This window comes from Halichondria panicea, chromosome 3, assembly GCF_963675165.1.
Source record: "Halichondria panicea chromosome 3, odHalPani1.1, whole genome shotgun sequence".
In the NCBI taxonomy this organism is placed as follows: Eukaryota; Metazoa; Porifera; class Demospongiae; order Suberitida; family Halichondriidae; genus Halichondria; species Halichondria panicea.
The window spans coordinates 5,277,099-5,524,714 of NC_087379.1; the positions used below are offsets into that span (position 1 = coordinate 5,277,099).

The window sequence follows — 247,616 nt, forward strand, 5'->3', positions numbered from 1 at the left end:
GTTTGTACATTATAATGCTCCCCTTCCTATGCTAAAAGATAGCCATAAGTGTATAAGCCATGCAGTAGCACATTACTGACATTGTTTGGGCACCAAAGTATGACTCAATGCTATACCTATATATACTATACAAATGGTGACCTATAGTTGACAATTACTTTCAAAAAACCGAACACCATCATAATGTCTGCATATAATTATATAGGAGAGGAAAGGGTATACTTATATATGCTAAAAGATAGCCATAAGTGTATATATAGCACATTACTGACAGCACCAAAGTATGTTGATTACCGGGATAGATGCAGGAACCTCAATTCCACGAGTTGCACATGCACCCTTGTCTTGGTATGCGTATATGTTGGTGAGGGTGGATGAGATTTCAGGTGAAGGTACGCCAAGGCACATTCATTCCTGGTGTGATCGACCCCTCAACAAATGATATTGTGGAAGCTTCTCAGTCTGAGCAATGGGCAGCGCTTAATTGTTGTTGCAGGGATGGTTGCTGCTCTTGTCCTGTGAGCGGTATCTGCTGCTAAGAGGGGTGCTGCTGTGGTTGGGTTGAAACGGGTTGCTGCCACGCGTTGGGCATCTATATGTATAATATAAAATAATGATATAATAAATAGGAAAATGAATAGAAGTGGTATATTGGTTACAGTACACTGTAATTATACTTCTGAATGTCCTGACATGAATACAAGTGGTATAGATTGGTTACAGTACATGTCACTGACACGTATATATACGCCGTATTCTTAAAATTTGTAGCATGAAGATCACAGACGAACTCTTAAGAACAATGTTACTTCCTTGAAAGTCTGCGAATATTGCATAGTGAGACACAAACCACCTCAGCAAAGTTGTAGAAAATGAATTAGCTTTTGTGAGAACTTTTTCATCCAAGAATTGATCGACGTCTTGTCCCTCAAAGGAGGTGTAGGGGAGGTGTCTGCCAATCTGGAGAAATAAAATAACCCTTTGTAAGTGTTCTGTGTCAATTTGGCTAAACTTTTCAACTTTTTCAGCTCCAGTCGAGTTCTTGTGCGCGTCTTTGTTAAAACTAGAGCACTAAAGTGCAAACCCTCGGCTGGTGACATGATAATAAAGAAACCAGACGAGTGATATAATTATATGACTAGATAGCACAGCAACTCAAGAGCAATAAAACTAAAGTAGTAGCAACATACATGCATGAGACATGCACTGTGGAGACTGGGATCACAGCAAAGAAACCTGGAGTCTTAGACTTAGAGAAGTATGGCTCCTGCCAGGCTGGAGTATAGGATCCAGAGTCAGTCAACAACCAAACCCATGGCCCAGTCACAATTCTACTTTGACTTATTCAATTGTTGCTGGTACGGATCACTTCAGCTCCAAATACCTAGTCAAGGCCACGTGTAGCTAGCTAGCTGTGCAAGTTTATGCTTCTTAGCTTTTGCTCGCTTTTATTCAACAAAGAAGCTTTAACATCAAGATCTGCCACTATTAAACCAAGATATTGTTGTGTGAAGACTGTCTATGCTGTAAACGCAGCGCCAGGTGAGTAGATATACTTGTGACAAACAAACAGACAAACAAACCAACGTACTACCGTGGCTGCCCACGCGCGCCTCGGATAATTATTGATAAATCTTCTTTGGTCAATAAACTAAGTGTTATCTCTGCATGTTACTGTCTGTACTCCGGAACTGCTGATTTATGAGGGATGGCCAGTACGAAAACCATATGTAATGCCACGAACAATGTACCGTATATAGCGGATAATTTTCGTGGGGCAAAATATTCGTGGTTATACGTTTAATCCTGCACAAGTTGTGAAAATTAATGGGCGTTTCTAATTACTCGCAAGTGGTTTCATTACATTTTAAAATTATTTTTTCAAACTACGGTATATGCAAAATGTGATTAAATAAACCTGCTGCAGTCAGTTTCAACCATCTGCAGTGTACTCTCTCTTTGAGTTTCTGAGATTACAGATAATTATGCCTCAATGCATACGTATACGGTAGTGTGTGCGTAGACTGTTACAGCTGCTCAAGGATCAATGAAGTGCAAGTAAGAGTTTCTATAGGCTTGTCCATGGAGTGTTGCTAGGGCTAGGGTTGGTAGCTGCAAGAGTGAGAAGAGAGCTGCAAGGCTCTGCTGCGCTGATGCAGCCATTCATTTTAAACTTGGACTTTTGGTATTGATCTTTTTTTAACAATAATCATGGCCGATCATTATCCAATCTTATGTTTTTCTCTGTGTGGTTCTAGATTCTCCTGCATGCAGCAAAATTATTAAGGCAAAAAATGTTCATCATGATAATTATAATGTGTGTATAAAATAGCTATGTTATGTAGTAGCTTTGACATCTCCACTGAGGTCATAGATGCAGCAAAATTTCCGTATGAACATTATGATATTATCTGTGCATGTGTATTATAGCAATAGCTATAGTTCCTATCAGTTCCCGCTATAATTGCTTGGGGGTATGTGACACATGACTGGCAGTTATATCCTGCTTGCTGTCAAATACTACAAACTAGAAATTCTATACGATTTCGTTTTTCTGTTGGTTCCTCGTTGAAAGTTCTTTTTTGTGAGGTCGTTCAATTCCTTGCTGACTAAAGATGGCAACATTATTGTCATTATAATTATTCACGGGCAAACGCATGCAAGGAGTTACGTCCTTACATTTGTAAAGAAAAGAAAAATGTCTATACCATGCATCCTCAAATCAAAAGCAATACAGCCCTTCTAGGAGTTGAATGAGGTAAAAAAAAGTCTTTCTACAACGTTTGAAGTTCTCAATGAAGTAAATAGTATAGTGTGGGAATGTTGACATTCTGGACCAGTTAAATCACGCCAGGTTAATTTCTTCGTCTCCTTATCAACGTACCACTTTGCATGTCTCGTTTATTATAATAATAATTATGACCACGAAAACAATAGTTGAGTAACTCAGCTCACACTATATAGTGTGTACACACCCACTCACGTTAGTGGGGCCTCTATGCATGACTTGCTGCCTCGCCTGCTGTCTTGAGCATGAATCATCTTTAATATGCTTTGTTTTTTTGTTGTGTTTGTTTTGCTCAGATCAACGTTTCAATTTTGTTTGTAGGTCACAAATTAACTGATTTATCATTTAGGCTATCTACAGTCTTGGTCACTTAGAGTCACTTGCTGTACTCGCATTGCAACCGAGAGTTGTAGCTATATACAATAGTTTGCTGAAATTAATAAATTTGATGCTAAAAATAAATTATTTTGGGTGAGGTGAAATGTCCTGGAGAAGCCCACAAAACCAGAATTATGGGGAACGGCTGACCACCAACTGTGCTCTAACTACCCCCAGCCATGCTCTAACTACCAAAAATGCAACCACAGAATAATAAGAGCACAATTGTAGATCAGTAGTGGCAGATCTTGGGTAAACACTTCGATTTTTTGTACACTGTGTCAGTTGCAGTAGCTATAACTTAAACATGTTCCAGTAAATTCTTTGCTGAAGTCTCCAGCTGGTAGAGAGTCCCTTAGGCAACGTGTCACAAAATACGATATTATTTTACTGGCATAGTGAACTGTGGATCCGTCGAAGATTCATGATCATCCATCTAGAGAAGAAAATAAGAATACAGCCTCTATCAGGCATCTCTGTGCAGGAACTCCTGGTGCCTTAGTAGAAGAATTCGTCCGTCCGTATAAGCTATAAAAGCGAAAGGCACTTGTGAATTTTAGATAGATCTATATAGCCATGATGATTACACTCAAGAGCTGCGTATTTACTTACAGACTGACCATATTTTATTTCCTTCAATAAGCCAACTGGGCTATAGTGCCTTTTTCTGGTGTAAAGTTGCAACTTAACACGGAATTCATATAGCTTAGCTCAATTCATTTCGTATTCTCATAGTCCTCTCGACCAGAGGTTCGAGGCTCTTTGACAAAGTCCTTGTGTATTTGGGAAGTATTTCTATTTGCGAATTGTACTATTGCTATTTGTAAGTTGCCCTTCAGTTTATAGTTTTATTTTTAACAATTATTGTACATTTTTAATGGTATATGAATAATTATACATGGCTCCAGCATTAGCCAGTGGTATGGCAGAAAGTATTCTGATTGCCTCCTGAGCCTTTTCAAGGTCTTCTTGCAGGAGCCATCCACCTTTATCTTGTCTTCTTTCAGCCATTATACTTACTGGTTCTGGTATTGGGATTGACTAGTGATCGTTAATATCAAACAATGCACCGGTTGTAACAGTGCCACCTGGAGTTACTGAGAACTGTGAATCAATGGAAAGCAAAACACTCCATGATGTTGTTAATCTGGTGTAGCAACAATAAATATCTTAAATTTTTCCTTTAACTCTAGCAATATCTGTTAAAAGCCTTTTCACCGGAGCAATGGCATCAAGACATGTCCCCTGAAAATTACTCATTCTTGAGGCTGCAGCACGGAGGGCTTTAAGACTGTTGCATTTGTCAGCTTTTCGCCCTTTCTATGGCGATAGCTTGTAGCCCAAAGTTTTTAACAGGATTTCGATAAGGTGCAGTTCTTGTCGCACATAAATCCATCTTTTTGCAATAAGGGAGACTTTCACTGACGTGTATGTGGGTCAGGCCCACCATCCGTATAAATATAAAGGACAGGTCTTTCTTTGGAGAGTGTGTCATTAGCTCCTTCGTCTTCAGTTGGTGGTGGTGGGTATTTGACCCATCTTAGCCATTTGGCATAATCTTTATCACGCAGCTAGAATTCAACTAGTTTAATAGAGTGTGTCATTAAAATGTTATGCAATTCCGCGCAATGCCTTACAGGGATTCGGAAATCTTTTTTTGAAGTGGTACATTCCACCATTTACTATAGCGCTGTTGTAGGAGACAGCACTCTCTGTACACGCACACACTGTCACTTATAAATTGAACAGTATTTGTACCACTTTAGTAGAAACATCAAAATTGCAATTTTTGCTTAGAGTTTGCAATGCTCTCTCTCTCAACAGTAGAGAAGTTAGTGATCTGGACAGGTTCCAAATCTCCAATGTCAATCAATACTACTACTAGCAAGATTTCTTCTAGACTCCTACGGCAAGCAATCCTACGGTATCAGTACGGGGCTAATTTGCTGAGAGTAGAGACCACCGAGAGCAAGAGACGTGGAACCAATAAAAAATTGATAGTCAACCCTTACCTAAATGCCAACGTTTGATTCGAAAATGAAGTATATGAACGTATTATTTGTATAACTTGTACCAATGTTGGGATTGTAGTTGTGAAATTTCGAGGTCACTCTCACTGCATGTGGTCCAAATCATTGCAGAGCATCGTTCATCACTAACAAAAACGTCATCACTAACATGACCACGATCAAACAGCACAAACCCACTAATCTGTGTATTCAGTACATATATAGAATGAAACTCGGACGACTAGCAGCCAGCCCTCTTAACAGCTTTAACGGTATAATTATATCCATGCAGCCTGTTGTAAGATCAGCAAACTCATCATGTTCTTCAATTTTTCATTCACACACTCGCGGATTAAATGCGCTTATATTATCGAAGAAATATTTTCGTAAATCAGATACTGTACTAGAATGAAAGCTCATTCTTGTGTGTGCACATTCTCGTTATAGCAACTATAGCTGCCCAACTGCTTTGACTGCCTTATGTGATCATTTACGGAGCAAGCGCAAGGCGTTTCTAATCCCTTTCATTGTGTAAAGTTATAATTAATTTTAGGGTCATGGTTTTAGGCATGCCAAAGGTCACTTCAATTGTGGTTGTGTTTCTGTGAGATATTTATTTTTACATTCCGAATATTGTTTTTCCCAATGTTTGCGAAGTTTCTGCTCTTTTTTTGTAAAGGCATGGCCACCTACCAAACAGTTCTGCATAATTATCTTAAATTCTGCCACAACTACGTTGGCTTACCTCCAAGAGAAACTGCTGTCCCTGCATGTTGACCAACTGGATATTGTGAGCTAAAACGGTACTTGTAGACACAGCATGCAGGCACAGGAGTGACACCAGGGAAGGATTGTCTGTGATTTGATCTTCAGTGTTAGCCATGCTTTTTTGATTGGTTGGCTTTCTTACCCTTTTTTCGAAGTCTTGGTTTCATTCAGATATATTATTTTCTTGCGTACACTTTTTTTACCCCTCCATAATCAGGTAGACCAGACCGTTTGTCTGCCAATCGTGCCAATCGTGTTTTGTCTAAATTGCAGTTTCAAGGCTATAATCATAGTACTCGTACTGGCTATAGTACGCGTAGTGGCTATGGTACTCGTAAGTATAATACGGCGAACCTGGTACTGGTGCACCTGCCATAGTCACACCGACTAACAACGTAGGGGGGGGATAGCTGCCTGAATCCCGCTGTCGAGGGTTGTCAGTGAGTTTGCTACGGCCTCTTGGACAGATTCAGTGACACCAGGGCCGGGGGCGCCTGATAACGATAGGGTGGTGATTCCAGTGGTGGTTACTCCTGTAGACGTTCCGAGGGTGTAGACGTCCCGAGGGTTGAGATTCCACTGCTAGATCTGTCCGGGGAGGCCATGAAGACAGATGGTATATAGGAGATAACGGTAGATGAAAAGAGATAGCACACTCGTCCTGACGCTCAGAGTGTTGCTGCTGACTTAAGCCACGAGGTAACGAATGTTACTGTGCATGTGCCCAAGTTCCCATGTGAGTGCAAGCCACGAGGCACTGATTCCTGCGCATGTGCATGCCCTTTGACCTGTTCCGAGCTGTTTAAATGAACCACTAAATTCTATTTCAAGGCTCACACAATTGGGCTTTCCATCTAGCAATCAAAATTCGCTCATTGTCATTCAATACTGCACAGCAATGTACACCCACACACTTTTATTTACAATCCTTCTCTGAGTGATGATCATGTAGATAAAATCAATAATTGGCTATGCTAAAATCATCAATCTTCAATCTTTTCGCAAATTAAGAGTGGAGTTTGTATTTTCTGAAACCAACTGTTAGAGGGTGCTTTTGTTTTGTCGATGGGAGAATCTGACGTATAAGTATTCCCCATGATTCCCGAAGAATTGATTGACTGAATTGTTTAAGCTTACGGCAAGAGGTTGTAAAACAGATGTACATCCGCCAGGGATCACTCGAACAGTGGTATAGCTTCAACAAAGGCACTCTGAACTAGCATGGGGCTCATCTTTGTTTCCTTCGAGTCGGCAATGTTCGAGTGATAGTACCTTTGAATATTACCATTGGGGGTAACATTTTACCACTTGCTGTGCATGCAAGAACAGCAACCATTCTTCGGATTCATCCGAAAAGAAATTGAGTGCGCGGGGTTTGGAGAAGAAATAATTGGGATTTCAGGCCTCGAGGCATACATAATTATTATGATGATTAATAAATACCTTTACCCTCAGGATAATAGTGAATGCCTGGGTTTCTATATATATAGTGGGTAAGCAGAACTGGCTATCAATTTCCAATTCACCCTTAGTATGACATTAGACATCACAGTCTTGACGTACACACATACAAATTATATTTACCTAGGACAGCCGCATTCGACTCAGGAGTACGAGTTTCTGTGGTCCTTGTCATGGCTATGCCTATGGCCAGGCATATTGAGCCAAGCACTATTCCCAGGGCAAGACGTGATACAGAAGTTTCCAAGCTAGTAGCGAGAAATTCCAGGCCTTTACGGTGGTTCTTGGCGAGGATTTCCAGTCCTTCATTAATATTCATGTTTTTTCCGATAGTGGACAGTCCGACGTTTCTGAGGGGGAAGAAATATCTTTCATCCATTGCAAAAAACAAGCAAAATTGCAAAAAAACAAGCTGTAAGTTATAAGTTGTGGTATAAATTATATCTAGAAAGTACCAACCAGGATTCAGATCCATTTATTCATGCAGTAATAATAATTACTATAATTTAATATATAGGGTCCTCTTCCTCATTAATAGTTGCATGGTTTGCCATCAAAAATCTCATCAGTTGCTTTAAGGCGTGCGTAAGACAACTTCTCTGCTTTTCTCAGGCTGAATGAAATTGAATTAACACGGAACACACAGACCAAACTGCAAGCATTCGAATTCATCTGAGCAAGTGTTCACAGGGGGCGTGGTTACGGATTTTAAAATGAAGCTCTGTTTGCAAGATCTAAAGCTAGCTGCCAAAAGTAGATAGGCTACATGTAGTAAGTAGGTACATCGAGTTAGTTATCTAAATTCTGGTTCCTGTGTGGAAAGAGCAGCATGTAACAATCATAGAGAATATTGGCTGATATATGGTAGGAGCTCTTACTTTCGCTTGTAACTTGACTGTAAAGAAAGTTTTGTTAAACTTTCAGCAGAGATAGAGCTAAAAATGAGAAGCGTCAATAGCATTGATCGATTATACGTGGTCGCCGATCTGTATATGTAAGCCCTTCAAGACTGCTGAGAGGGTTTAGCCTGGAGGCATTACAATGTGAAGTCCCTATGAACTAGTTAACTAATTGGTCTCCGCTTCGTTTAATTAAGCCCGTTATAATTTTTGTCAAACAACTGTCAAAGCGTTCTCTAAAAGCTCAACTTTTCTGTTTCCAGCAAATAAATCATTGTTGATTGCCTTTATTTGGTCGTAGGTCTAATCAAGCGCGTCTTTCCCACTAAAGCGAAACGCCACTAATAGTCAATAATGGGTGTGGCACCTAATTCTGTCCACAGCTTGTTTTACATGAGTACGTAGAGCTATAAATAGTGTATGGTATCTCAACTGTCACTGCATGGGTAAAGCTTTGGCTCTGTGCATTCTGCTCTTGGTGATTTTCTCGAACCAATACCACTTGTTGTGGCCTTGGGTCCTGCAAGTCAGCATTCGCTTGGTTTGTTGACAGCCTTCACTCTCAAGTTCTCGTTTTTCCAAAAGCTGCTTTATGGCCTCACCGATGTTATTCAACTTTTCAAGACCTTGTTGGGAAAGCAGTTCCCATGCAATGAAATGAACTCTGAAACATGCATAGCAAAAGCATGCATGTATGGTGTAACATCCTTTGACTGGTACACTAAACAAAACTGCCTCACTCACGCCTTACAACGGTCTCCAATATCAGAAGCGTTGCTTACCCATGCAGCTCTCACAAACCCTAAATAGCCCTTTAAATCCTACAATGCACAAATTAAACATCGACAAGTATACGATAACATGACAGAAAGCATATATACCCCTTCAGGTAGCGAAAATAATTCATCAGCGTTTTGAAGTTTAGAGCAGCAAGACCATTACGAAACTGTTCTAGCTCAGCAGCAGTACAACACTGAATAAACTAATACTACGATTGTTAATATAAAATTATACACAAGCTATATAAAGCTTACCAGTACTTAAGATGTGATTGTTCCTAGCTGCCAAGGATCAGGTCTCTCTGATATAAGCTTGCATGTGTGCAGTTCCAACTCTTTCTTCTAAGCAGCTGGGGAGATGAGTGGGCTGCAGGTGACAATGGTTTTAGGATTCTTGAATTAGGCAGGGATCGAAAAAAATCCACATACTTTCAGTTTGGGAAATATTGATATATCAACATCTCTAAATTCTTCCGCATCATAATCTAAAGCAGTAAACTTTTCCAAGACCTGCTTCAAAAGGTCGTCCTTGGTGATAGGTGAGGTAGGAAGAGAGGCAAACAAATAGGTGTTTCCAACCACTGGCTTCAGGTAATTGTCTGCAGCTTCGAGATTTTTGCTTTTCCAAGGAATCATTGCTGTGTTGGCAGACTGCATTAATTTATATCAAACAGATTTAAACAGTGTCATATGTCATACCTTCTGAGTGATTAGCAGTTTCTCTTCTGCTTGCAGAACACGCAGAACACCTGAAGCATGCAAGCAGTAAAACTAGCCAGATCGCTATACTAAACTGTCGACTAGCATGAATTATAGAGGGTCTGTACATGATTACATGTTTAACTTACCATACAGTATAAGATTTTCCTTTCTTGTCACAATATCTCTGAGTGTGGCTTTACCATAAGACGATGAATACGCGGCATGTCCACCCAGAGCATTACTAAAAAAGACTTTGTAATAATGATACAGTGTATATAGAGTTTGCATTAAAACCAGCTGTTTAGAGGGTGCTTTTATTCTGTCAATGACATATAAGTGTTCCCCATGATTCCCGAAGAATTAAACATTGGATTTGACTAAGTTTACATCAAGGGTTGTAAAACAGATGTACATCTGCCAAAGATCACTCGAACAGTGGTATTAGCTTCAACAAAAGCAGTCTGAACTAGCGTGGGGCTCATCTTTGTTTCCTCCGAGTCGGCAATATTCGTGTGGTAGTACCTTTGAATATTACCATTGGGGGTAACATTTTACCACTTGCTGTGCAAGTAAGAATTCTTCGCGCTTGTCAAGATTCATCCGAAAAGAAATTGAGTGCGAGGTTTGGACGTAAGTACTGATGTGTACATGCACGTCTCTCCACAACCTCTCGATTCTACGAATTTCCTCCATATCCCAGTATTTTCACCTCCATGATCAGAACGTACCCTAGAGGGTATAGACATCACTCCCAAGCCCATTCTTCAAAATGTCCTTAAATCTCTCCTTTGTTGCAGTTACCAATTCTTGAGAACCTCCAGTAAATGTAAATAATTAATGGCTTGCATCTTCAACTGCTGGAGCTGACCATGCAAGAGCTGATAGAGAGATGGACGTGAGCGAATACTCTGATGAAGCAATCAGCTCACCCGAGTTTGACTGAAGATGAAAACTGACACCCAAGGCCTGAATGTATTTGAATTTTATTGCATATAATTTATATATAACATAATTTATGTATTAGTCACAAACTTACTTTCTTGTGGTCTATTACAATAGTGACCTTGGTAAAATAATGACAAGAACACCAATTTTTTCAGCTCCAAAGAAAATGTCTAAGTGAACTTTGTTAGTATGCACCGACAAGTTTATTCACTTGGGATTGAATTTCATATTCGAGCTATCCTAACAAAATAAAAATTCGTGGTAACGCTTATAGTCTTGCGAATCTGTGACACATTTTTTGTTTTTTCCTGCTCTTTGTATTACATTATGTGCACGTTCCCCCTTCTACTGTTTCAATAAAAGAAGCTCCAAAAGTGGGTAAGACGTACGTGTTGACTTGTAGCCGGTTTAGTTGATATGATTTGCCCTCGTCAAACTTGTCAACATATAGTTCCCATAGGGTTAACACAGCGTTTCCGGTTGTAAACTTCAATATGATATTGACGGTATATGAGGGGCAACATAATTATGTAGAGATGACAGTCTTGACGTGTGCACCCACACTGAACAGTTAGAACACTGGATCCAATGTATTTCGCCAGTTTGTCTTTATCTTCTTCTCGAAAACATACTGCACACAAATCTAGGCTGGCATTCGTTCGGAGCTATAGACATTAATTGCTTCACTTGTGAGATGTGCCAGCCTAGAGAGTGTCAAATTCTGTAGTATCAATTGCTAAGGATTCTAGTTGATGTATTAATCCTTGAAATTTAAGTTTTAGGCCATGAATTGGGACATTTCCCAATTGGATTCTGTTGTTAAAGTGTGTCGCTCAAAGTTTGTATTTCCTCCGCATATAGTAAAGATTTTTACAAAGTCTCATGTGGATAACATGCATGTGTGTGTTTACATGCTGTACCTGTGTACAGCACTGTCTGTATACACATGTATACAAACAGCACAAGGAGGAACAATGGAGATTGCAATCGCAGTTTAGCACCCAAAAGTGGGGTAAAACCATCATGTATCAATAATTATGACACCCATGCATAATTATATGGAGTTATTATAGCACCAGGATTTAAGCATGCACCATGATTGACGCCGGAGACGCCGAACAGGGCATGAGGCCGCAAAGTGGTCGAGTGACCGACAAGGACCGCACCACGGGGGACCGTCCACTCCCTGCCCTATGAAACAGTATAGGAGTGGAAGCCTTCATCCTGCCCGATTCTGCCGCCTCCCTGCAGAACTTCCGGTCGTACAGCAGCCACGACGGGAACCGATACCTTTTGCTGAATTGGGCCATAGTAGACATATAGCTGGGAGGAACGGGGCTCGCTCTGGTGATTTAGCAATCAGCACAGCTGCGTATATTGCAAAACACTGCACCCAAGTATTGAAGTCTGTACCCGACTTGAGTCCACCAGCTTGGAAGCGTTTGCCACCACAAATTTTGCCCCTGTGCCTTGTAGCAGAGACGACACTGGCCTCGAGAATCACGATCAGTATCCGAAAAAGTACAATCTTTACCTTATAGCAGTCTGGCATGCCTATTGAAATTTACAATATTGAAAGTTCATTTCTCTCGCTCTTTTTGCCCCAGAAACATTGACACAGCAACAGTGAAACCACCTCTCACAGTCATTGCATGCCAACCAAGAAGTACTTAAAGGGTGTTTAGATCATGTTTGCCATAAATACTGCAATTTGATTGGCCAAAGGAAGTGTTCTATCCAACTTAGAAAATCATGTACTTATTTAGAAAATCATGTACTTACTTAGAAAATCATGTAGCAAAGATTAGATAAGAACATTCAAATCTGATTGGCTAAATACTCATGGTTGCTATGATCTAAAATGCTTAGACACTGTTTAGGAAGTTTCCACATGATTTAGAAGTCCTCAGGGCTAGTAGAACCCTCACTGCGTTCGGGATACTACAACCAGCCCTTTGGGCTTCTAAATCATGTAGAAACTTCCTAAACAGTGTCTAACTATTATTTAGAACAATAATTTTACCAATAATTATCATCATCAACAAAATAAGTATAGACGTTCAAAATTTATACATCAATGCAAATTAAGAAGTGTTCTTTCATTTTCGCATGAGCAACAAAACCATTTTTTCCCCTTGTATGAACCATCAGAATTAACACCTTCACAGTGCATGTGGTAGTATACCCTGCAATTGCTGCAGACAATCATTGGTTGATTGGGATCGTTAATCATTCTGCAATAGATCTCCTCAACAGTAGACTGCTTTCTTCGTATTCGATTACCAAATGTGATCCGCCTCCTTTTAGTGGTAGGAAAACGCTCTTCTCCAAGCAAGATAGCAAATGCTGACGCATAATGTCAGTGTCCCACTGGCAAAAAACAGGGTCAAAGCCATGAGCAAGCTCAGTCGCTGATGCAATTGCAAATGAAGGCCACAGTCTGAGCCATTTGTTTGACTCATGCAATTAGCAACATCAAATAACAGCACATCCGATTTGGGCTGCACCAACAAACATATAGCTTTCTTCGTTGAAAGTGATATTGATGGATAATGGCTGCTGTCATAAATCACTACATCATCGTTGAACTCACTTTTGGTGGAAACATTGATGTTCGACACCGTTATCCAATGGCACTCATCGGCATGGATTACCTGAATAAAAGGTTTACGAGGAGGAACTGGTGCAAAAATTCCTTCCTTCTTTGAGAATAGAGGTGTTATTAAACCACAAATGGAGTTGCTGGTTTGTTTTTTCAGTAACTGCTGAGAAGCATCAACAATACTATCTGTCAACCACTCAACACTTGATTCGATGATTTCTTTATCTCTCTTGTATAAGTTAAGACCACTTAGCCACACATTTGGATCTTCTATATAGACAGTACACTCTTGTTCACACTCTACATTAACTAAACGCAGAACCTCTGATGTACAAACTCCATACCTGTTTTCTTCGAAGTAGCCTTCGTATTGGGAGCAACTGCATGCAAAGCAATTAATAATCTAATTATTTTCAGAAAGTAATGCAAAACATAATTTTAATGTTTACAAGAAAGTTCAGAAAGTGCATGCTCAAACTTTCCAGACCCCTCCTCGAGACTTCGTAACAGGTGCTATGAGTGCTGTTTTGCAGTGGATTTCTTAATGGGAACATCTGTAAATGTTTAGTTCGGAAAAAGCATGCTCGACCCTCGAGACCTTGTAACAGGTGCTGTGAGTCTATATAGGATCATGCTAACACACTAACCACCTTACACGCTAAATAATTGACACAACACACACATTTACCATCTGGTTGTGGGGGGTAAGCAATCGGCCCTTTTCTTATCCCTGGACATGACATACCTGCTGTCTTTGGAGCAGACTTCTTGATGGAAACAGGTGGTGCATGCTCAGACCTCTGGTGGCCTTGAGACTTTGTAACAGGTGCTGTGAGTGTAGTAGGATCACGCTAACACACTAGCCAAACATTCAGAGGAAAGCCACTCACAAAGCTGCTGCACCTCGTCACTTCCACCTTCGTCGCTGCTCTGCTTAACCACCTTACACACTAAATTGTTGGCGCAGCCAGTCAGTTATACAAAGTAATAGCGATTAGCAACAGAATTGATAGACAATAGAACAACAGCTCAATTTGACAAAAAGAATAAATGGAGACACTAGCACATGTAATATCTACGCCTACACACGTTCTACTGAGAGTTCAGTAGTCCTTACAGTTCAGGGTCGTTAGAGCAATTGGCTACGAGTGCTCATTTCCCACATAAATAAGTGGCACAACACACGCATTTATGGTATCTAAAGGGGGCATCAAATGGGGTAAGCAATCCACCCTTAACCCGGCCCTCTTCTTATCCCTGGATATATAATTAATACATACCTTTGCGGTGGATGTCTTAATGGGAACTGGTGCGTGCTCACCCTTTCCAAACTCCTGTCGGCCTTGAGACGTGCTGTGAGTGTAGCCTAACACAATAGCCAAACATTCCACGCTGGACATCCTCACCACTACTGAACGTATCCACATCATCCCATGGCAGTAGTGTCTTCCATGTGTTCTTTATTGGGTGATAAACAATATTGCCATACTTCGTATAAGCTTACCACTTTTAGGCTGTTTCTCTCCTGCATGTGAATATCATATGAGGCCTAGTCACAAATGGAGTGCTGCTTACTACCAGGCTGTAGTGCATCTAGTGCCACACTGTCAAACACCCACTCAGGTATCGCAATTGACAAAAGCTTCAAAATTACTCCCTATTTATGTACGAGAACACAATAAGATGTATTTGCAGCGATAAAATTATACGTGTACCTTCAAGTTTCCAGACCAACAGATGTGAGCAGTGTCTGCATGTGTCCACATTTTCATCGTATCTCTCCACAAGACTCTTTACCAGACTCTTCTGCTTGCTAGATGCACCAGCAGCACAAATGATACAACCTTCAAATAGATCATCCCTGACGTCTGTAAGATAATTATGTACAAGCAGTTGCACTTAGATGCACCAGCAGCACAAATGATACAACCTTCAAATAGATCATCCCTGACGTCTGTAAGATAATTATGTACAAGATAGTTTAATTAAGGTCACTGAAGAGCCACTCACCTTGTTACTCTCTCTACCACCCAGCTTATGTAATACTACATAGTCATTATCGAGTTGTGATCAGTTATACATAGGTTGTAATAACCAGACACATAAAAAATTTGGTATTGGTTGTCGAAACCTCCCATAGGTAAAAAAATACCCAGCTGTATAGGCTGTAGCAACCAGCCACACAGGTTCTTTTGTAATGTTGAGTATCTTTGGTAATGGATAGCAACCTCCCATAATAATATTATGGAATGCAGCCATAGGCTAGCACAACCTCCGTAGGTTCTTTTGAGTAGTAGCTAGTCATCACCCGGCCATAATTATGCCTCGGTGCGCATGCGCGGTAGTAAATTTGTTGCACTACTAAATACATTACGTCACCGCCTGATGACGTACGACTTGCGTGCCAGTAGGCATAAATAATCTGCAGATCCTGCAAGCTATCCCTCAGGCCGTCTTATAGCATCAATCATCATTGCCTAACTGCCTAGTTCTGACCCACACTTCGCCCGTGTGTGGTTTCGGAAACATTGCACACGTGCAATGTTTTGCACAAACAACATTTTTCGAATCGACAAGTGTTGCCTAAAGAGTCATTGAACCCGTAGCAAACCCTCGGACCTTGCAATTGGTTTCTTCGGGCACCCACACTCACCCCCTCGCCCCTTCCACTCGGCCTGTGGCGGGTTTTCCGGGCACGAGTCTGTGTCGTAGCTCTGTGCCAGGCACCAGTTGCACATTGTGTTCCTTCTCACCTTATCCGAGAAACATAGACTAAACAGAGTTGGGTTGATCCTGGACCCTCTCAGGGTGGCCATTTGCTTCCGAAAACCCCGGTCGTATTGTGCCCACGCCACGCCGTGGTAGTCCTTCGAGCACTTCACGATAGTGGCCATATACGCCATTAGTTCTGGTACCGCTTTTGGGTATCTGGTGGACAACACACTCACGAAACTAGCAAAACGTTGGACCCATTGTCCCATATCCGTTACCGGACCCACCCTTTTTTTGGGTAAGATTAGGACATTTCTTGATACAGAGGCCTCCTCTTCTTCCCTCATCCACACCTCGGGCATGAGGTCTCCCATCTCCACAAATGCCAACTCGAGAATTCTCTTTACCACTTTTTGGGGGATTGGTAACATGCCCTCTCCCATATATCCCCCGGCCGGGATTGCTGGAACAATTGGGCCTGGGTCTGCCAACCGGGGCTGCTGCCACACCAATGGCCTCGGTCATTCCCAGCCATGACACAGTCCCCGGAGGGGGTAACCCCCATCACCACTGATCCTGCAGTGGGATAACACACCCATTACAACACACCTACGTAACAGCACACACACGTAACCAACTGAACATGATAGTGCCACCTGTTTGGCTTGGCCCACTGACGACGACATCTGGTGGGGGCGACTGTTGCCCCCCTACCGTGATACTGACTCTAACTACTAAGGAGATCACGTCCTTTTCTTACGCCACTTTCGGCTACCCTCTCACCCACCATGGGTGACACTCCACCACTGGCCAGGGCCCGTAATTATATTTTACTCTGCCGTTATTACATGTATTTAATGATTAAAAGGGTGTTTAAGACATCTTCACCGCCTCTGCAGTACGAATCTTATCAACTGGAGAATTAGAAAAATAGGCTTGATTGCTGAAATGACACCAGCTTCATCTAACCCAGTCACAAACTGATCCAACTCTTCAAAATTGTAGCATGTAGAGCCACACATTTTACTATTTGTGACACATCTTTCTTCTTCAATGCCCATGAAATACCACTGTCAATTAATTTAATTAAGGCTAATCTGCTGCTTGCATAGCAATTCTGCGGACTTCACTGTCCTTCGAAGCAAAACTAATTTTTTTCTTGAATGCTCCCCGTTCTTGTAACGCTATACTACTGCACCTATGCTAGTAGGACTGCATTTCCCAGGCATACTCCCTGCTAAGCCGTACCCTACACACATTATAATTCTTTTCTTTTTTTTGCACCCTCCTCGTACGTTACCTACTGTAGTTTACTCGGGATTGGTAGGCTTCCGGAGCTCCCAGCCGCAGCCTGCATCCATATCCATGGCCATAGAGGTTGGCCGCCACGGCACCGTTGGGGTAGTTGTTAGCAGCAACGGCACCGTGTTAACATTGGAGATGGGGCTGGTAGGGTGGCGTCTCCTGCCCACCACCCTTGCCACCACACTGGTTGGATTCTAGACAGGCTAGAGACAGGCTCCTAGCTATAGGCAACAACAACTAGTTACAGACAAATTGACTTCACAGTGTAGCTTAATCTTAGATTGAGAAGCAAAACATCAACTGACAATACAGGGTAAAACGAAGTTAAAGTGAAGTTAAGGTGAAGTGAAGCAAAAAAGGTAAACAAAACCTTAAATACGTGGAGCGGGGCCCCAGAGGCTCGTACAACAACAAAGGGAGGAAGTGGAGCAACATCAATGGTTAACTCTGTTTAACTATTGTTAAACTGCATTTTGTGTGTGTGTGTGTGCATGTGTGTAGACTGTTACAGCTGCTTGAGGAGCAATCAAGTGCAAGTAAGAGTTTTTATAGGCTTCTAGTCATATTTACATTCGTGCATGGATTTGCAAAATAATGCTCTGTTCTCAAGTTATGCCTAGCTGGGGATTGATTTTTGATGCTAATTAGATTCATAAACGTGTGGGGGGGAGTGGGTGAGACACAGGAAGCCGGCCATGTGCAAGTCCTTAGCAACACAAAATCAATGTACACAGCAAAGAGTTAGAAAAGATCTGGCTACATAACCAAAAACAGTGACTGAGTGAGTCAGGAAAATAATAATACCAATGGTTGACTATATAGTGTTAAATAATACCAATGGCTGACTAAAATCCTGGTTAAATAATGGTAGAGATATAAGAACTGCCATTCTCACTCTCACACAGGGTATTGTTGTGCTATTTCCCCAAGAATGGAGTTGAAGGCATCCTTGTGGCTAGTGGTAAATCTTTCCCTCCACATAAATTCATCCAAATAGCTTGGAAGTTGATGACCGTCACATCCTTTCATCCTCTTGAATTTTGTTTTGACACGGTTCCAGTACGATTCCACATTCTGGGTATGTGTTCCAGTTACGGGGTCGACAAAATGCAGTGAGTGGTTTACAGCAGAATAACTGCTGACATTGGGAAGAGAAAGCATGTTGTTGTACGCTGCCCACTGGTCTGAGTGAATGGTTGTTCCAGGAGCTACATGAGCCTGGATGATAGGCAATAGAGTGACAGCTCTTCGGTCATTCACAATCTCCATGTATCCTAGAGCTGGTGTTACCGATGTATCTACCAAACCAAACACCCATATCTCTTGCGTTGTAGCTCTTCCCCTGTGATGCTGTTTGTATGTGTACAGCACAAACGTACACTAATGTATAATTTATATATTAATACACCTTTGGTTTGTGTCGGAATAGAGATTCATCGATCTGCACTGTTATACCAGGCCCACCCAGAATACACGGTGTGTTGACAAGCTTGGCGGAACAAACTTCCCTCAACCACTGGTATACATCGATCGCAGTTTTTTTCTCCACTTCTGCCAGCTGGTCGGTACTAGTTACAGGGAACTCCCACGCCCATAAGTGAATTATCATCAGCCACTTCTGTAGAGTTAGTTTTGATTTGGAAAAAAACTTCCGTGTCTTATTGATTTTCTTGTTTTGCATTGCCTGCACCACCAACTAACTTGATCAGACACATCACGTCGTGGTTTTTCGGACATTGGGATGTTACACCTATTGTGAATGGTCGTACATAATTTGTTGCTGCTACATTGCTTATTAATTTTTATTAACAGTTGCTGCTACATTGCTTATTTTATTATTATTTATCAGTTGCTGCTACATTGCTTATTTTATTATTATTTATCAGTTGCTGCTACATTGCGTATTTTATTATTATTTATCAGTTGCTGCTACATTGCGTATAATTAATAATTGATTTATTATTTCTAATTATTTATCAGTCAACTCATGGTTGGTTATACCTTGAGCAATCACAGGTAGATGCCAGCAAGTGTCTCTGTCTTAAATACTGGATGATACCTGCCACTCCACCAAACAACACTGGTCCTATCACCAAAAAAGACATAATTTGTATTCTACTTCTTCAATTTCGCGGTAAACTTGCAGCAAGCACATGGCTTCCTGTGTCCCGCCCACACGTTTATGAATCTAATTAGCGAGGTGCCGTATATGACACCTGATCCAACTTGTCCATGGAGTGTTGCTACTCTACTTAGTAGTTAACTCTGCACTAGAATGCTAGCTATTGGTAGCTGCAACAGTGAGAAGAGAGCTGCAGGTTCTACTGAGGCATCAATCGTTTTTAACAACAATCATGGTCAATCATTACCCACTCTTTGTGATCTGGATTCTGCCTGCATGCAGCAAAATTAATCAATGCAAACATGTTCATCGTAATGTGTGTATAAACGCTATTAGTAGCTTTGGCACCTCCACCGAGGCATCAGCACCCGCAGTGCTTTCATTATAACAGTACACATGAATGCGTGTGTACTATTGTAAGTATATTTGCACAAAATCAATAAACTGATAACGTACTTACACATAGCTAATAATTATTATAGCTACCTGTCTATAGTGAATAGTTATAACGTACATAGTGAAATAGTTGATTGTTATCGTTTAACTTGGCTTTTGATATATGAGACCACGGACAGGTATGTAGCAGGCCGCTTAAGTGAATCAGGATATGCAAGAATATAGTCTTGTAGGAAATAAAATATTCCAGCAGCTTTTTTCGGGTACTCCAAGTTAAACACATAGTAGGCTGAAAACGTATAGAACAGAATACTTGGGATCGATGGAGCTTCACACAAAACAATTCTCTCAACAACGACAAAGTATTGTATTATTTCTACGCCACTAAGAACATCAATTTTCGGGGAGTTTCTAACCGGCTCTCTTTGAATGGCATCTGTGAGAGATACATCCTACATGGGAAAAACAAAACAATAGGTCAGTAGGGAATACACACCACACACACACACGCATGCAAGGTCAAAGTGCATGAGAAAAAATCTTACCATTGAAAATTCTTATGATAGATAAGGGCATCATTTAGCATTTTAGCCACTAAAACTCCTAAATAGCTCAATGGGCCAAGATCTGCATGCCTTTCAACTGTAAAAACGTTACCGTAATCCCTCACCAGTGTCATCAAGGGTTTCAAATATAGTTGATAGTCTTTTTCCCCTTATTCTTCCCATGATCGCAGGAACACATAACTTCCAGTTATTAATGAAGGTTCATGACACCCCGTCACCAGCCCCATTTCCTGTTCCAGCTATAATAAGGTAAGAAAAAAACTTACAAGTTTTACTTGTTAATTTTAACACTTAGCAGCAGCTGGCCGTTTTAATGCTGCATGGCATTCTTTCAGTACGTCTTGCACAGACTTTATCAAAGGGAAGAATGACAGTGTCTCTGGGATTAGCCTTTTCCATTTCTATTGACAACGCTTTCATATGTTCATCAAAGCTTCCAACGTCTTCTATTGGTCTATAGTCACTCCAATTGGGTACTTCCGGATCGAGAAGCTGGTCTCGTTTTAAAGGCATTTTTTGTTTCTTAATGGTATAAAACCGCTGATCAGCATTGCTAAATGTCACTCATTTCTCTATGTTCGGTGGTGGATTGCCGCATGACATCGTGCATGACATTCTTGAAGGTATATTGCATCAATGGAAATCAAGCTTTTGCTGAAACACTGTATATCTGAAAAGTTATGACCAGTACAACAAAAGACTAATTGATTTTAACTATGGTTATTCTGATTGCGATAAACCAACACCTATAAGAGTAGTCGCTTTCAAACTGACAGATCACTGTGTAGCTCTTCATCTCAAATGCTATTGTTGCTATAATATATCTTAGATACTTGAGGGGGGGTGATTATTTTTACTTTTGCGAAAGATCGTGGACATCAGAAAACACAGATCCAGTCTGAGAATTCTGATTGAAGAGCACCATACAGCATTCATCACCTTGTACACAGGACGCTTCATTCCAAAAATGCACTTCCTTCTGCATCACCCTGCCCAAATCCTACAAATTGGTCCAATGGTCAGCGCCAGGAAGCAAAGCTATATTATTCGACTATTACATCTAGCTTCACACTATCATTAGCCAATCATCACCGTGTTACAAAATGTCTACATCCAGTGTTCTTCTTTCGAATGTGGTCCTGAAAAATCACCGACTTTGTTTAAAAATGAAAGACCAGACATTCAAGATCACATAATTAGGGAAGTGCCACTATGGATACAGTGCTGCATCGTCCTAATTGGGTTCGTCGAGATAGAGTTCATGGCCTTGATCCCTGTTTTGCTTATATCGATGAATTGATAGTAGTTGGTGGTGATCTGCTTTTTTTTCTTGCCAGGTTGTGTGATATGCTGTACTTCGATGATCATTATCATTCTTATGTCATTAAAATAACATCCCAGCAATCCATCTATACCAAATTGTTGCATTTTGAGTGGGCAGATCAAAGGAAACACTGTGCCAATATCTGCCATAATTATGGCACAGGTCAAGCCTTGAACTGTGCCACTATCTAGATACTGGCATAGTATGGCTGAAACGGTCCCTTTTATAGTATAACACTGTTAAACAGATTCAGTGGTAGGCAGAAAACGTTTTTCATGCGTCTGGAGCATTCCACAGCCACCACAAGTAGTTGAAACTAGTTGTCCTATAAAAGGAGTGATGTGTACACGGAAAGGAATGCACAAGGAATGCAGTTGTTACACAGCTCATTCGTGCGCACATATTTTGTATTTGTATATCTGCGGCCCTCGGGCCTAAGTCACTACTGAGCCAATATATCCCATGTGGCACTCGTGCATGTGTCACAACTATAACTTGTTGGATAGAAATGTGTATCACAGTCACATACTCTCGGATGGACTTAGCTATATCACATTGAAACACTTCTTTATGTCATAATTTCACAATTATCAGAAAATTAATAGTTGTTTTGACACAGTGCTGGAGGATTTACTGCATGAGTAAAGGTATTTTGTAGTTTTAACCCATTAACTTTTATTACCTGTCCCAAACGGTTGTTTTGAGACAGCATGTGCACATTGTACAGTACAGTAGGCCTATAGCTAGTTAAGGTAGTGTAGCATATGGCCTAAAGCATTGCATTGAACTGAAAGTTAAGCAGCAAAATTCTTATACTGACAGTAAAACAATTGTGTCTCTGGCCATACACGGATGGCTGGCTATTCGAGGCGCTTTTGTTGCCAATCCCTCTTTCCTGTATCTATGGTTACATACATACAGATAGTACACACAAAATTCTATATAGCAAACACAAAATTCTATATAGCAAAACACAATAGTAGACACATAAATGATGCAGGTAAACCATTTCTCTATATAGTTAATTTAATAGTTAACTAGGTCGAAATATTGAACAAAGCACAGCTGCATTTGCTGCTTCCATCTCCTGGGCAGACGACAGTGAGAAATCCTTATACAGTTGCTGATGTTGGTTGGTGGCTGCTGCCTGTATTGGTGGTAAATTCTCCTCCCCACAGCAGATGGACTCAAGTGTAGCAACAGCATATCATAGCTGTAGGTCTACATGTATCACCATTCCCCATCCCCTTCCTACATGTATATAGGGTGATCATAGTCTCTGGGATTCTCGTATCTTTCAGTGGGAAACTCTTCGTTTCCTTTTGTCCAACCTCCGCTGATACTTGGATGAGTATTGAGTCGATGGGTTCCGCTACGATGGAGTCACCTCCATGCTCTATTCTCATAGGTTAGTAATAATTATAGCCCAAGAAATGGAATATTTTGGCCAGATGAAAAATTGTTGATCTAAGCATAAGTATCAGTATTACTTTCAAAATGCATTTTTTGAGCTTTGACATTGGAGACTCCATTATGCGGTAGCTGCCTTCCATGTACTATGGCTACACCACCATGTACACTGCAGAGGCATAGCCACTGGGTTCTCTGGAGGATATCACGAGTACTTCAACATTGGTGTAGATGTCGATGCTCTATAGTCTACCTGATGATGGCCAACCATCTCCTCCACACACTACGCCCTGACACTATCACTATAGCAGAGGATGTGTCTGGCATGCCCACTCTCTGTTGAAGGAGGTCAAAGATGAGGACTGGAGTATGGAGAACATAATGGTGAGCCCTCACCAAGGACATAGAATGTTTTGCGAGCATCAAACATATGCAAACTTTGATTGCTTCATTATTAAGCCAGCTTTTTTGTTTCCACGCTTTTTGGTATTTACCCCAGCCCAATCGTAGCAATTTTCACATTGCTAATGTTTTTCTGGCCAGTTTTGTTTTGTTGATTCCAACACATTGTGTTCTTTGTAGAGACCATGAACTGTGTATAGCGTACACTGAGTGTCATGACCAAGCTCTAGTGGGGGACAAGACTCCGGTATTTTGGTTAATGGATGCTGAGATGTGTCCACTCTGTCCCCACGTACTCTACTCATAGACAGAGGACTAGCCCTGCATAAGATGATAAGGTGTGTGTGTGTGTGTGTGTGTGTGTGTGTGTGTGTGTGTGTGTGTGTGTGTGTGTGTGTGCGTGCGTGCGTGCGTGCGTGCGTGCGTGCGTGCGTGCGTGCGTGCGTGCGTGCGTGCGTGCGTGCGTGCGTGCGTGCGTGCGTGCGTGCGTGCGTGCAGTAGAATTGTACTGATATTGTGTTTACTCTGCATGATCATGTGTGGCATATTGTACTGTATAAAGGAGGCCATTAGTAGGAGCATTGTTGATTGTATTGCCCCCCTACAGACTAATCACTATGGGCCTGGGTGGAGAGGCCTACCTCAACTTTATAGGTAATGAGTTTGGTCATCCTGAATGGTTGTACTTCCCACGAGAAGGCAATGGCTTCAGTTTCCACTATGCCAAACGTCAGATGAACCTTGTAGACGATAAGCTCCTCAGGTGAGCGGTCATTAATGCATGATAGGGGAACTTCCTTAACGACTCGCTCTGTAGGTAGAACTTCCTGTACGGGTTTGACAAGGCCATGCAATCACTGGATGAGGAATTCTCTTTCATGATCAATGGCCGTACCCATGTGAGCAGGAAGCACGAGGGAGACAAACTCTTTGTGTTTGAGAGAGGATCCCTCCTGGATATTTAACTTCTGCCCCACCAAGGTACTACTATTAGCCTTGCCTACGCCACACCCATTAACTGGGTATCGCTTGTCCCTGCATTTTAGAGTGCCAGAGTTGGCTCTGTAACTATAGTTTTAGTGGTCCAAATTCAATTGAAGGAGCTCGGTATAATCATATGCTCAAATCTCGTATTCAGGTCCAAAATAGGCCCAAAAGTATAATTTTGTAACACCTGTACTAGTCTTTCAGATTAGATTAGACTAACGGATTTAAATTTATAGCCGTTCAAAGATGCGCTGGGTCCCATGCAGAGCTACACTGACTACAAGGTTGGAGTTAACGAGGCTGGCAAGTATCGTGTTGCCTTGATACGGACATGCAGTGTGGTGTTTGATGGTCATGGAAGAGTGGACCCGGGTCAGAGTTCATTACGATCCCTGGGGACTGGGATGGGCGGAGTCACTCTCTCATGGTCTACACACCCTCACGTATAGTACTATAGTCTTAGCCAGGACTCTATAGAACACTGTCAGTGTAATAGCCTCTCTCTGTGGGTTGCTGCTTTTCTTTTGATAAATTATTGTTTATACTGGAATATGAATGTTTATCTATCAGGGTGTGACTGACATTGATGTTATAAAGTAGTCATCAATATGAAATATATAATGACTGTCATAACAATAAGAGCAGCATATTGATGTGTACTTGTAGCATAATTACAACAAATTAATGTTATCCTATAAAGTGATGTTGATCTATGATCATAAAAATAATATTATCATAATAAGAGCTGCATATAATTTATATTATGTAAAATAACAACTTCGTAGTCTTTTACAGTTTCAGATTGTCCATCCAAACTGAGGTCATGCAGTTCCCACAATGCCATCATTCAGCTGAGTGACTTGTCCGTACGAGGGATTATACGAGGGATTAGGTTGAGTGGCTCCTCCATGCACCATCTGCATATCCCTTAGCTCAATCTCTAGTTTCCTCACTCGCTTGTTGTAGTACACACAAGCAATGCAGATGACAACAATTATGACAGCTATTGCAGCAATCACTACCGCCACTACAGACACAGCTAATCTCACTTCTAGCTCAGAGTTTGCTGGGACAGTTGTAGATCTTGGTGCAGTCACAATAATCGTTTGAACAAGTGTATCTCCTCTGGCCAGAATGAACACTTCCTCCACGGGGATCTGATCTGTTATGTCCGTCTCCGATGTTACAAACACTGTGTACACAATGTCTGGGGATAGTCCTATGTGTGTGTGTGGGGGGGGAAGGGGCCGGATGCTTTTATGCTGATATTGTATAAATGGAATTATTGAGTGCATGGCTGTACAGTAGCTGCTTACATATGCGTACCTCCAATCAGTCCCATGGTGGTTGTGGCAGTACCAGATAATGTGACGCTTGTCTCCCCAGCAACCCTGAACCAGAGGTTGTATCGTAGCTCATCTCTCCCCCTACCACCAGTGGACACTGGCTCCTCCCAGGCTAGTGTTAGTGTGGTACTGGACATATCCACCACCCTCACATTGAGTGGAGGGGACGGGGGAACTGCGTGGGTGTATTGAATGATGCATCAAATTGATGTAAAAAAACTATTAGCACACATAGCATGAGTATAACGTCTCCATTCACCGTAATTATTGCAAGCACTGTTCATAAGCATGCATGCACAGTGTATGCAACAGTAGTCTAACTATGCAATAATTTATGAGGCAAAAACAGTAAGCAAAATCACAATGGGTCAGTTATTTAGCCCTTGATTATTAACGATCAGTATATAGTTTACCCAAAACTCAAAATAGCATTATCCTCCAACTCACAGGTGCAGGGAAAGTCCACCTCTTGTGGTGTTCTGTAGTAGCCATCATCACAGGGACACTCTGTCAGGCCTGAGGCTGTGCTATCGCTGTTGCTAGGGCATGTTAGACACTCCCCATTAGCTGCACTGGCATAAAACCCAAGGTCACAGGCTGTGTGTGTGTGTGGGGGGGGGGGGGATCACATTCATTGAAGTGTTTCTATTAACAGGGGGAGCTATAAATTCAGTATGCCATGTGATAGTCAGGCCATGCATCCGGCCTTGCATAACATACACCCAAACATGCTATTGTCAATGAGTGTATATAGTACTAGCACATTGTAAACTGTTTTTATACAATGATGTGTCCCAAACTGAAACATGTAGTCATACTTACACAAACAGTTTTCTCCGTCCATGGTAGGAACAAATCCAGTATTGCAGACACACCTAGTGGAGGGTACAGCAACCCAGTTACCACTCTCCAAACACTTGAGTAAGAAAGCATCACCTTCAAGGCTGGAGTTAGCGAAGCAGGAGGCATTAACGTTGAGCTGTATGTTAGATCCAACGATTGGAGCTATTGTCTCAGGACGCATTACCAAGTTGACTGTTTCACCAGGACAAGCGTTATAGAAGACAATCAGTCGAGAGATGAGTATACAAGTGCCAAGATCTCTAATAGCGAGGTAGAACCCAGACTCATTGGTATTGAATCCAAACTGTTCAGTAGTTTTTGTGGTAGTTCCAGATACCTGAGTTGTCAAGGTTCTTATAAGTGCATAATTATCAGTGTCTATAGCAGCCACTGGGTTCACTGTAGAAGTCTCATATTTCAGTAGGTCAAAATTTCTCCTGCATCTTGTGCTACCTTCATCAGGGCAAGTGCTCTGCTGGTATTCGATCTGTACAGAGACTTGCTGTAGGGGATATCCACCCACCGTTCTGTTGATGTGCTGTGTGAAGAACCAGTTGTTCTGGGCCCCACCTGACCAGCCGCAAACAGTGACAGCAGACTCACAGTTAACCCCATGTTCTACCCACTGAAAAGAAGAGATGAGATCAGTGCAATTTGTACTTTTCAACGCTAATTACTAGCTAGAATTACTCACTGATGATTGCAGCCCAGTAGGGTTGTTACCATCAAGGTCCACTGCCTGCCACACTGGATTAGTGTTTGGTAGGAGCAACTTGTTATAGTGACTGGAGTCCATTAGAATCCTCCCATTTGGAGGGTCCTCCACAATGTTCCGGTTTAATAAGGGCAGGTAGAGTTACTGTACAGAGTTCCTGCTCATCTCCTGGAGCCTGTCCAGCCACCATTGTCAGTACACCCACCAGCAGGTTAGCTATAGCTATCATCTTAAACATCTTTATGATTGTGCATGCAGCTATAATGGCATGTTATAATTATAATGACTGAGCTGAGCCCCACCCCTCATTGTTGCAACTGTGCTGTATATAAACTACATGCATGTACATCACACAGAGAGCCACAACAAGCACATAGCAATAATGAAAGCATGCAAGCAGAGTGTCCAATGAGTGTCCTATAGTGTACTATATAGTAGATCTAGAGGCTAGTGTTCCTAGACAGTGACAGTGTTGACCCCAGAGAGTGCTTGACAGAAGAGTGTGTTGTAGTCACTCACTAGTCTCCTCACATGACATCTCACACACTACACTGTAGTCACCCTCACTCTGACGAGTTGCTATGACTACCAGACAGTCAAAGAAAACAATGCATTCATTCAACACAACATTATCTTAATTAAGTCTTAATACAGTAACACACACACGCACAGACTCTCTAGAGGATACACTCTTTCATATGACAAAGTTGTTTTGTTCGTGATGCTGCCATTTTTTCAACTTCGTTCTATTAAAAAAAAAATCGGCCTGGGACCAAGGCTAGCTTGAGCCCTGCCTTGCCACTGGAACTCTCCTGACAAGAATCCTATAGATCTACCACTGCACTGTGTGTATTATGAGCTGAGCAAAAGAATCATAAGGAACCATGAAGACGATGCACATAATTTATTATGGGCAGATTACAGCAGAAATAAAATACAACTTAAACAAGACCGGTATCATCATAAAACAACTTTAGAGTCTCTACACAGTTTCTGTTCGAAATGGAATCATTTGGTTGAGTAGCTAGCTCCTCCATTCGGTTGCAATTGAGTGGCTTGTCCATACGGATCATTTGGCTGCACCATCTGCAATTCCTTGAGCTCAATCTCTAGTTTGCTCACTCGTTTCTTGTGGTACACACAAGCAATGCAGATTACAACAATTATGACAGCTATTGCAGCAATCACTACCGCCACAACAGACACAGTCACTCCCACTATCAGTTCAGAATTTGTTGGGACACTCGTAGTAGTTTCAGTCTGAACAGTCCCACTGGTAGTTTGAATCTCACTGGTAGTTTGAATAATTTCACTGGTAGGTTCACTGGTAGGTTGTAGAACAATTGCAAGTGCATCTCCTCTGGCCAGAATGAACACTTCCTCCACGGGGATCTGATCTGTTATATTCGTCTCTGATGTTACAAACACTGTGTACACAGTATCTGGAGTTAGTCCTGTCAGTGTTTGTGTAGTGGTGGGGTGCTCATAATCATGCTTGACATTGTAATTAATTATAGATCTAGACTAAATGAGCATCCAAAGTTTATATGATTTGCACACATGTACAGTTATAGCTGCTTACCCTCAATCAGTCCCATGGTGGTGGTGACAGTGTTAGATAGTGTGATGCTTGTCTCCCCAGCCGCCCTGATCCAGAGGTTGTATCGTAGCTCATCTCTCCCCCTACCACCAGTGGACACTGGCTCCTCCCAGGCTAGTGTTAGTGTGGTACTGGACATATCCACCACCCTCACATTGAGTGGAGGGGACGGGGGAACTGTGTGGGTGTGGGTGTGTGAGATGTGTAGCTTGAAATGGTATATGTCTTAAGTGTTGGAATAGGCGTGAATAATCAATATACAATAAGCACGGTTAGGTTGCTGGAATAAACGTGGTGTAAAGAGTAAATAGCTTTGGTGTTGGCAATGGATTATATACCTTACTGGATTGAGAATGATTAGCTATATATATCCTCCAACTCACAGGTGCAGGGAAGGTCCACCTCTTGTGGTATTCTGTAGTAACCATCATCACAGGGACACTCTGTCAGGCCCGAGGCTGTGCTATCGCTGTTGCTAGGGCATTAGGCACTCACCATTAGCTACACTGGCATAGAAACCAGGGTCACAAGCTGTGTGTGTGTGTGTGTGAGGTGCAGGAAAATGATTTGCATTCAACTAATTATAAGCAGAAATAAGGCACATATTTAGGCCGATCATGTGACTGAGGCGATCTCATGAATTGATAGCTAACGTCATTTGCCCGCCATCCCTTGCATATATAACCAGAGTGCAAAGGCCGGGGGAGTAAAGTAACTACTATATATATATATACAGCCCATACAAACTTGTTGTTGTCTGAGCATGTCATACCATGTGTGTGTAAAGTTCCCACATCTCAAACACACTAAAAAAACAGTGTGATTAATTACATGTATTGTGCAAGCGACATATGCGATAAAAATTCTGATTGTAGCCTGCCTGCCTGTGTTGGTTGACATGGTCATGTCAACCAACACAGCTAGTTTACATTATACTAGACTACTAGTGTTTGTGACGTAGAGAGACAACAACATATTTATATGGTGTGTATAGTAGTCGCTTACTCCCCTTCATGTACTCCTGCATAATATACCGTAGAGCTAGAAATTTCTGCGGCCCAAAAAATTCTGCGAATTCTGCGAATGAATGAGTAAACGCAGAAATATTATCCGCAAATGCTTATTAACCACGCCTAATGTATCAGTTCAATTTGCAAAAATATAATCCACAGAAAGTTTTTACAGCTATTCGCAGAATTTTTGGGCCGCAGAAATTTCTAGCTATACAGTAATAATAACATAATAATTATGCCCAAATATAGCTATTCATGTATATAGCAGGTACATTTCGAGGGTATAAATGATTTTCTGCAAACATTTATACCGACAAATTTAATATCGCCCATGCATGCTGCAAAATGGTTGCTATTTGGCGAAAAATAAATCCGCAAAAACCTTTCGAACGGTTTTTCCGCGAAGGTTTTTATACCCTCAAAATTAATATACCCGACTACTATATTATTATAATTGTATAGTTTAACAATGAGCTATATAATTATAGCTCATTGTTAAACTATACAATTTAAGTACTGCATGTATAGAATTTGCTGGTAAGCGAATGAGCCAAATCAGACCCTTTGCAATTTAACTATTGCAAGGATCGTGTGTGTGACCAGTACTAGTTTGGGTTTTGCCATTTTATTTTTTAACACACTCGCAAAGTTCGCACATGTTTGTTTGAAAAACGTTCTAGTAATACAGCAGAAAATTGGGGGGGAGGGTGGGAATATTCGTGGTGTTGAATCCCTGAGCACGAATATTTTTTTACCTACGAATGAAGCGATCTTGACTGCCTTACCTACAGTGCAAGCAGCAACCACGAAAATAAGACCCATGCACGAACTAACTAAATATTGCTCAACTACGAATATTTTTCATTGCATGACAATTAAAGTAGATCTATAATTATAACTGGAACAAGAAATGGAAGTGCTGAATAACCCAAGGATATTAGGTTCTGTCGGCACAATTAATATCATGTCCTAGAGCCCCAGAAATTACCCGCTATATACAATTATGTGATCATACTTACAAAAACAGTTTTCTCCGTTTATGGTAGGAATAAATCCAGTTTTGCAGACACACCTACTGGAGGGTACAGCAACCCAGTTACCAGTATCTAAACACTTGAGTGAGAAAGCATCACCTTCAGGGCTGGAGTTAGCGAAGCAGGAAGCATTAACGTTGAGTTGTATGTTAGACCCAACGATTGGAGCTATTGTCTCAGGACGCACCACCAAGTTGACTGTTTCACCAGGACAGGCATGGTAGAAGACAATCAGTCGAGATATGATAATACAAGTGCCAGGATCTCTAATAGCGAGGTAGAAACCAGACTCATTGGTAGTGAATCCAAACTGTTCAGTAGTTGTTGTGGTAGTTCCAGAGACCTGAGTCGTCAAGGTACGTATAAGTGCATAGTTATCAGTGTCTATAGCAGCCACAGGGTTCACTGTAGAGGTCTCATATTTCAGTAGGTCAAATGTTCTCCTACATCTTGTGCTGCCGTCATCAGGGCATATGTTCTGCTGGTATTCAATCTGTACAGAGACTTGCTGTAGGAGATATCCATTCACTGTTCTGTTGATGTGCTGTGTGAAGAGCCAGTTGTTCTGGGCCCCAGCTGACCAACCACAAACACTGACGCTAGACTCACAGATAGATCCTTGTTCTACCCACTGAAAAAGAAGAGATGAGATCAGTGCAATTTTTATACTTCATACGCTATAAATTTCTATACTTACTGATGATTGCAGCCCAGTGGGGTTGTTGTTATCAAGGTCCACTGCCTGCCACACTGGATTAGAATTTGGTGGGAGCAATCGCCCATAGTGACTGGAGTCCATTAGAATCCTCCCATTAGGAGGGTCCTCCACAATGTTCTGGTCAAGGGCAGGTAGAGATACTATACATAGTTCTTGTTCATCTCCTGGAGCCTGTCCAGCCACCATTGTTGTCAGTACACCCACCACCAACAGCAGGTTGGCTATAGCTAGCATCTTAGACAGTTGAAATTAAAGTCAGATATATAAGGTACCGGATGGAGTTAGAGTTAGCTAAGGGGCTAAAGACACAATATCTTGCATGCAGCCATATAGATACTATAAACATAGATACAATTAAATGCAACAGATTGAGCCTCTCCCTCATTCCTGTAGATTCTACACCCACGTACCTCATTAACACAATAACAGAAGCTTCACAGTGCCGGTGTCACAGGACACGGCCTCCCCCAGGACAGGAGCTCCGGGGGGGGGGGGGGGGGGGGGTTCCGTCCTTAGGATATTTCCTCCCCCCGGAGTTTCTGTCCTAGGACAAAAGCTCCTACTCCAGGACCAGAGCTCCCCCATTCTGCGGTGCAGGTGAAAGTCAGTCCACAGGTAATCTGAGAGGACTAGTCTAGGCTACGAAGTAACAGCCATAGACAAAGCCTAACTAGATGCAATAGATGCTGTATCTATTATGTTATAGATCTCAATACTCAATATATACAACAATGCAAGAGAAAGAAGTACAATAAATATAACCAAAAGTGCACAAATCATAAAGTGATACAACCAGAACAAAACCAATCACCTACTGGTTCTTTGCGAATTTTGGCACAGCGATATAGTGATACCACTCACTATACATTTGTCACACATGACCATATCCTCAAAAGAGTCCGGTCTCTTGCACATGCAGTATATTGTAATGGCAATGGTTTGTGGTGTTGGTCTTTTGGGCATCGCTTTCTTTGTGCAAGGGAACCGTGAGTTTGCCCTTCTCAAAGCACTTAATGAGATGTGCTCTCATTTTGGCCTCATCAAACACTAGAGAATCCACATTATCGTTCATAGCAGCGTGATATGCAGCAGCAATGCTAAATAGTCCGCAGTTGATAGCACCATCTTGCTGCTGGAGAGCCACCACAGAAATCAACAGCCCATTGCATTGAATTAATGGGCCTTGTGCTATCTGGAGCTCAGTACTTGGGGAAAGCGTTCCATTGAAGCAGCTGTCGTACAAATACAGTTCACCCTTAAACAGAGAAGTGGCAATCCATGCAGTGCTGTCGTTCTTCAACAAAGAAGATTTTCACAGCTGCATGTACAAGTAAAATTATCATAATTACATAAACGTTGTCTTACCTGGGCCTTGATTATTGGAAACTGGTGGAAATGCCTTTAATTGGGCCAAGAGAGTATTATAGCAGCCAAACTTAAGGAATTGCATCGATAATAACTGGTGGGCTGCGCGCATATGCTTGTCGGAGAGCATACCACCTATTGCACTCAACACTTGTTTGTCAAAGAGGTTTAGATCTAGGGTCTTCAGCCACATCGTTCCTATAATCATATACACAGAAGTCTAAGAATTGTACAAGATATATACACAGCTTATACAGAATATTCTACCAAGAAAATAGACATGTTATGATATAATATTATTACCTGACTCTTTTGTTTCTTCCTATAGGAGGTGACTTGCAAGGATCTTTTGTGTCAAGAGGACGCTTATCACGCTTATCTTGCTTTTGAGAGGGTAGGTCAGGCTTTTGAGAGGGTATATGTTAGGCTTTTGAGAGGGTACATCAGGCTTTTGAGAGGGTAGGTCAGGATTTTGAGAGGGTAGGTCAGGATTTTGAGAGGGTACGTCAGGCATTCGTTTATTCTTATAGGAGGTGATTTGACTGGAGAAGAGTGGTTGTCTTCAGAGCCAGGAAGAGTGTTTTCTTCATCGTTAGTTTCTGTAAAATGTTTTAAGCATAATTATATAGCAAGGAACACGACAGAAGGAGGTTATTGCTAGCCATGCACACTTTACCTGGAGAGTAGTATTCCTTTAGCAGTACCCATTGTAACACTTTTTCAATACTTTGCCGCTCCCAGACTGCAACTCGTATCTACCCTTGTCAAGGATCTTATGGACAATATATGGACCTTTCCAGGTGCAGTCCATTTTCCCTCCCATTCGATGAGAATTGGCCATATTCTTTAGCATGACACTGCTGCCAACTGGATAACTCTACGACAAAAATGGCAAAAATGAAGCTAAAGTTTGCTATATAAAATAATACCTTCAAAGAGTTATGCTTGTTGTCATACTGCTGCTTCTGTTTTTGCTGTGCAGCAGCAATGTTCTCCTTGGCATTGAGGTGACAGCGGTCACGAATTTCCATCAACCTTCGGAGAATTCCATCCATGTCTTCTCCGTCTTCTTCATTTTCAGTCTCCTCTCCACTCAATTGGTCAGCATCTCCTCTATCTTCTATAGCGTCGGCACCATCTCGTTGATCCATATCAAAAGTAACAGCTTTCCGCGGGTGGCGATTGAACATTAGGGAAAAGGGTGTGTACTTTGATGATGCCTACAATAAAAAAAATAATATATGCATGCATTTAAAATTTTACCTGTTTTGATATTGTAACAAAGCCGAGCGGTATGCCTTGTATTCGGAACGTAATCACAATAGAATGACCTTCAACATTTAATTGCAACACACTGTATAACAAAACACACCTGCTTATATACCAATCTAAGTATCTAGAATGATCTAGAACAAATAAAAGAACAGGAAACAACTAGAAAATCCCTGAGTCTATTGAGAACAATCTAGAATAAATAAGAACAGTCTGGAACCAATGATCCAAAGGGTTGTCCAATTATGACACCAATAGTCCATAGTACAGAGTACATCACAGATATGCGATAGGCATAAAGAGCAGCAGAGAGATGCTGATCCCAGTCATCAGTACTAGAATCGATTACCTTCTTGAGAGTGTTCACTAGAGTCTGGTTGAAGCGTTCATCAAGGCCATTTGTTTGTGGGTGGTAAGCACTTGATACGCAGTGCTGTATGTCAGTCAACTGAAAAAGTCGGGTGTTGATTTCGTTGACAAACTCTCTTCCTTGGTCTGATTGAATTACTTTTGGCTGGCCACCCATGCCTGCAAAATGTGTCAAACAGAAATTTTGCTACACCTTCTGCTGATTTTGATGGGAGTGGGGCAGCCTCAGGCCACTTAGAGAAATAGTCTGAGAGCGTGATAATGTACTTGTTTCCAGAGCTTGTTTCAGGTAGAGGTCCTACCAAGTCAATACCAACTCTGTACCAGACCTTTGTCACAGGGATGGGATGTAGTTCTGCTCTGGGCTTCTGCAGTTGGTGATTCGTTCGTTGGCATTTGTCGCAGTGCTTGCAGAGCTGCATGTATGACGTCAGCATGTAGGTCTTTCCAGTAGAAATCTTGAGCAACCTACATGCATGAAACAGATATAATATTATTGTACTTTATAAGATATGATGATAAATATACCTTTCCATAAGTCTTGTCTCTCCCAAAATGCATTCCATGCATCCAGTCCATCGTGGCACATGTTTAGTATCCTGCTTTTCTCCTCTTACTTCACCACAACTCTTCTCATTCTATGCATGCTAGTGCTGTCCTTCTCAGGCAGGTATAAGCATTGTTGCTGCAGAGCATATCTTTGAACTTTGTGTCTTATACTTCTCTTGTCATTAGTGGAAAGCCCGTCTCTGTATTTCTTCTGGCCAGCATTGCTAGCAGCAGTCTTGTACAGCAGTATGTCCTCATACTCTTGTTGAGTAGCCATTCTGATTGCTAACAGTCTATACATTTCGCATGCACGCGCAACGCTAAAGCCTTGACAGGTTTTGACAGGGTACATGTACCCGGATGATATATCCTGGGGGCGGGGATTCTGTCCTAGGACGAAACCACCGGGGGGGGGGGGAGGCATTGTCCTAAGACCGCAGGCTCCGGGGGAGAAACTGTCGCCCGGAGGTTCTATCCTATGACACCGGTGTAGAAGCGATATGGCCCCCCCCCCTTATTTTGGGGCCCCTGGCCCTAAAACGCTAGCGATTTGGGGTGTAAGGGGGGGCCCCATATCTCTTCTACACCGGTGTACTTGCAAGTAACAATCTGCATAAGTAACAACAAGGGTGCATGCCTTTGGCAACAACAAGCACACTAGCAATAAGTTGAGTGTCCAATATAGTGTACATTATAGTAGAGGCTATAGTGTTCCTAGACAGTGACAGTGTTGACTCCGGAGAGTGCTTGACAGAGGAGTGTGTTGTATAGTCACTCACTAGTCCCCTCACATAATCACACACTACACTGTAGTCACCCTCACTTTGATGAGTTGCTATGACTACCAGACAGTCAAGGAAAACAATGTGTACACATTCAACACAACATTATCTAAACACTCTAAAAGCTTAGTATATACATGCAACGCACACACACATCTGCTTATGATTATGCGCCTTCATTATATCACGATGGTGACGTGGAAATTAAAGTGGATGTATAACGAAGAGAGCATGCAAGAAAATTTATAATACATGACAGCTTTATAAAAGCCATGATGAGGATGCACATAATTTAAGGGGCCAAAATAATTACAGTTATAAAATTATACAGTACAAAGAAACTCAAACAATAATGTCATAAACAACTTCGTAGTCTCTAATTGATTTATAATTATTCTCCGTCCGAATTTGAATCATTCGGTTGAGTAGCTTGTCCGTAGCAGGGATTAGGTTGCAATTCAGTGGCTTGTCCATAGGAGGCATTTGGTTGCACCATCTGCACTTCCTTGAGCTCAATCTGGAGATAGTCCTGTGTGTGTGTGTGTGTGGGGGGGGGGGGGGGGGAAGGGGATGCTATTATGCTTGCATGATATTAATTGTATAGACGGAATTCTTGACTAGTTGAGTGCATAACTTGTACAGTAGCTGCTTAAGCTTATACCCTCAATCACTCCCACAGTGGTGGTGACAGTATTAGATGCTTGTCTCCCCAGCAGCTCTGATCCAGAGGTTGTCATCCCTACCCCTACCACCAGTGGATACCGGCTCCTCCCAGGCTAGTGTTAGTGAGGTACTGGACATATCCACCACCCTGTGGAGGGGACGGGGGAACTGCGTGGGTGTGGGTGGTTTGACATGAATTAACCTATAATGAAGGAAATGGTGTGTTGTAAAATAAGATTTTATATGCAGCTTATGCATGGGATCACATGATCCGTTTCCTATCCTCTTTTATCTACAGACCTTTGCAGAGTTCTTGTGTCTAAAGCGGAAGTTACCGTCACGTGATATTCTTGTACATTAAAGCCACACAACATCACGTGAGCCCAACATTGCTGAGTGAGGCAAGTTTTTTACATTGATGTATTACTAAATTACTTGTTACTAGTTATTCAGAGAAATCTGAAATAGGATTGTAGCTTCCCAGTATTATACAAAGTGGCTTGCCCCAGCCTGCCCGCTCATTTTGTGTTGCTGCAAGCTGTTGAGAGTCTAGTCATAGACAGTTAAAAGCTTGGACTAAGCCTTAGCTCCAGCTGGATATATAGTTCTGTGACACAGGCTGTGTGTGTGACCATATTGGAAACGGAAGTGATTCACGTGATGTTTTACAATGAAGTCTATGTAGTGGCTCTGGGACCATCCGTGTATCTCCTCATAACTCCCGCAAAAGCCCGGGAAACTTATTGTGTCCAAAGCATACATCTCAGAGCTACCCCCATTACTGAATCACATGCCCCCTGATAGTAGGTATCAATTGGAAACAAAGAAAATATAATCTCGATTGTCGTGAAGTAGCTAGAGGTACACAGAGCGCTTTTTCATGCTTGTGTTAATTCCTATAGTACCTTTGATATAGCTAAGGCTTTGTAACTAAATAGTGTCCTGTGTCCCAAATGGCCTCAACTATTAGAGAAAGTTGATGTTTAGCAGCAGAACTGCTCGTGGACTTCTTTACAGAGAGCAAAACAATTCTCATGAATTATTCATGTTTAGCCCTCGTGTTAAAAAGTAAGCCCCGATTAAAACCGCGGAGATACATGGATGGTACTTCGAGGGTACTTCCGTTTCCAATCCCTCTTCTACTCTATCTATGGTGTGACTAATAGTAACTCACAAAACGATTGGGATAGCTAGTCTCGAATACCCGCCTCAACCTAAATTAAGCTTTTAGGTTGAGGCGGGTATTCGAGACTATGGGATAGCTTCAGCTAGCTGTTCAAAGCGCCTTCCTCCTATATAGGTCGAATTTTTCCCAGTTCAACAAAATTAAATAGGCTCTATTGGAGAAAAGTGGTTAGGGAATGAGCCCAGAATTCAATCTTGTTACGTAATGGTTCACGTGACAGGCACTTCCGCTCTACACATCGAGTTGCAACAGAGGAGGAATGCCAGTGTCAAAAGGTCACTAATTAAAACACCACGTGGCCCTATGTTTTACATGTAAAACTGAGTTTACCTTCGCGCCCTTGAGTTTATACACTATCAATAGATTGATTCTCACAACAGAAATCGGTTGAGCTATCGCGCCCCAGATGAATCAGCTTGAGAGAGGAGATCCAGGATTTAATTGCAACCTTTGACCTTTTATTGCATTCTTCAAACCCACAAGATATGGAAATTAGCCTTCCGTGGCTAGGGTATAAATTTTGATGTACTGGCTTGCTGCACTGGATAGATCTAGGTATAGTAAGCTTTCCAAGCAGGCAAATAAAGAACAGAAGCGCTAAGCTGCTATATGCAGCAAAGGTCAAGAACCCAGAACAAGAATGTTTAATCCTTCATTAAACGTGACCCTATTGACCCTGGCGTTCCTCCTCTGAGTTGCAAGAACCAGAGATTGAAGAGAAGGGGGATATGAAACTAGATCACGTGAGCTTATGTGCTCACTGTAAAACAGAGTAAAAAGTTTAGGCACTCCGCGTTGCTATAAAAATGGCGGTTTAATTTGTAAATAAAACAAAACAGGCCCATGGGAAGCTGGATGACTCACTTGAAGAATTATGATCATATAATTGACTAGCCACAGATTGTTTTAAAATATATTTGGTGGCAATAAAATCCAGAACGCCAGATTCCCTGGTTTATTGGCTATACTAGCCTTTGTGGGACTGTAGCAGAAAGCAAGTTGGTTTTCGTAAGATGGTTCAGTGATGAGTTTTAATGTTAGCTATGTATTCTATGTACTGGTGCCTGTCTCAAAGGCTAGATCGCTCTGATGTAGTGTACAATTTTGAAAAATTTTGCTCCAGGACAAGTACAAGAGGTCAAAAAAGTTGAAGTGATCAAACAAGCTGTCTCTTGGCTTTTAGCTGAGGAGCTGTTGCACTTCCCAAAGGTCCACTCTTGCATTTAATATCAACCTTTGTTCTATATGTAGCAGCAAGTCCAGAGATACAGTCCCACAAAGTATTTTACATGATTTTACATAGAACTTGCAGAATGTGCCACGCCCATTTTGGGCAACACGGATTGCATGTACACGTCATCAAGTTTCATATCCCTATCTCTGCAAGAACTCTGCAAAGGTCTACATTATGATTGTGATTGTATGGAGACCCAGCCGACTCTACTGTGTGTGGCAAGTAGAAAGGCGTGGTTTCGATCTTGTTGAGAGGAAATAAGGGAAAAGGTCGTCTATAGGAAGAAGTTATAGTAGGGGGATCCAAACAAAGAGACGTGGCTACTGTCTGATAATGGCTGACATACACGTACACAGTGACATCGACAGTGCTGCCAGGGCTGGTGACTTGAGTGCTTTGAAAGACGCCATCAAGAGGGGAGATGATGTCAACAGTGTGGATGAGGTAAGCTGGTTTGTGGATATGTAGAGCTGAAGCTGTGAAAGTCTGTTTTTGCTAGCTGTCGTACTATAAATTTAATACCGTACCCAATCAAACTCAATCAATGATGTAATGCATAATGCATACTTAAATAAATGTACAGTATTTACATTGAACTTCCGGGTCTTGGCCGTTCAACTGTATCGTAGTAACTCAGCCACGACTCAGACTGAACGCAATTTTAAGGTCCTAAATTAGCGCCAGCGGTTGCTGTAAAAATTTTTATGGCTTATAAAAGGCATACCAAGGCAAGTTACCTTTACTTGGCCTATAATATTGTCATGTGCATGCATTTGATCAGCACTTCTGATTTGATAACTATCGAGAAGCAGCTTCTTACAGAGACGAAAAATCACACAGTAGATCCACCTGCCAGCTAGCTTGCTGAAAGGTTAGAGTTAGTGTTATGTACTTTCGTACGTGCACTGGTGGATGGCGTCAGATGCAACCACTCTATTACAATCCCCTCTATAACACAGATGTGTTGTCAAAAGTTACTGTATGCTCTCACTCTTGTAGGATGGGTGGACTCCACTTATGAAGGCAGCCAGTGAAGGTCACACTGACAGTGTTAGAGAGCTGCTCTCCTCAGGAGCCGTGGTGGACCTGGCTGATGAGGTGTGTATCTGATACTAAACTGATGTGTTATAGGCAACATTATTAGTCATTTAGGAATTATAATTATAATGAACATTGCCTTAAACTCACCTCTATGCTGAATAATTGTTGACAAGAATTCCATGGAATTGATTTGGTTGACTGTTATTTTAACTTTGGTTTGTGTGTGGATTTTAATCTGCCGTCGCTCAACTACGAGCTAGCTTGCTGAAAGGTTATTATGTACTTTCATGCGTGGGTGGATGGCGTCAAATGCAACCACTCTATTATAGTAAAATAATGTCAATCCTCTTCCTTTACTTTATGCGTCCTCTCCCGCCCTTCCCCACCAAGCCACGAAGGATGCTCAGCAACAAGGGCACAGGGGGGAATATTTACGAGGCCATTGATGATTACCGACATGGTCTATCACACATATGTGTTGTCAAAAGTTACTGTATGCTCTCACTCTTGTAGGGTGGGTGGACTCCACTCATGGTGGCAGCCAGTGGAGGTCACACAGACAGTGTTAGAGAGCTGATTTCCTCAGGAGCCGTGGTGGACCTGGCTCGCAAGGTGAGTATCTGATTGTGTTTATAGGCAGCATGTTTGTGACCATTAATTTTCATCATTAATTTTGATAAATGAAATATTTGCGCATGTACTTACAATTATGTAATTCCTGTCTTAATAATGCCAATTAATCCCCTTCTTTATTTTATTTATGGTCTATCGCACAGATGTGTTCTCAAAAGTTACTGTATGCTTCCACTCTTGTAGGATGGGTGGACTCTACTCATGGTGGCAGCCAGTAGAGGTCACACTGACAGTGTTAGAGAGCTGCTCTCCTCAGGAGCCGTGGTGGACCTGGCTGACAAGGTGAGTATCTGATACTAGTGTCTATAGACAGCATGTTTGTGACCATCACAACATTAGGTATAGTGAATTATTTCATACGTACACATATGGGCATTATTGGCATTTTCAATTCGAATCCTTGTCTATAATTTTACGCTTATCTTGCTTATTTATATCTAAGTTGATGAACTGGGCTTCATAAATGTTCTTGATAATTATATTGTACAGTCGATTATTTCGTGTGCTTAAATTTGTTAAATGGAGGCTGAAAAAGATGAATAAAGTTGTACACAGCACATTACTTGCATTTTTTTGGCTTTTTGCCAATCCCGTTCCTTTACTTTATTTATAGTCTATCAAACAGATGTGTTGTCAAAAGTTACTGTATGCTCTCACTCTTGTAGGATGGGTGGACTCCACTCATGGTAGCAGCCAATGGAGGTCATTCTGACTGTATTAGAGAGCTGCTCTCCTCAGGAGGAGCCGTGGTGGACCTGGCTAACAAGGTAAGTATCTGATACTAAACTGATGGCCTATAGGAGTCATTTAGGAGTTATAATTATACATGGACATTGCCTTAAAATCACCTATATTATGAATAATTGTTGACAAGAATTCCTTGGAATTGATTGGGTTGACTATTATTGGTTTGTGTATGGATTTTAATCTGCCGTCGCTCAACTACGAGCTAGCTTGCTGAAAGGCTAGAGTTAGTGTTATGTACTTTTGTGCGTGGGTGGATAACGTCAGATGCAACCACACTATTATAGTAAATATTGCCAATCCCGTTCCTTTACTTGATTTGTAATTACAGCGCCAACTGAATTCCATTATTAAGTCCTCCAACGGTTTCTTTAATTAAAAGACGTAATTATTTGTGATGTCAGGCCCAAGACAGTCAGCTTTTCTTTTAATATGCACATGCATTTGATTTGTAGAGCTGCTGTAAATACAGAGACCAAAAATCAAACCGTACAGTAGATCCACTGCATACTGAAAGACTGCACTCAACACTAGAATCGCCACCATAATATTTGTGAGGTTATAAAAGTTGATTTGGGCGCTGTAAACTACGCTCACTTGCACACTCAGTTTGGGGCAAATGGTTCCAAAAATAAGTGTAACTATGATCTATCACACAGATGTATTGTCAAAACTTATTATTATGCTCTCACTCTTGTAGTATGGGTGGACTCCACTCATGGTGGCAGCCAGTGAAGGGCACACTGACTGTATTAGAGAGCTGCTCTCCTCAGGAGCCGTGGTGGACCTCGCTGACAAGGTGAGTATCTGATTGTGTTTATAGGCAGCATGTTTGTGACCATTAATTTTCGTCATTAATTTTGGTAAATGAAATATTTGCGCATGTACTTACAGTATTTTGTTTTGCTTATATAATTTTTACGCTTTTCTTGCTTATCTAAGTTGACGAACTGGGCTACATACGTTTTCTTGGATATGTTGTACACAAATGAATAATTATGATACGTAGCACTTAAAAAGGTTGTACAGTTTAATAACATAGCACATCATTGGATAGTTGCATTTTTGCTCTTTGCCAATCCCTTTCCTTTACTTTATTTATGGTCTATCGCACAGATGTGTTGTCAAAAGTTACTGTATGCTCTCACTCTTGTAGGATGGGTGGACTCCACTCATGGAGGCAGCCAGTGAAGGTCACACTGACTGTGCTAAAGAGTTGCTCTCCTCAGGAGCAGTGGTTGACCTGGCTGACAAGGTGAGTATCTGATACTATATCTATAGGCAAGATGCCGGGTATAGTAGTCGTCTGGTTTGTTTTAAGTGTGTGACACAGTCTACTCACCTGGATTCCTTAGCACTGCGTTTACAGCATGGATAATCACACAAGTTATTAGTTTTCAGATTTTGATGTTAAAGCTTCGTAAGCTTGGACTTACACGGCTAGCTAGCTACACCTGGTCTTTATTTGATGTACGTATTTACAGCAGTGATCCCGTACCAGGAACTAGATATGATTGTGGTTGTTGCTTCTTTACTTATCCTAGCCCCAGAACATACTTTTAACACTCCAGTCTTCTTTGCTGACATTGCTGTGATCCTAGTCCATATATGCTACTAAAACTCACTAGGCTAGCTCTTGTTACTTGCTGCTTAGGAAACAGGAAAATAATTTATTGGTTTTGATTGTATACACCCGTAGATCTTTATTATTCGACAGCCGAGGGTTAGCACTGAAGTGCTCTAGTTTTGCATGTATGCACAATTATACATGGACATTGCTTTAAAATCACCTCTATGCTGAACTAGTGTTCAAGCTGGCGCTGTGCTAATGCCTCTCGCCACGTTTTTGCTTTCGCTCAAAAGTATTAGAAAGGTTAATAATTTGCAATAATTATGATTTCAAATTGACAAAATAGAATTCAATCACAGAAAGTAGTACCTATAACAAGCAGTCTATAGTCTGTAGTAGTCTGTGAGATGAAAGTAGTACCTATATAACAAGCAGTCTAAAATAAATTACAGAAGAAAGCAGTCTAAAAAGAGTTATCAAGGTTTGTGGCTTACCTGGACCTCAACAAAGAGAAGAAAATTGATTCTGATTCTGCCAGGATCTGGGGTTCAAAATAGATTCTCTTACACGTGGTATTGAGCGCGCATGCGCATTATATCTACTGTATCCAGGAATAGGGGTGTGTCTGCAAGTAGCTTACTTCTTTAGCAGCTCTTTCTAACTCTTGTAGCTAACAAAAAGCTAGCGCTTAAGTGCAAGGCTAACTCATAAGTTGAATAGAAAGTTTGTGCGAACTGATGATGCTACGAAAGATTCTGAAGAGACTGCAACAGCCTTCAATGTGAGTCAAACTAGCCATAACTCGAGAAAGAAGCTTTAGTTTGCTAATCCACGAATCAAAATCCAAGAGAACGTGGCTAGAAGCCTATAGAAGCTGTTAGTTTTCGTTACATTGCAACCGTTGAGCAGTTATAGCTGGAATACACACACAGACAGCACACACACACACAGTCAGCTTTACCGTGCGGCTACGCCTCGAGGCATAATAACTGTGGACAAAAATTCCATGGAATTGAATTAGGTGGGACTGTTAATTTGGTTTATGCATAAATTTTAATCTGCCGTCGTTCAACTACAAGCTAGCTTGCTGAAAGGTTAGAGTTAGTGTTATGTACTTTCGTGCGTGGGTGGATGACATCAGATGCAACCACTCTATTAAATTAATAATGCCAATTAATCCCCTTTTTTTACTTTATTTATGGTATATCGCACAGATGTGTTCTCAAAAGTTACTGTATGCTTGTAGGATTGCTAAATTTTCTGTGACGTACATACGTATATATACATGCAGTTGTAGGTGTACTGTACATCATTGTTAAGCACATGTACTGACAATCACATGCATGACTGTACATTTCCTTAGTGCTTTAAACTAATGTCCCAGCCGGTTTTAATTTTTTATGTACTGTACGAGGATGTTGTGGTTGTGTTCTCACTCTAGGATGTGGTTGGAAATGTAGAGCAGTGAATGTCTGTATTGTTCAGTGTACATACATATTGTGTTGTCACTGTCTCCACTCTTGCAGGATGGGGACACTCCACTCATGTGGGCAGCCCTCATCGGAAAGGAAGATACAGTAAGACAGCTTCTCTCATCAGGGGCTTCCCTTCTCTGCACTAATAAAGTGAGCACATGTACTTTATAGAGAACATAGTTGCGTAGTTATACTTAACAAACAGCTTTACATGTACCGTACCCTCGCGAAAATAAGTCCATCTTGAATAAACGCCCATCCCCTCTTTTGCTTCGAAGTTCTTGCACAAGGGTATTTTCACTCGATTATAAGCCTACCCAGAATGAAGATTTTGAGCATGCGCAGTAGCTAAATGCCACATGTTGGACTATTAATTTTAGTGAAGAAAGTAAGTGTTAGGTAGCAGCTAGTAAGACTATATACTCCTTGCTGGGCCAAGATCAGACATATAACTTTCTCTGTATGGATCTGTTTGCCCTTGAATATGTATGCTCATTTATGAATCTAATTAGCGAGGTGCCGTATACTCCACCTGATCCAGTAGTCCTATATATGCAGAGAAAAGAAAACACAAAGTCCAAGAAAGTTATCACACAGGCCAATTTTGCAGGTTACCTTGCCTTGGTTTTCTGAAACAAAGTACCTGATAGCTGCTTTGTAGGAGTATGACCTACCATCCTTTGGGAAGTTTCTGCTACATCTGACATCGACACAAGTGACAAGCAACGAATAGAGTCAGAGTCCACTTCTTTATGTTCATTCTCTTGTCATGCTTTAATCATACTCATGCATTAGTTTATAACACTGTTGTTGTCAATGAAATGTTCATACTATGTATCAAAATGAAAATAAACAAAGAATTGTCATAGAGCAAAGTGTAAACCTCAATTTGAGGCCACGGGTGGGCGTATATTCGAATGAAAACTCACCATTCGTGATTAAACGCCCAGTCCCCTAATAAGCCTAGACTTCTTGCAGAAAAGGGTGGGCGTATTTTCGCGAGGGTACGGTACTGTACACCTATACCTCTTACAGCAGTTATGACTAACAGAGCTGTCATTTGTCTTAACAGATAACTCTTAATGTGCAATTACCATTGCCAGTATCGCTCTGTCAGCAAAGTACACGTCATACGCATTAGACCACTTTACCTCTTACAATGTACGTCTCATTCCTTCATATGATATCATCACAGGATGGAAAGACTGCTCTGATGATGGCCAAGGAGGAATCACCTCGCTCTAACCCTTCAACAATAAGGCTGTTGGAAGAAGCTGCTGAATCACATGTGAGTCCATACCTCAATAATGCATACACTGGGAGGTACAATTAGCCTCCTCTGCATTGATCATAAGTGTTTTAGTGTAAGAGTTTGTTATTCCTGAAATTACTGTAACATTAATTAAAAACACATTAATCATGCAATTATTAGAAGTGTTTTCCTCTCACCAAGAGTTCATTATAGCCTAGATTATATATTGTTGTGGCTCATGTTAGTATCTGTGGTGATGGTCAAAAGGTGTTGTTAGCATTCAAGCTATAATTATGTGTACATATTGTATAGTACTGATTAGTATTCTAGTAGACGTTCATTGCATGGATAATTGAAGCGTGGAATATGTATTATATTGTATTGCTCTTCACAGGACCATGGTACATTCAGAGAACAGGTGCCTTCTAAACTAGGTATGTCAGCAGGAACAAGGCTATAACTATAATATTGTGGGTGGAAGTGTTCCACAGTAGCGGTCAATATAAAGTACAGGGACGCTACTGTACCAAACACAGTTCTTGTCTCACTATAATCTGAACTAGCTTACGTCAGCTGGTAATTTACCAAACTCAGACTCAGTTACTCATTTTGCAAAAGAATATAACAATTTACTTACTTAATAGGCATCATTATTCTATACTGCAGATAATTCACCTGCCCCATATCTTACCATCATTATATCTCCAACATTGAGTATGGAAGCTTAGCTGCATTGGTGTTATGGTAATTGTTCACTCCACTAATCAATGTATAATTATAGGACCATCCGCTAAACGAGTCACTCTTCAAGAACTAGTAGAGCAATACAATCTGACTGACGAGCAACTCAACAGTGAAATAGAGGTTCCTGATACTCCCGAATTGGCCTTATGTTTTGATGATGTGGAACTTTATTCGAGTGCAATGGGGCTAGCTATTGCTGAACAAGCCGATGTGAACCAATCACGTGGAACTCAAGCAGCCATGATGAAGTGCTTGCAAATCTGGAAACAACATAATCCTTCACAAGCAACTTACAGAGCTCTACTGGATATCGCACTGAGATTGGGGAAAGGAGACACAGCTCATCAAATCTGTCAGCAATTGACCCAATGTAAGTACATGTACACATGTTACTACATGTCAGGTGATAACCACCCTCCGCCTAAGCCCTCTACTAAGTATCTATTCGACTCATATCCATAATTACCGGTATTAAGATTGAAATCACAACAGAGAAGACAATCCCTATAGATTGTGACCATCATGCATGCATGCTTGTACACGTCCCTCCTAGACTGCACTGTTGAGTACAAGCGAGGTATAGGGTAGTGTGTTTGTGTGTAGACTGTTAGAGCTGCTCAAGGATCAATAAATGCAAGTAAGAGTTTCTATAGGCTTCTAGTCATGTTTTCTTGGATTCGTATTTGTGGATTTGCAAAATAAAGCTTCGTTCTCGAGTTATGCCTAGTTTTGCTTACTTGGAATCCCATTGCAGCCTTTTCAGAAGAGTCCGTAGCAAAACTTGTTCACCGAGTGTTGCTACTCTACTTATAATTATTAGCACTAGAATGCTAGCTATTAGTAGCTGCAAGAGTGAGAAGAGAGCTGGAAGGCTCTGCTGACTTGCAGCCATTAATTTTAGACTTGAACTTTTGGCATCGATCGTTTTTAACAACAATCATCGTCGATCATTACCCACTATTTGAGTTTCCCTGTGATTATGTATTCTGCGCAGCAAAATTAAAAATGTTCATGTTCATCATAATAATTATAATCAATGTGTGTATAAAAGCTAGCGCTTTATGTTATGTAGCTTTGGCACCTCCACCGAGGCATCAGCACCTGCGGTGCTTTCATCAATCGGACTTCAATTTTGATACAAAAATGTGCCACAAAATAATAATCATTTACTACTACTTTGGTTCAATAATATTATCATGTATGACCGATTGTTTACTTTTTTTACAGTCAATATTCAAAACCGAACCTACTTAAAAAAACTGGATGAGCTGATGGCCGACAAAAGTGGTACTATAGAGATACACTACCTCAAGACACACTTCATTGGTCCCTCGGGTCTTGGAAAAACAACCACTCGACAGCGGCTTGTTGGATCCATCACTAACCTGTCTTTGCTGCCTGAAGATCAAAGGAAACGTTGCAGTACATTACTAGCCGAGTGTCAACAAGTATTGGCCTTTGTGGACAAATCTGGAACAAAGCTTGAATTCAAAGCATCTTCAAGTCTAGAGGAAGAAACACAGTTTATCTTCTCTTACCTTATGTCCTGTGAACCTATTGAAGACAGCACTGTCAGCAATACTAGTACACCTAAAGAACAGCCCAAAAAAGAAACCACTGACCCAAAGAAGCAAACTCAACTCAAGATCGATGAAGCTGCTACTGTACCCAAAGAAACGGTATCACCAACACCGGTATCACCAACACCAGAACCACCGGAAAAGGTTGTGAAAGTGACCACTGTAGATGTTGGAAAGGTTGTCTCGAGACTCCGGAGTATTGTGGGTTCAGGAGAGTACACTAAAGAGCTGCTGAACAAAGTCCTACTAAATCTGGTCGATATAGGTGGGCAGCCTGGATTCGTGGAGATGTTTCCTTTTCTAAGCAAAGGCGCAGGGATTTTCCTAGTATTCTTTCGACTGGACAAAGACCTCGATGACATGTGTCAAGTCTCCTACGAACGAGGAAAGGACAAGATCACACCGTACGATTCAACGTACACAAGCAGAGAAACGCTCTCTCAAATCCTGTCAGCTATCAGCCACCATACCAAGATTGACTCAGACATTGACAGAGAGCAGTGTAGTAAACTGGGCTCTGCTAACTTCACTGCCCTAAAGCCTGTTGCTACCCTCATAGGTACTTTCAAGGATGAACTGGCAATGCAAATCAAAGTCGATCTTCTGTACAAGAAATATTGTGCCTCCACAAAAGCTGTCAGCAAAATCGATAGTACCACTGCCTGCAAGAGCGATAGTACCACTGCTAGCAAGAGCGATAGTACCACTGCCAGCAAGAGCGATAGTACCACTGCCGACAAGAGCGATAGTAGTACCACTGCCGACAAGAGCGATAGTACCACTGCCAACAAGAGCGATAGTACCACTTCCAGCAAGAGCGATAGTACCACTGCCGACAAGAGCGATAGTACCACTACCAGCAAGACCACTGCCAGCAAGAGTGATAGTACCACTGCCGACAAGAGCGATAGTACCACTGCCGACAAGAGCGATAGTACCACTACCAGCAAGAGCGATAATACCACTGCCAGCAAGAGCCTAAATGAACATGAACAAAAAAAAGCAATTCGGAACATTTTGACTCAACAGAAGAGTGATGAGCCTGCTAACGTCAGTGCAGAAGACATGGCTGCCATTGAGCAAACAGTCAGCCAACACCTCAACTCAGACACTTTCAAGAAAGATGTCCAAGACTGCTTAGAGCAAAAGTTGACAGAGAAAAACGAAGCTGTGAGCAAGATTACCAGCAAGTTTGAGAAATTATTTTCAAACCCAAAAGACAAGAAGTTCATAGCAGTCGACAACTACGAAGGCACTGATTCTGATATGGAACCTCTTCGTGAACATCTTCATGGCATATTTAGTAGCTATTTCAAAGATGCCAAGCTTCGAATTCGCCCACAACAGCTTTTGTTGGGAGTTGTACTGAGAAAAGAGTATGACATTGTGTCAATGGAAGAATGCATTTGTATCGGTACCGAGGGGTTGAAGATGAGTGAGGAGGAAGTTCGATTCACCGTTTGGTACCTGGATCGGTACGTTGGAGCTTTGATCTATCATCCAGAGATCAAGGACAAAGATGGTTGGTTTGGAAACTTTGTCATTTGCAACCCCCAAGTGGTATTCAACAGCCTCAGTGTTCTCGTTGTCAAGCCGCTGCTGGAGCTCCATTCTGAAGAGGGCAATATTCAGTTTAATGATAATGAGAGAAAAAATTGGATACTCAAGGGTCAATTCTTACTGAAAACAATAACTCGATGCCATTCGGAGGAAAACCAAGGGGTGAAGAAAGACCAGTTGATTCCTGTTGAGAACCTGCTCATACTACTCGAGCATTCTCACCTTTTGGCCAAAATCACAACAGTGGAGGAAGACCATACCACAGAAGAAGTTGAAACGACATATTTCATCCCCGCTATTCTCAAGTGTGCATCTCGCGAGGAACTAACAAAACCACCCCCCACTGGCATTGATACACCCTCTCCAATCAAGATCACATTCAAACCTAAATACGTTCCCATTGGAGTATTCTGTGCCATGATCAGTGAATTGGTCTCAAGGGGGAGTACTGGAATTCTGGGCATGACTTGGAAACTTGCCACTGATACCTCAGTAAAGAGAAACCTCGTCTCCTTTCACATTGACGAATCTGCCAAGCATTTTGTTACCCTAATTGCTCGTATCGATTGCTACGAGATACGGATTATTCGACAGGACAGGGACCATACAATGCACGAGCTTTGTTCCTACGTCCTCTCAACCCTCCTGTTGGTGATGAAGGATGTTAGTCCACTACTCACTCCAATCATTGCCTTCGACTGCTACTGTGGCAAACATGAAGATGGTTCCAAGCTTTGCCTCCTCACACCTGGAGCTGATCCCTGCTTTAAATGCACCAGCAAAGTCTCTCTGAGTCCTCACCAAGAATGCTGGTTCGCAGAAGTAAGTGAACTGTATAGTGCATACGTGTACTATAGCATTTTAATTCTTCATACAATGACCTATATCATTTCTGTATCTTTAATAAATTACAGGAAGTCAGCCTGGGGGATGATGTGTTCCTCCTTGCCCTGCCCTTTGCCTCTAAGCGAGAGTTAAGGGACAAGAGCCTCTCTTTCGAGTGGAGCAAGAGAAGACCCGGAATTAGTGGGACTGAAAATGAATTGGAAGTCAAGGCCCCGTCAAATAGTTACTTCAAGGGCTTTATCAGTTGTGAGATCTCCAAGAACCAGAAGCATTTCTTTACCGTGTACCACTGCCTCAAAGAGAGTGTTGGTGAGAATACTGTTAGAGCATGTATGCAGATTATAATTATGACGCTTTTACGTATGTACTGTACATGTACATGTATATAATTTAATTTCAATTGTTACAGAGGACACCTCCAGCTCTGAAACTGATCAGCTGTTTGCAGATGTGAAGGAAGTGATCAAAGAGATACGCTCTGACTGGTACAGCCTGGCTATAGAACTGGACATTGACTATGCAACTAGGAAGGTGAGACCTTAAGAATTAATGTGTCCCTCCACCACCTTGAGTGTATTCTCCCAGTGTAGTCCTAATTATGTGTGTGCACTATTTAATTGACTGCTACGGTTATTTAATGGTTGAATAGTGAGCATTTAAATAATACATTTTTAGAGTGAGGTATCTAGCAATGTTGACTCTGCATATTAATTTGGTGGCGTCTTGTATGAAGTACCAACCTATTTAACAGATTACTATAGCAACGTAATGTTGAAGCCTTACTAAGTATTTAATACTGTGTGTACTGATACAGAGTCTTGAGAAGGACTATCGATGGGTTGAGCCGTGCTTTGAGGCCATGCTGACACACTGGGTGAAGCGCTCCTCTCCTCCCCCCTCCTGGTTTGCCCTTGTTAGAGCACTAGAGTCTCCCGCCATTGATCGTGGGGACATTGCAACAACCATTAAGGTTGGCAACTATTACAATTGAAAGCTTCATTTTGTATAAATTTTTGCAGTACATGTTCTACAAGTTGCTAATATTTGATTTCTGTTTACAGACAAAAGCTACCAGCGACATCTCTCCTGATATTTGTCATCTCACTCACGGTGGTAAGCATAATTAACCCGAGGCGCGTAGGCGGCCTCGGTTACAGTAGTCTGTCTGTGTGCATGTGTGTCGGTGTGTCTGTCGCTCAGTTTGGCTTACCTGGTATTTTGTACGTAGGGAAACTTGTAGCATTAACAATCTAAACGCGGCTATTATTTGAAACATAAGGCTCTGATGGTAGCCCAGCTAGATGCGTCTATTGTTCGAAACATAAGCCAATAATTACTGTTGTGTTTGTGGAAAAGGGTCGATACAATAGAAAGCTAGAATTGTGTCTGGTTTGTCTCTGTTAGCTGACCTACTCCCCAGGAGCCATACTTCTCTGCAGACTCCAGGCTTCTTTGCTGTGTCGTACCTCCTCTGAGCTATGTATTGTCATTGTATTGAACTGCATGCAATCCACGTACACCATTTCCTTTGCTGACCCTCACCCCCTATCCACACTACAGGTCTGGCAGAGAGGATAGACATTGAACACCCTCTACTCAACAACGAGATTGAGACAACAGAGTTCCCAATTTTGGCTTGTCATTTTGACAACGTGAAAATGTACAGTCTAGCGTTGGGACTCACTCCTGCTCAGCAAGCTGATGTGAGGCAGATTAAAGTTTTAGAAGACACGCAAACGGCCATGATGGAGTGCTTGTCCCTATGGCAGAGGAGTAACCCAGCTGCTGCAACTTATAGAACTCTAGTGAAACTACTCCTAAGATTAAGAAAATATGAGATTGCAAGTAAAGTATATAAACATTGCCTAGATAATAGTAAACTTACATAGTACATGTGTAGCGCATTATTTGTTTTGTGATTAGCCTGTATTTTTATCAGGTTAGTAGAGTTTTATACCGGTAGTGTGTTTTGTATTGCCCGTATTGGGTTCATGTGACACGGCAGGTCTTGTCAATTGTGTACATGTATTTGTAACATGGAGCCAAGTTTCAATTTGGAAGCTAGGTCCTATATTTCAAAATTTAATAGCTTTTGTCTGATCACATTATACGTTTAAAAGGATCGTGCCTTCGCTGAAGTGGTGAGTGGCTGTAGATGTGGACTTAGTAGAATTATTGTTATTGTCTAATTTAAGAATAGAGGGAGTACAATTACCTAAGCTAGTGTTAGCCTCTCAAAAGTATAGTGGAAAGCCTTTATAGACAACTGTTCACAAAAGCTAACACAATTTCACCATATTCGTATGCCACCCTCCCAGACGCTGGGTCAGGCTGGCCGAGTGATGAAAGTGTTTCCCTCTGGAGATGTTCGAGTGGCAGTCAATGGTCGAGTGTGGACGTTCAACCCTCAGGCCATGGTAACGGTCCCGGATGAGAACCCTCCTGAAATGCCAGGTACAGAATCCGGCCGTCATCGTGGCAGCTGCTGCAGCTGAAGATGACAACACTCTCAGAGAGTTCCTACGCAAACATCCCACAGAGGTGAGGACACGGTGTTATGTACTCTCTCTACCTTCTTTCAATTTTAGGGACTCTTTCAGCTGCCATAACTTGAATTCCGTGGATCCAACACACCATTTGAAAGGTATCTTTCTAAGCTTTTAGAAAATCATAACATTTTTGACATTGGATCAACGGTATTAAAATTATGGCCGTTGAAAAATCAGGTCTGTTTTCAGCTATCTCAGGCGAAAAATTGGGCCACGCCCACTTCCGGTGTAACCTCCGCCCATTTCCGGTGTCGTTTCCTGTCAGCTGAGTGCTAGGCCAAGGGCTAGGGCCTAGGGAGGTCTATTATAGTACCGTAGTAGATATAAGATTATGTCTAGCTATAGCTATGGCTCCAGTGCAGTGATAGTAAGATCAAGAAGTTAAGTAAGTGTGTGAGTGAGTAAATGAGTAATTTTTATACAAGAGCTTAGAGTATTTAATTAATAATTGATTGTAAAAAACACATATAAAGACATTCAATCATAAGGTAGCATAAAAGGGAGTTTCATTCTCCTTGGGTGTAGCTGGCTGTATGATACTACTAGTTTTTTCATATTTTCTGCAGACAAAAGCTGGTTGCATCGGTCACGATTGATTTTCATTAAAGCAAGTGAACCCAATCTCGATTCCGACATGGTAGCACGTCGGGCTGTCTTGATAAGTTTTAGTTGGCTGAAACTCCTCTCGCCACCAACCTGATATGGTGAGAAAAGTACACAGGCACGACAATACACTCCATCAGAACATTGACTGTAATGCATCCACGGGTATGATCTCAGCCATTCTGGTTTGAACTGACGGAAATTGCTTGAAGGACATGGTCTGGTGCCTGGATAGCTCTCTGGATCAGTATTGGGATTGGTAGTCAAGATTCGATACTTGTGATCTCTTGTTAAACTCTTAATATCTACCCCTGAGTTAAGGAGTTTCCCAATGTCGCAATCATCACTTGAGGTAGCATCACCTAAGCCACACCGGATAACGCAGTCACCCTCCTCCATATCAAGTTCACTGTCTGAATCTTCAGTGTCACTGGGGACGTCAGTAGGGGGAGATGAAGGGGAGACGAGTCAGCGGGGCTGACAATAGCATCCTGTGACTCTGAACCTACAATTGAAGTTGTTTTGTTTTGTTGTTTATTTATCATATTTATATGATTTGGATTTTTATTTATGTGAAACCGTACCTGCTTTACTCTTTTTGAAGAATGTTGAAATTGGCACTTGACTTGGTCTCTTCCTGTTACTCATTGTTGTATAATAAGTAAGTCTGGTTGAACATAATTACCACAATCAAAGCTGCATGACCACTGGACACATGGATGTGGGTTTATCCCCATCTTGTATCCAATTAATTACTGCTTACTATGCAGTTTTGCAACGCGATCAGTTGAGAAAGAGTAAAGAAGCTGCCACTGCTTTTAGCTAAGTTCTGTTCCTTCTAGAGTGGACTGCATGCAGGTATTGACATTACTACATAAGTAGAATAGGTAAAACATGACTGTAAATGACTGTAGATTGCTAAAAAGCAATTTTAATATTTTGAGCAAAAGGGGGGTTCCTTTGCTCCCTTGGATCTCCCCCTGGATCCGCCTCTGCCTTATTGTGTTGCCTCTGGCACAGTGGATGGCCGCCTTACCAGCTGCCTTGGTTCACCTGGAGGTGAACCAAGGCAGCTGGTAAGGCGGCCATCCACTGTGCCTGTGCAGCTGGTAATGTGGACGTGCTCAAGGTCATTATGGAGTTCGCCCCCAATGTGGAAGTGGGGGTATGTGCATCATTCTAGACTCTGCTGTATACACTACATGTGTGTGTACACAGTGTGTATGGTGTTATACTGTGCTGGTCTGCATTTCTAGTGTGTGTTTCATTGCATAGAATACAACTTTCGATTTTATGCTAGTAAAGGTCTGATTTTTGAGAAGGATGTACTACAATAGTGTAAAATTCATTTGAATTAACTTACAGGAGCTAAACAAGTCTCTTCTTTGCTAGAGCGGCCCTTTTTGTCAAAAATGGTGATTTTGCTCCGTTTTGCTACTTTTGCTGACGTATGCAATGATATTCATTGATTTGTGACATCACAAATCATCTTGTTGTTATTTGCTACATCCAAAGGTCATGCGATGTGTACCTGCAAATACACAGTTGGTGTTGGTCATTCTGTGTCACAGGGGCGTGGCAATTGAGCTTACTACGTAGCCAAATCGCTGTCATAAAAAGCACTGTTTTTGACAAGATGGGCCGCTCTAGCAAAGAAGAGGCTAGCCTAACTCCTGTAAGTTAGTACAGATGAAAAGTACACTATTGTAGTACATGCTGCTCAAAACCAGACCTTAACTAATATAAAATCGAAAGTTGTATTCCGGGTCATATTTTTGCAGAATGCCAAAAAAAACTAACCAATTAGTGGTCCAGGTCAGATGTCAAAATGGTCATGTGATCCAGCAAAACGTTGTAATGTTTTGCTAAAGTGACTTTTTGTGATGTGTTGTGACTCTGTTTGTGGTTTTATAATGATATTCATCAATTTTTTTTCTTTTTTGCCTACCACACTGGTCTGTTTTTGGAGATTAAAAGTTCGTGAAACATAAGATCAATTTGGTGTGGCCTTACTAGTAGCCCAGACTTCCGTTGAAGCTCAAAAGATGAGCAATATACTCAGGTATGTACACAACAAATTTCAGATCTTAACTCAAACAAATAAGCTACTTCTATTCCTAACATATTTTCGGAGGTACACATCTTCAGACAGCCATTTCATAGTGATGATGTCATATGATGTAACAGGTAGTGGTCCAATGGAAGCGCCAATAGTTGAACTTTCAGTACCTACACTCAAATAGATACATCACTTTTACTTTAGAAGATATCCCACAAAATGTAAAAAATGTGTACCAAAAAAAATCTACTCTCTTTGGTTGTTGCACTGTATGCTATTAATAAGCACCCACTCTGAATTAGTCCTGCCCTTGCATCCATCAGGTGTACCCTACTCCCCTGCGTACTGGCAGTGCCCACAGCCTCTCTGCCAGTTGGAGTTATGGATATTGCTGGCGCCACTGGCGGTGGTAAGACCTGTCTCTGTGCTGTATCTTTGTCTAAAAACTTTCTTTGTTAGGTCACCTTTCCAGTTATGTGTTTAGATACAAGTTCTGTGATAAGTCTCATATTTTAAGTGGCCTTTAAATGACTGTACTTTGTATGGTTATTGTACAGAACCAACTCTGAGCAATTGAATTGTATATCCATACCACCCCCCCCTCCAGGTAGTGTGGGTGTGGCCATTGAGCCGCACGTGCTTCCTGTGTGAGGCTCCAGTGGACGTCAAATTTAAGCCATGTGGTCACACTGTCATGTGTGCACAGAGAGCCAAGAAATGCCCATTTGCAAAGTGAGTATTACATAGCTATATATACAATAATTTTATAAAAGCTTCTACTTTATCTCAATAACTTCCCAGATACAGTTTTTTTGAACTTCTCAAGTTGCATAATTTTTATGTTGAATTTTATGATTCTTCCTTACACAGGCTGCAGTCAAGATTATCTCCAAGCTGTCCAAGGTTTGTGTGATGTGTAATAAAGAGGAGGCCACAGCCACTATCAAGCCATGTGATCACACCTTCTGTCCAGGTACTGGTACTTAATGATAGGTACATATACCACTCAGAAACAGCCTCTCTGTGTATTATATAAGCCCCCACTATTGTTCCCTTTGAGGTCGTTGTGAATGATTTTTACATTATCATTGTGAGAATAAGAAAAAACATGTGTATACATGTAGCTATTAACCAGCTTCTCAGCCCCAAAATTATAACAGCGTGGCCACTGCAGTGAAGTACTGTACAGGTAGTTAGCTGTATATACCATAGATGATACAGTACTATGGCTGTACCAATACATGCTGCATGTACAATTGTAAAAGTAGCAGCAGAAAAGAGCTAGGCTGGGTGTATATATATACAACACTAGGCCATGTACTCCAAGTGACACTTTGGTTTCTGGTCTTAAAGTTTTTCTAATTGCATGCGGGCGGGCGGCTTTTCTCATTATGTCATTACCTTATGAATCTCATTATTTTGCAAATGAATATCATTATCACACTATTTTGTACCACATGGACCATTCTGCGCATGCGTAGTAGAAATAATGAGATAGAAATCCAAGAATAAAATCTGATGCGGGCGGTGGACCAGAAACCAGAGTATCACTTGGAGTGGCCCTAAGGTGAGGAGAGAGAGTTGACATATCCGCGTCAAATAATTATCTTAACTTGGATCTTGGCCCTGCATGATTCTCTGATTCTCAAGGAGCGGCATGGTACGTTGCCTGCCAACATGTACAGTAGGCCATGCACCACTGTTGCAATCTAACATGCAGGATTCGATTCGTGATAGATGCATGTACATGCACCGTCCACCTACCACCCTCCTCATCACCCAATGTCCTCCGCCCACAATCGGAACGGGTGAGTGAAAGTAACATAATGGCCATTATTATAAAGATTATAGTACCGTATATACAGGATTAACTGCAAGTGTGTCATTAGAGTCATATGCATAAATTATTTGAACATTTATAATTATGGTTGTCCGTATTATAAATTATGCTGTTCTTTAGTTTGTCACCTCGTACCGTACAGCCATGCTTTATTGCATAATACATGTACTCCTTCCCCCCCCCGTCCTCCGGATCCACAGCTTCCCACATCCATGCACCCGTCCTTTCATCGCTCCCCATGCATGGACCCAAACCACACCTACCCATGCATACCAGATCAGCCTGTATCGACTGTCTCTGCATGTGCTACTTAATTCTTAGTTGCATGCTGCTGTATGTTAAAACACTTCAAAGTGAAAAATTGTAATAATTATAACAAGCTTTCTTCTCTATGCAGGAGGTGTCCCCAATGGCTGCCCTGTATTGATGCCACCTGGCTTCCCTCCCACAGAGATGTCCAGACTTGCTCTCAAACTGTGAGTGGGAGAGGGGAAATTGTAGATTATAGAAGCTGATATTACTTTATTAACCCGAAGCACGTACGCCACGGGATATGGTACATGTAGTCAGCCAGTGTTGTGTATGTTTGTCTGGTGACTATATTCTGAGTCTGCTCACCTGGGTGCCATAGCTGCTTACTACATGGATAGCCTCAACACAACAAGTTTCTATCATGCATGGCAGATTTTTTTTATAAATTCTTCGTTGTGAATAAACCTTACTGCATGTTCACTAGCTGTATACACAGCTTACTCAAGCCACTTACTGCATGCGCAATTTAAAGCTTTGTTTTCATGCGAAGCTGACTCTCTCTCTTGGAGGCCTTGGGATTCCCAATCTAGCCAGCCTTTCATTGACAGAATACTCACCATCAATCATGATCACAGCACGCACTCCTCAGCAAACTCATTGGAACAGTCACACGAATACCCATTGAATGCAAAGAAAGTCAGCAGCAAGCCAAAAGAGATGTCCATAAAACAAAAAGAGATCAATCAAAGGAATCAGCCTCCTCCACATGCATTGAGGTTCCCCCCAACTCTGAAGCGAGCCATGACATTGGCCCCCAAAAAAGCACATCCAGTAACTGCATGTTCTGCCAACAGAGGAATTTGGCTTCACACTCCACAAAAGTGCATTTAGGGACACCGTAGCGTTAAGGTATGGATGGCAACCAGCAAACATACCATCGACATGTGCCTGCGGAAAGGATTTTACCCTGGAACACGTTCTATCATGCCCAAAAGGCGGATTCCCCTCAATCCGACACAATGAGATTCGGGATGTGTCCGCCCAACTGATGTCATAAGTGTGCCACAATGTCTCGATCGAACCCGACTTACAACCCATCACGGGTGAACCATCCTCTGGTGCCTCTGCCATAACAACAGATAGTGCTCGTCTATACATTGCTGCAAACGGCTTTTGGGGAAGTCACTTCAAAAAAGTAAGAAAGTAAGAGAAATGGAGCACGGCTCCTTTACCCCAATCGTTCTGTCACTCACTGGAGGCCTGGGCAATGTTTCCACCACATGCTACAAAAGACTGGCATAAAACATAACCAACACTACAATACAACCATGAGTTGGTTAAGATGCAGGCTCTCTTTCTCCCTACTACATTTCTCAATTATGTGCATTAGGGGAGCAAGATCGTCTCAAGGCCACCCCATTAAATTGGACATGCTGCCAATGGTTCTAGTAGCCCAAGAATCAAATCTGCTCATTCTCACCTATCAAAACTCTGAACTATCAACTCTACTTACAATTATAACACGTTTACACTTCTACATTTTGCATAAAGTGAGACTGTACATTGAAAAAAACTCTCTATAGCTAGTAAAGCGTGATCTTAGTCCTCATCATGAAGTGTAACTGCAGTATGCTGCTCTAGCTGGTAGTTTAAATAAACTGCTGTTTATGGGCCGCTAGTGCCATTGGCTCCTTTCCTCACATAATTATATAACTATATATACTCACATTTAGTTTTTAGACAGACATGCTATATACGACCGGTCGATCAACCATGCACTTAGTGTTCTTGTTATATACTAGTAGCGCATACAATAAATGTAAAATCTAGCAATCTGATAGGTTAATTATGTAACACTTGCGATGTAGGGAATATGCTATACATGTAGTTTAATCGACCTATGTATAGAGTTTAGTAGTCTAACGCTGCATATTTGAAAGAAAAGAGTGTCGTTTTGTAAGTACTTGGTCTCCGATAAGAAACATTTGTTTATTGCTTGTCCATCAGTTGCCCTCTCTCCCTTTGTCACTCTGCTGCACGCTTTTATTATTGTCGATCTATCGTAGTTCATTTCAAATTTTGCATTTTGCTCACCGTTGACCTGGTCGAGCAATTGTATCGAGATCTCCCCTTGAAATGGCCATTTTAGTGAATCATCAAACTCTCCCCTCATGAAGAACACATGCACCTTGATGTACACTTGTGTACTTACAAACCCTTCAACAATATTAACTCCTAGACAGATCTTGTATCCCTGATGGTGTGTGTAGACGGGAAGGGAATACCACCTGACTTTATTTGTCTTGTGCTGTCGGTAATTGGTCATAGCGAGGACTGGTAGACTAACCACTTGCATTCTCAGTGCTCGAATCTCTTCGTGTTGCTTGTTAATTTGAGCTTGTTGCTTGATGTTTATAGCTTTCTGCTCTGCGAGGTCGTCTTGTTGCTTGGTATGACTGGTGGCTAATAGAGAGATGTGTGTGAGGAGGTTCTCTCTCTGGTGTTCTGGCATATCTTGTCGAGGAAGTTTCACAGCACAGCCAACGTGGTGGAAGTCACAATTGATGGTGGTCAGGGGGCACTCATCAGCAACATGGCTGTCCTTATTCTGACGTTGAAGAGTTGAACCACACTCGTTAGGGCAGGGGATAGGGAAGAACCCACACACAGGCCAGTGGTTGTTGGTGACATCATCAACGGTAGACTCGTAATTATGGCAGTGCTCACAATTGAATGGACGTTTGGGACAACGATCGGTTTGGTGGTTTTGAATGTCTCTTCGCTGCAATTCGTCCCCGCACTTATACAGGCAATTGATCTCAACAAATGAACATCCATTGAGTTGTTTCTCTGGCAGTGGATCTGTGTTAAGATGCTCGTCAAGCTGCCCCAGTTCCCCTGTCCACTCACACCCGTCTTTCTGGTGGCTACATCGAACTTTCAAAGCATACAGTGATCGTTTCAGTCTCTTGTCGGGGAAGTCAGACAATCTTTCTTTGTTGCAAGTCGGGCAAGGCTTGTTGTAATCTTTAACTCGCTGAATACAAGAGTAACAGAAGCTATTACCACAGCATGTGACCTGGTGGGGCTCTCGAATGATCTGGAGACAAACTGGACACTCTGACTGGAGGAGGTGCTCTGGTGGAGGTTCCAGGAACTCACAATCGAATCCTACGACTCTTTTGTTAGGATTTTGGGCCATTACTTCTGTATGGTCCTTTATAGATCTATTTATAAGATCATGTGATTCATTGAGGTTTGTGGTGTGCATATGTTCACCACATCTCTCCCCACATGCACACACACACATACAGGCCCTTCTCGGTGCTATACGAGCTGACGGTGAAGTACAGCCGGTGACCGCAGGTCTCGGACTACCTACGAAAATTTCAGCGTCTGCACTTTCCTACACAACAAGGTCTTCTGCATGTGCCATTGCCATTAGCAACCCGGTGCAGCACGGCACATATATACACAGGGGGCAAGGAGTGTGTCAAAGTGTGTGACTCCAGCTGAATAAGACGGGGGTATACTCAAGACACCACTCTGAACAATTAGGTCGTGCAAGTTGCTTCCAGATGGCAGGACCCTGATTATGGGTAGGAGGACTAACACGCTCTACCCCTGGGACATGACAGCTCTGAGTTGAACAAAGGAGTGTGTCTAAAATATAAATGGCTTGTGGGTCAATTCCACCCATTATAGCTATAATTATAACAAAAGCAAAGGCTTAGGCAGTTCGCTCCTAAAACTATAGGTGTTTAATTTCTATTCGTTTATCTATTGTAAAACCAAGCTTCTCACTTCAACCAGAGATATACTATATCTCTGCTTCAACCAGCAATATTATCAAGGGATATGCAGTCCAACAGCACGGCCACTGTGAATACTATACGCGGCCTGAATGTACTATGTAGCTACATGTAGCTGTATACCCATACAATTTTGAAAGTGCAGCTGAAGTAGTCAAAAAAAGAGGCTGGGTACAAGACTAAGTTGAGAGAAGAGAGTTGACGTCGTTAAATCCGATTTTTAAGGAGCAGCTGCATGGTTGTGAGCAGTGGACACAATCCACCCACTTGTGTAAACCCTCAAACACACACACAGATGGAGATTGCTAAGAGAGACTGAATGTTGTCTCTGCTCAGGTGATCCCTCAGTACTGTATCATCTATATGGCTTTACCGTATCCCTCGTGCGTGCGGCTACGCCTCGAGGCATAATAACCTATACCTGTATAGTACCGTAGATAGTAGAGGAAATAGTGCTAATTGCCTGTGTTTCCAATCCCCTTCCTCTTAGCAATAATTTGATTTTATGTCCACACACACACACTCACACAGCCCCCGTCTCGGCCACCAGTGTCCATCCGCTGGCCAGCCTTGACTCTGAATCTAACTGTCCTATTTGTCTGACAGAGCCTAAGAACATGGCCTTCCTCTGTGGACACCAGACATGCTGGGACTGTGCACAGAAGGTCGACCATTGCCCAGTGTGCAGGAAGTTTGTGACTCATAGAATTCAGTTGTTCCTGTGACAATTTAGTATTTGTTTCGTTTCTTTATTTTCTGACTTTGTATATCTTATGCTGAGACTTTTGGATTTTATGGGCTCCGTTTTAATTGGTTTGTACACGTGTAGTGAACATTAGACAACTTTTGTGTGTAGTGTTAATTGTTGTTTCGTTATTTATGTCAATTATTAGTTATCAATGTTTAATTGTATATATATACTCTTTTGATAACGTTTGATAACGTATAATTACGTACATGAACAAAATTAAACATTCTATATTGCATTATCTAGCTATATAGCCATAATTAATCCATATCGATCCAGTAGACACATCCACAGACAGTCAGACAGAGGGGCGCTTCCCGAACCAATCCATTATGTGATCATGCAGCACGCTCACCATGCATGACCATGACCACATGATAGACAGCAGTCAGATTTTCCTGTACGTAAAGAATGCATGCAGGGAGACAATCATTAATTAGGGAATTTAGAGATGGCTATAATTATAAGTATCTATTATGCACACCTCTAACTAATATTGCACTACCACCAATTATCCATAGAATCAGCTTTACTATAAAGCCTGAGGCAGAAGAAGACATAAGAACCATGAATGAGTGCGCTTCAGCTCTATAAATTTGTAATTTGCAATTGGAGCTGTAGAGGACTGGTGCTTATGTTGACAGAGACACTTGTATTATAAGCTGTGCCAAAGACATACTTCCTGGCGTATAATTCAGCCACCATCCATGGTTGTTAGTGAGAAGATTATGAATAATAGACACAGTGAATTGTGTCCCTCGTCAGCCCTCATGCATTTAGACAAGGAGTCAAAAACATTTGAAGTATTATAGTAAATTCCTTAAAACGTGCAGCTGGTCTAGACCTAACAAGTCTTACATGAACACCATGCAGTGCAGTGCAGTAGCCAGGTTTGACCTCTATAGATCTATAGCTATATAGACAGTTCCTTACATTTGCAAAGCACCATGCACACACCATAATTATCATGACTGTCTGCATGACTGTACAGATCTAAAGAAGTACAAGTCCACTGACATTTATCAAACATACCATATTGCTAGACTTCCATGACTGCCATGGAACTCTGGTAGCTCAGTATCATCCTCAGTGCAGTATACTGTCTTGTTGTCTGACATGGCCACATCAGAATCAGTCGAGATATGATAATGCAAGTGCCAGGATCTCTAACAGCGAGGTAGAACCCAGACTAATTGGTAGTGAATCCGAAGTATTCTGTGCATGGTTTTTGTGATAGCTCCAGAGACCTGAGATGTAAAGATTCGTATAAGTGCATAATTACCAGTATCTATAGCAGCCACTGGATTTACTGTAGAGGTCTCATATATCAGTATGTCATTTGTTCTCCTGCATCTTGTGCTACCTTCATCAGGGCAAGTGCTCTGCTGGTATTCGATAAGTACAGAGACGACTTGCTAGGGGATATCAATCCACTGTTCTGTTGCGGATGTGCTGTGTTGACAGTTGTTCTGGGCCCCAGCTGACCACCCGGCACAAACAGTGACGGTATAGACTCACAGATAACCCCTTGTTCTGTCCACTGAAGAAAGAAAGAGATGAGATCAGTGCAATTTAATACTGCTTTATATTTAATATGCTAACTAGAGTAAAGTACCAATCATCGGACGTCATCATAATTATGTCGGACACCGATATCTTCAAAAGTACAAAAGATACAGACACGATTCAAAGACCATTTTAAAGCTATGTCTTACGCTATCTATTCTCCAAATTGTGTAGCTATACTGTGAAAGCTATACTGTGAAAATTGGTTGTTTTACAGCTGAAAGAAAACGCTGTCCAGTGCAGTGGTTGCAATAGTTGGACAAAAACAACGTATGTTCCGACAGTGCTGATATTTCTCATCAGTAGGGACTCTTGCGAAAATGTAAGAACTGAGCACTATAGCGGAAGTCTTTAGCTAGCTGCAGACCAAAAATGAAGCTCAAACTCCTATATCAGGCTATCCCTCTGAGGCTATGAGTATCCTACATGTAGTCCTATCGTTTTGGTTACGTTATGGTTGGTCTCGAAGCTATGGATACGGATTAGGGGTGTGGCACACTGAAAGACCTTTGACCTGTCTGAGCACAACGTGGTCTTTTACAGATGTACTACGTACATATGTAAGTACGTACAGAAAATACCCATTGATCTAGAATGGAGGTTCCAACAAAGGAACAACTCAAGAAGAAGAAGGTGGTAGAATTGAGGGCAGAGCTATCCAAGCTGCATCTTCCACAGTCTGGTGAGCTGACACTACGTGAACGTGTATGTCTGAGATAGGTTTTACAACTTCAGGTGTGAAGGATGATTTGATAAAAAGACTCATATGTCATTATAAAGAGGTGAGAATCGCTTAAATGTCGGAAAGGATGTGATACACTTAGGCTTAAACGGCAACGGATGTAGAAACGCCTAATATCACTTTCCTACCGAACCCCTCCCTGCCCACACCTACTAAATTAACATCCGATGCCGTACATGCCAGTTGATCTAAAAATGTTTGTCTTCTTACAGGCAGTGGAACAGGAGGCGGCAGCAAAGAACAAACCAGTTTCTGACAATCAGGGAGACTTGAGTGCTGAGGAAACTCCGCCCACTGATGTTGTCATGATTGAGCCAGCACAAGATGAAGCTATGGAGACCGAAGACTCAGCCATGGTCGTGGAGCAACCGCCCCCCACAGTCGTGGAGCAACCACCCCCCACAGTCTTGGAGCAACCACCCCCCACAGTCTTGGAGCAACCGCCCCCCATAGTTGTGATGCAACCACCCCCCACAGTCGTGGAGCAACCGCCCCCCACAGTCGTGGAGCAACCGCCCCCCACAGTCTTGGAGCAACCGCCCCCCACAGTCTTGGAGCAACTGCCCCCCACAGTCGTGGAGCAACTGCCCCCCATAGTCGTGAGGCAACCACCCCCCACAGTCGTGGAACAACCGCCCCCCGCAAAGGATCCCCTATCACAGGTGACCTCTGACTACTACTCTGCTGCTGATAGCTCAAAGGAGGAGAGTGTGAGAGAGAAGAGTGAAACAGCAAAGGTTCAAGAACCATCCACTCCAGTGGCCACAGAGGAGGTGAGCCCCTGCCCTGAATGTGTCTACAATTTATGTCGAGTTTTATCTGCACTATCGATGGTTTACTCCGACTGTGAATTTTGTACGTGCAGAAGGGTAAAAAGAAGAAGAAAAAGAAGCGCAGGAGACGCAAGCATGACCAGCCACAGCCGACCCCTACTGCTGATGTCAGCACTAAGGAGATTGATGTGAAAATAGAGTGAGTTTAATAGTATCGTGCATATAAATTACGACCCTCAATCAATATTTATGACATGTACTACTATTTGGGGGGGAGGGATTTCGTCGTTTTTGTGGTTGAATCCCTGAGCACGAATATTTTTAAATTACCCACAAAAGAAGCGATCATTGACCACCTTTACATTACATGCAGTGCGCGCAGCCACAAAAGTGTATCCCAGTCTTGGGTAACACGTCTTAAGGAACTATACACCTCCTTTCCCAGATACGTTCAAGAGGATATCCTTCAACCTGACGATCCCAACTATAATCAGTTTCACAAGATCTTTGAGGCCTTCAAAATGTCCGAGATGCCTGAGCTGCCCAAGGACCCCAACTCAGTGTCTGAGCTGGTGGCCAAAGCTGCCGAGGCTAGTAAGAAACTGGCCCAGCAGAGAAAGTACCAACCGCAAGAGGAGGAGGAAGATGATGATGAGGAAGAGGTGTGTAGAGGATGTTGTATAATAATACTGTGTGCTCTGTTTTTATTGCTGCTGTACGACACGGCGTAGAATGTTTCTCATTTGCTGAGCAAGGTTTCTTTATACTCACAGTCAACTCGTACTCTGTTAGCTTGTTAAGCAGTTTATGGTACGCACTCTGTATACAGTAGTTTGAATGGCAACACTCAATCAGTTCTGTACTCTCTTCTCCCACACCCAGGGGAAGGACCCTGTAGCAATGACCAAGAAGAAGCTGCGAAAGCTGAACCGTCTCACTGTAGCACAACTCAAGCAGCTGGTGGAGAGACCAGACGTTGTCGAGATGCATGATGTCACTGCGCTAGATCCCAAGCTGCTCATTCATTTAAAGGTGATGCGTCTCTTAATTATGAGCTGTTTGATCAGTAAAGGTGTGTCTTGTATTAGCTTTCCCCACAACTTGAGTTTCTAACTTTAGATATACGTTCACTGTATGTGACATAATTATATGTACATAGTACATACAGAAGCTGGTCACAAGATATACATACAATGTACATATTATTTCTACATGATCATATCAAAACGTACGATCCCCCCCCCCCACACACACACATGCACCTACAGAGCACTAGGAATACCGTACCTGTCCCTCGCCACTGGTGCTTCAAGAGGAAGTACCTTCAAGGGAAAAGGGGAATTGAGAAACCACCGTTCCATCTGCCAGATTTTATCAAGGTGAAGGCATCAAGTCCCTAGTTGTAGTACGTGTTCCCAAAGGCTACGACTCATAACCATGTAAAAAGTATACCGAATTATGGGTATACCCATACCTTTGGAGGTTGTTTGATAAAACTTACCATTCAACATGTATGCATGTATGATTATAAGTACTACATTGCAATCAAGGGATCATTTTTGATACCCAATAGACAGTGACTTGCACCTTTTCCTACTCAGGCCACTGGTGTCATGGAGATGCGTGAGACTCAAGAGGAGAAGGACGATGCCAAATCCCTCAAGCAGAAGGCCCGGGAGAGAATACGACCGAAGATGGGGAAACTGACAATAGATTATCAAAAACTCCACGATGCATTCTTCAAGTTCCAGACCAAACCCAAGATGAGCTCCCATGGTGAACTCTACTATGAAGTGAGTAATTATCATCTGGAAATATTACAGCCTTACACTGTACCATAAATGTTCTTTATTATTACAAATGTACATTTAAGTCAAATATTTATGTATGCTTACTTCATTGGAGCTTACATCATACACATTGTGTACATGTTTGAAATGTGACTGTACGGTATACTATTAGGGCAAGGAGTTTGAAACGCGACTGCGACAGAAGAAGCCTGGCGACCTGTCAGATGAGTTAAGACGTTCTTTAGGCATGCCCATTGGAATGGGGAAACAGAAGTTTCCCCCTCCGTGGCTGGTTGCTATGCAACGATATGGTCCTCCCCCTTCCTATCCTCACCTCAAAATACTCGGCCTCAACGCTCCAATTCCAGAGGTGTGTGGGAGGACTTATTGTCAAGTCTTGCACTTATTTGTATCTCTGCCTTTTCGTAGGGCTGTTCATTTGGCTACTTTGTTGGTGGGTGGGGAAAGCCCCCCGTTGACGAGGGAGGCCGCCCCCTCTATGGAGATGTGTTTGGGATAGATACAAAGGATGTGGGTGGAGTTACTAACGAAGATGACGAAGCACTCGACAAGGCACCGTGGGGTGAACTAGAGTCTGAGGAAGAGGAGTCAGAAGAGGTATGTGTATGTCACTATGTGCCCAGTGTGTCATATAATTGGTGTACTTTTCATGTGATTGTCATGTGACAGGAGTCTAGTGAGGATGAGGCTGAGTCTCCTAAACCTGAGGATATACAAGCCGGCCTAGTGACTCCAATGGAAGGGTGAGCCTCAGTGCATGGCAATCGTACAGATTTAAAATCTGTTCTTTGTTTTTTTTATGGTAGACTGGTTACTCCGAGTGGTATCACGTCCATACCAGCTGGCCTGGAGACACCTGAGATGATCCAACTCAGGTAAGGTACTTTATGGTCACATAAAAATCCACTGACCTCACATGTCCCGGCAGAAAGAAGAAGATTGAGGAGGCGATGGAAGCTGGAGGGGAAACCCCTGCCCTCTATACTGTGCTCCCAGAAAAGACTGCGGCAGTGGGTGGGGCCATGATGGGCTCCTCCCATGTGTACGATCTGGGAGCTGCTGCACCAGGTGTTATCAGGAAGGTGGGGTACCCTATTACATTGTATGTCAGTTAAACTCTTTAATATAATTATTATTATGCCTCGAGGCGTAGCCGCACGAGGGATACGGTAAAGCTGACTGTGTGTGTGTGTGTGTGTGTGTGTCTGTGTGTCTGTGTGTCTGTGTGTCTGTTCCAGCTGTAACTGCTCAACGGTTGCAATGCGACGAAAACTAACAGCTTCTATAGGCTTCTAGCCACGTTCTCTTGGATTTTGATTCGTGGATTAGCAAACTAAAGCTTCTTTCTCGAGTTATGGCTAGTTTGACTCACATTGAAGGCTGTTGCAGTCTCTTCAGAATCTTTCATAGAATCATCTGTCCGCACAAACTTTCTATTCAACATATGAGTTAGCCTTGCACTAAAGCGCTAGCTTTTTGTTAGCTACAAGACTCAGAAAATACCTGTTAAAACAGCTAGCTAGCAGTAGCCATTTGTGAAATTGATCTCTTTGGACACACCCTTTAATTATTCCTATGGATGTAATGCGCATGCGCGCTCATTCCCCAGATCCAGATCCTCCTGGCAGAATCATATTTTTCTTGAGGGCCTGGTAAGCCACAAAACACTACTATAGATAACAATATGTATGTACACAAGTCTTTTCTTCTTAAATATTATAATTATACACTGCATGCAGATCCAATTTTCTTCTTTCTTGATGTCCTGGTATTAAAGCCACATAATACAACAATAGATGCATGTAATAAGTCTTTTCTTCTCAGTGACTTTATATAGATAAGCTAACTTTATGAAATAATTATGCACTTCCGCTTATAATTAATTGAAAACAAAATCTTCTTCTTTGTTGCTTCCTAGATCCTTGAGGCCCTGGTATAAGCAGCCACAAAACACAACAATGATACCATAATTATACAATTGCAAGTCAGTTTTAGACAGATTATTTTATACACTTTTTCCTCTTCTATACTTTCTCTTCTATACTTTTGAGCGAAAGCAAATCATGGCGAGAGGCATTAGCACAGCGCCAGCTTGAACACTAGTTTAAGCAGGTTTCTCTCTATGTGTTGTACATGTAGCAGTATTGTTCGTTCTTTCTAGTTTGTTAACTTCCATGTACATGGTTGTCTCCTCCCTTCAAAGTTTGGTGCACAATGGCGGTGCATTTTTATATATCGTTCAGTTAAGTTATATAATAATATTATAGCACTCATCTAAATGGACACAATGTACACGTATGTCAGGGTAGTACTAGTGAAGCTCACTGTGTGTTTCTCTCTTTCTCCTGCTCAGAGTGGACCTGGTGGCGAGGGTGTGGAGGTGGCACTGGACCCCAGTGAGCTGGATCTAGATACTGCAACCATGTCGGCCAGGTAAACTGATAACTGCAGAAGTACTACGTAAATAGTATGCCGTATGAAGAGTCCTATATTCATAGATTGGGTGTGCACAGTTTATGAATGCGTGTGGGTAATGATACGTATACACACCACATTCTTATGGCTACACATGTATATTCCAAATACAACTCGTTATAATTATTATAATTATGGTGTGATTCCCCTCCCATCTCAACCCGTGGTCTGCAGGTATGATGAGCAGATGAAGGACAAGAATGTACTTCAGAAGGAGGACCTTAGTGACATGGTGGCTGAGCATGCGGCGAAGCAGAAGGTGGGAGTTAGTGTTAGGTGATTGTTTTTGATCGGATTGTCTTTGATTTTTTTCAAGTGCATGTTCGGTATAATTTTATGCTGTTGTATCAGTAGTATACCTGTGACTCTTAATACTTTACTCCATGCATACACTCTCCACAGAAGAGGAAGAGGGCTGCAACAGATAGTGGGGGAAAGGCCTCAAAAAAACTCAAAGAATTCAAATTCTAGACTTTATTCTTTATTACTTTGGACTTTTCTTTTCTGTCCACATATTCGTGTATTCTATAATGATGCATTCCAATTCCTGCTGGTGTTCTTAATCATTATGTCATGTGGAAACAGATCAATGAATAAAGCTAGAGCCCCTCCCTAGCTTTTTTAATTCTGCAGTGATAGCAAAATATGGCCTTCAGAGAGCTAGAGCTAGAGACAGAAAGGAAAACAGGATTTGACTGTCAGCTTGTGGAGACTCCACCTGATCACCTTCTACAGACAGAGTGTCCAGTTTGCCTCCAGATCCTTCGAGAGCCCCATCAGGTTACATGCTGTGGCTACAGCTACTGTCTGTCTTGTATTGAGCACATCAGAAACAAACCTTGTCCGACCTGCAACGAAGAGAACTTCGCTGTATATCCGAACAAAGGGCTAAAACGCAGTCTTTACGCATTGAAGGTTCACTGTAGCTATCAGAAAGACGGGTGTGAGTGGACGGGGGAACTGGGGCAGCTTGACAAGCACCTTAACTCAAATCCTACACCTGCGAAACAACTGGATGGATGTCAGTTTGTTGAAATAGTTTGCCTTGATTGTGATGCCATTGTAAAACGATGCGATTTTGATCATCATATTTCAATTGACTGCTCTGTTACTGTTCTCTGTGATTTTCACCACATTGGATGTGCCTTAAAACTTCCTCGTAAAGACATGCCAGAACACCTGAGAGAGAACCTCCTCACACACATCTCTCTATTAGCCACCAGTCATGCCAAACAACAGGATGAAATCACCAGGCACAAAGTTCAAATTGCTGAACTGACTAAGCTCACTGCAGACCAGCAAAACCAAATTGTTTTGCTACATGCTGAGAATAAAAGCCTGAGAAGTGTGGACCCAGAAATTGAAATTGCTCGAGAAATAACAGTGCCAGTAGAAACTTCTGAAATAGTTACCTTGACAAATTTCCAACAACAAAAGGACGAAGACACTGTGTGGTTCTCCCCTCCTCTCTACACACACTCTCAGGGCTACAAGATCTGCTTTGCTGTGTACCCTAATGGAGACGGCGCCGGCAAGAACACTCATATCTCTGTGTACTCATATCTCATGCCTGGGGAGTTTGATGATACACTGACGTGGCCAATTCGAGGGGAGATTCGATACCAGCTACTCAACCAAGAAGATGGAGAAAACCATAGAGAAGGAGTGAGTACATATCATGAGAGAAGGAGTGACAAGAGTTGTGCAAGAGTTCTCTATGCTAAACGCTCTCAAGGGCTAGGGATGGGAAGGTTCCTCCCGCAAGGTCTTCTCCCAAAATACCTGCAAAAGGATTGTCTCAAGTTTCGTATCTATGGTGGCAATGTTAGAATGTAATGGACCTGTGTTTTTACTTGTGTATTGAAGTGTTATGGAAAAAAGCTCATCTATCTCAATAACAGGCCGCCCTTAGTGTAAGTTTATTTTGATATCAGCCTTGGCAAGTTGATGACCTTTACCAACACATAGTTTCAAGAAAAGTAAGTGTGTAGACACTGTAATTTTAATAAAGGTTTCTCTCTATGTGTTGTACATGTAGCAGTATTGTTCGTTCTTTCTAGTTTGTTTACTTCCATGTACATGGTTGTCTCCTCCCTTCAAAGTTTGGTGTACAATGGCGGTGCTTGTTTTTGATCGTATTGTGTTTGATTTTTTTTAAGTGTATGTTTGTTATAATTTTATACTATTGTATCAGTAGTATACCTGTGTACGTAAGCCCGTTTGTAATGTAGATGTGTGTTTGACATGTTGTAAGTATTGCCCTACACTTAATACTTTACTCCATGCATACACTCTCCATAGAAGAGGAAGAGAGCTGCAACAGATAGGGGAAAGGCCTCAAAAAAACTCACAAAGAATTCAAATTCTAGACTTTATTCCTATGCTTTCTGTCCACACGTACATTTCTATAACGATGCATTCCAATTCCTGCTGCTGGTGTTCTTAATCATTATGTCATGTGGAAACAGATCAATGAATAAAGCTAGAGCCCCTCCCTAGCGAAAACAGGATTTGACTGCCAGCTTGTACTTGTGGAGACTCCACCTGATCACCTTCTACAGACAGAGTGTCCAGTTTGTCTCCAGATCCTTCGAGAGCCCCATCAGGTTACATGCTGTGGCTACAGCTACTGTCTGTCTTGTATTGAGCACATCAGAAACAAACCTTGTCCGACCTGCAACGAAAAGAACTTCGCTGTATATCCGAACAAAGGGCTAAAACACAGTCTTTACGCATTGAAGGTTCACTGTAGCTACCAGAAAGACGGGTGTAAGTGGACGGGGGAACTGGGGCAGTTTGACAAGCACCTTAATTAACTCAAATTCTACACCTGCGAAACAACTGGATGGATGTCAGTTTGTTGAAATAGTTTGCCTTGATTGTGATGCCATCGTAAAACGATGCGATTTTGATCGTCGTATTTCAATTGACTGCTCTGTTACTGTTCTCTGTGATTTTCACCACGTTGGATGTGCCTTAAAACTTCCTCGTAAAGACATGCCAAAACACCTGAGAGAGAACCTCCTCACACACATCTCTCTATTAGCCACCAGTCATGCCAAACAACAGGATGAAATCACCAGGCACAAAGTTCAAATTGCTGAACTGACTAAGCTCACTGCAGACCAGCAAAACCAAATTGTTTCGCTACATACTGAGAATAAAAGCCTGAGAAGTGTGGACCCAGAAATTGAAATTGCTCGAGAAATAACAGTGCCAGTAGAAACTTCTGAAATAGTTACCTTGACAAATTTCCAACAACAAAAGGACGAAGACACTGTGTGGTTCTCCCCTCCTCTCTCTCAGGGCTACAAGATCTGCTTTGCTGTGTACCCTAATGGAGACGGCGCCGGCAAGAACACTCATATCTCTGTGTACTCATATCTCATGCCTGGGGAGTTTGATGATACACTGACGTGACCAATTCGAGGGGAGATTCGATATCAGCTACTCAACCAAGAAGATGGAGAAGGAGTGATCGAGTACATATCATGAGAGAAGGAGTGACAAGAGTTGTGCAAGAGTTCTCTATGCTAAACGCTCTGGAGGGCTAGGGATGGGAAGGTTCCTCCTGCAAGGTCTTCTCCCAAAATACCTGCAAAAGGATTGTCTCAAGCTTCGTATCTATGGTGGCAATGTTAGAATGTAATGGACCTGTGTTTTTACTTGTGAAGTGTTATCTCTCCATGAAAATTAATGGTCATCTACCTCAATAACAGGCCGCCCTTAGTATATGATATCAGCCTTGGCAAGTTGATGACCTTTACCAAGACATTGTTTCAAGAAAAGTAAGTGTGTAGATGTGCTGTATAATTTTAATATTTATGTGTCTATCTATTCAGATAATGCCCTCTGATCAACCCCAAAGTGATCTTCTGGGTGCTCTCAGACCATGGACCTTCTCAGCATCCACCACACCTGTCGTATTGGGAGCTGTCCTATCCTATCGTAGCGATGGACAGTTTCGACTAGACCTTCTCCTACTCACACTAGGCGCCGTACTCTCGGTGAATGGAGCTGGAAACATGGTCAATAGTTACTTTGAACTCATTCGAGGCTCTCGCTCGACTGCTGTCGTGACTACAGATCCAAGAATCGATCGCAGACGACGTAGATCCAGTGACTCTGACGATGAAATCGATCACTCTAAACTCGTTAATTTTGCGGCTTATTTGTATTTTTTTGGAATGATCTGTTTGTGGTTATTGATGATGTTCTCCCCTGCCAAGAGTCAGTTCTTGGCCGCACTATTCTTTGGAGGTCTCTCAAGTTCGTTTATATACACAGGGGGCATTGGACTCAAGTACTACATTATTGGAGACATTTTAGTGATGTTCACATTCGGCCCCCTTGCTGTATTGTTCTCGTATGTTGTTCAAACTGGTACCGTCTCGATGGGTCCCTTACTATTGGCTCTGCCGCTAGCTATCAGCACTGAGGCCATTCTACATAGCAAACACATACGAGACTTGGAAAAAGACAAGTGTGCTAACATGGTGTCTCTAGCAGTTCTCCTCGGCAAGCAAGGCTCTTACTTCCTCTTCACCATGCTCCTGTTTCTACCCTACTTGGCATTTGTCATATTTGGCACCCAATATTCGCTATCCCTTGCACTGCCTCTACTCAGCATGCCCTATGCTTTCAGACTCGAGAGAACGCTAAGAGAAAACGGGATGTCTAGAAGCATCTCTACGAGTACTGCTAAGCTGAACCTTGTTATTAGTGTGTTATTCACAATTGGTTGTTTGTTCACTAAACAGATTCCATTCATCGATCTTTGGGTGTTTTAGTTTTTAATTTCATGCAGCAATGCATAGTCATTATTCTTGATCAATTTCAAAATATTTTATGTTCCCCAAAAAATGATTACGTTCAAAACATCAGCAACTGCTGTAAGCTATGAAACCATCCATGTACGATGGCTATTGTGTAAATTTTAAAAGTTTTATAGATGATAACAAAGTCTTGTGTGCTAAACAAAGAGTCAGACAGTGCAAATCCTAGTGTGGACGGGATAAAGCCACGCCCATATTCAACGGCCCAGAAGGGGGCGGTCCACTGTACTGCTGTGGTCTCCCCTACACCATGTAGCACTGTGTCTCCAGCGTAATATACATTCACTTCTGTAGTTCCCTCCTTCCATTGGACGAACTTGCCAGCAATGATGGTGTCGGATATCTCAGCCCAGTACCGTCCTGCACATAGAGATACAATCTAGCCACACATAAGAGATAATATCTTAATCGTTATCAGACGTTCTTAAAGGGCATTTTGGGACCACTTATACATTTTGCTCTTTGTAGGTGTCTTTGATTCGGAGGTTAAGTTTTTAAAATTGCGAACAAAACATTGTCCTTGAGAAAATACTCAATGGTACTAGATACCACAGGTACAATGTCTGAGGATGCGTAGCGCACTAGGAGGAGTGTGTTTAATCGCGATACATCCCTTGTGCACTGAAGTAAGTACACTATATCCATTGGCAATCATTGATGTCAAGTGCAGCAGAGGAAAGTTAGCTAGCTAACCCTAACCCTAACCCTAACCCTAACCCTAACCCTAGAGCTAACAAAACAAGTGTGTTTATAGTCATAGCTCCAAGGATATAAGGTCTTATAGGTTTGTTAGCTGTCATGTTGAAAGGTCTGCTTCCCCTGGCCCTGCTGCTCTGGCTCTCTGACTGGCTACAAAGTATCACTAGTGTATAATATGCAAGTCACAGCTCTTACCTACAAGCTCACAGAAGCAACAGCTACAAAAAAATTGATTCAATTCATACACTACATGTAGTCTACCAGGCATCTCTCAATGCAATGTATCAAACAATGACTATTACTATTATTCGACATGGTATGTTGCTGTTGTTATTGTATTTGTGTGTGTAAATACTCGTCAATCAATCTACGGAAGTTATACTGTCTGGAAACTAGATGGGTGTGGGCGTATTGTGGCACTGGAGTGGGCGTATTTATTAGAGCACGACGCGTGGCTTTACGAATTGGTTAAAGCCCTTGCAGCCATAGGTCAGTGAGTTCTGTCTCATTTGTAGTACTCGGAAATGTTATGTCATAGAAGTGACACAGTGTCTTATTCCATATTAAGAGGTTCCGCTGCATGTGCAACTGACAATAACTAATTATTACCCTAGAAATGCACTAATCACTACATACCAACCACAAGTAATGTACTGATCTCACCCACCTGAGTGGCCTGAAGTATCTATAACAGTCCCAAAGAAAAGCACATACTCCGTAAGGCTGGCATGGAGCAGGTACATGGCTCCCATCCATCCTCCCGCATTCACGAATATCCACTCAGTCTGAGAGGAGGGAAGGATGTGATCAGGATATCGTTCTCGTAGCAATTCCTCCACAGCCCTGAAAGTCTCATTGTGGCCTTTACCTATGTACAAAGTATAGAAGTTATTTTTTAGTACAATAGAATATTTGGAAACTTTTCCGTAAGGATAATTATACTACTATACTGTGCGTGTGTGATTAATGTCAGGATAGTAACGTATACTCATATATCCCAAGCCTTTATTGATCTCTAGGTGCTTGCAATGTACCTATAGAGGTATTGAGCACTTCATTGGTGAGTCTGGCCATTTTGTCAGCAGAGAACACATAGGACTTCTCCTCCAGCCAGAATCTGACTCCTCCAACAAACAGTGCCCCAACCACCAGTAGCACAGAGCCCCACTTGATCACCCTCTCACAGCTACAGCACATCACAGCTAGCTATAGCTTTGGTAGATCTACAAACTCAAAAGGCTGACCCACTTTTTGGCAAATGTTGTTTCTATGGTTTGACAAGGGAATCCCCAAAACTAGCTTCTGGCTTTGGGGGTTCCCCTTGTGTAAAGTATGAAGGCGTGGCTTGTACTCTGTAGCTGCACTGGGAGACTCAACTCAGATCAGAGTCTACGTCTATGGTCTAACTTCCTCATCCAATGTGTGTCTGTAACTGTGTGAGACTGATCAAATGGGCCTCCATTACGGTGGTGGTAGGGGCTCTATTTATTGCTGTGGTCAATTACTGGTTGGAAAACAAATCGTATGTCTTCCAAGCGGAGGACATCGCTCGACTCACCAATGAGGCGTTAACAGCTACAAAAGGTGGCCTCATCAATTTTTTAGATTGTAGTAGCCTTCGTTTACTACGTACAAACTTATTATAAATCAGTGACAACAGCATGCATTCCTGTGTTTTTTTGTGAGATTACAAACAGTGTAGGGGTTACCTTGAACCTTGTAAATACAATTAATCCGCCGAGATGATTTTCTTGCGTTTGGCAGCTCTCAAAGTTCCAACGAGAGCTTCGGAAAGATTTGCAATTAATTTTTGAGCAATTCGCGAAAAGTTAGTGCCTCGAAAATAACCCGCTATACGGTATCATGTTTTAATAGTGTCAGCACATTATTTTTTTTATGCAGGGAAAGGTCACAATGAGACTTATCAAATGATGGAGAAGCTACTCCGAAAGCACTACCCCTCTCACATTCTACCCCCCTCTCAGTTGGAGTGGATTTACGTCAATGCTGGTGGATGGATGGGAGCAATGTGTGTTCTTCATGCTGGCGTGAGTGAGTACCTCATGTTTTTCGGCACAGCCATAGACACATCTGGCCACTCAGGTGAGTACCAACAAGGTTATGTATGCTGGCTTTAATTCAGTAAACTTCATTCTTTACCTTGCTTATTCAAATTTATTAACCCATTTACAATGAATCGACAAGTTGTGAAATCTGTACAAGTCACACTGCCTGTCATTTGCTCCTGTCAACCTTGTGAGAATAATTGTTAGCTTACAAGTATATTTTATTCTTGTAGGGAGATATTGGGCTGAATTCACTGATACCATCATCTCTGGCGAGTTTGTTCAGTGGAAAGAGGGTACCATTCATGCTGATGTCTATCATCCCGGAGACACAGTATTTCATGGAGTAGGAGAAGCAGCTGCTGTTCAATGGACTGCCCCACTCTGGGCGGTGGAGTATGGACGTGGTTTCATACCCTCTGCTCTGGGATTTGCACTCTCAGATACTGTGTTTAGCACACAAGACTTTGTCGTTATGTATAAGACCATTAAAATGTACACTATAGCACTATTTTACGAATGGTACAATACTCTATTCTGATGTTCTTTAATCTGTAGCTCTTATGCATGATTTGTATTAAAATAGTGTTGAAAGAAAATCATAATCTTGTTGACCACCATCAAATCAAAATGTATAATGTAATAAAAACTACATGTACGCTTTTTTTGAATGTCCTAGTTCATGTTCATAGCTTTTGTGATACCCACGATACTTGCATCTCCCAGATCAAGAAGGCTGTTTAGAGCTGGGATCCTGCCACCATTGGCTTTGTGTTCGCTTTCATCGGCAGAGCTCTCTTGAGGTGAGACGCAATCAAGTACAGAAACGGCCTTGAATGGTTTTCGACGGATAGCTTGAGATCTGAAAGCTGGTTTGCTGTAGGATCGAGCCCTCATTGCATCGTTTAGGCTCATGTCCGATGTGTTTCCGACCAGTCCCTCAGCTTCTTGGATTTCTTCGCTCAGTCCTTGGAAATCTCTATCATAGAAGCCAGTCGTTTTGCTTGTGCTTGACAGAGAAGAAAAATGATCAATGGAATCTTCGTTGTCACTCTCTACCTCAACATAAGAGTCTTCATTTTGCACCACAACTTTAGTTGCAGCTTTCTTTGGAGGTCGGCCTTTCTTTTTGGGTGGCCTAGATGATGACACATTGGAAGATTCTTCATTGAATTTTAATTTCCTGGTGCACTTTGTGGTTTTCGGTTTCTTGTTAGCTGTTTTTTTTGCTGTTGTTGTCTTTTTTCTCTTTGTGCCCTTGCAGCTACAGTCGCCAATAGAATTCTCCAATGGATCTTCAGTGTCACATGTGGAGCCTGGTGATATCATTGGACTGTTTTGATGCCCGCATTTTTGACAGGCAAACATTGCATTTGGTTGGCCATTGACATCCATAACATATGGTGGGAACATGGCTACTGGGACCAGCGGCATGAAGGGAGGGGTCATGCATGGTGTTGCTCCTCCTGGTGATACCGGACTCACTCCATTGATAGGACTAGGTGTTCCATATCCGTAACCAACTGTAGGGTATCCATAGATACTGTAGATTGGGGTTGTTGAGAACGGGATTATTTCTCCATGATTTGTGGTCTTATAAAGTGGACATGGAGAGTTTGTTTCGGAAGTGGAACCACTGTTGAAGAGCTCCTTGGCAGCACCAATATCATCAGTTTGGGGGGTGTGAATGCCAGCAAATTCAGATGGTTTGTTGCTCGTATCAAAAACTTTGTTTGTTTGGTCTGTCTTTGCTTTGATAAGAATTCTGCACATTTTGATCAGTTGTTTCTGTGTGTAAGTTGATAAAAGTAATGTATCAAAGTGGCACTATATATGTATATACACAGCTATACAATACGTACGTACCCGCATTTCTGGAGAATAAATTGCAACTTCGGATGGGTCTCGGAGTACCTCAGCTGGTTTCTCTCTTGATGGAGTGGCCACTTGTTTGCGTTTGTGTATTTTTGCCAACTGCGGTGATGGTTTTGCTAAAGGAACCATGTATAAAATGTTTGTTGAACACATAGTCTGATATCGAACGTACTCCATTTCCTCAAAAGTATGGCTCTCATTTCATCCAGTGAAAACCGCTCAGCATTCAAGTATCGAAATAGTTCTTTGTTAACCTTTTCTAAATGTTCAGGATTTATCTCCCAAAAGTACCCTTTCTTTCCTTCCCAACCTTCTTCGTGAAGCATTTTTCTGAAACATGGGTTTAGAGAGAGGTTGTGTCGTACAGAATTCTGTTGAAAAAGGAATCATGTTCTTATTAACATTAAATCAGTGAAAAACTTACCTTCCACCCCTCTACATTCTTGTAGAATGGAAATAGTTCTCTGCGGAAAAGAAACTGCTATTAAATTGCACACATTGAACCATAACTAATATCCTTGAACTCACTCGATGCAGCTGTAAATCTCCTGAACTGGCAAACAAGCGCCACTATCTGTGATCGTAGCAGCTTTAAGTGCCAATGCAGTCAGACAAGAGTAGGAGCATGTAGGTCTCTTGTTTCCATAACTGTCTACATAGGGGCAGAGTCCCCTTTTCTTGCATTCAATGGCGATCTGATTCTGCTTTTGAAGAAGATAGTTGTCTCTTGATGAGGATGGTGGAGATAGGGAATAGTTCATGGGTGCTTCTGCTCCTGACACCCAGTTTAGATTTGTCAAATCACTGTCATCTGCAGCTCGATCCATTTTTTTTTTTAACTGTGATGATTCAAACTTCAGAGCACTGTTGCTTGCATCCACAATGCAAAACGTGGGTGGTGGGCATTGCGTCAGCATGGAAACCGCAAATATGCGTATGTACGTTAATATTATAATAGAGAAGAGTAGTTTGTGTCATTAACGATCTTTACTTGTAGCCTTGAAAATTATTATTGCTCTGCTTCTCACTATAATTTATACAGCTCTAGTCTATGAAAATCATTAGTAGCACATCTACAAGTATCACAATCAACAGTCAATGTCATTGTTTATGCATTACATTATTCACAGTCCAAGGCCCTAAACTGTCTCTCGCATAATAGTCCATAGGGTAATCTTGCACATCCCATGTAGCTAAATTGAGGGCTACAGCAGCCTCATAAGGAGTCAGCAGAGGCTGTTCAAATGCTGTCCCCCAGTCAATCGACAATCGAGGACACGCAACTTGTATCCAGGCATCCACATTGCGAAAAAGTGTCAACTTCTTAGGAAATATTTCAGACAGCATCACTACAATATGCTCAATCCCAGCAACTTTCATTTTCTCTTTTAGGAAATCGAGTATCTTGGGGCTCCCTTGTCTCCCAAGTGTTCCTAGGATCAGTCCGTAGCATTTAGCCGAAGCTGCTTTAGCAATGGCCTCTTTTCGTGTGCTCCTCATCCTGGCATGGTTGTATTGCTCATGAGTGAACTTCTTGGAGTACGGATCGTAGCGGTACGCCTTCACAGTAGGATTGGCAATCATAATAGACTCTAAGTGAAATCGTCCGTCTCCAATATACACCAATGCTTGTGCTTCAGAGGGTAGTTTCGGAGAGGTGCAGCCGAGAATTTCCCCGGGAGAAAGCGGCTTCGATCGAGGAATTATCACATTGTACTCTCCAAGCAGGAACTGTTGGACGCTCTGCAAAGCTGCCACAAATTGAATGGTACTGACGATCCCAATAGTTGCACCAGACGTAAAGTTGCGTCTCAGAGTAGCCAGTAGGTGCTGGTTGTCGATTTTTATGTCCACAAATACGTAAAGCATTTTGATGGAGGTGGTATCAATGGGAACAAGGCAGCTGTGTCCATAGTGTACTAGCAGGTCTGCCTCCAGGGCTCTGGCAGTATAGTCATCCACACAACAAGCACCGTACGTGACATCGCCCATGATGATAGTCTCTGCTCCACTGAACTCTTCAATGATGTCCGCAATCGTGCAAGCAAACATGAGAAGGCCTTCCGGAAACTGTAACGCAACTTTCTTCGAGTTAGACTGCTTGATTCTCCAGATTGTTTTATGAAGCTCGAAGTTGTAGTTGCTTGGCAGAACATTAATTGCTGCATTCAAGTCGGCATTGTTCAATATTTCCTCGGGTATTTGTGATGTGTATTTTCTCGCACCACCTCTCTTAGCAATCTCTTTTCCCCCGTCTGTTCGACTCTGACTAGCTCCAACAAAACGTCTGCGCTTGCCATCTTTTGCCGACACTTGCTTCGGATGTGTGGAAGTCTCAGGTACAGGTACAACTTCTTGTGCATCAGGTGCAGGGATTTCCAAAGCTGGCTCTGTCATCCTGAGTATGAAAGTGAGAGAGATTGAGTATCTCCAAGCTAAATCTATAGTACCTTATAGTTATGCCTCAACTCACACACTCAGGATATAGGTATACGATGTGTCTTTGCCATTTGCCTTTGCTATAATTATATTGAGACTTGAAGCCAATTAACCACGTCAACACGTGGACATGATTTACTACATGTGCACTTCCTCGAGGCTAGCTGGTGAAACTGATGCTATTCTGAGCTAGCTAGAAGCCTCCCCTGCTAAGATTTGGCTGGCTGTGACCATGATGGCAACCCCTACATTTGAGGAAAGCAGTGAGAGTATGTCAGAGGATGGCATTGGCGACCAGAAGTTCTACAGTGATGCTGCGAAGTATTGGGAGGTACGTACGTGTGCTCAGTGATATCTACACTACCTCAGACGTACTTAACGTATCCCTATATTCGGTCATTTTGTATAGACAACAGTACCTGATTATGACGAGACTAGAGTGTCTCATCCAGCATACGTACTTTACTTGTAGTGCTAGTGGCAGGGAAAACCCCTAGCTTTGGGCCAGCTGGTAACGATATCTTGTACTGGGAAAACCCCTAGCTCAGGTTTGGTTTTTAGTACGTGTTGATGTATTTGATTGTAAATAGTCACCATCATTATTTTTATCAACGCTCAATCGGAGTCAGTAATGACCCTCTTTCATACCTCATGTACGCGTGCAGGCTGTCCCGTCCACTGTGAACGGAGTGATGGGTGGTCTCGGTCGCATCTCCTCCACTGACGTTGCTGGCTCAAGAAAGTTTTTGTTGCCATTCATACAGGTATGTGAGAGGCTGATTAGAGATTGTATGTATGAGCAACACTGGGGGGCAGCCTGCGAATGTTGCACACACACACACACACACACACACACACACACACACACACACACACACACACACACACACACATTGCACAACAAGAATGTAACTAACAGCTTTCATGGCTATTGTAGTTATCTTTGTGTGCGCGTATTAGTACTTACTACAAATATTCGAAAAACAAAGATTTTAAGTAAGTAACAGGCACCTTTATTTTAGGGCGAAGGTGCTACAGTCTCTCCCAATAGAGCGCTGGACTGTGGGGCAGGTATTGGGAGGATATCCAAACGACTGCTAGTACCACTCTTTGCACAGGTAGACCTAGTGGAGCAGAACCCGGCTTTTCTAGAGCAGGCAAAGACCTACCTGGTGAGTCCTTTTATGCAACGTGCAGCACTGGTGTAGGTAGGCTAGGAAGTTTATGAAGTTTTATTACTTAACAGAAAAACGTGGAGCGTGTATTGTATATAATTATGTCTCAGGCATAAGCAAGCTATTAGGTGCATCTGTGTGTTGTATGGTTCTATTTATCTTCCAACAAAACGATGGGAATTCACACATTCTGTGGTGCTAGTATTCATAGCATCTAGTGGGTTGGAAACCATAAGCAAGTGAGATTGTTGTTGAGTATAAAAGGGCTACCTTGTCAAAGGATTGTTAGGACTGTACTTACTAGGATCATTTCTATAGTACATGTCAAATCCTCTGTACCAAAACAGAGGCAAACCTAAAGCCACCATGAGGACTAGCAATGGTCTCCCCTGAGCACGAAGTTTCCCTGCAGTGAGTGCCCTCTGGGCCTGTGCTGCGGGGTTGATGACTGTTCCTAACCCTCCTTGGAGGGAAGGGAGGGGGAGTGCCATATTCTGAGTGGTTTTTTGACATTAATTTTAGACAAAATCAAAGCTATGATTTTTATTCTTTTCATTTAATTAACAACAGTCATTAATTTGTTATTGGGATGCACATTGTTCAGAGGAGGTTGGACGCGCGTCATCCACCAGTCAGGTTTTATGACATGCGCTCATAAGAATCTAATTAAAATGGCCGATTAGGCACCTCGATGCTCCACTGTTTTGTAGGCTGTACAGAGACACTGCAAGTAGCCAGAAGTGGTCTAGGAGCATTCCCACCGCCCTCTCACCTTCCCTACAATGCTGAAAAGGTTCCAAGATGGATCTAGACTAGTATTTAGATTTTTCACTTTTCCAATTTTTGTTTAACAGGATTATGATCTATATGAGCAGAGGAGGTCAGAGCACCATTAATCTGTTTCTCTTTAGCGTTCTCTAGCTCTTACTTGCACTTACATTCTCACCTTTGACCTCAAAGGAATTCTATAAAGGTTTATAACTAGAGCACTAAAGTGCAAACCCTCGGCTGGTGACATGATAATAAAGAAACCAGAAGAGTGATATAATGCAGTGCATGTAGCATGTATGAGCAACTCAAAAGCAATAAAACTAAACCAGACTGGAGGCATGCTGAAACTTTGAGTGCTAGTGGTACATGGTATGCATGTCACATTAGACATGTACTGTGGACTAGACTGGGATCACAGCAAAGAAGCCTGTAGTGTTAGACTTAGAGAGGTATGGCTCCTGCCAGGCTGGAGTATAGGATCCAGAGTCAGCCAACAACCAGTCACAATTTTAGCTTTCTACTATAATTATATCAATTGTTCCTGGTACGGATCACTTCAGCTGCAACTACGTAATCAAGGCCACGTGAGAAGAAGTAGCTAGTTATATAGCTGCTTCAAGCTTCTTAGCTTTTGCTCGACAATGAAGCTTTAACATCAAAATCTGCCACTATTTAAACCAAGATATTGTTGTGTGAAGGCTATCTATGCTGTAAACGCAGCGCTGTGGCATCCAGGTGAGTAGATATACCTGTGACAAACAAACAAACAAACAGACCAACAGACTACTATACCCGTGGCTGCCCACGCGCCTCGGGTAATTATCACATGACTGAAGACGTCATGGTCCAACCTCCTCTGCACATTGTTGAATGTGATTAAAACATGGCGTCATGATGATGCGTGTCCAACCTCCTCTGCACATTGTTGAATGTGATTAAAACATGTCAGCTGAATGAAAAAGCTAGACTCATAATTATTGCACAGTCAGCATATCAGATAAGATTCTAAGTGGCAGTGGTTTTCGTGACGTCATTTACTGCATGTGATACGTAGAGTTTTCTAGTGATATGTCACTATCAAAGATCTTGCAGTACATACAAATATCGTGGTAAACCTTACACGAGTCCCAACACGGAGTTTGACCAGTCTAGTCGACTGTTCGCCTGCAACAGTGACGGGCTTGCGAGTCTATGAAAAAGCAAGCTGAGGCCAAAAAAACTGAGTTAGTTTGTACATAGGAATGGTGGCAGGCCTAACACAGAGTATATGCGTGTAGTTTTGTTTGTGGAAATCCACCCTATTTAACATGAAAGAACTACGTACAGTAGACTCTCAGTTTACCCCTGGGATGGTGTAGCTACTTTGGCTGTATTAGCGAGGTGGCCGGAATTCAGAAAGTGTCCATGCATGGCTAATTTGCGGACATGCCTCGAATCTAGTGACTCATTTATTGGCTCTGTCTCTATATTTAAATTTTATTTGCCAAACTACACCCTAACGTTAAATCTGGTTTGGGGTTGTCAGAACTGACCAGGATAGTGAAGTGACTGCTTTTAAGGGCGAGTTTTGTGAAGTAATTATGATCAAGCTAGCGATGTGTGCCTAACGAAACAACCGGTATTAGTATCGAGGTGACCGTACTTCAGAGAGCCAGATTAGTGACAAGTGTCACCTTTTCCGTTTTATCTCCACACTTAATTACACTATTACTGCAATTCAATTTACTGCAATTCAATTTTTTGCTGGAGAATAACCTTGCGATCTGGTGATGTACTGATTATTTGCAAGACCATTAATTTTATTGATACTCGTATATATCGTGTTTCCAGGGAGACCGAGCTGGCAAGATTGGTGCCTATTACCCAGTGGGGCTGCAAGGCTTCACTCCACAGGAGGATCACTACGATGTCATTTGGAACCAGTGGGTACTCAGTCACCTCACAGATGGTGGGTTATAGTTTGCTGCAACCAACCGATTATGTAGCTATAGATTGTGACTGCCTATAATCAGTGTTCTAAAAAGGGTTTATTTCAGTGCAGGTTAGCGGGTGATTTTCCACCCGCTTAAAATGTGTTGTCACCTTGCACCTAATTATAGCTTGAGAAAATAATTAAGTTAGACACTGTTTTTGAGGTGTCTGGGATTTAGAAGTCCAAAGGCACTGATTTAGTATCGATCTCGAGCGTAGCGAGGGTACTACAAGTGGCTGAGGGCTTCTAAATCACATGAACACCGACAAAACAGTGTCTTAGACTAGATACTATAGTGTGCATGCGCAAACTTTGCCCTCGAGGCTTGACTACAATGCAACAATTGCTTGACAACGGGATACTAACTTGCAGGTATACTAAGTCTCATAGTATACCTCCTCTGAGGCACTTTTCCCATGTACTTCCCATGTAGATCTGTTAATACATTATTTGGGGGGCCAAACCAAATCTAAAAATTTGGGTTTTTATGACCTATAGTGTACTTGAGTGCCCAGTAGAGTTAGAGTGCTCTTTATATACCACCCTCTATAAAAGGGTTGTTGTTGAGGGTAGTAGTGTTCTGTAGGGGTGGTCACTTAAATGTGTGTAAGCATGCTTTGTGGCTTTGTGATTCCCCCTCAAACGCGCGCACACACACACACACACACGCACAAACGCACACACATGCACACACACACACGCACACATACGACATACACACACACACACACACACACACACACACACACACACACCCGCACACACACACACACACACCCGCACACAGTCCCATACACACGCACAAACACACAGACGACCTAGTGTCCTACTTTCAGCGATGCTCTCAAGGGCTTACTCCAGATCGGGGGCTGATTATTGCCAAGGAGAACATAGCATCTGATGATGAGGATGTCCCTGATGAAGACGACTCGTCAGTGACACGCTGCAGGGAGTCCTTCCTGCGTGTGTTTGAGAGGTCGGGGCTCAGTGTTGTCAGAGAGATGGACCAGGAAGGGTTTCCCCCTGAGCTGTTTAAAGTTACAATGTATGACTTTCTTAAAATGCAGCAAAAATTCTTATAAAGGATTCATGAAGAAAATGCTATAATTATAAAAAATTATATGCAGTAGAGAATTTTTTTATGATATTACATGCACACTGCATGTGATTTGTGATTTGAATGTGCAAATCACATGTATTTTTTGTCATGTAGGTTTGCCCTGAGGTGATCATAATAGGTGAACTCTATAACCCCTTCAATTCCATCATGCAAGTTCAAGCTGCATGTGCATGGATACATTGTACCTTTTCTTTTTTGTACAATTTGCAATTCAATTTTTATACATGTACTGATTGTAATTCTCACTTAAAATTTCTGAACAATAAATAAGCATAACGACAGCTAGCTATTGATTAGTTTGTTTTGTGCTTAGTTCTTTTTGACTTTAGTTTGCTCATTTTCTCTGAGAAATAGTCTGAGACTGATTGAGATTTTGTGATGGTCGTTATACCGTGTGATGTCACCTCATTTTCTACTTGGGTGTCAACTTTCGTTGGAGCCTGCGGTGTGGGGGGGGGGGGGGGTGTAACGGTAAGCAACAAGGACTACATGCTACAGACTAGTGTAATGCTAAGCCAGCTAGTAATGATGCATTACAGACACCTACAGGATGAGCATTAAATTTTGTATCCAAACTACAATAATACATTAACAAATAAATTCTGTCACACAGGCTATAATCAGAGGAGGTACAACACGCGTGCCTCGATTAGGCTAATTGCCTCTGCAATAATGTTGAGTGTGGGCGTAACCACGCCTCGATTATCCGCCCACGCTATTGCAGAGGCAATTAGCCTAATCGAGGCACGCGTGTCGTATATACCTCCTCTGGGCTATAACGCTTGATTTACATGTATATGTGACTACTAGACCACACCTCCTGTTTGGTCTCAGGCTCTGTGGCTTTCCTCCTCTTCCTGCCCAGCACACAGTCCATCTCCTCACTGCTAGCAGCAGACAGGTCCTTGCTCTTCAGGAAGCGCTTGTACCTGCACAGAAACGACAATACTCTAATCGTTAGCAAGAAATGATTCATTGGGCTAGCTAGCTACGTGTATCAGGCAGTATCAATATGTGAGGAATGGTGGTGTCGGAAGAGGAAATGGATTGAGTTGGTAATGGACATACACATTTCAAGGGGTTAAATTGTGTATCTATTTAGTGTCCTTGTAAGGTATGCAAGGTATGCACATGCATCCACACAGTAAATTTGGTAATGACGGCCGGCCGGTCTGTGACCCTTGCAGAAAAGCCAAGCTTGGAAAATAGATAAATGAAAATAGATAAATGAAAATAATATTTATGCCTTGGTGTGCATGCCAGGTGTGTGTGTGTGTGTGTGTGTGTGTGTGTGTGTGCGTGCGTGTGTGCGTGCGTGTGTGTGGACTGCTTCAGCTGCTCATGAAGTGCAAGTACGAGTTTCTATAGGCTTCTAGTCACACTTTCTGAGTGTATACAAACGTCTAAAATTAATGGCTGCTGCATCATACAGTTCTCTTCTCACTCGTGCAGCTACCAATAGCTAGCGTTCTAGTGCAGAGCTAACTACTAAGTAGAGTACGGTGAGGAATATAACAGTCTGTCATCGGTCAAAAACCGACCAAATGGCTCGAATGACAGGCCCACCATCAGCTTGAGCGGACACTATTGACCGACCAAATATGCTGAGCTGGCTAATCTAAAGAGCATGCGCACGACATAGAATAAAAATTAATCTGCCACATGTAAGAAAAGTAATAGTTGTAAGGCTACTGGTTTGAAGCAGTGCTACTGTAGCTCTTTAATTTTAGTGCTGGTACAGAGAGAAAAATAAGTAACAGTGACTGACTACCTTCAAGCAGTGGCAGTCTCAGATCTGAATGTTGAAGGACTTGAACTCACAATAATATTATTTTTGTGCTAGTAGAAAATCGATCAGCGACACACTTCGATGGTGTTGACCACAAAAATCAACAATAGTTTAGACCATTGGATTAACAAACGTGTTTATAACATTTTTTTCCGTTGTAATTTTGAGATGCATGTTGACCTAGCATATGAAGTTAAGGAACGATAATTTTGCAGCATGGTCTGACGAATGTCAGCTAGAAGAAAAAAATTATAATCCTCACTGGAGTAGCAGCAGCACTCCATGGACAAGTTTTGCTACGCACTTTTCTGAAAGGCACAATGGCATTCCAAGTAGGCAACTCGAGAACCAAGTAAAATATGACTATAGAAGCTGAACTTATATAGACAGACACAAATATACTACCGTATACCTCGCTTGCGCATGCGCACCGAGGCATAATTATGTCTTGAATGATGAACTCACATGATCCTCTTGGACTCTTTAGCATTCTCCACAATGGACTTGCTTCCTGTTGCTGTCTCCTCACCCCGCCCACTTGTCGCCACCTCCTCGCCATGACCACGGTTCAATCCGGCCAGAAGCTGGTCAAACGTGTCCTGGTGTTGGATCCAGTCTTCATCTCTCCCTCTCTTAGTACCCACCCCTGAGGACATACAGAATACTCCAATGAATAAAACCTACCATAAAGACGGTATACCGTATAGCAGGAAATTTTCACGGTTCAGCCCTAGAGGCCTCAGCAGAAATGTTTGTGGTTTCTAATATTTGCGTTTCAATGCCAGGAAACCACACCCACCAATATATAGCTTTGCAGGTGAAAATACCAGTGCGTGGGAGATTATCCCGGTTTCATTACTGCCCTGCCCTCGAAAAATACGAAATTTTGCACCCCACCCGCTATACGGTATGTCATTGGTTGACCATTAAAAGTCGAGACCAAAAATCACATAGATATATTTGTCATTTGTGTAACCACGTGCTAATGCAAATGATAATACTGGCAAAGCAAAATTAAGGCTACATAGCAACTGTTTTCACCTCAAGCAAGACTTGCTACATACACATTATTATACAACAACAAGCAATGTTACAACCCCTAATTACAGCAGCCAAAAAGATTTTCCAATGGCACACAATCATTGCGCTTACATGGGAGTAGCACTTTGATAGCGTTAGAACGAGTGGATCATTTGTGAGTATAGGCTCGATTTCAGGCCGTGTTTATATCAACCTACCGTAAAATTTCGATTTAAGGCAACACTTCTAAATAAATTCCTTTGCTAATTTTTAATGTGGTGCTATAATTATGGGCGAAATGTCCAAGTGTCACATATTTAGAGGGTAGACTTAAATTGAGGCTTTACGGTATAAAGCGCCAGCAAAAAATAAATTCCAGAATTTTACTTGGGCGTAAATACACTTTTTTTGGATGTGGCCTTGTAATTAGTAATTAGGATGGCGCTGTAAGATGGCAGGCAATAAAATTCAATTGAGTGAACTAATATTTTCACCTGAGTTGTCTCTCTTTTTTTGTACCCTGATGTGGTCAGTGCGTCCGTGGCCCTCCCTCCCTAGGCCATCGTCCTCACTCCAGCCCATTCTCTCGAGCATTCGCCAGCCAAACTTGGACTTGTCTGTGTACGTGTAGTACAATGACAAATAAAACTCATACAATACTTCGTGTAGGTGTACGTACCTCTGCTCCAGAATGTGTTTCTAGGATCTTGACTCCATTTCTCTTTGGACTTTCTTTCCGCTAACATTATTTTTGCTTTGGTTTTTTTTTACAACACATGGCATTTTGATATTGAAACTCAATGATCTTTACCATACCACAGTAAAAATTCTGAAATACTGACATGGCACTACTGCTGCATGGCGCATGCCAGGGCCTTTAATAGGCTATAGGGATGGTGACTTGAGTGCTGGAGAGCTGCCATCAAGAGAAGAGATTATGTTAACAGTTGGAATGAGGTGTAGAGCCATAGTTCAATCTATGGTAAGAGCTGAACATCTGTTTTTTTGCTAGCCTGTTTGAATGCCACTTGATTCCATGCTACCGTAAGACCTCGATTTAAGGCGATCCGACCCTCCAAATGTGCGACACCCAGGAGCTTTAGCAATTTTCTGACCTCTAAAAGTAGCGACAGCTGCGTTGACAATTATTTTTTGATGTCGCGTTCTAAATAGAGGTAAATGTAGCCACTCCCTAGCCTCGATCGTAGCCCACTGGAAAATCAGTGTTTTTAAGCGGCCTGAAATCGAGGCAAGTAGACTCTGTAAAGTTACCTCCAATTAGATGCGACCCTCTAAATATGCGACACCAGGACTTCAATATAATTTTTCAACCTCCAAAAGAAGCAACCTCTGGCTTCGTAATTATTAAAAAGTGTCGCTTTAAATCGAGGTCTTACGGTATACCGTTATCGTTCTAATTATAGAACCAGTAAAAAATAATTATTTTTCTAGAAACAATGTAAATGATTTTATATGGTGGTATATGGGCGTTATAAAAGAGGGCGTCCTAACCGATGTTGGTTCTATAATTTGAACGCTTACGGTACTCTTGTCAGACCAAGTGGCATATACGGCACGGCCGGATGTAATTGTGGAAGGGTGGGGTTTGGGTTAGCAAAGGAAAAGTAGGGCGTTTCCACATCCGGTGCTGCAAGCGTGGGTGATAATTCCTGTGCTAATAGTAAAATGATAATAAGCAGCGTTATTGAAGTCGCCTCGGTTGCTTCTGTATAATCAACCCGAGGTGCGTAGGCGGCATAAGACAATCTGTGGTGTCACAGGCTGTAACACAGTACGTGTGTTGTAGCCTAATCCCACAGGGATGGGGGGCGCTCCCGAGTTTAAATAGTCTATCAATGCGTTGATCTGCCTGTCTCTGTGTTTGTGTGCTTAAAGCCGCCTCCTAACAGACAAATTGCTGCCTGTCTCTGTGTTTGTGTACTTAAAGCCGCCTCCTTAACCTTTCCTTGAATGGTGCCTACATGTGGTAGATCTAGCCTCGTTCCCAGGCTCTCCTTTTTCTGTTCTTTCGTTAAATAAGATAAAATATGGTATTAACCCTTTAACTGTCGGATTCTTAATTAACAGTGAAGTGAAATGTCTGTAAATTCTCTATTGGGTTTCCAGAGCAATAAAATGCCTAGCAACCATATACCAATAGAATGCCCATACAACAAGGAATAAAATGATGCAACACGTGTTGCCATAACAACCACGGTTATTACGCTCACCCGTTTTTATCAATTTAAATGCTCGGCCAGCGGTGAGATAAAATCCAAAAATTTTTTTTTATGGATCAGCCTATCATATGGTATAAAGGCTTGACTAAGCTTGATTTTCACATCATATGAATGTAACAGTGCTAAGATATATCAATTTGAAGTACAATACGTACATGTATTACTATATCGGTGAACGATCTATGAAATTTACAAGCTCACATAAAGACTGTTCATTACTGCTAATTCTATTTTAGCTATACTATACTCACTACTGATATTCTAGCTATACTATACTACTTGCCAGAGTCACACAGTGAGCCCTCTCCTGGTCTTTCACCGTCTTGGTCCATGTCATGCATGTCCTCAGTCCCAGACAGTTCATCAGCGTCTGGCATAAAGCTGGTAGCCTTTGGGAGGTATCCTACTATCCCCTCTCCTTCATAGGCACTGTCATCACCAGAGGAGACATCGCCATTGCTGTCCTCAAGCTGTTTAGGCACATCGGAACAAGTAAACAATCTAGCCATAGCTATAAACTTCGTGCGGTAAGATGCTAATGAAATTTTAATATAGCAACGTGGCTTGGAAAATTCTAGACTAAATTGCACGTGATTCTACAGCTCTTCCTCTATACAGGGATGTGCGTAGTTCAAGCTACTTTCTATCGCAGAATTAGAGTGACGGTTAAAGGGTTAATTGGAGGAATAAAGAAAGAAATAGAGGTGAAGTTAAGAAAAAGGAGAGCCTGGTATGCGAAGTCGCGTGATAGTAGAAGGGTGAAATTGAGCGTGGGCATGTAGAGATTGAGATATTGAACTGCCCAACTCGCTAATAAATTATAAACTGTGTGCAGGACTGGTAATAAGCTGAGCGGTAAATGAGTGACCGCCTTCCCCTCTAAAAGTAGATATTTCTGCATGAAGCACACATAGTTGCCGATAGGGGTCACCCGCCTCCGCTTGCCACCAACGTTTCATCCCTAAGCCTTGGAGAGTAGTATGGCTCTTTGTGAAGAGAGTTCTCGATCTCCTGGAACTGTTTTAAGTGAACAGCTAAACAAATACTTCCACACAGATGCTGCAGACACACAGGTGCGCTCTTTCTCTTTGGGATTGTTACAGCTGGCGGTGGTTCAAGAAGGCGGTAACTCATTTACCCCTCGCGGTATTTGAACGCTGTCACTCTTTACTGCTCGTGGTATTTTCGGGCGGGTAAAGGAGGCGGCATTTGTTTACCGCTTGCGGCTAACTGAGGCGGCAACCCTTACCGCTCGCGGGTAAATAGTTTGCCGTTCGCGGTATTAATTGGTGGAAGCGGGTGATCCCTATCGGCCACCGTACACCGTAGTAGTCAAGCCAGTTGCAGCAAATTGCAGTTAGCTCTCTGTTAGTGTGTATTTTTAGTGTATATACTCGTAGCTTTTACTCGCCCGTGTGAACTTTTACAACGGATATCATTTCGTCTGGCCCTCTGGAAGGTACTTAGTTACGTGTAGATACCAATAAAGCTTGCTTACTGCTCTTATAAATTGACTCAAAAAATTGTCTATAATATAGCTATATACTTGCGGTTTTGATGCCCTCTTGTCTCATAATTATCATAATCATGGCATTCTTACACAAAACAGTATCAATTCATGCAATATAAGCACAGCAGACTTCTTTGAACCTAGAAAAAGCTGACAAAATAACCTTAAACATGAATTGTTAATTATTGAGGCGCATGCACGTGATGCATGTCCTACCTCCACCGACTGCACGTGATGCATGTCCTACCTCCACTGACACCAGTTAAAGCGTTCAGTATTATTTGTTCCTTATACATGTAATTATGTGCATGTACACACTGTCTGTTTTACTCACTTGCAATGAGTGTACGCAGGGCTGCATTGAGGGCGAGGGGGTATTTTGCCCCCCTAGGATCTGACAGATTCATTAATAGGCATTTGTACTGCTATAATTCTGATAACTTCGCCCCTCCTACATTTTTCATTTGCCCAATTCGCTCCCCCTGATCCAAAATCCTGGATGCAGCCCTGGTACGTTCCATATAAGGAACGCACAATGCTCAACACTTTTATTTATGATTATGTTGCAAATATCCTGCAAACTCTAGTATAGTACAACACTCCTCTTGTATACGTGATTGATGTAGAACCACACCTCTGGTCGAGAATTGAGCATTCAGTGATCTAGTATTCTATATGGGCGTGAATTTAATTGAGTGGATCATTAAAAATGGGTGTAACTTTGCATAATGTACATTTTTTGTTTTGCCTATTATACTATAGCTATACACACTGCACTCACTATACAAGTAAAGCTATAATGGCTATAGTTTTGAGCAAGGAACTATAGATCAAGCTTCCCTTCATGAAACTCCTGCACCAGATGTCAACAGAGATGCCACTGAATCCACACCACTCGTGACAAGTAATCATGGGAAACATGGCAAAAAGAAAAGTGTGCTGATCAAGTCAAAGGCTGCAATAATGATTCTCGTTTGGACTGCCTTAATGTCTTTCATCTATGGTAGTTTTCTAAACCCTGAAAATTATTTCTTGTTCACTTACATATTGACGAGAGTAAACCCAGTAGGGCCAGTACTTAACAGTGAGGTGATAGATAGTGGCATATACGCTGTGTTTGCTATCTGGCTTCTCTTCTATCCTCTAGCCGGATACTTGGCAGATGTTCAATATGGCAGATATAAAGTTGTGAGATGTAGTATGTGCACCATGTGGTGTGGACTCTTGACTATTGTTGTTATGCATGGGTATTGTGAACGCCATTTTTTGGCCTCTGTTATTCTTAATTTGGTCTCCCCCTTCCTTCACAGCTCTATATGCTTTTTTCGGGATAGGGATGGGTATGCTTGTACTTCTCCTACTTATCTCCCTGTTGATTGCATTTGCTGGATTTTTAGCCAATGTTATTCAGTTAGGGGTTGACCAATTAAATGAGTCTCCTTCTAGAGACAGCTTTCTTTTCATTCATTGGTTTCTCTTCACATTATACATTGGAATAAGCTTTGGGAAACTGGTATGGAGTACAATTAATGTCACTGGTCTCTCAAGCCTTTCTACATTAATTTTTGGACTTGTCCTGATAGTTGTGCTAATTTGTATGCCAGTAACTTTCTGTGTTGCTAAGCGCAGGTGGTTTGTTATTGACACTGGCATTGGTAATCCTTACAAAGAGGTTGCAAGAGTTGTCGGCTTTGCAAGAAGAAACAAGATTCCTATTCAACGCAGTGCCTTTACATTCTGGGAGGATGACATACCCACTGGACTAGATCTAGGCAAGGACAAGTATGGAGGACCATTCACTACTGAGCAGGTGGAGAATGTGAAATCATTTTTTGGAATCGTTATCTTTTATTTTCAGTAGGACCATTTTTTACGGCTGATATTGCTGCAGCACCTTTTCTCAGTATTCTTAAAGATCACATGAAGGCTGAGAACATTTCGTTTAATACTGATTCAGGCAACATAGTTGACTCGATCTTCGCTAATGGTGGCACACTGTACCCTGTCTTTCTTGTTGTTTTTGTTCCTATTTTTCTCAAGTTTATTCATCCTCTGTTTCAAAAGTTCTTCCCTGGTATTCTGAAGCAAATTGGAATTGGTCTTTGTCTTGTCACTGTTAATCTGTTTTGCTCACTGTTTATTGAGACGTTTGCTATAATGCTAATATTTCAATGTTTACTCCTGGACATTTTATTGATTATGTATATTATGACTCATATTATAATGTTACATATGATGTTACTTATTTTATTGCTGCTCCCTCACTTAATGTCAACCCGTACATTCTCATTATTCAGCAAATCCTTATTGCTATGGCCTATGTCTTTATCTATGGTGGAGTGTTTGAATTCATGTGTGCTCAAAGCCCTCACTCTATGAAAGGATTTCTCATTGGAATTTTCTTTGCTATTAAAGGACTATTCCAATTGATCGGTGTTCTTGGAATTCTTTTACCTTTTAGTTTCTGGTGGCACTCCCCTTTTGTTGGACTGGTTTATTTCCTAGTGAACATTGTTATTTCAGTCGCAGGTGTTGTAGTTTTCAAAATAGCAGCAAAGAGGTATCAGTATATCGTCAACGTGATGAACTGTGCAATGAACGAAAGTACATTGAAGAGTTTTACAAGAAGGCTGTTAATCACAATCGTGAATTTGAAGATCTAGATGTTCACTTTGAGAGTGATTCTGACTCAGAGACCCAAGACTGTGTAGTGACTGTGATACGGATAGTTATTTATACTTGAGTAATTGGTTTGTATTACGTGTAATGTAAGTGGAAATTAATTGTCTATTAGTAGTAATCCACCCCCTTCCTTCTTGTAAATTTAGTAGTGAAAGTACTTTTTGTGGTATATATACTGTGCTTGCATTGGTGGCTTGTGGTCACCTTGAAGCCTGGTTGTCACATTGAAGCCTGGTGGTCACATGCATTGAAGCCTGGTGGTCACATTGAAGCCTGGTGGCCACATTGAAGCCTGGTGGCCACCTTGAAGCCTGGTGGTCACATTGAAGCCTGGTGGCCACATTGAAGCCTGGTGGCCACAGGTTCCGTCCGACCACAATGCCACCTGTCGCCACAGGCTCAATAGTTACTGTACGTGCATGGCACTCCAAGTATATAGCTATACCACCCCGGTTTAAAATAACGACCTTAACACATTTCATTATTGGGAATGATAGTGAAATCTATAAAGCAACAATTAGAAGTGTTTTTTGTTGCCTTCGAAGATTGCCTACAAGTTTCAACTATAACTAGCCTAAAATACTGTCTCTCATTAACAATTAAAGCAGTCAATGAAAGTGTCTACTTCGCTCTATAACAGCTCATTTTTGTGTCACACACACACCAATCGTGCACTCTACCCCTGCTGCGCACCGCACGCACAGGGTAATGAATTTAATTTTGGTGCTTTCTGGGTGCATGTTGTAGGGCTCCTCTAAAATTCTATTATTCTTGCCACAAAAATGTTTTGATCTTCTGATTAGAGGTGGCTATACACTCTGACAGTAAGAATACAGTCACAGTAAGAATGAAAGCACCGCAGGTGCTGATGCCTCGGTGGAGGTGCCAAAGCTACATAACATAAAACTACTAATAGCTAGCTTTTATTATACACACATTGATTATGATGAATCAGTTTGCTGCATGCAATCAACCGAATAGTGGGTAATGATCGACCATGATTGTTGTTAAAAACGATCGATGCCAAAAGTTCAAGTCTAAAATTAATGGCTGCAAGTCAGCAGAGCCTTGCAGCTCTCTGCTCACTCTTGCAGCTACCAATAGCTAGCGTTCTAGTGCAGAGCTAACTACTAAGTAGAGTAGTAACACTCGGTGAACAAGTTTTGCTACGGACTCTTCTGAAAAGGCTGCAATAGCATTCCAAGTAAGCAAAACTAGGCATAACTCGAGAACGAAGCATTATTTTGCAAATCCACGAATTAAAATCCAAGTAAACATGACTAGAAGCCTATAGAAACTCTTACTTGCACTTGATTCATCCTTGAGCGCGAGCAGTTGTAGCGGTCTACACACACACGCAGACACACAGACACACAAACACACTACCGTATACCTCGCTTGCGCATGCGCACCGAGGCAAAACATAGACTCGCTGGCCACTCCCATCATCACTATCTTGAGGATTGGGACTGGTCAACTGCCAATCTGCGAGTTGTTCTTGTGGAATTTTAATTCGTTGCATGACATCATCTTGTGGTTTGTGCGGTTGACCAAAGTTGCGTAACTATCAAGTGAATGTGGGTTATGTCCCGTGGTTTATCTAACACAACATAAGACCCAGCCCAACTACAACGAATTACGTGGGCGAAATATGTCACATGACATTGCTTCTGCACTGTGATTGGTCATTACCGATTTCGGTAATGAGAACAACTCGCAGATTGGCAGTTGACCAGTCCCAATCCTCAAGATAGTGATGATGGGAGTGGCCAGCGAGTCTAGGCATAACAATGGCTAGTCGTGAGCAAGGAACTATAGAGCAAGCTTCCCTTCATGAAACTCCTGCACCAGATGCCAGCAGAGATGCCACTGAAGCCACACCACTCGTGACAAGTAATCACGGGAAATATGGCAAGAATAAAAGTGTGCTGATCAAGTCAAAGGCTGCAATAATGATTCTTATTTGGACTGCCTTAATGTCTTTCATCTATGGTGGTTTTCTTAACCCTGAAAATTATTTCGCATGCTCCACTTACCTATTGATGTTAATACCTATTTCATTTACCAGTGAGATGATGAATAGTTGTATTTATGCTGTATTTGCTTTCTGGCTCCTCTTTTATCCTCTAGCCGGATACTTGGCAGATGTTCGATATGGTAGATATAAAGTTGTGAGATGTAGTGTTTGTACTATGTGGTGTGTACTCTTGACAGTGGTTGTTATCGGTGTCATTGTGAATGCCATTGTTGTACCAATCATGATTACAAATCAGAGTTACTTTGTTAGTGCCGTATCTATTTTACTAATAGTGGTGAATTGTGCACTTGCACTTTTTCTACTCATCTCGTTGTTGGTTGTGTTTGCTGGATTTTTAGCAAACGTTATTCAGTTTGGAGTTGACCAATTAAATGAGTCTCCTTCTAAAGACAGCTTTCTTTTCATTCACTGGTTTTTCTTCACACTCTATATTGGAGTAAGCCTGGGGAAACTGATATGGAGTGCAACGTTTGCCGCTAATAATGTATTAGGCCTTTCTATTTTTGGACTTGTCATGTTAGTTGTGCTAATTTGTGTACCAGTAACTTTTTGTGTTGCTAAGCGCAGATGGTTTGTTATTGAGACTGGCATTGGTAACCCTTACAAAGAGGTTGCAAGAGTTGTTGGCTTTGCAAAAAGAAACTATTCAACGCAGTGCCTTTACATTCTGGGAGGATGACATACCCACCGGACTGGATCTAGGCAAGGACAAGTATGGAGGACCATTCACTACCGAGCAGGTGGAGAATGTGAAATCGTTTTTTGGAATTGTTATCATTATACTTTCAATTGGACCATTCTTTACAGCTGATATTGCTGCATCACCTTTTCTTATTATACTGACGAATCACATGGAGGTGGAAGATCCCTATTACCTACCTGATAATATGGTAAGATACATTTTTTACTCGATCTTCGCTAATGGTGGCACACTGTACCCTGTCTTTATTGTTGTTTTTGTTCCCATTTTTCTTAAATTTATTCATCCTCTGTTTCGAAAGTATTTTTCTGGTATTCTGAGGCGAATTGGAATTGGTCTTTGTCTTGTCACTGTTAGTCTGTTTTGTTCACTATTTGTTGACACCATTGGTCACCTTCTTCCTAGTGGCCATAATGCCACTTCTGTGTTTGCTCCTGAACAGGTCAACAATAATGGTCGTGGCCTATTTGTTGTTAATCAATCCCTTAATCTTAGCCCCTACATTCTCATTATTCAACAAGTCTTTGTTGCTGTGGCCTATGTCTTTATCTATGGTGGAGTGTTTGAATTCATCTGTGCTCAAAGCCCTCACTCTATGAAAGGATTTCTCTTTGGAATTTTGTTTTCCATTAAAGGACTTTTTCAATTGATTGGTGTTCTTGGGATTCTTATACCATTCAGTTTCTGGCAGGACTCCCCTAGAGCTGGACTGGTTTATTTCCTGGTGAACATTGTAATCTCAGTCGCAGGTGTTGTGGTTTTCATAGTGGCAGCAAAGATCGAGGTATCAGTATCGACAACGTGATGAACTTTGTAATATAAGAAAGTACATTGAAGAAGTCTACGAGAAGGATGTAAATCACAATTGTGAATTTGAAGATCTAGATGTTCATTTTGAGAGTGATTCTGACTCAGAGACCCATGTATAGTGATATACAGATAGTTAGGTAGTCATGTTTGGTTTGCATTTGAGTGAAGACTTGATGATTATGCCTCGGTTACGCATGTGCAGCGAGATATATGCTGCACCTTTTCTTAGTACACTGAAATATGAAAGCGGAGACTTTTTGTAGTTCAAAAAACATTTTTTACTCCATGTTCCTAATGGTTTATACCACTTCGTTTTGGTTCCTCAAGTTGCATAACCTTACTAAGATTTACCACTATTGTGGTTAACGAGCTAGGGTCTGTAATAGGCTCAAAGCCTTTCTAGACAGACCCCCCGGGACCTCGGCTTTACATCCCATCCGTCAGGGTGCAGTGGTAAACACCTACTCATTATTTTAGGGCAGAGCTGAGTCGACTCATGAGAAATATCTCGGTTTTGGTGAACGCAAGCCTAACTTGACCATAAACAGAAAACTTTTCTGCTACTGATGGGACTCAAACTCGAAGTTTATGTTTTTATTCATCCTCTATTTCAAAAGTCTTCCCTGGTATTCTGAGGAGAATTGGAATTGGTTTTTGTATTATCACTGTTAGTCTGTTTTGCTCACTTTTGTCGACACAATTGGGCACATTTTCCATAGTGGCCATAATGCTATACTTCTGTACTTGCTCCTCAGTTGAATTTTAACAATAATACTTGCTGATGAATCCCTTCATCTCAGCCCAAACATTCAGCAAATCCTTGTTGCTGTGGCCATTGTATTTATCACTACTGCATGAGCAGGTGGAGAGTGTGAAGTCATTTTTTGGTCATTTTACTTTCAATTGGACCTTTCTTTACGGCTGATATTGTTGCAGTACCTTTTCTCAATATACTGGGGAGTCACATGGAGGCAGAAGATCCCCTTTTCTTACCTGATATAATAGGTTCAGATACGTTTTTTACTCGAGCTGTATAGTGTTTGAATTCATCTGTACTCAAAGCCCTCACTCTATAAAAGGATTTCTCTTTGGAATTTTGTTTTCCATTAAAGGATTTTTTCAATTGAATGTATTTTTGTACCGTTTAGTTCTGGCAAGACTCTCCTTGAGCCGGCATATAATACATGTAGTTAATCCTCACAGAGGGTGTCATGCAGAATTTTGAAGTAAGGCGGGAATTAAATATTGGGCACCGCCAAATAATAATAGGGAACATTAATTGTGTGTTAATTAGGTGGCCTGATTAGGTGGCCTGAGGTAGGTTTTGGGATTACCTTTGCATTACATATATTTAGGGGGGGGTATATATCCCCCTCCTCCCCTCTGGTATTGCAGTTATATTATGTGTATTGTAAGCCGTGTACTGAGCCTGTTGTTAATCTGCTATCTAGTGCTAAAATGTATGTATGATGCTAACAAATGCAATTTACATGTATGCAAGCAGCTGCCATGTCGCACAACTATTTGAGGCCTATTGAAATCGCGGTGTTATTGAGGAAATTAATTAATCATAAATTTCGTAGCCTTAAAATTAGTCAAAATGCGCATTAATCTAGCTCTACATTGTTCAATAATCCCTCCCACTTTCTCCTTGACCATGTGCTCCTGCTACAACTCATATACAGTGTATTGTACAGTCATGTACATGCATGCAGTTCACATTACCTGTATACTCTCCGGTGTGTGCACGTGGGCGTATCATTGCTTTAACCATTTCCTCAGTGAGAAGATAGTCCAGTCACTCTCTGAGAACCTGAAGGCCTTGGCCCTCCACCTCCTGTCAGCTGGGCTCATCACTGTGTCCATTCTTGAGAAAACCAACGAGTTGAATGAGACCAAAAGAGAGAAGGCCACCAGACTGTATACTGCCCTGCTGGGTGGGGTCAAACACTACCCCCAAAAGTACCACCAGTTTGTCTCAACTCTCAGACTCAACCCACTACATACTGACTTGGTCAAAGAATTAGACAAAAGTACAAAGTCATGCATGTAGTTTGTCTACACGTATACATACGTATGCATAATAATGATTGATTGCATGTGCATACATGCATGCATGCATGCAGTCTTTTGATTTGTTTTGGATTTTATATTGAAGTTAGTATAATTATAGCATTTGCAAACGGCCTGTATACTCGAGGCCAATGAATAAAGTCAGGTCTAAGATAACAGACTAATCTAGTTTTAGTGTTGGCATAAGGAATTTAAGTCAATGGAAAGAGTGAAAAAGATACGCTGAAAAGTCGAATTAAGAGCCTGTATTAGCAATCTACCTCTGTATTACATGCACGGGGTATCTCTATTCACTGGACTTGAATGACCTAAAACCTAAACAGTGTAGGTTATTTATATAGCATAAATTATTAGCATGTTATGTCTATATCCTTTATAGACAGCCACTTAAGTTCATCACAACATTCTTGATACGATTTGGACCATTGCATGATACATAATTATTTTTGTCCCATTTTGCGGTAATCCATCTCGATGCTCTTTTTTGCTTAGTGCGTTGACAAGTTGCTTCTTGTACTTTGACCAAGTTGCGAGGTGACTTGCTTTTTTTAATTCAGTGAAGAGTTGGTGTTTCTTACGTTTGTGGTACGGGAGGTTGTTTGTACGCTTTACTCGTTCCAGGCAGGGTCAATAGGTGAAGACCGCTTTTGTTCGGCTTTAACTGGGACATTTTCTGATAGGAGAAGTTCGTTTATTCACACCTGAGTGTGCGTGCATCGGAGAATTGTACACATTGTATTAGCTGTGCTTACTTAGTAAGAACAGCTTAATACAATAATAATTATTATATGATTTCTATACTCTGCCATCAGCTAGTAAGTTACTAGCTGATGGCAGATACTAGCTGATGGCAGAGCATAGAAATCATCTATAGAAATCCCCTTTAAGCTGCATATTTTAGAGTTTAGCCAGTTGCAATTGGGTCTCCATTCTTTGAGATGCATGTAGTCTAGGTAACCATAATTATAGATAGTGTATTACCATAGATAGTGTAGTAAGAGGGATTGGAAACGGGATCACGTGGGCTTATCAATGCAATGTAATGAACTTGGGGCCTTGCGGACAATCCAGGCTGCGCGTAACGCAGCTATAAGCGCTAAATCACGCCCGTCCAGAGATACAAAGACAAGGTTTTCTCCTGTTCTAGGACAAAGGTAAAGCACTAAAACTAGTAGCAGTATTTATTAGAGCCTCTCTTACCATGTAGATACTTATTATTTATTGGGACCTTATTTACCAGTCCTATATCAGAAATTGGCGGCATTTTCAAACTGGAATGACTTTCTGTACCTAGACTATATCTTTTTTGTTATACAAGCAATATTAAAGATTGATGATGTTGTTGATGGAGAATTAGGTAAGGAATGAAATGGTGTTTAGTTGGCCCTGCTAAGTACTAAGAAAAGTTCACAACATGGTGATAAAATGACAAATTGACCTAAATTTATGTCCACTTTTCTGTACCTCTCTTTGGCATATAATTTGTCGTGAGTATTTCTAAATGCCTTTATATTATAGTGAGTGCTGTATATTGTGCAATAGACACCTTCATTTGACTGAACAAAGCCTTATTTTGGCAGTAGCTGTGATGTTTGGTCCACATGTATATTTATTTGTGCCAGAATGACGTTATGAATGTTTTTATAGCAATGGGACGCAAGTTTAGACTTTACCACCAAAAAAAGAAATACTCTACCTCATCGTCAGATAAGGCTCCACTCTCTCTATGTGTATCATTGCCACTGGAAGTGTACGTCTCAAGCCTTGCAAGTAGCCTTCAAGTTCTTCACAAAAGAGATTGGCCCTTGCTGATGTAAAACCTGATGGTAAGTGCAAACATTATATAACATAAAAGTCATATCTGACTCATTCTGTAGGATGGAGCTGTATCTTAGAGTCTGACGAGCTTAAGTACTACAAGCTTTCTGAAGGCATTCCTTCTGTTCAATTCAACTTGACCATTGGATCAAATTTTTCTTGGCGGCTACACTATTACAGTCTTGAAGTATTGCCGGAAAATTGCCCCCTACTTTTAACTGTGCCTCAATCTCTTTCGTGTGTTTCTCGTGTGAAAGAGGTGTTCGCCCTTCTGGTTTCTTTAACACCTTGTAGAGGTAACTCGGACGAGCGATTTCTGTCACTGTCAGCTAATAGGGACGGAGGCTTTTGGAATGCAGCAGGTATATGTGACGTTATTACATACTTATATGAACTTACCCTATATCATTCAATGCAGGTACTTCAATTGTGGCACGCAAAGAGTCCGATATAATTCCCTTTCCAACTATTCGACATGTCAGGTGTGAGCTTCTTTGTATATCACCAGCTGAGAGATGTGCTGAGTGCACACGTTACAGGAAGACATTACGAGCTAACTGCAGCAAACAGTCTCGACAGACCACCCTTCGTATCGAATCAAGCAGTCATGTAAACCATCGATATCTCACAAAAGATGAACTTAAAGAGCGTTTACAAGAAGTGCACAGACGTGAACGAACAATTGCTAAGAAGTTCGAAAGGCTTAGTGTAAAAATTGCTGCCTCGATCGAAAAGGATGGAATCAATGTGGATAATGTGTTACACGAGGATGTAAAACAGGTTATGGAACATTATGGTGATGAGATTCTCTCTAAACATCCTCCTGATTCGTTTCCACACATCTTTTGGAAGCAACAGCTTCAGTCTGCCTCTCTACCTAATGCTCGTCAACGAAGATGGCATCCTCTGATGATAAAGTGGGCTTTGTACCTCCGTCATCTATCTGGAAAGGCTTATAATACCCTCCAGCAGTCTGGTGTTCTTGCCCTACCATCCCAGCGCACACTCAGGGATTACACCTACTTTGTCGAAAGTACCCTTGGGTTTTCTAACGCTGTAGACACGCAACTAATGGAAGTTTCCAAGTTTGGTGAGCTGCAAGATTTTCAAAAGTGTGTGGCTGTAGTCCTAGATGAGATGCACATCAAGAAAGAACTGGTATTCAGCAAGCATTCTGGTGATCTCATTGGATTCTGTAATCTTGGGCCGATAAACGACCTTCTTCTGCGACATGAGCGTTCTCTGGAGTCCGATGCTCCATCCTCTTCTCTATTGGCTATAAATCAATGCTTGTGTTTCTTGTGAGAGGATTATTCACTAGTCTGCGATTTCCGTATGTGCAATTTGCCACCCGCTCTCTTAGTTGTGATGTCATCTTCAAACCTTTTTGGGAAGTAGTCTTTCGCTTAGAAAGGATGGGGTTCAAGGTCATAGCTGCCACTGCCGATGGTGCTTCACCGAATCGCAGTTTTTTCAACTTGCATTCAAGCACGGAGTACAAGACGCTGAATCCATACTCTGCTGATGAAAGATACGTTTATTTCTTTTCAGACCCCCCTCACCTATTGAAAACAGCGAGGAACTGCCTAGCAAGCACGAAACGTAGCTTGAAGGTACTTGTTCATGGGTGTACGTGTACATGTAATTATGCGTGCTTTTTACAGTTTGAAGATAGAGCTATTTCCTGGAGCCAAGTGGTTGACCTCTACTTCCGAAACAGTACAACAGGACTGTCAATTGTACCTAAACTCAAGTACGAGCACATTTTTTTAACATCGTTTTCAAAGATGCATGTTGACCTTGCCGCCCAGGTGAGTGTGCTTTTTTCTGCTAGTATGCTTTTAAATATTATTTCACCCTAGGTGTTAAGTACATCAGTAGCTGAAGCTCTGCGGCTAACAGGAGGTGAAGGTGCTCGGGAGACAGCTCGATTCATTGAGATGATGGATCGTTTCTTTGACTGTATGAACGTAAACAACTTCGTTTCAGGCAAGCACAAACGAAAGCCCTTTCAATATCCTTACAGGAGTGCCAGTGACCTTAGGATAAAGGTATGATTAATTAGTGTGTTCAGATTTAACGCATGAGTGTAATTATATATAGTGGTTGGAGAATGAGTTCCTTAAGTATCTGGATGACTGGGAGAAATCTGTTTCTAGCCATAAGGAGCTTAGGGCAATTCACCGCAACAAGATGCTATTGAGTGATGCCACAAGAACGGGACTGAGGTTCACAGGTATGCTGTGTATATTATGATAATTATAAACCTTAAAACTCTCCTCCTCCCTTGCAGTTAAATCATTCATTGAAATGGTAAAGTATCTGTTCACCCTCCCTGGCGTACAGTGCTTTTTGAGTGAGCGGATCAGCCAGGACCCTCTAGAGAAATTCTTTGGCTGCCAAAGGCAAAGAGGTGGGGTTAACGAAAACCCAACTGTCCAAGAGTTCTGCCAGAATACTCAAGCACTGAGAGTGATCAACGGCTTGTGCAGAGACGTGAGGGGTAATTGCCGTGGTAATAAAGGAGAACAACAAGTTAATGATGATACTCCACTGCACAAAAGAAAAGCCGTGTGCAGAAAGCAAAAAGAAGGGAAACATTAATAACTATATTATGGCTTTGTGTTGTGCTTGATCGAAAAAATTATAAATATACCCATCAATATAAATTTGTGAAACATATATTTGTATTAATATAGGAGCATAAATAATATAAAAACGTGATCTATATAAATATACTTATAGTTAGTTCATGACAACAGAGTTTTTCTTAGTCCCTTCGTTTTTTGAGTTGCTTTCTTCATCGATTCTTTATACAATTCCATATTAAAAGGATTTTGCAAAGGAGAAACCTCGAATAGTTACGTACAGATCGACTATCATTGAAAGTAGAATATTTCCAGTTTCCGTGTCGATATCAGTAGTTAGTATATACCAATAAAAGATGACATCTTCATCTTTTAGAGCGCTGTGTTTCACTTTTTCTCTTAAGCCACTAGTCACTTCATGGGCTGACTTGACATTAAAAACGCTACGCACAACAATCTCGATTTGAGCAAAAAAAACCGTCTCTCATTTATGCAACACAATCCGCCTCGGTCAATCGCACCCAGCCAGCATACCCGGTACCCATACCACACTTCTATGACCGTACAAACCCGGCCTAGCCGGACCACGCCCATCTACAGCTTTAGCTTGTTGACACAGCCTCGATTAAACCGCAGATAAAGCGGATGTTACACGAGGGTACTTCCGTTACCAATCCCTAGGCGCTAGGCCCTCTTCCTCTTCTCAGTGCAACCATAGATAATAGCTCTGGTGCAACTTACAGAGCGAAGCTCCTAAGACTTACATAGTACATGTGTAGCGTAACATAATCTGTTTTGTGATGGATCCGTGCTGTAATTTATAGTAAATTTATAGTACAAATCTATGAGATAAGAGTACAGATCCTAACCGGTGACAGAGTAAAGGGCAAACAAAGGCCGTGCGTGTCTACTCTCGAGGAAAATGGACATACACGATGCTGCCAGTGCTGGTGATTTAAGTGGTTTACAAGATGCCGTCAGGAGGGGAGATGATGTCAACAGTGTGGATGAAGTAAGCTGCATGTGGGTATGTAGAGCTGAAGCCGCTGTGAAAGTCTGTTTTTGCTAGCGCTAGCTGTTGTGCTAATCAATAATTACACGAATTTACGAGGTCGCTTGATTTCATGCTTTAATTAGTCTTGTCCCGACATATTCTTAGACAGTGTACCTCTCATTTGAGAGGTAAAGTCGTTCGTCACCATACAGCCGTATTTCAGGCTATATAAAATATTAAATGAGGGAGCAAACCACTTCAGAACCATACTGTGGTGATATAGTTGATGCATGTGCTCTGTCACCGGAATAACTGTGGACAAGAAATTCCATGGAACATTGAATTGGGCGGCCATGGGACTATTATTTGTGTTCGTGTGTGGATTTAATCTGCCATCCGAGCTAAGGTTATAGATGTGTTTTCAAAACTCTCTCACTCTTGTAGATTGGGAACACTCCACTCTTGTTGGCAGCCAGTGGAGGTCACACTGACTGTGTTACAGAGCTGCTCTCCTCAGGAGCCGTGGTGGACCTGGCTGACAAGGTGAGTATCTGATACTAAACAGATGTGTCTATAGGACTGATGTGTCTATAGGCAGCATGTTCGTGACCATAATATCACTCATTAGGAATTATTTACTACTAGTAGCCCAGAATCCAGCAATCTGATTGGTCAGTACAGGGTTTATATTATAGTTGTGACACATGCACGAGTGCCACATGGGATATATTGGCTCAGTATAGTGACTTAGGCCCGAGGGCCGCAGGCCTCGAGGGCAAAGGCACTACTGAGCCAATATATCCCATGTGCGCAGGAGTGAGCTGTATAACAACTGATTTGTTGCATTCCTTGTGCATTCCTTTCCGCCGTACACATCACTCCTTTTATAGGACAACTAGTTTCAACTACTTGTGGTGGCTGTGGAATGCACCAGACGCATGAAAAACGTTTTCTGCCTACCACTGAATCTGTTTAACAGTGTTATACTTATAAAAGGGACCGTTTCAGGTTACTGGGTGGAGGATGGGCACTTTAGTCATACTATGCCAGTATCTAGATAGTGGCATAGTTCAAGGCTTGACCTGTGCCATAATTATGGCAGATATTTATGGAACGCCGTTTGCAACAAAATTCAGGCAGAATGTGAGGCGTGTGCATCCAATATAAAATCGATTTTTGAAGATTGATTTTTAATAATCGATTTTTTACAGTTGATTTTCGATTTACACGTGAACGATCTTTGACAATCGATCTGATAATCGATTTTTGAAATTCGATTTTTGATAATCGATTTTTGATAATCGATTATTGAAATTCGATTTTTGATAATCGATTTTAGAACTGCTCTGAAGGTGGGCTGGGGGGGCCCCTGTCTAAAGCTGTATCACATGATACTATCCTTAGAGAAATTTTGCATTGAAGAAGCCACTATTCATGACTTCTATTCTATCTGGAATCACCAAACTCTTTCTCAGCTCTTTCTCTAAGCAAGCTCTTTCTCTAAGCACACACAAGATGGCCAAATAAAACAGTGCTGGCGAGAAAGCATACAAAAATGGGTGCACAAAGAAACTAAATAAGTAGCACCAACTGAACAGTTCTGATTTTTACTGTGACTTATGGCCCTCCTTTTTAATGGTTCCAAAAACAATAATGTTTCGCTCTTGCGTTATAGTCTATCATGTGAGATAGCTAACCAAGCCAAGCTTTGATTCCAGGCCGCGGAGAAGGAGTTTGTGCATGTTCTGAGTTTCAAGGGCGGCCTAACTGTAGCCTTGAATCCATAATCGGCCTGGATTCGAGACTAGTATCAATCAATTGCGATTTTTGTAATCGATTTTTAAAAATCGATTATCAAAAATCGAATTTCAATAATCGATTATCAAAAATCGAATTTCAAAAATCTATTATCAGATCAATTGTCAAAGATCGTTCACGTGTAAATTGAAAAAATCAACTGTAAAAAATCGATTATTAAAAATCGATCTTCAAAAATCGATTTTATATTGGATGCACACGCCTATCACATTCTGCCTGAATTTTGTCGCAAACGGCGTTCCATAGATATTGGCACAGTGTTTCCTTTGATCTGCCCACTCAAAATGCAACAAATTTCCCATATTAACCTGTAAATTCTCATATGAACCTGTAATTTTCATGTTCACAACAACCATTCATTATTTTGTGTTTTTCAAACATGTTTTTTGTAGATTGTATTATAAAAAACAATGAGAAGTAACTGTTCTGTTTTTGGTAATGACATAAAATTATAATGTTCAGTCGCTGTTAATACGTTGGTTGTTGGATGTAGGCATAGAGAGATTGATGGTAACGTTGCAGGTACTAAAGGTAAAGTTTGGAGGCATAAATTGACAGCAGTTGGTTTGTGAGTTCTGTTGCACTGCCATCTGTGAGTGATCAGTGTGTGCCAGTATGTTAATTGGCTTTACGTTGAGGATGTCTGAAACTGACTTCTTTTGACACTCAGAAGTTCTCTTGTAGCTGCGAACTCCTTCCAAGCTTCGGTGTCCAGTTGTTTCCATTGTCATTTGTTCGTCCACTCCAGCGTTGTAGAGTCTAGTAGAAGCAGTTGCACGGAGAGAATGATTCGTTAGGTATTCCTTAATACTAGCTGCAGAGCATATAGTCGAGCCACTGTTTGGTCCAGTGTATTGTGGCCAATTGGTTTGTTCGAAAACCAAGTAGTTAGTAGGTGTTGGGTTTTTCAAGGCTCGAGAATTTTTAGGACAATCTTTTGGCAGGAGCTGCATGTTGGTAAAGCTGGAATAGCCGAACGAAGCATCTTTCAGGGTTTTCAGGATTGTTGTAGTGAGACACTACTTTTGGCTTGAGTTTCTTGCCTTTCAAGCCTCCTGCATGGTCGATTTTTAGATACGTCTTCTGTGTATTTCAAATACGACCGCTGTCCTTTTCAACTTCAATTACTTGAATTTGGCATGTTTCTGACCTCAATTGACGATGTTCGCTACCACTTCGTAGAGCAAAGTAGACACCATTCATAAAAAGTACCGTATCAACCAGTGCTTGTGGAGTTTTGCATCCAAAAAGACCTTTGTTCCATAGAAGTTCTTCTTCTTCTTCTGTTAGAGGTTCAGCCTTCTTCTTTTGTGACCCTAGTCCAGCTCTCTGCAAGCGCTTCATTTCGGAGTCTAGGCACATTCGAAAGTCAGCAAAACAAGCATCCTTGAACAGGTCAATCCCGGGATTTCCATTCCATCGCATATACCTCTGTATGCATGCCACTCACAATGTGGTGCAGTGTGTCAGGGGGAAATTCTGAGCCATCGTTCTTCCGAATCTGAAAAATGAAGCATTTCAGGTTCTCGGATAGTTCCTCGGATTTCAGGTCACTCAATAGTGGAATAACATCCCCATGGCACTTTAATCGGTACTCACACCAGTCATTCCATAGCTTGAAGCAGTACTTTGTATCTGAAGTTGTGCTATTAGGAATAGCACTCTTCTTCAATTTTTCCATCTCATTTTTTGTTAACTGAAGTGCAAATGCACGCACTTGCTTGGAGGTAGAGGCACTGCTTGAAGAAAGCTTCATTCACTTTGAGTTAGGTAGAGAAGATTGTGTAGGTTCTGTTGGCTTGTCCAGCTCCTCCTTCTTTCTTTGTTCTGTAGAAAGAGTAGCCAGCTCCGCCTCCACATTTATGTCGTAGAGGGCAGGGTCTATGGGCTCGGTCATTATTATGCCAAGTACTTCTTCAGAAAAGAGCTTGTCTAGGCCTAGGTCTTCGTCCGCGTCCATTCTTTCGGTTAGTTTTTGAAATGAACCTAGCAACTAAACTCGTTAGATACTGTTTATCGGTTATCTATGGGAATTATAAGCCCGCAGGCACTCGTAGTACCCTCGCTTTGCTCGAGATACTACAGCAGGCCTTTGGGCTTATAATTCCCATAGATATCTCCTAAACAGTATCTAACTATTATGTACCGTACTCACCTGAAAATACGCTCCCTTAAAATTTACCCCCCCCTAGCCAGAGCAGGAAATGTATTGCAGATCTAACAGGAGCTATATTATTGGTTAGGGGGGCGTATTATAGATAGAAAATACCTCTGTTTTATCAGAGGAGGTTGGCCACGCGTCATCATTCATGTGACGTCTCTTCTCACGTTACCATAGATACTGAACAACTGTAAAGAAAGTTATGACTTCTCTTACTTCGCTGAATTTATAACACCTGACTAGTTGTCTAGTTGGTCCAGAATTAGCTAGGCTTCAGCGATGCTGTATATGTAGCTTGCACTGTACTGACTCACAAGAATCTAGTAATTTAACACTGTATGCACTGATAACTTGTCAGAATTAATGGAGGGGATCGCTGGGGATCAGGTTAGTTAATGAAAGTTTTATATTCAAAGTAGCCAGAGAGACACATACATTTTTCCACGTGTATGTGATGGAGACAGAATATAACATCTTTTCATGAGGTCCAGGACTAAAGTAAGCCATGAAACACTACAATGCAGACTATGCTATTTTTCTAAACACAATTTGTATAATTATTATGCCTCGGTGCGCATGAGGTATATACGGTAGTGTGTTTGTGTGTGTGTGTCTGTGTGTCTGTGTGTGTAGACTGCTACAGCTGCTCAAGGATCAATGAATTTAAGAGTTTCTATAGGCTTCTAGTCATGTTTTCTTGGAATTTAAATTGTGGATTTGCAAAATACTTAGTTCTCGAGTTATGCCTAGTTTTGCTTACTTGGAATGCCATTGCAGCCTTTTCAGAAGAGCACGTAGCCAAACTTGTTTACCGAGTGTTACTACTCTACTTAGTAGTTAGCTCTGCACTAGAACGCTAGCTATTCGTAGCTGTAAGAGTGAGAAGAGAGCTGCAAGGCTCTGCTGATGGCAGCCATTAATTTTAGACTTGAAATTTGGCATCGATCGTTTTTAACAACAATCATGGTCGATCATTGCAGCATGCAAATTAAAAAAATGTTCATCATGTGTATAAAATTAAGCTATTAGTATGTATGCTATGTAGTTTTGGCATCTCCACCGCGAGGCATCAGCACCTGCGGTGCTTTCATTAATATTATTATTCATTTGGCAGGAAATGCAAAATACTGAAACTTCTACATTAATTGTACATCTACAAAAACATGCAGTTGCTTCTATCCTTGAAGATCATTCAACAAGCCATCTGATAGACTTCTGTTTCCATTCAGCTCCTCGACGGTGTGGAATTTCACTCATTCATTGTCAACAATTGCAATCAACAATAATAACATCATTATACGAAGCAAACTATAATAACTACCTCTTCTAATAGATTTTGAGCGAAACAAAACATGGCGAGAGGCATTAGCACAGCGCAGCTTGCAATTAACACTCGTTTTGTATGGACAAGCAAGAGTTAGCTAGCTACAGACAGATCTACCGGCAGTTAGTCGTTACGGTGGCCGAGAAGAGTCACCTGCCTTCGCCTACCACCACAATTAGTTGCGCGCGCTTAAAACTAATTTAATCTGCACACGGTCAAAGGTCAACGAATCATTCTACATTATAATTAACGCAACTTGTTGAAGTGTCCATTGATGCAGGTGGGTTGGTCCTACTACTATCCTATATTATAGTGATTCATTTATTTAGACACTCTTCAAGAGTAGCTCTAGGACCAAATCCAACCTACCTGCACTGTGGCCATTTCAGCAAAAGGAATACGTTGCGTTAATTAGAATGCAGACAAGATTCTTTGACCTTGTGCAGACTGACCTGAACATTTGTTGGTTGTTCTTTTACTTTATTTGTGTTGTTAAAAGTTACTCTCACTCTTGTAGAATGGGCGTACTCCACTCTATTGGGCAGCCTGGGGAGGTCACACTGACTGTGTTAGAGAGCTGCTCTCCTCAGGCGCCGTGGTGGACTTGGCTAACAAGGTGAGTGTCTGATACTGAACTGATGTGTCTATAGGCAGCATGTTCGTGACTATTTACATGTATTGCACTCACCTAAAAATACGCCACCTTCGAATTTAGACGGAACAAACTAGCTAGCTAGCTACAGATCTAGATTTACCTTAGAGTTAATGTTCCAGTATTTCCTTTGAAGATGTGTTTTGTAGTACACTGATGTGATAATTTTACTTGTGTCTTGCACTGCACTGGAGGTCTGAGAATGTTTTTGCGAGGAGTAAAGGAGGGCGTCTTTTCGAAACAGTTTTCTTAATTATGATTGCGCATCACAGATAGCTGCATTTTTTGCTCGTTGCCAATCCTCTTCCTTTACTTTATTTATTCTATCACACAGATGTGCATGTTGTTAAAAGTTACTGTATATGCTCTCACTCTTGTAGGATGGGTACACTCCACTCTTGTTGGCAGCCATGGGAGGTCACACTAATTGTGTTAGAGAGCTGCTCTCCTCAGGAGCCATGGTGGACCTGGCTAACAAGGTGAGTATCTGATACTAAACTGATGTGTCTATAGGCAGCGGACTTTAGGAAAGGCAATACAGTGGAACCTCCATAAAACGGACACCATTGGGGAACAGCCTTTTTTGGCCGTTATAAAGATGTGTCTTCCTTGGGAGGTTTCAATTGCCAGCTATGTATGCTCTATGAGCCATTTCTTGCTGCAAATAGATCTTGGAGCTTTGCTAACTGCTTCTTTAGTAGCTCATATAAGCTTTGAAAAGGCTGTAGGGACAAGCTACAGCTAAGTTTTCACAATAATTACTATATCTCAGCTGTTCCTAATAAACTTTTGATACTGTGTAATGAATAACATCTATCACTATAATTATTACCAAGAGTGCATAAGAAGAGAAGAGTATCGAACTACTGATACCTCTACACAAACACTGTGCATAAAGTAACGTGACATCCTGTCAATTGCACGTGAGCAACTCGCAATTGATGACGTTTACGCAACGCACAGAATTTGTTAATAGTGAATGAAGAGAAGAGGATCAGCTCGACTATATTGTCTCTATTTAGATGATTTTTGTGAAGAGATCGTCTCCTATCAGTGTGCAGTGAGCGCTCCATGAGCTCTGAACGTTAAACGCGAACAACTAGCTAGATTTGTTCGACACCACACCCCTAAAAACGTCACGGTTAACATTTACTAGGAGATTACTAGTAAGTTTACGATATACTTTATCACGTGCGAGTCATGTTACTTTGTGCACAGTGTTTGTGTAGAAGTATCAGTAGTTCGACACTCTTCTCTTCTTATGCACTCTTGATGTTATTCATTGTAAATTTGATTCACAGTTTATACAACAGCATGTGGTTTTAAGTGGAGTAGCGTACTCTTCCTAATGAACTCTTAACAGTATAATTATACATGCAGTTGTATAGGTGTACAATGATTAGTACATTCATGTGCTGAAAAAATTATATGTACATTAATTGATTCATAATTCTCTGTGAATTTTTAATTGTTTAATTTAAACTGCGTACTAGCCATTTATGTGTACTGCATTAGCTGGCTTAATACGTATGACTGTTGCGCTTTGGAAATGTAGAGCATGCAGTGAATGTCTGTATTGTTCAATGTACATTCATATTGTGTTGTCACTGTCTCCACTCTTGCAGGGTGGGGACACTCCACTCATGCTGGCAGCCCTCTGGGGTCAGAAAGATGCAGTAAAGGAGCTTCTCTCATCAGGGGCTCCCGTTCTCTGCACTAATAATGTGAGCACATTTACTTTATAGAGTACATAGTTACGTAGCAAACAGCTTTACATGTACTGTACACCTATACCTCTTACAGTAGTTAATGACTGAATAGAACTGTCATTTGTACCTAAATAGAAATAACCAACTTCTTAACATGCAATTACCGTTGCCAGTATTGCTCTGTCAGCAAAGTACATGTTATATGCATTAGACCACTTTACCTCTTACAATGTATGATCACCATCACAGGATGGAGACACTGCTCTGATGAGAGCCAAGGAATCACATCACCCTAATCCTTCAATAATAAAGTTGCTTGAGGAAGCTGCTGAATCACATGTGAGTCCGTACCTCAATAATGTATACACTGATCATGATCGAGTGTTTTAGTTTAAGAGCTTTTTCGTGTGGAATAAGTATAGGATAGACTACACCTAAGAGTAGAATATGCGTCTACGTAACCTCCGCGGTTGCGGTTAGCCCGAGGCGCAAAGCCGAGGGAATCTAACCGTAACCAAGGCGGTTACTAAGACGCATATTCTACGAGTGGGTGTGGTCTATCTAACTTGGACTTCATTGCGCATGCGCGAGGCGTGGTTATAAAAAAATAAAAAAAAAAAAAAAAAAAATGGTTATAAAAAGCCATGTTTGGTGCGTAGCAACAGAAATTGAATTTGTGCGAGCTGGACGAGCTGGAGAGCTGTGAGAGACACCAGTTGACAGAAAAAGACGGCTTCAAAACAATGAAAAACTACAGTAAAGCTTGTGAAACGCTTCTTGAAGATAACTGGAAAGAACAGACAAGTAAAAAGAACCTAGAACTATGCTAGAACTGACTGCAACACTACAAGAAGAAGAATGAAGCTCTGTGGTGGAGTGGAGGGGGGTATAGAGCAGACTGGACCGGCATGGAACCTTAAAAAACTCAATAGAAAGTGTCAAGCGACTGCTAAAGTGTTTTTGATGCTTCCTGGCCCCCCTTGCCCATGCCCAACTAGAAAAAGCAATACAAAGCAACAGTGGACATGGATATTGACTGAACAGACTATTGCATTCTGTGTTTTTTATAATGTTTTTGTTATCTTCTTGTCACTTTCACTAAAAATTTCATTCCAACTTTTGAGAACTTCCTGCAAATTATTTGTTACTTCCTGTAGAATATGCGTCCATTTCCTGTAGAATATGTGTCCACTTCCTGTAGAATAAGTACCTTCCTGTAGATTATGCTTCCATGTAATCTACTGTTTTTAGCCAATCAGATCAATTACAGATGATGTAATGTAGTCTAAATTAAATATACAGTATACATACATGTACACTATATAAGTGTCTTACATGTGTTTACTTTTATTTAAGCACTGATAACCTCAGTACTTTTCTATGGGAACAAACTGATACATTAATACTGTCAATGATGTAATTTAGTGGTCTTAACTGTATGGAGTGCAAACTACAGTTCCAATATTACACACACCCGAATAAACATGAAACCATTACATGTGCTCACCCCCCCACACACTCACACACACACACATACACACACACACACACACACACACACACACACACACACACACACACACACACACACAGTCACAGTCACGTGTACCAGTCCTTCCCAAGAACTGGACTGTTGTCACTGACACAGAAACGTGAGTGACGATTGCACAGTTGAGTCACTAACTTTATGAATGTGAGTCAACTTTAGGAAGAAGCCAGTCTACCAGAACAAGGCAGCAGGGGAAACCCTTTCCACACCACCTGGATGTAAGTGTGTGCTTGTGCTGTATCTAGCACATGGTTCTGTGTGTTTATCTCCTGTGTATAGATCCCCTGCACCAAACCTCTGCACACCCTGATGTCACTTTCTATGGCGTGCCTCAAGAGAAGGAGTTCACCTCCAGTGGTGGCCATGCTGACTTTGATAGTGGAGTGCAAGTGACTGTTCCAGCTAATGCTGTCCCATCAGGGACCTCTGTGAGCATTAAGGTACAACCCAGTCTCGCTCCCAAGGATGTGTTTGTGATGCCTGAGGGCATTCAGTCTGCCAGTCCGTCCTACTTGATCTCTGGTGAAGGTCTAAACGGAGAGGTGACCCTGAGCATGGAGCATCATGTACGAGTGTCCACCCATCAAGAAGCTGATGACCTCCTTTTTCTCCAAGCTGACTCGTCTCCCAAGAGATCTGGTACAAAAAATGTGTACGAGTACCAGGAGATACAAGAGGCAAGGTCAGTGTTCACTCCTGGAGGGAATACCGGGAGACTGACACTGGGCACACGACTGAAGAAGTTCTTTAAAATTGGCCAGAGGAGGAAAAAAGGTAAGTATTTGGAAATGTGAATCACTTCCAATTCAACAAAATGCATGTACATGCAGGCAAGACCGACAGTAATCTCTACACTGTCAGAGTCTACCGGTCTCCTCCACACACAACTGGTGACAGGATGGCTCTTGTCATTGTCAGCTACTTTAACCGTCTGTTTCTTGATGTACGTACATTGCAGTTTTGTGATTGTACGTGAATAACTGTTTACCTCCATGTGCAGTTCTTGCAGAGGTTTGAGGTTGACATCATTCCCCGAGAGTATCCACACTTGTCAAGTAGCCCTGCTGATAAGACAATTAAACAACCTCTTTGCTTTGTCCAAGTTGATGCAGTACTGGAGCTAGTCTGTGATCCAGCCTGGAGGAGTGTGCCTGACCAGAGAATGGTGAGTGCTTTCAATAGTTAGAAGAAAAACCCTTATATCGTATGTGACTTTTCCACACTTTTTTGTGTCTCCTATTAATTCATTTTGCCGTGTTTGCAGATTTCCCAAGAAGAAGTGGACCTGCCAGTGATTGGTAAGTTCTCGCCAGAGGAGCTTCAGTGCTACCCACCCAGGATAGTGTGTCGGTTCTTCCCTGAGCAAGGAGCTGCCTCCTGCACCACATGCACTCTCTCACTGTATGGCTTTGACAAGCCAGTCAGTATGGACATGGCACTGCTCACTCCTCAGAGATCAGTGGACACTAAACAACTCAAGGTGTCTCACTCAACCTCTGTTAAAGTCAATATATGAATGTTAGATACACTTCACTTGTGCCATCAACCCAATGTTCTGCATCATCCTACACTTGTTAAATTTTGGCTAATGGATGTCTGTAAAATGTCCTTTACAGTATATGTTGCTTCCTTGAGACCTACGTCTGTACTGTGTGTACTGCATGTGGACATTCTCAATTCGTTATAATGCATGTACCGTATAGCAGGTTATTTTCGTACGGTAGAAGTTTTCGTATTTTTCATATTGTATACATGTACATAATAACATTATCATTCGAAATTAAAACTGAGCTACCGCGATAGGTTCAACGTCACTATCCTGAGCTGTACGAGTATTTAGAATACGAAATATTTGATTGGGCAGTTCATACGAACATTTACCCGTATGTATGTGATTGTAGGAAGCCACTGAAGTACTGAGGAGAACAGTTGGGGAGATGACCACCTCACAGCTTGGCTCTACTGTGGAGACTGTACTGTCACTAATGGAGAAAATGACAACTGCGCTTCAGTGAGATGTCTACTATCTTAATGTAGCACTGTATTTACAATATCTCCCACCTCAGGTCATCTTCTCTGAGTGAGCTGACAGCCCACACTGACTCCATACGGACAGAGATAAAGGCTGTCCTTGTAGTGACCAGGAGGGTTGTCCAGGAGTGCACAGTACAGAGCATCAGTGAGAACATTGAAGCCAGTCTCTCTAAGATGGAGACTTTATCTCACCAGCTTTGTAAGGTTGCCAAGGTCAAACTCAGATACTGTCAAGAAGGTGAGAACGTGTGTTTATGATATCAAGTGTTAGCTCTCATTCTCAATGGTACAGACCAGTCAGAGGAGACAGCTGCTCTTGTTGACCTGGTGGAGAATGGAGCTAATCTGTTGAGAGCTGTGGACTGTCTACTCAGGGACATCCACACGCTCAGTGGAGTCAGTGGTGAGTGTATTTCAAAAGGGGCAAACCAAACCCAAAGAGTGGGCGGGGAGGAAAAAACTTAATTCTGTAATGGCAGTTTTTTGCTCTTCCCAAAACTTTGCTTTATCTAGAGGTAATGACGTCCTGAAAGAATTTAAATGCACAATGCTAATAATTATAGCCCATGGTATTTTGTCGAAATCGACAGTTTTTTGGCTACTCCCAGAACTTTACCAAGACGAAGTGATACGCCTTGAATGTTTTAGTTTTGATATTGATTGTGAAGTTATGTATGACCTCCCAAAAGAAGCTTGCTTAACTGGAAAATATACATTCAGAGGCGGCACAATGCCAACCTTCAAATTTAGATATCATAATTATTTGAATTTCTAAGAGGGAGCCACATCCAAGGGGGGGGAGCAAAAGTCTAACTTCCTCCTGGCTGTATTATAATTATGTTCCATAATCCTTTCCACTTCCTCCTATTGTGTACTACCAGCCATATACAGTGTATTGTACATGTATTGAGTCTATTTGTTCACATTACATGTACTTAGTGCTGATCACATGATCTCCAGCCAATCAGCTTATCTGAAAGTAGTCAGGTGACCATGGATTAAATAACTTAATTCACACTTAAGTGTGCTTTAAGTTGGTTTGTTAATGCACACTTTTATCAAACAATCATAATACAAGCAGATTGAATCTGAATGTCATCATAATAATACAAGCAGATTGAATGTGTACATACAAGCAAAGCTGAAAAGTATTAGAAAGTTGAATGTTATTGTTTCGACTTGTTTCATGTGTAGTAAGTGTACCGAATTGCTGACTTGACCATAGCATCGCTTTTTCGTCTGGAGAAATAGGCTCAGCTTGCTTCGAAGATGTACATACCTGTACCTAAGCCAGATCCATATAATCGTTTCATCAAAGCTTCGAATATCATAGCTTTCCAAAAGAGCAAACCAGATACTCATTGCCATATAGTTTGCGCACAAAGTTTCCCATCCAGTAAGCCAGATCAGCTGGAGGCATATCCAGTAGTGGGATCGGGACTGTTGGTCAGCAAGAGAAATAAGTCGAGAACATGCCCAGTCAGTCCAGATAGCTTTAGATCGTATCTCCTTCTTCTTTGCATCAGTTACTGGATCTACAAACCTACTAAAACTTACTATTACGTCTAGCTAGCTAGCTAGCCACCAGCAACTGATTTAAAATGTAGCTAGATCTAGCTGCCACGAGGCTAGAGCTCACGTGACAGCACTAAATCCTTTAGAACACACCTAGCCAAGTCACGTGTTTTAATGCTGGTGCACTCGGATGGCCTCTCGGTTACGTAATGCACTCGGCTGCGCCTCGAGCACCATCCTCGGCACGCAGATTAAAACACTTAATCTTGGCTAGGTGTGTTCTAAATAATACTTAGTCTCCAGTGTGTGGGCGTATCATGCTCTAACCATTTCCTCTCTCCTGCAGGTAACGCTGGCTACAGTGTGCTTATGAGCTGCAGTGAGAAGATAGTCCAGTCACTCTCTGAGGACCCGAAGGCCTTGGCCCTCCACTTCCTGTCAGCTGGGCTCATCACTGTGTCCATTCTTGAGAAAACCAACGAGTATGTGAATGAGACCAAGAGAGAGAAGGCCACCAGACTGTACACTGCCCTGCTGCGTGTGGTCAAACACCACCCCCACAAGTACCACGAGTTTGTCTCCACTCTCAGACTCAACCCACTACACACTGACTTGGTCACACAATTAGATAGCAAGTACATGTAGTTTTTCTACACGTAACGTACATGCAAAATTATAATTGTGCATACCATCATTCTTTTTTTGTACTTAAGATTGAACAAAAAATTCTTATCTCATAACATTTTGCATGCATGCTGGATGTCATTAAGGAGGGGTCCAAATCAAAGGGGTGTGGCTAGTATCAAACTTGAAAATGGACATACACAAGGCTGCCAGGGCTGGTGACTTGACTGCTTTACAAGATGGCATCAAAGGGGGAGATGATATCAACAGTGTGGATGAAGTAAGCTAGTTTGTGGGTATGTAGAGCTGAAGCTGTGAAAGTCTGTTTTTGCTAATTAAAGTAATAATATTATTTATACCAATTTACGATGTCGCTTGACTTGATTCCATGCATTATTCTTGTCCCCAAATATTGTGTGTCTACCTCTCCAAGACCATACTGCCGTACGTATTTCAGGTGACATAAAACCACTTCTTGGTTGATGCGTGTATTCTGATGTAGACATGGAATATTTGGTGGGACTATATTAATTTTTGTTCGTGTGTGGATTTTAATCGGCTGTCACTCAATTACGAGCTAGCTAGCTTGCTGAATGGTTTCGGTTACATGCGTGGGTGGATGATGTCAGATGCACTCTCTATTATGTCAATCATGTGTCTTTACTATTATTATTTATGTTCTATCATACAGATGTGTTGTCAAAAGTTACTGTATGCTCTCACTTTTGTAGGGTAGGTGTACTCCACTCTATGTGGCAGCCAGGGAAGGTCACACTAACAGTGTTAGAGAGCTGCTCTCTTCAGGAGCCATGGTGGACCTGGCTAACAAGGTGAGTTCTGATACTAAACTGATGTGTCTATAGGCAGCATGTTCGTGACCATCACATCATTAGGAATTATAACTCACCCGAATTTACGTCCCCCCTAGCCAGAGCAGGAAATGTATTGCAGAGGTATTTTCTATCTCAATAATACGGCCCCTAACCCCATCTAATTATGGCAGGTTCAATAATAGCTCCTGTTATAGTTTTTATATACTGTCTAAATAAGGCGCCGCTTTTTACTTGTCAAAACACGCGGGAAATTTGAGGGAGCAAAACGGATGGTTTTTAGCAAGTCTATGCCTATATATAGAGTTTATATAGAGTTAGTATTTTCTTCGAAGATGTATGTGTTTTGTAGTACACTTTTGTCATAATTTTACTTGTGTCTTGCACTGCACTGAATGTCTGAGAATGTTTTTTGTACGTCAGCACTAAAGTAGAGCGTCTTTTTGTAATAATACAATAGCGCATCACGGATAGTTGCATTTTATGGTTTGTCACAAGTTACTTATGCTCTCATTCTTGTAGGATCGATGGACTCCACTTTATGTGGCAGCCAGGGAAGGTCACACTGACTGTGTTAGGGAGTTGCTCTCCTCGGGAGCCGTGGTGGATCTGGCTGACAAGGTGAGTATCTGATACTAGGGTCATTCCATATCAATTCAACGAAATTTAAAACGTGACGTCTTCAGAATTGCACGAAACTTGGTATATGTATCTCAGAAAAATTTTGGGTTTGTAAACAATAATGGCTTCTGAGATTGAAAAAATGCACCCACTTTTAGAAACTGGCTGCTGTTAGTTAAACTGTAACTTTCTAACCATTAACATTCAAAACTAAAAATGTATATCATCTTGTTGCCTAAGAAATTCCGCATCATTTGGTATAGTTAATTGCATGTACACGTACAATTATGGACATCACCGGGATTTTATGTTTTGGTATGTAACAATGTTAATTGTACACTAAAGCTAGTGCTTATAAATTTGTTAAATGGAGGCTGCAAAAACTAAAAATGAAGTTGTACAGTTTATAATAATTATAACAATAATTATGTAGCACATCGCAGATATCCCTTTATTTATGGTCTATAGCACACAGATGTGTTATCAAAAGTTTTTGTATGCTCTCACTTTGTAGCGTGGGTGGACTCCACTCATGAAGGCAGCCAGGGGAGGTCGCACTGACTGTGTTAGGGAGCTGCTCTCCTCAGGAGCCGTGGTGGACCTGGCTGACAAGGTGAGTTATCTGATACTGATGTATCTATATAGGCAACATACTGGAATTATTATTCATTTAAGAATTTGTTGCATATACATACAATTATGCATGGACATGGCCGTCATTTCCACCTATAATTATGTGTGGACAAGAATTCCATTATGAAAATTAATTGGGTGGGACTATTATAATGTTTATGTGTGCATTTTAATTTGCCGTCGCTCAACGACATGTAACGAGCTAGCTTGCTGAAAGGTTAGGTTAGGTTTAGATCGAGTTAGTGTTATGTATACTTTCGTATGTGGGTGGATGAGGTCAGATATAATGCCAATCCCGTTCCTTTATTTTTATTAACGGTCTATCTGTGTTAGCAAAAGTTACTGTATGCTCTCCCTCTTGTAGAATGGGTGTACTCCACTCTATTGGGCAGCCAGTGGAGGTCACACTGACTGTGTTAGACAGCTGCTCTCCTCAGGAGCCGTGGTAGACCTGGCTAACATGGTGAGTATCTGATACTAAACTGATGTGCCTATTATATATCAAAACTAAAAAACATTTGCAATGTGAACGTTGCTAGGATTGCCAGGAAAAGGAAAGCGCGAAAAAGCGAAGAAACAAGAAATTCGGCAAGTGCATAACTCCAATCCGTTACAACTTCATTCACATGTACTGTTTTAAGCAATATTTTTTTGTTTGTTTTTGTGCTTTTCCTGGCAAATCCTTTAGTAATTTTTATGAATCTTTTGCAAGGTATATATGTAATGTGTTTGTGATGTTTTCCCTTACAGTGTTGAGCAAACATGCAAGTGTTGGATGTGTGGGTGGATGATTGTGAATTCTTATTTCTTATTCTCGGTTTATTTTTACCTAACTTGTGTTTTGATTCTAAAATTGTTATCAACAGTAGGCCACTCGACTGTACATGTTCATGACATTGTAACGGATTGGAGTTATGCACTCGCTGAATTTCTTGTTTCCTCGCTTTTTCGCGCTTTTCTTTTCCTGGCAATCCTAGCAACGTTCACATTGCAAATGTTTTTTAGTTTTGATTCCCTTTCTTTTTCATTACAGTAGTACATTAATGATAAGATAAATGTGACGTTGATTAATTTTAGCCTCGTTCCCAGGCCTTACTTTTTCTTGCTGTTGTCACTGTTCATCCATAAACATAAGAAAGACATAGTGAGGCAGCAAAGAAAGAAATGGGCGTACAGTTAAGAAAAAGTAAGGCCTGGTTTGGGAAATCGCGTGATCCACAAGGATTTTTATGAACGTGGGCGATATGTAGCCCACAATCGTGACGTAAGGTATTCTCCCACGCATTCAGAGTAAGACTGTACTGCACTGTACTGCACTGTACTGAGACAACCACCAAGCTGTGCTGCAAGTCAGATCAGAGAACCAGCGTGGCCAGCTCTGGTGGCAGTAGCTACCTGCTATATGATAATGATGACTAAGCTATTCTACTAGAAAGACACAAGAAAAGGTAATAGTGATAGAATCTAAACACACAATCTAGACTAGTAGATCATCTAGCTAAGCCTAAGGTATAGCTAGCTTAGTGCTTGCAAACTTCCAGTTCCAAGTCCATGTCCAGCTTGCTGCAGGCAAAGTTTTATTAGTCGTAGACCTCTGCGTGGGCAGTCCAACATCTCTAGCTCAGTATGCCCACGCTCATTTTCACCCTTCTACCACCCTTCTACCCTCACGCGACTTCCCGATACAGGCTCTCCTTTTTCCTAACTCTACGTCTATTTCTTTCTTTATTCCTCCAATTAATACCGTATTTTATCTCATTGAACGAATAATACAGTATTTTATCTTATTGAACCATTGTGATAAAGAACAGAAAAAGGAGAGCCTGTGTAGAGGCTAGATTAATTTGTCATCGTCCTGTAATCAGTCTTAATAAAGTTGAAGATAATATAATTATAAAAGTGGTCGTTGGACAGAAGTAATAAATCGAAAGTGCAATACCTAAGAGGAACAAGAGGAACATCAAGAAGCAAGAGAAGTTCAAAAAGTACTGGAATAAACATTATTATAATATTTATGCCTGGGTGCGCATGCGCAAGCGAGGTATACGGTATAGTGTGTTTGTGTGTCTGTCTGCGTGTGTGTGTGTGTGTGTGTAGACTGTTTCAGCTGCTCAAGGATCATTGAAGTGCAAGTAAGAGTTTCTATAGGCTTCTAGTCATGTTTTCTTGGCTTGGTATTTGTGGATTTGCAAAATAAAGCTTCGTTCTCGAGTTATGCCTAGTTTTGTACTTGGAATGCCATTGCAGCCTTTTCAGAAGAGTCCGTAGCAAAACTTGTTCACCGAGTGTTGATACTCTACTTAGTAGTTAACTCTGCACTAGAACGCTAGCTATTGGTAGCTGCAAGAGTGAGAAGAGAGCTGCAAGGCTCTGCTGACTTGCAGCCAGACTTGAACCTTTGGCATCGATCGTTATTAACAACGATCATCGTCGATCATTACCCACTCTTTGAGTTTTCCTGGATTCTGCATGCAGCAAAATTAAAAATGTTCATCATGATAATTAATCAATGTGTGTATAAAAGCTAGCTATTAGTAGCTTTATGTTATGTAACTTTGGCACCTCCACCGAGGCATCAGCACCCGCGGTGCTTTCATTTATTCATTTATCGATGTGGATAATAATTATGGCAGCCATGTTTATACTGTACTATACTGTAGATATGTGGTAGTCAGTGCATACGTCTATAGCATAAATAGCATACCTGAAGTGAGAGAATGGAGAGCTGAGCTGAAGAAAGTGTTTATTGATGTCACAGCCACGCCCACCTCATAAGTTGCCATGTGCGTTGCTGTGGCAGTCATTTAAAGATGCGGAATTGCGTAGGTAAGAAAAGTGGAGCCTGAGAGGTCATCTGCCTCTTGGAAGCGAACGCAATTCTGAGAAAAACGCCCACGGTCCGGGTTCTAGTCGACTAGAGGCTGTATCTAGAATCTTCTGAACATGTCTGTACAAGGAGGAAATGCTTTCCAAGAATGTTACTTACTTACTTACTTACTTAGTCAGTCAGACGAAACACGGTGAAATATGAAAATAGTGCAATTTTTCAAATATCAATATTAATGCATGTGAATATTCATTGACTATAATATCACACATTACACAGATAAAAGCTTTTGACTACATTACATCATCTATAATTGATCTGATTGGCTAAAAACATTAGATTACATGGAAGCATAATCTACAAGAAGGTACTTATTCTACAGGAAGTGGTACAGGAAATGGGTGCCTATTCTACAGGAAGTGGACACATTCTACAGGAAATGGGCGCATATTCTACAGGAAGTGACAAATAATTTGCAGGAAGTTCTCAAAAGTTGGAATGAAATTTTTAGTGAAAGTGACAAGAAGATGACAAAAACATTATAAAAAACACAGAATGCAATAGTTTGTTCAGTCACTATCCATTCTTTCCATGTCCACTGTTGCTTTGTATTGCTTTTTCAAGCGTTTCACAAGCTCTACTAAGTTTTACTGTAGTTTTTTGTTGTTTTGAAGCCGTCTTCTTGTCTTTTTCTGTCAACTGGTGTCTCTCACAGCTTTCCAGCTCCGTCCAGCTCGCACAAATTCAATTTCTGTTGCTACACACCAAACCTGGTTTTTATAACCGCGCATGCGCATTGAAGTCCAAGTTAGATAGACCACACCCACTCGTAGAATATGCGTCTTAGTAACCACCTTGGTTACGGTTAGATTCCCTCGGCTTTGCGCCTCGGGCTAACCGCACCGCGGAGGTTACATAGACGCATATTCTACTCTTAGGTGTAGTCTATATTCTATACATCTATCCAGTTAGTTTCTTGATGTGGCCTTTCCCTGCAGAAATAGAGCAGTCTAAACACGAGTCAAAATTTGTGCAATAATTGAAAACACACACTACTGCACTGTCAATCCTATGTACAACCTACTGGTTGTACTAATGTTCGTGACATTAATTTTAAGGAATTGTTTGCATGTATGTATAGTCGACATTTTATCTTGCTGAGCTGCATACATTTTCTATGTGTTGTACACTAAATGAATATACATGTATTAAAAAGAATTACTTGTTAAACGAGGCCTACAAAAAATTTGTGCAGTTTAATAGCATAGTAAATCACAGATACTGTATATATATGCTTGATCAGAGGCCGTGGCTACTAAATTTTTGCTGGCAGAGGAGGTTACAATTCAAGAGAGGCATTTATTAGGCTTACTAACACCCCATGCAGCTAATTCAGTTTGTCATCAAAACTTACTCCAACTCTGCCATGAGACTAACCAGCTGCTACTGTATGACTGCCACCAGAGGATGCGTGCACGAATCACCACAAGTTCAGTGCATTGATGTCATTGGGGTCACATCATAATGTCCTGGCCAATATTACACTAAGTACTTGTAGTGATTCGTGCACGTATGTCGGACCTACTGTGGGCTGCCACATGCAGAGACATAGCCTCAAAGTTCACTGAGGCTATACTATTTGAGCGATTACTATTGCACTGAAGATGGGCTGTAGAGAGAGGCTATACTATTTGAATGCGGAAAAAGCGGCCTCTGATCAAGCATATATGGTTGTTGCATTTTTTGCTCGTTGCCAATTCCCTTCCTTTACTTTATTTATTGTCTATCACCAGAGGAGGTCCGACATGCGTGTACGAATCACTAAAAGTTCAGTGCAATGTGGCCAGGACGTTATCACGTGACCGCAATGACATCAATGCACTTAACTTGTAGTGATTCGTGCACGCATGTCGGACCTCCTCTGTCTACCACACAGATGTTAGGGTCTCACTCTTGTAGGATGGGTGGACTCCACTTTGCTTGGCAGCCAGGGAAGGTCGCACTGACTGTGTTAGACAGCTGCTCTCCTCAGGAGCCGTGGTGAACCTGGCTGACAAGGTGAATATCTAATACTAAACTGATGTGTCTATAGGCAGCATGCTGGAATTATTTGCATGCACGTACAATTATGCATGAATGGACATTAATTGCCTTCATTTTCATAAAATTCTGTGGACAAGAATTCGGTGTGACTATTATTTGCTTGTAACAATCTGCTGTCGCTTAATAACTACGAGCTACATGTACGTAGCTTGCTGAAAAGTAGGGTTAGTGTTATGTATACTTTCGTATGTGACGTCAGATGCAACCACTCTATGAAAGTAAAAAATACCAATCCCCTCCTTTACCGTATTTAAATGTCAGATGTGTTGACAATAGTTACTGTATGCTCTCACTCTTATAGGGTGATGGTACTCCACTCTATTGGGCAGTCAGGGGAGGTTACACTGACTGTGTTAGAGTGCTGCTCTCCTCAGGACCCGTGGTTGACCTGGCTGACAAGGTGAGTATCTGATACTAACTGAGCGGTCTATAGGTAGTATTTTCGTGACCATCACATCATAATTATGCTACATGTAGTGATGGTTGTGGGTGGTCCCTATGAGATTCCTAAGGCACTAACATTGACATTATACGTACAAATACAGCATTTTCAGTATAGGTTAATTACCAAAAAAAAAAAAAAAAAAAAATTACGTAACCTACATATAGCTGCGGAGAATTCTTTCAGCGTAATACCTAATTTGATACTGTAAATAACCACAAATACCGTATCGGATGCAAAACTCCAATGGTACATGTACATGTATAGTGTGGTGCTTTAGGTGAAAATCGCCTCCTGCATGGGTGTAGACTCGCAAGCCACTTTGCTCATCATTGAACAGGGGCGGGAGAAAAAGGACTGCCTGGTGACTCTGGGACAGCTTGTGTATCTCAAAAATGCTATTACGTAATAATGTCACATGCAAATGATGCGGAGTTATAGTCAAGAGTTCAGAGTCAAATTTAGTTAAAGACATGCATACAGATCTATCTATAGCTAGCCAACAATGTAGGTTTTTTATGAGTATGCTCTGTGAGGAAACAATCCTCCTCAAAGTTTCGGAAGCACCGACTAGTTTTATATCATTTCTTGAGCTTGAGCATGTCATTTCTTTCACACAATGTGCTATCTTACCCTTATAGGTAAATTTGCTCGATCCTTGTGCCACAACTTGTGGATTAGCATGCATGGAACAGCTGATGGACGTAGAAATCTTGGCAGCCCTTCTTTGAACCGAGTGACAGCAATTTGAGACAGCTTGTGTCTGACAACTACTGTATGACTGTAGCAATTCAACTGCATGCTGCCCTCTGCTGGTCTCTTATATGACTATTATATCCTATATAATTATAGCTGAATGCCTGATGTTGTCATCAATCTTCCCTTTTCTAGCACTAGCATCCATTCTCAATCTGTATAGCTAAGAATCCCGCGAGCACTTGTACATGTTGTAGGCTACGCAATTCTACTACTTTACACTATGTTTGGATCAGATAAGGTAGAAAAACAACAGAAGTGGTTCATGTGATTTCTACATTGAAGTCAATCTATACATATACTGGCTCTGAAGCAATCTTGTGTTTCGCTCTGAAACTCCCGTGAAACCCGGAAACTTATTGTATCCAATGCATGCTTCTTAAAGACCCCTCCAATTAACACTTAACCTAGTGCCCCCTGATGGTGAGTATCATTTGGAAAATGTTATCGTGAAGTACATAAACATGTAGCTAGAGGTGTACACACAGAATCCTTGTGTACAGAGCAGATTACAAAAGGACCGTCTTACGCTGGGAATCACATCTCGTGCAAGTTTGCAAAGCATGACCTTATATGCAAAACCGATAAAGTGGGTCTGCGGGCGAGTGTTAATTGAGCTGACGGTGCACTTTTACTAGCACATAGGTGAATAATTAAGATTTAAAAGCTACAGCTAGCTAGTTAGCTATAGGCCTGGTAATAAGCTCTCTCTTCTAAGAACCCCAGTAAGACTCCCTATATTGCAAAAACAGAACGCCTAGTATGTTTTAGTGTAAATTTGCAAACTTTCTCCGTACAAAGTGACTGGATATGCTCCATGGAGCTATAGTAGGGGATATCCCCCTTTCCTGTATGACACCCTGCTGTTGTGCTTGTGTTCTCACTATTGGATGTGGTTGAAAATGTAGAGCAGTAAATGTCTGTATTGTGCAATGTACATTCATATTGTGTTGTCACTGTCTCCACTCTTGCAGGATGGGGACACTCCACTCATGGAGGCAGCCTACGCTGGACAGGAAGATACAGTAAAAAAGCTTCTCTCATCAGGGGCTTCCGTTCTCTGCACTAATGAAGTGAGCACATGTACTTTATAGACTACATAATTATTGCAGTACCCATGAATAAAAAGTTCCCGTTCCTGTTTAATCGCATAAAAAAACCAATGAACTCATTGTTGTATTATGCAAAAACGCTACCATTTCCACGCATGTGCAGAAAAATTGCTGAGTAAGCAGAATCGTTAATTTGTGATTGTGCATGCGTGTGTACAGTGTCGTTAGCTTGTGTATACTACAGTATAGCTGATTGTGTAGTGCTTTAATCCTCTTAGTTAGCCGTTTCCCCAGTTGTTCTCGGTCTCGCATCAGAGGAGGAATGCCAGGGTCAAAAGGTCACTAATTAAAACACCACGTGGCCCTATGTTTTATATGTAAAACTGAGTTACCCTCGCGCCACTGAGTTTATACACCACCAATAGCTTGATCCTCTTTATAATCACAACAGAAATCGGTTGAGCTATCGCGCCCCAGAGGAATCAGCTTGAGAGAGGATATCCGGCCAGGATTTAATTGCAACCTTTGACCTTTTATTACATCCTTCGAAACCACAAGATATGGAAATTAGCCTTCCATGGCTAGGGTATAAATTTTGATGTACTGGCTTGCTGCACTTGATAGATCTAGGTATGATAAGCTTTCCAAGCAGACAAATAAAGAACAGAAGCGCTAAGCTGCTATATGCAGCAAAGGTCAAGAACCCAGAACAAGAATGTGTAATCTTTCATTAAATGTGACCCTATTGACCCTGGCGTTCCTCCTCTGGTCTCGCATCAGCTTCAAGACTAAGTTGCCTTCATGCAAGTCATCTGTGACCTGGAATGACCGTTTTTGAAGACCATGCATCGTCAGTTACTGACTGTCTGTGTACATTATACTATAATAGTACCGTATAGCGGGTATATTTGGAGGGTAAAAATGTTCATGGTTTTCGTGGATTAGACATGTACCCAAATTTAATATTGCAATACTGTGCAAAAAGGCACTATATTCCACGAAAATTAAATCCGCGAAAACCTTTCTTAAGGCATTTCCGCGAAAATTTTTACCCTTGAAATATATCCGCTATACGGTAGCTAGCTCATTGTACAAAACTAGAGCACTGAAGTGCTAACCCTCAGCTGTTGACATGAATCTACAGTAGCAACAGACTATTATAGGATCACTTCAGCTGTAAATATGTAGAGTTACCTTGAATAAAGGTCGCGTGTACTAGCTGTGCAAGTTTAGCTTTGCTCGCTTTTTTTTTGACAACGAAGCTTTAACATCGAAAGCTGCCACTATTAAAAGTAATAACTTGTTGTGTGTGGAGGCTATCCATGCTGTAAACGCAATGCTGTGGCATCCAGGTGAGTAGATTCACCTGTAACACCAACAGACTACTATACCCGTGGCCGCCCACGCACACCTCGGGTAATAATCATACAGTTATTGTATCATTGTGTAAATAATTTCAATTTTTCATGATGACGTCACCGTTTTATTCTATAACGAAGGAAGTGGCCGTTTGCATCCGGTTTAACGTTACTGTTTAATACATGCATTTTAAGGAACAGGAACGTTTTATTGATGGGTACTGTAGTTGCGTGACAAACAGCTTTACTACCTTTTACAGTAGTTAATGACTGAACAGAGCTGTCATTTGTACCTAAACCTAAACCTGTGTTGCCATGCAGTATTGCTGACAGAGCAATTAAAGTACACACGCCATACGCATTAGACCACTTTACCTCTTACAATATGTACGTCTCATCCCTTCATATGATCATCATCACAGGATGGACAGACTGCTCTGATGAGAGCCAAGAGATCATATCGCCCTGACCCTTCAGTAATAAAGCTGTTGGAGGAAGCTGCTGAATCACATGTGAGTCCATACCTCAATAATGCACACATGCACTGCATGATCATGCATGATGGTGTTTTAGTTTATTGTGCCGAATAATTAAATAGTGCATACATTATTATGTACATCGAATAAACAAGATTTCCGAGCATTTTGCTATTTTGACAATTTAAGATCATAATTATAAGCTCATACGTACTTTCAAATACGATTATTTTGTAGATTATTTAGTAGATTATTTAGTGCAAACTACAGTTCCAATACCTTATAGCTAGTAATTTCATAGCAGTTTTAATAAAATAACACAGACATTTGCAACATTTACCTAGACAGTGAATTGCTTCTACTTCTCTTCTGCTCTTGCTCATGCACGCTCTCTCCAGTGTTGAAAAGTCAGGTTTTGTCTTCTTTTGTACTGTGGTAGAGTGGTGGGCGTTTTCTGTCAGTACCGACAGGCTCTGGTAAGTCTACTTGCTTCCAGACGCTTGTTTGATGCCATCTCATGCAGTAAAATCAGTGCTCCTCGTATGAGCCTAGAGTTGTGATGGCGATTTCTGTCTCTTGACACTAAAAGTTTAATCAACCACGTGGGTGATCGTAGTACAGTAATGAACCTCGATTATCCGGCTTGGCAGTTTTCTTTTTAGAAAATGGGCATGTCCCTCAAATGCGCGTGCGCGGTACAGCTGTTACCATGGATACATGCCTGCTTATCTTCTGCGCATGTGCAGACAATCATGTGGCACTGCTGTTTATCAATAAAGTGGATGATTCAAGGCGTGGTTTATCTATTAGATTATCCGGCATATTCACTTATCCGGCCTGCTTCTGGAACCAATTAAGGTGTCCGGATAATTGAGGTTCTACTATACTGATAAATTACAAAGAGTTTTACTAACAAATTTACTATTGAATCCACCCACGCACAAATTGTGGTTACCAGGCCCTCTAGTGAGAGGGGCTGGGATCGAGGCTACATGGATATCTGCGTGTGTATTGTTATTGTACTACCGAGGGCAGTTCTATGTATTCCCTCGAGTTCTATGTATTCCCCGAGGGAATACATAGAACTGCCCTCGGTAGTACAAATCCAATATACACCCTTGATAGCCATGGTACAACTATTGTATGTACATCAAATAAACCTTACGATAATTTTTTGCTATTTTGATAATTTCAGATCATAAACTCATATGTACTTTTAAATAGTGTCAATTAACTGCAAACTACAGTTCCAATGTTACACAAATCCAAACAAGCATGAATACCATTACATGTGCCCCCCCACACACACACACACACACACATTCAGTCACGTCCGCAGTCTGTGCAGGTCCTACCCAAGAACTGGACTGTTATCACTGACACAGAAACGTGAGTGACTATTGCACAGTTGAGTCACTAGCTTTATGAATGTGAGTCAACTTTAGGAAGAAGCCAGTCTACCAGAACAAGGCAGCAGGGGAAACCCTCTCCACACCACCTGGATGTAAGTGTGTGCTTGTCCTGTATCCAGCACATGGTTCTGTGTGTTTATCTCCTGTGTAGATCCCCTGCACCAAACCTCCGCACACCCTGATGTCACTTTCTACGACGTGCCTCAAGAGAAGGAGTTCACCTCCAGTGGTGGCCATGCTGACTTTGATAATGGAGTGCAAGTGGCTGTTCCACCTAATGTTGTCCCAGCAGGGACCTCTGTGAGCATTAAAGTCCAACCCAGCCTTGCCTCCAAGGATGTGTTTGTGATGCCTGAGGGCATTCAGTCTGCTAGTCCGTCCTACTTGATCTCTGGTGAAGGTCTAAACGGAGAGGTGACCCTGAGCATGGAGCATCATGTACGTGTGTCCACCCATCAAGAAGCTGATGACCTCCTCTTTCTCCAAGCTGACTCGTCTCCCAAGAGATCTGGTTCAAAAAGTATGTACGAGTACCAGGAGGTACAAGAGGGGAGGTCAGAGTTCACTCCTGGAGGGAACACCGGGAGACTGACGCTGGGCACACGACTGAAGAACTTCTTTAAAATTGGCCGGAGGGGGAAAAAAGGTGAGTATTTGGAAATGTGAATTACTTCCAATTCAGCAAAATGCATGTACATGCAGGCAATACTGACAGTAACCTCTACACTGTCAGAGTCTACCGGTCTCCTCCACACACAACTGGGGACAGAATGGCTCTTGTCATTGTCAGCTACTTTAACCGTCTGTTTCTCGATGTACGTATATTGCAGTTTTGTGATTGTACGTAAATAACTGTTTACCTCCATGTGCAGTTCTTGCGGAGGTTTGAGGTTGACATCATTCCCCGAGAGTATCCACACTTGTCAAGTAGCCCTGCTGATAAGACAATCAAACAACCTCTTTGCTTTGTCCAAGTTGATGCAGTACTGGAGCTAGTCTGTGACCCAGCCTGGAGGAGTGTGCCTGACCAGAGAATGGTGAGTGCTTGATTTTGATCAATAGTTAGAAAAAAACAACGTTATATCGTAAGTGACTTTTCCGCACTTTTTTGTGTCTCCTATTTGCCATGTTTGCAGATTTCCCAAGAAGAAGTTGACCTGCCAGTGATTGGTAAGTTCTCACCAGAGGAGCTTCAGTGCTACCCACCCAGGATAGTGTGTCGGTTCTTCCCTGAGCAAGGAGCTGTCTCCTGCACCACATGCACTCTCTCACTGTATGGCTTTGACAAGCCAGTCAGTGTGGACATGGCACTGCTCACTCCTCAGAGATCAGTGGACACTAAACAACTCAAGGTGTCTCACTCAACCTCTGTTAAAGTCAATATATGAATGTTAGATACACTTCACTTGTGCCATCAACCCATTATCCTACACTTGTTAAATTTTGGCTAATGAATGTCCGTAAAATGTCCTTTACAGTATATGTTGCTTCCTTGAGACCTACGTCTGTACTGTGTGTACTGCATGTGGACATTCTCAATTCGTTATAATGCATGTACCGTATAGCAGGTTATTTTCGTACTGTAGAAGTTTTTGTATTTTTCGTATTGTACATAATAACATTATCATTCGAAAATTAAAACTGAGCGATAGGTTCAACGTCACTATCCTGAGCTGTACGAGTATTTAGAATACGAAATATTTGATTGGGCAGTTCATAAGAACATTTACCAGTATGTATGTGATTGTAGGAAGCCACTGAAGTACTGAGGAGAACAGTTGGTGAGATGACCACCTCACAGCTTGGCTCTACTGTGGAGAGTGTACTGTCACTAATGGAGAAAATGACAACTGCACTTCAGTGAGCTGTCTACTATTTTAATGGTAGCACTGTATTCACAATATCTCCCACCTCAGGTCATCTTCTCTGAGTGAGCTGACAGGCCACACTGACTCCATACGGACAGAGATAGCGTCTGTCCTTGTAGTGACCAGGAGGGTTGTCCAGGAGTGCACAGTACAGAGCATCAGTGAGAACATGGGAGCCAGTCTCTCTAAGATGGAGACTTTATCTCACCAGCTTTGTATGGTGGCTAAGGTCAAACTGAGAAACTGTCATGAAGGTGAGAACGTGTGTTTATGATATCAAGTGTTAGCTCTCATTCTCAATGGTACAGACCAGTCAGAGGAGACAGCTGCTCTTGTTGACTTGGTGGAGAATGGAGCTAATCTGTTGAGAGCTGTGGACTGTCTACTCAGGGACATCCACACACTCAGTGCAGTCAGTGGTAAGTGTACATTATTGTCAGAGTCTGTGCATGTATTGAGTATCTACCTATACCGTATAGCGGGTATATTTCGAGGGTATAAATTTTCGCGGAAATGCCTTTAGAAATTAAGGTTTTTGCAGATTTGATTTTCGTGGAATAGCAGCCTTTTTTCAGCATGCATGCATGCGATATTAAATTCGCGGTACATGCTTAATCCGTGACAACCATGAACATGTATACCCTCTATAGAGGGTATAAAATCAAAACATAATACCGTATAGATACGGTATTATGTTTTGATTTTAGATCAATGATCTCTGCTGCTCAACTGCAACCCCCCTCCCTCCGTTTCTTTTAGCTTCCATAACATGGCAGTTACAGTAGGATAACATGTTTGAATTTTAAATTTCAACAGGGGCAAACCAAATCCAAAAGGAGGGTGGCAATTAAAAGCCTCCCTAATTTCCCCCTGAGATTAATGAGATTAATATCCACGTACAGTCTTTTGTCGAAATTTGCTGTTTTTTTTCTTCCTCCCAGAACTTATAGCCAATGTATGTAGAGCTACAAAATGCATTTTTTTGTTTTGAGTTATGACCTCCTGAAAGAAGCTAGTGCCATATTCCTTTCCACTTCCACTGTATTGTACATAGGGTTCACATTACATGTACTGTACTTAGTGCTTCAGTGTGTGGTCGTATCATGCTCTAACTTTCTCTATTGTCATTGTATTGAACTGCATGCAATCCACGTACACCATTTCCTTTGCTGACCCTCACCCTATCCACACTACAGGCCTGGCAGAGAGGATAGACATTGAACACCCTCTACTCAACAACGAGATTGAGACAACAGAGTTCGTATATTTGGCGGCTCATTTTGACAACGTGATAATGTACTCTCAGATGTTGGGCCTCAATCGTTCTCAGCAAGCTAGTGTGAGGCAGCTCCTAGTTTTATATGACATGCAAACGGCCATGATGGAGTGCTTATCTCTGTGGCAGAGGAGTAACCCAGCTGCTGCAACTTATAGAACTCTTCTGAAACTACTCATAAGAATGAAGAAATATAACATTGCGAATGATGTGTTTAAACATTGCCTAGAGAATAGTAAACTTACATAGTACATGTGTAGCGTATCATTTGTATTTTAGGTTAGTAGAGTTTGAATGCACATAATTATTTGGATAATGTAATCTGACTATGAATTGTGAATCACATTGTTATGGTGGTCATGTACTGTCATGCTCCCTCATGATTGTTATGCCTTGATGCGTATGGTCCATGCGGAGGGGCACACAGTCATCTGTTTGTGTGTGCATGTGTGTGTGTGTATTCCAGCTGTAACTGTTCCTTCTATTAGCAGTATCAAGAGTAGATCTAGATAAGAGTACTCTTGGCAGTATACAAACATCATATCACCTTCTAGGTATAGGTTTGTTGAGGATTTTGGAGTAATTTTCTGAATAATTATTATGTAAAAAGAAAACTGCCAAGCCGGATAATCGAGGTTCCGGATAATCGAGGGCCGGATAATCGAGGTTCTACTGTAATAACATTGCGTAACTAGCAATAATAGAATTAGTGATCTTTACCAAATCACTAAAGATGCTGACATAGCGTATTTAAAATGGACATACGTGATGCTGCCAGGGCTGGTAACTTGAGTGCTTTACAACATACCATCAAGAGGGGAGATGATGTCAACAGTGTGGATAAGGTAAGCTGGTTTGTGGGTATGTAGAGCTGATTCGTATTAAGCTGTGAAAGTGTCGTGCAGCCGGCCGGCTTACGATGTTATGCTGAGGGTAAAGCGTTCCACCATAGATAGTAGAGCTAGAGGAGATCTAGAGGGATTGGAAACACAGGGATTTCCCGCGGTCCATGCGTGTCGCACCGGAAATAGACAGGAAGTTAAAGGGGCCAAAAGAGAGTGAACAGATAGCTAGCTAGCTGTCTCTGGCCCATAGTAGCTACTAACATAGCTACTACATACATAGATCTGAACTAGGTTCTTTGGTTGCTGTACATCAGAATGAGACTTTTCTCTGTTGCATTGAAGAATTACACATTCTATAGCTAAGACCTTAACAAACCTTCAAAGAACAAGACATGCACTCACAAAAAAACTATAGTACTAGGCACAGCTCATGATCATATAGACTGCATACTTATTTCTTAACATTATGATACACACAATCACAAAGGATGCATGGAGAAATAATGATGTTTACAAACACAAAACATAAATTTTGTAAGTCTGACGACGTTTAAGTAGTGGTGTATTTCCGTCATCAGGTCACTACACAGCGCTTACACGACCAATCGTAATGAATAACAGTGTCCCTTCCCTCTGTTATTGGCATGCCAAACTTTTCCAAAGGAGTACCCTGGGAAAGCAATTTACGGGTAAGTTTGAATTAGCATATTTCCAAAACGTTAGCAAGGAAAAACTTTTCTCAAGGCACATCGGGATCATTAGGCAATATGTAGACCTAAACAGCAGTGATGTGCAATGTATTGTTAACCAGCAACTCCCCCGCAAACAAATGTACTTACGAATTCTTCTTTTCACACTTTTATGTTAATATTCAACAATAAACAGCATAATCTTAGCTATGCCTAAGGCATATTTCAATGCTTCCTCTACACTGTGATCACTCTCAAGCAACCATAGCTACTTCCTAGCTCAAGATATCCCCCCACAAAATTTCATACCTTCAAATTCCCAGCTAAATACATATAAAATAGTGCTACATGGACCTCTGATGATCAAATAAATTAGGTAAATGATGTAAACCATGCATTTACTATGGATAATGTACATACATACTAGCTCTGCCAGTGCTTACTGCAGTTTTCTTCAGTTTCTTCTCCTCTGTCTTTGCAGCTGGCTGCAATCAATCGCAATCAACGCTTGCGCAATGCAACACACATGGTGTCAGAATTCCCAACGGCAAGTGCAATACATTGGTCACCTGAGATGTTTCCAATCCCTCCCTTCTACTATCTATGGTTCCACTAGGTATTTACATAAAATGAGTATTATATCTGTAGCAGTCTAGCATGCTTGCAGAGTGTAGTGACAGATGGTGTGACTTTGTTAACTGACTTGAGAGGTTATAATGGTTTTTGAAGCACAAGCAGTCCATCTTGTGGAATGTCTTATACGTTTGGCCATAGATTATAGAGGAGACAATTTTCTTGAATGTCCTCTTTGGTAGTGGTTCAGTGAACGTGCTACAGTCTGCCGATGTAAACCCTGAAGAAGCATCATCAGATGCACACAATCTGAGATTAAAAACAATATCAGTTTGAGATAACAGTTACCTTGGGTCTTTCAACTGACACTTCCGTCGTTTATTCTCTCATAACTCTTCCCCAAAAAACTTGCCGATCCATTCGTAATGAAGTGTACAAAAGCATGTAGTAACATTAAAGGGTCACTTCTAGCCTATATATACATTTGCTACTTCAACACAGAGGAGGAACTCCAGGGTCAATAGGGTCACGTTTAATGAAGGATTAAACATTCTTGTTCTGGGTTCTTGACCTTTGTTGTATATAGCAGTTTATTTGCCTGCTTACTATACCTAGATCTATCCAGTGCAGCAAGCCAGTGCATCAAAATTGCGATATCTTGTGGTTTTGAAGAATGCAATAAAAGGTCAAAGGTTGCAATTAAATCCTGGATCTCCTCTCTCAAGCTGATTCCTCTGGGGCGCGATAGCTCAACCAATTTCTGTTGTGATTATAAAGAGGATCAAGCTAGAGGTGGTGTATAAACCCAGGGGCGCGAGGGTAAACTCAGTTTTACATGTAAAACATAGGGCAGCGTGGTGTTTTAATTAGTGACCTTTTGACACTGGCATTCCTCCTCTGACTTCAACACATACATGGGCCACGGTGGATTTCAGAGATGCGGATGTGGTTGCATTTTTATGGTTTTGTTAGCTTGTACAGTGACGTAATACATTCCATTGTGAAATGATTTCTCGTAAAGAGTGCTCAGACGGACACCAAAGGTGCGGCTGATTCATGAGACTAGTTGGCAGCTAGCTAGCTACATGTGGCCTTTATTACGTAGTTGCCTGAAGTGATCCGTACCAGGAACAATTGAATAGGGTCAAAGTAGAATTGTGACTGGGTTGGTTGTTGACTGGCTCTGAATCCAGCCTGGCAGGAGCCATACTTTTCTAAGTCTAAGACTCCAGGCTTCTTTGCTGTGATCCCAGTCTCCACAGTGCATGTCTCATGCATGTACGTTGTTAGTTTAGTTTTATTGCTTTTGAGTTGCTGTGCTAGTCATACATGCTACATGCACTGCAGTATAATTATATCACTCCTCTGGTTTCTTTATTGTTTAAATAGAGGCTACAAAAGATGAATTAAAGTTATACATTCTAACAACAAAGCGCATCATGGGTAGTTGCGCATTTTTTGCTCATTGGCAATCCCGTTCCTTTACTTTATTTATGCAAGGCCGTAGCAAGCGGTCAGGTTTTGGCCTGACCACTTTTTGTAGCTGGGTAGGTAATGGTGATCATTCTTGAAATTGCATGATCGTTTCCTGGTAATGGTTGCCGATATTGTGCTGATTGGTGAGGAAAAGTTATGACCTTTTTTTAGCTAAAATTCACCGCTGTAGACAAAAGTGTTCATAGTAGAATGAAAGCACCACAGGTGCTGATGCCTCGGTGGAGATGCCAAAGCTACATAAGCTTTTATACATACATTATATCATGATGAACATTTTGCATTAATTAATTTTGCTGCATGCAAACTCGAAGAGTGGGTAATGATCGACCACGATTGTTGTTAAAAACGAAAGTCTAAAATTAATTGCTGCATCATCAGCAGCTGCCAATAGCTAGCGTTCTAGTGCAGAGCTAAGTACTAAGTAGAGTAGCAACACTCGGTAAACAAGTTTTGCTACGTGCTCTTCTGAAAAGGCTGCAATGGCATTCCAAGTAAGCAAAACTAGGCATAACTCGAGAACGAAGCTTTATTTTGCAAATCCAAGAGAACATGACTAGAAGCATAGAAACTCTTGCTCGCAGCTGTAGCGGTCTACACAGACACACACACACATGCACACACACACTATCGTATCCCTTGCTTGCGCATGCGCACCGAGGCATAAAAACAGTTGACCTTTAATTGTAAGTTGGCCTGACCACTTTAAACTTGCTTGCTATGCCCCTGTTATGGTCTATCACACATAATTATGTGTTGTCAAAAGTTACTGTATGCTCTCACTTTTGTAGGATGGGTGGACTCCACTGTTGTGGGCAGCCTATGGAGGTCACACTGACTGTGCTAAAGAGCTGCTCTCCTCAGGAGCCGTGGTGGACCTGGCTAACAAGGTGAGTATCTGATACTAAACTGATGTGTCTATAGGCAGCATGTTCGTGACCATCACATCCTTTACTAGTGATGGTTGTGTGGTCCCTATGAGATCCCTAAGGCACTAACATTGACATGATCTACTAGTGTGTCGTACTGCATGTCCTTAATTTGTATGTACATTCATTGAGGTGGCCGGTATTTATTGTTTAAATAGAGGCTACAAAAGACGAATTAAAGTTATACATTCTAACAACCAAGCGCATCATGGGTAGTTGCGCATTTTTTGCTCATTGGCAATCCCGTTCCTTTACTTTATTTATACAAGGCCGTAGCAAGCGGTCAGGTTTTGGCCTGACCACTTTTTGTAGCTGGGTAGGTAATGGTGGTCATTCTTGAAATTGCATGATCGTTTCCTGGTAATGGTCGCCGATATTGTGCTGATTGGTGAGAAAAAGTTATGACCTTCTTTTAGGTAAAATTCACCGCTGTATCAAAGTGTTCATAGTAGAATGAAAGCACCGCAGGTGCTGATGCCTCGGTGGAGATGCCAAAGCTACATAACATAAAGCTGCTAATAGTTTTTATACACACATTATATCATGATGAACATTTTGCATTAATTAATTTTGCTGCATGCAAACTCAAAGAGTGGATAATGATCGACCACGATTGTTGTTAAAAACGAGCGATGCCAAAGTCTAAAATTAATTGCTGCATCATCAGCAGCTACCAATAAGCTAGCGTTCTAGTGCAGAGCTAAGTACTAAGTAGAGTAGCAACACTCGGTAAACAAGTTTGGCTACGTGCTCTTCTGAAAAGGCTGCAATGGCATTCCAAGTAAGCAAAACTATAGGCATAACTCGAGAACGAAGCTTTATTTTGCAAATCCAAGAGAACATGACTAGAAGCATAGAAACTCTTGCTCGCAGCTGTAGCGGTCTACACAGACACACACACACATGCACACACACACTATCGTATCCCTTGCTTGCGCATGCGCACCGAGGCATAAAAACAGTTGACCTTTAATTGTAAGTTGGCCTGACCACTTTAAACTTGCTTGCTATGCCCCTGTTATGGTCTATCACACATAATTATGTGTTGTCAAAAGTTACTGTATGCTGTAGGGTGGGTTGACTCCACTCATGAAGGCAGCCAGTAAAGGTCACACTGACTGTGCTAAAGAGCTGCTCTCCTCAGGAGCCGTGGTAGACCTGGCTGACAAGGTGAGTAAACTGATGTGTCTATAGGCAACACGCTGGAATTATTAGCATTTAGGTATTATTTGCATGTACGTACAATTATAATGGACATTGCCTTAAAACCACCTCTATGTTGAATAATTGTTGACAAGAATTCCATGGAATTGATTGGATTGACTCATTATTTTGGTTTGTGTGGATTTTAATCTGCCGTCACTCAACTGCTCGCTTGCTGAAAGGTTATAGTTAGTGTTATGTAATTTCGTACGTGGGTGGATGACGTCAGAGGCACCCACTCTATTATAGTAAATATTGCCAACCCCTTTCCTTTACCTTCTTTATGGTCTATCACACAGATGTGTTGTCAAAAGTTACTGTATGCTCTCACTTTTGTAGGATGGGTGGACTCCACTGTTGTGGGCAGCCTATGGAGGTCACACTGACTGTGCTAAAGAGCTGCTCTCCTCAGGAGCCGTGGTGGACCTGGCTAACAAGGTGAGTATCTGATACTAAACTGATGTGTCTATAGGCAGCATGTTCGTGACCATCACATCCTTTACTAGTGATGGTTGTGTGGTCCCTATGAGATCCCTAAGGCACTAACATTGACATGATCTACTAGTGTGTCGTACTGCATGTCCTTAATTTGTATGTACATTCATTGAGGTGGCCGGTATTTATTGTTTAAATAGAGGCTACAAAAGACGAATTAAAGTTATACATTCTAACAACCAAGCGCATCATGGGTAGTTGCGCATTTTTTGCTCATTGGCAATCCCGTTCCTTTACTTTATTTATACAAGGCCGTAGCAAGCGGTCAGGTTTTGGCCTGACCACTTTTTGTAGCTGGGTAGGTAATGGTGGTCATTCTTGAAATTGCATGATCGTTTCCTGGTAATGGTCGCCGATATTGTGCTGATTGGTGAGAAAAAGTTATGACCTTCTTTTAGGTAAAATTCACCGCTGTATCAAAAGTGTTCATAGTAGAATGAAAGCACCGCAGGTGCTGATGCCTCGGTGGAGATGCCAAAGCTACATAACATAAAGCTGCTAATAGTTTTTATACACACATTATATCATGATGAACATTTTGCATTAATTAATTTTGCTGCATGCAAACTCAAAGAGTGGATAATGATCGACCACGATTGTTGTTAAAAACGATCGATGCCAAAGTCTAAAATTAATTGCTGCATCATCAGCAGCTACCAATAGCTAGCGTTCTAGTGCAGAGCTAAGTACTAAGTAGAGTAGCAACACTCGGTAAACAAGTTTGGCTACGTGCTCTTCTGAAAAGGCTGCAATGGCATTCCAAGTAAGCAAAACTATAGGCATAACTCGAGAACGAAGCTTTATTTTGCAAATCCAAGAGAACATGACTAGAAGCATAGAAACTCTTGCTCGCAGCTGTAGCGGTCTACACAGACACACACACACATGCACACACACACTATCGTATCCCTTGCTTGCGCATGCGCACCGAGGCATAAAAACAGTTGACCTTTAATTGTAAGTTGGCCTGACCACTTTAAACTTGCTTGCTATGCCCCTGTTATGGTCTATCACACATAATTATGTGTTGTCAAAAGTTACTGTATGCTCTCACTTTTGTAGGGTGGGTGGACTCCACTGTTGTGGGCAGCCAGTAAAGGTCACACTGACTGTGCTAAAGAGCTGCTCTCCTCAGGAGCCGTGGTGGACCTGGCTAACAAGGTGAGTATCTGATACTAAACTGATGTGTCTATAGGCAGCATGTTCGTGACCATCACATCCTTTACTAGTGATGGTTGTGTGGTCCCTATGAGATCCCTAAGGCACTAACATTGACATGATCTACTAGTGTGTCGTACTGCATGTCCTTAATTTGTATGTACATTCATTGAGGTGGCCGGTATTTATTGTTTAAATAGAGGCTACAAAAGACGAATTAAAGTTATACATTCTAACAACCAAGCGCATCATGGGTAGTTGCGCATTTTTTGCTCATTGGCAATCCCGTTCCTTTACTTTATTTATGCAAGGCCGTAGCAAGCGGTCAGGTTTTGGCCTGACCACTTTTTGTAGCTGGGTAGGTAATGGTGGTCATTTTTGAAATTGCATGATAGTTTCCTGGTAATGGTCACCGATATTGTGCTGATTGGTGAGGAAAAGTTATGACCTTTTTTTAGGTAAAATTCACTGCTGTATACAAAAGTGTTCAAAGTAGAATGAAAGTCTAAAATTAATTGCTGCATCATCAGCAGCTACCAATAGCTAGCGTTCTAGTGCAGAGCTAAGTACATGTACTAAGTAGAGTAGCAACACTCGGTAAACAAGTTTGGCTACATGCTCTTCTGAAAAGGCTGCAATGGCATTCCAAGTAAGCAAAACTATAGGCATAACTCGAGAACGAAGCTTTATTTTGCAAATCCAAGAGAACATGACTAGAAACCTATAGAAACTCTTACTTGCACTTGATTCATCCTTGAGCAGCTGTAGCAGTCTACACAGACACACACAGACACACAGACACACACACACACACACACACACACACATGCACACACACACACTATACCGTATCCCTTGTTTGCGCATGCGCACTGAGCCATAAAAACAGTTGACCTTTAATTGTAAGTTGGCCTGACCACTTTAAACTTGCTTGCTATGCCCCTGTTATGGTCTATCACACATAATTATGTGTTGTCAAAAGTTACTGTGTGCTCTCACTTTTGTAGGATGGGTGGACTCCACTGTTGTGGGCAGCCTATGGAGGTCACACTGACTGTGCTAAAGAGCTGCTCTCCTCAGGAGCCGTGGTGGACCTGGCTAACAAGGTGAGTATCTGATACTAAACTGATGTGTCTATAGGCAGCATGTTCGTGACCATCACATCCTTTACTAGTGATGGTTGTGTGGTCCCTATGAGATCCCTAAGGCACTAACATTGACATGATCTACTAGTGTGTCGTACTGCATGTCCTTAATTTGTATGTACATTCATTGAGGTGGCCGGTATTTATTGTTTAAATAGAGGCTACAAAAGACGAATTAAAGTTATACATTCTAACAACCAAGCGCATCATGGGTAGTTGCGCATTTTTTGCTCATTGGCAATCCCGTTCCTTTACTTTATTTATGCAAGGCCGTAGCAAGCGGTCAGGTTTTGGCCTGACCACTTTTTGTAGCTGGGTAGGTAATGGTGGTCATTTTTGAAATTGCATGATAGTTTCCTGGTAATGGTCACCGATATTGTGCTGATTGGTGAGGAAAAGTTATGACCTTTTTTTAGGTAAAATTCACTGCTGTATACAAAAGTGTTCAAAGTAGAATGAAAGTCTAAAATTAATTGCTGCATCATCAGCAGCTACCAATAGCTAGCGTTCTAGTGCAGAGCTAAGTACATGTACTAAGTAGAGTAGCAACACTCGGTAAACAAGTTTGGCTACATGCTCTTCTGAAAAGGCTGCAATGGCATTCCAAGTAAGCAAAACTATAGGCATAACTCGAGAACGAAGCTTTATTTTGCAAATCCAAGAGAACATGACTAGAAACCTATAGAAACTCTTACTTGCACTTGATTCATCCTTGAGCAGCTGTAGCGGTCTACACAGACACACACAGACACACAGACACACACACACACACACACACACACACATGCACACACACACACTATACCGTATCCCTTGCTTGCGCATGCGCACTGAGCCATAAAAACAGTTGACCTTTAATTGTAAGTTGGCCTGACCACTTTAAACTTGCTTGCTATGCCCCTGTTATGGTCTATCACACATAATTATGTGTTGTCAAAAGTTACTGTATGCTGTAGGATGGGTTGACTCCACTCATGGAGGCAGCCAGTAAAGGTCACACTGACTGTGCTAAAGAGCTGCTCTCCTCAGGAGCCGTGGTGGACCTGGCTAACAAGGTGAGTATCTGATACTAAACTGATGTGTCTATAGGCAGCATGTTCGTGACCATCACATCCTTTACTAGTGATGGTTGTGTGGTCCCTATGAGATCCCTAAGGCACTAACATTGACATGATCTACTAGTGTGTCGTACTGCATGTCCTTAATTTGTATGTACATTCATTGAGGTGGCCGGTATTTATTGTTTAAATAGAGGCTACAAAAGACGAATTAAAGTTATACATTCTAACAACCAAGCGCATCATGGGTAGTTGCGCATTTTTTGCTCATTGGCAATCCCGTTCCTTTACTTTATTTATACAAGGCCGTAGCAAGCGGTCAGGTTTTGGCCTGACCACTTTTTGTAGCTGGGTAGGTAATGGTGGTCATTCTTGAAATTGCATGATCGTTTCCTGGTAATGGTCGCCGATATTGTGCTGATTGGTGAGAAAAAGTTATGACCTTCTTTTAGGTAAAATTCACCGCTGTATCAAAAGTGTTCATAGTAGAATGAAAGCACCGCAGGTGCTGATGCCTCGGTGGAGATGCCAAAGCTACATAACATAAAGCTGCTAATAGTTTTTATACACACATTATATCATGATGAACATTTTGCATTAATTAATTTTGCTGCATGCAAACTCAAAGAGTGGATAATGATCGACCACGATTGTTGTTAAAAACGATCGATGCCAAAGTCTAAAATTAATTGCTGCATCATCAGCAGCTACCAATAGCTAGCGTTCTAGTGCAGAGCTAAGTACTAAGTAGAGTAGCAACACTCGGTAAACAAGTTTGGCTACGTGCTCTTCTGAAAAGGCTGCAATGGCATTCCAAGTAAGCAAAACTATAGGCATAACTCGAGAACGAAGCTTTATTTTGCAAATCCAAGAGAACATGACTAGAAGCATAGAAACTCTTGCTCGCAGCTGTAGCGGTCTACACACACACACACACACATGCACACACACACTATCGTATCCCTTGCTTGCGCATGCGCACCGAGGCATAAAAACAGTTGACCTTTAATTGTAAGTTGGCCTGACCACTTTAAACTTGCTTGCTATGCCCCTGTTATGGTCTATCACACATAATTATGTGTTGTCAAAAGTTACTGTATGCTCTCACTTTTGTAGGGTGGGTGGACTCCACTGTTGTGGGCAGCCAGTAAAGGTCACACTGACTGTGCTAAAGAGCTGCTCTCCTCAGGAGCCGTGGTGGACCTGGCTAACAAGGTGAGTATCTGATACTAAACTGATGTGTCTATAGGCAGCATGTTCGTGACCATCACATCCTTTACTAGTGATGGTTGTGTGGTCCCTATGAGATCCCTAAGGCACTAACATTGACATGATCTACTAGTGTGTCGTACTGCATGTCCTTAATTTGTATGTACATTCATTGAGGTGGCCGGTATTTATTGTTTAAATAGAGGCTACAAAAGACGAATTAAAGTTATACATTCTAACAACCAAGCGCATCATGGGTAGTTGCGCATTTTTTGCTCATTGGCAATCCCGTTCCTTTACTTTATTTATGCAAGGCCGTAGCAAGCGGTCAGGTTTTGGCCTGACCACTTTTTGTAGCTGGGTAGGTAATGGTGGTCATTTTTGAAATTGCATGATAGTTTCCTGGTAATGGTCACCGATATTGTGCTGATTGGTGAGGAAAAGTTATGACCTTTTTTTAGGTAAAATTCACTGCTGTATACAAAAGTGTTCAAAGTAGAATGAAAGTCTAAAATTAATTGCTGCATCATCAGCAGCTACCAATAGCTAGCGTTCTAGTGCAGAGCTAAGTACTAAGTAGAGTAGCAACACTCGGTAAACAAGTTTGGCTACATGCTCTTCTGAAAAGGCTGCAATGGCATTCCAAGTAAGCAAAACTATAGGCATAACTCGAGAACGAAGCTTTATTTTGCAAATCCAAGAGAACATGACTAGAAACCTATAGAAACTCTTACTTGCACTTGATTCATCCTTGAGCAGCTGTAGCGGTCTACACAGACACACACAGACACACACACACACACACACACACACACACACACACACATGCACACACACACACTATACCGTATCCCTTGCTTGCGCATGCGCACTGAGCCATAAAAACAGTTGACCTTTAATTGTAAGTTGGCCTGACCACTTTAAACTTGCTTGCTATGCCCCTGTTATGGTCTATCACACATAATTATGTGTTGTCAAAAGTTACTGTATGCTGTAGGATGGGTTGACTCCACTCATGGAGGCAGCCAGTAAAGGTCACACTGACTGTGCTAAAGAGCTGCTCTCCTCAGGAGCCGTGGTAGACCTGGCTGACAAGGTGAGTAAACTGATGTGTCTATAGGCAACACGCTGGAATTATTAGCATTTAGGTATTATTTGCATGTACGTACAATTATAATGGACATTGCCTTAAAACCACCTCTATGTTGAATAATTGTTGACAAGAATTCCATGGAATTGATTGGATTGACTCATTATTTTGGTTTGTGTGGATTTTAATCTGCCGTCACTCAACTGCTCGCTTGCTGAAAGGTTATAGTTAGTGTTATGTAATTTCGTACGTGGGTGGATGACGTCAGAGGCACCCACTCTATTATAGTAAATATTGCCAACCCCTTTCCTTTACCTTCTTTATGGTCTATCACACAGATGTGTTGTCAAAAGTTACTGTATGCTCTCACTTTTGTAGGATGGGTGGACTCCACTGTTGTGGGCAGCCTATGGAGGTCACACTGACTGTGCTAAAGAGCTGCTCTCCTCAGGAGCCGTGGTGGACCTGGCTAACAAGGTGAGTATCTGATACTAAACTGATGTGTCTATAGGCAGCATGTTCGTGACCATCACATCCTTTACTAGTGATGGTTGTGTGGTCCCTATGAGATCCCTAAGGCACTAACATTGACATGATCTACTAGTGTGTCGTACTGCATGTCCTTAATTTGTATGTACATTCATTGAGGTGGCCGGTATTTATTGTTTAAATAGAGGCTACAAAAGACGAATTAAAGTTATACATTCTAACAACCAAGCGCATCATGGGTAGTTGCGCATTTTTTGATCATTGGCAATCCCGTTCCTTTACTTTATTTATACAAGGCCGTAGCAAGCGGTCAGGTTTTGGCCTGACCACTTTTTGTAGCTGGGTAGGTAATGGTGGTCATTCTTGAAATTGCATGATCGTTTCCTGGTAATGGTCGCCGATATTGTGCTGATTGGTGAGAAAAAGTTATGACCTTCTTTTAGGTAAAATTCACCGCTGTATCAAAAGTGTTCATAGTAGAATGAAAGCACCGCAGGTGCTGATGCCTCGGTGGAGATGCCAAAGCTACATAACATAAAGCTGCTAATAGTTTTTATACACACATTATATCATGATGAACATTTTGCATTAATTAATTTTGCTGCATGCAAACTCAAAGAGTGGATAATGATCGACCACGATTGTTGTTAAAAACGATCGATGCCAAAGTCTAAAATTAATTGCTGCATCATCAGCAGCTACCAATAGCTAGCGTTCTAGTGCAGAGCTAAGTACTAAGTAGAGTAGCAACACTCGGTAAACAAGTTTGGCTACGTGCTCTTCTGAAAAGGCTGCAATGGCATTCCAAGTAAGCAAAACTATAGGCATAACTCGAGAACGAAGCTTTATTTTGCAAATCCAAGAGAACATGACTAGAAGCATAGAAACTCTTGCTCGCAGCTGTAGCGGTCTACACAGACACACACACACATGCACACACACACTATCGTATCCCTTGCTTGCGCATGCGCACCGAGGCATAAAAACAGTTGACCTTTAATTGTAAGTTGGCCTGACCACTTTAAACTTGCTTGCTATGCCCCTGTTATGGTCTATCACACATAATTATGTGTTGTCAAAAGTTACTGTATGCTGTAGGGTGGGTTGACTCCACTCATGAAGGCAGCCAGTAAAGGTCACACTGACTGTGCTAAAGAGCTGCTCTCCTCAGGAGCCGTGGTAGACCTGGCTGACAAGGTGAGTAAACTGATGTGTCTATAGGCAACACGCTGGAATTATTAGCATTTAGGTATTATTTGCATGTACGTACAATTATAATGGACATTGCCTTAAAACCACCTCTATGTTGAATAATTGTTGACAAGAATTCCATGGAATTGATTGGATTGACTCATTATTTTGGTTTGTGTGGATTTTAATCTGCCGTCACTCAACTGCTCGCTTGCTGAAAGGTTATAGTTAGTGTTATGTAATTTCGTACGTGGGTGGATGACGTCAGAGGCACCCACTCTATTATAGTAAATATTGCCAACCCCTTTCCTTTACCTTCTTTATGGTCTATCACACAGATGTGTTGTCAAAAGTTACTGTATGCTCTCACTTTTGTAGGATGGGTGGACTCCACTGTTGTGGGCAGCCTATGGAGGTCACACTGACTGTGCTAAAGAGCTGCTCTCCTCAGGAGCCGTGGTGGACCTGGCTAACAAGGTGAGTATCTGATACTAAACTGATGTGTCTATAGGCAGCATGTTCGTGACCATCACATCCTTTACTAGTGATGGTTGTGTGGTCCCTATGAGATCCCTAAGGCACTAACATTGACATGATCTACTAGTGTGTCGTACTGCATGTCCTTAATTTGTATGTACATTCATTGAGGTGGCCGGTATTTATTGTTTAAATAGAGGCTACAAAAGACGAATTAAAGTTATACATTCTAACAACCAAGCGCATCATGGGTAGTTGCGCATTTTTTGCTCATTGGCAATCCCGTTCCTTTACTTTATTTATACAAGGCCGTAGCAAGCGGTCAGGTTTTGGCCTGACCACTTTTTGTAGCTGGGTAGGTAATGGTGGTCATTCTTGAAATTGCATGATCGTTTCCTGGTAATGGTCGCCGATATTGTGCTGATTGGTGAGAAAAAGTTATGACCTTCTTTTAGGTAAAATTCACCGCTGTATCAAAAGTGTTCATAGTAGAATGAAAGCACCGCAGGTGCTGATGCCTCGGTGGAGATGCCAAAGCTACATAACATAAAGCTGCTAATAGTTTTTATACACACATTATATCATGATGAACATTTTGCATTAATTAATTTTGCTGCATGCAAACTCAAAGAGTGGATAATGATCGACCACGATTGTTGTTAAAAACGATCGATGCCAAAGTCTAAAATTAATTGCTGCATCATCAGCAGCTACCAATAGCTAGCGTTCTAGTGCAGAGCTAAGTACTAAGTAGAGTAGCAACACTCGGTAAACAAGTTTGGCTACGTGCTCTTCTGAAAAGGCTGCAATGGCATTCCAAGTAAGCAAAACTATAGGCATAACTCGAGAACGAAGCTTTATTTTGCAAATCCAAGAGAACATGACTAGAAGCATAGAAACTCTTGCTCGCAGCTGTAGCGGTCTACACAGACACACACACACATGCACACACACACTATCGTATCCCTTGCTTGCGCATGCGCACCGAGGCATAAAAACAGTTGACCTTTAATTGTAAGTTGGCCTGACCACTTTAAACTTGCTTGCTATGCCCCTGTTATGGTCTATCACACATAATTATGTGTTGTCAAAAGTTACTGTATGCTCTCACTTTTGTAGGGTGGGTGGACTCCACTGTTGTGGGCAGCCAGTAAAGGTCACACTGACTGTGCTAAAGAGCTGCTCTCCTCAGGAGCCGTGGTGGACCTGGCTAACAAGGTGAGTATCTGATACTAAACTGATGTGTCTATAGGCAGCATGTTCGTGACCATCACATCCTTTACTAGTGATGGTTGTGTGGTCCCTATGAGATCCCTAAGGCACTAACATTGACATGATCTACTAGTGTGTCGTACTGCATGTCCTTAATTTGTATGTACATTCATTGAGGTGGCCGGTATTTATTGTTTAAATAGAGGCTACAAAAGACGAATTAAAGTTATACATTCTAACAACCAAGCGCATCATGGGTAGTTGCGCATTTTTTGCTCATTGGCAATCCCGTTCCTTTACTTTATTTATGCAAGGCCGTAGCAAGCGGTCAGGTTTTGGCCTGACCACTTTTTGTAGCTGGGTAGGTAATGGTGGTCATTTTTGAAATTGCATGATAGTTTCCTGGTAATGGTCACCGATATTGTGCTGATTGGTGAGGAAAAGTTATGACCTTTTTTTAGGTAAAATTCACTGCTGTATACAAAAGTGTTCAAAGTAGAATGAAAGTCTAAAATTAATTGCTGCATCATCAGCAGCTACCAATAGCTAGCGTTCTAGTGCAGAGCTAAGTACATGTACTAAGTAGAGTAGCAACACTCGGTAAACAAGTTTGGCTACATGCTCTTCTGAAAAGGCTGCAATGGCATTCCAAGTAAGCAAAACTATAGGCATAACTCGAGAACGAAGCTTTATTTTGCAAATCCAAGAGAACATGACTAGAAACCTATAGAAACTCTTACTTGCACTTGATTCATCCTTGAGCAGCTGTAGCAGTCTACACAGACACACACAGACACACAGACACACACACACACACACACACACACATGCACACACACACACTATACCGTATCCCTTGTTTGCGCATGCGCACTGAGCCATAAAAACAGTTGACCTTTAATTGTAAGTTGGCCTGACCACTTTAAACTTGCTTGCTATGCCCCTGTTATGGTCTATCACACATAATTATGTGTTGTCAAAAGTTACTGTGTGCTCTCACTTTTGTAGGATGGGTGGACTCCACTGTTGTGGGCAGCCTATGGAGGTCACACTGACTGTGCTAAAGAGCTGCTCTCCTCAGGAGCCGTGGTGGACCTGGCTAACAAGGTGAGTATCTGATACTAAACTGATGTGTCTATAGGCAGCATGTTCGTGACCATCACATCCTTTACTAGTGATGGTTGTGTGGTCCCTATGAGATCCCTAAGGCACTAACATTGACATGATCTACTAGTGTGTCGTACTGCATGTCCTTAATTTGTATGTACATTCATTGAGGTGGCCGGTATTTATTGTTTAAATAGAGGCTACAAAAGACGAATTAAAGTTATACATTCTAACAACCAAGCGCATCATGGGTAGTTGCGCATTTTTTGCTCATTGGCAATCCCGTTCCTTTACTTTATTTATGCAAGGCCGTAGCAAGCGGTCAGGTTTTGGCCTGACCACTTTTTGTAGCTGGGTAGGTAATGGTGGTCATTTTTGAAATTGCATGATAGTTTCCTGGTAATGGTCACCGATATTGTGCTGATTGGTGAGGAAAAGTTATGACCTTTTTTTAGGTAAAATTCACTGCTGTATACAAAAGTGTTCAAAGTAGAATGAAAGTCTAAAATTAATTGCTGCATCATCAGCAGCTACCAATAGCTAGCGTTCTAGTGCAGAGCTAAGTACTAAGTAGAGTAGCAACACTCGGTAAACAAGTTTGGCTACATGCTCTTCTGAAAAGGCTGCAATGGCATTCCAAGTAAGCAAAACTATAGGCATAACTCGAGAACGAAGCTTTATTTTGCAAATCCAAGAGAACATGACTAGAAACCTATAGAAACTCTTACTTGCACTTGATTCATCCTTGAGCAGCTGTAGCGGTCTACACAGACACACACAGACACAGACACACACACACACACACACACACACACACACATGCACACACACACACTATACCGTATCCCTTGCTTGCGCATGCGCACTGAGCCATAAAAACAGTTGACCTTTAATTGTAAGTTGGCCTGACCACTTTAAACTTGCTTGCTATGCCCCTGTTATGGTCTATCACACATAATTATGTGTTGTCAAAAGTTACTGTATGCTGTAGGATGGGTTGACTCCACTCATGGAGGCAGCCAGTAAAGGTCACACTGACTGTGCTAAAGAGCTGCTCTCCTCAGGAGCCGTGGTGGACCTGGCTGACAAGGTGAGTAAACTGATGTGTCTATAGGCAACACGCTGGAATTATTAGCATTTAGGTATTATTTGCATGTACGTACAATTATAATGGACATTGCCTTAAAACCACCTCTATGTTGAATAATTGTTGACAAGAATTCCATGGAATTGATTGGATTGACTCATTATTTTGGTTTGTGTGGATTTTAATCTGCCGTCACTCAACTGCTCGCTTGCTGAAAGGTTATAGTTAGTGTTATGTAATTTCGTACGTGGGTGGATGACGTCAGAGGCACCCACTCTATTATAGTAAATATTGCCAACCCCTTTCCTTTACCTTCTTTATGGTCTATCACACAGATGTGTTGTCAAAAGTTACTGTATGCTCTCACTTTTGTAGGATGGGTGGACTCCACTGTTGTGGGCAGCCTATGGAGGTCACACTGACTGTGCTAAAGAGCTGCTCTCCTCAGGAGCCGTGGTGGACCTGGCTAACAAGGTGAGTATCTGATACTAAACTGATGTGTCTATAGGCAGCATGTTCGTGACCATCACATCCTTTACTAGTGATGGTTGTGTGGTCCCTATGAGATCCCTAAGGCACTAACATTGACATGATCTACTAGTGTGTCGTACTGCATGTCCTTAATTTGTATGTACATTCATTGAGGTGGCCGGTATTTATTGTTTAAATAGAGGCTACAAAAGACGAATTAAAGTTATACATTCTAACAACCAAGCGCATCATGGGTAGTTGCGCATTTTTTGCTCATTGGCAATCCCGTTCCTTTACTTTATTTATACAAGGCCGTAGCAAGCGGTCAGGTTTTGGCCTGACCACTTTTTGTAGCTGGGTAGGTAATGGTGGTCATTCTTGAAATTGCATGATCGTTTCCTGGTAATGGTCGCCGATATTGTGCTGATTGGTGAGAAAAAGTTATGACCTTCTTTTAGGTAAAATTCACCGCTGTATCAAAAGTGTTCATAGTAGAATGAAAGCACCGCAGGTGCTGATGCCTCGGTGGAGATGCCAAAGCTACATAACATAAAGCTGCTAATAGTTTTTATACACACATTATATCATGATGAACATTTTGCATTAATTAATTTTGCTGCATGCAAACTCAAAGAGTGGATAATGATCGACCACGATTGTTGTTAAAAACGATCGATGCCAAAGTCTAAAATTAATTGCTGCATCATCAGCAGCTACCAATAGCTAGCGTTCTAGTGCAGAGCTAAGTACTAAGTAGAGTAGCAACACTCGGTAAACAAGTTTGGCTACGTGCTCTTCTGAAAAGGCTGCAATGGCATTCCAAGTAAGCAAAACTATAGGCATAACTCGAGAACGAAGCTTTATTTTGCAAATCCAAGAGAACATGACTAGAAGCATAGAAACTCTTGCTCGCAGCTGTAGCGGTCTACACAGACACACACACACATGCACACACACACTATCGTATCCCTTGCTTGCGCATGCGCACCGAGGCATAAAAACAGTTGACCTTTAATTGTAAGTTGGCCTGACCACTTTAAACTTGCTTGCTATGCCCCTGTTATGGTCTATCACACATAATTATGTGTTGTCAAAAGTTACTGTATGCTCTCACTTTTGTAGGGTGGGTGGACTCCACTGTTGTGGGCAGCCAGTAAAGGTCACACTGACTGTGCTAAAGAGCTGCTCTCCTCAGGAGCCGTGGTGGACCTGGCTAACAAGGTGAGTATCTGATACTAAACTGATGTGTCTATAGGCAGCATGTTCGTGACCATCACATCCTTTACTAGTGATGGTTGTGTGGTCCCTATGAGATCCCTAAGGCACTAACATTGACATGATCTACTAGTGTGTCGTACTGCATGTCCTTAATTTGTATGTACATTCATTGAGGTGGCCGGTATTTATTGTTTAAATAGAGGCTACAAAAGACGAATTAAAGTTATACATTCTAACAACCAAGCGCATCATGGGTAGTTGCGCATTTTTTGCTCATTGGCAATCCCGTTCCTTTACTTTATTTATGCAAGGCCGTAGCAAGCGGTCAGGTTTTGGCCTGACCACTTTTTGTAGCTGGGTAGGTAATGGTGGTCATTTTTGAAATTGCATGATAGTTTCCTGGTAATGGTCACCGATATTGTGCTGATTGGTGAGGAAAAGTTATGACCTTTTTTTAGGTAAAATTCACTGCTGTATACAAAAGTGTTCAAAGTAGAATGAAAGTCTAAAATTAATTGCTGCATCATCAGCAGCTACCAATAGCTAGCGTTCTAGTGCAGAGCTAAGTACATGTACTAAGTAGAGTAGCAACACTCGGTAAACAAGTTTGGCTACATGCTCTTCTGAAAAGGCTGCAATGGCATTCCAAGTAAGCAAAACTATAGGCATAACTCGAGAACGAAGCTTTATTTTGCAAATCCAAGAGAACATGACTAGAAACCTATAGAAACTCTTACTTGCACTTGATTCATCCTTGAGCAGCTGTAGCAGTCTACACAGACACACACAGACACACAGACACACACACACACACACACACACACATGCACACACACACACTATACCGTATCCCTTGTTTGCGCATGCGCACTGAGCCATAAAAACAGTTGACCTTTAATTGTAAGTTGGCCTGACCACTTTAAACTTGCTTGCTATGCCCCTGTTATGGTCTATCACACATAATTATGTGTTGTCAAAAGTTACTGTGTGCTCTCACTTTTGTAGGATGGGTGGACTCCACTGTTGTGGGCAGCCTATGGAGGTCACACTGACTGTGCTAAAGAGCTGCTCTCCTCAGGAGCCGTGGTGGACCTGGCTAACAAGGTGAGTATCTGATACTAAACTGATGTGTCTATAGGCAGCATGTTCGTGACCATCACATCCTTTACTAGTGATGGTTGTGTGGTCCCTATGAGATCCCTAAGGCACTAACATTGACATGATCTACTAGTGTGTCGTACTGCATGTCCTTAATTTGTATGTACATTCATTGAGGTGGCCGGTATTTATTGTTTAAATAGAGGCTACAAAAGACGAATTAAAGTTATACATTCTAACAACCAAGCGCATCATGGGTAGTTGCGCATTTTTTGCTCATTGGCAATCCCGTTCCTTTACTTTATTTATGCAAGGCCGTAGCAAGCGGTCAGGTTTTGGCCTGACCACTTTTTGTAGCTGGGTAGGTAATGGTGGTCATTTTTGAAATTGCATGATAGTTTCCTGGTAATGGTCACCGATATTGTGCTGATTGGTGAGGAAAAGTTATGACCTTTTTTTAGGTAAAATTCACTGCTGTATACAAAAGTGTTCAAAGTAGAATGAAAGTCTAAAATTAATTGCTGCATCATCAGCAGCTACCAATAGCTAGCGTTCTAGTGCAGAGCTAAGTACTAAGTAGAGTAGCAACACTCGGTAAACAAGTTTGGCTACATGCTCTTCTGAAAAGGCTGCAATGGCATTCCAAGTAAGCAAAACTATAGGCATAACTCGAGAACGAAGCTTTATTTTGCAAATCCAAGAGAACATGACTAGAAACCTATAGAAACTCTTACTTGCACTTGATTCATCCTTGAGCAGCTGTAGCGGTCTACACAGACACACACAGACACAGACACACACACACACACACACACACACACACACATGCACACACACACACTATACCGTATCCCTTGCTTGCGCATGCGCACTGAGCCATAAAAACAGTTGACCTTTAATTGTAAGTTGGCCTGACCACTTTAAACTTGCTTGCTATGCCCCTGTTATGGTCTATCACACATAATTATGTGTTGTCAAAAGTTACTGTATGCTGTAGGATGGGTTGACTCCACTCATGGAGGCAGCCAGTAAAGGTCACACTGACTGTGCTAAAGAGCTGCTCTCCTCAGGAGCCGTGGTGGACCTGGCTGACAAGGTGAGTAAACTGATGTGTCTATAGGCAACACGCTGGAATTATTAGCATTTAGGTATTATTTGCATGTACGTACAATTATAATGGACATTGCCTTAAAACCACCTCTATGTTGAATAATTGTTGACAAGAATTCCATGGAATTGATTGGATTGACTCATTATTTTGGTTTGTGTGGATTTTAATCTGCCGTCACTCAACTGCTCGCTTGCTGAAAGGTTATAGTTAGTGTTATGTAATTTCGTACGTGGGTGGATGACGTCAGAGGCACCCACTCTATTATAGTAAATATTGCCAACCCCTTTCCTTTACCTTCTTTATGGTCTATCACACAGATGTGTTGTCAAAAGTTACTGTATGCTCTCACTTTTGTAGGATGGGTGGACTCCACTGTTGTGGGCAGCCTATGGAGGTCACACTGACTGTGCTAAAGAGCTGCTCTCCTCAGGAGCCGTGGTGGACCTGGCTAACAAGGTGAGTATCTGATACTAAACTGATGTGTCTATAGGCAGCATGTTCGTGACCATCACATCCTTTACTAGTGATGGTTGTGTGGTCCCTATGAGATCCCTAAGGCACTAACATTGACATGATCTACTAGTGTGTCGTACTGCATGTCCTTAATTTGTATGTACATTCATTGAGGTGGCCGGTATTTATTGTTTAAATAGAGGCTACAAAAGACGAATTAAAGTTATACATTCTAACAACCAAGCGCATCATGGGTAGTTGCGCATTTTTTGCTCATTGGCAATCCCGTTCCTTTACTTTATTTATACAAGGCCGTAGCAAGCGGTCAGGTTTTGGCCTGACCACTTTTTGTAGCTGGGTAGGTAATGGTGGTCATTCTTGAAATTGCATGATCGTTTCCTGGTAATGGTCGCCGATATTGTGCTGATTGGTGAGAAAAAGTTATGACCTTCTTTTAGGTAAAATTCACCGCTGTATCAAAAGTGTTCATAGTAGAATGAAAGCACCGCAGGTGCTGATGCCTCGGTGGAGATGCCAAAGCTACATAACATAAAGCTGCTAATAGTTTTTATACACACATTATATCATGATGAACATTTTGCATTAATTAATTTTGCTGCATGCAAACTCAAAGAGTGGATAATGATCGACCACGATTGTTGTTAAAAACGATCGATGCCAAAGTCTAAAATTAATTGCTGCATCATCAGCAGCTACCAATAGCTAGCGTTCTAGTGCAGAGCTAAGTACTAAGTAGAGTAGCAACACTCGGTAAACAAGTTTGGCTACGTGCTCTTCTGAAAAGGCTGCAATGGCATTCCAAGTAAGCAAAACTATAGGCATAACTCGAGAACGAAGCTTTATTTTGCAAATCCAAGAGAACATGACTAGAAGCATAGAAACTCTTGCTCGCAGCTGTAGCGGTCTACACAGACACACACACACATGCACACACACACTATCGTATCCCTTGCTTGCGCATGCGCACCGAGGCATAAAAACAGTTGACCTTTAATTGTAAGTTGGCCTGACCACTTTAAACTTGCTTGCTATGCCCCTGTTATGGTCTATCACACATAATTATGTGTTGTCAAAAGTTACTGTATGCTGTAGGGTGGGTTGACTCCACTCATGAAGGCAGCCAGTAAAGGTCACACTGACTGTGCTAAAGAGCTGCTCTCCTCAGGAGCCGTGATAGACCTGGCTGACAAGGTGAGTAAACTGATGTGTCTATAGGCAACACGCTGGAATTATTAGCATTTAGGTATTATTTGCATGTACGTACAATTATAATGGACATTGCCTTAAAACCACCTCTATGTTGAATAATTGTTGACAAGAATTCCATGGAATTGATTGGATTGACTCATTATTTTGGTTTGTGTGGATTTTAATCTGCTGTCACTCAATTGCTACATGTAGCTTGCTGAAAGGTTAGAGTTAGTGTTATGTACTTTCGTACGTGGGTGGATGACGTCAAATGCAACCACTCTATTATAGTAAATAATGCCAACCCCTTTCCTTTACTTAATTTATGGTCTATCACACAAATGTGTTGTCAAAAGTTACTGTATGCTCTCACTTTTGTAGGATGGGTGGACTCCACTCTTGTGGGCAGCCTATGGAGGTCACACTGACTGTGCTAAAGAGCTACTCTCCTCAGGAGCCGTGATAGACCTGGCTAACAAGGTGAGTATCTGATACTAAACTGATGTGTCTATAGGCAGCATGTCCGTGACCATCACATCATGTACTAGTGATGGTTGTGTGGTTCCTATGAGATTCCTAAGGCACTAACATTGACATGATCTACTAGTGTGTCGTACTGCATGTCCTTAATTTGTATGTACATTCATTGAGGTGGCTGGCATTTATTGTTTAAATAAAGGCTACAAAAGATGAATTACATTCTAACAACAAAGCGCATCATGGGTAGTTGCGCATTTTTTGCTCATTGGCAATCCCGTTCCTTTACTTTATTTATGCAAGGCCGTATCAAGCGGTCAGGTTTTGGCCTGACCACTTTTTGTAGCTGGGTAGGTAATGGTGGTCATTCTTGAAATTGCATGATCATTTCCTGGTAATGGTCGCCGATATTGTGCCGCGCGCATTTTTTACTCATTGGCAATCCCGTTCCTTTACTTTATTTATGCAAGGCCGTACCAAGCGGTCAGGTTTTGGCCTGACCACTTTTTGTAGCTGGGTAGGTATAATGGTGGTCATTCTTGAAATTAATTGCATGATCGTTTCCTGGTAATGGTCGCCGATATTGTGCCGCATGCTGATTGGTGAGGAAAAGTGATGACCTTTTTTTAAGTAAAATTCACTGCTGTATACAAAAGTGTTCATAGTAGAATGAAAACACCGCAGGTGCTGATGCCTCGGTGTAGATGCCAAAGCTACATTATCAGACACGTCTAATTACCCCAGACACTCTTTTGGGCAATTTTCGTTGTTCTATAATACAACGGACACTCCAGTACTTTAATATTACATTTGTTCTAAATATCCGGACAATACCTTGAAAAGTTGAGTTACCATTCATAGACAACAAGTAAGACTTGGAGTGCTGCAGTTAGATAGCTTTGAGTAGCTAGTTTTAGATAGCTATATAGTGCAACTATTCAGTCGTACCCTGTTCTATAAACTTAGCTAGCTCGCATGCAGCTGCTTACTTGTTCTAATTATTCCGGACACTTCGCATGCTCTATAAAAAATCTGTTCCAACTAGTGTTCAAGCTGGCGCTGTGCTAATGCCTCTCGCCATGTTTTTGCTTTCGCTCAAAAGTATTAGAGTGTTATATTAGTTTCTATTATATTAAAGTTAGCTTATCTATATAAAGTCACTGAGAAGAAAAGACTTATTTACATGCATCTATTGTTGTTATTTATTGTATTATGTAGCTTACCAGGACCTCAAGAAAGAAGAAAATTGATTCTTCCAGGATCTGTAGTTCAGTGTATATTATAATATCTAAGAAGAAAAGACCTGTGTACATGCATATTGTTATCTATATTGTTAAAATTATGGTAGTGTTTTGTGGCTTACCAGGCCCTCAAGACAAAGATGATTCTGCCAGGAGGATCTGGATCTGGATCTTGGATATTATTTTCTCACACGTGGGGAATGAGCGCGCATGCGCATTACATCCACAGGAATAATTAAAGGGTGTGTCCAATTTCACAAATGGCTACTGCACTGCTAGCTAGCTAGTTGGGCGGAGTCCAACCACTTGGCACCGGAGTCCAACTAGCTAGCTAGCTAGCTGTTTTTTAACAGATATTTTCTGAGTATTGTAGCTAACAAAAGCTAGCGCTTTAGTGCAAGGCTAACTCATATGTTGAATAGAAAGTTTGTGCGGACAGATGATGCTATGAAAGATTCTGAAGAGGCCTTCAATGTGAGTCAAACTAGCCATAACTCGAGAAAGAAGCTTTAGTTTACTAATCCACGAATCAAAATCCAAGAGAACGTGGCTAGAAGCCTATAGAAGCTGTTAGCTTTTGTCGCATTGCAACAGTTACAGCTGGAACAGACACACACATGCACACACACACACACACACACACACACACACACACAGTCAGCTTTACCGTATCCCTTGTGCGGCTACGCCTTGAGGCATAATTATACCCGGACAATTTCCAAATAATTATTTTTTGCTGTCCGATAAATTAGAAGATATACGATAATAGCTTTATACACACATTATATCATGATCAGGGGCTTCCCCTCTTTGCACTAATAAAGTGAGCACATGTACTTTATAGAGTACATAGTTGCGTAGTTATACTTAACAAACAGCTTTATACATGTATCTATACCTCTTACAGTAGTTGATGACTGAACAGAGCTGTCATTTGTCTTAACTCTTAATGTGCAATTACCATTGCCAGTATTGCTCTGTCAGCAAAGTACATGTCATACGCATTAGACCACTTTTACCTCTTACAATGTACGTCTCATCCCTTCATATGATCATCATCACAGGATGGAGAGACTGCTCTGATGATGGCCAAGAAATCATATCGCCCTAACCCTTCAGTAATAAAGCTGTTGGAGGAAGCTGCTAAGTCACATGTGAGTCCATATACCTCAATAATGCATACACTGATCACAGAGGAGGTACAATTAGCCTCCTCTGCATTGATCATAAGTGTTTTAGTTAGTTCTTCCTGAATTACAATTACTGTAACATTAATTAAAAACACATTAATCAATTATTAGAAGTGTTTTCCTTTCACCAAGAGTTCATTATAGCCTAGATTGTATATTTTGTTGTGGCTCATGTTAGTATCTGTGGTGATGATTGAGAGGTGTTGTTAGCATTCAAGCTATAGGTGTACTAATATAGACGTTCATTGCATGGATAATTGAAGTGTGGAATGTGTATTATATTGTATTGCTCTTCACAGGGCCATGATACAGTCAGAGAAGAGGTGTCTTCTAAATTAGGTATGTCAGCAGGAACAAGGCTATAACTATAATATTGTGTGTGGAAGTGTTCTACAGTAGCGGTCAATATAAAGTACAGTGACCCTACTGTATATACCAAACACAGTTCTAGTATCACTATAATCTGAACTAGCTTACGTCAGCTGGTAATTTACCAAACTCAGACTCAGTTACTCATTCTGCAAAAGAATATAATAATTTACTTACTTAATAGGCATAATTTCTATACTGCAGATAATTCACCTGCCCCATATCTTACCATCAGTATGTCTCCAACATTGAGTATGTATAAGCTTAGCTGCTTTGGTGTTATGGTAATTGTTCATGCCACTAATCAATGTATAATTATAGGACCATCCGCTAAACGAGTCACTCTTCAAGAACTAGTAGAGCAATACAATCTGACTGACGAGCAACTCGACAGTGAAATAGAGGTTCCCGATACTCCCGAATTGGCCTTATGTTTTGATGATGTGGAACTTTATTCAACTGCAATGGGGCTAGCTATTGCTGAACAAGCCGATGTGAACCAATCACGTGGAACTCAAGCAGCCATGATGAAGTGCTTGCAAATCTGGAAACAACACAATCCTTTTCAAGCAACTTACAGAGCTCTACTGGATATCGCACTGAGATTGAGGAAAGGAGACACAGCTCATCAAGTCTGTCAGCAATTGACCAAACGTAAGTATACATGCATGTACACATGTTACTACATGTCAGGTGATAACCACCCTCCGCCTAAGCCCTCTACTAAGTAGCTATTCGACTCATATCCATAATTACCGGTATTAAGATTGAAATCACAACAGAGAAGACAATCCCTACAGATTGTGACCATCATGCATGCATGCTTGTACACGTCCCGCACTGTTGAGTACAAGCGAGGTATATAGGGTAGTGTGCTTGTGTGTAGACTGTTAGAGCTGCTCAAGAATCAGCAAGAAGAGTTTCTATAGGCTTCTAATGTTTTCTTGGATTTGTATTTGTGGATTTGCAAAATAAAGCTTCGCCATTGCAGCCTTTTCAGAAGAGTCCGTAGCAAAACTTATTCACCGAGTGTTGCTACTCTACTTATAATATTAGTTATCTCTGCACTAGAATGCTAGCTGCAAGAGTGAGAAGAGACTGCTGACTTGCAGCCAATAATTTTAGACTTGTATCAATCGTTTTTAACAACAATCATCGTGGATCATTACCCACTATTTGAGTTTCCCTGTGATTGTGTATTCTGCGCAGCAAATTAAAAATGTTCATTATGATAATTATAATCAATGTGTGTATAAAAGCTAGCTATTAGTAGTTTTATGTTATGTAGCTTTGGCACCTGCGGTGCTTTCATCAATCGGACTTCAGTTTTGATACAAAATGTGCCACATAAATAATAATTATTTACCACTACTTTGGTTCAATAATTATTTTATCTTGTATAACCGATTGTTTACTTTTTTACAGTCAATATTCAAAACCGAACCTACTTAAAAAAACTGGATGAGCTGATGGCCGACAAAAGTGGTACTATAGAGCTACACTACCTCAAGACACACTTCATTGGTCCCTCGGGTCTTGGAAAAACGACCACTCGACAGCGGCTTGTTGGATCCATCACTAACCTGTCTTTGCTGCCTGAAGATCAAAGGAAACGTTGCAGTACATTACTAGTCGAGTGTGAACAAGTATTGGCCTTTGTGGACAAATCTGGAACAAAGCTTGAATTCAAAGCATCTTCAAGTCTAGAGGAAGAAACACAGTTTATCTTCTCTTACCTTATGTCCTGTGAACCTATTGAAGACAGCACTGTCAGCAATACTAGTACACCTAAGGAACAGCCCAAAAAAGAAACCACTGACCCAAAGAAGCTAACTCAACTCAAGATCGATGAAGCTGCTACTGTACCCAAAGAAACAGTGTCACCAACACCAGAACCACCGGAAAAGGTTGTGAAAGTGACCACTGTAGATGTTGGAAAGGTTGTCTCGAGACTCCGGAGCATTGTGGGTTCAGGAGAGTACACTAAAGAGCTGCTGAACAAAGTCCTACTCAATCTGATCGATATAGGTGGGCAGCCTGGATTCGTGGAGATGTTTCCTTTTCTAAGCAAAGGCGCAGGGATTTTCCTAGTATTCTTTCGACTGGACAAAGACCTCGATGACATGTGTCAAGTCTCCTACGAACGAGGAAAGGACAAGATCACACCGTACGATTCAACGTACACAAGCAGAGAAACGCTCTCTCAAATCCTGTCAGCTATCAACTACCATACCAAGATTGACTCGGACATTGACAGAGAGCAGTGTAGTAAACTGGGCAATCTAGGCTCTGCTAAGCCTGTTGCTACCCTCATAGGTACTTTCAAGGATGAACTGGCAATGCAAATCAAAGTCGATCTCCTGTACGAGAAATGTTTTGCCTCCACAAAAGCTCTCAGCAAAAGCGATAGTACCACTGCCAGCAAGAGCAATAGTACCACTGCCAGCAAGAGTGATAGTACCACAGCCGACAAGAGCAATAGTACCACTGCCAGCAAGAGCGATAGCACCACAGCTGACAAGAGCGATAGCACCACTACCAGCAAGAGCGATAGTACCACTGCCAGCAAGAGCGATAGTACCACAGCTGACAAGAGCGATAGCACCACTGCCAGCAAGAGCGATAGTACCACTGCCAGCAAGAGCGATAGTACCACTGCCAGCAAGAGCGATAGTACCACAGCTGACAAGAGCGATAGTAGCACTGCCAGCAAGAGCGATAGTACCACAGCTGACAAGAGCGATAGTACCACTGCCAGCAAGAGCGATAGTACCACAGTTGACAAGAGCAATGGTACCACTGCCAGCAAGAGCGATAGTACCACTGCCAGCAAGAGCGATAGTACCACAGCTGACAAGAGCGATAGCACCACTGCCAGCAAGAGCGATAGTACCACTGCCAGCAAGAGCGATAGTACCACTGCCAGCAAGAGCGATAGTACCACAGCTGACAAGAGCGATAGTAGCACTGCCAGCAAGAGCGATAGTACCACAGCTGACAAGAGCGATAGTACCACTGCCAGCAAGAGCGATAGTACCACAGTTGACAAGAGCAATGGTACCACTGCCAGCAAGAGCGATAGTACCACTGCCAGCAAGAGCGATAGTACCACAGCTGACAAGAGCGATAGCACCACTGCCAGCAAGAGCGATAGTACCACTGCCAGCAAGAGCGATAGTACCACTGCCAGCAAGAGCGATAGTACCACAGCTGACAAGAGCGATAGTAGCACTGCCAGCAAGAGCGATAGTACCACAGCTGACAAGAGCGATAGTACCACTGCCAGCAAGAGCGATAGTACCACAGTTGACAAGAGCAATGGTACCACTGCCAGCAAGAGCCATAGTACCACTGACAGCAAGAGCGATAGTACCACTGCCAGCAAGAGCGATAGTACCACTGCCGACAAGAGCAATAGTACCACAGCCGACAAGAGCAATAGTACCACTGCCAGCAAGAGCGATAGTACCACAGCTGACAAGAGCGATAGTACCACTGCCGACAAGAGCGATAGTACCACTGCCAGCAAGAGCGATAGTACCACAACCGACAAGAGCGATAGTACCACTGCCAGCAAGAGCGATAGTAACACAGCCAGCAAGACCACTGCCAGCAAGAGCGATAGCACTACTGCCAGCAAGAGCAATAGTACCACAGCCAGCAAGACCACTGCCAGCAAGAGCGATAGTACCACTGCCGACAAGAGCGATAGCACCACTGCCAGCAAGAGCGATAGTACCACAGCCAGCAAGACCACTGCCAGCAAGAGCGATAGTACCACTGCCGACAAGAGCGATAGCACCACTACCAGCAAGAGCGATAGCACCACTGCCAGCAGGAGCGATAGCACCACTGCCAGCAGGAGCGATAGCACTACTGCCAGCAAGAGCGATAGTACCACTGCCGACAAGAGCGATAGCACCACTGCCAGCAAAAGCGATAGCACCACTGCCGACAAGAGTGATAGTACCACAGCCGACAAGAGCAATAGTACCACTGTCAGCAAGAGCGATAGTACCACAGCCAGCAAGGCCACTGCCAGCAAGAGCGATAGCACCATTGCCGACAAGAGCGATAGTGCCACTGCCAGCAAGAGCGATAGTACCACTGCCGACAAGAGCGATAGTACCACTGCCGACAAGAGCGATAGCACCACTGCCAGCAAGAGCGATAGTACCACAGCCAGCAAGACCATTGCCAGCAAGAGCGATAGTACCACTGCCGACAAGAGCGATAGTACCACTTCCAGCAAGAGCGATAGCACCACTGCCAGCAGGAGCGATAGCACCACTGCCAGCAGGAGCGATAGCACCACTGCCGACAAGAGCGATAGCACCACTGCCAGCAAGAGCAATAGCACCACTGCCAGCAAGAGCGATAGTACCACTGCCGACAAGAGCGATAACACCACTGCCAGCAAAAGCGATAGCACCACTGCCGACAAGAGTGATAGTACCACAGCCGACAAGAGCAATAGTACCACTGCCAGCAAGAGCGATAGTACCACAGCCAGCAAGGCCACTTCCAGCAAGAGCGATAGCACCATTGCCGACAAGAGCGATAGTGCCACTGCCAGCAAGAGCGATAGTACCACTGCCGACAAGAGCGATAGTACCACTGCCGACAAAAGCGATAGCACCACTGCCAGCAAGAGCGATAGTACCACAGCCAGCAAGACCATTGCCAGCAAGAGCGATAGTACCACTGCCGACAAGAGCGATAGTACCACTTCCAGCAAGAGCGATAGCACCACTGCCAGCAGGAGCGATAGCACCACTGCCGACAAGAGCGATAGCACCACTGCCAGCAAGAGCAATAGCACCACTGCCAGCAAGAGCGATAGCACCACTGCCAGCAAGAGCGATAGTACCACTGCCGACAAGAGCGATAGCACCACTGCCAGCAAGAGTGATAGCACCACTGCCGACAAGAGCGATAGTACCACAGCCGACAAGAGCAATAGTACCACTGCCAGCAAGAGCGATAGTACCACAGCCAGCAAGGCCACTGCCAGCAAGAGCGATAGTACCACTGCCGACAAGAGCGATAGTACCACTGCCAGCAAGAGCGATAGCACCACTGCTAGCAGAAGCGATAGCACCACTGCCAGCAAGAGCGATAGTACCACTGTCGACAAGAGCGATAGTACCACTGCCAGCAAGAGCGATAGTACCACTGCCGACAAGAGCCTAAATGAACACGAAAAAAAAAAAGCAATTCGGAACGTTTTGAATCAACAGAAGAGTGATGAGCATGCTAACGTCAGTGCAGATGACATGGCTGCCATTGAGCAAACAGTCAGCCAACACCTCAACTCAGACACTTTCAAGAAAGATGTCCAAGACCGCTTAGAGCAAAAGTTGACAGAGAAAAACGAAGCTGTGACCAAGATTACCAGCAAGTTTGAGAAATTACTTTCAAATCCAAAAGACAAGAAGTTCATAGCAGTCGACAACTATGAAGGCACTGATTCTGATATGGAACCTCTTCGTGAACATCTTCATGGCATATTTAGTAGCTATTTCAAAGATGCCAAGCTTCGAATTCGCCCACAACAGCTTTTGTTGGGAGTTGTACTGAGAAAAGAGTATGACATTGTGTCTATGGAAGATTGCATTCGTATCGGTACCGAGGGGTTAAAGATGACAGAGAAGGAAGTTCGATTCACCGTTTGGTACCTGGATCGATACATTGGAGCTTTGATATATCATCCAGAGATCAAGGACAAAGATGGTTGGTTTGGAAACTTTGTCATTTGCAACCCCCAAGTGGTATTCAACAGCCTCAGTGTTTTCGTTGTCAAGCCGCTGCTGGAGCTCCATTTTGAAGAGGGTAATATTCAGTTTAATGATAATGAGAGAAAAAATTGGATACTCAAGGGTCAATTCTTACTGAAAACAATCACTCGATGCCATTCGGAGGAAAACCAGGGGGTGAAGAAAGACCAGTTGATTCCTATTGAGAAGCTGCTCATACTACTCGAGCATTCCCACCTTTTGGCCAAAATCACAACAGTGGAGGAAGACCATACCACAGAAGAAGTTGAAACGACATATTTCATCCCCGCTATTCTCAAGTGTGCATCTCGCGAGGAACTAACAAAACCACCCCCCACTGGTATTGATACACCCTCTCCAATCAAGATCACATTCAAACCCCAATACGTTCCCATTGGAGTATTCTGTGCCATGATCAGTGAATTGGTCTCAAGGGGGAGTACTGGAATTCTGGGCATGACATGGAAACTTGCCGCTGATACCTCAGTAAAGAGAAACCTCGTCTCCTTTCACATTGACGAATCTGCCAAGCATTTTGTTACCCTGATTTCTCATGTTGATTGCTACGAGATACGGATTATTCGACAGAATCGAAAGTATACGATGCACCAGCTTTGTTCCTACGTCCTCTCAACCCTCCTGTTGGTGATGAAGGACATTAGTCCACTACTCTCTCCAATCATTGCCTTCGACTGCTACTGTGGCAGACATGAAAATGCCACGAAACTCTGTGTCCTCACACCTGGATTATATCCCAGCTTTAACTGCACCAGTGAAGTTTCTCTGAGTCCTCACCAAAAATGCTGGTTTGCAGAAGTAAGTAAACCATCAGTGCACTGTGTTATGAGTAGAAGTTTTGATCGTAATTTTACCTACATAATTTCACTCTTTCCCCATTTCTACCTTCGTTTCCAATCTGTACTTACTCTTTATTAAACATTAACTTGTGTGTGCAGGAAGTCAGCCTGGGAGATTATGTTACTCTCCTTGCCTTGCCCTATGCTGAGGACCTAGATCCAAGCCTCTCTTTCAAATGGAGGAAGAGAAATCCGAAAATTAAAGGGATAGAAAATGAATTGGAATTTAAGGCCTCGTCAAATGATCATTTCGAGGGCTTTATCAGTTGTGAGATCTCCAAGAACCAAAAGCATTTCTTTACCGTGTACCACTGCCTCAAAGAGAGTGTTGGTGAGAATAATGTTAGAGCTTGCATGTATGCAGATTGCGTGTACGTGTGTACTGTACCATCTATTTACAATTTTAATTGTTACAGAGGACACCTCCAGCTCTGAAACTGATCGGCTGTTTGCAGATGTGAAGGAACTGATCAAAGAGATACGCTCTGACTGGTACAGCCTGGCTAAAGAGCTGGACATTGACTATGCAACTAGGAATGTGAGACCTTAAGAATGTGTCCCTCCACCTTGAGTGTATTCTCCCAGTGTAGTCCTAATTATGTGTGTGCACTATTTAATTGACTGCTGCGGTTATTTGAATAGTGAGCATTTAAATAAGAATGAGGTATCTATAGCAATGCTGACTCTGTATATTTGATGTGGTCTTGTATGAAGTACCAACTTATTTAACAGATTACTATAGCAACGTAATGTTGAGGCCTTACTATAAGTATTTAATACTGTATGTACTAATACAGAGTCTTGAGAAGGACTATCGATGGATTGAGCCGTGCTTTGAGGCCATGCTGACACACTGGGTGAAGCGCTCCTCTCCTCCCCCCTCCTGGTCTGCCCTTGTTAGAGCACTAGAGTCTCCCGCCATTGCTCGTGGGGACATTGCAACAACCATTAAGGTTGGCAACTATCGACTATAATTGAAAGCTTTATTTTGTATAAATTGTTGCAGTACATGTTCTATCCTATACGTTATAAACGCAAGTAGCTAATATTTTATTTCTCTTTACAGACAAAAGCTACCAGCGACATCTCTCCTGATATTTGTCATCTCACTCACGGTGTGCTGCCATAACTTGTATATTGTATAGTATTACTGTATCAACCGTAAAATAGCTAATGCTTGCTCTTCATATCTGTCGTTCTATATTCCATTCCATTCCGCATTCCTCCTGTTACAACATGCCTTCCTCCTATTGTGTACTACCAGCCATATACAGTGTATTGTACATGTACTGAGTCTATTTGTTCACGTTACATGTATTTAGGTCTCCAGTGTGTGGGCGTATCATGCTCTAACCATTTCCTCTCTCCTGCAGATAACGCTGGCTACAGTGTGCTGGTGAGCTGCAGTGAGAAGATAGTCCAGTCACTCTCTGAGGACCCAAAGGCCTTGGCCCTCCACCTCCTGTCAGCTGGGCTCATCACTGTGTCCATTCTTGAGAAAACTAACGAGTTGAATGAGACCAAGAGAGAGAAGGCCACCAGACTGTACACTACCCTGCTGAGTGTGGTCAAACACCACCCCCACAAGTACCACGAGTTTGTCTCCACTCTCAGACTCAACCCACTACACACTGACTTGGTCACACAATTAGATAGTTTGTCAAAGACATGATTATAATACGCATGAGATTGTGTTGTGCATGCTTTTGCTTTAGTTTTATACTTCTTTTACTGTTTTTATATTACAATTTTTACTCTTAGCTTTTTGTGCTTTGAATCTACATCGTAAATAAAAAAATTTTGGTTGGAGTCTAATGAAGTCATCTGCATGCATGGGTCCAAATAGCTTAGCAGCTCCAACCCCAATACATAATTTATGTACTGCAATCCAAGGTTATACCTGGAAGCAACCATCAATTATTAATTGTTTTGTTATTGAAATAAAGTCGTCTGTACTATAGAACAAGCTGTTTCGGTGGAACTATATACAAGTCATGTATACCCTATATTTATAATTGTTATTATAAACATGCATGTATTCATGACAAGATACTATAAATTAATGGGTACCAAAAATGAACAAACACAAGATACTGTAATTTATAGTATCTATGCTAGCTTAAACTAGAGCACTAAAGTGCAAACCCTCGGCTGGTGACATGATTATAAAGAAACCAGAAGAGTGATATATATATAATGGTATAGATGGCAGAAGTAAAGTGTATCCAATAAGGAATGTAATTATAATTTATACATCTTGTACCACCCTGCTGCTGGCCGGGGCAACTCAAAGATCTTGTGAAACAACTAGCAACTCCAAGGAATATGCATGAAATTGCTATATAGATTCTAGTAAGTGTTCAAGCATTACCAATAAAATGGTAAACTTACAAAATAATTATTTCAATATAGATTAAGAAGGCAAGAATAGATCTTGAGGAAGGGAAAACAAAGTACGTGCGTGTTTTGGGTTACCATCAGGAACATGGACATACACATTGAATTGCTGCCTGTGATGGTGACTTGAGTGCTGTGCAAGCTGCCATAATTAAGAGAGGAGATGATGTAAACAGTATGGAAGTAAGCTGGTTTAATTTTGTGGTAGTCTCATGAATCAGCCGCCCTTCCACGGAGAGTCCGTCTGAACACTTTAGTCCAGAGGTCATTGCACAATGGAATGTTAATTGTCATTATGTTCAAAACTAATTATTTTCCAATGCATGCAAAGGTCAACCGCGAACGTTTGACTATAGCTAGCAGCTATGAATTTTTGTTTGGCTTGCTCCAAGAACGTTGCTAAAGGAAAAAAAAACGGGTCACACAGGAGCAGTGCAGTCAACTCAACTTATTATAGCTCCTTGACTGGCTAACAGTAGCCACAGTTAGGCTGACTAGCGCTATCTATAAATGCGTCCTATATATACATTATGTAGCAATCGTTATATGTATATATATAGCATAATAATTATATTATGTACACAACACATCTTCACTCTAGGTGCACTTGTGTAAATCTAAGGTCACATTGTCTGGTCTGCTGGTTTATGAGACATTTAGTCTGTTCTGCTGCTTACGAGTCCCTGGGGTTTTCCCTAGTCTTGGCCATGTATTGGTTACACTATAAATGTGCATGTGTGAAACTAACACCACATGTTGTGACATGTGTTAATTTATAATTTACCACTAGACTCTATAGCAGATCAGTGGGATGTCAGACTCTTAGTTATAGGCGGCTGCATGTGCTACATGCATGTACTGTTCACCTTTAATTGTTGCACATGATACCATGGAACAACGTTGTACACTTTTACCAGATCATCGATTCGACATCTGCATGTGTGTTTATTTTTCTATAGGGCCAGACGTTTTGTATTATATGATAGTCACTCCTTACCTATAGTATGCGTGTAACAGTCAGCAAGGTGACTTAGGACATACACCCCATAGGGTATACCAGTCAGTATAGTATAGAACAACAATATGGCAGTTGTGACAACAGAATCTATGTATATAATTATATTCACCACACATTCCAGTAGTCTCATGAATCAGCACCCTTGTCTTGAGGTCATTTCAATGTAATCAATTCCTGACCTTACGCCTGCGCATATTTGTTAATTGTACAAAGCGTCAAGCGCAGGCATCTCTCTTTCTGAAGAACGTGCTTCAATCTATTTTGTGTTTTGCCTGTGGTGCTAACTCTGTGCCCAACGACCCCTGCTTGGCTTGTTTATGCTTTCAGCTCAATCTGATTGAGCTGCTGGAATTCCAGCGTGTGCAACAGTATACATCAAGAGTGCTCAGATGGTCCTTTAAGTTCGGCTGATTTATGAGACTAACATTTCAGGTTTTCTATAATAAGTGAGAATGAACTACATAATTATAGGTTGAGAGTGCACCATGACTTATTGTAAAAGTAGATGCCACATTGTCTGCATGCATGGTAAGCATAATCATATGTCACGGGCAGTTTCAGTTCACTTGTTTGTGCAGCTGTGTCAGCCCGGGCCATGCACATGGGATTTAACCAGGGAAAAAACCCCAAGTCCCATGTTGCCATGCACGCACAGCTGCAAACATATCAACCATCTGAGTGAAAATGCCCTCACCTCTGCTTACCAGACAATGTGGCATCTACTACTATAATACCAGAGTCCCTGCATGGGTTCGCTGCATGGGTTCCATGTATAGATTTATAATACAGTCATCGCAACTCATTGATTTAAATTGTGTCGGGTGGTATTTATTGTATGCCTCTGCTGTTTTTCTTGTGTGCGATGGTGCATGTATATTTGTCGATATCAGTAAAAACACCCCGGTGAAGGTCACCAATTTGAGTGGTGAGCTTCACCATTTTTCTACTTCACCAGTGTAAAAGACTGAAATTGTTACCATTGCTCTTTTTTCACTACCTAAATAAATGGTGATCATCACCATTTTGTTTAACATTTTGTTGGTGAATTGTAACAGTGATACACAATAATGGTGATTATCACCTTAGTACCCAAGTACACATTGGTGTGGCAGGGTCCGGTATAAGGAATCAGACAGCTCACTTGGAGGGTGGTTAGGATCGAAGGCCTGCCTGCAGAACATTAACTCACAAAATTTGGGACCAAAATATGCTACAAATTAGTACAGTACTCAAATTTGTGAAAATGCCTTGACAACTACCATTATAAAGAACCAGACAGCCCAAACAAAGTTTATAGCAGTTGAAGGATGGTTAAGAGGGCCTACATGTAGAATAATAGCATACAAATCCAATGTATTAATGATTTAGGATCAGAACCATAGCCATCAGTCATTAAGCGACAAAAATATGCAGTCGTAAAAAGAGAACAGGAGCCACCCTTACTACGACCTTTCCCATTGCCCGCCAACTACAGGGCAGGGATAGCTCAAGGACTGAAGGATGGGAAGCTCTACGGATTTAAAAAGGCAAAACTAATGTCCAGTGTGGCGGATGCCATCTTTTCGCACAAGAGCAATCCAACAGGGGAAGAATTAAGACACGTGGCACAAGAAATGGCAAAAAAATGGCCATTTTTAGCAATGGCTAATGCAGATTATGTAAGTTGAAATCGTGTAATCGAATACCGTTTATCAGTGTAAATCTTATAGGAATACATTGCAAGGGAGCTACGGCTCAAAATAGAATATAAAAGAAAATACCACAAAAGAGGAAGTGGCCACTCAAGGTCTGGAATAAAGAAAAAAAGAGCTTTCCCACATGCCAGAAGTCGTTACCTTCCACAGGCGAAGATAAACATGCGTTTACACGCCACCTCCATAGACTTGCACAGGAGTATAAACACGGCAAGCCGACGAACAGAGAAGTATATAATTATAATAATTATTATATTTAATATGCTCCCATTGTATACAGTACAGTCCTTATAGGTCAACGGCCTGTAAATGTTAAATCCCGCCTGATTGTATGCTATGCACAGACATTACTGTGAAAAGAAAAAACTAGCTGCAGGTCACAGACGATCTTATGACTAGAACATATTCGTTCAGGAGAGCGGATATAATGAGTAAGAGCTCCCCAACGCTGCAATCAGTCCTAAGCACATATCCTCCCCTAAAGAATGCTGACGAGGTACTGGTACTTCCTTGATGATACACACCATAATATGTAACATTGAATTCAGATAGTCAAAGAGTGTGAACGGGCTGTCAGTGCTCAGATACAGGAACACTACACAAGAACATGGGAGAAAATATGCCCCAAAATCCTGAACATCGCGAAATATGACACAGACAAACATTTGCAAACTGAGTTGGCCAGATACGATGTAAGCTACGCTACAGGTGAGAAAGATTGTTTGCTAAATTGCTCTTTCCTTGTCCACATTTTATTCTTATACAGCTGAGGGTAACAGTATCCTGGAAATATGGTGCTTGTATTATATGCTTTGCGACGTGCGTTACAAGGCAACCCATGAAAGATTGCTAATACTAGCCAAGGTTCAACTACTATACTGTATAGCGCGAATTTTTAAAAGGGCTTTGATTTCGATGATTTCGTGGGTTAGCAATTTTACACGAAAATTAAGTCCACAAAAATTGTTCTTTTATTATAATTATCTGCTAGGTGTGGCTTCCGGTAAGCAATTGTGCAACAAAATGCTTTTAGAGGCCATTCCACGAAATATAAATTTTCGCGCTATACTGTACGTGTATACTATAACTCTAAAAAAAAACTTGTAAGAATTGGGGAATTGATTATAGGCTTATGTGAGATATATAAGTCCCTGCAATAAAAACATACTGTGAACGATACGAAACTTATCTTTGCTTGCAGGATGGTGAAACACTGAAGGATGTTCCATTCCCACAGCCATGCCTTTGGGTTGCCAGCAGCAATATTCTAGGGAGGATAAATGAAGTTGATCTGGTGATTGAAAAAGAAAAAATTGCAACAATACCTGCAAAGAAAGCACTTTTGGTCCTCTTGAGCACCTTCTACGCCTTCAATATGGAGTACACTGAAGGGTGTTCTAAGTTTTACACCGCACTGGAGATCATTTTTCTTGGCTCAAAGAGAGATCCATCGAAGATTAAAGTAAATAGGCTTTTGGTAGCACTTGGTGTGTATAACTAAAACTCTTGAACGCTTTATTTTACTAGCATTAACTAAAACTCTACCAACTTAACAACTAACTAGATCTAGCTATAAATTATTGCAATTATTTTACCATGTGCTCTTGTTCCTGCTTCATCAGCATTAAGTTAGAGGAGATGTTGAAGTTACTTCTTATGAAAGAAAACCAAAATCCTAAAATAGCTCTAAAATTTTACTTTGTAGTGTACTGAACATTATTAGTTTGCTCCATAAGGGTTGTTTTCCTAGGCCCTGTCACATATCATTATATCACTGTATTTTTAGCCAACTGCTGAAGATTTTACAGTATATCCCTTTACCGTTCAGCCGCACACAATCTGGAAAATCTGGAACACTTTAGTTTGCATCTGAGCCCAACCCACCAAATTAGCTTGATGTTATCTCCGCCCCAAAAATGAAGTGGCTAATGCTTGTAGAGATGGGCGTGGGTCAATGGCTGTGCACAAACTAACCATCGATTTTATGCCTTGCTGCTGCCTCGATGGAAGTATGTGTGGCCTTTATAAAAGCTGCACTCTGGTCAACTAAGCTGCTTAGCAAGCATGTAGACTATTGTAGAGCTTGTGTCCACTTGTGAAGTGCCTGTGTACACAAATGGCTTGCTGCTTCCTCTTCGAAAATATTCTATGGCTACCAAGATAGTCCAGAGGTCTACCAATGGATACTACTCAGTCCTACATGCTGTATAGCTTGTTTTAAACCTTTTTTTTTAAGTGTCCTAATTGAACAGCTCAGCAGAACATCAAAGGATAATCGCATTCATGATACTATCCAATCTGCCACAGAATCCAATATCATCATAGATTGAAGAGTTAGACTCTTCAATCTATGATATCATGCAACATTCACAAGTTGATAGCACGCTCCCTCCCAGATTGTTGTTGTAAAAATTACAACATTTTGACCGGTAAAGGGATAATCTTTACAACAATGGGTACGGATCGTCGCCCACCCTCTGCCACGCCCACTGGGTTGTTTTTCATGACTGACACTTGTAGCTTAGTAATATTTCATGTTTAGTTGCAAAATAATGAGAGAAAAAACACTTGAAAACGACATGTACACAATTAATATTTATTAGCACGTTCACACCTAGTCTAGTTTACTACATCTATGTCCAATAATAGCATGTTCATGGCAGATCCTGATGGTACAGTTGGGGCAAGCCATTGCTGTGTGCTTTTGCTCCTTGCTGGGTATCCTGTCTTGCACACATATTTGACATCTACCTCTGCTCAGTCCCACTCTGCTGACACTCACACGGATGTCCTGTGAGGGAGGATTACCAAGGTTGAGACCACTATACACATCAAACGTACATAGATACCCACAACAAGAACAAGAGCAGCACCACACCTTGAAACCTAGCTTTACAGGCTTTCTGGGCATATGAATTTTACCCCCTTTTCTACCCTTGTACTTAATCATCATTTCATCTACGGAAAGCTCTTGGCTAGGATGATATTTGGCCAAGTAGTTTGTACTGAGCGTTTCCAAAACTATATGTATCTTGCTTGTTATCTTTTTGCTATCAACTATGCATGTATTGTCGTCACAATGGAGATAGCGCCGCAAGGATTTAAATCTATTGAAAGGCATGGTGTCCTTAACAGCCTGTACTCCTAAGAGCCGATCTGTGGACCAGTAGTCAGTATACTCGGGGAGCCTATGAATACCCATCTCCAGTATTATGCCAATAAATACCCAGATCTCGTCTCTATGAGTACCCTTCCAACTTTTAGCTCCACACTGTGTGGCATACGGGTTTGTTTGCTCGGCTATGTGCTCACACAGCTATCTGGCCACAATAGTTTCACAAAGTCTATGAACGCAGTGTTACAGGGGTCAACTTTATCTGCAGCACCAACTACACCCTTGAACTCGGGATATTTCCCAGTGGACTTAGCTTTTCGTAATCCATCCTGTCTTGCCAGCTTCCTTCGTTTCGGAGTTGGAGCCATACCATCCACCAGCTTGTCTCCTCCTCCTCCTCCGTCTTCTGTGTCCTCGTCGTCACTCGCGTCTACATGACAGAAAGAAATAGCAACTGTCAAGCCCACACACACACACACACACACACACACACACACACACACACACACACACACACACACACACACACACACACACACACACACACACACGCGAAACGGGAGGAGCCTAATACACCACAGGGACTATGAACATCATTATAGGAGCGCTGCGACCACATAATAGCGCTATGAATATCATTAAGTGCTGGGGGGGGCAGTACAGTACAGCAGAGGAAAAGGCTCGTCCACATATAAAGCAGTGTGGAAGGAGCCTAATTAACCACAGGACAACTATGAATACCATTATGGGAGCGCTCCGACCACATAATAGCGCTATGAATATCATTAAGTGCTGGGGGGTGGGGGGGGACAGTACAGTACAGCAGAGCTCGTCCAGATATAAAGCAGTGTGGGAGGAGCCTAATTAACCACAGGACAACTATGAATACCATTATGGGAGCGCTCCAACCACATAATAGCGCTATGAATACCATTAAGTGCTAGGGGGGGGGACAGTACAGTACAGCAGAGCTCGTCCACATATAAAGCAGTGTGGGAGGAGCCTAATTAACCACAGGACAACTATGAATACCATTATGGGAGCGCTCCAACCACATAATAGTGCTATGAATATCATTAAGTGCTGGGGTGGTGGGCAGTACAGTACAGCAGAGGAAAAGGCTCGTCCACTTCAAAGCAGTGTGGGAGGAGCCTAATTAACCACAGGACAACTATGAATACCATTATGGGAGCGCTCCAACCACATAATAGTGCTATGAATATCATTAAGTGCTGGGGGGGCAGTACAGTACAGTAGAGTACAGCACAGCAGAGGAAAAAAGGCACAAGAAAAAAGGCTCATCCACATCGAAGGCCGCTCCCATAGAGTCTAATAAACCACAAGGACTATGAATATAATTATAGGAGAGCTTAGGAGCACTATTAATGGCTGGGGGTACAGTACAGTATGGAGCAGAGGAAAAAAGGCTGCAATAAACCACACGAACCTTAATTAAGGACTACGAATACCATTAGGCAAGTAAGCAAAAAAGCGACCGTAGAGAAGGACAGTGTGTTAGGTACACACTTCAGTAGGCAGCATGTGGTAATAGGCAGCATGTGGTAATGACTTTTCTACAGCAAACCAGTTACCTGAAATATCTGTCTCAAAACAGTCATCACTGCAGTCATGGTGTTCGCCTCCAACTTTTAATTACTTCCGGAAGCGGGGGCGTAGCTTCATTGCATACTCCACTAACCGTAGTAGCTAAATGATCTTTGACCTTGGTGCGTTACTGCCGGGATATTCGCTCACACATGGCATTCTAAGTACATCTATCCATCCATCCACTATCAGTATGTCTATTTTGAGCATGTCAACAGTGGTGGGAGGTGGGACAGGGGGTATTATCAGTTATCTTAGGGGTAAAGGACTGCTTGCAACTACCTGCGACTGTACAAGGTAGGTATCTTATATTATAATAAGGGATATCCATAATAAGCATAATTATAATAAAAGGAAAAATAGGTGTGATCAAAATAATAAACAAAAATAGGTGTGCTATTCCAATGATCGAGCGGCGAAGGTCTTCATCAGGCTCGGATGGTGTCTGTTGGTCCTGCCCACAATGTAAGACCACCAGGAGCATCAGACACCTCAGTTTCTTCTCTAAGAGTAGGATTACTCTCCAACAGTGGTTGGTAGCCATTTTGTGGTGGTCCAGAGAATACCCTGTGACAGACATGGCAATGGAGGCTGAGGTGAGACCATCCACGGGGTGTGATATATACCAATGGCTCAGAGAGGTATGCTCAGCAAAGCTGATCGCAACTGTTATCCGTCTTGGAGGAGCTGGTGTTATTGTTCAGATCGATGAAAGTCTGTTCCGACACAAACCTAAGGTAAAATTGTGCTCACAATAATATTGTAAACACTTAAACACAATAGGGTGGACGGGGTAGGCGACCCAGGAGTGACTTGTGGGTGTTTGGGTTGGCTGACACGTCAACAACCCCTGCCACTGGCTTTGTCCAGTTAGTGGCAGATAGAAGAGCAGTCACACTCTTGCCTATAATACAGGCACATGTTCAACCAGGCACAGTGATACATTCCGACTGTTGGGCCGCTTACAATAATGTAGCATCGTTGCCAAATGTTGGATCCCATGGCACCGTCAACCACAGTATTGAGTTTGTGAACAGCGTCACAGGGGTACACACACAAAACATTGAGAGCTATTGGAATAGAATTAAGATCAAGCTGAAGAGGATGCGGGGGGTGACAGAACAACAGTTGCCATCATACCTTGACGAGTTCATGTGGAGAGAGCGACTGTCAACCCCTCAATCGAAACAAGCTGCCTTTACCCAAGTAATGGCTGACATCGCCACAGTATCCAGTCTAAGCCAAAATCATCTATCTGTCCATCCATCAATCATGATTGTATTATTCACTCGATTAATTAACTCTTCATTGTTTTCATCCATCCAGGAACATCAGTATCATATCACTTTCCCTTGTTTTCACATCCAGAAACATCACACACAGTATCATCCCAGTTTTGGATCAGTTTATCCATCCAGTATCATCTGTTTTCTTCAGCCAGTATCATTAATTTTTTTCTACAAATAAGGGTAGGTCAAAGGTCACTTAGCTACTACGGTTAGTAGAGTATGCAATGAAGCTACGCCCCCGCTTCCGGAAGCAATTAAAAGTTGGAGGCGAACACCGTTACTGATCCTTGAACGCTGGGTCGCCTCCTGGTATTGGGGCGTGACCGGAAACTGGTAAGTATCGTACCACTTCAATTAACTATCTATCACCACAGCCTCGATCCCATGCCGAGTTTTTGCTTTTATAACTGCTAGGCAAATTGTTCACCTATCCCTTATAAAAGCGAAAACTCGGCCTGGGATTAATTGTACCATTTATAGCTGTATAGTACGCATCTATGAGATAAGAGTACACAGATCCTAAAACGGTGACAGAGTAAAGGGCAAACAAAGGCCGTGCGTGTCTACTCTCGAGGAAAATGGACATACACGATGCTGCTAGTGCTGGTGATTTAAGTGCCGTGAGAGATGCCATCAAGAGGGGAGATGATGTCAATAGTGTGAATGAGGTAAGCTAGTGTATGGGTATGTAGAGCTGAAGCTGTGAAATGTTTTTGCTAGCTGCACTGTGTCATGCTATTTATATATAAATTAGGCCACTCCAAGTGATACTACTCCGGTTTCTGATCCACCGCCTGCATCAGATTTATTCTTAGATTATCTGCTACGCATGCGCAGAATGGTCCAAATAGTATGTTTGTTTGTTTACCACTGTTGTGGCTAACGAGAGTCTGTAATAGGGTCAAAACCTTTCGAGACAGACCCCCCCGGGACGTCCGGCTTTACATACCATGATATCTGTCAGGATGCGATGGTGAACACCTACTCATTATTCATAGTCGACTCCTTAGAAATATGATAGAACTCGAACTCGCAACCTTCTAATCACTTGGCCACCCAGTGTATAAGGTGAACTGCAAATATTAAACAAATAAATGACATAATGGCAAAAACCGCCCACCCGCATGCAATTAGAAAAACTTCGGGACCAGAAACCAGAGTATCACTTGGAGTGGCCTTATATGCACTTAAACTGTCCCTTGATTCCTAGCTTTACTTAGCCTCAGTCCCGGGCCGAATAGAACAAAGTTGCTTGTATCTGGGCGTGGTTAGGAACCGAAAACAAAAGTATAGTACCGTAATTTTGCTCCGTAAAATCTAGCCATAGATTATCTAGCTCTAGCTAGCTACGAATCCCTATATGTGTTGTACACAATATAGCGCCGCGGTTTGCAATAACGGTTTACGTGACAGGTACTCTCGCTCTAGACATTGCAAATGCAAAAAACTCTGAAAACCGCTGCATGAGCTAGCTTGCTGAATGGATTAGAATCTGTGTTATGTACTTTCGTAAGTGGGTGGATGATGTCAGATGCAACCACTCTGTTAAATTAATAATGCCCCTACCTTAACTAATTATGGTATATCGCACAGATGTGTTGTCAAAGTTACTATGCTCTCACTTTCATGTAGTATTGGCGTACTCCACTCTGGCAGGCAGCCAGTAGAGGTCACACTGACTGTGTTCGAAAGCTGCTCTCATCTGGAGCCGTAGTGGACCTAGCTGACAAGGTGAGTTTACCTGATAGCAAGAGACCATAATAAAAGAGAACGAAGCGTTTCTTACATTAGATGTATTTCGGAAAGTAACGTAACATCCTGCTTTGTAACTGACCGTGCAATTCGAGCGCTGGAGCCGCCACTTGCCTCGAGGCAGCAGCAATTTTATTGCCAAAATTTCATTATGGATCACGCGTTTCAGACAGGAAGTCATATTACTTTTTCGAATACATCTAATGCAAGGTAATACTTCAATCTTTTATTTGGGAGACTCTTGCTGATCAAATGCTGAATCAATTTGTCTATAATAATATAGGCAGCATGTTCGTAACCATCACGCTAGTGATGGTTGTGAGTGGTCCCTATGAGATCTCTAAGGCACAATCAGAGGAGGTTAATTAAGGTCACTAATTGAATTTCTCCAAACCTCTTTTACAGACTACATCAAGCCTAGGTTTTAGTGCCTGTAAACTTAAAACGTTATTTTGCAGGGGGGGAGGGGTCAAATTTTATTTTCAAAAGTTGCTGTATGCTCTCACTCTTGTCAGGAGCCCATAAATAAGAGAAGGAGCGGCTGACTACGGGGATCACGTTTCGTAAGTGGTTATGACCGCATTTCCATATATGCAGAGTCACTAAGTGGTTGAATCCCTACACGTGTTGTATGCAATACAGGGATGCGGTTTGCAAGCACTTAGTCGCTTCCATAAAAGGAGTGCGGTTTCACTTTCAATTACGAAACGTGATTCCTGAGTATACGTGCCGCTCCTTCTCTTATTTATGGGCTCCTGCTCTTGTAGAATGGGGACACTCCACTCTGGATGGCAGCCTACCAAGGTCATACTGACTGCGTTAGAGAGCTGCTCTTGTATGGAGCTGTGGTGGACCTAGCTGATGAGGTGAATATCTGATACACTAAACTGATGTGTCTATAGGTACCATATTCGTGACCATCACATCATTTAGTAGCAGTGGTTTTGGTAAGTATTTGCATAATTATACTATGGGCACAAAACACTATAGTAGTACTAGTACATTGTACCGTATAGCGGGTAATTTTCGGGGGACAAAATTTTCGTGGTTCAGCAATATTGAGACATTTTGTGGGTAATATTTTCGTGGTTGGAGCTTGCACTGCAGGTAAAGGTAGGCAAGGTCGCTTCATTCGTGGGTAAAATATTCGTGGTCAGAGCTCCAACCACGAAAACCACGAATATTTTGCCCCACGAAAATTACACGCTATACGGTATTACACTCCAAACCTTTATTGTCAAGGGCACAGACTAAGAGAGAATTTAAGCACAGACAGTAGTATAGCACAGACAGTATAGTATAGCACAGACAGAATAGTATCTAAACAAGCAGAAAGTGTATAGGCCTATATCTATCTAGATCTATATTAACTGAGAAGAAAAGAATTAGTGTACATGCATGACTGTATCTATTGTTGCCAGACTTGTGTACATGCATCTATTGTTATCTATTATATATATATATGGTATCATTGTCGTGTTTTGTGGCTTATCAGTATACCAGGACCTCTACCACTGGATTCTCTAACCATGTAGAGGCGAGCGCGCATGCGCATTACATCGACAAAGGGTGTGTCCAAAGAGATCAAGTTCACAAATGGGTACTATAGCTAGCTGCTTTAACAGATCTCTTCTGACTCTTATAGATAAAGCGCTTTAGTGCAAGGCTAACTCATGATTATGTTGAATAGAAAGTTTGTGCGAACAAAATTAATGATGCTCTGAACGATTCTGAAGAGACTGCAACAGCTTTAAATGTAAGTCAAACTAGCCATAACTCGAGAAAGAAGTTTTAGTTTGCTAATCCACGAATCAAAATCCAAGCTGATCCACTTCACGCCTATAGAAGCTGTTAGTGTTCGTCGCATTGCAACCGTTGATCAGTTATAGCTGGAATACACACATACACACAGTCAGCTTTTATCGTATCCCTCGTGCGGCTACGCCTTGAGGCATAATAAACACAGCGATTCGTTTCAAACAGCAGATCAACTGACACAAAGTTATTAAAAGAGTGAATACAGCCATTTTCAGCTCCACAAATCAGCTATAACGCTCTAGCTGAAACAATCATAACTAAAACTTACTTTACAGACCTAGTTAAAGCCAATCACAGTGGTATCACTTCAGATTTCAATCGTAGACTCTTGTGACAACAGATTCTTTGCTTGCCAGTAGCTCTTCATTTTCAGGTAGCTGCGAGACAATCCTCCTCCCAGCAAAACTCCGGATACTATCTGGAATCACTGTAATCTAGAGGCGTTTCATATCCATGTAATTTATAGTATCTATGATTTCACAGTTTATACAACAGCATATGTGGTTGTGACGTAGGTTAGACAGAACACCTACTATGGTTTTAAGTGGAGTTGGTACTCTTCCTAATGAACTCTTGATTACATGTATAAATATCCCTGTGCATTTTACTGGCGTACCAGTCTGTTTTAATATTTATAATTATGTGCTATACTATAGCTAGCTGACGTATATGCATGACTGTTGTGCTTGTTTGGGATGTAGTTGGAAATGTACAGCAGTGAATGTCTGTATTGTTCATTCATATTGTGTTGTCACTATCTCCACTCTTGCAGGATAGGGTCACTCCACTCATGACAGCAGCCTTCCGGGGACGTGAAGATACTGTCAAGGTGCTTCTCTCTTCAGAGGCTTCAATTGACATTACTAATAAAGTGAGCAAACACATGTTGCGTAGTTATACTTAACGAACAGCTACATAATTATGCCTCGAGGCGTAGCCGCACGAGGGATACGGTAAAGCTGACTGTGTGTCTGTGTGTCTGTGTGTCTGTGTGTCTGTTCCAGCTGTAACTGCTCAACGGTTGCAATGCGACGAAAACTAACAGCTTCTATAGGCTTCTAGCCATGTTCTCTTGGATTTTGATTCATGGATTAGCAAACTAAAGCTTCTTTTTCGAGTTATGGCTAGTTTGACTCACATTGAAGGCTGTTGCAGTCTCTTCAGAATCTTTCATAGCATCATCTGTCCGCACAAACTTTCTATTCAACATATGAGTTAGCCTTGCACTAAAGCGCTAGCTTTTTGTTAGCTACAAGACTCAGAAAATACCTGTTAAAACAGCTAGCTAGCAGTAGCCATTTGTGAAATTGATCTCTTTGGACACACCCTTTAATTATTCCTATGGATGTAATGCGCATGCGCGCTCATTCCCCAGATCCAGATCCTCCTGGCAGAATCATATTTTTCTTGAGGGCCTGGTAAGCCACAAAACACTACTATAGATAACAATATGTATGTACACAAGTCTTTTCTTCTTAAATATTATAATTATACACTGCATGAACTACAGATCCAATTTTCTTCTTTCTTGAGGTCCTGGTATTAAAGCCACATAATACAACAATAGATGCATGTAATAAGTCTTTTCTTCTCAGTGACTTTATATAGATAAGCTAACTTTATGAAATGATTATGCACTTCCGCTTATAATTAATTGAAAACAAAATCTTCTTCTTTGTTGCTTCCTAGATCCTTGAGGTCCTGGTATAAGCAGCCACAAAACACAACAATGATACCATAATTATACAATTGCAAGTCAGTTTTAGACAGATTATTTTATACACTTTTTCCTCTTCTATACTTTCTCTTCTATACTTTTGAGCGAAAGCAAATCATGGCGAGAGGCATTAGCACAGCGCCAGCTTGAACACTAGTTATATATCGTACACATATCTCTTATACACAGTACAAAGGTAGTTAATAACTGAACAGAGCTGAGCTATGATTTGTAGCCTCTTAACCCTTTCCCGGCTTTAAATTACATAAAGTATTTCTTTAAACATCCAAATATCATGAACTATATACATTGAAATCACTTGTAATAGCGTGACCAACCCCCACTAATTAGCGATTGTTACAAGCATTCACTATTATGTGCACAAACAACGTTGTATGAACGCACAAAATATGACTACCATAGAGCGGGTAATTTTCGGGGGGGCAAAATATTTGTGGTTCAGACATTTCGTGGATAATATTTTCGTGGTTGCAATTTGATGAAATCACATGCACCCATCCAAGAATAATAGCTAGGCATCCTCAACTGTCTATCTAATAGCAAATTTATGGCTGTCTCTTTTGAAGTCAGAGCTATGATACGAGGATATCATGAGTACCAACACATTTGGACTGTTGTGATGTGAAGGTGTGCAAGAAACTAGCAATTCTCTGCTGGTGGTAATAATGAAGTATGGAGTTGTCGTCCGGCATGCATGTTCCACGCAAAATATCGTCTATATACTCACTGTTTCTTCGACGTGGAGGGATTATACTGTATATGCTTGATCAGACGCCACTCTTGTATAAAGGCCGCTCTCAAACAGTAGCCTCAGACTCTAGCATCTCTGCACGTGGCAGCCATAATACTAGCAGCTTGTTGGTGCTTCACAAAGACTTTCTCGTGGCAGAAATAACTTTTAAGGACAAACTAAAGGTTGTTGAATTAGCTGGGGCTAATAAACGCCTCTCTTGAACAATGGCCTCTCTCGAATTGTAGCCTCCTCTGCCAGCAAAATGAAACATATATACACTGTAAAAACAAGTGGGTTGTTTCAACACTGACACGCGTGTCATTTGATTGTCCCTCCAAATAACATGCTACACGTGTGTCAAATTGAAGGTGTGTCGATTTGACCCACTTCTAGCGGGTCATTTTGACACGTGTTATTAATCATTCCCATTTCAATCTCATAAAACTAACAAAAATAATGACGAGTCTACACTGTTAAAAATGGGGTGTTACGTAGCACACTAATTTTAGTAGGTAAATGTCAGTGGTGTGTTAATGAACACACTCGTGTGTTTGACGTGCTCAACAACACACTTGGAGTGTAATAGAACACACTCGGGTGACACAACAGAATGGTGTGTTACTGAACACTCTGACATCCATACAGTGGTGTAAAGTAGCACACGATATATAAGATATTAAGAAGGTCTTTTTACTTTTCAGATACCAGAATTAATATTTATGTTCCACTTAGTACAGTTAGATCACCAAGAGTGCTAAGTATGTGCAAGTGAAATAAGAGTTGAAATGCTGCAGTCCCTGCAAATGCGGGAAACAACTTGCTATCACTCTCAAAGGAAGCTTTATACTTTGCAAACCCAGAAATCCAGGTCCTAAAAGTATGGCTATAGTATATAGAAGCCTGCAATGCATGTAGAATCTCTACATGCATGCTATACTAGAGCTAAGTGGCTAAGTCCAGACCTTCTGTGTGCGCATGCGCATTGAGGCTAGAAGCACATGTAGTGTGCTTTAATTAAAATCAACAAAAAGAAGAACTGGAGAAGAACTCAATTTAGCTCTGTACTAACTGCACTGAGTATTTAGCTTTCCTGAAGAATATACACTACTGCAGCACTTCATGGAGCTTCCAAAGGCCATTCATGTGGTAAGCTGGTGAAATACTATGTGTGATATGATCATATAAATAATATATAGCCTTTCTCACAACTCAGCCCAGAACTTGACCTCATTCTTGACTTGAGCACTGTTTGGGTATAGAAGTGACTATTCTCTGGGACATACTAACTGCTATAAATGTGCAGAAAAGTATCCAGGTACGTGGAGTAATAGATATGCTTACCAGACATAATTGTATTTATTATTTAGGACTGATAAGATGAGATACAAGATGACTTCAATCAAAATGTGCTACTGCTGCTGTGCGCTCTTTCGTCAAAAAGGAAACATGTGATGTGCTGTCATTAACAGTAATGTGTTATGTAATAATCCGTATAACATTTAAATAGTCGTTCGTTGTATAATTATAGTCGTTCGTTGTATATATGTTTTTGATTTGTGTTGAATGACTTGTACATTTCGTTGAAATTGCAACAGCACCAAGCTAGAAGTAATCTTACCGTCCTGAAAATAACCAAGTTACGAGCACTGTATGCATGTGCTAGACAAACATTATTAGTGTGCTTGAAGGCACTGTATGCATGTGCTGGACAACACTTTACCATTATTAGTGTGCTTAAAGGCACCTATGCATGTGCTAGATAACACACTTGCCAATGTGTTCAGCAACACACAACAGCTTGTGTGTTACAAAACACCTTTAGGGGTGTCAAATTTAAAGTGTCATACCAACATGCCAAAAGTGTGTTCCAGAACACATCATTTTTAACAGTGTATATAGCGCTATAGCATAATTATAGTAACTGAAAATGAAACAAAAGTGTTCAGAAGTGTTTGCAAAACTTGCATGCATGTATCCAGTTAATTATGAGTCTTTACAGTCCTTTGAACTTGTACTTCATAGCTAAAATAATGGTGAAAAATATTATAAGTTGTGAACGCATTGTATGAAATTACATACCTATTTCGGACCGGTATTAAGATTCAGACAGCTAGTTCACTTGGAGTGGTTAGGAAGGCCTACCTGCAAAAGAATAATTATGCTGATGAGCTACAATAATAGTACTCAAATTTGTGTAAATGCCTTGACAACGGCTAGAAAAAAGAATCAGACCGCAAAAATTAATGTTAGAGCAGTTTGAGGATAGTTAAGAGGGCCTACACACATAAATGAAAAGTTTCAATTTAGCATGCAAACGCGTGTCAAACTGCTTTCCCAAAAATTAACACACTAACACGGGTGTCAAATTAATATATGTCATTTTTACTGTGTCAAAACCGGCACATGTGCTAAATTCTACTGTGCTGAAACATCTGTGCTGAAACATCTGTGCTGATTGTATTGTGCTAAATTAATGTCAAACATTAAAAACAATAATACATCAATTCAGTATTAATATTGTATCTAAACAAACGATAAGGATATAAAAAAGTGAAAGGTTTCTTTTAACATAGTTAAACATAGCAAGTCTGCACTCAGATCACTGCAATTGCAAGATACTGCCTTTGACTTCTCAGCATCACCTGCATGCGCGAAGTAGAAAAATATGTCACATAAAAGCCGGTAGAATTATAACCAAGTATAAGAATAATTAAGTGCATATAGATTAGGTACATAACATCAGTCATAGCATGAACAAAGTATGCATTGCGATGAAACTTATAATTATTATGGGGCGAAATAAGAAAAGTATTTGTTGTGATCCATGACAAATGCCAGTGCATGAAAAAGTACATGAGCCGAAAGCAAAGAATTCTAGCTACAGAAAGAGTCATATAACACAGGTAAGACCAAGAGGAAGAGTACGCAACACCAATAATCTGTACACAGGAGGCAAACTCACTATTGCATGTAACCACAGTCACTTGAGATACAACAATAACAATAACAATGCTGATAAGGAAAAGCAATGAATAAAATTAGTGGTAATCATCTAACGTTTATTTATCCATTAATTTTAAGATTTTACAGTTTATACAACAGCATGTGGTTGTGACGTAGGTTAGACAGAATGCTTACTACGGTTAGTGGAGTTGCGTACTCTTCCTAATGAACTCTTAGTAAGACATTATAGTCGTTTTACGCACTATTTAAGTTTGCGAGACTATGATAATGCAAATGAGTTCTTGTTGTGCTATTATAGAGCAGCATCAATATTCGGGCCCATCAATTATCTCGTACAGAGAGCAGATTGAGAAGTTGTCTTCCACTGACAATACTCGTTGTAAGGGCTAAACAACAAATATAATCCACTACAAGCCTTCCCTTAATTGTCAGAAAAGAGCTGCATATAAAGCTTAATCCGAAACGATATAAAAGTTTAATTAAACTGCGTTGTCCTATAAATTATTATATCAATAGAACTGTTTCAAAAATCGTTTTGCGCACAAGGAAATTTGGGATTTCCGTAGCAGCAATTTTTATCAATTATGAACTTACAAAGTGGTAAATATAAAGTCCCCGTTCCGTTTACGTAGTACGTGCATAATATACACTGATACAGCGTAAATTAAACGCTAAAAAGGACGCTCAAGATAAGAGCTTTTTTCTGTTGTTAAAATTACTTTGGTCACCCATGCAGCTATAGTTATCATGAAATTTTGCAGCTTGCTAGCTTTGTATTATAGTGCGGTGAATGGTGCGTTATATTTCTTTGTTAGATCTATGTAGAACTATAGGCTTATAGCTAAGCAAAATTTAGCTGGATATTATGTTACTAGAGGATTGTCGCTTTGTATTCAAAAACACAGCACACCACATTTGTAAAGTGCAATGGTATTGTATCGTTCACCGAGTGTTGCTACTCTACTTAGTAGTTAGTTCTGCACTAGAACGCTAGCTGCAAGAGTGAGAAGAGAGCTGCAAGGCTCTGCTGACTTGCAGCCATTAATTTTAGCTTTAGGCATCAATCGTTTTTAACAACAATCATGGGTCGATCACTACCCACTATTTGAGTTTCCCTGCGATTGCATGCGCAGCAAAAATAGTTATCATCAATCAATGTGTGTATAAAAGCTAGCTATTAGTAGTTTTATGTTATGTAGCTTTGGCACCTCCACCGAGGCATCAGCACCCGCGGTGCTTTCATTAGAAGAAGTAAATAACTCACTTATTGTGCTATTAAACTTGGGCAATATAGGCTTCAATTGGTCTCCACTTTGTTGAGCCCCCATTCAACCTTTTACTTGCTTGTCCTTCCTGCATAATTATTATAATTATTGTAGAGTTATTACAGGGTGTCATACAGGATTTTAAAGTAGAGGGGGGAAATATAAGGCATTCTTTTAAAAAAAGTCAACTGCATGTTATTTCAATACCCTGGTTAGTAGCTATACAGACTACGGATACTCAGTCATACAACATTACTAATACCTGAATTTTAGGGGGGGAGGGGGGTTGGAGCCAGGGGGGATACTTCCCCTGTGTACTGTATGACACCCTGGTACAATTGGTACAATAATTATTATACAATAGCTGTGCAATTAATTGTACAGATGCTCCCCTGTGTACTGTACAACACCTGGTACAATACAATAGCTGTGCAATTACATTGTACAGATGCTCCCTTGTGTATACTGTACGACACCTGGTACAATACAATAGCTGTGCAATTACATTGTACAGATGCTCCCTTGTGTACTGTACGACACCTGGTACAATACAATAGCTGTGCAATTACATTGTACAGATGCTCCCTTGTGTACTGTACGACACCTGGTACAATACAATAGCTGTGCAATTACATTGTACAGCATTGTTCAGCATGTTGAGGGAAACTTACCTAGTTCCACAGTTTTTCAAACAGCTCTCAAACCATGTCTAAACTCAACTTCTTTTCTTCTTTGCAAGAACAGCAAAAAAAAAATCTTTGTTGCTATGTAGCTGCAACTGCACATCTGTTGTACTGCATGCCCTTATTTGGTACTGAAAACAGCACACTGTGCTGAATTAGCACGTTTACCTGTTTCAGCACACCCATTACATTTAGCACAGTCTATTTAGCACATTAATCGAACATCAAAATCACAAGCCATGAAAAAGCACACCAATACAACACGTAGGCTGTGCTATATGCCTACAAAACAGCACATGTAGTGTGCTGAATCACTGTTTAGCACACCACGGTGCTAATATAGCACACGCTCAGGGTCTAAAACAGCACACCTCTTTTCTCTGTGTACATGTAGAATAATAGCATACAAATCCAATGTGTGTATGTGTTGTGGCAAAAAATGTGGTAAAACTTGTATGTATGGTTATAGGAAATGTACCTCAAGTTTGTGCCCTGACAGGGACCAGTATTAAGATTCAGACAGCTAGCTCACTTGGAGGGTGGTTAGGATGGCCTACCTGCAGAATAATAACTATGCTGATGACAATAATAGTACTCAAATTTGTGTAAATGCCTTGTGTAAATGTGGTAAAACCGTTGTATGTAATAAATTAAATTGATAGGAAACGTACCTCAAATGTGTGCCCTGACAGGGACTAGTATTAAGATTCAGACAGCTAGCTCACTTGGAGGGTGGTTAGGAAGGCCTACCTGCAGAAGAATAATTATGATTGCTGATGAGCTACAATAATAGTTATTTATTTATTAGTACTGTACTCAAATTTGTGTAAATGCCTTGACAACGGCTAGTAAAAAGAATCAGACTGCACAAATAAATGTTTGGTTAAGAGGGCCTACATGTAGAATAATAGCATACAAATCCATGTGTGTATGTGTTGTGGCAAAAAATCTTGTATATATAGCTATAACAATAGGAAACGTACCTTTGAGCCCCTCTGTTTCGTACACTATCACAATCAAAGGAGTCTGCCATTGTTGAGAAAGGAGAATTACTGACTCATAAGCCAAAAAAACAAGTAGAGTCTATCAATTCTGCAATAATTACATATTAATATCTTTTTAATAGAGAATATAAACCTACCACTGAAAAACTGGGTAGTTTCAGAGTTGAGGGTGGTTCCAGCAGTTCAATTCTTTGAAGTGAACAGTTGTCTCGACTGTACTGTACTATACTTGGTTGAACTAACTAGCAAGCTACCATTTAAACAGTCTCACTCGTTGCTATGTCACATTTGTTGCCAGGGACATATGAAGTATGATTTTTACAAGTGATTGTGTTATCACTTGTAACAATCGATCATGTTTATATGTAATGTGCATAAGAAACGACACATGTGTAATGGGTCGTTTTCATTCAGTGGGTTAAAACGACATACTTTTAGCTGTGATAAACTTTTCTAGAGGGTAAATAACACACTTTAAGCAGTTTGGCACATGTGTAACACGCTACACGCGTGCTATAATGGCACATCTCTTTTTACAGTGTAGTAGCCGTGGCCTCTGATCAAGCATATAATTATATGGTATGTATTGTACAGTTTTAAGGATAAGGCGCTATTCTGAGGATTTAGTGCAAGGTGGTCTTGAAATACCTTGTGTTCTACCTTCTAAAGCTGAAATACCGATAATCTGCTCTTGGTTCTTTTAAAAGCATATTCGAGCAATCTAAGGTTGGTGCTGAAGCTGTGACAGTTTAAAAGAGAAAGTTGATGGATGATAAGCCGACGACTGTACAGTGTCATGCTATAAAGAGAAAAACTGACATTGACAAGACTATGATTGAAAGGTGATAAGTTAAAATAATTATCTCCACATCAACTATGCTCAGAATTACTTATTGAAAAGGCAATCTCCCTCCCTCAATGGCTTTCAATCAACGCTCTTACATCAAAGGGAGTTAACTAAAAGTGCATTACAGTTACAAATCATCCATTGCTGAGGAGACCACTGAATTGTAGCATCAGCATCCACTATTGGTTCTATAGAGCAGATGTGGTGAATGTATATGATTCTGTCCATACCTTTGCCGAGGACACAACGAAAACTGGTTGTTTCATACGCGAAACACCAAATCCAGCCTTTACAGAAACAAATACCAGAATATTACTAGGATATTTTGCTGGTGAAAAACCTTTGCGAATGAACCAAATCAGCAGAAAATTTGACCCTTTGCGATCTAACTATTGCATTTTGGTAAGGATCGTGTGTTAATAATTTAGGTTTTGCGGATTTTATTGTTGCGAATTGATCAACCATTGTTCGCAAATGTTTGATGCTCGCAAAACATTCTAGTAATACGATAGGTGAGGCAGATTATGGTCTGTTTGCCATAGCAGCAGAGCAGTAATTACCTCGCTTGCATATGGCACTGATCCTTGCCAAGCACATTTCAAGCAAGAAGATATGGATATGAGAAAACATCTCCTGAAATGCTTTGGAGAGGAGCGCATTACACAATTCCCATGCTACGATTGATCATGAACTTAAGTTTACTGAATCCCCTTATTAAACTGCATGCCTGCTATATATTATATTGTTTATACACATGCAGTGCATGGTCTTTATTGTTTTCATGCCTTTTAGGCTCACATGTCACTGCCTATATATAGTACCCTTGTCCACCAATGTTATGTGCATGCTTATAACAGACAACGCATGCGTGAACGGTTTTAAAAAAATCGTCAACTGCCACAATATTAATCAGTAAAGTAAGTAATCAGCTATATACCAGCTCCAGTAAATCTAATATCTGCATGGAGTGATTTGAGGAAGTCTTTTAGTAACAATTAACCATCTGACCGCTAGTGGTTTAACAAATACTCAGCTTCAAATCTACAGGTCTCGTACCAGTTTGAATTTTTTGCTTACATTTGCTCTGCATGCATGCATACCAATGTTCACGCAGATGACAACTTTGGCAGATTTGTTGACACTAACATCTATATGGGCTGTAAGCGATCAGCATTTGGCAGGTACAAAAACAATATCTAAATTGTTTTTCTGTGAATGCATCGTAAAGAACCAGAGCATGATGGTCAGAAGAGAGTTTCAATTCTTGTACCATGGCACAAAAATCTCTCGACAATGTATTTTTTTTATCAATGACCAATGATTCGGATTGTGCCAATTGGTTTGAAAAGTATACACTGGATTGGGTGGCCATTATAGATGTTGGTATACTATTGCATAGGCAAGAAATCACCACTTATTGAGACCCCTCCCTAAATAGCAGTTATCTGCCTTTTGTTATTAATTCCACAAATCAACACGCTTGGATCCCATTGTCCAGGGATATAATGTTTGGTCCCAGTTAATAACTATAGGTCCAAAAGTATACTCTTCATGCATGACATAGGCTTTGATATCCAATAAAAATTGCTCTTTTTTTGTCTTTTAAAGTCAGCAACAGCCTTAGCCTTAGTGCTAGCCCTTCGCTTATAACTATTCCCATTCTCGTTAATATATTATTTCCCCCAATATTTTGTAATGAGTATATGATCACCATTACAGGCTGGCATCTACACTTTTAACTATTCCTTCTGCACAAGCTATAGCTATGGCAGTGTTCACAACAGCACCATGCACATTCTCAAAAGTTAGTTAAGTATTATTGCACTTGCCTATCCAGCTCCTCCCCAAGTAATAGTGGTCTGCCTTTCTTTTTTACTAGCAATTCATGAATGTCCGCATCACCTGTACCCGATATCTTCTGCTCCCTAGAACCTCGGTGAGGTTGTATTATGAAGACGTGTCGCTATATTTATCAAAAGTGACCTTTCGACAATACCTCGAGGCAAAATAATTTTAAACTCAAGGCGCATATGTACTGGTACTAACTAGATGGGCGTGGCCCGCCTCCATATAGGGGAGGACTGGTTTCAAGCCTATCAAGCATTCGTTCTGCTGCAGAAAATCATGCAGCACCAATCAAATTGCAGAGTAACTTACGTAATGCATTTCAGTACCAATCAGATTGTATAGCCCTTGCGTAATGCATTTGTTGGCTCCCAGCTCCTTCCCTTCTTTGCAGCAAGGTGAGCTCTGTGGTTAGAGGCGCGGCTAATATTAACAATATTCATAGTTAGTACGCAATGCAGAGAACGAATGCTTGATAACCTTGAAACCCATCCCCCCATTTTATGGCTGGGGATGAGGGTACTAACAGCTTGTGCATAGCTCCAACACAGCGTTCACAGCGACTTTTTTGAAGCATGAGACCGTTATATGACGACTTCAGCGGGCAAAGGGTTAATGTGCAATTAACATTGCCAGTATTGATCTGTCAGTAAATACATGTACATCGTTACACGCATCACTTTACCTCTTACAATGTACGTGTTAAATCTTCATATGATCATCATCACAGCGTGGAGAGACTGCTCTGATGATGGCCAAGAGATCATATCGCCCTAATTCTTCAGTAATCAGGCTTCTAAAGGAAGCTACTGAATCACATGTGAGTCCGCACCTCAATTAAATTGGTGTTTTGGAATGTCATTGACATCAATAAAATAATTATGTATTTATCATCAACGATAAATTTTCAATATCACATAATTATGACACTGTAATGCTGATCATGTTTTAATTTTAAAAGTTAGTTGCCGAATTAATTAATCGTGTATTGTATTCTACCGAGATTACGCTCACCCTAATTGCAGCAGCTACAGGTATGAGGGGCTTAATTTAAATTTCAGAAACGGTAGTTTCGTTTCCCACTTATAGGTGTTTGCCTCGAAATTACACCCACATGTTAATAACTTTTGTCTGAGTCTGACTCGATCAGGCCTGCCAGCACTTGAAATACAATGAATTCAACAATGGTATAATGCAGGTAAATAGCTAGGTATAAAGAAAAGTATATAAAGAAAAGTATATAAGGGAAGAGTCGACTGTCAGAGTCTCCAACAGAGATTCTGAGAAGATTGCTAATATTTAAGACTAATGGATCTAGCTATATCCAAGCTAACCAGCGTACACAAAAACTGCTAAACGGGACATTCCATGTCAAGTCAACGAGCACCCCCTCCGATTTCGACGAAACTTAGCATATACATACCTTACTATAAGTTATATATATAATCACACGCCCCATATGTCGTATGTCTTCTTAGTTACGAGCCCTTGAAAATTTACCAAAATTTACAAATTTCGGTTCTTAGAGCATAAATTCTTCTCTGCCATGATTAATATGACAGATAAAAACTGCATGTATCACCGTATGATATGGCCCTTCAGGTGGCAGGGGGTGGGCATTCGTTAAAAGGTCACAGGTCATTATTGTAACCTTTAATCATGCAAGCGTTATACTCGCGTATTTATTTTTACTAAACCAGTCTTTAAGTACTATTGCCTGCCTTGTATAAGTTTTGTGATGGGATCTTCACGGGATCAGAAGATATGGACTTTGCAATACAAGTTGGTGCAGTATTTACTGCCTGTAGTTTATCCTATTGAATTCAACGGGTGATCTCTCAGAATTCTCCGAAATTTCATACATAAATAGAGTAATTATATGGTGAGGTAATAACACACATAGGAATTTAGGGTTGTGGCTTCTGAGGTATGGCCACCTGAATATTGCCGTTTTCCCAGACAGTTTCATTCAGCAAAGCCTTGACATCTGACAATTCATTCTTGAGAGCTTCTATCTCTCCCTGGAGGGTGCTTACAATGGCAGAGTGCATCTTTGGGTGCAGGTGCATGTGACAAACAAAGGGAGAGGTCCTGGAGCTTTCCATTATCCCTTTTATGACAAGTAACTGTAACCCCAGCACATGCAGTACCTGTGTAGTTGCTTCTGGCACACACCATCACAAGTTATAGGCTGTCTTCTCCATCTTTGATAGCACCACAGCAAAGGTCACATGTGGCAGAGGACTTTCCCCAATGCAGGCTTTCTTTTTGCTCTCTTTGATACACTGGCCACTGGAAAACTAACCATTGCTGCAATGCTAAGTTTTTAGCCTTCTTACACCACAGCAAAGGTCACATGTGGCAGAGGACTTTTCCCAATGCAGGCTTTCTTTTTGCTCTCTTTGATACACTGGCCACTGGAAAACTAGCCATTGCTACAATGCTAAGTTTTTAGCCTTCTTAGTGTTCTCAGTGCAGTAAAGAACCTATACTTTAAAATCAGTTTTCTAGTTATCCACACACAAGTTTCTAGCAACTTCTCTGTTTAAAAGGCCCAAAGCCTCCCTTTGTCACACCATCCTCCATCTCAGATCCTCACCGTATGCGCTTGTTCTGTTAGGCTCGCAAGATACCATCATTCAAATTTACCACTCAGGGCAAAGGAAGAAAGAACGAACCGTCCAAGAAAAAGGAGAGCCTGCCTCGCTAAGTCGCGTGACGGTGGCACAGTGGTGGCACAGTGAAAATGAACGTGTGCTTTCAGTAGATAGGCGGAGCCTGACAGGCAACAAAGCCACAGGATGCCTACGTATTGCAGACTCACTTTATAAAAGCTGCATGTAGCCAGAATCAATTGCAAGTCTGGAGATATCATAGACGAGGGCTTACCTAGCATAGTAAACACTAAAGATCTATCCTTGAGGCTTGAGTTATTATTATTATTATTATTATTATTATTATTATTATTATTGAGCAGTATATTGGTGAGAACGACAAACGTTGCAAGGTTGTGACCTCATGAGTACTGACATGTCCAGACTAAACCATTGGAGGAATAGCTGACTTAGATCTATATACATACTAATTTGTTTGCTTCAGGGGCACGAGCCAATTATGTCGAATGTTCCCATGCAGTAACTCTGGAACTCTCTTAGTTACATGTAATAGATTGTATTGATGATGTTAGATCGATAGGGTCCAGTCAATTCCATGCATAGTCGTGCAATCCTATTGTAGTAGTTTTAGAGGTTCTGCTCCTTTTGGGAAACTTTCTGGCAGTAGAACCAGCTCTAGTGGATGCGGAAATAATACCTGCATGCAGGTAAGCACTCAGGTCTACATTGTCTGGTAGATATTTGAGACACTCGACTAGGAACGTGAGGTCTTGAAGCTCTAACAATAGAGAGAGTGGGCGCATATTGAGGTATGTAGTTCTGCTGTAATTATCCGAGGATAAAATTGGTTGCCCTTGCCCTTCTAGTTTGGATAGACTAAGTGTGATTTTACCAGGGCAATCTATATAGCTTCTTCATTATATGATTTGGATTCTTTCTGATGAAGGGATCTGTAGGATTTTTCGTATTGCTGTATAAGTTGTCCAGGATCTGGGATAGGTTTCTTCTTGTGTTTATGCCCATGCAGGTACTTTTGACAAGGGCTATAATTATCAGATACAGCAATCAGATACAGCAGTACTCAGCCTTTCATGCTTCATCTTGTAGAGCTAAAAGTCTACATACTGTTCTGTAGTTCTGTAGCTTCACACACTGCTTTGCCTCTAGTTCCTTGTAAATACGCTCCAAGTACTGTGTCACTATGTCAGTAACAGATCACCAGACTTAGCGGGGCATGCAGGCTCTCCTTTTTCTTATGTTCCCCCTTCTTTCTTTCCTTGTTCCTCTAATTCCTCCCGTATTTTTTCTTCACAGGTATACCAACATGATCTAATATCTGCAGTAGATGGCATTGCCACCTTTTCATAAAAAAAGAAAGCTGCTACCGTATAGCGTGTAATTTTCGTGGGGTAAAATATTCGTGGTTTTCGTGGTTGGAGGTCTGACCACAAATATTTTACCCACAAATGAAGCGACCTTGCCTACTTACCTGCAGTGCAAGCTCCAACCACGAAAATATTACCCACGAAATGTCTCAATATTGCTGAACCACGAATATTTTGTCCCCCGAAAATTACCCGCTATACGGTATATAGGCATAAATTTTTATTTGCACTGTTGCAGTGTTTGTGCATGTCTGCCATGATATAAAATCATGAAGTTTATGTAAATGTATGCATGCATGCATGCTTGTCAACTTGCATTGGATGGTTAACTGGAGCGGTAAGAATCGCCAGTAGGAAACACTACTGTTGCTATGGATTTAAGTGGTTGCTAAGATAAAAGGGGTGTGGCCATGCTTCCTATATTATGTCTGGCTTGCTCAGTAGGTAAACAATGGGGACCTCATCTGCACCTGTTAAAGAGCTTCCACCCTAGCAAAACTTCGAGGGAAGGTGATTATAGTTAGGGACACACCCAAGACAACAGAGGACAGTAATAATTATGTCGCTAGTTTTGTGCTAGATTATCTCGCAGAAGAAACTGAGGGGAATGACAAAAGTTTTTTTTTTAGTTTTAGTTTAAATTAATTTTGCTGTTCTCATAAATTTTTAATACAATGTTCTTATAGTTTCACACAAATGTCACAAATGATATGGGCAACAGATGCATGTATAAACTCAAAATAACTTTGTCTTGTGTCTTGTGTGAGATCCAGAGGGGGGATTTTTGCTGTTTTCGACCCAACCCCTATTATAGCACTACCGTGCTAATGACTTTGTAGCTTATGTAACAGTGTAGTCTGTTTTGTGCATGGCTTCTATTAATCATTTATTGATTATGGGATACAATTGTTAAAATTCTTTGATATGTAATTTCAACTGTAATTCCCTTTTTTTAGAAAAAAGCTGGTGATGGATTCATAATGGGTTTTGGAGAAAATTATTGTAAATGTTAACTTCATAATTACACATTGTCCAAAACCCCCATCACCAAATTTGTGTAGGAACGGAAAAAATTATGTTTCAAAGAAAAATCTAATGTGTATCTCATAATCAGTAAATTGATTAATAAAGTCGTTCTTTGGCCGCGGCTATTTTCTGAAATGCGGTCAACTCGCTGTTTAACGCCAGAGGAGGTACAACATCCCCGTATCATCCGCGTGTCTTTAACACACACATTCCGAACTTTGACCTAAGGAATGTGTGTCTAAAACGTTTCCTTTGACACGCGGATGTCGTATCTCCTCTGGTTTAACGCTGGATTAACGAGAGTCTACTATGTACAACTAAGTGAATGAAAGTGTCCCGGAAAACGGTAGTCTCCCTTGCATGTGATCTGACATGTGCCAGGGAGAGGGTCTGGCATTTAGAGTCACTTTTCTTGGTTCAGATGTCAAAAATTGACATCTCCAATCAGATTCGCAAGAATGCAATTAAACTGTCACATGACAGAGGAGGTTGGTAGTACTTGACTTTTGTCATTTTTAAAACTATGCCAGTAGGCAATGGCTAACTTAAATCCCGGTATACATCAACTAAAAATATTATTTCAAGTACAGATTCAAATCTCACTAAATCTGTACATAGTAGAGATAATAGCCAGCCAGTTTAGCATCGTCACCACGCCCATTTCCGCCACGCCCATTTTTGACTGTCTGAAAACCAAGAAAAGTGACTCTGTTTGCCAGACTCTCTACCCCGGGAGGAGTCTGGCCTCGAGACTAGGAAAACGGGTGGCCATACCCCCTCAGAAGCCAATTCCCTAAATTCTTAATAATTATGTGTGTTATTATACCTCACCATACTCTAGAATTCTAAGAAGTCACCCGTTATAGGTAATGTTGAATTCGTATATGGTATATGCAGGCATGTCAATAACTGCACAAACTTGTATTGCAAGTCCATATCTTCTGATCCCATGAAGATCCCTATACAGTGGGCAATATAGTACTTAAAGACTCCGTCACTTGTTTGGTAAAAATAAAGACGTCGTTTTGAGTGACATAATGAGAGGGTCATTGAAATTTGTGAATTTTCAAGGACTCGTAACTAAGAGGCTATACGACATATGGGGCTAAATTGGGTGTGGTTATATAACTTATGGTAAGATATGTATAATTATGCCAAGTTTTGTTGAAATTGGGGAGGGGGTTCTCATTTTTTGTATTGACTTGATATGGAATGTCCCCAAACCGTTTCTTGAAAACTGCTCACTAAAAAGATTGCATTAGTTCCTGGTGGTGGTGGTGGGCCTATAATCTATAATTATTATATTGTTGAGGCACATTAGCCTATATGCAGGCTCAAAAGCGAGGGTGAGCATAATTTCAGATGTGGGCGTAATTTCGGTAGAATACAATCGTACATTAATTTATCAAAAACATGCAGTATTGTTCATTTACTTTGTACCGATGTAAAAGTATTTTCACTCTTACTTTTTTTTGGAAATGAACTGGATATGTATATACTAATGCAAATTATACAATTACAATATACACACGCCCAAAACAGCATTTATATATGTGCCCCCCCCATACACACACACATGCACACACACTCACTCTGTCACGTCCGCAGTCTGTTCCGGTCCTCCCCAGACTCTGGACTGTTGTCACTGACACAGAAACGTAAGTGACTACCGTATAGCAGGTATATTTCAAGGGTATATAGAAACTTTTGCAAAATAACTATTAGAAAGGTTTTTGCAGAATTAGCAGCCTTTCTGCAGCATGCATGCATGCGATATTACATTTGTGGGTATAAATGTTCGGTGCATGCTTAATCGGCGAAAACCGCAATTATTTATACCATGCATGCGGTATATTGCACAGCTGAGTCACTAGCTTTATGAATATGGTTTAACTTAATTTAGGAAGAAGCCAGTCTACCATAATAAGACAGCAGGGGAAACCCTCTCCACTCCACCTGGATGTAAGTGTGTGCTTCTGCTGTATAGGGTGCATGTTTCTCTGCATGTGTTTTACCTCTGTGTATATAGATCCCCTGCACCAAACTTCTGCACATCCTGGAGTCACTTTCTATGGCAAGCCTCAAGAGAAGGAGTTCACCTCCAGTGGTGGACATACTGACTTTGACAATGGACTTGAAGTGACTGTTCCAGCTAATGCTGTCCCAGCAGGGACCTCTGTGAGGATTAAAGTTCATCCCAGCCTTGCCCCCAGTGATGTGTTTGTGATACCTGAGGGCATTCAGTCTGCAAGTCCGTCGTACTTTATCTCTGCTGAAGATCTACACCAAGAGGTGACCCTGAGCATGGAGCATCATGTACGAGTATCCACCCAAGAAGAAGCTGGTGACCTTGTCTTTCTCCAAGCTGACTCGTCTCCACAGAGATCTGGTTCGAAGATTGTATATAAGTACCAGGAGGTACTAGACGGCAGGTCAGAGTTCACTCCTGGAGGGAACAAGGGGAGACTGACCAGACGTTTGTCAAAGAAACAGTTTGTTAAAGTTGGTCATCAAGCCCGTGTTAGAGGTGAGTGTATAATGAAATGTGTTTGTAGTACGTGTGAGTGACATGCTTTTGTTGCAGGCTCTTTCCAACTTGCTGGCAACCAGCCTGATGACCCAAACGTCTACACTGTCAGAGTCTACCGGTCTCCTTCATACACAACTGGGGACAGGATAGCCATCATTGCAGTCAGTCTCTTTGGGAGCCTCTACACTAATGTATTGATTTCTAGTGTGTATTCTGTTCTTATAAATTATAAATTATATATAGCTGCATGTATAATAATATTCAGCTTTAAAGTTGCTGCATGTGGATACTACTAACTACATAATAATATTCTAGTTTTTGGAGACATTTGATAAAGTGGTGATCCCACAAGAATATCCTGAGGTATCTTCAAAGTCAATTGACAGGACGATTCAAGGATCACTGACATTTGTTGATATGTGTGCCACTCTCAACATTCACCCAGTGCAGGGATGGTCTGTGGAACCAGACAAGGAAATGGTAATTGAAGTTGGATGCACATGCACACACTCTTATATACATTATTCTCAGATATCCCGTAGTGAAGTGGATCAGCCTGAGATGGAAAAGTTCAGACCTGAAAATCTCCACGACTACCCTCCCAGGATAATCTGCAGGTTCTTCCCTGAGGAGAATGCTCCCAAGAGAACCATCTGTACCATCTCCTTGTCTGGACTCCTGCCACAGGTCGAATTTTACATACCATTGAAAGCACCCACCTTCAAAGTTGCTGTGGATACTACTAAACTACAGGTTAATTTTGTTTGTATATTATATTATCGTATTCTGTCGAGATTATGCCCACCCTATTACAACAGGTGGGATGGGCTTAATTTAGTTGTTTGTCTCGAAATTAAGCCCGCCCAGGTGTTTGCCTCGAAATTATGCCCACTCATTTAAGAAAGTAAGTCCTGCCAGCTCTTGTATATATTAACCATGCATGCATGCATGGGTAGAGTATATAGCTATAAGGTATACGTACAAAGGGTTAAGGTTATAGGGTTAGAAATGTGTACAAGTCAAGATTCTTCATCAGAAGGTAATTGTTCCTTAATTGTCATGCACTGTCAGAGTGTAATTCAACTAGAAGATTGTCTTATACTTGCAAATAGGAATAATTATTGGATATCTAGCTATAATAACTAGAGCACTAAAGTGCAAACCCTCGGCTGGTGACATGATTATAAAGAAACCAGAAGACTGATATAATGCAGTGCATATAGTGATGTTGTTATCATCATCATGCATGACTTGCACAGCAACTCAGGAGCAATAAAACTAAACCAGACTGGAGGCATGCTGAAACATTTAAGAACAGGTAGTAGTACTATAAATATATGCACTGTGGATTAGGATCACAGCAAAGAAGCATGGAGTCTCAGAGAAGTATGGCTCCAGGTCCTGCATGGATCCCAGTCAGCTAAAGCAAGCTTTCTGCTTTAGTGACCCTGTTCCAATATTGTTCCTGGTATATACAGCTTTCTACTTTAGTGACCCTGTTCCATTGTTTCTGGACCTGGTACAGGATCAGTTCAGTTATAAGTAACGCATGTGCAAGTTCTGTTCAAGCTACATTTTGCTCGCTTTTATTAGACAACGAAGCTTTAACACCCAAAGCTGCCACTATTAGAAGTACTCACTTGTTGTGTGGAGGCTACCCATGCTGTAAACGCAGTGCTAGAGCATCCAGGTAAGCAGACCCAGTCACAAGCTTCTTAGCTTTTGCTCGTTTTTATTTGACAACGAAGATTTAACATGAAATTCTGCCACTATTAAAATTAATAACTTGTTGTATGAAGGCTATCCATGCTGTAAACGCAGTGCTGTGGCATCCAGGTGAGTAGATTCACCTGTCACAAACAAACAAACAAACAAACAAACAAACAAACCAAACGACTACTATAACCCGTGGCCGCCCACGCGCCTCGGGTTAATTATAGCTATATAGATCTAACCTTAATAATAGCAGTTTCTTGACAACTGCATCACTTCCTGGTGGGCGTATTCACAAGGCAAATTAGGGGTGGGTGTAATTTCGGTAGAGTACCGTACATGCAGGTAACCTTTGTCGGTTGATTAGGCCTTAGTGCATGTGTATCTGTATACAGTATAGTGTGTTTGTGTGCATGTGCATGTGTCACCACTTCTATATAACTGTTTGACAGTTTAGCAATGCAAGCAATACAATGCAAGTAAGAGGCTTTTAGCTGGATTTTTAGCTTTGTTCTCCAGTTTGTTTTGCTTATGTTGAAGGCCAGTGCAGTCTCTTCAAACTTCACACAAAGGTTTTTCATCCGTAAAATATTCTATACTATAATACGGTATATAGTAAGCTATTCTACTGAGCTCGATCTGCACTAGAGCGCCTGCTATATTGGTGACTGCAAAAGTCAGGAAACTCAAAAGAGCTGCAAAGCTGCGTGCATTGTTTCAGCATTCTTTTTAGCAACAATAACGATTGATCATTTACCCACTCTTTTGCATCTGCGCCGTTCCTGTATATGCATGCAATTTAAGTAGGTTTTGTGCAGCTTTCTACCGAGGCCTGCAGTGTTTTCATTCAGCAGGTATTTACAAGCATTATATATATATATATACCGTGCTGGAACATATGCACTCTATATAGTTTACCTGCTTCCCCATGCATGTAGGTTGAGGCATGGAATGTTTCGACTGTAGCCCGGACTGTGGTGGACAATAGTACACTTAAAGTGTGTTAATTTTTTACGTAAGAATTTGCTGCACATAATTATAATTAACACTGCATGTATATGATTGTACATACTCTATCTATGCATGTGCAATATGTTGTTGATTATGTGTAGGAAGCCACTGAAATACTGAGGAGAACAGTTGGTCGGATGACCACCTCACAGCTTGGCTCTACTGTGGAGATTGTACTGTCACTAATGGAGAAAATGACAGCTACACTTCAGTGAGATTTCTATGCTATTTTATTGGTAGCACTGTATTCAGTTACAATATCTCCCACTTCAGGTCATCTTCTCTGAGTGATCTGACAGCCCACACTGACTCCATACGGACAGATGTTAGGTCTATTTGTCGACTGACCAGGAAGGTTGTCAAGGAGTGCAACATTGGAGCCTGTCTATCTAAGATGGAAGCTTTATCTCACCAGCTTTGTTGGTTGGCCAAGGTCAAACTCGGACACTGCCAAGGTGACATATATATGTACATGTATATATACATGTATATCATTATTATAATATGAACTGTCAGGAGCTTGAATTTACTTGTACTCGTTATAGAGCTTCTTTGTTGGTATGGAGCTCGCGCACCAACTTTTTTGAGCTGCACATTATTCTTACATGTTTTACACTAAGGCTGCTGGGTGGACTTCAATCAAAACTGTAAGCTTCCATGCATGAATAAAAGTAGTCCTGACAGCCCTAGAGTAGAACATGTATATCGTAGAGCATGCAGGTAATTTTCGTGGGATGTTATTTTCCCCTCCACGAAAACATAGGCGTGGTCAAGGGCGTATGAAGAGAAAAGGGCATGCAACTTACAATGTATACTGCGTAGTCGTCAAATTACTGATGAGTCAGCAGGATACACTATATTTAGCCAACCGCCCACACGTAAATAGGTGTGATAGTGGGCGTGAACACTGTTATACTGGAAATTTACCGCGAAATTAATTAAGAAGAGCCTAGAATTTATTTTGGTTCTATGGCAGCTAGTCGTAAGAGAAGACTTGTCGTATCTGGCAAGACACCCACCAGTTGTTACAGCACATAGGGTGTATAAAGAGAAGAGTGCATGCAACTACAATCTATCAAATTACAAATGGGAGGGGCGTGTGCACTAAAATAGAGAAGCCACGATAGAATTAATTCACCAAGCCAGCTAGCTAGCTAGCTAGCTGTACTGTTGGGTAGAGTTAGCCACAAAGGTCAACAAGCGGAAGAGAAGGACCAATGCTAATACCAGAGCTCCTGCTAGAAGCAAGCTGCTAAGCCTAAGAAGACTACTACATCTATACTTCTGACATATAGCATGCACAAGCGAGGTATACGGTAGTGTGTTTGTGTGTGTGTGTGTGTGTGTGTGTGTGTGTGTGTGTGTGTGTGTGTGTGTGTGTGTGTGTGTGTGTGTGTGTGTGTGTGTGTGTGCATGTGTGTGTCTGTCTGTGTAGATTGCTATACAGCTTAGAACAGCATGCCCTCTTCTCTTCATACGCCCTTGGCGTGGTTTACCGGAACGCATGCAATGCATTGCAGGCAATGAAGTCAAACAAAATTTTTACTCGCGAAATCACCGTGTGTTTGAGTTGAAGGAATGTTTTACCCCACGAAAATTACAGAAATTATTGTATTAATGCTAGGCACAAACAAGCTCATGCAACCAGCTTTAGCTAGTGTTGTGCCTGTTGTCCAGGGCCAGTCTTAGCTCTATAATAAATAGCGTCTGTGTATAGCAGAGGTCCAGTATAAGTCAGTACCTCCCAACATACCTATATATACACTGTAAAAAATGAGTGAAAAAAAGTGCGGTGGGCACACTAAAACCGTCGCATAGAGCACGCTTTTTCAAAAAGCGTGCTATACGCGACGGTTTTATGCGACGGTTTTAGTGTGCCCACCGCACTTCATTTTTTACAGTGTAGGTAAAGATCAGAGGAGGTTGGAGATGAAGCCAAAAGTTAATAACTAGAGCACTAAAGTGCAAACCCTCGGCTGGTGACATGATTATAAAGAAACCAGAAGACTGATATAATGCAGTGCATATAGTGATGTTGCTATCATCATCATGCATGACTTGCACAGCAACTCAGGAGCAATAAAACTAAACCAGACTGGAGGCATGCTGAAACATTTGAGAACAGGTAGTAGTACTATAGATAGATTGGATTAGGATCACAGCAAAGAAGCCTGGAGTCTCAGAGAAGTATGGCTCCAGGTCCTGCATGGATCCCTGTCAGCTAAAGCAAGCTTTCTACTTTAGTGACCCTGTCCCATTGTTCCTGGTATATACAGCTTTCTACTTTAGTGACCCTGTTCCATTGTTTCTGGACCTGGTACAGGATCACTTCAGTTATAAGTAACGCATGTGCAAGTTCTGTTCAAGCTACATTTTGCTCGCTTTTATTAGACAACAAAGCTTTAACACCGAAAGCTGCCACTATTAGAAGTACTGACTTGTTGTGTGGAGGCTACCCATGCTGTAAACGCAGTGCTAGAGCATCCAGGTAAGCAGACCCAGTCACAAGCTTCTTAGCTTTTGCTCGTTTTTATTTGACAACGAAGGTTTAACATGAAATTCTGCCACTATTAAAATTAATAACTTGTTGTATGAAGGCTATCCATGCTGTAAACGCAGTGCTGTGGCATCCAGTTGAGTAGATTCACCTGTCACAAACAAACAAACAAACAAACAAACCAAACGACTACTATAACCTGTGGCCGCCCACGCGCCTCGGGTTAATGACGTCTTCTTTACTAGCGTAAATGAAATACTTAATTGAATCTACTTTGACCAAGCTCTTTTCTGGCTAGCAGGCATTCTGGGAACAGTAAGGAGTATACTTAACGTTTTGATTCGTAGATTTGTGAACTAAAACTTTGTCTCCAGTTATGGCTAATTTTACTTGTTGCAGTCTCTTCAGAATCTTTTGTAGCATCATCTGTTTGCACAAAGTTTCTTCAACTTATGAGTTAGCCTTGCACTAAAGCGCTAGATTTTTGTTGGCTGCGTGAGTCAGAAAAAAAGCTGGCAGCAGCCATTGCGAACTTTAACCTATTGCAGATACACCCCTTTTTCTGCGCATGCGCATTCAATCCCACGTGTGTGAAATCCTGAGGCTGAAACAGACTACAATTTCTTCTTCTTTTCATGAAGTCCTGCATCGTCAACAACAAAACACTACAATGAGAAAGAGTTGTGTATCTATACATACACAACTCTTTCTCTAAACCCCTTTTATTTAATTATTCGTTGTCATGCAGTTGCTTCTATCGTTGAAGATCTTCATCAAGTCATCAGATATATAGGCTTCTATTTCCATTAAGCTCCTCTCCTATAATGACTGTGTGGGATTTAATTCATTCATTGTCAACAATTGCACTCAACAATAATAATGTAACATACAAAGCAAACTATAATTACCTCTTCTATATACTCTAGAGCAAAAGCAAAACATGGCGATCGAGAGGCATTAGCACAGCGCAGCTTGCAGCATGCATGCACTCGTTTGTAGCAGCACTAACATGGAACCGGAAGGCACTGTTTATCACAAGAATATGGGCGCAGCAAGAGGTAAAACTCTTACAAATTTACTGTACAACTGATTGTTGCACGTGATCATCAATTAGTGACCTATTGACCCTATCCAACTTCCTCTGGGTAAAGGTCTCTAGCTAGAAGGTGAGCTTGAAAAAAGGAACTTCTTTACTAGCTAAGGGCTCACTATATAGCGAAAGTCAACTCTCTACTATAGCGAAGGTTTATCGTACTGTCCACTAGCAAAGGTCAATCGTACTCTCCTCTATAGCGAAGGTAAACTCTATAAACTTTCTGGGCCACGGTATACATATATACAGTGCATTGTACTGCATAATATAATTATGTACTAGCTCTTTGATATAGTGCTGCAAAAATTATGCCTCAGTTGTGCGCATGCGCATCTATGTTTTTGTAGACTGTGTGCATAATATAGACTGTTACAGCTGCTCAATGATAAATGAAGCACAAGTAAGAGCTTTTATAGGTTCCAAGTCCATGGTTTTCTTGGATTGCAAATAGTGGATCTGCTTCGTTTTCGAGGTTTGCTTACTGGGAATGCCATTGTAGCTTTTCAGAACAGCTACTTTTTTATTATAATTAACCGCACAGGACGTGCACGCCCACAATCAGTCATAAATATTACGATTATGGGTCACATGAACCTACCGTACTAAATAAGTCATTCCGTAGAATATTCTGCCGTAACAATATTTATGACTGGTTGTGTGCGTGTGGTATAAGTACTGGTCCATGAAATTCCTGGACCAATTACACGAGTTCTACGTAGAACTTGACCAGGCGTTCTTTCAGATAACGAATGGCCTGGTCTCGAGGCTAAATGAATTGTACTGTAAATTGTGTATATACACTACTATATGCTACTGTCAATTCATTGCCGTAAAGCTTTGATGCTTACACCGAGCCATAACTTTCCAATTAGAGTAGCACAGCTTTGTACTTTGTATTCTTTAAAGCCATCTCAGTCGCGCAATATCTAGCTCTTATATTTTTGGGAGATAGCCAGTGTTCTTCAGCAGCCTAGGCGTTGAGTCACATGAGGAAAACCTATCTAACAACAAAATAACACAAAGGCCAAATGAATAATTCATGAGAATTGTTTGCTGCCTGTAAAACGCAATCTTTTTTTGATAGATTACATCATGCACCCACACTTGGATTGGTCAGTGTGCACATTCCAAGCTTGTGACAGGTACAGGAAGTCACGTTACTCTCCGCATACATCTGATACACAGTTTTCCTATACGTTTAATACTCTCTCTGTAAGCATAAAGAGGCACTCTGTATACCTCTAGCTACTTCACGACAATCGAGATTATATTTTCTTCGTTTCCAAATGATACCTACATCAGGGGGCATGCATGTGATTCAGTAATGGGGGTAGCTCTGAGATGTATGCATTTTAATGTTAGTGAACTTCGTTGTTGAACAAAAGAGAGCAAAAGCTAAGAAGTTTGCCTTGCACGTTGCTATGCTAGCTAGCTAAACTATATAGTTCGAAACTATATAGTATAGTTCGAAACACGCAATTGACATCGCCCTTGCATTACTTACATGCAGCCATGAATGGCAAGAGACTCCTGGCTTCTTGGCCAGCCTACTCCATCCCCCCACTTGTCAGGTGCTTTATTTGTACAAATAAAGCATCCTGTATAATTATAGTCCCAGAACATAATTATGTCTGACCATGCACCACAGCTGTTTTCAAAGCCTTGTCATAGCATACAAATTACTCCTGCTAGATCTAGTTGCTGCCATAAAGCTGTATATATAATTATGCCTTGGTGCGCATGCGCAAGCGAGGTATACGGTAGTGTGTTTGTGTGTGTTTGTGTGTGTGTGTAGACTGCTACAGCTGCTAAAGGATCAATAAAGTGCAAGTGAGAGTTTCTCTTCTAGTCATGTTTTCTTGTATTTTAATTCGTGGATTTGTAAAATAATGCTTCTCTCGAGTTATGCCTAGTTTTGCTTACTTGGAATGCCTTTGCAGCCTTTTCAGAAGAGCACGTAGCCAAACTTGTTTACCGGGTGTTGATACTCTACTTAGTAGTAGCTCTGCACTAGAACGCTAGCTATTGGTAGTTGCAAGAGTGAGAAGAGAGCTGCAAGGCTCTGCTGATGGCAGCCATTAAGTTTAGACTTGGACTTTGGTATCGATCGTTTTTAACAACAATCATGGTCGATCATTACCCACTCTTTGAATTTGCATGCAGCATGCAAATAAAAAAATGTTCATCATGTGTATAAAATTTAGCTTTATGTTATGTAGTTTTGGCATCTCCACCGAGGCATCAGCACCTGCGGTGCTTTCTATAGGTTTCCATGCTCCTACCTGATTTTCGTACACTCTGGTTGTGAGGCGTTAAATATAAAACGTGCAGCCGCGAGGGTTTAGCACTTCAGTACTCTAGTTGTACCATGTGTCATAAGCCTTATGCAGTGTATTGTACATGTATAGCGAGTCTATTTGTTCATTCACATTACATATACATGTACTTTGTTCTCCAGTGTGTGCGCATATCTTGCTCTAACCATTTCCTCTCATTTGCAGATAATGCTGGCTACAGTGTGCTGGTGAGCTGCAGTGAGAAGATAGTCCAGTCACTCTCTGAGGACCTGAAGGCCTTGGCCCTCCACCTCCTGTCAGCTGAGCTCATCACTGTGTCCATTCTTGAGAAAACCAACGAGTTGAATGAGACCAAGAGAAAGAAGGCCACCAGACTGTATACTGCCCTGCTGCGTGTGATCAATCATCACCCCCACAAGTACCACGAGTTTGTCTCCACTCTCAAACTCAACCCACTACACACTGACTTAGTCAGAGAATTTGATAGCAAGTACATGTACTTTGTCAACAACCTTGTATAATTATATGATCGTGCGTACTTTCGCACTGTCATTCAAAGTTACATATCTTTCTTGAATTTTAATGTTAATATTACTCATGACCTTTAGTTTTTTACTGATCTGATCCTATATTAGTCGGGCGGCGGCGCTCGACTAATCCTATATACCGTATTTACTTGATTAAACGCCCTCCTTGAATAACGCCCATCTCGTTTAAACGCCCAGGGTAAAAGCTCTGTCTTTGTCAATAAACGCCCATATATGGGGCGTGGCACTGTGGGTGGAGCTGAAATAGCACATGGAACCCAGTTGCAAGCATGGCAGCATCGAGGGGTCCGACACTATGAACATTTGTGTGCGGGATTTTAAAATCTCGAGATTCGGGAGATTTTACAAGATTTTACGGATTTCAGAGATTTTGGAAGATTTCGGAAGATTTTAATGATTTTAGAGATTTCAGAAGATTTTAGAAGATTTCAAGGACTGCAGGGGCCCAAAACAGCTCTATAAAGTCTCTATGCAACACATTGTTTATGTTGTTCCAGGTTTAAACTGTTTTTCTACCAGCTGTCCTTCTTATTAGTCCAGCTCTTCCAAATTCTCCTGCATGATGTGCAGTGGATCTATAGCTAGCTAGCTAGTTATGCCTCGAGGCGTAGCCGCACGAGGGATACGTGTGTCTGTGTGTCTGTTCCAGCTGTAACTGCTCAACGGTTGCAATGCGACGAAAACTAACAGCTTCTATAGGCTTCTAGCCACGTTCTCTTGGATTTTGATTCGTGGATTAGCAAACTAAAGCTTCTTTCTCGAGTTATGGCTAGTTTGACTCACATTGAAGGCTGTTGCAGTCTCTTCAGAATCTTTCATAGCATCATCTGTCCGCACAAACTTTCTATTCAACATATGAGTTAGCCTTGCACTAAAGCGCTAGCTTTTTGTTAGCTACAAGACTCAGAAAATACCTGTTAAAACAGCTAGCTAGCAGTAGCCATTTGTGAAATTGATCTCTTTGGACACACCCTTTAATTATTCCTATGGATGTAATGCGCATGCGCGCTCATTCCCCGGATCTGGCACTACTATAGAAAACAATATGTATGTACACAAGTCTTTTCTTCTTAAATATTATAATTATACACTGCATGAACTACAGATCCAATTTTCTTCTTTCTTGAGGTCCTGGTATTAAAGCCACATAATACAACAATAGATGCATGTAATAAGTCTTTTCTTCTCAGTGACTTTATATAGATAAGCTAACTTTAAGAAATAATTATGCACTTCCGCTTATAATTAATTGAAAACAAAATCTTCTTCTTTGTTGCTTCCTAGATCCTTGAGGTCCTGGTATAAGCAGCCACAAAACACAACAATGATACCATAATTATACAATTGCAAGTCAGTTTTAGACAGAATATTTTATACACTTTTTCCTCTTCTATACTTTCTCTTCTTTTTGAGCGAAAGCAAATCATGGCGAGAGGCATTAGCACAGCGCCAGCTTGAACACTAGTTATTATGGGTTTCACTAGCTATAGTGAATCTATAATTATAAGTCTATAGCTATATAGTATAGGTATAGCTTATGTATAATTATTATGAATTTAAAGTAGCTATACACTGTGAAATGAAAATGCATTGCATTGTGAATTGTAAATATATAAAAAATTATACTCCTCTACAATTGTTACAGATCCATTTATTGTTTTTCTTCACTTCGAAAGCATTGACACACTTGAGGTGAAACCAGCCTCCCAGTTTACACCCGCTGCTCTCACACTCAACCATTTTTGAGCCATTATCAGGCAGTCTACAATAGCAATACAATTGAATCTCCACTATTTCCTTTGTTATCGATAATCTGGCTGTTCTTTGTGAGTTAGTCGGAAAGGGTGTCATGGTTGCTTGGTATGCATTTCAAGAAATGCTCTCTCATTGCATTTTGTTTGAAATTGCAGTAGCAGGGGTTTAGGCCATGTGCTAAATGCGTAATAAAAGCGATAGCAAACAATCCACAGTCTGAAGCGCCTGATTGTTGTGCCACATTTGCTACAGCGACGGAAAGTTGTTGCTCTGAGTCTCTTGTTCCATTTGCTAGAAACTTGGCCAAAAGTGTTTGAGTGTCCATGCTTATTCCCCTATACAACGAGTTGTATAGACATGCAGTGGGAATCAAATCTGTGGTACTGCAATGAAGTGTAGACAGAGCTATCCAATGGTTGCTAGAAACGTGCAAAATTTGTAGAGACTCCTGTGAGAGAGGACTGATATATTGCGACTGTTGTAACACAGAGCACCGTAGGCCATGCAGATGAGTGAATTGCTTTTTTAGCAAGTATTGGGCACAATTTACATGATTGTCGTTCAACCAGGCATTACGGCTTAGCAGAATACTGTGGTCTTGGTGGTAGAGATGAAAATGATCAATTTTCTTCCAGATAGTTGACTCGGATGAATCACTTGAGTCTGAAATGAGAGTAATATCAGAATTTATGTTTGTGTCGATGGTTACTGTCGAACTGTTATAAAACATTCACATTCTTTGGTCAGAACAAATTCTTGGGCCATTGCTAGTTTGTGATGCTCAGGACTGAATCGAAGCAGAGTGCTTGGTGCTTGTTGAATTGTGCTGACTGTTTCATCAATACAGGCATTGTTGAGAGTGCAAACATATGTTGTGGTTGGTACGTATGTGTGTGTGTGATAGCAGGATTGTCAAACATCTTAAACAATCTGGTTGAACCTTTTTGCACCTCAAACCATGAACACAGCACACCAACGCCTGGTGATATCTCTGCTGTCGACCCCTTGTATTGCTGAATCTTTTTTTCTTAAGCATGGTTTAGGGCAAACTGCAATATCTTCCCAATAGACCACTTATGTTCACCAGCCATGAACACATAAACATCCCCTATGTGCATAACATTGGAGGTAGTTGGCAATTGGCTGTTTGTTACTGGTGACTTTGTTACAATTGTACTGCTTAAAGAGAAAGGTTGGTTGGTCCGTACTCTAAACAACCGATCAGAAGACACCCTTTCACCTTCTTGGAACAACCACAATGCAGTTGTCTTTCTGATATATATACACCAGGGTGCACTTCTACGAACGGTTTTCGAGAAAGCAGTGCAGGTTTTTTTCGTGGGGGTTCTGAACACATGTCTGGAAATTCAGGTGCTTGTATTGGTCCGTATGTTGAGATGGTGTTAGAAGTTGAGGTTTTAGTGAGATGTCTATGAAGGGTATCTAGCTTATCTTTCAAATCTGAAGTTATCAGTTGGTTCTTAGACAAATTTTCTACATCTTCCCTAACATGGCTGAAGTCAGTATCCAGACACATTTCTTGAATTAAGCTGGATTCAGACCGTTTTTCCAATTCATCGTCGGAGCTGTCCTCAGAGTCACCAAAGACGACGTCAATATCATCAATCACATCTGCCTGATCCTCCCACTGTTTATGTTCAATCAACAGATCTGCCATTCCTAGTTTCTCAATTCTCCCACGTGCCATTATTTTTGCTCTCTAAACAGCATCGGCAATGTCATAGTCTGAAAGCTCACATACAGTTTGGGGTGAAGTTACACTCTTCATAGAGGTGTCTCCATCTTTGGCATTGTGCTTTTTCAGCTGTGGAAAAACTATATCAGTTGTGGAAGACTCTGCTTGGATGATGGCCTGAACTTGGAGACGGTGAATGCGTCTCAGCAATCCAAGCATGCCAAAATTGATAAATGTAGAAAATACACTTAACATACTCCGTGCAGATCTAAACAATCTTTCGATTCACATGATTGTGATCCAAAACTGCTAGGAAGAAAGTACTCTGATTGCTTAAGTGTATCTCTGATTGTTCGAATGATCGTTATCAAAGAATGAGCGTTCAATTCAATGCACATAAGTATGTGCATTAAAAGTAATGAAATTGTCTGTCAGATTGTACAGGGGATGTAATTTAATCCATAGACGCCAATAGTGGAGAAAGAAAGTGACAAACCAAATTTTCTCAACACGTTCAATTGGACTAGTTAGTTTATTGATGTAGCTGTCCACAACACATTCTAGAAGGTCGATGTAAGTTTTTGTGCCCACAGAATCTGGAATGCTTTCTAACAATGGGGCAGCTCTAATCATGTGCATAACAGCATCAAAGTTTTGTTTATCTTTGTGATCTACATCTCTTTCTCTTAGGCCGTGAATATCTTTGCCAACCGTTAATTGTAGAATACGAAGGTGAGGTGCACCTGCAACAAAACTTCTCATTGGAAGTACAATTGATGGTTTAAGCAACCGGCACTTTAACTTAACTGCTATGTGTACAGTGTTTTGAATCAAGGCTACAGATGTGGGTTGTTTCAAGGAGAACCAAGAATGCCAATTAGACAGAACCTCTGATTTTGGTATGACATTAGATATACATGTAGCTTACTCACGTTGGTGACATTAAGGCCACTGCACATCCGCATACCAGTCAAAAGACGAGTGTCTCCATCTGAGCTGATTGTTAGCACCGTGATTCCTCGCTGCTGACACTCATCTAAAATGTACTTCCAGCGTAGTACAATTTCTTCCGTTGTGAATTTGTTATCAGTACCAAAACATGACAGACAAAAAGCTGGGACATTACATGTACTCAGAGGTTTGGCCATGTACACATAAGCATAATATTATAATTGCATAATATTATAATTAGCAATTGTGGCGGTAGAAAACATTCTCTCAATTGCTTCGAATGAGACAGCTAAAAATGAGTCGGCTTTAAGCGTGCCATTCTTGCTGGAGGGTATAGAACAAAGCCAACACACCGATCAGTCTCACTGTCATATTCCACTCGAGATACAACTCTTGTAGCATCTTCTCCAAGAGATATTACTTTAGGTGCATTGTGTTTATTAAGGTATGCTTCCAATTCGTCAAAACGAAATTCTCCTTCAGTTATCGGCTTATACTCACTGTAAACGAGTCGACGCACTGTTCTCAGAGATGGCAAAGCTTGAGACAAATTTTGCTGCAGAAAGTCGTAGGCTAGGGGGCCTGAGTAGATAAACAAGGCTGTTGCAAATTTCTTTATGATGTCAGCATGCCTGTATCCATGTTTTGAGCTCCTATAGCATTCTTTTCAGCATTACATGTTATTTGCCGTAGAATTGGACTGTACAATTCATAGTTAATTGAAGCCTGAATTACTTTGCTTGAGTAAACTGGTAAGCTTCTCATTTTTCAGGCAAATAACTTCAACTTAAGAGAGAAAAAGTCGTCCAATTGAGTCTGATTTGAAGAAGTGCCCTCATTTGTCTGCTTAAACGAGAATTTGAATCTAAAATTGCCTCTCTCTTCTCAAGAGAGGGGCCTCAGGAAAAATCTGCTCAGACTCGTTTTGGTTTTGGTTTTGGTCAGCCACTTTATCAGGAACAGACTCTTCTAACAATAAACCAGTATGGTTATCTCCCGCAATACCCTGAGTGTCCAGTGTAGCATTGGGAATGTTTGGTCCTACATCTGCTGAATCTTCCAATGGCTTGTTAGCCACTTCATTCCCACCACTAGCTACGTCTCCGTTATCACCAGTCAAAGGCAGCTGGGAATTCTGTTCAAATGTCTCTCTTCCAGAGGTGCGAGCTGTACTAGAAGAGAGAGGAGGCGAAAGATAAGAATAGATAGGTCTGGTTCTGGAACCAGGGTGACTATGCAGCATAGAGCAATTCTTAATGTGTCTGGTCCAGTTAGATATAGCAAAGGTTGAGGTGTTAACTGCACTTCGCTGCAGCTGAGTTCTCGAATTGCAAGCATGACACTTCACAGAAGCAGATAAATCATGGCTTTTGCGAACATATGAGACAAATATGGTGAAGTAATCATTCTCTTTCAAGTCCTGAAGCTTTGATTGTTGTTTCCCAATCCACATAGCAATGTTCTTTCTTGTAACACTAGCTATACTTTCTGTGTCTATGTCGCTGTCGCTCATCATTGCGGACCGTGTTGATTTTGATTTCATAGATTTGGCCCTTTTTGGTACTTTGGCTATAAGTTTTGGAGCCTGATCTTGCTTCTTTGTAAAAGATCCACTTCTAGACTATTAAGTTCTCACAATTCAATTCAACAATCAACATCAATTCCACAACATCGCATAAACTTCAACATCACAAAAACAACTAAAACTCAAAATCTAACACACTGTCTTTTTATACACTCCTGAACACTTCCTGTTTGTCAGGTTCTAAAACTGGTTTGACGGGATCTTACAGGGCAGGAGAGAGGGATTAACACCTTGGGTGTACAGTCGTATACTATTGCACAACATACCAAATAAGTAAATGTAGTCTATTTAACACTATAACAGCTATAATCAAGCTAAATCAAGCTAAGGCAAGAATCCTTGCCTGGCATACATGAACACAAAAGTAACCCTATACAATAACGAACAAAAGCACAAACAATAACCAACTAAGAAACATAGTCTTTCACACTCCTACCCACCTCTCCTGCAATAAACTTGTTTATTGTCGGTGACGGCCCTCGGGAAAGAGCGTCTGCATTCCCGTTGCTTTTCCCTTGTCGATATTTCACTGTGTATTGGCACGGCTGCAGGAACAAACTCCATCGTGTTAATCTCGCATTGTTCTCTTTGATCCGGTCCAGCCATTCTAGGGAACGATGGTCAGTCTGAATTGTAAAGGGTCGGCCTAGTAAGTAGGTTCGAAATGCACCAACTCCCAATTTAATCGCCAAACATTCTTTCTCTATAGTTAAGTATTTTTGTTCCCGTTCCAACAGTTTGCGACTAAAGTAAGCAGTAGGGTGTTCGTTACCCTCATCATCCTTTTGGCTAAGTACTGCTCCAACTCCTCTGTCTGACGCATCAGTCTGTAAGATGAATTCACGGCTAAAGTCTGGGCTCCGGAGTATTGGTTTTGAGCACAAGCATTTTTTAAGGTGTTGAAATGCTGTTTCACAGTCTGCGGTCCATTTCACCTGAGAGAGAGCTTTTCCTCGTGTTAAATCTGTAAGGGAACAAGCGACCGTAGAATAATCAGGAATAAATTTACGATAATATCCCGTCATTCCGAGGAATGTGCGTACGGCCTTCTTCGTTTTCGGCTTTTCAAAGTTTTCAATTGCAGCTATCTTCGGGTGTTCAGGTTGCACTGTTCCATTGCCCACAACAAACCCCAAATATACACACTGCTTTGTTCCAAATTGGCATTTTTTGGGCTTTGCAGTGAGGCCAGCAGCTTGAATTCGATCCAGTACAAGGGCCAGGTGTTGGACATGATCCTGCCAGGTTCCACTGTATATCACAATGTCATCCAAGTAAGCATTTGCACAATGCTGCAGACCATCCAGGAGTTTGTCGACCATCCGCTGGAACGTGGCTGGAGCACCTTGTAAGCCAAATGGCATCCTCCGAAACTGAAACAAACCAAAGGGTGTGGTAAACGCTGTCTTTGCCTGTGCCGCCGGTTCCACAGGTACTTGCCAATAGCCACGTGACAAGTCCAGGGTACTGATAAACTTGGCCTCTCCTAGATTATCCAGCAGTTCCTCAATTCTAGGCATTGGATATGCATCCATTCGACACACTGTTCAACTTTCGATAGTCCACGCATAATCTCAAAGTTCCATCTTTCTTTCCAACCAAAACTATCGGTGATGCCCAGTCGCTGGATGACGGTTCGATAATTCCATGATCTAGCATCTCTGTTAGCTCTTGTTTTACGGCTGCTCGATAAGCCTGCAGTAGTCGATAGGGTGTGTTATATGCAATGCAGGGATGCGGTTTGCAAGCACTTAGTCGCTTCCATACAAGGAAGTGCGGTTTCACCGGCAATTACGAGATGTGATCCCCGAGTGTACGTTGAAGTTGGCCGCTCCTTTTCTTTATGGGCTCCTGGTATTACTTATATAATTATTCTCCAGTGTGTGGGCGTATCATGCTCTAACTATTTCCTCTCTCCTGCAGGTAACGCTGGCTACAGTGTGTTGGTGAGCTGCAGTGAGAAGATAGTCCAGTCACTCTCCCATGAGCCCAAAGCCCTAGCTGTTCGTTTTCTGTCAGTCGGACTCATCACTGAGCGTGTGTTACAAGAGACTAACCAGCTGAACGAGATCAATGCTGACAAAGCCACCAGACTGTACACTGCCCTGCTGGGTGTGGTCAAACACCACCCCCACAAGTACCACAAGTTTGTCTCCACTCTCAGACTCAACCCACTACACACTGACTTGGTCACACAATTAGATAGCAAGTACATGTAGTTTGTCTACACGTAACGTACATGCAAAATTATAATTGTGCATACCATCATTCTTTTTTTGTACTTAAGGTATAGCCTAGTTGGGCGGAGCCCGACCGTCCCTGACGGGAGGTCGGGTTGCAAGCCTATCTGGGATTTGTTCTAGCGCCACTATAGTGGCGCCCAATCAGATTGCAGATTCTAGACCATTACCACACCCAGTTAATTACTCTCTTAAGTGCAACACCACAATGCTGTGCAGTGCAACCGCAACGCAGTAATAGTAGACCAGAGCTAGTTGATGATGGAGAGATCAGAGTTTATTAGGGAGTGTGTCATTGAGGCTTCCAAAGAGTTGGGCTACCCTGTCATGAAGCCTGAACAAGTTGATATAGTTCTGGCTTTTATTGAAGGTCGAGATGTGTTTGCTGTTCTTCCAACCGGCTTTGGAAAGAGCTTGTGTTATGCCTGCTTGCCAGTAGCCCTTGACAAGATCTTGAAGGAGGAAGTAGGGCATTCAATTGTGGTGGTTGTGACTCCTCTTTTAGCCATCATGAAAGACCAGGTAGATTCTAAATGGTGTAAGTTGTTGTTAATTGTAGTACTTAAATAGATGTGTGCATGATGAAGGTTTCAAGATGATCTGCACATTATACATGCATGCAGGTAGCAACGTATTTGAGTAAAGGTCTCTCCAGTACCTACATCTCTGGTGAAATTACTGACAGCAGAATTCAGTCTGGAGTTGAGCGGGGAGAGTACCAGTTGGTGTTTTTCACACCTGAGATGATAATTATTAATAATAGGTGGAGAAGAGTCATACAAGCGGAGGTGTATGCAAATAGGCTCAAAGCATTCGTGATTGATGAGGCTCATTGTGTTAAGAAATGGTAAGGTTTATGGTACTTTACGTTCGTGTGCTGTGATTAACCCTTCATTCTGAATATTTAGGGGTGACACTTTCCGTCATGTACTGAAACGAATTGGTGAAGTACGCAGCCTAATTCCACCAGCTGTACGTGTGATGGCTCTGACAGCGACTGCCACTCGAAGTGACCGTTTAGCAGTGAGTCGTGCAATAGGGTTAAGGAACCCATACGTTCTCACAAGGTGCCCAACTAAACCAAATCTGATCTATTCAGTGGGGTCATTTAAGAGTGTGGAAGAAACGTTCAGAGCATTGGCTGACAAACTCAAGGTACAAAGTTCTAAATTTCCAAAGACCATCATCTATGGACAGTCATTTGGAATGTGTGCAGACATATACATTTTTCTGAAGTATCATCTAGGATCAGCGTTTACCATTCCAGAAGATGCACCTGATATCCCAGAATTCCGTTTGGTTGACATGTTTACCAGTGTGACGGACTCCAATCACAAGTCGCAAATTTTACGTTTATTTAAAATTGATGGAAATCTGAGGATTGTTGTTGCAACTGTAGCCTTTGGGATGGGTGTTGATTGTCCCGATGTCAGGCAAATTGTTCATGTGGGGCTATGTGATGATATTAGTAGCTATTTGCAAGAGACTGGACGGGCTGGAAGGGATGGTAAAACATCAATGGCCACCCTGTTGAAGTCGAGAACATACCACCCTGTTGATGATGAAATTAAGACGTATGTGTCCAACATGACTCTGTGTAGACGAGATGCCCTTTTTGGAAATATGGATAACTACAGTAGTCCCATTAGTATTGTCTTTAAGTGCATGTGCTGTGATATATGTGCACATTCTTGTGTTTGTGGTTATTGTAAAGCAAATCTTCATTCATTTCTGTTATTCAACAACTAATCAATTAATGTTGATCAACAAAATAATGAATTGAAGCATGAGGCCAATAAAATAATAAGTTTTGAGTAAAGTCCAAGGTTCAATCAAAAGGAGGTAGGCAATTTACTCATAAGCCAGTCAACGATTGTTTTCTTCTCTTTGCCATTCAAAACATCCTTTGGATGGGGAAATTTACGATGCTTTCTTCCCTTGCGTATTATAACAAATGATTGACTTTCTACAAGTTCATTGACTACCACATGGATGTCCTTCTGTGAATTAGGCTTTCTTTGTCTGCTGGATGTAGTAGTAACATGGTTGACAGAGTCAAAGTTGTCAAGCATTGGAGAAAGTGTCCCAATTGCTCTGCCAATTCGTTTAATCGCTTTTATTGATCGATTGGAGCCCTGAAATCGAATAGCGCCTTTAGCTATCTTATTTAGGTGCTCCATGTGTAGGTCTACAGGAATGTTCTTCCCAGGTCGGCCAGTGGTATTCACAAAACGACTCCACATAAGCTGTGCTGACAATCTAGGGGAAAGTGTGTACTTGTGTTGTAAAAGGAGGTTTGCTGCCTCGCAAGCGTAGTTCCTGTTCCCAGAAGCCGAAAATATGGGTATCATGTACTTCCAGCACCTCAACACACGCTCACCATCACCTTCCCTAATAGCATCTTTGAACTCCATGTAGAAGCATCCAAGACGCAACAGCTGCACTGAGTACTCACACACTTGATCATCACCTGTTAACACTCTCACACTCGTGTTGTAGCTGAAATGCACGAATTTGTCATAGACCTTTTCACAGAGCTTTATCAAGCACTCGCGTCTCTCACTGTCAGACAGAGTCCAAATATCCGTCGGAAGGAAGGATTCAACAGGGGTGTCATTTGCAGACTTTAGTTGAAAGGTAGCAAGAGCGGCAACAACAACAAGACTGTCAGTCACTATCTCAATGAAGTCTTCACAGGCATTGACATCTTTTTTGGGACTCTTCACCACATTTGTGCGATTCAGCTTGTTGCGGATCTGGTAGAGTGTACCATGGTCTCCTGATGAATTGTAAGAGTAGAAAAACTTCCAGATAACCTGTATCGAAAGAGGTGAATATTTACAAACCCTATATATAAATATTAGCACCTTACATTCAACAATATCACTTTTGTGTGCCAATCAGTTGCAACAGGGACTAATCCAACCAGTTGGCCGGAAGGAGACACTTCATTCACTTTGGCCTTCTGTGCTCCTCTCGCCCTAGCCGCAGTCTTTTGGTCCCCTGCAAACTGTAAGAGATAAGCTCGAGCAGTCACCACTGGCACAGTCCTGGCTATAGTTGGAATATAGAAGTCCTTGACCATCTCCACCATAGGAACATATTGCTGTAAATCAGACATTATGTCAATCATGTGCTCGGTTTTGTTTTCGTCTTTAGGTAGAATTCCGAGAGGGTGCTAATGAATGTGTGAAAATTGTAGTTAAGATTAAAAAACCTGTTTAAGCACAATAAAATGTCTTACTAACCACTTTTGACTTTGTTGACATCTCGTCATAGAATTGATGCTTGATGTGCCAATCTACGACACCATCAAAAGCTAGATTGAAGAATCCCATGTTTTCGTAGAGGATTCTGGACATGAGAATACACATGTTGTTACGAAGAGCGAGATCATCGTCAGATGTTGGTAATAAGGAAACAGCAACTTGTTCAGAATTTTGCTGTAGAGTCGGAATAACTTGGTCACTGAGATTCATGAAGTCAATTCGGTCACCGACAGCATAGGAGTGGAAGTAGTGAATATCATCCGGCTTACTGGTACCAACTCTCATATCCGCTGTTTTATTCCTTTGTCCACATTATCACCAACCAAATGGTACATTGTTGGATGATCTATATGCAAAAACACAAAGTAAAAAGTATACATAATGCATGCATGTGCACCTTGCTGCTTAGTGTGTTTATTGGATGTGACGCCTGCCATATTTCCAGTTTGTGGTGCGTTAGAAGTTGAGCCCTGGTGAAGAGGTCCAGAAGTAGGAAGGTTACTTGGAGTATCTTCTTCATCACTGCTGTCAAAATTACTCACATCACTTGAAGAGGAGTTGCTCCTGAGATCATCATCACCTTCGTCTTCTGACCCAGAGGTGATGGGTGAGTAATTCTTCCACGATGAGTCAGAATCTGAGTCCGTGTCCGAATCATCACTGGTGGATGCTGTGGGCCGATCAATATCGTCATTCTCACAAGTGATCCAGGGGGCTCTCTGAATTTGCTGTATAATATTTTTTAAAAAGAATTAATAATTACAAATTTCTTACAATTTCATTGCCACTGTCCAGTGTGGATACAAGGCGATCTCTCCATTCCTTAACCTGAGCATCAAACCCTTCGCCAACTTTGTCTAGCATTCGAATCACAGAAGAGTGTGATACAGTCACATTTAACCTCTGTAGTCGCTGATAGACCTATACAGTATACGACCGTTCGCAAACAAAGTAATCTCAGTCTGTATATCGGTAATTATAATTATACTATAGCCTCGTTCCCGGGCAGATTTGAAATTAAGTGAAAATGGCAATCTATAGCGTTCTTTTAGACAACTTGGCGTGGGAACGTTTTAATCACCTGCTTTGAGCTGTGACCAGCATACAGAACCAGGGCATTGCTTCGTTGGACCAAATTCATCTTTGGATTGCGATGGTTGATAAGGATGGCTGCACACATCCCAATGACAGCATCAGTGTTGGAACGGCGGACTCTGGTGTTAGTGGCTAAATCCAGGAGTTGTCTCAACACAGGGGCAAACATAGAGAGCTCGTTCAGTAGCATTTCCCAGCTGAATTGTCTAAGGTCATCAGGATTCTGGCTCTGCAAGATAGAGTTAGCACTCTCTGATGACATACATTTCACTTCTTTGGCCAATTCTATCCCGACCATCTTCAATAAGTATTTTCTGGTGGTTGGGTCTTTTAAGGCCTCCATAGCAACTTTTTTTCTGCTTTTACGAGCAATAGCTTTTCCTATGTGTTTTCGGCTAGGAGTGAGCAGGAATGTTTTTGGAGTTTTGTAACACACTTTAATCTGTAAAAATAACTAGACTTAATGACTTATAAAATGAATATTAATGGCACCCACCGCAACTTCAGGGGACTGGGTGCTAGATCCTGATGGCTGAGCCCTAGTTGTTTGCCAAGACAGTGAACTATCAAGCTTACGTTTCTTTGGCAGTGGGAGTTGTAGTTCCAAAACATCAGCGGCCTTTCTAATGTTTTCTTGGAGTTTGTCATGAAGTTTGGTGTACCTATTGTAAGAATAGAAGCAATTCTTGCACATCTTGGGCACTCTTTGGCTGTCTCCACCATTGAGGATGCTGTCGACATCTGCAACAGCCTGCTGGTCTTCATTTTCTAAGAATGCTTTCCATACTGCTGCAACGTTTTCAGAGCTTGAGGTGTTCACATTCCGGCTGTCCTTCAGTTTATCAGCTATGTCACTGCCACATCCAAGGCAATACATTACTCAGAGTGGTGTAGATCATCTATCCCTACTAGCTTGTCTTCAGTTTTCTAAGAGCAATCTCTAATTCACATGTGCACTCATTCAGCGGGTGTTGCGCGGTTAAGGTGGTTTAACACCCACTTGAAAATTAATGATATTCATACTTGTTACAAAAACACACGTAGAACAAATCTCAGATAGGCTTGCAACCCGACCTCCCGTCAGGGACGGTCGGGCTCCGCCCAACTAGGTATAGCCAGCGATCCGATTACGGCAGATGTTTTTAAGATCGAACAAAAAACTTATCTCATATAACATTTTGCATGCATGCTGGATGTCAGTAAGGAGGGGTCCAAATCAAAGGGGTGTGGCTACTATCAAACAAAATGGACATACATATGATACACATTGCTGCCAGGGCTGGTGACTTGACTGCTTTACAAGATGCCATCAAGAGGGGGGATGATGTCAACAATGCTAGACTAAGTGTGGATAGGGTAAGCTGGTTTGTAGGTATGTATATAGAGCTTAAGTATGTTTTTGCTAGCTGTCATGCCGATTAATATACAATAATTATACGACGACATCGACGAATTTATGATTCCTGCTTTAATTTATTTTGTCCCCAAATATTGTCTGTCTACCTCTCAAATGAGAGGTAAGGTCGTCGGTCACCATACAGCCGTATTTCAGGCTACATAAAATAATCAGTAATGAGGTAGCAAACCACTTCAGAACCATACTGTGATGAAGATAGTTGATGCATGTGCACTGTCATCTTTGTATGCTGAATACATAACTGTGGACAAATTGAATTGGGTGCATGCATGGGACTATTGCATGTATGTGGATTTTAATCTGCTGTCGCTCAACTATGAGCTAGCTTGCTTAGGGTTAGAGTTAGCCTCGATTCAAGGCCGATTAAAATATGGCCTGGTACCTATTGCAGGGGTGATAGTGCGCATGCGCTTCAAATTACCCAGAATATGGGTAATCGGACTACGAACGTAAAACCTTAGTAAATTATAGTCCGTTTACTAAGAATATGTTCCGTAATACTTTATCTCCATGACTGAGTTCTGTGAAGCTGTGGCTTATGCCGTCTTAGAAGGCTTAGACATGCAGAAGAGGCTCTCATCTACATCTAGGATGGTCCTATAGCCGGGTTGTCTTCGCGAGTAACAGTTTGAGGCACCATACACTTCTCATGCATAGCCTGTACAGATCCAAGGTAAGACATCCTGACCATACAATCGTCATAGAGGTAGACGAGAGCCTCTTCTGGCTTCAAACTAGTGTGAAAACCTTCTGGAACAACGCAATAGAGAGCTAAGCTGATGTACAAAGTTAGAAAATAGATGAGAGAAAGAAAAAAGAAGATTCCCCAGATTTTCTGGTGAATAAACTAACACATATCACCATGCAATAAGTACCAGGCCGTATTTTAATCGGCCTGGAATCGAGGCTAGGTTAGAGTTAGTGTTACTTACTTTCGTGTGTTTTGGGTGGACGACGTCAGATGCAACCACTCTATTATAGTAAATAATGCCAATCCCCTTCCTTTATTTATGGCCTATCACACAGATGTGTTGTCAAAAGTTACTGTATTATTATGCTCTCACTCTTGTAGGATGGATGTACTCCACTCTATTGGGCAGCCAGTGGAGGTCACACTGACTGTATTAGAGAGCTGCTCTCCTCAGGAGCCGTGGTGAACCTGGCTAACAAGGTGAGTATCTGATACTAAACTGATGTGTCTAGCATGTCCGTGACCATCACATCATATATTATGCTATAGTGATGATTGTGGGTGGTCCCTGTGAGATCCCTAAGGCACTAGCTAACATTGACATGATTTTACTTTGTACACAGTTATTGATGTGGCCGGCATTTTCAATTTACTGAACACTGAGCACCATGTACCAGCTTTAATTGTTCTGATAATAATTATATAGGCACTGTACATACATGTACATGCAGTAATGTTGTATCTGATAATTACATTCCCCTGTGCATTAATTTAATGTCTTAACTACCACTGATCCAGACTGAGTGTATGTCTATTCATAGATAAAGGGATTGGTAACTCACGTGATCATTTACATTGCATTTTGTTAAGAAACACCCATTATTATGTTTTGGGTACTTATCTTGTTTATATTGCGTCAACTTGGCTGCATATATCGTACTTTTTTAAGTAGAGACTGCAAAAAATGAAAACTAAAAGTAATAATAGCGCATCACGGATATACCGTACGTGCTCTACCGAGATTACGCCCACCCTAATTGTATGCTACAAAGCAACTACAGGTGGGATGGGCTTAATTTCGAAAACAGTAGTTAAATTTGTCTCGAAATTAAGCCCACCCAGGTGTTTGCCTTGAAATTACGCCCAGTCATTAGTCTCTTCTGTCTGCGTCTGAGGCCTGCCAGTTCTTGAATACACAATGGTAATGCGTAAAGTATACAAGTCAAGATTCTGCATTAGAAGGTTGTTTCTTGTCTGACACTGCATGCATGTTAGCTAGAGATTCAGAGAAGATTGTCCTTATCTCTTATACTTGCAAATAAAAAAAATTATTGGATCTAGCTATAATATTATTCAGAGCTAACCATCTTACACAATAAACTGCGCGTGCTAAACCTTTTCTTATCTCACTTCCTGGTGGGCGTATTCTCGAGGCAAATAGCCTATGCAGGAACTTTCACTCAAAAGTGAGTGTGGGCGTAATTTCGGACGTGTTCGTAATCTCGGTAGAGTACGGTAGTTACATTTTATGCTTGTTGCTAATCCCCTTCCTTTATCACAGATGTGTCGTCAAAAATTATGCTTTCACTCTTGTAGTATGGGTATACTCCACTCATGGTGGCAGCCAGTGGAGGTCACACTGACTGTGTTAAAGAGCTGCTCTCCTCAGGAGCCGGAGCCATGGTGAACGCCAGTGATGATGTGAGTATCTGAGCGGTCTATGGGCAACATGTTTGTGACCATCACATCATTTGCTAGTGATGGTTGTGGGTGGTCCCCATGAGATCCCTAAGGCACTAACAAATTTACATGATTTACTCGTGTATGTACTGCATGTCCTTAATAATTATGTATGTATACAGTCATTGATGTGGCCGACACTTTCAAGTTACTGAACACTGAGCACCATGCACCAGCTTTAATATTCTTATAAGCACTATACACACATGTACAGTTGTAGGTACGTATAAAGTTATAACATAGCCGCATGCTAATTATAAATACCGTATTACTAGAATATTTTACTGGTGAAAGACCTTTGCGAATGAGCCAAATCAGCAGAAAATTTGACGCCTTGCGATCTAACTATTGCGTTCTGGCAAGGATCGTTTGTATTTACTAGTAATAATTTAGGTTTTGCGATTTTATTGTTGCGAATTGATCATGCAATTAACCCTCACAAAGATCGCATAATTATGTTTGGTGCTCGCAAAAAATTCTAGTAATACGGTAGTAGCATTTTATGCTCTTTATGGACTCTATCACACAGATATGTTGTCTATGCTCTCACTCTTGTAGGATGGGAACACTCCACTCGTTGAGGCAGCCAGTGGAGGTCACACTGACTGTATTAGAGAGCTGCTCTCCTCAGGAGCCGTGATGGACTGGGCTGATGAGGTGAGTATGTGATACTAAAGTGATGTGTGACCATCACATTATTTGCTAGTGATGGTTGTGGATGGTGGTCCCAATGAGATCCCTAAGGCACTAACATATGACATGATTTACTGGTTTGCTTAATTAAATAAAGCAGTACTTAATTCAAATTGATTACAATAATTATCACTCACCTTGCACCTTCCTATCCCGAAATATTTTCGAGGAAAGGGGGAAACTATTACCCTAGAGAAAATTCTGTTCCAAATTCTATCCATACAAGAACAGCATGAAAACATTCAATGGCTGCCTTGTAACGGCTGTACAAAAACATTTTAGGATTTGAAAAGGTATAAAGTATTAAAGTTACTTCTTATGAAAGAAAACCGAAATTCTCATATAGATAGTTGCATTTTATGCTCTTCACCAATCCCGTTCCATTAATATCTATGGTCTATCACACAGATGTGTCAAAAGTTACTGTATGCTCTCGCTCTTGTAGGATGGGCGTACTCCACTCTATTGGGCAGCCTATAAAGGCCATACTGACTGTGTTAGAGAGCTGCTCTCCTCAGGAGCCGTGGTGAACATGGTTAACAAGGTCAGTATCTGATACTAAACTGATGTGTCTAGTACGATGGCCCTGAGGTACACACATAGTAGGCTCTTGCTAGAGCGGCCCATCTTGTCAAAAACAGTGATTTTTATGACTTTTGGGACGATTTGGCTACGTAGTAAGCTCAATTGCCACGCCCCTGTGACACAGAATGACCAACACCAACTGTGTAGTTGCAGGTAGATATCACATGACCTTTGGATGTAGCAAATAACAACAAGATGATTTGTGATGTCACAAATCAATGAATATCATTGCGTACGTCAGCAAAACGGAGCAAAATCACCATTTTTGACAAGAAGGGCCGCTCTAGCAAAGAATAGACTTGTTAAGCTCCTGTAAGTTAGTGCAAATGAATTTTACACTATTGTAGTACATGCTACTCAAAAATCAGACCTTAACTAGCATAAAATCGAAAGTTGTATTCCTAACATATTTGCCACCAAAAAACAACAAAATGCGGTATTTCTCAGAACTTACTAGTAGCCCAGACTTCCGTTGAAGCTCAAAAGATGAGCAATATACTCAGGTACATGCACAACAAATTTCAGATCTTAACTCAAATAAATAAGCTACTTCTATTCCTAACATATTTTCGGAGGTACACATCTTCAGATAGCCATTTCATAGTGATGATGTCATATGATGTAACAGGTGGTTGTCCAATGGAAGCGCTAATAGTTGAACTTTCAGTACCTGCACTCAAATAGATCATATCACTTTTACTTCAGAAGATATGCCACAAAATGTGAAAAAAATCTACTCTGTTTGGTTGTTGCACTGTACTTGCTCGGTCATAGTGTCCTAGCATGCAAAAATTGAAGGCCAAAGGTCATAGTTATGGTGCGCATGCGCGCTAAAATAATGATCTCATAACAGCCATGTGTCTTTGTTCAATGCACAAGATGAGGCCTAGATATTTATACTATGTAGCGGAGTGACAAAACGACTAGGTAAGCTTCTACTTTATGATCTAAGCATTACCTTACCTTTCCTAAAGCCTAGAGATTACTAAGGACATTGCATGGGTAATTTAGTGTCTGACCAATAACACGTAATGGCAGAACAAAAGGTATTTTGCTAGGACAACTTGTCAGGATAATCCAAATGTGTTATTTATACCTCTGGATGCGTTGTCAAAAAGTTACTGTATGCTCTAACTCTTGTAGGATGGATGCACTCCACTCATAGGGGCAGCCATGAGAGGTTACACTAACTCTATTAGAGAGCTGCTCTCCTCAGGAGCCGAGGTGAACCTCGCTGACAAGGTGAGTATCTGACTAAACTGATGTGTCTATAGGCAGTATGTTCGTGACCATCACATCATTAGGAATTATTTACATGTATCGTACTCACCCGAAAATGCAATTTATCCCCCCTAGCCAGAGCAGGAAATGCATTGCAGAGGTATTTTCTATCTCAATAATACGCCCCCTAACCCCATCTAATTATGGCAGGTTCAATAATAGTTTTATATATAGTAGCTGGATGAGCTAGCTACAGATCTACCGACAGTTAGTGTTCCAGTTCTATGGTGCAAACGAGACTGAACAAACTAGCTATAGCTAACTAGAGATCTATAGATCATAGATCTATACCTTAGAGTTAATGTTCCAGTATTTCCTTTGAAGATATGCACTTACGTGATAATTTTATGTGTCTTGCACTACACTGGAAGTCTGAGTACGTTTTTTTACGTGTGCGTGAGCAATAAAGGGGGGCGTCTTTTGAAACAGTTTTCTAATACATGTATACGATAGCGCATCACTGGTCATTTTATTCTCGTGGTGAATCCCGTTTCTTTGCTTTATTTATGGCCTACCACACAGATCAAGAGTAGTCTTATATACTCTTGCACAGATGTGTTGTCAAAACTCTATCACTCTTGTAGGATGGGAAGACTCCACTCCAGTGGGCCGCCAGGCAAGGTCGCACTGACTGTGTTAGGGAGTTACTCTCCTCAGGAGCCGTGGTGGATCTAGCTGACAAGGTGAGTCTCTGATACTAAACTGATGTGTCTATATAGGCAACATGTTCGTGACCATCACATCATTTTACATGTACCGTACTCACCTGAAAATACACCACCTTCGAATTTTCCCTAGCCAGAGCAGGAAAGGTATTGCGGAGGTATTTTCTATCTCAATAATACGCCCCCTAACCCCATCTAATTATGGCGGGTTCAATAATAGTTTTATATATAGTAGCTGGATGAGCTAGCTACAGATCTACCGACAGTTAGTGTTCCAGTTCTATGGTGCAAAGCTTATGCTTGTTGCCAATCCCGTTCCTTTACATTGTGTATGGTCAGGAGTGCATGAATAGTCTATCACACAGATTTGTTGTCAAAAGTTACTGTTTGCTCACATTCTTGTAGGATGGGTGGACTCCACTCTATTGGGCAGCGATGGGAGGTCACACTGACTGTGTTAGTGAGCTGCTCTCCTCAGGAGCTGTGGTGGACCTGGGTAACAAGGTGAGTATCTGATACTGAACTGATGTGTCTAGGCAACATAATTATGTTTGTGACCATCACATCATTTGGTTGCATGCGTACGTTCAATTATGGACATTACTGGCATTTTCAATTAAAATCATCGGTTAGTGAATGTCTGTATTGTTCAATGTACATTCATATTGTATTGTCACTGCCTCCACTGTTGCAGGATGGGGACACTCCACTCATGGTGGCAGCCTTCTGGGGACGTGTAGATACACTAAGGAAGCTTCTCTCATCAGGGGCTTCCCCTCTCTGCACTAACATTGTGGGTACATGTACTTTATCGAGTACATAGTTGCGTAGTTATACTTAACAAACAGCTTTACATGTATACTGTACACCTATATACCTCTCACAGTAGTTAATGACTGAACAGAGCTGTCATTTGTACCTAAACAGATATAACTTAACATGAAGTTATCGTTGCCAGTATTGCTCTGTTAGCAAAGTACATGTCATACGCATTAGACCACTTTACCTCTTACAATGTACGTCTCATCCCTCCATATGATCATCATCACAGGATGGCGAGACTGCTCTGATGAGCGCCAAGATATCATACCCCCCTAACACTTCAATAACGAAGCTCCTTGAGGAAGCTGCTGAATCACATGTGAGTCCATACACTGTTAACAATTGGTATGTACAATAGCACCTTCAGTTGTGACTGCTACGTGTTACCAGAACAATAAAAGGTGCTATTACACTTGTAAGTAGTACACTTTAGAAATGTTGGGCATGCACTTGCCTAGTTGTTACAATCATATAGGCTATACACCAGGTTGTGTAACTCAAATGAGAATGGCGATGGTGGTTGTAGCACTAAAACTGGTGCAATGTAAGCACCTCTAAATCCAATGTTTACACCCGGCCATGTGTGCATGCTATATATAGATGTATACACACATGCACTGTCGTCTATGTATGGAAACGAATGATTTAATTGTAGTTGTATAAATTAAAAGCAGTAGCTGTTGCTTAGTAACAAAACAATAATTATGTCACCTTCTATTCAACAAAAATAATACAATGTGCATTATATGCTGTACCCTATATAATTATACAGGGGTGCACACTCAAGTGATTTGACTGTACTGATGACGAACCAAGGAACTTGCCAATAATGTTTTAGGATACACATTTTAATAACAAAAAAAATCTCACTTGTGCAATAATTATTTACATTATTGTTACATAGCTATTATGTGATGCACTTGTGATTAGTTTGGACATTCCATTCACTGCTGTACCAATATTAGGAATCCTCTCTTCATAATCATCACATTCTAGGGGAACTTACTGTTATCTGTGTAAAACTGTGTAACTAGCAATAATATCATTGTCAATCTTTACCAAATCACCAAACCAGCAAATTAAAGAAGAGAAGAGACCCTGAATGGTGCAACTTACAAAGCTCTTGTCTACTCCTAAGAATGAGAAAATAAAAAATTAACTTCAAGCATTGCCAAGAGAATGGTAAACTTACATAGTACATGTGTAGCGTAACATAATCTGTTTTGTGATGGATCCATGCATGTGAGTAGAATTTGAATGCTCCTAACTTATGCTAGGGATGTATTTGTGAGCCAGAAGTATGTGATCCTCTACCTGCCTACATTGTACGAGAGCTTAGCTTACAAGCCCCCTCATAACAATGACCTCAAGGACATTTAATACTCATACACATGAATTCTGTCACATGACTATGTGCTACTGTTTCCCATTATTACAACTCTGAACACTCCTCTCCATGCAGCGGTGATTGTGAAGCTTATACTAATCGTCTCAAGCGCTACTGCCACAGCTCATTATTTGATGGACGCGAACAAATCTCTTCGAATGAATTAAAGGCAGGCTAACTAATAATGGCTATGAGTTGGTACATGTGTGTGTAGCAAGACATGCATGGAGATCGTACCCCGTCTTCAACCTACGGCTTGGTTCCAGAGTGTACTATGAATGTGGCCTGGTCCAGGAATCAATTAGTTGGAACGGACTCAAAGATTTTACTCCACATTTTCTGCATTTTCTGACTCCTTCATCACGTGGAATTGAGCCTTAAATTCAGAGTTCCATCCCGGAACCCAAAGACACGAGTGTGGGGACGTCAAGGGAATCGGTAAACTGACGTTACTATAGGCTACAAGCAACATGTATACTTGGGCAAACTGATGCGAGACAAATATGACGATTTTGTGGCTCGATCCATTATTGAGGATGTTCCATCTCTAAGGAATGGTGTGTACGTACAATCCACTCAGGTGCTCAGGACAATTCTCAGTCTGTCTGCTTTTATGTTGGGATTTCTACCAGATTCAACCGAGCTTCGACGAGCTACAACCGTTTACATCTCACACGGTACACTGCTTGAAGCCCCTCCAGTTGGCATTGAGACTGTTTATCAACATTGCCATGGCTACTCTCAACTATGGAATGAAGATCGTAGACAAACTGGTTACCTAACGAGTGAAAACAAAACCTGTCAGTAGCCAAAGTGTTTGAGCAACTTTCTATCAAAGGCTGCCATCGACCTTTGGACCCACTACCTTGTGTGAAAGACAACAGTCTGTGTGTTTCGTACCCGCAAGCTTTGGAGCTATTCAAATTTGCTGACTGGGCTTGGAGCAATGGCCACCCTCTGAAGACATCTATCATCACAACAATGCCGTTTTTGACTCATTCCATATTGTCTCCAATGCAACAAGTAATTGAGAGTTATCAGAGAAGCATTTCATTGGCTGGTTCTTACAAGTTCATGGTATCGCTGACACACGATGATGCAATCACTAAGATGTTACCGAACCTGGGTGTGCGTGTGAGTGAATGGATACCTTATGCAACTAGAGTTGTGGTTGAACTTTGAAAAAAGAAAAATCAAGAATCGTATGAGGTTCGAATGGAGAAGTGGTGACTCCACAGTGTGGTGGTTTGAGAGAGGGGATGAATGATGAACTGATTCCATACCCAGTCTTGAAGGTGTTCCTCACCTCGGGGACACACAGAGAACTCAAGTATTACAATAAGATGTGTAGAAACTACATAGGTATACAGTTGGCTGTATATTATTATGTGTGTGCTTACAATACTTGGTAATGTGGTAATGTTTTAGTCACAGCAGGATTTCTGGTCACAGGAATAAAAGTGACAGAGGAAAGGGAGGGGTCTAAACAAAGCCATTTTCATGGACAGTACAGTAGGAAAATGGACATACATGATGCTGCCAGGGCTGGTGACTTGAGTGCTTTACAAGATGCCATCAAGAGGGGAGATGATGTTAACAGTGTAGATGAGGTAATTATAAGCTGGTTTGTGGGTATATATGTATTAATAATTAAAGCTGAAGGTGTCACAGTGAAAGTCTGTTTTTGCTACCTGTCATGCTAATATAATTATACTGAACAAGATCGACAATTATTTCCCATGCAGTCCTGAATTTTGTTTTATTCTAGAATGGAAATCTTGGTTCCCTGTGGCTGATGTTCCTAGCCTGGTTGTACAGAGAGTCAACCGCCTACTGGTGTTTTTTGTTAGGATGGGTCAGTAGTGAAGTGACTTGGGGAGGAAAGAGGTACAAACTGTTGCCAGGGGGAGGGCAGCTCTTTATAATTACCATTATCCATTAATATGAATATCATTATCATGAATAAACTATTTTCCTGAGCCACATGGGCCTTGTGGCTCAATTTTTTTTTTATGATGTCATAATTATTATTTTGGGTCAATAATGGGGTAAAAGCATAAATCATGCGCGCTCAGGACGAGAAACTAAGTTCTTTGTTGGAATGGCCTAATGTAAATTTACGATGTCGCTGATTCTATGCTTCAGTATGGTCCCCAAATATTTTCTGTCTACCTCTCAATTAAATGAGTGCATGGTAAGGTCGTCAGTCACCATACAGCCATACTTCAGGCTACAGTATCAATAAGGGGGGAGCAAACCCCCATACTGTGGTGATAGATAGTTTGTCACCGGAATAACTGTGGACAAGAAACCCCATAGAAAATTGAATTGGGTGGGACTTTTGTTTGTGGATTTTATCTGCCGTCACTTAGCTAGCTTGCTGAAAGGTTAGAGTTAGTGTAATTATGTACTTTTGTGCGTGGGTGGATAACGTCAGATGCAACTAACTCTATTATGCCGATCTTCTATATTTATGGTCTACAAAAGTTACTCTCACTCTTGTAGGATGAGTGGACTCCACTCATGGAGGCAGCCAGTGAAGGTCACACTGACTGTGTTAGAGAGCTGCTCTCCTCAGGAGCCATGGTGGACCTGGCTAGCAAGGTGAGTATCTGATACTAAACTGATGTGTCTATAGGCAGACCATCACATCATTTTACATGCACTGCACTCACCCGAAAATACGCACCCTTCGAATTTAGGCCCCCGTAGCCAAAGCAGGAAATGTATTGCAGAGGTATTTTCTAACCCCATCTAATTATGGCAGGTTCAATAATAGCTCCTGCATGTTAGATCTGAACGTAGTTTTATATAGTAACTGGACGAGCAAGAGTTAGCTACAGATCTACTCACTGACAGTTAATGTTCCAGTATTTCCTTTGAAGATGTATTTTGTAGTACACTGATGTGATAATTTTACTTGCTGCACTGGATGTCTGAAAATGTGTTTTGTGCGTGAGCATGCAGTAAAGGGGTGTCTTTCTACATAATAGCTCATAACGGATATAGTTGCATATTATACTCGCGTTCCCTTAAATTTTTTACGGTCTATCACACAGACGTGTTGACAAAATTGACTGTATTCTCTCACTCTTGTAGGATGGGTGGACTCCACTCTATTGGGCAGCGTATGGAGGTCACGCTGACTGTGTTAGAGAGCTGCTCTCCTCAGGAGCCGTGGTGGACCTGGCTGACAAGGTTAGTATCTGATACTAAACTGATGTGTCTATCTAGGCAACATGTTCGTGACCATCACATCATTTGGAATAATCGCATGTTCTGAAATGAAACCCTTATTATGTTTTGCCTATAATTTTATGCTTATCTTGCTTATTTGTGTCTAATGACAAAACTCTAATTTCCTTGATAATTATGTTGTACGCTATAAGAGTGCACAGTACGAGTGGAACCTCCGAATAAAGGACACTTTGGGAGCAGAGCTTTTGGCCTCTTTTCGGAGGTTTTCCTCTGGTGGGATTCATTCATTTATAGCCATATCAAATAATTATAGTGTGATCTGTATGGACCCTATACATGAAGCTGGGAACAAGCGTTCTTTGCGGTATGCCAGTATAATTAGCAATAACATTACAAATTATTGGACATACAATGTGGGTGTGGTTTCCTGGTTGTCCGTTATAAGAGGCAGTTTTGCACAGAGTTGGTCAGCTGGGAGCACGAAGCTTGTCCTCTGTCCGGAATCAAGAAGGTCCGCTCATGGGAGGTTGCTTTTAGATAGTGATTGTAATAGGTACCGTATAGCTAGTGTCCTTTATAGAGAGGTTGTCCTCTAGTGGGAGGGTCCGTTATGGGAGGTACTTTAAAAATAGAGGCTGCAAAAGATAAAATAAAGTTACAATAATATAACACATTACGGATAGTTGCATTGTATGCTCGGGGCCAATCCCATTCCTTTACATTGTTTATGGTCTATCACATGATGTGTTGTCTGTATTATGCTCTAACAGGTTGGGAACACTTCACTCTATGTGGCAGCCAGAGAAGGCCATACTGACTGTGTTAGAGAGCTGCTCTCCTCAGGAGCCGTGGTGGACCTGGCTAACAAGGTGAGTATCTGATGCTAAACTGATGTGTCTATAGGCAGCATATTCGTGACCATCACATCATTTGCTAGATGGCTGTGGGTGGTCCCCATGAGATCCCTAAGGCATTAACATTTAATTACTAGTGTGATTCCTTAATTTGTATCGATGTGTCTGGCATTTTAAATTTACTGAACACTTAGCACCTTGCACCAGCGTACAGTTGTAGGTACATTCCCTGTGCATTTTAATGACTCGCTGATCAGACTGAGTGTACGTCTATTCATAGATAAAGTAAAGGAAAGGGATTGGCAACTGCAGTAACTCACATGATCATTTACATTTGGTTGCACATAGATAGTAGAGCCCATTTTGTTTGTGCCCCTTTTAAGATAACTCATTCCTTTACTTTATTTATGGTCCATCACACAGATGTGTTGTCAAAAGTTACTATGATCTCTCACTCTTGTAGGATGGGGACACTCCACTCTATGTGGTAGCCAGCTATGGTCACACGGACTGTGTTAGAGAGCTGCTCTCCTCAGGAGCCGTGGTGGACCCGGCTAACAAGGCGAGTATCTGATACTAAACTGATGTGTCTATAGGCAGCATGTTTGTGACCATTTGATCGTTAATGCATGTACGTACAATTATTGAAAGTAACGGCATTTCACTAGTAGCTAGGCATATGCCAGACGAGGCCATGACGTCATAACCTTCTTCAGCAGTTATAATGAGATTCATTCATTCAGCCTCTTATTAATACATATACGTACCGTAATAACCACCAAATGCCGTACGTATCTTATAAGTCCAATGGTGGTGCGTTGAGCTTTATGCCCTCCTTCGGTGGTATTGCTACCACATCCTGGTATGGTATGCTCCATGTACTGGAAATATCATGCGCCTTAGATGTGGTCTGTCAGTAGTCTATAATACCATATACAATGTAACAGGTAATATTCGTGGTTTGGTGGTTGAAGCTCTGACCACGAAAATATTATCCACGAAGTGACTAAATAACGAATGTTTTGCCCCCCAAAATTACCTGCTATATGGTACATTATACAATACATACATGACGTTGTACATGTAAAGTCTATTTGTGTTGAGTTTGACCTTCATAAAGTTATCATAACATTGTCATACTTTATTGAAATTCGTTAACGTTAGAAGTCCTAGGTATACTTACTTGTCCACCACACAAAGCATAAATGAAGCCATAATTGACCACATAACTTCCGGGGTCGAACTCAACGCAAATAGACTTTAGTTGTACTGTAAGTAAGACATACGTACATGTACATTTCCCTGTTGATTTTGGTGCTCTAAACTGTCGTACTAGCCGGTTTTAATTTTACGTATGACTGTTGTGCTTGTGTTCTCACTCTTAGATGTGGTTGAAAATGTAAAGCAGTGAATGTCTGTAGTACATTTATATTGTGTTGTCACTGTCTCCACTCTTGCAGGATGGGTACACTCCACTCATGAGGGCAGCCTACTGGGGACAGGAAGATACTGTAAGGGAGCTTCTCTTATCAGGGGCTTCCCCTCTCTGCACTACTAAAGTGAGCACATGTACTCTATAGAGTACATAGTTGCGTAGTTATACTTAACAAACAGCTTTACATGTACTGTACACCTACAGTAGTTAATGACTGAACCTGCAGAGCTGTCAATTTGTACCTGCATGTTATAATTATTATAAACATCAATTACCATTGCCAGTATTGCTCTGTCAGCAAAGTACACGTCATATGCATTAGACCACTTTACCTCTTACAATGTATGTTCCATCTCTATGATCATCATACAAATGTAGCGTGGAAAGACTGCTCTGATGAGAGCCAAGGGATCACGTCGCTCTAACCCTTCAATAATAAAACTGTTGGAGGAAGCTACTGAATCACATGTGAGTCCATGCCTCAATGCTGCATACACTGATCATTGGTGTGTTTTGGTTTAAAACTTTGTTCCTACATGTAAATGAATTAGACAAGCATATGTGCATGTACGTTGATCAATTTTCACTGATAAGCTCTCACACACACACACACACACACACACACACACACACAGTCACGTGTTCCAGTCCTCCCAAGAAACTGGACTGTTGTCACTGACACAGAAACGTGAGTGACTATTGCACAGTTGAGTCACTAGCTTTATGAATGTGAGTCAACTTTAGGAAGAAGCCAGTCTACCAGAACAAGGCAGCAGGGGAAACCCTCTCCACACCACCTGGATGTAAGTGTGTGCTTGTGCTGTATCCAGCACATGGTTCTGTGTGTTTTACTTCCTGTGTAGATCCCCTGCACCAAACCTCCGCACACCCTGATGTCACTTTTTATGACAAGCCTCAAGAGAAGGAGTTTACCTCCAGTGGTGGCCATGCCGACTTTGATAATGGAGTTCAAATGACTGTTCCAGCTAATGCTGTCCCAGCAAGGACCTCTGTGGTCATTAAAGTCCAACCCAGCCTTGCCTCCAATGATGTGTTTGTTATGCCTGAGGGCATTCAGTCTGCCAGTCCGTCCTACTTGATCTCTGGTGAAGGTCTAAACGGAGAGGTGACCCTGAGGATGGAGCATCATATACGAGTGTCCACCCAACAAGAAGCTGATGACCTCCTCTTTCTCCAAGCTGACTCGTCTCCCAAGAGATCTGGTTCAAACAGTGTTTACGAGTACCAGGAGGTACAAAAGGGAAGGTCAGAGTTCCCTCCTGGAGGGAACACTGGGAGACTGACGCTGGGCACACGACTGAAGAACTTCTTTAAAATTGGGAGGAGAAAAAGAGGTGATGATTTTAGAATGACTTCTGATTCCAAATATAATCTTTAATACATGTACAGGCAATACTGACAGTAACCTCTACACTGTCAGAGTCTACCGGTCTCCTCCACACACAACTGGGGACAGGCTAGCCGTCATTGTAGCCAGTCTCTGTGGGAGCTTATATACTAAGGTGTGGATTGTATACATCGTAGATAAAATGTGTATTTTGTGCTTATAATGCACCTAATTCTACAGTTTCTGGAGACACTTGATAAAGTGATGATCCCACGAGACTACCCAGAAGTGTCTTCAAAGTTAATTGACAGGACGACTCAAGAATCGCTGACGTTTTTTGATATGTGTGCCACTCTCAACATTGACCCAGTGCAGGGATGGTCTGTGGAACCAGACAAGGAATTGGTAAAATGTTAAGCTGAACATACTCTTAAAAAATCATATTATCTTCATTTCTCAGATTTCGCGTAGTGAAGTGGATCAGCCTGAGATGGAGAAATTCAGACCTGAGGATCTCCACAACTACCCTCCCAGGATAATCTGCAGGTTCTTCCCTGATCATGAGGAGAATGCTCCCAAGAGAACCACCTGTACCATCTCCTTGTCTGGACTCCTGCCACAGGTCAAAGTTCATCTATCATTGATACCCACCCCCAAAGTTGCTGTGGATACTACTAAACTACAGGTATTCACGTTTGTACAGTGTAGCCTCTTGAAATGGTGTAGTGGGTACCTTTGGCAAACAAAATTTTGCTCCTTTGATAGATTTGTCCTCTTTGTTGATTCAACTTGCACATGCAGTCATGTATTAATACACACACAGTTTGTACAGTGAAGCGGTGTAGTGGGTACCCATTGGTAAATTAAAATTTACCCACTTGATATTATAGCAGGCCCTTTTTAATTCAATTAGCACATAATTGCATGTGTATAAGTAAGGCACACATAGTTTTTGTTTATAATGTACATTGTCATTCCAATTTGTTTAGGAGGCCACTGATGAGTTGAGAAGGTCTGCCCTGGCAGTGAGTGACACACAACTTGGCTCTACTGTGAAGAGTGTAGTGTCTCTGATGGAGAGAATGACTGCTGCTCTGAGGTACCACTCAATTGTCTAGTGGAAGTCTGATTATCGTTTTTTTCTAAAGGGCATCTTCTCTGAGTGAGCTGACAGGTCACACTGACTCCATACGGACAGAGATAAAGGCTGTCCTTGTAGTGACCAGGAGGGTTGTCGAGGAGTGCACAGTACAGAGCATCAGTGAGAACATGGGAGCCAGTCTGTCTAAGATGGAGACTTTATCTCACCAGCTTTGTATGGTGGCTAAGGTTAAACTGAGAAACTGTCTAGGTGAGAACGTGTGTTTATAATATCAAGTGTTAGCTCTCATTCTCAATGGTACAGACCGGTCAGAGGAGACAGTTGCTCTTGTTGACCTGGTGGAGAATGGAGCTAATCTGTTGAGAGCTGTGGACTGTCTACTCAGGGACATCCACACACTCAGTGGATTCAGCGGTGAGTGTACATTAATTGTCATAATCATGATTATGATTATGATAATCATCATAATCATTCCAAGAGGGGGCAACCAAAAGCCTCCCTAATTTCCCCCTGAGATAATTTGCTAATATCCACGTACAGTCTTTGTCGAAATTTCCTTTTTTTTTCTACTCCCAAAACTTAGAGCCAATGTATGTAGAGCTACTTTTTAGTTTGGTTATGACCTCCCGAAAGAAGCTAGCGTAATAGCTAGGTGCCATATTCCTTTCCACTTCCACTGTATTGTACATACTACATGTACTGTACTTAGTGCTCCAGTGTGTGGGCGTATCATGCTCTAACTCTTTCACACAGATGTATTGTCATTGTATCGAGCTGCATGCAATCCACGTACACCATTTCCTTTGCTGACCCTCACCCTATCCACACTACAGGCCTGGCAGAGAGGATAGACATTGAACACCCTCTACTCAACAACGAGATTGAGACAACAGAGTTCCTGTATTTGGCTGCACATTTTGACAACGTGATAATGTACTCTCAGATGTTGGGACTCAATCGTTCTCAGCAAGCTAGTGTGAGGCAGCTCCTAGTTTTATATGACATGCAAACGGCCATGATGGAGTGCTTATCTCTGTGGCAGAGGAGTAACCCAGCTGCTGCAACTTATAGAACTCTTCTGAAACTACTCGTAAGAATGAAGAAATATAACATTGCGAGTGATGTGTTTAAACATTGCCTAGAGAATAGTAAACTTACATAGTACATGCATGCATGTGTAGCGTATCATTTGTATTTTAGGTTAGTAGAGTTTGAATGCACGTAATTATTTGGATAATGTAATCTGACTATGAATTGTGAGTCACATTGTTATGGTGGTTATATACTGTCATGCTCCCTCATGATTGTTATGCCTTGATGCGTATGGTCCATGCAGGGGCACACAGTCATCTGTTTGTGTGTGCATGTGTGTGTGTGTGTATTCCAGCTGTAACTGTTCCTTCTATTAGCAGTATCAAGAGTAGATAAGAGTACTCTTGGCAGTATACAAACATCATATCACCTTCTAGGTATAGGTTTGTTGAGGATTTTGGAGTAATTTTCTGAATAATTATTATGTAAAAAGAAAACTGCCAAGCCGGATAATCTAGGTTCCGGATAATCGAGGGCCGGATAATCGAGGTTCTACTGTAATAACATTGTGTAACTAGCAATAATAGAATTAGTGATCTTTACCAAATCACTAAAGATGCTGACATAGCGTATTTAAAATGGACATACATGATGCTGCCAGGGCTGGTAACTTGAGTGCTTTACAACATACCATCAAGAGGGGAGATGATGTCAACAGTGTGGATAGGGTAAGCTGGTTTGTGGGTATGTAGAGCTGATTCGTATTAAGCTGTGAAAGTGTCGTGCAGCCGGCCGGCTTACGATGTTATGCTGAGGGTAAAGCGTTCCACCATAGATAGTAGAGCTAGAGGAGATCTAGAGGGATTGGAAACACAGGGATTTCCCGCGGTCCATGCGTGTCGCACCGGAAATAGACAGGAAGTTAAAGGGGCCAAAAGAGAGTGAACAGATAGCTAGCTAGCTGTCTCTGGCCCATAGTAGCTACTAACATAGCTACTACATACATAGATCTGAACTAGGTTCTTTGGTTGCTGTACATCAGAATGAGACTTTTCTCTGTTGCATTGAAGAATTACACATTCTATAGCTAAGACCTTAACAAACCTTCAAAGAACAAGACATGCACTCACAAAAAAACTATAGTACTAGGCACAGCTCATGATCATATAGACTGCATACTTATTTCTTAACATTATGATACACACAATCACAAAGGATGCATGGAGAAATGATGATGTTTACAAACACAAAACATAAATTTTGTAAGTCTGACGACGTTTAAGTAGTGGTGTATTTCCGTCATCAGGTCACTACACAGCGCTTACACGACCAATCGTAATGAATAACAGTGTCCCTTCCCTCTGTTATTGGCATGCCAAACTTTTCCAAAGGAGTACCCTGGGAAAGCAATTTACGGGTAAGTTTGAATTAGCATATTTCCAAAACGTTAGCAAGGAAAAACTTTTCTCAAGGCACATCGGGATCATTAGGCAATATGTATACCTAAACAGCAGTGATGTGCAATGTATTGTTAACCAGCAACTCCCCCGCAAACAAATGTACTTACGAATTCTTCTTTTCACACTTTTATGTTAATATATTCAACAATAAACAGCATAATCTTAGCTATGCCTAAGGCATATTTCAATGCTTCCTCTACACTGTGATCACTCTCAAGCAACCATAGCTACTTCCTAGCTCAAGATATCCCCCCACAAAATTTCATACCTTCAAATTCCCAGCTAAATACATATAAAATAGTGCTACATGGACCTCTGATGATCAAATAAATTAGGTAAATGATGTAAACCATGCCATACATTTACTATGGATAATGTACATACATACTAGCTCTGCCAGTGCTTACTGCAGTTTTCTTCAGTTTCTTCTCCTCTGTCTTTGCAGCTGGCTGCAATCAATCGCAATCAACGCTTGCGCAATGCAACACACATGGTGTCAGAATTCCCAACGGCAAGTGCAATACATTGGTCACCTGAGATGTTTCCAATCCCTCCCTTCTACTATCTATGGTTCCACTAGGTATTTACATAAAATGAGTATTATATCTGTAGCAGTCTAGCATGCTTGCAGAGTATAGTGACAGATGGTGTGACTTTGTTAACTGACTTGAGAGGTTATAATGGTTTTTGAAGCACAAGCAGTCCATCTTGTGGAATGTCTTATACGTTTGGCCATAGATTATAGAGGAGACAATTTTCTTGAATGTCCTCTTTGGTAGTGGTTCAGTGAACGTGCTACAGTCTGCCGATGTAAACCCTGAAGAAGCATCATCAGATGCACACAATCTGAGATTAAAAACAATATCAGTTTGAGATAACAGTTACCTTGGGTCTTTCAACTGACACTTCCGTCGTTTATTCTCTCATAACTCTTCCCCAAAAAACTTGCCGATCCATTCGTAATGAAGTGTACAAAAGCATGTAGTAACATTAAAGGGTCACTTCTAGCCTATATATACATTTGCTACTTCAACACAGAGGAGGAACTCCAGGGTCAATAGGGTCACGTTTAATGAAGGATTAAACATTCTTGTTCTGGGTTCTTGACCTTTGTTGTATATAGCAGTTTATTTGCCTGCTTACTATACCTAGATCTATCCAGTGCAGCAAGCCAGTGCATCAAAATTGCGATATCTTGTGGTTTTGAAGAATGCAATAAAAGGTCAAAGGTTGCAATTAAATCCTGGATCTCCTCTCTCAAGCTGATTCCTCTGGGGCGCGATAGCTCAACCAATTTCTGTTGTGATTTATAAAGAGGATCAAGCTAGAGGTGGTGTATAAACCCAGGGGCGCGAGGGTAAACTCAGTTTTACATGTAAAACATAGGGCAGCGTGGTGTTTTAATTAGTGACCTTTTGACACTGGCATTCCTCCTCTGACTTCAACACATACATGGGCCACGGTGGATTTCAGAGATGCGGATGTGGTTGCATTTTTATGGTTTTGTTAGCTTGTACAGTGACGTAATACATTCCATTGTGAAATGATTTCACGTAAAGAGTGCTCAGACGGACACCAAAGGTGCGGCTGATTCATGAGACTAGTTGGCAGCTAGCTAGCTACATGTGGCCTTTATTACGTAGTTGCAGCTGAAGTGATCCGTACCAGGAACAATTGAATAGGGTCAAAGTAGAATTGTGACTGGGTTGGTTGTTGACTGGCTCTGAATCCAGCCTGGCAGGAGCCATACTTTTCTAAGTCTAAGACTCCAGGCTTCTTTGCTGTGATCCCAGTCTCCACAGTGCATGTCTCATGCATGTACGTTGTTAGTTTAGTTTTATTGCTTTTGAGTTGCTGTGCTAGTCATACATGCTACATGCACTGCAGTATAATTATATCACTCCTCCGGTTTCTTTATTGTTTAAATAGAGGCTACAAAAGATGAATTAAAGTTATACATTCTAACAACAAAGCGCATCATGGGTAGTTGCGCATTTTTTGCTCATTGGCAATCCCGTTCCTTTAATTTATTTATGCAAGGCCGTAGCAAGCGGTCAGGTTTTGGCCTGACCACTTTTTGTAGCTGGGTAGGTAATGGTGGTCATTTTTGAAATTGCATGATAGTTTCCTGGTAATGGTCACCGATATTGTGCTGATTGGTGAGGAAAAGTTATGACCTTTTTTTAGGTAAAATTCACTGCTGTATACAAAAGTGTTCAAAGTAGAATGAAAGTCTAAAATTAATTGCTGCATCATCAGCAGCTACCAATAGCTAGCGTTCTAGTGCAGAGCTAAGTACTAAGTAGAGTAGCAACACTCGGTAAACAAGTTTGGCTACATGCTCTTCTGAAAAGGCTGCAATGGCATTCCAAGTAAGCAAAACTATAGGCATAACTCGAGAACGAAGCTTTATTTTGCAAATCCAAGAGAACATGACTAGAAACCTATAGAAACTCTTAGTTGCACTTGATTCATCCTTGAGCAGCTGTAGCGGTCTACACAGACACACACACACACACACACACACACACACACACACACACACACACACACACACACATGCACACACACACACTATAACGTATCCCTTGCTTGCGCATGCGCACTGAGCCATAAAAACAGTTGACCTTTAATTGTAAGTTGGCCTGACCACTTTAAACTTGCTTGCTATGCCCCTGTTATGGTCTATCACACATAATTATGTGTTGTCAAAAGTTACTGTATGCTCTCACTTTTGTAGGGTGGGTGGACTCCACTGTTGTGGGCAGCCTATGGAGGTCACACTGACTGTGCTAAAGAGCTGCTCTCCTCAGGAGCCGTGGTGGACCTGGCTAACAAGGTGAGTATCTGATACTAAACTGATGTGTCTATAGGCAGCATGTTCGTGACCATCACATCCTTTACTAGTGATGGTTGTGTGGTCCCTATGAGATCCCTAAGGCACTAACATTGACATGATCTACTAGTGTGTCGTACTGCATGTCCTTAATTTGTATGTACATTCATTGAGGTGGCCGGTATTTATTGTTTAAATAGAAGCTACAAAAGACGAATTAAAGTTATACATTCTAACAACCAAGCGCATCATGGGTAGTTGCGCATTTTTTGCTCATTGGCAATCCCGTTCCTTTACTTTATTTATGCAAGGCCGTAGCAAGCGGTCAGGTTTTGGCCTGACCACTTTTTGTAGCTGGGTAGGTAATGGTGGTCATTTTTGAAATTGCATGATAGTTTCCTGGTAATGGTCACCGATATTGTGCTGATTGGTGAGGAAAAGTTATGACCTTCTTTTAGGTAAAATTCACCGCTGTATCAAAAGTGTTCATAGTAGAATGAAAGCACCGCAGGTGCTGATGCCTCGGTGGAGATGCCAAAGCTACATAACATAAAGCTGCTAATAGTTTTTATACACACATTATATCATGATGAACATTTTGCATTAATTAATTTTGCTGCATGCAAACTCAAAGAGTGGATAATGATCGACCACGATTGTTGTTAAAAACGATCGATGCCAAAGTCTAAAATTAATTGCTGCATCATCAGCAGCTACCAATAGCTAGCGTTCTAGTGCAGAGCTAAGTACTAAGTAGAGTAGCAACACTCGGTAAACAAGTTTGGCTACGTGCTCTTCTGAAAAGGCTGCAATGGCATTCCAAGTAAGCAAAACTATAGGCATAACTCGAGAACGAAGCTTTATTTTGCAAATCCAAGAGAACATGACTAGAAGCATAGAAA

At 41.5% G+C, this 247,616-nt stretch overlaps 20 protein-coding genes, 9 long non-coding RNA genes, 1 other non-coding gene and 1 pseudogene across 43 annotated transcripts; 19 read left to right on the plus strand and 12 right to left on the minus strand.

Moving 5' to 3' along the window:
• The first annotated feature begins 22,750 nt into the window (after positions 1-22,750).
• Positions 22,751-25,129, plus strand: LOC135333131 (uncharacterized; annotated as a pseudogene).
• A 16-nt stretch (positions 25,130-25,145) lies between these two features.
• Positions 25,146-32,281, minus strand: LOC135333132 (uncharacterized). The gene is made up of 10 exons (XM_064528048.1): positions 31,804-32,281; positions 31,061-31,737; positions 29,443-29,534; positions 29,042-29,236; positions 28,470-28,913; positions 27,439-27,599; positions 26,724-27,369; positions 26,349-26,498; positions 25,882-26,076; positions 25,146-25,774 (listed from the first exon to the last, which is right to left on the minus strand). The coding sequence occupies exons 1-10, from the start codon at positions 32,056-32,058 to the stop codon at positions 25,377-25,379; spliced, it is 3,213 nt and encodes a 1,070-aa protein (XP_064384118.1). The 5' UTR covers positions 32,059-32,281; the 3' UTR covers positions 25,146-25,376.
• A 44-nt stretch (positions 32,282-32,325) lies between these two features.
• Positions 32,326-35,201, minus strand: LOC135333802 (uncharacterized). The gene is made up of 5 exons (XR_010394060.1): positions 34,119-35,201; positions 33,866-34,066; positions 33,493-33,788; positions 33,190-33,387; positions 32,326-33,142 (listed from the first exon to the last, which is right to left on the minus strand). It is a non-coding gene; the product is annotated as an uncharacterized LOC135333802 (long non-coding RNA).
• A 1,185-nt stretch (positions 35,202-36,386) lies between these two features.
• LOC135333820 (uncharacterized) lies at positions 36,387-38,702 on the minus strand. Its single transcript, XR_010394084.1, has 3 exons — positions 38,341-38,702; positions 36,823-36,992; positions 36,387-36,690 (listed from the first exon to the last, which is right to left on the minus strand). It is a non-coding gene; the product is annotated as an uncharacterized LOC135333820 (long non-coding RNA).
• Positions 38,703-39,529: 827 nt separating this feature from the next.
• Positions 39,530-52,707, plus strand: LOC135333658 (uncharacterized). Its single transcript, XM_064528660.1, has 17 exons — positions 39,530-39,688; positions 40,244-40,342; positions 40,799-40,897; positions 41,102-41,200; positions 41,584-41,685; positions 42,363-42,461; positions 42,819-42,917; positions 44,759-44,857; positions 45,903-45,995; positions 46,354-46,393; positions 46,741-47,073; positions 47,931-50,665; positions 50,758-50,998; positions 51,099-51,220; positions 51,504-51,659; positions 51,751-51,802; positions 52,250-52,707. Exons 1-17 carry the CDS (start codon positions 39,578-39,580, stop codon positions 52,576-52,578), a joined length of 4,908 nt encoding a protein of 1,635 aa, XP_064384730.1. The 5' UTR covers positions 39,530-39,577; the 3' UTR covers positions 52,579-52,707.
• A 2,838-nt stretch (positions 52,708-55,545) lies between these two features.
• LOC135333813 (uncharacterized) lies at positions 55,546-62,134 on the plus strand. Its single transcript, XR_010394074.1, has 7 exons — positions 55,546-55,903; positions 56,224-56,309; positions 56,508-56,632; positions 56,771-57,560; positions 57,621-57,708; positions 57,941-58,216; positions 61,307-62,134. It is a non-coding gene; the product is annotated as an uncharacterized LOC135333813 (long non-coding RNA).
• LOC135333729 (TNF receptor-associated factor 5-like) lies at positions 59,813-61,243 on the minus strand. Its single transcript, XM_064528757.1, has one exon. The coding sequence runs from the start codon at positions 61,192-61,194 to the stop codon at positions 59,869-59,871; it is 1,326 nt and encodes a 441-aa protein (XP_064384827.1). The 5' UTR covers positions 61,195-61,243; the 3' UTR covers positions 59,813-59,868.
• Positions 62,135-62,704: 570 nt separating the features above from the next.
• Positions 62,705-70,016, minus strand: LOC135333814 (uncharacterized). 2 transcript variants are annotated; one of them, XR_010394075.1, is made up of 3 exons: positions 69,770-70,016; positions 63,585-64,092; positions 62,705-62,950 (listed from the first exon to the last, which is right to left on the minus strand). It is a non-coding gene; the product is annotated as an uncharacterized LOC135333814 (long non-coding RNA). The 2 variants fall into 2 exon arrangements; XR_010394076.1 differs by lacking the exon at positions 69,770-70,016 and having other exon boundaries at positions 63,585-63,799; positions 63,863-64,633.
• On the plus strand, positions 64,632-73,598 carry LOC135333682 (splicing factor 3B subunit 2-like). The gene is made up of 16 exons (XM_064528703.1): positions 64,632-64,800; positions 64,854-64,900; positions 65,073-65,633; positions 65,726-65,832; positions 66,079-66,295; positions 66,516-66,665; positions 66,902-67,012; positions 67,235-67,426; positions 67,596-67,793; positions 67,853-68,041; positions 68,114-68,187; positions 68,251-68,319; positions 68,373-68,526; positions 69,798-69,877; positions 70,094-70,178; positions 72,221-73,598. The coding sequence occupies exons 1-16, from the start codon at positions 64,713-64,715 to the stop codon at positions 72,416-72,418; spliced, it is 2,520 nt and encodes an 839-aa protein (XP_064384773.1). The 5' UTR covers positions 64,632-64,712; the 3' UTR covers positions 72,419-73,598.
• Positions 70,519-74,776, plus strand: LOC135333758 (ubiA prenyltransferase domain-containing protein 1-like). 2 transcript variants are annotated; one of them, XM_064528790.1, is made up of 2 exons: positions 70,519-71,898; positions 73,762-74,776. In XM_064528790.1, exon 2 carries the CDS (start codon positions 73,765-73,767, stop codon positions 74,707-74,709), a length of 945 nt encoding a protein of 314 aa, XP_064384860.1. In that variant the 5' UTR covers positions 70,519-71,898; positions 73,762-73,764; the 3' UTR covers positions 74,710-74,776. The 2 variants fall into 2 exon arrangements, with proteins under 2 accessions (XP_064384860.1, XP_064384859.1); XM_064528789.1 differs by lacking the exon at positions 70,519-71,898 and adding an exon at positions 73,565-73,707.
• On the minus strand, positions 74,737-76,756 carry LOC135333773 (sigma non-opioid intracellular receptor 1-like). Its single transcript, XM_064528805.1, has 3 exons — positions 76,488-76,756; positions 76,121-76,321; positions 74,737-75,114 (listed from the first exon to the last, which is right to left on the minus strand). Exons 1-3 carry the CDS (start codon positions 76,648-76,650, stop codon positions 74,792-74,794), a joined length of 687 nt encoding a protein of 228 aa, XP_064384875.1. The 5' UTR covers positions 76,651-76,756; the 3' UTR covers positions 74,737-74,791.
• Positions 76,757-76,775: 19 nt separating this feature from the next.
• On the plus strand, positions 76,776-78,133 carry LOC135333775 (sigma non-opioid intracellular receptor 1-like). The gene is made up of 3 exons (XM_064528807.1): positions 76,776-77,037; positions 77,356-77,556; positions 77,753-78,133. Exons 1-3 carry the CDS (start codon positions 76,872-76,874, stop codon positions 78,058-78,060), a joined length of 675 nt encoding a protein of 224 aa, XP_064384877.1. The 5' UTR covers positions 76,776-76,871; the 3' UTR covers positions 78,061-78,133.
• On the minus strand, positions 78,063-80,299 carry LOC135333702 (uncharacterized). Its single transcript, XM_064528722.1, has 5 exons — positions 79,923-80,299; positions 79,819-79,858; positions 79,567-79,765; positions 79,386-79,510; positions 78,063-79,307 (listed from the first exon to the last, which is right to left on the minus strand). The coding sequence occupies exons 1-5, from the start codon at positions 80,219-80,221 to the stop codon at positions 78,195-78,197; spliced, it is 1,776 nt and encodes a 591-aa protein (XP_064384792.1). The 5' UTR covers positions 80,222-80,299; the 3' UTR covers positions 78,063-78,194.
• A 138-nt stretch (positions 80,300-80,437) lies between these two features.
• LOC135333734 (2-(3-amino-3-carboxypropyl)histidine synthase subunit 1-like) lies at positions 80,438-81,985 on the minus strand. 2 transcript variants are annotated; one of them, XM_064528761.1, is made up of 2 exons: positions 81,845-81,985; positions 80,438-81,792 (listed from the first exon to the last, which is right to left on the minus strand). In XM_064528761.1, the coding sequence occupies exon 2, from the start codon at positions 81,789-81,791 to the stop codon at positions 80,496-80,498; it is 1,296 nt and encodes a 431-aa protein (XP_064384831.1). In that variant the 5' UTR covers position 81,792; positions 81,845-81,985; the 3' UTR covers positions 80,438-80,495. The 2 variants fall into 2 exon arrangements, with proteins under 2 accessions (XP_064384831.1, XP_064384832.1); XM_064528762.1 differs by having other exon boundaries at positions 81,868-81,978.
• LOC135333769 (N-terminal Xaa-Pro-Lys N-methyltransferase 1-like) lies at positions 81,957-87,240 on the plus strand. Its single transcript, XM_064528802.1, has 6 exons — positions 81,957-82,164; positions 82,499-82,597; positions 82,856-83,005; positions 85,610-85,727; positions 86,565-86,796; positions 86,965-87,240. The coding sequence occupies exons 1-6, from the start codon at positions 82,066-82,068 to the stop codon at positions 86,978-86,980; spliced, it is 714 nt and encodes a 237-aa protein (XP_064384872.1). The 5' UTR covers positions 81,957-82,065; the 3' UTR covers positions 86,981-87,240.
• Positions 83,296-83,511, plus strand: LOC135334431 (small nucleolar RNA U3). The gene has a single exon (XR_010394282.1). It is a non-coding gene; the product is annotated as a small nucleolar RNA U3 (small nucleolar RNA).
• LOC135333782 (PIN2/TERF1-interacting telomerase inhibitor 1-like) lies at positions 87,082-90,492 on the minus strand. The gene is made up of 5 exons (XM_064528819.1): positions 90,360-90,492; positions 90,175-90,297; positions 89,126-89,306; positions 87,689-87,800; positions 87,082-87,311 (listed from the first exon to the last, which is right to left on the minus strand). The coding sequence occupies exons 1-5, from the start codon at positions 90,424-90,426 to the stop codon at positions 87,165-87,167; spliced, it is 630 nt and encodes a 209-aa protein (XP_064384889.1). The 5' UTR covers positions 90,427-90,492; the 3' UTR covers positions 87,082-87,164.
• A 7,049-nt stretch (positions 90,493-97,541) lies between these two features.
• LOC135333759 (uncharacterized) lies at positions 97,542-101,428 on the plus strand. The gene has a single exon (XM_064528791.1). The coding sequence runs from the start codon at positions 97,903-97,905 to the stop codon at positions 98,827-98,829; it is 927 nt and encodes a 308-aa protein (XP_064384861.1). The 5' UTR covers positions 97,542-97,902; the 3' UTR covers positions 98,830-101,428.
• Positions 101,429-106,866: 5,438 nt separating this feature from the next.
• Positions 106,867-120,635, plus strand: LOC135333690 (uncharacterized). Its single transcript, XM_064528711.1, has 16 exons — positions 106,867-107,151; positions 107,578-107,676; positions 112,954-113,052; positions 113,469-113,567; positions 114,714-114,812; positions 115,047-115,136; positions 116,391-116,449; positions 116,506-116,564; positions 116,626-117,120; positions 117,177-117,289; positions 117,347-117,511; positions 117,611-117,826; positions 118,248-118,357; positions 118,413-118,618; positions 118,673-118,783; positions 120,242-120,635. The coding sequence occupies exons 1-16, from the start codon at positions 107,062-107,064 to the stop codon at positions 120,538-120,540; spliced, it is 2,409 nt and encodes an 802-aa protein (XP_064384781.1). The 5' UTR covers positions 106,867-107,061; the 3' UTR covers positions 120,541-120,635.
• Positions 120,636-120,660: 25 nt separating this feature from the next.
• On the plus strand, positions 120,661-219,814 carry LOC135333670 (uncharacterized). Of its 2 annotated transcripts, none has more exons than XM_064528678.1 (19): positions 120,661-120,799; positions 121,251-121,349; positions 121,872-121,970; positions 122,485-122,583; positions 122,968-123,066; positions 127,390-127,488; positions 127,835-127,933; positions 129,706-129,804; positions 131,564-131,653; positions 132,945-133,006; positions 133,063-133,121; positions 133,181-133,675; positions 133,732-133,844; positions 133,902-134,066; positions 134,166-134,381; positions 134,780-134,889; positions 134,946-135,151; positions 135,206-135,316; positions 219,488-219,814. In XM_064528678.1, exons 1-19 carry the CDS (start codon positions 120,710-120,712, stop codon positions 219,781-219,783), a joined length of 2,706 nt encoding a protein of 901 aa, XP_064384748.1. In that variant the 5' UTR covers positions 120,661-120,709; the 3' UTR covers positions 219,784-219,814. The 2 variants fall into 2 exon arrangements, with proteins under 2 accessions (XP_064384748.1, XP_064384747.1); XM_064528677.1 differs by lacking the exon at positions 219,488-219,814 and adding an exon at positions 136,094-136,522.
• On the plus strand, positions 150,712-211,612 carry LOC135333045 (serine-rich adhesin for platelets-like). The gene is made up of 18 exons (XM_064527978.1): positions 150,712-150,726; positions 151,338-151,436; positions 152,439-152,537; positions 153,529-153,627; positions 154,000-154,098; positions 155,218-155,316; positions 156,319-156,417; positions 157,409-157,507; positions 159,566-159,664; positions 161,967-162,056; positions 162,392-162,431; positions 162,783-163,115; positions 163,887-169,054; positions 169,195-169,426; positions 169,512-169,633; positions 169,893-170,048; positions 170,162-170,210; positions 211,234-211,612. The coding sequence occupies exons 1-18, from the start codon at positions 150,712-150,714 to the stop codon at positions 211,548-211,550; spliced, it is 7,314 nt and encodes a 2,437-aa protein (XP_064384048.1). The 3' UTR covers positions 211,551-211,612.
• On the plus strand, positions 174,612-175,681 carry LOC135334260 (uncharacterized). The gene is made up of 3 exons (XR_010394226.1): positions 174,612-174,700; positions 174,753-175,068; positions 175,406-175,681. It is a non-coding gene; the product is annotated as an uncharacterized LOC135334260 (long non-coding RNA).
• LOC135334261 (uncharacterized) lies at positions 176,719-179,055 on the minus strand. The gene is made up of 2 exons (XR_010394227.1): positions 178,912-179,055; positions 176,719-177,749 (listed from the first exon to the last, which is right to left on the minus strand). It is a non-coding gene; the product is annotated as an uncharacterized LOC135334261 (long non-coding RNA).
• Positions 179,520-180,391, plus strand: LOC135334262 (uncharacterized). The gene is made up of 2 exons (XR_010394228.1): positions 179,520-179,661; positions 179,708-180,391. It is a non-coding gene; the product is annotated as an uncharacterized LOC135334262 (long non-coding RNA).
• LOC135333710 (pre-mRNA splicing regulator USH1G-like) lies at positions 180,691-205,447 on the plus strand. Its single transcript, XM_064528730.1, has 14 exons — positions 180,691-180,881; positions 181,846-181,944; positions 182,733-182,831; positions 184,556-184,654; positions 195,593-195,682; positions 201,485-201,546; positions 201,792-201,850; positions 201,918-202,415; positions 202,473-202,609; positions 202,734-202,898; positions 202,950-203,171; positions 205,070-205,146; positions 205,244-205,353; positions 205,416-205,447. The coding sequence occupies exons 1-12, from the start codon at positions 180,792-180,794 to the stop codon at positions 205,136-205,138; spliced, it is 1,689 nt and encodes a 562-aa protein (XP_064384800.1). The 5' UTR covers positions 180,691-180,791; the 3' UTR covers positions 205,139-205,146; positions 205,244-205,353; positions 205,416-205,447.
• On the plus strand, positions 184,664-187,840 carry LOC135333800 (uncharacterized). 2 transcript variants are annotated; one of them, XR_010394058.1, is made up of 3 exons: positions 186,784-187,400; positions 187,468-187,569; positions 187,622-187,840. It is a non-coding gene; the product is annotated as an uncharacterized LOC135333800 (long non-coding RNA). The 2 variants fall into 2 exon arrangements; XR_010394057.1 differs by having other exon boundaries at positions 184,664-187,400; positions 187,468-187,840.
• On the minus strand, positions 188,143-192,751 carry LOC135333806 (uncharacterized). 4 transcript variants are annotated; one of them, XR_010394065.1, is made up of 9 exons: positions 192,308-192,751; positions 192,150-192,258; positions 191,838-191,916; positions 191,088-191,297; positions 190,746-190,893; positions 190,483-190,571; positions 188,834-188,896; positions 188,334-188,396; positions 188,143-188,276 (listed from the first exon to the last, which is right to left on the minus strand). It is a non-coding gene; the product is annotated as an uncharacterized LOC135333806 (long non-coding RNA). The 4 variants fall into 4 exon arrangements; XR_010394063.1 differs by having other exon boundaries at positions 190,483-190,893; XR_010394064.1 differs by having other exon boundaries at positions 190,483-190,893; positions 191,088-191,334.
• Positions 219,815-219,852: 38 nt separating the features above from the next.
• Positions 219,853-221,553, plus strand: LOC135333728 (ATP-dependent DNA helicase RecQ-like). The gene is made up of 3 exons (XM_064528756.1): positions 219,853-220,326; positions 220,428-220,651; positions 220,713-221,553. Exons 1-3 carry the CDS (start codon positions 220,063-220,065, stop codon positions 221,551-221,553), a joined length of 1,329 nt encoding a protein of 442 aa, XP_064384826.1. The 5' UTR covers positions 219,853-220,062.
• An 8-nt stretch (positions 221,554-221,561) lies between these two features.
• LOC135333715 (uncharacterized) lies at positions 221,562-225,273 on the minus strand. Of its 3 annotated transcripts, none has more exons than XM_064528738.1 (5): positions 224,665-225,273; positions 224,155-224,610; positions 223,848-223,994; positions 223,471-223,792; positions 223,212-223,419 (listed from the first exon to the last, which is right to left on the minus strand). In XM_064528738.1, exons 1-5 carry the CDS (start codon positions 225,043-225,045, stop codon positions 223,355-223,357), a joined length of 1,371 nt encoding a protein of 456 aa, XP_064384808.1. In that variant the 5' UTR covers positions 225,046-225,273; the 3' UTR covers positions 223,212-223,354. The 3 variants fall into 3 exon arrangements, with proteins under 3 accessions (XP_064384806.1, XP_064384808.1, XP_064384807.1); XM_064528737.1 differs by having other exon boundaries at positions 223,471-223,801; XM_064528736.1 differs by lacking the exons at positions 223,848-223,994; positions 224,155-224,610; positions 224,665-225,273 and adding exons at positions 221,562-222,620; positions 222,677-222,982 and having other exon boundaries at positions 223,053-223,419; positions 223,471-223,611.
• Positions 225,274-225,402: 129 nt separating this feature from the next.
• LOC135333751 (kinase D-interacting substrate of 220 kDa-like) lies at positions 225,403-233,009 on the plus strand. The gene is made up of 11 exons (XM_064528783.1): positions 225,403-225,524; positions 226,658-226,756; positions 227,873-227,977; positions 228,575-228,673; positions 229,155-229,253; positions 230,438-230,536; positions 231,160-231,258; positions 231,646-231,744; positions 231,935-232,033; positions 232,292-232,381; positions 232,835-233,009. The coding sequence occupies exons 1-11, from the start codon at positions 225,414-225,416 to the stop codon at positions 232,850-232,852; spliced, it is 1,017 nt and encodes a 338-aa protein (XP_064384853.1). The 5' UTR covers positions 225,403-225,413; the 3' UTR covers positions 232,853-233,009.
• An 84-nt stretch (positions 233,010-233,093) lies between these two features.
• LOC135333672 (uncharacterized) lies at positions 233,094-242,677 on the plus strand. 4 transcript variants are annotated; one of them, XM_064528680.1, is made up of 19 exons: positions 233,094-233,244; positions 233,525-234,811; positions 234,902-235,059; positions 235,955-236,053; positions 236,549-236,647; positions 237,418-237,516; positions 237,965-238,063; positions 238,962-239,060; positions 239,315-239,404; positions 239,572-239,624; positions 239,681-239,739; positions 239,800-240,291; positions 240,341-240,459; positions 240,525-240,689; positions 240,745-240,969; positions 241,274-241,383; positions 241,433-241,635; positions 241,690-241,800; positions 242,220-242,677. In XM_064528680.1, the coding sequence occupies exons 2-19, from the start codon at positions 234,709-234,711 to the stop codon at positions 242,546-242,548; spliced, it is 2,712 nt and encodes a 903-aa protein (XP_064384750.1). In that variant the 5' UTR covers positions 233,094-233,244; positions 233,525-234,708; the 3' UTR covers positions 242,549-242,677. The 4 variants fall into 4 exon arrangements, with proteins under 4 accessions (XP_064384750.1, XP_064384751.1, XP_064384752.1 ...); XM_064528681.1 differs by having other exon boundaries at positions 233,096-233,244; positions 240,347-240,459; XM_064528682.1 differs by lacking the exons at positions 233,094-233,244; positions 233,525-234,811 and having other exon boundaries at positions 234,914-235,059.
• Positions 242,678-247,616: the final 4,939 nt, after the last annotated feature.

Coding starts and splice junctions, on each gene's coding strand:
- LOC135333132 (XM_064528048.1), bottom strand. CDS start 32,058: ATGCTAGCTATAGCCAACCTGCTGTTGGTGGTGGGTGTACTGACAACA. Junction 29,237..29,442: donor GGTGGACCTTCCCTGCACCT/GTGAGTTGGAGG, acceptor ACACCCACACAG/TTCCCCCGTCCCCTCCACTC. Junction 25,775..25,881: donor CACCATGGGACTGATTGGAG/GTACGCATATGT, acceptor ACACACACATAG/GACTATCCCCAGACATTGTG.
- LOC135333658 (XM_064528660.1), top strand. CDS start 39,578: ATGGCTGACATACACGTACACAGTGACATCGACAGTGCTGCCAGGGCT. Junction 40,343..40,798: donor TGGTGGACCTGGCTGATGAG/GTGTGTATCTGA, acceptor TCACTCTTGTAG/GGTGGGTGGACTCCACTCAT. Junction 51,803..52,249: donor TTGTCATCTCACTCACGGTG/GTAAGCATAATT, acceptor TCCACACTACAG/GTCTGGCAGAGAGGATAGAC.
- LOC135333729 (XM_064528757.1), bottom strand. CDS start 61,194: ATGGCCCAAAATCCTAACAAAAGAGTCGTAGGATTCGATTGTGAGTTC.
- LOC135333682 (XM_064528703.1), top strand. CDS start 64,713: ATGGAGGTTCCAACAAAGGAACAACTCAAGAAGAAGAAGGTGGTAGAA. Junction 64,801..64,853: donor GCTGCATCTTCCACAGTCTG/GTGAGCTGACAC, acceptor TTACAACTTCAG/GTGTGAAGGATGATTTGATA. Junction 66,666..66,901: donor AGCTGCTCATTCATTTAAAG/GTGATGCGTCTC, acceptor ATGCACCTACAG/AGCACTAGGAATACCGTACC.
- LOC135333758 (XM_064528790.1), top strand. CDS start 73,765: ATGCCCTCTGATCAACCCCAAAGTGATCTTCTGGGTGCTCTCAGACCA.
- LOC135333773 (XM_064528805.1), bottom strand. CDS start 76,650: ATGTGCTGTAGCTGTGAGAGGGTGATCAAGTGGGGCTCTGTGCTACTG. Junction 76,322..76,487: donor AGTGCTCAATACCTCTATAG/GTACATTGCAAG, acceptor CTTTGTACATAG/GTAAAGGCCACAATGAGACT. Junction 75,115..76,120: donor AGATACTTCAGGCCACTCAG/GTGGGTGAGATC, acceptor CTCTATGTGCAG/GACGGTACTGGGCTGAGATA.
- LOC135333775 (XM_064528807.1), top strand. CDS start 76,872: ATGTGTGTCTGTAACTGTGTGAGACTGATCAAATGGGCCTCCATTACG. Junction 77,038..77,355: donor GGCGTTAACAGCTACAAAAG/GTGGCCTCATCA, acceptor TTTTTTATGCAG/GGAAAGGTCACAATGAGACT. Junction 77,557..77,752: donor AGACACATCTGGCCACTCAG/GTGAGTACCAAC, acceptor TTATTCTTGTAG/GGAGATATTGGGCTGAATTC.
- LOC135333702 (XM_064528722.1), bottom strand. CDS start 80,221: ATGGATCGAGCTGCAGATGACAGTGATTTGACAAATCTAAACTGGGTG. Junction 79,859..79,922: donor GAGATTTACAGCTGCATCGA/GTGAGTTCAAGG, acceptor TCTTTTCCGCAG/AGAACTATTTCCATTCTACA. Junction 79,511..79,566: donor CATACTTTTGAGGAAATGGA/GTACGTTCGATA, acceptor TGGTTCCTTTAG/CAAAACCATCACCGCAGTTG.
- LOC135333734 (XM_064528761.1), bottom strand. CDS start 81,791: ATGACAGAGCCAGCTTTGGAAATCCCTGCACCTGATGCACAAGAAGTT.
- LOC135333769 (XM_064528802.1), top strand. CDS start 82,066: ATGATGGCAACCCCTACATTTGAGGAAAGCAGTGAGAGTATGTCAGAG. Junction 82,165..82,498: donor ATGCTGCGAAGTATTGGGAG/GTACGTACGTGT, acceptor GTACGCGTGCAG/GCTGTCCCGTCCACTGTGAA. Junction 83,006..85,609: donor AGCAGGCAAAGACCTACCTG/GTGAGTCCTTTT, acceptor TCGTGTTTCCAG/GGAGACCGAGCTGGCAAGAT.
- LOC135333782 (XM_064528819.1), bottom strand. CDS start 90,426: ATGTTAGCGGAAAGAAAGTCCAAAGAGAAATGGAGTCAAGATCCTAGA. Junction 90,298..90,359: donor AAACACATTCTGGAGCAGAG/GTACGTACACCT, acceptor ACACGTACACAG/ACAAGTCCAAGTTTGGCTGG. Junction 89,307..90,174: donor AAAAAAGAGAGACAACTCAG/GTGAAAATATTA, acceptor GTATGTCCTCAG/GGGTGGGTACTAAGAGAGGG.
- LOC135333759 (XM_064528791.1), top strand. CDS start 97,903: ATGGCTAGTCGTGAGCAAGGAACTATAGAGCAAGCTTCCCTTCATGAA.
- LOC135333690 (XM_064528711.1), top strand. CDS start 107,062: ATGGACATACACGATGCTGCCAGTGCTGGTGATTTAAGTGGTTTACAA. Junction 116,565..116,625: donor CCTTTCCACACCACCTGGAT/GTAAGTGTGTGC, acceptor TCCTGTGTATAG/ATCCCCTGCACCAAACCTCT. Junction 117,512..117,610: donor GTGTGCCTGACCAGAGAATG/GTGAGTGCTTTC, acceptor CCGTGTTTGCAG/ATTTCCCAAGAAGAAGTGGA.
- LOC135333670 (XM_064528677.1), top strand. CDS start 120,710: ATGGACATACACAAGGCTGCCAGGGCTGGTGACTTGACTGCTTTACAA. Junction 120,800..121,250: donor ATATCAACAGTGTGGATGAA/GTAAGCTAGTTT, acceptor TCACTTTTGTAG/GGTAGGTGTACTCCACTCTA. Junction 133,845..133,901: donor TTAACCGTCTGTTTCTCGAT/GTACGTATATTG, acceptor CTCCATGTGCAG/TTCTTGCGGAGGTTTGAGGT.
- LOC135333045 (XM_064527978.1), top strand. Junction 156,418..157,408: donor TGGTGGACCTGGCTAACAAG/GTGAGTATCTGA, acceptor TGTATGCTGTAG/GATGGGTTGACTCCACTCAT. Junction 170,049..170,161: donor ACATTGCAACAACCATTAAG/GTTGGCAACTAT, acceptor TTCTCTTTACAG/ACAAAAGCTACCAGCGACAT.
- LOC135333710 (XM_064528730.1), top strand. CDS start 180,792: ATGGACATACACGATGCTGCTAGTGCTGGTGATTTAAGTGCCGTGAGA. Junction 184,655..195,592: donor CAATTGACATTACTAATAAA/GTGAGCAAACAC, acceptor TCATCATCACAG/CGTGGAGAGACTGCTCTGAT. Junction 201,547..201,791: donor GTTGTCACTGACACAGAAAC/GTAAGTGACTAC, acceptor AACTTAATTTAG/GAAGAAGCCAGTCTACCATA.
- LOC135333728 (XM_064528756.1), top strand. CDS start 220,063: ATGATGGAGAGATCAGAGTTTATTAGGGAGTGTGTCATTGAGGCTTCC. Junction 220,327..220,427: donor TAGCCATCATGAAAGACCAG/GTAGATTCTAAA, acceptor ACATGCATGCAG/GTAGCAACGTATTTGAGTAA. Junction 220,652..220,712: donor GCTCATTGTGTTAAGAAATG/GTAAGGTTTATG, acceptor CTGAATATTTAG/GGGTGACACTTTCCGTCATG.
- LOC135333715 (XM_064528736.1), bottom strand. CDS start 223,358: ATGAGAGTTGGTACCAGTAAGCCGGATGATATTCACTACTTCCACTCC. Junction 222,983..223,052: donor TGTCAACAAAGTCAAAAGTG/GTTAGTAAGACA, acceptor CACATTCATTAG/CACCCTCTCGGAATTCTACC. Junction 222,621..222,676: donor CAAAAGTGATATTGTTGAAT/GTAAGGTGCTAA, acceptor CTTTCGATACAG/GTTATCTGGAAGTTTTTCTA.
- LOC135333751 (XM_064528783.1), top strand. CDS start 225,414: ATGGACATACATATGATACACATTGCTGCCAGGGCTGGTGACTTGACT. Junction 226,757..227,872: donor TGGTGAACCTGGCTAACAAG/GTGAGTATCTGA, acceptor TCACTCTTGTAG/TATGGGTATACTCCACTCAT. Junction 228,674..229,154: donor TGATGGACTGGGCTGATGAG/GTGAGTATGTGA, acceptor TCGCTCTTGTAG/GATGGGCGTACTCCACTCTA.
- LOC135333672 (XM_064528680.1), top strand. CDS start 234,709: ATGAATGATGAACTGATTCCATACCCAGTCTTGAAGGTGTTCCTCACC. Junction 240,292..240,340: donor AATTGGGAGGAGAAAAAGAG/GTGATGATTTTA, acceptor TCTTTAATACAT/GTACAGGCAATACTGACAGT. Junction 240,460..240,524: donor GTGGGAGCTTATATACTAAG/GTGTGGATTGTA, acceptor CTAATTCTACAG/TTTCTGGAGACACTTGATAA.